This window comes from Python bivittatus, unplaced genomic scaffold (genome assembly GCF_059951505.1).
Source record: "Python bivittatus isolate LINGU-HERP-01145 unplaced genomic scaffold, Pbiv_v1 ctg000080_np1212, whole genome shotgun sequence".
Taxonomy (NCBI): domain Eukaryota; kingdom Metazoa; phylum Chordata; class Lepidosauria; order Squamata; family Pythonidae; genus Python; species Python bivittatus.
In genome coordinates this window covers 88453176-88703449 of record NW_028277035.1, presented here as the reverse complement: position 1 = coordinate 88703449, position 250274 = coordinate 88453176, and the positions used below count along the sequence as shown (strand labels likewise).

Here is a 250274-nt window from a genome sequence, read left to right as displayed (position 1 = left end):
GCTCCTCCTCCTCTTCCTCCTGTCTCTCAAGGACATTCTTACAGACCATTACACTCACTGAGTAATGTGCACATGTTATCCCTTCATAAAATCCCATCTTCAGCTAAGCAGTGCAAAAATTAGCTCCTTCAAGACACCAGGTCACTGTCACTTGTGAACAGTTGATAAAAGCCAGTGGGAGGAACTTGAATGAGTGCTCAGAGAAGCGAGAGAAGAGAGGGTGCTTGGCTATAAAAGGGGCTTATAAAACTATACAGCTAGTAAGAACTTCATAGAATTGTGTAACAAATTGCGTCCTCTCTGATTGATTCTAACGCCAATTGTCCCAAGCGCAGTCATTTTGCCCGTCTAGAAATTTGACTTCTTTGTTTAAGCCTGAGCATGAACATATCTGATCTAACTGAGGTTAACTGAAGTCCCTCTTTTTTACTTATACATGAAGAAATAAAATGGCGTTACAGTATGGATTATTTTAATACAAATATTGGACCATCGAGAATACAAAAGTCTTGGCTTCCAATGGCATAACAATATCACAACACAGGAAAGGACAGACGTATTGACAATGGTAGGAGATGGCAGAGGTTAATTTCCATTGCATTCCAAATGAGATGGAGAATAATCTGGCTGATGCAACACAAGGGACAACAAGCATACTGTAATCATAAAGCAGAAGGAAGGAAGGCAGTCTTTTTAGAGCCAATTCACCCAGCTCTTCTTCTGACATAGTAGCTAGGATAGCCATCCAAGAATCTCCTGACCTAGAGTTCCCCAAGCGACTGCTCTTCAGATGTGGAATCCATAGACCAGTGTTTCTCAACCTTAGGAACTTTCAGATATGTGGACTTCAGTTCTAGGAGTTGAAGTCCACATATCTGAAAGTTCCTAAGGTTGAGAAATGCTGCCATAGACAGTATTAGTCTCAACCCATCTGTAGGGCATTAGATTCTGGCTCAGTGTACCTTTGGAAGTAGTATAAGTAGCTGGACAAGAGGAGACAGAGACAGGGCTGCCGTGTAATTTGGAATTTCATCTCAAAACTACTCCTAACACTAAAAACAAAGATGTGAGAGAAAGCACAGAAGAATCATGCTTGAAAATGCATGTCATATGCATGTGTTACAATTGGTTTCACAAATTTCTTGGCCTGTTTTGTGAAGCCAAGACACTATTTTCTCATGTGTCTCCTCTTCCTTCCTCCTCCACTGCCTCCTGATTGATTGACAGAGCCAGAAAGGTTGGTCCTCACATGGTTGGCAAGCTTTTATCAGCTGGCTGCCTAGGGCACAAAGACCGTTCTTGTATTAGCTGTCAGTTCTGGATGCCTTCACTCCCTGCATCCAGAGTATGTCAAGGTGGCCTCATAAGTTAGGAACACAAATACTTATTCCCAAAGTATTTCTGAAACCTGGCTCTCAGCCACCCACACAGTCTTGCTTAGTTTTTGCTAACCACATCTGTTGGACTGTGATTCCCACCAGTCCTTAGGCAGGTTGGCTGTGGGACTGTAATGGTATGTGGGAAGGACCTTGGGAGACTGGGCCCAGAGACACTGCCTAGGAAACGGTCAGATAAGAGACAGCAAAGCCCACAGTTTGATAGTGGGTGGGGCAAGGGGCTCAGAAGAGACTCTCCCTAATTTCTTGGGCTGTAAAGGAGACAGTGGGGGAGAACTGTACTTTCAGACTTGCAAAATTCTGTTAATGTAGCCTTACAATAAAGTACAATTACCTCATCTGGTCATGTTTCCTGTCTGGTCTACCTAGTAAGGCTGACAGAGACATCCTGGCTGGAAGTGATGGGAGTTGCAGGTTAGTACATTTGGAGGGAAAGTCCTGCTGTAGATCATGTTTCTGAAGTGGAGGGTGTGCAGTTATCCCATCTGAGCAACATAATGGGGCATCTGTGCAAAACATTGGCATTGCCACTTGATCAATGACCAGTCAAGATGGCAGAGGCATTCTCAAAGTCTGTATTCTCATAAGTGTAGAACTAGTATAGACCTTTGATAAAAGCATGTGCTTAGGAGAGTTACACCATACAGCTAACATTGCATTGTCATGACTATCCTCCGGAGAGCTCTCATGGATATATTAACTATCAATTAAAATGTATATCTCTATACATTTTAATTGACACTCCAAGTGCCAAAGCAACCTTTCTGGAGTATAATAGTCCATAACCATAATAATACATTTTGAAATGCCTTTGTTTTGTAGGTCCAGGTCCCCAATTTTTAAGATTGGGAGCTGAGTTTGAGTAAAACTCTGCTCTATTCACATTCAATTTTTATATGTATTTATCTCCCTGCCATAAAGTTCTTGCCCAAACATGGAAAGGAAACTGAGGCCAATCTGATCCACCTCCAGGACCTGGAATCAAGTCTAACTTGCTGTGATGGACTGGAATGGAGGAAGGGGGGTGAAAACGGTGCTCTCATCTCCAGAGCAACGCTCTGGAGATAAGCGGAGAAAGCTGGTGCATCCCTAAACATTCCAGAAGATAGTAGAGACTTGTCCCTGGGAACTACTGGTCAGTCTGAGAAGATTCTGTAAATAAGCGCTAGCTAATAAACCTTGCTGATTGAACCTGCACGGTCTCCAGGAGTTCCTTGGGCTAGGCCTGACACCTGCCCTCCTTAACAGTTTGGAATACAAGGGTTTTTAGGAGGTATACTGTCTCTCCCCTGCTGTCCACCTGGCTGCAAAGCCTCAGGTATGGGGCCATAACTGCCATCATCTCTCCCCCTTGGACCAGATGCAATGGATTTCCCATCATAGGTTGGAGAATACTGTTGGCCTGAATCATAGGAACCTGCATCACCACCATATGGTACACTGGGTCTATACTGAGGGGACACCTTTGATGCTGGGATATAGCTTCCCCCCCATTCCTGAGGTGTTGGAATATAGGGGATACCAGGATCCTTCCATACTGGCCTTGGGTGACCTTCACGGGTGTTGTATCTGATCCTAAATCCAGAAGGTGACCCTCCAGGAGTGCCACCTTCATGTTGTCCAGCATCGCCCCCAAGGCCATATGGTCTAGGATCTTTTGCGTTGCCATTCTGAGCAGGACCTCCTCCAAAGATAGGCCCCATTGGTTTGCCAGAGTGCCAAGGTCCGCTTGGCCTGCCAGACTGAATTTCATTGTGTTCTTGGGAATGGGCTGCAGAAGAACCTCCTCCATAATCCCCGGATGTGACAGGCCTGCCACCCACTATCCGGGAGTCTCTCCCTTCAATGCTGTTGCCTCCCTGCCCAGGTGGTAAGACATCTGGCTTGAGGAGCCCTGTTGGAAAAGAGCATCTCTCCACCCCTGGTGGCAGTGGCTGAAGATCTTGCCCAAACGACGTGTCAATGCATCTGGAGGCCGTGCCTAGAAAGATTCGCAAAAGAGACAAAGTTACCACTGAGTCTTTGGTTCACCATGGTGCCCCCAACTCTAGCAGGTGTGTTGGCTTCCCCAATGGGATAGGCAGATGGTGAAGTCCTCACACAGAATTGAAACCTAGCAAGGGATAGAAGAAGGGTAGCACAACCAAGTCCCAAACTACTATGTAGCTCTAGGGGAAAGGTTAAATGCAAAAGGTTTCTGGATTCAGTCCTGTGCAAATCCAGTTAAACAACCTTGACAATCAAGCCACCCTTAAAGCTGGGGAGAAGCGGTGTTACACATCGCAGATAACACTGACCTAGACACATCAGCATGCTGACTTAAAGGGAGCTTCATAAACCCAATCTCCCAGCCTGGGCCTTACTAATGCATCTTGATGGTTCTGCAGAAAGGTTCAGTGATGGAGCTTCTCTTGCTTTTGAAGCGCTAAGAAAAAGTGTGTGTGTGTAAAATGTATCTGTGTGTATATACAGTATGCCAAGGTTCAATTCCTGGGACTTCTGGAGAAGATCACTATTGTTCAGAGAAGACTTATAGTATACTCTCAAAGAAGTGTCATTGGACATTTAAACAAGATATTGACAATTCTTTGCATTAGAAAGTTAGTAGATCAGGGAATATTATTCTATCCTACCTGTCTTCAGTATGAGTTTATTTTGTGGAAGGTTTTCTTTTCTTTTGAAATGGGAGCATTTAACCATACAGTTGTTCAGCAGCATGCTAAAGCGATGTGCCATAATTTGATTACAACTGCCATAGATCAACTAGCAGAACCTTAGGAGAATGACTGTCAAAGCCAACAGTGAGGGTTGAAAAAGATCTGAGTTGGGCTAAAACCAATTCATGATAGAACAAATGGCTGGAAAATGCTCAAAAGAAGAAGGAGAAGAATGCCTGTCTTTGTGTAGTCCTGACTAAAATGAAGCAGGTTTTTCTTTTCCTATTAGAACAATTGCTTTAGAACGGTAGAATTGTAGAGGTGGAAGGAACCACAAGAATCTTCTAGTCCAACACACTGCCATGTGCAGAAAAATCATTTAAACTAGTATTTCTCAACCTTGGCAACTTGAAGATGTGTGGACTTCAACTCCCAGAATTCTCCAGCCAGCATGCTGGCTGGGGAATTCTGGGAGTTGAAGTCCACACATCTTAAAGCCACCAAGGTTGAGAAACACCAGTTTAAACTATCCAATGGTAGGTGACTGTCCTTTAAAACTTCCAAGTTACATCTGATTCCTATTATTTCTGATCCTCATTTCTGGGGCCATGAAAAATAGTTCATCTTTCCTGTAGCTTCCCTTTACATACCTCAACATGGTTGTCATGTCTTCTTTTCTTTAGATTAAACATCCCAAGTTCCCTGAGCCTGTCCTCATAGGGTATGTTCTTAAGAACTATGCTTAATCATGTTACACTTTCTTTCACTAGGTAATAAAGAGAAGACTTTCAGGAATGTTGGCAAGCTGGTTAGTTACCTGGTTAGAACTTGCAAGGATAATTCTTTCCATGATCAGTAGCTATTTGTATACATTTCAATCTGATGAGTGTGGAAGACATGTTGAAGGCAATTAGCAGAGAGGGCAAAAGAGACCATCAAACAGTGCAGCCAGCCTTTATTATAATTAAGAGAATTGAATACAGACAAACAAGAATTGTTGAAGCCAAGGTTTATGAGAAAGGGTTGAAAGGGCTGGGTATGTTCAGCCTGGAAAAGAGAAGGTGAAGAGGTCTTCAGATAGTGAGAATCCATCATATGGGAAATGAAGCAAACTTGTCCTTGGTTGCTCCAGAAGGCAGGTAGAATCAATGGATGGGAAAGGTGGATGAAGCAAATTTAGAGTAAACATTAATCTGAAGGCTAGAAGTGAGCAGTGGAAGTTCTGACAAACCACAGAACATGTGATCTCAAGAACTGCCATACTTACCAAACATCTGCCTGGACATCTTAGAAGGACTTAATCCTCGCAGATCCTGATATTGTACCAAAGCCTGAATCATACCGTTCAAATGAACAAGTGCACTTGTTTTCATAACCCACTGTAGTGTTAAGAGTGAAAGCATTATCCTGCATTCAAATCCTCATTTGACCATGCATCTCACTGAGTGACTTGGGGGCAGTTACCTTCCCTCAGCTTCAGTGGCCTCAAAGAGTTGTTGGGAAGATAAAACAGTGGGTGTTTGGGGGATGAGGAGATGAACTGTGAATGTGAAAGGTAGGGTCTGAATATTTATTTAATTAACTAATTAGATTTCTCTCCTGCCTTTCATTCATTCAACTCAAGGAGGCTCCTGTCAGCACCACTATGTAGACCAGTGTTTCTCAACCTTGGCAACTTTAAGACATGTGGACTTCAACTCCCAGAATTCCCCAGCCAGCTTGCTGGGAGTTGAAGTCCACATGTCTTAAAGTTGCCAAGGTTGAGAAACACTGAGGTAGACCAAATCAAGAAATTAATACTACAAGAAGTCTGAAAGGACTTTTATTAACATTGGCTATAGTAACAGAACCTTGCAAGCCTGACTGTGCTTTAATTCCCCCATCTACCCAATCTTGCTCATGTGAATTAGGGAGGTATTGGTCTGAGTCACTTGTGCATACTTCTTGTTTTGGACTTAAGCCATGCTTTTCTCCTTGTTGTTTTGATAATGGATCTGGCCTATCTCCATCAAGGTCATCTTCCTTACTCTCTACATCTTCTCCATGTTTACCCACAACAACAATCATGAGGCAGGATGGGCTGAGAGAACAAGACTGATCCAAGTTCCACAAGGTCTTTCTGTGACCCAAGGGGGGGACTAGAACCTGGATCTCCTACTCCTAGTCCCACCCCTTCCCCACACCACCAGATGGGCTCTCACTGACATTAGATATAATGCAACAGTCCCATCAAAGGTCTCCATTTTTTCATTTGCTGCTGACTGAAACCTAGGGATTTCAAAAGAAAGGTGTGGAACATCTGGAGCAAGGGCTCTCATCTGCCAGTGTGACACTTGCTAATAAACTGGTGAGCTCTACCTGCTGTCCTGCCTCAGGCACATCCCCAAAGCTCCATTGATCACGCTTCTCCTTCTCAAGCTCCAGAGAATGTTTGAAACAGGAGCCAGGAATGCCAACTCGTACAACAGCCTACAAAAGCTCAAGCAAAGTAGGCTTCCATCTGGAATCTGCAATCTGAGTGAACAATGCAAACAAGAGGCAGATGACTTCCCTGGCAATCTGCCACTTGATACAGCTTTCAAGTTTCTAGGTCTCTCCACCCATTCTCAATCTCTGTTCTAGAGCATAAGCTAATTATCATTTCTTATAAGGTTATGTCATTACACTCTGAACTGATTAGTAAACAACTGGCAAAATGGTATGAACTTTAGTGTAAATAATGTGTATACGTCAGCCTTCCCAGGTAGACTAGACAGGAAACACAACTAGATGAGCTAATTCTACTTTATTGTAAGGCTACATTAACAGAATCTTGCAAGTCTGAAAGTACAAATCTCCCGTCGTCTTTTTTTATAGCCTGATAAGTTAGGGAGGTTCCTTTCTGAGTTTCTTGCTCTGCCCATTATGCAGCTGTGGGCTATGTCCTCTCTTATGATTGTTGCCTAGGCAGCATCTCTTCCCCTGTCTCCCAAGGTCATTCCCACATTCCATTACAGTATACATTACATGAACCAAGTTTCGATCCTTTGGTTTCTCCTCCTCCTAGGCCAGTGTTGTCCAAACTTGGCCACTTTAAGATGAGTGGACTTCATGGCTTCATGGCTGGGGAATTCTGGGAGTTGAAGTCCACTCATCTTAAAGTGGCCAAGTTTGGACAACACTGGCCTAGGCCAATCCACATACCATTTCACATCCTACTTCTTAGTCAACATAGTACTTTCTTAAAGGCTATTCTGAATGGTAAATTTTGCAATAAATCTGGCCCATCCAAATGTTTTGAATGAATCTTCCCTGCAGTCATTCAATTTCCTTCTACTGAATTTGTCACTGTTCATATGGCAGACTCTTTTCTGAATGAGAAATTTTTAGAAATTCTTCAGTCATAGCTTATGTGAACCTAGCCAACTCTTCCTCCTCCTTCTCCTCCTCCATCATCATCATCATCATCATCCCAAACCTTTAACCACCGCCCTACAATGGTTCTCTGGTCAACAAACCATGATTAAATAAGCCATGGCTTAGTGCAATGTGTAATTAGGTTATCAGAGTTAGAACATGAGAAGTTGCTATAGAACTGGCCCATTGCTCCATGCTGCCCAGTATTTTCATGCTGTGACAACAATTCTCCAAAGTTTCAGCCAGATATTTTTCAGCTGGTTGGTACCTGGTCATACTAGGATTTCACCCGAGTACCCTCTAAATGTAGCTTATTTGCTACATACATACATTGCTCCAATGAGCTTTCAAACTGACTTATTAATGCAGTACTAACTTCTGATTTAAGATGGTCAGGAAGTAACTTACATATTGTTTCCAGTCATATCCAGTTCTCTATTTTTTCAGTAGCATACAATTCTAGTATCTAATTGTTTAGCCATAGTTTAATATATCACAACATACTTTTAGTTTCTGTTCATTCTGTTTTACAGATGGAAAAATTCAGCTTGAAAAAGAGCACCATTGACACAATGCAGATTTAAGTTTTGAATCCATTTTAGCATGGACTGCTTCCACCTGAAGCTGGTGTGGGTCTGGCTCAGTTGATGGAACCAGCAGAACTTCTCAGCACTAGCTTCCTGCCTCCTTTCTTAGGCCAGAAAGGATACAAAGAGCAGAGCTTATGCGCTATTTGTGAAGAGATGTAGCATGTAGCTTAGACATCTTTTAAACTTTCAGTCCTAAAGAGCAAATTCAGAATTATGAGGATGCAACACAGCTGGTACAGTGTTACCACCTCTGGGAGGCAAACATCTGGATGTCCACTAGTGGTCATCTAAATGTTTACATCCCAGATCTGGTAATATTATGCCTGGCAGAAATGGCAAAGAATTGTTTGGCCCCTTAAAGACAAACATCTCACTTAAATGTTGGTAAAGGCCTAAATAAAAAGGGGGGGGGTCAAAGTAGTCATTTAGAATAACATGGATGGTGCAGATTTAACAATTATTTGATAAATATCTGTCCCTGAAGAGTGAATCCCTCTGTCCCATCGTCCCCAACATACCTTGCAAATGGAAACTCAGGATTAAAACAAAGAGCAGAGGCACCGTGCCAAGATGCTGCTTGCAGTTCATCCTGGAGGACCCCAAAGATCAGCACATTGACTTCCTCTGCCACTCCCTGCTTTAGGACAAAAGAAGGCTGTGCTACCTCCTCTGCACTTTATATCTCTGGAGCTTTGCCCTGCCCTGCCCTGCCCTGCCCTGCCCTGAGGATAATGTGGGAACAGCCCAAACCGTAGCTTAATTGGGAGTCTGCCTTCCACATGCTGTGTCACTGCAGCTTGGATCTCAGATAACAGCCCAGCCATCAGTACTCCAGTGCAAACTGGGGGGACCTGGGGCTTAGACAGAGAAGTGGCGAAGGCCATGTGTGGACTCTCAGAGAGATCTAAGGAGAATGTAAAGATGAAGGGCAGAACTGGATGAAGCAGTGTATTCAGACACTACAACTGGGGCTGGGCAACCAGAGTATGTGGGACTGAAATAGTCATCATCCGTGATTACAGGCTAGATGGGCTGTGCATGATGGGAGTGGGGAAGGGGTCCAACAGCATCAGGAGGGCATTTGGTCGCACTTGTGCTTAGAAAGAGAAAGAATGTGACTTGACAACCTGAAAGGAAGGGCAACTGATTGTCCTCTGTAGGACAATCATTATTTCTCCTATATGGATGCTGTGTTTTTAATGACAGTTATGGCACTGGAAAAATGTATTTATCAAGCTAGAGTTCTCCTGCAAGAAAGGTTTTTGCTTGTTACACAGTTGTAAAACATAGGCTAACCCTGCAGGGGAAAATGTCATTGGATAACCCAATGACAGGAAACTTCCGACAACATTTCTGTTTCCTAGAACCACGGTATTGTAATGATTAAATCTAGCCCCTTGCAGGACTCCAGACTCAGACATCCCAGACCAGTGGCTGCCTAGCTTTTACTGGAACACATCAAGGAGGGGAACCTGCCCACCATCTTTCTGAGTCATCGGTGGCATTGCGTGAGTTGCTGCTGTTATTGTTCAGATTTTTTTCCCTAACATTCCTTTGAAATCTGCCTTCCTGTAACTTCTTTCTTCTGGGTCTTGCACTCTAGAACATGCGAGAACAGGCTTTCTTCTATCTGACATCTTTTAAAGTGGGGAGGTGGTCAAAAATGGCAAGTGGCAACCATGTGATTGAAGCCCCCTCCCACTTTTACATGTGCCGCCGTTGTAAAAAAAGGGTGGGATTTAACACAGTCACTGCTGCCATCTGGGCTTTTTGACCCCCTGTTGAGAAGGTCTATGAGGTCTCCCCAGGTCATCCAGAGAAAGGCCTTGAGAAGGTTAATCATCTCAGCTTCTTCAAATCTCTCTTCACAGAGCTTAGTTTCTAGTCTCCTGCTTATCCTCTTTGCTGTTCTCCGAATCTGTTCCAATATCTCTAAATATATTACCTTCTTAAGCACACACAGTACTTGAGGTTGGATATGACCAACGAATGATAAAGGAGAACACTTATTTCCCACCATTTCAAGCTTATTGTTGTGGCCTAAAGCTGGGTCTGCTCTTTTTTGCAACTGTATCATACAGCTGGCTTGTATTCAGTTTGCAGTCCTCCCACCACCCACTCAGAAAGGAGCAGAATCACCACCAATCGCTGCCCCCAACCTCCAAGCTAGGCAAGAAGGATGCTGTGGTTGACAGAACTGAAAGCTGCTGTGCAATCTAGCAGAACAAGGAGAGTTATGCGTCCATCAATTCCTGCCACAGGTTATCCATAACGGCAACCAGTGTGGTTTTAGTCCCACTCCCACATCTGAAACCTGGATGCCATGGGCCCAGGTAATCCACTTCTTCCAAAATTGTTTGCTGTTTTCACTCCATCAGATCGTTTTTGTCTGTTTTCCACAACAATCCTGTTGTATCAGTTTTCTGTGACACTTTTTGTCTTCATGGTCCAAGACTTGAAAACAAATCTTAAATTGTATTGTCCCCATTTCAAAGACCAGGAAAGAATAATCACTCAAAACTGTCCAGGAAGCTGCCAGCTCTTTCTTACATCCAGGTTAAAGTGTTAAGCACTCATAGTTTTGCTGGCAGAAAAGTATACTGGTACTAAATTTGCTGCCCTCTTGTCGATCTCTACCTTGCCACAGGCAAATGGCTGGCAAAGGGTGGTGCCTTGATTTACTGCACTATTAACAAGCCGATTGAGTGGATTTTGTTCCTTCCCACCAGCTGTTGGGAAAACATCCATCAATCACTCTTTAATATTGGCTTTCCTGGGGAGAAGGTGGCTTTTGACATATGGATTGACCAGCAGGTTTCGACATTTGTCAAAACCTGATTTGGTTTTGTGTAAGAGGTATGTTCACATAGGAGACTGACTCTCAGCTGATTCTGGAATAGCAGTATTCTGGAATGGTCCTCTCCTGCAATAGCAGTAAACCTGTGACCACTCATCCAGAAGAGCACTAAATTCATGTTCAAGTGCAACTTGAACAAAGGCTGAGAGGTACAGGGAGAGTTACTCCATGAAACAGCACAGAGAACGATCCAGATGTCTCTTCCCCTGTGCAGCACCACCATTGCCACTACTAGTCAGCTGCTGGTTAGCTGGAGTCAGGTGGCATCAAAATCAAATCAAATAATCCAAAGATCAAATTGGAGCCCTGGTGGGTTGTGGGAAAGAATCAGAAAAGAATCAGAATCTCCTGTCACCCAAAGAGGAATGGCTCTGGAAGGCAGTGTCCAGGGACTGCAAAACAAGGGACACAATTATCCTGGCTTAAGTCACTGATAGGTGCCACCCTCTGGGGTCATCTGACTGCGGCATTGACCAAATAGCTGATGAAGTATGCCTGATTGCAGGAGAGCAAAACTGCTTTGGCTTTTTGTTTGCTTAAAAGGGAAAACACAGTGTTATCACTAGAATAGCTAAGGTCTGGTTTAAACTGTCTCAGATATGCGTTAGGGATGAAGTCAAGGCAATATCATGAAGACATGGCAGGAAGAAGAGATTGCTGGGGCCCGTTCATACCAGAGTTATGTGCAAGTATGGAAGGCTTCAATGAGGTTTCAGATCCGTGTTATCACAATAACAATGCCAAAATGGCACACCCCTAGAGAAATATTTACTCTTGAGACAGCTGCCTTGGTATTGTAGACAGATTCTGGGCATTTCAAGCCCTATATCTAGCATGAAATTCAGTCATCTAAATTGCACTGTCTTCTCCAAATCATACCCTCCCTTCACATGTGTTAAATGTTGAACTGGGCATAAATGACCTTCTGGAATTCTCCATCAGATTTGCGGGCAGAGATAGTGGCGGGCAATTTCTCAGAATTTCTCCAGGGAAAGGAAAAAATTAAATAAGAATTTCTCAAGATCAGGAATTCCTCTGAGCAGGCAGTGACTGCTACTAAAAAAGGCCCATGGAAGGAGTTCCTACCTTTGAACAGAATTGGCACGTGGAAGGTTACAATCCACCGAAGAGAGATGATAGGCTGAAGGCCTCTCTTTGGCCTCTTCCTCATGAAATAAGTGGAAGAATAGCCCAATCTGCCCATGGAAAAAACCAAGAAATGCTCTTCTTCCTTGAAAGAATTTCTAAAGCAAATTCTCTTTCATCAAATTGGGTGAGAACTGGTAGGAAAAAAAATTCAGAAGAATTTCTCAGCCCAGCACCAATGGGCCACTACTGCCATCATAAACATGGAAATTGTAGCCTTATGTATCTGGAAGGTACCAGATTGGGGAAAGCTAGACTAACCCCTTCCTTTCTCCTTTGAATTTTCTCACCCACAGTAATCATTTGGATTGTAAGTCTTCGGAGCAGGGACTGATAATTTACTATTTTATTATAACTTGTCATGTATATCAGGGCGGCAAAAAGTGTATCTCAGGGGTCAATGTCACTTGCTAGCATCCTTTTTTTAGTCTCCAAAGTTTGCTCAGAGGGGATAGGAACAAAATTGTAAGCTCCTTTTTTGCATTTTGGGGGATGAGGAGGCTAATGGTTAGAAACTTAGCCCACCCTACTTCTGGAGCTTGGTCCTTGGCATGCTGCACAAAATCTGGTAAGGCCTTCAAGCCAAAGGAAGTTACACATTCCTGATGGACACTAATGAGCCTTATAAAATAATCATTACCCTCATACCTTTCTCAATTCCTAATTCATTAAGTCATTGATCTCATCCAACTTTGCAATGTGTACGTTGATTATCTAAATAGTGACTTCATCACTGGATATGAATGAAAGATTGAAGCTCAACAGGCTGCACTAGGAGTAAGTCTGGGCAGAAATTTTCCATTGCTACATCTTCCCTGGTTAAGCAAGAAATCATTATCTCTTGTACCTGTAGGAACCTCATGGACGTGTCAAGGGCCTGATTTCATACATCTAACAGGAAAGGGAATGTATTTAAGTGGAACATGGAATATGGAAAAGGACAAAGCAAGAAAACAAAATTGATGAAAATTGTGAAGAAAGATGTACATTGGGCTATTGGGTCCCATCTCCTTTTAAGGAGGGAAGGAGGACTGGTGAATGTTCACAAGAGTGAGACACAAATTCTCAACTGGAAAAAGAAAGCCTTGATAATCTCATACAGAGGATCACTCTTTAAGGTTGCTCAGATGTTAGACATTGTGTAGCTCCCATCCCACATAGCTGGACCAAAAAACCTGTTTGCCACCCACGCACAACATTCTAGATAAACACTGGATAAAAAGGAAGAAGGAATATGATTTACCCTGGCCAGTGTATTCATCCTTAGGTATGTGCCTGAAGGTAGTTATCAGTCAGAAAATATTTTACAGCAAAGATAAAATTCATTAAACTACACTATAAAACAGTCCTAAGAATAAATAAATAGCTTCCAAGAAAGATGGGGAGTTGGCAGATAATTCAAGGGAATGCTTTAATAAAGGTCCATAGACAAGATTAAAGTGGAAAAATCAAGATAAAATGGAGGCTGAGCACTGAACAGGTAATTTGGATAATAGATGTATTGGTTGAATGGTTTATCAAGAACACAAAAAGAAAGGAGTTTTGACCTGTCCCCCACAATCAAGTTATAGTATCACTCTTTCTTCCAAGTTACTACTTTTCCACATCAGATCAGCAATGAAAGCATGATCCACCATCTCTTGAGCAGAAAGCTGGGCTGCTTTGTACACCTACCCACCTCCACAGTTATTCTATGCCATGCTCTGTTCGATGAAAAACCTTACACAAGAAGATTATCTGGAAGGGCTCTGTAGGACATTTACACGGCTTGCAGCATGATCTGTGAGGCTTTGGAAAGATCCTTGGATTGGTCTGGTCCCCTCTTGATCTAACTCCCTTCACTGTGTCCACTGTAAATTGTAGAATCATAGAATCGTAGAATCGTAGGGTTGAAAGGGACCTTGGATGTCTTTTGGTACAGTATATGCTCCAGTCAATTGCTGATCTTAGGTCAGTTAACAAACACAGATAATAACCCTCCATGGTAAAATACTGGGGCATGCAGAAACATAAGCTACTGGCAGCAAAGCTAAACATCATTCCACAAAGGAATAGTTATTCCATACTATCAAGCCGTACATCAGACAGGAAACCAGACTCTTCCATTACAAGTCCTGAAAAAATCGTTAAGTGCGCCAAAGTGAAAATAGCATTTTAAAAATGCTATCTGGGATTTAGGAATTAGAATCCCAGATATCATTTAAATAATATATTTGTAGGCTGTCTCATTAGCCGACAGAATCAGGTGAGGAATTATTCAACTAAACCTGGACACAACTGCATAAGAATTACAAACAAGCACAGTTCTGCCTTTATAGATTATGCCGACACATTATTTCCCATGCTGCTTTCTAACTTTTGCAATACATACATAAAGGGAGTTGAACGAAAGGCATCTCTTTGGGTGAATTCACACAGCAGGAACGAGTTTTTTACATTTGCACTGAAGTTCAACAGCAAAGTGGCCAGTTTTCAGCGGTGTGATTTTGGAGGTACTGAAGGGTGTACATGGTCCATGGATTGCAGGTTGCCACCCCTTATGTTACATCATGAGCCATGGTTTGCAAACAACAAGGGATGAAACCCAGAATCAATGAATAATGGAACTTGGCCAATTTATTTGGAGATGCCCCTTGTTTTTGAAGGTGGCTTCAGGATAAAATATCCATTCAGGAACCAGTTCTCTCTTCTCCAGCGATCTTTTAAAATATAAAGATTCCTTCTGCCTTGCAGCCGAAAAGGAATGACAAACTGGAGTCATATGACATGGAATTCATGCATTTGTCTGACATGGCCTCCACAGAGGACTCATCCACTGAAGACCAGAAGAACAACAAGAGCTTGAAAACCAAGGAATTTTCAGTCTGTGTCCAGCACAGCTAGCAGAAAGAGACATTATGCAAGGAGTGCATCTGTGGGAGCCAGAGGTCCCATCTCTCTGGCAGTTTAAGTCAAAATGCCATGGAGGTCAGTGCCCAACAACCAGAGGGGAGTAACTATGCCCACAGCAGCTACAAGCGTCCAATAGCAGCTGAGCAGAGCCTAGCTCTTCTCTGCGTCATCGCCAAGATATTCAGTGAAGCATCACAGGCCATTTGTACAAACCACAATGGCTCACTTTTAGGGATGCGCAACTATTAAATGCCATCCAACTTCTTTAAGGAGATGCTTGCACCCTTTCCAAAGTCCCCTTTCTTCTTCAGATCCAAATAGATGCACATCTTCCCTGTTTTGACGTGTCACACTAATCCCAATCTCCCACGTTTTGCCTTAAGTGGGAATCCAATCAGTGTATTCTCTTGTTGGAAGGAAAATGCTGCAGTTGTGCGACATCCCAAGTAGCAATGTTCGCTAAGGACGCTCATCCCCAGCGCTTGCTTTAAGAACTCCTTTACTGCTGCTACTTTCTCAGCTGATGCCCCTAGAAGGGTTAAGATGGTGGCCCCAGAAGTCCCAACCAAATCTTAGAGTTGTATCTGCAGGTCCCCAAATTGGGCCAAAGAAACATTCCACAGCCATACAAGCACACTTCTTGCAAACAGATAAATATTGTGAAGGCCCTGGAACATGTGACTGGGATTCAGGCTTCCTGCTCTACCAGCCCAAACTATTTCCTCTTAGCTCATGAACCCTAATTAAAGATTGGTTTAATTGGCTGAGCAATGTGTTTTGTGTTCCTCAGATAAAAAGAGTTACTGAATGGGTTGGCTCAGTTGCTAACAACAATAAAGACTTCATATCTGGCTACGCTCCTATTACTTTGATCCTCGGTTATATTTTTAGGGCAGGAATCACCACAAAACCCTGAGATGAAACTGAGAACTTTCTTCCAAATAAACAGTGTGGCTTGGCAGAACACGGCCTGGGGGAATTGAAGCAACAAAGAAGAAAAGGAATATAGCCACAAAATTCAAAAGACTATTTATCCCTATATCGCTGCCTGTTTTGTAGGCCTCAGAAAGCCAAACCAAACTATGGCTGGTGTGGGTCTTCCGGGCTGTGTGGCCGTGTTCTGGAGGTTTTGTTTCCTAACGTTTTGCCAGCACCTGTGACCGGCATCTTCAGAGTGCAGGAGCACAGACAGGAGCAGTTCTCTCTGTGCCCAGGGTGATGTGACCCTTTTGTGGGTATTTATAGAGATCTGGGGGGGGGGGGAAGGGGGGATTGGGTGTGTTGGGGGGGGTGAGTTACTGAGTGGCTGCTTGTTTTGGTGTCAGAATCTGTGTGTATCTTCCTGGGGATTAGGCAGGGTTTTTTCTTCTATTGAATTGTTAACGAGGGGCTGCTGGGGGTGATTAGCAAGTTCATTGTGTGAACTGTTCACATGTCCTGGTGAACCCACACCAGCCATTGTATGCTGGCCGTGAAAGCCTTCGACAATACACCAAACCAAACTGCTTTAGAGCAGCGTTCCTCAAACTTGGCAACTTTAAGAAATGCTGCTTTAAAGCCACAAAGCACCAAGCAGCGAGTCAGAATATTTTAGCCCAGGGCATCACTCAGGATTATTATGAATCAAAAAGCAGAGATGTCTGTAGCAAATGTCACATGTGACGAGAACCTTCAATCAGGGTGTTCCACAAGGTAGGGGCAGCCTTTGTTGTCCACAAAACCGTGGTTTTCAGCCCAGTCCTTTAACCCAATGAAAGTCTGGATTCGAGAAACTCAGTTACTCATTTATTAAGGCACCTTAGTAACTGAGGACTCCTTCCCAAGAAGAGAGCCCCAAAGATCGAAAGCTTAGGTTATTTATACTCTTTAAAAAACAGCATCATTATCAAAGTTTACACGATTGGTTACATAGTTATCAAAGATTACATGATTGGTTAGGAGCCTCTTTATGACCTTGTGCCTAACATAGCTTAGTATGATGGATGGCTGCCGGTTGACCTCTCGTTTATACAATGCTAGGAAGCCTGGTGTGGTTGGCATCTTGTTATCATAAAGAGACAACATCCAGGGAAGGGTTACTAAGCTGGTTTACACTCATGTATCTCTACCAGCCGGAAGGGGTATCTTCAATTCCTCTGTGCCTGGGAGGCTTCAGATATGGGTTACTATTTCCTTACCCTAAAGAAAGGTCAGTAAGGTTAAAAGACCCCTTATCAGTTATGGATTCTTGCTTTCCCACAGGAATTGCACGTACAGTATTTATCCATTTTGTGTCCTTTAGTGGTACAGTCCAGATTACCTGATGATCCAGGATATTAACTGAAGTGAATAGAATTTGAATTCCAGTTTGCTGATATCACCATGGAAAAGGCACGCTTCTGAGGTGCCACTAGGCGGCAGGATTTCAGGGAAGGGATCGTGCCTACCCTATCCAATCTAGTGGGATGGGCAGATATTCTTAGGGAGAGGCAGTCCTGCAAATAACCAGGTCCCGTGCCATGTAGGGCTTTAAAGGTGGTAACCAGCAACTTGAATTGCACCTGGAAGGAAACTGGGAGCCAGTGCAGCTCACGCAATAGAGGTGTAACGTGGGCAAACCTATGAACACCCAATACTGTGCGTGCCACTGCATTCTGGACCAGCTGCAGCTTCCACGTGGTCTTCAGGGCAGCCCCATGGACAGCACGTTGCAGTAACCCGAACAGGAAGTGACTAAGCGTGAGTGACCATGAACAAGGCCTTCCGGTCCAGGAAAGGGCGCAATTGGGGTACAAAGGATCTATGCAAAGGCCCTCCTAGCCACGGCTGCCACCTGCTCATCAAGCAGGAGCCATGAGTCCAGGAGGACCCCCAGATTGCGCACCAGCTCAGTCCAGGGGAGTGCAACCCCCTCCAGAGTCAAAGATGACAAGTCACCAGTCCCTGGGGGGCCAAAAACCCAGGGCTACTCCATCTTGCCAGAGTTGAGCCGAAGTCGGTTCCTCTGCATCCAGACCCTTATAGCCTTCAAGCATTGGACAACACTGGAACAGCATCACCTGTCCAGCCCGGGATAGAGATGTATAGCTGGGTATCATCAGTGTACCCCGTACCATTGGATGACCTCACCCAGCTGTTTCATGTAGATGTTAAAAAGGAGAGGGGAGAGACCCAAGTTCTGAGGCACCCCATACTGCAGGGGCCTAGGGTTTGACCTCTCCTCGCCCACCAACACTGAGTGGAACCAGCACAGAGAAAGAAGGAGAACCACCACAGAATGATGCCTCCCACTCCCAACCCCCAGAGACGGTCCCGAAGGATACCATGGTTGATGGTATCGAAAGCTGCTGAGAGATCCAGATCACAACGTCACTGCCCCAAGGCAAACACCAGATCTAGCATGTGGCCGTCTGTGTGAGCCGAGCCATGAATAAGTTGAACAAGGTCCATGGCTGCCATGGTGGCCATGAACCTCTGTGCTACCTCAGACCCTGGGCTCAGAGATGGCAGGTTGAAATCCCCCAGAACCATAAGCCTGGGGAATTCCACCACCAGCTCAGACACAGAGTCCATTAGCACAGGCAAGGATGCAGCTGCACTGCAGGGAGGAAGGCAAGTGAGCAGCAATCCCCACTGATCCCTATAGCCAGCTTCACAAAGAGGTGATGTCTGGGGCAGGGCCCCTGGAGGCCACTAGAGGCTCACGAATAACAACCGACACCCCCCCACCCATGCCCTGGAGTCCCGGCTGATGCCAACTCGAAACCCAGAAGGACACATGTCAGAGAGGGGAACCTCTTCATATTATTGTTGGTGCCAGCTCCATCAGCCTGAAGTCTTGCATGGCCTGAAGTCAGGGACAATAGACGTTGCAGTGGAGAAACAAAGATGCCCTGGGGCTAATGTATGCAGGCATTTATCTCTCTATTTACAGGATATTCACATTGCTGTTGGCTCTGACATGCAACTTTACCTTCCGGACAATAACAGATGTTAAGTGAGCTGAGTCCTGAAAGACGAAAGAAAATTACCAGAATTCTTTGTTCCTAATCTGTATTTCCTGTTTTATTTATTTACTTATTTATTTATGGGTTGTAGAGCTGTCGTTGTCCCACTGACTTCAGTGGAAAACAGTGAAGCACTGAACAGACTTTGAAAAATGTCTGCTCAGAAAAGTCCCGCTGAGTTCAAGGCCTTTTTTTTTTTTTAATGACAATTCTTCCTCCCTTCTTTTGATTTGGTATTGCCTTTGCCAAGAGTTGTAGGAATAGAGCAATATCTAATCTTCTCCTGCCAGACTGGGCAGAATCTTTAAAACCACCCTGGCTTTCAGTAGATGTGCTGGACTGCAATCCCATTATCCCCAGCCAGCATGGCCAGCATCTCAAAGGGAAAGGCTGTGCTGACCACTTACATTCATACAGGCAATGGTCTCCCTGCTTGATTCCAAAATGATTCCAGGCTGAAAACAGAGACTTGGTCTTGCCAAAAAATACTGCAGCTACTGAAGATGCAAACAGAGGAAATGTTCTTGCCAAACTGAGCTGGAAAAAAAAGTTTATGGATTACAAGCGTATCAATCAATGAGCGTAAAAGCATAAAACACCAACATCACAGCTTGATGTATCCAAGAAAGTTTGGGGAAGGGCGATGTGAACTCATTCCTAAAAACAGTTTGGAAGCAAGAATGCGACCATGTTGCATACATGAACTTGTTTCAAGAACTGGAGTTCTTAGATTGCCAAAATAACTCACTGTCTCTTAAAGAGGTGAGTCACATCCCTTTGCTAATGTGTGTTTAAGCCTGAAATATTTAAATGTTTGGAGCATGAACCCATTATGTAACAGTTCAAATTGGACCTATGCATTCCATATAAATAATCAAGACCTGCTGTCTTGTGTTCAAAGGTGAAGTATAGCCTAATGCAGTGTTTCTCAACCTTGGCAACTTTAAGACGTGTGGACTTCAACTCCCAGAATTCCCCAGCCAGCCATGCTGGCTGGGGAATTCTGGGTATCTCCCAGAATTTCCACACGTCTTAAAGTTGCCAAGGTTGAGAAACACTGTCTTAATGCATCTCACAGAAATAGCCTGTTGATCTGATCGCTCATCTCTGATTTATAAAATATACTGCACCAGATTCATTTTATACAATCAGATGCTGTGTGATTTAATTATTAGCATGCTCTGCAATATTCTGTTGTTGTTTTTTCAGAGTAGTATCTACTTTTGAAGAAGGGCTCTCCTTGATCTCTCAGAAAGCACAAAGTCTATGTGGGTGAGCTGGCACCTCTTTTGCAGATGAGGTCCCTCTTCTCTGTTGATTTTAATAATATTAATAATAATTCATTAAACCTATATGATGCCAGAGTGCTAACGACTCTGCACGACTCACAACTATCAAAGCATTACAATGAAACCAATAAAAGGAAGGAAAAAAAGATTAAAGATGGCAAGAATGATGGACTGGTTGGAAACAAAGCAAGGTCCCACTCTTTCTTGTTGAGGCCTGGGTGAAGAACCAGGTCTTCATGGCTCTTCTAAACAGTAGGAGGATGGGGGCCATCTGGATCTCATGGGGAACCTCATTCCAGAGGGCGGGCGCTGCTACAGAGAAGGTGCCCTTCTGGGGTCCCGATAGATGGCATTAATTGAAGGAACCTGAAGCACGCCACCCCTGCCAGATTGCATCAGCCAGGCAGATGCTTTTAATTGTGAAATTGAGCTCTGAAGCAGTAAAAAGGCCCATGTGGACCTCTTAACTGTTATTTTGGGGCACGCGTTCACCTGATGATCTGAGCCTTCTTTGCTGGTGGACAATTCACTTTCTCCAGGCTTGAGAAGTATCATTTATAGCAGTGTTTCTCAACTTGGCCATTTGAAGATGTGTGGACTTCAACTCCCAGAATTCCCCAGCCAGCCTGGGGGAATTCTGAGAGTTGAAGTCCACACATCTTCAAGTGGCCAAGGTTGAGAAACACTGATTTATAGTGCTTCACCAGGACAGGAAATGAAACCAGATATTTCTTAAAAGTATACCTTTGTGGTTGTGAGGACATAGAGCAGCCATTTGGGGGAACAGTAGTTAAGGGTAGGCCATACTGGTTGGGAATCCTGGAAGCTGACAGCTCAGCACATCTGGAAGGCCCCGATTGGGGAAGGCTTATCTTCTGATGCAAAACATTAGTCACTACGCAGTACAGAAGTGAACACGACTTGGGGATGTCATTTTTTGTTTAAATTAACAGAACAAGAACATGATGTTTGAATGGTGTTGGTGACATCTGACTGCTGTAGGTTTTTATCTGAGCATAACTTTTAAAAGAAAGGTGGAAGGAAAGAGAAGAAGAGGACGACCAGCAGCAAAGGGGACGGACTCATTTACAGTGGCCATGAGCGGATCATTGGAAGACCTGAAAGACCAAGTTAGGGATAGATTTGTCATGGAGAAAATCTATGTGGTCGCTAGGAGTCGAAGATGACTTGATGGCACGTCATCAATCAATCAATCAATCAATCAATCAATCAATCAAGTTTTATGGAGTCCTTGGGGTTCTCTGAGCTTGGCTGTTTTCCTGTAGATGTTTCATTACCCAACTAGATAACATCTTCAGTGCTAGAAGGGAGTGGGGTTTACTCTCAGTTTATATACAGTAGCTTGCTCTGTCAGTGTTGATGCGGGGTGTGTGTGTGTTCCCCTTGATAGTTCCTAGATTAGGCTGTTGTTTACTGCTTGATTGTTTGTCTGAGTTGGTAGTTCCTTGATTAAGGTATTGCTTACTGCTTGATTGTTTGTCTGTGTTAATCCTGGTGTCAATCCCTGCTTATCTGGGTGTGGACTGCTGGCAGGAGATGTTCTGATCTTTTGTTTTCCTTTCTATTGTCTCTTTTAAATAGTGTGTAGATGTTGTTTATCTCTATGTGCCTGTTGAAGGCTGCCTTGTCTGAATACCAAGCTTCCAAGAATTCCCTTGCATTTTTGGATTTAGCTTGGTCTAAGATGCTGACAGTTTCCCAGTTGAAACGATGGTTAAGTCTGTCCATGTGTGGTGAGATTAAGGAGTTTTCATCGTGTCTTCTGACTGCTAGTTGGTGTTCATGGATGTGCTCTGCCAGCCTTCTGCCTGTCCGTCCTGCATAGTGTTTGTTACAGTCCTTACACTGTATGTTGTAGATGACTCCTGTTGTTTCTTCTTGGGCTACTGCGTCTTTTGGTTATTTAAGATGTTTTGGAGGGCTTTAGTTGGTTTGTGTGCTATGGTGATGTCGTGTAATAGTCTGTTGGTTGTTTCTGAGATGTTTCCAATGTATGGCAGTGTGATCCTTTTCATAGCTTGTGTTGGTTGTAGTGTAGTGGGTTGAGTGACCAGGCACTTTTTGATAAAGTTACGTGGGGATTAATAAGTCAGTAATTCAAATCAAAAATAAATCAACAACTCAAGTTTTAAAAATGATGGTTTGGCAATTGCATAAAATACCTTTATACTAAAAGCTCCCTCAGGGCTCCCTGCCTTGAGGGAGCTTTTAGTACAGTGTTGTCCAAACTTGGCCATTTAAGATGAGTGGACTTCAACTCCCAGAATTCCCCAGCCAGCCATGCTGGCTGGGGAATTCTGGGAGTTGAAGTCCACTCATCTTAAAGTGGCCAAGTTTGGACAACACTGTTTTAGTATAAAGGTATTTTATTGCACAACACCTGGGGACTGCATCCATCCAGTTTTCCTGCTCCAGGAAAAGCATGGCTTGCCCGGGTATTTTCCTGCTTCCCAGCCTCCTCCAAAAATTCCCAGGCTGCCCCATCCCGCCAGCCGTTGCTGCCCCCTGCTGAGGCTCTCAAGGCCTTCCCTGGTTTGGTCGGACCTTTGTATGTTTGACGCTTAATATCCTGGAAACAGGTGTCTGAATTCTCTGGCTGAAAAGCAGCAGCGGGGAATGGCCCAGACATTTCGCAAGTCGCAGAAATACCTCCAGGCAGCAGGAACACAAAGCGACCGGCTCTGTACTTGCTTTTTCCTGGTGCAAGGAAAAGAGCAGAATAATGTTTACGCAGCTTTTAATCTGGCCTGATCCCGGGATCGGAACGCCGGGGGTGGGTTCACTTTTAGCGAATGGATTCCTGGCGTGACGTCAGGGCGCCAGAGTTTAGCAGCCTCTAGACTCCAACGTCACGGGAACTCTAAAGCGGGGCTCCCCCTCCGATGGACGTGACGTCACTAGAACACAGGCGGGCCCGGGAATTCTAGGGAAGCCCTCGTGCTCTGGGCGGGGCCGAGGAGGAACGCCGCGGCGGGGACGTCACGGGAGGGCGTGCGGATTCCGGGGAAAGCCCCTCCCGCGGCGGGGCGTTTCTTCCAGGCGGCGGGAGAAGCTCTTTTCCCCGCCATGGCTGCTTTGCCGTTCCTGCTGCTGATCCCGGCCGTGGGCAGTTTCCTTTTCACGTTCGGGACCGGCGTGGAGCTGATCCGCTTCATTTCCCTCCGCGCCCTGTTTCTGCAGCTGCCCGCCGGGGCTGCGCCCCCTCCCCGCGGACCCGGCGCGAATCAAGGTAAGGAGGGGGGATGATCCTGGCGCAGAAACTCCGATTCGGGGTGGGGGGTGGGCCGTCCGCGGGAAATGTTGCAATTTTTGATTATCCGAGCCTCTCCGATCGGAAGACTCCCAGGTGGGAGAGCGAGCAATCGATACTGCAGATGTCTGTAGAAGCGCGAATTAAAACGAGAGCGCCTCGGTTGCAGCGCGGGGGAGATTTCCATGCAGCAACCCCCTGCGCGCCCTGTTGCAACATTTCCAGCTCCAGCTTGCTTCTGCCCCGAGGCCCTTTGAAAACATGGGAAGGCTGTAAATAGAAATGAATAATGCCCCTCCGTGCTGCCAAAAACTTATGGCTGGGCATGTACACTGCACAGAGCGAGTTTGATTTATAGTAATGCAGTGTTTCTCAACCTTGGCAACTTTAAGCTGTGTGGACTTCAACTCCCAGAATTCCCCAGCCAGCCTGCTGGCTGGGGAATTCTGGGAGTTGAAGTCCACACAGCTTAGAGTGGCCAAGGTTGAGAAACACTGCAGTAATGGATTGCATGACCGAACCTACCATTGGCTGTGTTCTGACAATATAGTAAACCCAAACAGGAAATCCACATCGTGGCTTAGACTGTTGTGTGAATCCAACCAGTGATGGTGTATTTAACAAACCATTGTCAAATCAGCTTCTTATGAGGTTGGAAGCAGTCAAACTGTGTCATTCAACTGTGTCATTCAAACTGTGTCATTCAAGGAATTATTGTTTCTTGCTGCCCCCCCCCCCAAGAGCTGTTAGGTTAAAACTTTGCAGTAACGGTACAATAATTGGCATTATCCTGCTTCTATGTGTCTCTTAGAGCTCTGGGAATTTGATGAAGGATTAGGGCTGATTTTGAGGAGATCAGCTTCAGCCCACACTTAGCCCCAGGAAGCTATTCCTATCCCTAAGGCCTGTACAAAGTTTTTATGCTAATCCAACTGACAATTTTCCCTTCTTTTACTGGCTTTGGATTACAAACATTACAGTCCTTTTATGCTTTCGGCAATTGGAATGAATATTCTGTGCTTCTGAGTCAGCTGTTGAGATGCAATTTGGAAAATATGAGCCAAAAAAAAAAAACATTAGATTTCTAAATGCTAGCGTCCTTCCACATCCCCAGCAGTTCTTCAGACTGGGATGGACAGACTATGGACTACATGAGACTTCAGGATTTCTTTTGGTAGCCCCAAAGCACCCCTCTGTACTGGCTGTAGATATAATAATTTTTATGCAGGGGTTCACTGAGACCTCAAAATTATTTCAACGGTTCCTCTAGGGCAGTGTTTCTCAATCTCAGCAACTTTAAGATGGGTGGACTTCAACTCCCAAGGAAGCTGGGGAATTCTGGGAGCTGAAGTCCACCCATCTCTTAATGCTGAGATTGAGAAGCACTGCTGTAGGGTCGAAAGGCTGATGTAGACAACAGTCTTGGTAGTTCTTGTTTTATATCCTGCTGTATACAGGTTGCAAGACTCCACAAATTTTCTCTTGCAGATGTCGCCTCTAATCTTCAGTGGACAACTGCCCTAAGGGATCCCAAGATTCTGCACCCCCTAACAGTGGATGTGGGCCTGATTGTCCTTTTTATCCTGCAGCACAGCCTTATGGCTTCTGACTGGGTCAAACATTGGACCTGCAACTGCTTTGGGGTCTTGCAAAGATCTATCTATGTTTTTTGCACAGACTTAACCCTTCAGGTAGGAATATTGACTTAGAGGAATAAAGTGGGAAGTTGTAAGAGCTAGGAGCTTTTATTCTTCATTATATTGCAAAGTACAGTTGGGTTTCTCTCTCAGCTAGGAGAGATGGGCAATTTTTTCAAAAATGGATAATCGTGAAGACTAGAACCTTAACTTGCATTTAAACTTGCATTACTTTGTACGATATGTCTAACAGATTCATATCCCGCATGACCTGGAGTTTCCTGCATGCAGCCATATTAAACATCCTTGCAGTGCCTGCTAGTAATGTAATTTTTCCCTTTTAATGTAGTTGCTGATGAGGTATTGGCAGCCAGTACAGGATGGTCCTATGCTCTGGAATACGAATACTGAGCCATGGATCACTTGGGTTCCACTCATCTGCTTTATCCTCCATTTCATCTCCTGGCTAATCATCTTTAGCATCATCCTCATCTTTGATTATGCAGAACTGATGGGGGTCAAACAGGTACTGTACTGTATTTGTTTTCCATTTCATGTTTCTGCATTTGGTGAGCAAGGCTGCAGGCAACATTATGCATTTCGAGAAATAAAAATATGGTGGGCCCAAAGTAGTTTTGGGTCTGGACCTTTTATTGACCTCTTCCTGAGGTCAGTTTGGCTCCAAATGAGAAGCAAAAACTCATTCAGGGTTCACACGTTTTATGCCCAGTCGCCTGGGTTAACAGAAGTTTATTTCATTGTTGTTGTTTATTAATAACATGCTAAAGAAGCACATGGTGATAAAGCCACGATTTATAGGATGGGCACCGCACAGTCAAAGCTCAAACAAGACCCAGAATGTTTTAGTACAATTTGTGAACCCAACATTTCTGCATTGGGTCAGTCTGCCATAACATAGCCTTCCCTGTTTCAAGGATGACCTCATCAGATGGCAAGAGCAGCTGCTTGGGCAGAGGTGCCTGCAAGGAGGGAGTCAAAAAAGTCAAGATGGGAGCCACCACCACGTGATCAACACCCTACCCTTTTTTATAAGTGATATGGGTTCCGATCACATGTTTGTGGCCACCATCTTGGATTTTTCGATACCCTGCAGATACCCCTGAGCTTGAATTGGCAGCTTTCTTGGATCCTTCTATGCTTGCTGGATAATCTTCTGTGCTTAGAGAGCCACTGAATACTAATGACTGGAGAACAACAGCCCAAGTTGGCCCGTTGGCTGAACATAGGAATCTGCTCCTCAGGGACTCAGAGCGTTGCCTGTCTCGCTCAGTTTTGTCTGCAGCAAGGGAGGAAACTTCCAGGAGGAGTGCGATTGATTTATCTCAGAGTCTGTGATGGGCAGGGGACCATATATTTTTTTCCCCTTTACTTTGGGAAAGGTTTCTGGGGTTAATGATCACACTGCCCAAAATCCTGGTGGCAGGATCATGGGAAGAACCGCAAAGCATGTGTGCTGCTACTAAGCTAGGCCAGAGAAGAGGCCACTGCTGGACTGTGTGGATTTAGACTAGCAGACCAGTTCTTACCTTCCATGCAAGAAAAGCATTATAGCACATGATGGCTAGATTCTGACATTTGATGTAGCCCTGCGTATCCTCAGGGTGTCAACATTTCTTCCAAGCATCACTTTATTAATGCAGTTTAGAAGCCGCCCGACTCCAGATGACTCTGGGCAGCTTACACTTAAAAAAGCGGGAATGATAAAAAATAAAATGATCATATCCATCCAGAAGACCAGCTCTCTGTAACAAACAATACATCCTGCAGGGGCTCAACTACAACCTTGGCCCAAGGCCTGGGAGAAAATAGCCCTTGGCGTTTTGCTGTAAATGGGAATCACATTGTTCTTCCCTGGAATCTGCAGAGAGTCCAAGGCTGCCTTGGCCATGTCTAAAATTTGGGGGTGCCTGTACAGTAAATCGATGTTGTTCTCATTTTACCCTCCAGGTTTATTACTACTGCTTGGGCATGGGTGACCCTTTGGCTGTGAAGTCCTCACGGGCCATTCGCCTCTACTCCCACCTTCGCCATCCGTTGTATTTGGAGTTCCTCCTCATCCTCTGGGCTGTTCCCTGCCTCTCCCTTGACCGCCTGCTTCTGGCCTTCCTCTTCACAGTCTATCTTACCTGTGCTCACAGCCTTGATCACCAAGATTACCTCTACCTCCGTGCCCAGCTGGACAAGAAGTTCCAGATCTTCTCCCGGGAAGAGGCAGCTTATGGGGGCTTGTTGGCTCAAAATGGCCCCTCAGACTACAAGGACAACTGAGCAAGGGTGTGGATAGGTACCAGTTTTGGTTGCTGTGGGGGGGGTCTGGCTTTTTGGGGGGGTCTGGCTGCCAGGTCCCTGCTTGCAAAGCACTGAATGATACGCCACATCTTATCTTGGTCATGTTTTTACACATACAGGACTTGGTGGGTTACCAGAAAAATTATGAGTTCTGGCATCCAGTGGACCCAGTCTCTTGTAACTCCTTAAAAAATCTTTCCTAAGCTGGTGTTCTCCAGATGTTATGGACTGGAACTCCATTGTCCTCGATAGCGGTAGTAGATGGAGATGGTAGGAGGTTTAGTCCAACATGTTTGAAGAATGTCAAATTGGGAAAGTCTGGACTGAAACACACTAAGTTCCATTTGTATTGCTAGATCATGGCATGGAGGTGCCGTTTAGTTTATGGGAGGAGGCTGGAATGACTGATGCCTGGGTTGATCCCAGCCTAGAGTATTAAGGAGATTCATTTGGACCATGAAGTTTTCTCACTTACTCTAATGAGAATCCTTAGTAATGACTGAAGTCTAGCTACAGTTGGCTTTTTTTCCTGGCAGGCTCTGGATTTGATGCTTGCGTGGCAGGCAAGCAGTTGGTTAAACAAACGTGTCCGGCTCTGGAAAAGGGCCGTTTGTTGGGATTTGGCTGTTTTTAAGAGCATAGCGGCCTTTTCTGGGTGAAAAATGGGGGATGTTACTCCCCTTTCTTTCTTTCATGCTCTGCTCATGCAAAAAGCTCCTCCTTTAAAAATTAACAGCACGTTTTTATTTATTTCAAATGAGCTTTTACTGAGCTTTTGCCACAATGATTTTTAATCATAGTGTTTTAACCTCTGCCAACATGCAATAATTATGTTTTAAAATACTAGCAGCCAAGTGCACTTATTTGGGGGAGTATGTTATGAGGGGATTATAGATACATTTCTTCAATATGATAGTAAGGAAGCACATATATGCATGTGTGTGTGTGTGTGTGTGTGTGTGTGTGTGTGTATGTGATTTAAGCTGCTTAATTATGGCTGCAAAGGTGTCTTGTTTCTGAGATGAAAGCTTACTTGGATCATAGAAGGAAAGCAGCATTCAAAAAACTTCCAGTCCAAAGGCTAATACTAATATCTTAATATTAGATATTCATAAGTGATTTCCAAATCTCTCATCGGAATATTTTTTTTAAAAGATCACCTTGATTAATGGAAACTTTGCCTGCGTTGGAGTTCTCTGATACAGCTGTCCTTGCACCAAATACTCCTTTAAAAAGTCCTCTTTAATTTGGCATCTTGTAGACTCACTGGATTACAGCTCCCCTCCTCTCCCGCTGTCATGTCACGTGGGTGATGTGAGAGACTTACATCTCAGGGGCATCCAGCAGCATCCACAGGGAGGGTCAAAAAAGTTAGGATAGTGGGCATGATTGAAGTCCCACCCCTTTTGTAGGTGTATAAAGGAGCAGGACTTCCATTGAGGTATCATGATGACCATCTTGAGCTTTTGAACCCCTCCTCATGGGATGCCTCTGGGGGCTCCAGTTTGGGAAGATTGTGGACAATGGAAGTCCTGCACTTGAAAGTCCTTCAACATCCTATGTGGAATATGTCCCATCACTCCAACACTAGGAGTAAAATGCCTGATTTCTTCCTGGGTCCACTTGTCTATTTTGTTGTAATTCTTCATTTTGTTAAAGGTACAAGAACCTTCTAAATATAGCAGGAAAATTTCTAGGCTGTTGCTGCTTAACTAAGGCCTGCTTCTGCTGCCTTATTTTACAGTGAACTGGAACACGATCAGTAATGCTTTCAAAATGTTGCTATGCCCTGGTTGTAGATGTATATTTTAATTCTGTATCTCAATGCTAATGAAGCTTTTTAAAAAAAGTAATCTTGGATTTCAATGCAAAAAAAAATGTAATCTATTTTTTTTAAAAAGATAACACCTTTGCTTGTTTACCTGTGTTTTATGTTGAAAGTTGGCTTTAAAGCCTATGACCTTCCTTGTAAGTGGATTCCCAACTCCTATTTCTAATCAACATGTCCAGTGGTTAGGGTAGGATGGAAGTTGTAATTCAGTATTTTTTTAAAAAACACATTTTAACATTTTTTGCTAAATTGTTTTGCTGAACATTGGCAGGTAATCTCTCAGATTCATAAATCACATTAAGCCATGATTTGTTTAACCATGGTTCATTGAATAAGCTATTGTTGCTTGAGTATACATGACACGTTAAACCAAAACCAAACACACCATGCTAACAGCCAAGTAAAATAAGTGAATCAGGTGAGAGACAAGGCCCACACTATGGTTTATGCTGTGTGAATCCAATCACAGGTAGATGTTTCTTAATGTGTTTGGTAGAAATCCTTTCTTCTCCAGCTCCAGTGGTGCTCCAGGGGTTGGATGCTCAGCAGAACTTTCAGACAATAATTCAGCACAAGCTTCCACCTGCATAAAAGTCCTTCCAACCCACAAAACCCTTGGAAGTTGAGACCCTTTGTAACAGGTGAGTCCACAACAAGAATATCCTTTGGAGGAAGAGAAAAATCTCATTGACTTTCTTGCACAATGCATCATTGTCCGGTCAGTAGGGAGACAGGGTTAGTGGCCCTGGAGGTGTGCAACACCTTACCTTAATCCTATCCTCTTTATTACCAAAGAAAACATCTTTTCTTCATTCCTTTTATACCGCAAAAATACTTTGAGGCTCTTTTTGTATCATTAAATGTTGCCCTTTGTATGAGTCATACATATACGGCACGTGAACATCCTGCCCAAACACCCCAGTGCACGGACCTTTCTGCATATGCATCTAAAGATTAGGAGCAGGTAACCAACAGCTCTCAGCAGGTAAAGGATCAGGCAACCCTCAGCTGTAAAACCCTTTTATTAGAAACACCAAGGTGCAGAAATGAGGCCTTCTTCATTCAAAACACACGGTCAAAGCCATATACATCTCTCCTTTTCATTTCTTGCTCTTACAATAGGATATATGTAGAGACAGAACCCATCCAAGAGTTCCATCTGCTGTTAAATTTCATTTTACCCTTTAGATCAGTTTTTCTCAACCTCAACAACTTTAAGGTGTGTGGACTTCAACTCCCAGAATTCCCCAGCCAGAATGCTGGCTGGGGAATTCTGGGAATGGAAGTCCACACATCTTAACGTTGCTGAGGTTGAGAAACACTGCTTTAGATAAGTCAAAGAGTTGGTCCACTTGTGCTGGCAAAGGGCGACTGCGAGCTCTTGCAGCCACTAATGGAGCTGTTCCTAACCTGTGGCACTCCGGCTGAGTTGGACTACGACACTGATATTGCCTGCTGGGGACAATGAGAGTAGGAACCCAAGGCATTGGAGAAGGCACTTGGGGAAAACTGCTCAAATATGAACAGAACAAGTTTCTGTTCTGATTGTCCCGGATAGTCATGGGCACAGACCATAGCGAGTGATGGTCTCTGGTTTGGTTTGGTTGTAACTTGGGGGGGGATAGCAGGATTTAACTCCATTTCACACTCTTGTAACTCCCACAGGACTGATGTAAATGGATTCACACGAATTTTGAATTTTTAAAAAATCTAAATACACAGACTTAACGTATTATCACTTGACCCATTATTCTGTGCTTCCTGTTGATTTTCAGTTCATATTCTGGTCTAAGACTGCAGTAAAGTATACATTCATTCATTCAGCCTCATTTGGCCATCAGGCCGAATGTTGGGATTTCATCATTTGTGATGGAGGCTTTTATCCACATAGCTTGCCCTAAATTTGTAAGATAGTTAGATTATGTGGTAGTGGCCACCACAGACAAATCTCTCTTCCATAAACTGAACAATGGATATACATATTAAACATAATAACTGCCATGGAAGACAATGTAAGTGAAATCTGCAGGAGGACAGGGTGGTGTAAACATTTCAGTCTGAATGCCATCCCACCTCTTTCCTGCCCCACCTGGAGAAGCCAGTATTCTCTACCCACAGCAGACTCTGTTTTCACTGTTTTCACTTTGGGTGGTGTTATGAAAGTTCCTTCCCTCCAATACACTTTTTTCCTAAAGACTGTTGTACTTTTGCAAAACTTACTGTTTCTTTAGACTTGGGGCTATTTTTGCTGAATGTGCTTATGATCCTGGTTGGATCACAAAAGGATGAGAATGAATCTGATCTCGGGCAGCGGTCAGACCCCCCCACCAGTGGTGGGCAACAGCTGACTGTACTGCTTGTAGGCGCCCCAGCATCTCCCAGCCAGCAACTACGACAAGAGTTCGGAGCAAGATGGACCATGGACTTCTCCTGGTTCCTAATTGCTAACCCTTCGCCTCCCCACAGCCACAAAAGTGGGCCAGGAAATAAACATCACCTTTATTGATATACAGCGGCTCCAGAGCTGGGGAATGCACAGCAGGGCGAGAGGGCGGCTGGGTTGGGCTGGGCAAGTTTATCGCCCACCCCGTAGTCCAACAGGGGAAGTGACTAACATTCATCCTCCCCAAGCAAAGCGAACAAGTTCCGGGTGGCCAACTTTCCCTTTCTGGGGGGAACGGGCTGGCCGGCCCCACTCTTGGGTGCAGAAAGCGGCTCCTCTTCCTCTTCGCCTTCTTCATCAGCATCCCGGTCTTTCTCTTCGTCCTCCTCCTCTCCCGAGCTGGAGATCTCATCCTCCTCTTCTTCCTCCCCCTCGTTTTCCTCAGCAGAGCTGTGTTTGCCTTCTCGGCGGCGAGCCTCCTGCAAAGCTGCAATCTCGGCTGTCTCAAGGTGATGCTCCCACATGGCTGCAGAGAACAAAGCAGAACTGTCAGAAACAAAGCAGGGCCAGGAATAGGCGACAGGGACGTCCTCTAGCCTAAGCCATGATTTCTAGTTAAAAATAAAAGCCCTCTGCCATCCCAAAGTCTGATCAGCTCTGCAATGAGTCCATTCTCCTGCACAAAAGGGCAGAGCATAGTTCAGCATTTATGCTCATATTTTGCATAAATCATTATGCATAATATGCTCCTAATAGTCCCGGCATTTAGGAAGATGGCAAAAATGGCATCTCTTTTGCCAAGCAGTTAATTGTTGATTATTTTGAAAGCTGATCGTAAATTTGGTTTTGGTTTTCATTGCATCGGTTATACTGTTAGCTAAATTTTGATTGATATGATAGCAGTCTTCCAATACTTGAAGGGCTGCCACAGGGAAGAGGGCATCAATTTATTCTCCACAGCACCTGAGGGTAGGACAAGAAGCAGTGGGTGGTGGAAGCTCATCCGAAGGAGATCCAGCCTGGAAATAAGGAGGAATTTCCTGACAGTGAGAACTACTAAGCAGTGGAACAGCTGGCCTCCTGGAGTTGTGGATGCTCCATCGCTGGAGGTTTTCAAGAAAAGATTGCACAACCATTTGTCCGAGATACCATGAGGGCTCCTGCCTTGGGCAGGGGGTTGGACTAGAAGACCTCCAAGGTCCTTTCCAACCCTATGATTCTATGATTGCTGCACGCCACGTTGAGTGTTGGTTTAACCCTGAAAGTGGGGTACACACTGAATAATAAATACAAATAAAATAGTATAATATAAATAAAACAGGACAGGATGCTGGACCTTTAACTCTCTGCACACAAATTCCACTCTGTGCTCACTCTTAATATTCATTTCTGAGATTTTGCTAGCATGGCCCAAATCACAGCCATCCCAACACAGAGACATCCAGAAAATAGACATTAAGGAACTTCATGGAAGCTACTCCCACCGCTTGCATGGATCTCCTTCATGCTTGGCAGCTAAGCACGATGCTGCTCATACAATTAATGCATGTGAAATAGGACTCTATACCAGTATCGAGAAAAGCAAGTGAGATTCTATCAGGACACAGTAACGCTCTCCAGCACTTATGCATGATTCAAGCCAGCTAGATGTGAGTCCTTCACAACTCCTGCCCATTTCCCTTGACCAGTTTTCCTCAGCCTGGAGCTTGCCAGACATGCTGGACTCCTTGGAGATTACAGAAGTCCCATCTATCTGAAGAACACCAGGCTAGGGTGACCCTCTCCCCTTTGGAAGTGCTGGAGAAACTGCTAGAGTGGCTTCTTGCTGGAGACCTTTCTGTGATGTGTAGCCTGGAGGTCGCATGCAAACACAGAGCCGCCCGTCGACTGCAAGGCGTAGAAGACTGTTGGCTGCTCGGTAAACATCATTGCGGGCTCCTTTTGCTGTCTTGTAACCTCGTTTCTCAGCCCAGGCTGAAACGACAGGGAAGGGGATGTGGGGGTTAGAGCCACGTTGAGCTCTCAACTCAGCTGAGATGTTGTTGCTTCAACAACGTTACCTTCACACACATCCCAGGCACACCAAGGGGGTTCAGGCTTGCTGTGTTCAGCGTCCGGATGCCGCAGCTTGAGCAAGGCCTGAACTGGAATCCGGCTGGCCAGGTACCCCACAGAAGTGTAGGGCTCCTGGATCTGGGAAATAGGGTAGATACCAGCCAATATCTGAAAATAAAAAAAAAAGATCTATCGTTTGCCAGGGGCTGCAATCTGATTTACTCTGCAGTGGTTGGCAGACTCAGAAACTGGAAGAAAGGAGAGGGGAAGATATACTTGTTACAAAAGACAAAACCCTAGCTCAAGACATCATCTCCTACAGCACAAGACTCATCTTTCCAGTTATCAGCAACACTGAGTCATCTTGTCTCTCTTCCAACTAACACCCATGAATTGCATAATAGATCCTCCGAAACAAAGTCTCTGATTTTTCATTTTCTTAGCAGGTGGCCCAATACAGGAGATCCAGGTTTGTGGTCCTCTCACCAAAGGGTATCTGGGTGTCTCATCTATAGCCATGAAACATTCCCTGCCTGGCAATGTAGTCTGATGAGCAGAATACCGATTTTAACAAGGGAAGAGACATCCTCCTGCAACCATCACCGAACAGGGCATGAAGTTTTTCCATCATAAAACTCCCTGCATGCCTCCTAGTCTGTCTCTGCAGAAATACACTAAAGCAGCCTTATACAAGCCTTCCTGGGCTGAGAGAGACTCTGGAGGCACGGTACTTGAGACCTTCCAATTGTCTTGTAAGCTCTTTCTAGTAAATTCACACTCATATGTTCATCACTCAGATCCAGAGGCATCAGCAATATAAGTGGGCTTTTTCAGATTTAATGACCACTCATTCATTTTTCCTTAGCCTTCTGTCAAGGAGTTAGAGAAGCACACTTGATGGTCTTCCTTTCATATTCACAATAATTTAAGAAGACATAGATAAGGGTGAGAAATACTTAGTAGATCTCAATCTCCCAGAGACTGGAGATGTTTGAATGCTAATTGCCTTCAACTGCAATTATCATCACTATACCACACTAACATAGGAATCACAAACGAACTCTCCAATTAGCAAACTAGGGCCGGGAAGCCCTTCAGCTGCAGTTCAAGGAAGGTGCTTCAAAGCCCATAAAAGCATCAATGAAGCACCTGTCTGCAATTCTTTACAGCAATTGTGCCTTTAAAGGGTTGACCACAGAGGGAAGGTGGACAAGTCTGAGAAAAGACATGGTGACTTTACATAGTTGCAGATCAGCGATATGTCTGTGCCCCTGCAAACGTCGAAGCATCTTTTGGGAATCAAATCTGACATTTCCACAGCTGTATTGCAGAGAAGAGTCATCAGCAATACTCTCTACCAGAATCGGTTGACTGATCGAACAATGGGCGAATAGTGATTAGAATACCTGCACGTGAAGGAGCCCTAGGCAAATCACTTAACATTCTCACTATCTTGGATTCTGCACCATGAGTTGGAAGAAAATTCAGTCCTTGGATTCTCTAGGCTGGGTTGGAGAAACTCCTTTCTGGAGCCTAGACAGATGTTATTGCTCAGCAGAGACATGGAATAACAATGTAAGGGAGCTTCCTACATTCAATCCTTTATGTGTCTATTCACAATCTTTCAAGCATGTACTCCCACAGCATGAGAGTGTGACAGAAACACGGTTCATATTTATATTCAACTACATCCCAAGTGCTATTCACCCTGGAGAGGAAAGCCTTTACCGGCGTTTTTCCTTTTCTAAGAGTCCTCGTTTCCTTCCAGCTCTCAGAATACAGATCCACACCAGCAGCCAATTTGCTCCCCCCAAACCTTTCCCCATCCCAAACTCTTACCTGCGTTTGCAAGTTACTGAAAAAAAATGAAGTTCTGTTGTATGGATTTGATGATTAGAAATAACATGGATTAATAGAAATAGTGGATGTTGTTTTTTAAACTTAGAGTAAGAGTTGGATGTATATTGTGACTTCTATCTGTTGTGACAAGGGTCGGAAGTCAATTCTGTCTTCCCTTTTGTTCTTTCTTTTTCCTTTTTGCACTTTTAATCTTTACTATTTTCTCTCTTTTCACCTTTTCTTTTTTTCTTCTTTTTCTTAATATTAGTTCTTGTTGGTTTTTATTGTTTCTTTCTCAAAACTTAATCAAGTTATTAGTGTAAAAAACTAAACTTACCTGCTGTTGCCTCTCAACAAGAGACGGGAAGATGAGCCCAGGACAATCGCACAACTTGACCATGGGCGTAAGAAAGTAGGTCTGGAAGTACTTGGTATGGCCAGGAGTGCGGGAGACGCTCACCACTTTGCGGCCCACAAGCCCATTGATGAGAGAGGACTTGCCCACGTTGGGGAACCCTGCAGGGAGGGAGGAAGACCAGACAGGTGGAAAGGGAAGGGCAAAGTCAGAACGGCTCTTCTCACCAACTCCAGCATTAATCTATTACCATTAGAGCAGGGTTCCTCAACCTTGACAACTTGAAGATGTGTGGACTTCAACTCCCAGAATTCCCCAGCCAGACATGCTGGCTGGGGAATTCTGGGAGTTGAAGTCCACACATCTTCAAGTCGCCAAGGTTGAGGAACCCTGCATTAGAGGTTTGCTAGGGGGACCCTTCAGCTCTTCCATGCAACAGGACTTTGGGTCAGGTAGTCTATTACAGCTTGCTTGCTTGTTTATCTAGCTGGCAAACTTATGCAGCCGCCCATCTCACGGAATGTATGCAAACCTAATGACAATTAAAAAGCCATAAAAGACTCAAGTAAAAAAGAAAACATACAAACCCAAGACTGTGGGAGAACAATAGTCACCTGATGTCATACAGCCATCTTGCAGGCTCACCACAGGATCATGGCCAGATGTTGGGAATTGAAGTCCTATATCTAGAGGGGTGCCCTGGTGGGGGAAGGTTGGTTTGCAAGTCTACCAAACTTTAGGGTTTTTATTTTCTTTATGCCACAACTTGTATATATGACTTCCTAAAGGTGGTGCTCTTAAAGGGCCTAAAATACACAGCAAATGGGAGAGAAATGACAGGGAAAGAGGGGAGGGAAGACTATGGAGAAATGCTGCTAATGTGCACTTAAAGTGCCGTTGCCATTGCAAATGAAAATGAAGAAAAAAGATCTCACAGAAAAGGAAAGGCTTGAAGGAGGAACCATGGCCAGGGAAACAGTTCCATGCGAAACAGAAAAGATCACTGCAGGTTTCTTCAAGGGAGCAAGAAATTTCCCATAGGTAAGGGTCATAAAAAGAAAGGAGGACTGAAAGACGGAACAAGTTGTAGGGAGTTTTCTGAACAGTTTTGTGAGTGCACAAAAGCTGGGAATCTGCAGCTGGAGTGCCACATCCCTATGCTTGGCTTCCGTCTGAGCACAACAGTGCGATAGAGCAGTGCCAACCCTCCTCCTTCAGCAGTTGTTGACAGTTGGGTGGCATACAAGTTTCATAAATTATTATTATTATGGTCGGTCGCACAGTCAGCCAGATGTTTAGACTGGATCTGGCATTTTTATCCACTTATCGAGTCCTTCCCAAGGACCTGGGATAGGCAGATGGTGTTGTTTGATGGTGTTGAAGGTATCGTCGCAGGATGGAAGCTGTCCCAAGTAAAGCTGCCTTTTGCAATTGACTGATGGTGATTTTGCCAATGTCGATGGTCTTCAAGTGGTGCTCCAGACGTTTTGGAATTGCACCCAAGGTGCCTATAACTATTGGTACTATCTTTGCTTTCTTTTGCCACAGTCGTTCTATTTCTATTTGCAGGTCTTTATATTTTGTGATTTTCTCCAATTCTTTTTCTTCTCTTCTGCTGTCTCCAGGTATTGCAATGTCCACTATCTGGACTTTTTTGTATTTCTTATCAACAATTGTTAAGTCTGGAGTATCATCATCATTATTTCTGAGTGGCCTGTCTTCCAGGCTGGTGCTTAAAATACAAGACTGCTTATAATAGGAGAAGTCTAGAGTTGGATATGGAAGGAGACAGGAATGCAGGGAGGGATCCCAGAACATCTCATATGACAGCAGAGTTTTAATTATTGCCCGCATGCATCTGCCTCCCTACCACCAAATTCTTAACAGTTGCTTATGAGGCAAAGGAGGAAAGGGGAAAAAAAATCATAAGAGGAGAATAAGGGACACATATTCCATGCTCCTTTTCCCTAGCACTTTCTAAAAATGATCCCTCCCACATTTTAACTTTTAATTCTGCTGTTCTCTTTTCTTAGGTTGTTGCCAGTATGTTTGCAGCCAGTGTTTTTATTTTGTTTGCTGACCTATGGGCCTCCAGACATTCACTGAGTTGGAAGAGACCCCAGAGGTCATGTACTCCAACCCCCGCTCGGCACAGGATCTGCTGAAGCATTTCAAACAGATGCTATCCAACCTCGGTTTGAAGACCTCTGAAGAAGGGGAAGACCCCACTTCATGAGACGGCCTATTCCACCAGCTGACAGCTCTCAGCAACAGACAATCCCCCCTAACATTAAACCTGAATCTACCTCCCCTTGGTTGAACCCATAGTGTTAGACGTCAATTCCTATTAGCCATTCCCAGCATGGAAAACGGTGCTGGATAATAGGAGTTGCAGCTGGGTATCTTCAGGACCAGATGCTGCCCCTCCTGATCTAAGGGTTTAAGGGTGCCTAGTACAGAATCAGACTTTCAGTCTTTTCTGGAATGCGTAACAAGAGTTGTTTTTAATGGAAGTTGAGAGCATTGGTTATTCATTTGCCTGTGTCTTAGAAACAGAGAAACAAGAAAGCCCTCAGCTTTCTTGCAGGGGCTCAATGCAGCATACACAACTCTCCCTCCTCCAATTTTCCCCACGAAAACAAACCTGTGAGGTAGGATGGGCCAAGGGGGGAGGGAGGACAATTGAGTTTCCATGGCTAAGCGGGGACTAGAACCTGGGTTTCTGCATTCCTTCACCTTCACCACCACCTTCACCACTGTAATGGAAGGCATGTGCGAGGAGGATTCTGGAATGGAGGATCAAGGTTATCAGGAGGGAGGGGCAGCATTCCTGAGCAAGCGCTTCCTCAGCCCACAGCAGGACCGTGAGAAGGTGAAGAAGCTGAGGCTGGCCTCTCTCTAGAGTCTCATGGGGTATAGCCACCAGTTGCTTTAGGTTGGATAGTCTGGTGAGATTTAGTCTGGCAAGATTCTGTCTACTAGGTGCAAGCTATTAAAGGAACTATACTGGGCTGGACTGCCTTATTGTCGTTCTTGGGCTGGGCCTGACAACCACCTTCACCACCACCCCACACTTGGGCTGAGAGGGAGGGGCTGGCCCAAAGTCCCCAAGAAAGCTTCCATAGCTTAGAGGGGACAAGGACCTGGGCCCCCCTGCTCCTAGCCCAGCAGCTTCCTCTCTACGCTATGCCACATACTGGCTCTTGGGTTGGGGGAGGATGACTGAACCAAAGTCACCGAGTTTCAATGGCTGAGCGGGAACAGAACCTGGGGATTAGCTAATGAGCAATTCTACACATCTCAAAATCTTGCAACATCAGAACGTAAAAAAACATCTGAAGTGCCTTCCTTGCAATACCATTTATAGCTTCAGCACTGAGGACAACTTTCAAAAGGAAAAAAAAGGAAGTTCATGAAAACGAAAAACAGAATTTAGGCAAGATGCACACTGTTGCTGTATGTCAAAAGTAAACAAGAGCTCTACCCTTCCTCCCGCCTCCACCACTCCCACCCCCCTGATAGCTTTTCTAGGCTGAGGCTAGCATACTTCATTTTATATTTGCCAAAAAAGCTGCTCTAGCGTGTAGAGAGGGAGTTGGTTCCCATCTTAGGCAGTTCTGGTTTACACACTATCAACTTGGTGGCCAGGGGCTGACTTTTCCATCGTGCCAAAGAAAGCTTGCACGGTGCTCCTACAGCACTGGTGCAAGTCGGTGGGACAGGGAAGTCTCAACATTCAGGCACCAAGCTGCAGCAGGGCTTCTCCCTCCCTGTTCCTACTGTGTGTAACCATCAGTAACAGAGTTGGATTGACAAATCCACCACAGGCTTGCTGGTGACTTTGGGCCAGTCCTTCCCTCTCAGTCCAAATCCTAACTGATATAATTGCTTTTTTTAAAGGAAGGAAGGAAGGAAGGAAGGAAGGAAGGAAGGAAGGAAGGAAGGAAGGAAGGAAGGAAGGAAGGAAGGAAGGAAGGAAGGAAGGAAGGAAGGAAGGAAGGAAGGAAGGAAGGAAGGAAGGAAGGAAGAAACAGATGAACTCAGTGTTTCTCAACCTTGGGAATTTTAAGATGTGTGGACTTCAACTCCCAGAATTCCCCAGCCAGCCATGCTGGCTGGGGAATTCTGGGAGTTGCAGTCCACACATCTTAAAATTCCAGGCAGAACATTTTCTCTGCACTTGGGACATCAGAGACTTCTTCCCTTCTGATCAATCTCTTTAAGGCAACATGCCACAAGGATGTGTTTTAGGGAGAAATAGCTGTAAAATGAGTTGATTTTTTTCTTCTGATTTTCCAATAGGAATCAGCTTCTCTCTTTTTTTTCAGCATGCATAGGGCAACTTCCATCTATACCAACTAAAACATTGTCAAGTTACCTTTTAAAAACCTATTGTTCATTCACAAAGTTAGCCAAGAACAAATGAGAAACGAGAGTGGCCATACTGAGCACCTCTAATCAGCAAGTAATAATGCTGTACTACAATCAGACTTTTAGTTGTTATTAAAGAAAACTTGGATTTAATGGGCTATTCCAGGGAAGAAGTGCCCATTCATCCCAAATGCCCATTAAATATGAGACTATGTTGTCCACATCAATCTGTATAATTTGCGTAACGGTGTCACGACCCAAATTATGCAAAATAGTAATGTGTGTCAGTCTGCATGATTTGCATCAGGAAGTCATGATGCAAATGACGTAAATCAATGTCATTTGCACCACGATGCCACGCTGCAAATTATGCATACTGGGGCAAATAAGAAATTTAACATTTTTTCTTTTGTGTATTTGCTGAGTGTCTCATCTGGATTATTTCAAGTGCAATGAACACGGCTGTTATTTCAAAGGTGGGGGAATGTCTAGACAGCAATTCTGTCCACCATAAATGAAATCTGCTAAATGGGAGCCCATTAAATTGAGGTTTTAATCAGTTTGATCTCGCCTTTCCTCACGAGGAGTTCAGGGTGGTTATCCTCATAACAATTCTGTTAAATTAATTAGGTGTTGCATTATAACACCCCATCACATGCTAGGCATTTCTGTTAGTGCAGACTAGTAAAATCAGTTGTACGCTAACAAGGAAGCTAGCATGGAAAGTACCAGCAACAACCTGGGGAAAAGCCTCAAATTTCAGGAGGCAAGCCCCCGCAGCTTGTCACGTGCTCAATCGAAGCACATGATCCCTTGTGTTTCATGTATTATCATATATGGTTATGGGCTTGTATTAGGTAGTGTGACGTATATATGCTTAACCCAGCCCTTTGATGTACTAACCCAGCCCTCTGATGTACTCAATAAAAGAGGTTTCCAGACTCCGGTCTGGGCGCTCTCACCCCCCTCGAAGGAGAATCAGTTTGGTGTCTTCTTTCCCCTCACTCGTGGGAGGCCCGCCGTAACTGCGTGAATGTTACAATTAGGTCAAGAGAGAATGCTGGCCGTGACTTTCAGCAAAGAGTTCCATGAACACGAGAGAACCTGAACCCAAATCCCACCAATTGGATACCCAGTAGTTTAGCCAGTTCGTTTAGGCTGCCATTCAAAATTCACTTACTTTGGAATAAGCCCTGTAAATTCAGTAGTATTACTTCCAAATAGATATGCATAGGATTGCCCTGTCAGGCACACACCACCGGCTTTGTGTTTTGTATGCAAGTTTGGACCTGTTCTAGTCCGTGTCCTTCTACAGCACCTGGGTGGTAATTTCACCAAGCCTTCTCCTCAAAGGTAGTCCTATGAATACTCTGCTCCCTCCAAAATGGCCTCCTGCTGGATGGCTTTGAGGCCAGACTCACCTACGCAGCCGACTGTCAGGATTCCATCTTTGTAGAGCTCCTGGGAGGCTTCACCAGCCTCCATAGCTACGTCTGTCTGATGCTCCACCAGCACAGCCGCGCTTCTGTCATCTTCCTCCTCTTCCTCGGAGTCATCAAGGGGCAGGCCTGCACTAGCAGCATCCCGCTCAATTTTCTCCTTCCAGCTGCTCAAGTCCACTGGCAAAAGAGAGGGGAAATCACAATAACAACAATGGCAGAAATGACCAGAGCCAGTCTGGTGTAGTGGTGAAGGTGCGGGATTAGAAACTAAGAGATGGTGAGTTCTAGTCCTGTCTTTGGCATGAAGCCGGCTGGGTGACTACGGACCAGTCACTCTCTCTCAGCCCAACCCACCTCACGGGGGGCTCCTACATACGGCGCCTTGAATGGTGCAAATACTGCGAAGGTGGGATATAAATCTAGGAATAAATAAAGAAATGTGCAATGTGGTGCCTGAAGTATATGTCAAATTAAATGGAAGAAACTGGAACGCGCGTCTGTATTATTATGTGACCTTGTTGAGATCATTTAGTGACAGACTGGAGAACATTTCTGAGTACAAACACTAACCCTGAGCTTCCAGAGCTTATTCTTTACAGGTAATCCTCGCTTAACAACCATTCATTTAGTGACTGTTCAAAGTTACAACAATGCTAAAAAAAAAAGTGCCTTATGACCAGTGCCTGAAGTTATGACCATTCCAGCACCCCTGCAGTCATGTGATCGTGACCCAGGCACTTGGCAACCAGCTTGCACTTATGATGGTTGCAGCATCCCAAGGTCATGTGATTGCCATTTGTGACCTTCCCAGCTGGCTTCCGGCAAGCAAAATCAATGGGGAACCATGCGATTTGCTTCATGACTGTGTGATTTCCTTAACAACCATGGTGATTTGTTTAACAACCACCACAAAAAAATTGGGTCTGATTCACTTAACAACCACCCTGCTTAACAGCCAATTTTCTGGTCCCTATTGTGGTCATTAAGCAAGGACTGCCTGTATTCCACTGAGGCGAAGTGGCTGGGTTTCAAGGAAAAGAAAATGGATTATTTGCACCTTGAAGCTCTGGCAGCTTTCCTTGCTAAGCCCAAACTGAACCATCATGGTGCTGACTTTTAGGAGCAATTTCATTCTGGGTCAAAAGTAGTGATGCAGGCACAGCCCAAATGTGAGTAGCCGCACCTTTGCCAGCTGTGATAGCCTCACAGGAGCTCAGCAGTTGATCAGGCCCCATAGCTGTGCTCCATCCCTTTCGACGCTTCCGACGTTTTTTAAACACTGAAAGGAAAAAAAAAGGCAGAAGGTTTCAGGTCAAGATTCAAATCCAGAACTTTGGATACTGTCCACGACAGCAGAAGGGCAAGGGAGGAATCAAGGCCACAAACCACCCAGAATTCCTGGGAGTTGGGTGGCATATAAATGTAATAACAATGATCCTGATATTGTTTACATTGTTGGCTGTCCAGATATTTTGAATACTAGCCAGGACGTAGGGGAAGTGAGGTCCAAAACATCTGGATGAACCCAGTTGCTTCTCCCCAGATCACATGTTAATTTACTGACACTGTTAGGAAGTACACTTGCCTGACAAAGGCTGATCACGAAGGGAGTCTACTAAGAAATCTCAGGATGTAGTTAAAGAAACATTCCAGAAGTTGAAGGCAAACCACTTCCATATTATTACAAAGAAGACAACCTGAGCATTTCATGTGGTTACCAGGAGTCAAGTCAACTCAAGGGAGTTCATTGCTTTGTAGAGACCAAACTAACAAACACCTCAGATCTGGCCAATGGCTGAGGACCTTTTCTACACTCCTTAGCCTGCCATATACCTTTTATAATGAAAAAAACAAAATGAACCATTATAATTCTGCTATCTCCCTCATAGCATATGGTGCCATGCTAGGTCTGTGACAGCTCAACCAACACAGAATTACGTTGAAACATGGCATCCCGTGGTAGCTACAAAAGTTTATGAATATGTTTCAGAAAATACCTGCACTGGGATCTTGGTCATGCTGTGGGTAAGAAGTGAAACAGATCACATGGATCTCAGGGAATCGGCTCTTGAAGTAATGCTTCCAGGCCACCACCAGGGCTGGTGGGGCCAGATCAATCTTGTTCAGTACTAGGATGAGGTTTTTCTTCATCTGCTTGGTTACAAACTCATAAAGGGCTGGGGAGAAATTGATGACCTGGACAAGAAAGGTTTGGGAAAGGAAGAAGATAAAATGAGGAGATCTAGAAAAACAAAACACCATCCTGATTTCAATTTTCTAGAGAAGATGATTTGCTTAACTTGTGACAACTGGAAACTGGAGATGGATTTACAGTAATATAGTCTGCATATCTGGTTGCCTTTCCTTCTTTCCAAACATTAGTGAACACGTGACAACTAAACTAAGTGTCCCCTTATCCCTCTGCCCCTTTCTAAAGGTGTGAAGGGACGATGCCCTGGGATCTGCACGTACATGCATTCAGTTCTCTCTATGGGATTATGGAAAAGTAGAATCCCAAATCTTACGTGGCTCTTTGGCTGTAGTTACTAGTTTAAATCTATGCTTCTCTAAAACAATACATGGAAGCAGCGGCTTTCCTTGTTCTTTTGGCTTCATGCAAATAATCTGAGTCATTTTAAATGACGCTGGATTTCAGCTCCCATCATCCTTGACCATTTGCCTTCTTAGCTGAGTCTGACAGATGTTCCACAACATTTGGAAGGGCAAAGGTCACTCTCCCTGGCTTTAGTTTCAATGTTGTATCACAATGGGCTGTTCTCTTCCATTAGATGTCCCAGATACTGTCTACTGCAATGTAGCTCAACCTTGCTATTCCCAGAATTCTGGGGAATTCTAGGAGTTGAAGTCCACACATCTTCAAATTGCCAAGGTTGAGAAACACTGGTCTACTGTCTCTTGGTGAATAAAGGCTTCTTCATTCCATCATCCAAAAGAAGGAGAATTTTGTTCATTAGGGCAGAGCAAATGATCAAACATCTCCACATCTTTAAGTCAGGATGAATAAGTGGCACATGAATTAACAACCACAGAAGAAGAAATAAAAATACAAATAGAATGCCAACATCTGATCTTTCCATGCTCCTCTATAACTCTCGCTGAACAAGTTTGGATGAACCCAGTCCACAGAAAACAGCAGCAGGTCCTCAATAGGATTCTCACCGGGTGCCGGATGTCTGTAATGAGCAACACAATGTCTGACATCTCCAGTACACGCCACAGCTGCCTCCATGTCTAGAAAGGAAAAGATGTAAAAAAGTCTCCTCTAGGACTTATGTTCCTCTAATGAGCCAGTCACAACAGGCCTGACTCTTTCAACCTTTGTTCTTGGAGCCATATAATTAATATTGCCCAATCAATTCCAGCTCTCAAAGAGTATAGGATTTCTTTGAAGAATCTAGAAATACAAGAATAGACCTCCCCAATCTGGTGCCCCCCAAACGCCTTGACTGTCAAGACTGATGGACAGCCTTTAACAATTGCTAATTAAGGAAATTGAATCCAGCACACCAGATTTGTGAAGGTACACTAGAATAAGTTTTTTTAAGGGGCAGAATCAGCACAGGCATAGTAAATAGATTGGCATATGCGAATTGTGATCTTTATGTTTTACTAAATTGCTGTTAATGTATTATGACAGTTGGGTTCATCCCTGAAAAAAGAAGCCTACATCCAAACATCCAAGGTTAATCAACATGCAAGCATCATGAGATTTTCACATTATCTGCCGCACAGTATAATTTCTTGTAGAGAAACTGATCCTGGATACAGAGAAAAGCGAACTGACTTCAACAACGGGGGACAAATGTTTATATATTTGTTTCTACATCACCGCCCCAGCACTTCCCCCCAAATACTGAGAGGTGCAGCAAATAGTGTTGGTGTAAATTAATGTAGTTACATTTTCCTTCCTGTTCTATCCTGCCCTGTCTTTAATCCTTGCTTACCACTTCATTGTTTCTGTACTTTGGTCAACAAAGCTTATTCCAAAAGGGAGTATGCAGTTAGCTCTGTTTCTCAACCTTGGCAACTTTAAGACGGGTGGACTTCAACTCCCAGAACTCCCCAGCCAGCATGGCTGGGGAATTCTGGGAGTTGAAGTCCACCCGTCTTAAAATTGCCACGGTTGAGAAACACTGAGTTAGGTAAGTAAAGCAGCCAGTTATGTGTCCTATAGATAAGAGGACATCATACCACTCTCACACAGCCCAGAACCAAAGCTCTCCCAAAGGAGAAAAGTGGACAACATTTTTCAATCTGGACAGTGCTCTGTGTCCTGCCAAGGAGCCTCCTAAGTTCTGCCATGATACCCTGTCCTCACTGCCAGGTAGACCGCTGAAACGGTCAGTCTTCTCTTGCATGTTGAGGTTTAAGGAATATAATAGGGGCCTTAAACCTTTTGGAGGTGTAAAGCATGCATTTTCTCCCCCAAAATGAGAAAGCTAGTCTCAGCTGCTCTGAGACATTCTGGGGGCTTCGAGTGGGGTGCCTGGAGGCCCCGTAGCTTAGGTCTTTCAAGAGCTTACCTCCAGATTGTGCTCAAAGTAACTCAGCTGATTGGGCTGGAATGTACTATAGATATTCTCTAAATATTCCCGGAAACAATTCTCCTCTCGTGCCAACAACTGATCCTTGGTCATTTGGTAATTCCAAGGGGGACGTTTAGGAAAATCGAGTACTATTGGAAAAAGGAAAAACAAGAAGCGGTCAGGAAAACTTGCGAGCATTGTGAAGGAAGCGGGAGTAAAGTCCTAAGAGGATAGAAATATTCTGACTTAAGGAACGTACTCAATCCCCCATGTATGATCTTTCTCCTCTAGGAATCTGAAAATCAGGTGATGTGAAGTCAGATTGGAGAAGGATGAGAAACTGATAGCAGCTCTGTTGTCGCTATTGTAGTGACATTAAATTAATTCTGAGAGGTCTGGGCAAGAAAGGATCTTATCACAAGAAGGGTGATATAATATTAAGAATGGGAGACAAGTGTGACTTTAACAAGGGTCAGCAGACTCAACACAATGTGGCAAAAACAGAATCTTGTATCCCAACCAGCCCTCCCCAACTTGATGTCCTTCAGACATCTTGGGACTAGAACTCCATTTTTTTTTCAGCCAGCATGCCATTTGTTGGAAAACCTGGTAAGCAATTACACTGTGTTTAGAAACAGACGGATGAGCAGAATGTTTGTGCTGAAGCTTCAGACTCATTCATGCACTTCAGATAATTAAAAGCTCCTCAACGTAAATGGGTCTCATGCCTGAAGCAAGATCTCCAGAGACCAGGAAAGTAGTGTATTAAGAGCAAGAAATGGCAGGAGGAGGGGCGGGGAGTCCTTCAGATTCACCTACCAACCAAGAAGCTTTTCCTTGACCCTCTTCACTTACCTGAGCCAGTCTTGTAAACATCTTCTATGTCCACCTCTGTCTCGGTTTCTGGCACCGGCTCCAAGACCTTCTCCCGGGCAATCTTTTTTCTCCGTTCCACTTCCTCTCTGCTCTCCCGCTCAAAGTGCAGCCGGTATCTACCAGGTAGAGGAAACCGTAATGGCGGACATCAGCTAGGGGCTAAAATGGAGGGGCCATTTTTGAAAAGAAAAAAAAAGAACCCTAGAGAGACCTTCTACTATAGCTCAGAACTAGGAAACCACTGCTTAATTCATGACTACAAGGGGTTGAGCAGTTTCTTGGACACAATTCTGGGCTTGCCAGAACTTGAAGGAAGGACCAGCTTTGAACTGGACTGTAAGCCACCAATAACAATGTGGTCAAAGGTTCAGCCCTATTAATTATTATTTTATAGTCTTGTAGCTTATCCTGTTCTCCCTCCTTAAGGAAGAAGAACATCTACACAAGCAATAACAAATACAGCAATAAAACTATCTAGAAGGGCTCAAAAACATGCTGAGAGGACCCTTAATGTTCTTCCTACAAGTAAGCAGCATAGAAGCCCTATGTATCTCTAAGCACAGGAAATTCTAGAGCAGTGTTTCTCAACCTTAGCAACTTTAAGATATCTGGACTTCAACTCCTAGAATTCCCCAGCCAGCATGGCTGGCTGGGGAATTCTGGGAGTTGAAGTCCACCCGTCTTAAAGTTGCCAACGTTGAGAAACACTGAGTTAGCTAAGTAAAGCAGCCAGTTACGTGTCCGATAGATAAGAGGACATCATACCGCTCTCACACAGCCCAGAACCAAAGCTCTCCCAAAGGAGAAAAGTGGACAACATTTTTCAATCTGGACAGTGCTTTGTGTCCTGCCAAGGAGCCTCCTAGGTTCTGCCATGATACCATGTCCTCACTGGCAGGTACACCGCTGAAACGGTCAGTCTTCTCTTGCATTTTGAGGTTTAAGGAATATAATAAGGGCCTTAAACCTTTTGGAGGTGTAAAGCATGCATTTTCTCCCCTGAAATGAGAAAGCTAGTTTCAAGTGCTCTGAGACATTCTGGGGGCTTCAAGTGGGGTGCCTGGAGGCCACGTAGCTTAGGTCTTTCAAGAGCTTACCTCCAGATTGTGCTCAAAGTAACTCAGCTGACTGGGCTGGAATGTACTATAGGTATTCTCTAAATATTCCCAGATTAAAAACTCTGTTCTAGAGACTGAAAGGTAGGGTGCCCTAGAAAAAATCATTATTTTATAATGCTGACATCTGACATGACATTTGAAGTGTATTTATTTGATTTATATCCCATCTTTCCTCCAATAACAGGGTTTTCTAATATTCCACTATAAGCCTGTCTGTCTTATCCTGACTCTGAATGAGATATCTTTTAACTTATTCTATTCTTTAAAATTATAAAAAGGAAAATAATATCTGAGTCAAGCCTACAGACTTCAGCTCCTTTTTTTTTTTATCTAAAAATCTGAAATGCCAGGAGATGGATTTTTAAAAAAATAAGATTCAGGTTTATCAACTGAAAAATGGAGTCATTTGAATGTTTCCTTTGAAGGAAGCCATGTTAGAGGGAATTGCTCCCCAATAATAACCGTAATCATAGTTAGTATTACTAAATACATTTTAATATTACTTTCAGACCACAAACACAAAAATAAGCTGGATACTTCATGAGAACCTTAAGTGATACAATCATAAAAATACAATAAAATGAAGTAAAATATTCAATAAAAATATAACAGCATAACAGCATCAAAACTATCAGAGATAAGTCTCATCCAATGTTTATAAGCTGAAGAGATCAGGATGTGATGGAATATAGCTTGAAGAGGAGGGAGATATGAGAGAGCAAGGCTATCAGGAAGGAGGGGGTGCATTCCAGGAAGGGAAAGGAGACAAAAGACAATACAGTCCGCAGGGAGAGCGTGGGAAGCAAAAGAGGTTCAGGATAGCCACTCCCTAGAATCTCACAGGGTAAATCCATTTGTTGCAGCCGTATAGATTTAGTCTGGCAAGATTCTGTCTATAAGGTGTAAACAAATAAAGGAATTTAACTCAACTGGACTGTTCCACCATTGTTCTTGGGCTGGGCCTGACACAGACTGATCTTTTTTGACATTGCACACTGGGTGCCAGACAACTTTCTCTGGGCAGAACCTCATAAATCAAGCAAGCAAACCCCAAGAGTTTCATCCTTCCGTAACTTGGGGTCCTCCATATATGTTGGAATGATGACTCCAAGAATTCCAATCAGCATAGCTAAGCCTGTGAAGTTCTTCAAGCACAGGTGAGGTGGTCCTCAACAGAGAACACAACTTCAGATGGTTGGCCATGTTCTGCTCCTCTCCAATTGTCTTATAGCTAACCATCATGATGGAGAGTGGCAGATTGGGGAAGGGGCCTTAGTTCTTGTTCTTTCAGAAAGCCTCTATATTACCTGTTGGGATCATAGCCCCGTTCACCTGGCTTGCGGACCTGAGGCTGCTGATTGAGTTTGCGGACCTGCAGAGAGAAAGACTCGCTATCTGATGTGTCCGTGTGCTCCTCATGTCGATCATGGCTGCCACTCCGGCTGTTTGAACTTGACCTCACACCATCTTGAAAGCCTGGAAAGATGCCAAAGGGAAAACCAACAAAGAGAGTTAGCCTATCTTACATGCTGGTAGCAATGGTTTCTTCAATAATGATTGCATCTGACATTATGCTAAACCACAGGCTAGGGCAGAAGCAGGCCATTGGGTACTCTTTTCAAAGTCCATCAGTCTTAGCCAACTCTGGTTTGTGCAAGCTGCACCAGCCTAGTCTACTCTGCTATGAGTGCCCATTCTTCTTGCTTCCTGCCTGGGTGGTCAAGAGGAATAGCTTGAAAACACTTATCGCCGCTTTAGTTAACTGTGTATTCCCATGCCATGCAAAGTCAAGATCTCTATTTGATATTAACTATGCTTTGCTTGAGCAAAACAACTTCAGAAACCAGCTTGCCGCAACAACAGTTTGTGCCTCCATATGTCACCACAATCTAACAACAAGAGCTCCCAGCTGCTCATGAAAAGAAGCAGAGAACATGCAAGCTGGAAGAAGTCTAGGCTTCTTCATATATGCTCAAACAAGATTAGCTACACGCTATGAACTCGGGAAGAAGCTAAACCCTAACTACTCAGACTGACACTGCTGGGCGAAACAGCCTTAACATTCAGAACCCCTAGACTGCAGTTCAAACTCTGAGAAACGGGGAATAAAGCAGGAGGAGGAGCAACACAATGGGAACTTGGATACCGACAACAGGGAAAGTTGGAATCCAGACTGCCTGCTAATCCACATTTTTGTCTGGGGTTGCAAAGTGATGTTGAAAACAAGGAAGCAAAACTACTCCAGAACGTGCAGGTGCTGAGAGGCAAACAGAGGAAACAGAACAAAAGCAGTTCCAGAGTTATTCCTGGGAGGGGAAGAGAGCCCTGTTAGAGAGAAAAGTCTAGTTCCAAAAGATAGAGGGAGGAGTGGTGGGGAAGGGAGGGGAGAAGGGACTCATTGCCAGAGTGGTGGGATTTGCACTGTAAGATTCTGGATGAGCTCAGCGCTTCGACCTTGCCAGGCAAGGCACAAACAATCACTGTCCAAAAGACTTGCCACAGGCTGCCTGATATTTTGGAGTGATTTTTGACTCAGCAAAGAGGGAGATGGGGCTGAGCAACTGGAGCAGATGACTCCCCTTGAAGGAGGGGTGAATATTCTTGCTGTCAGCTGCTTCCAACCCCCAGGCATCTCGGTCGATTGTGGGTAAGGAAAACACCTTGGCAGGCCAAGTGTTCACAGCACAAAGCAGAAGCAGCAAGAGATTTCATTTCCTCCTTCGCTGACTGCAGAAGACCACCCTAAGGGAGACTCCCTCCCAAAGCATTTAGAGACATAAACACAGTCTGTGTATACGCAATAATGGACTTTTGTTCTCACTGGCCGATCCTCTACATGTAGATTTTTGCCCTGGGAGTGCTCAGAAATGGCCATGTGGCCTGGGAATTCCAGGGGTTGGTCCATATAGCTACTGCGTTACCCCGATTAAACAAGGTTATAATAGTGAGCAAGGCCACCAGATGTCCATCACTCCAGTATAATTTGAAGTCGTTTCCCTAATACCCAATTGGGCTTGTTATCACTTACTTGTCAGGTTGCTAAAGCACTTTATTTCCTTGCCAAAGCATACCTTGGGAATATGCTTGCCCAGGGACAATTTTGACCTCAAACCAGAGGTTAAAATGGTTTTTTTCTCTATGCACTTTTCACTGGTGCATTGGACATAAAAATGCCTATGGGGCATTCCTTCTTGGACACTGAAAACAGAGTGCCCTCCGTTTTAGACACACAGTTTTCTTTCCATACCTACTTGCTTGGCAAAAAGGGGAAAAAAATCAATGATTATTTTACCGCTGCGACATTTCTTTGCACGCCTCAGCCATTATTAGTATATCAGGATATTAATTGTCCCATAGCATCTGTCAAGCAAAAAAAGGATTCAGAGAATTTAGTTTTTTTTCTGACATCATAACCTCGTTTTGATTTTCAAGCGTTGAGAGCAGCCATGCAGATTTTGGATTCCGATCCACTATTGAAGTGTAAGAATCTTAATTAAAACACCCCTGATAAATGTCCATTGAGATTTTGCTTAAAGACATCTGGTGAAAGGGAGCCCACCAGGTTTCTGAATCAATACTTCTATTATTGAACAGCTTTTCCTAGTAGGAAAATGAAGTAGAACACATTATTTTATACATATTTAATATTTAAATTAAATGCAACATATCCAGTTACCAAGTTCTTCTATTCTCACAAACCCAGTAAAGAATCTTGAGAAACTTTAAACAAATATGCCCAATTAAAGTCAGGCCATTTGTTCCACAAGACTCATGTATTTATTTAAAACATGACTTTCCTCAAAAAAGAGTCAAAAGTTGCTCACGTTTAAAAATATTAATTACCGTAGCGGAGTAAAAGTAAATGGAAGCTATAAGGAACAACGCTAAAGCAACATCAAGAAGAAAAAAAAGTCTGTGAAAACTCCAAAAAGAGTTAAAGCCAGTTAGAACACGTCAAATCCCTCTTAACAAAGCAAGCTAGCAATGAAAAGCCATTAACAAGAGAGGATAACTTGCAGGGCTGTAAATTCTTCCCCCCCCCCCCCAAAAAAATAGTGGTGGATACTTTGCCACTTGGGGGAGAAACCAGATGGCACACGCAGGTCAGTTCTACCCTCGACCATGTGCCCACTTGAAGGTGGGCACATGAAGAATGGCAAGATGAACTCCACCTATCACAAACCACACGATGTAGACTTGTCTTACTTAAATCACAGGTGAGGAGATATGTAGTAAAGCATCTCCTTCATTCAACCCCCTCCTGGACTACCTGTGTGTGAACATCCATAGGAGTACAGCTCAGACAGTGCCCTGATTTGGAGATGAGGGAGTGGAGGAACCCAACTGATCTCTTCATCTTTTGCAATAGCCTCCTTGTGTTTCTTCAGAAGGCTAGACACAGTTTGGTGCAGTGGTGAAGGCACCAGGATAGAAACCGGGAGACCGGGAGTTCTAGTCCCGCCTGAGGCCCGAAGCCAGCAGGGCGACCTTGGGCCAGTCCCTCCCTCTCCACCCTAGGAAGAAGAAGAAGAAGGAGGCCAGGGCAAACCACTTCTGAAAACCTTGCCAAGAACTGACTCAAAGGCACCAACCAGAGAGAGAGAGACAGTCAGTCAGTCAGTCAGTCAGTCAGTCAGTCAGTCAGAGGTTAATTAAAACAGCCTTCAAACATTAATCTGACAGCTATAGATGGGAAGCAACTCCATGCAGATGAGGACTACTGTATCTGGCTTGCAAAATCTCATATAGTTGTGCCATGGCAACAAAGGACTGGAGATTTTTTGTATCTCTCTGCTGCCATCTAGTGATCTTCTGGAATTTTACAGCACTGATCTGATGGGTTTTATATATAGATGGGCAATGTAGGAAGAGAGCCGTGTAGTCTACGGGGGCAAAAAAATCAGCAGGGGCCCGGTAGCACCTTTTCCAACTAACAGATTTTTATTAAAAGGCATAAGATCTTGTGAGCTGCAGCTCGCTTTATTAGACACACAGATGCATCTGATGATAAGTTGCAGCTCCTGAAAGCATATGTCTTTTAATAAATTTTCATATAAGTAAATTATGACACCATGGAAACTAAGTAAACTAATAGAGAATGGAAATACTCTCAACACCTAGGTTAGAAATGTAACACTTGGCTGCGGGAGGGACAGAAACCAAACAGCTACTATTTTTTCTAAATAATAATTCAGCCTCCTCCTTCAGATCCCTGTTTTTTAATTCAAACACTGCCATGTTATTCATTTCCCCCTTAATCAGGATGCCCATTTCGACGAATCAAGCAAGCTCTGACATCTTGATTTATCCAGATCGGCTCATCGAAAAAACAGAAACTTTTTTTTTCAGCAAAGAAATTTGAAAGGGTAAATTCTGGTGTATGACAGTGATATTTCTTATGATGAAGTTATCATAATAAATAAAGTCTCCTGCAAGTTGAGCTCAACTCCTAGAGCAGGGTTTTTCAGACTGGGCTCTGCCAGAACTTGATGGACTGCTGTCAGAAACTAAAAAAACCCCAAAACCTTCATCACTAGAGCTTTGCCTCTTGATCGGGGGTTCTGAGAAGCTCTTTTTTTCTTTTTTCTAAACCAATAGGTTCTGCAATCTGAAAAGGTTTGATAATCCTCATTTTAGAGATTTTATGGACCTACCCATCCTTTTTTTTTTTTTTTTTTGGTAACCATACAAAAACAGTTGTCACTGGTTTCTCTCTCTCTCTCTCCCTTTTTTTGGTGACTTCCCAGTCTAGCCTATAGCTCTGGGATTTCCTAGTGGCCTCCCATTCTAGTACAAACTAGGCCTGGCCTTGCTTAGCTTTGTAGGCTCAGCTAAGGCTAGCCTGGTGCTATTCCCTGTGATAGAGGACTATCAAGAGCTCCTGATCATGATGGCATTATATAACACCATGCTGCTACCCAGCTAAGCAATGTGTCCTAATCCTTCTGAACATTTCTGTTAACCAGCTATGGCTCTGAATTGTGGAAATGTTACTGCATCTTTACACCCCTTCCAAATTCCTCAGATAAGCAACCATGCCCTTGCTTGCTAGTTTGACCTAAAGATCTGCTGCTCTTTTGACCATTACTGGCTTCTTGATGGCTGCTATTTGTCCTTCACTTGAACCTTGTTGTAAACTAAGCAAATACTGCTGAGACAGTTTTTCCTTTGAAAAATGATATTTGTGGTTTTATATTATAGGAATTGTAACTTTACAGCTTTACCTACGGTTTGAATTGCCCTGGAAGGACACTGCTGTGAAAAGCTGCCCCAAAATAGGTTCTCAACACCACGTGAATCGAATGTGGTACTCTTCCTAGACTCTAGCGTGCTACAGAAAATGGATTATTATGATCATCAGTTAAAGGACAGTGACACATGCCTACTTTCCTATTTTCTGTTATGGATTTGGAAGCTGCCACACAAAAGTTTTGCTCTGAGCCAGCTGCCTATTTAATTCCCTGCAGTGTTATTTCAGTACTATTAGCACACAATTCATAACCCTCCGAAAGCCTTTTTCATCCTGCTCCCTGCCATGAAGGCTTAGTGTTTTTCAAAGTATTCTGCACAGCAACCATTTATATCCCCCCCCCCCCCGCTTATTGCAAAGGCATTGCTCTCCTTTGTAAAATGTCCTTGGTGATTTTACACAACTACAGAAGAGGCTCCAATGCTTCTCTTTTGCTCCCTCTTCCAAAGATGCTAAAGTCAACAAAATCTTCCAGGCAGCCTGGACCAATCCTGCTATTTTTAAATACGCTCACATCAGGAACGATTGTATATATGGGTATGAATGGCTTGTGGTTATTCAGCTATAATAGCACACCACCCAGGGACATGATCACCAATCCAAATTCATTTTTAAAATGATTTTTTTCATTGATACACCACACATGTCCATCAGGAGTTAAAAAGCCCCATGGCTCTGACTATAGAAAATCATTACTGCAAGACTTGACTCAGGAAGAAAAGGTTAGGCTCACATATGCCTCACTGTCAAGCATCACAGGGAAGAACATGGAACAGGCCTGTGCAATTGGCAACCCACCGCACTAAACAGAGAACACCTGTCATGGATGACAGGCCATGAGTGACTCAACACACCTCTTGATTTTGCAGCCCCTAAATGCAGTCACTCTGCTTTCCTTCCTGCCACCTGGAAGACAGACCCCACTTAACTTGGCAGGGAGCTGCAATATGGAGAGGTTTCACATGAAACCTAGAAACTTTTCTCTGCAATCCTAAACAGAATTCCATACAACGAAGACGCTGTGCAGCAGGATTCAAGGTTGCTGCCCACGTTAAAATCCTGGATTTGTGACAACCCATCCAGTACAAACGGCATTCTTATCATTGCTATATTATTCATTACATTTTATCTCACCTTACTTTTAAGGTACTCCAAGCCAAGCCCCCTATGCTGTCACTCTCACAAAAACTCTGTGAAGCATGTTGGTCTACTTCAAATGCCTTTTGAAGTGGTTACCTAGGGGGGTTTATGACCCTGCTGACATTTGGACACACGCCTTTGACATTTCTAGTACAACACTTTAATCACTGCACCATACTTGTTTTCTCTGATATTAATTCCCCTGACTTCTAAACTAAAGCTTTATACCAAGAGGTTTGGAGATATTTAATAATAAATATAACTAGGAAGAAAATAAAATTAAACATGAAAAGTAGAACATAATGAATGCCTATGGACTCCCATATATATTTCTAGAGGAAAGTGCTGCTTCCCATGTCTGAAATATATTTCTTCCCCTCAGTTTTGGGGAAGTGAGGTTGTACCTATCGATGGGATAAGTAGTTCTAATAAGCAGTTTAGGTGGGAAAAAAGAGAGAGTGATATAATACCTACTGCATTGCAGATATTAGGGCAAAGAAATCCAGCTTTACAAAGAAAGAGTTATCTTTCAAGTATGGCTTAGAAGACACAGGAAAAGTCATTCTGCAAAGATTTAGGAAGATGGCTTGGATTTATTTTGATCTAGATTAAAAGAGGAAAGTAGAAGTCAGGGGCTGCTGCTTTCTCGAACAAGCTCAAGAGGTGGATTCTCTTAATTATATCATTAAATGGAGAAGGGTTAGCTGCTTCAAGAAAGAGTTGGCATTTCTGTGCCATTGCACTGAACACTCTCACTTTCATAGCAGTCATCTTAGTTAAATTAGGGGCACCCCCCTTTTTTTTTTAAACAACTTAGAAAATTAGCTTTAGCTTCAGATCTTCCAGAACACAAACGGAAGACTGGAATGGAGAATGTCAAGTGCATTCTAAATACTTTAGGGAAAAGATTGCTGTCTACAAATCATTTCTCTCCGTATAACCCCAACAGGAAGAAACGTAAAGGTCACACTTCTCTCCCCCCACTAAGCAATGCTTCAAGAAGAGGAGCTCCCCAAAGGTGTCTATGGATGATCATGAGATAAGGGGGCAACCCCCCCCAAGCAAAACGTTATGGGATGTCCGTGGGAGAGGAAGGAAAGGGGACCACCCAGGTGCTAAGGACAGGAACTCCTGCACATGCTCCCAAGGAGGCAGGGGAGCTAGAAAGATGCTCCAGATGTCTCTTGGAGGGAGAGGCGCCCCGCCCCCTTCCCGCTGCCCCTCTCGCTCCCCCTCTCACCCTGCCGCTTTCGCTCCCGCTTGTCCTGCAGCTGCTTCTTCTTCTGCTTAGCGCTGAACGGCCTCTTGCGGGGCATGTCCTGTCCCGGCTGCCGTCCCCTCCTCTTTCCGCTCCTCCAGCAGCACCGAACTCGCAGCCCCGGAGTGGAGGAGAGGGGTGGAGCTAAAAGAAAATTACTCCTTCGGCGGGGAGAAAAGGAACCAATAAGCTCGGAGGAAGGGAGTGGAAGCACAGTGGAAGGGGCGGAGCCGGCTCGAACTAAAGAATGAGAGATCGTGACGTAGAAGAGGGAAAACATCGAGCTGGAGGACGGGGGTGGTTGGGGCAAACCATTGCGGGCAGGCGAAAAGGGGGAAGGAGAGGTAATGGGATGCGCTTGGGAAAGGAATGACAGCGACGATTATGGACTGTACCATCGAGGGCAGGAAAGCCTGGAGTTCCTTGTGCCCCCTTGCGGATTGTACCATTTCAATCGGGGGAGGAAAGGACTAAGCCAAATTGTGCCTTTCAGCTTATTCCGTTCGTGGGTTGTTGGAGGGTCCGGAGAACCTTCTAGCGTGACGTAGGAAGGCATAGAAGGCCATTACAGCCACGTTGGTCCCTGAAAGGGGCGGGTGGGGGAGATCACCCGAGTTGGCAATACTTTTTTAAAAAAATTTTTATTAAGAGCAAGAAAATGGGGGGAAAGGGCGTGTAAACTCGGATTTTCCAGAACGCCTTATCAGGCAGAATAATGCTGCCCTTTAGGAACAGGAAATAAAAGAGCAGATTCTCCATCTTTATCATCTAGTTTTGGTATATCAATTTCTACAAATCAAGCTATGGTGGGGAAAAACTCACTTTTCCTTGAGGATATCTAAATTTTTATAGACAATCTGTTATATTATTTATCATTTATTGTAAAAGACCCTAATTAAAGTTTCAGGGACTTGCCCTATGTTTCACCTAGACTAGTTTTTTTCAACCTTGGCAACTTAAAGAGGTGTGGACTTCAACCCCCAGAATTCCCCAGCCAGCAAACTGGCTGGGGAATTCTGGGTGTTGAAGTCCACATGCCTTACAGTTGCCAAGGTTGAAAAACACTGACTTAGTCTATTCAGAATCAATCCCACTTGCTATTTCTGTCAGGCTGAGGACCTCTGAATGAAGTTAACTATAGAAATGGATTAACTGAGCCTGATGTCAAAGACACAAAGCCCCTTTAACCATTGGATGGAATTTATTTATTAATAATTTTTAAAAGCATATATTGGTCTTTTAAAAATATTTTATGTCAAAATTATACATACATTCAATAGAATTGTAAATATCACACTAATCATCATCATAAAATTATAAACAGAACTCTAAAAGATTTTAACATATTGCTTAAAAGTCTTCCTTGCTCCTTTATAAAAAAAAAGGGAGGGGAGAAAATCAGTGCTGACCCACAAACCACATAAATAATCCACTCCTGCAATTCAGGTGCACATTTTTCCTTCCAGTATTAAACAGTAATTTTTCAGTCAGGGTTAGGGTCAGAAAAATTAATGCTTATTGATACGTTGATTGATTGATTCCAAATGCCAGCCAAGGGCAATATTTGTGTTTTTAACAAACAGGTATTGAACCAAAGCCATATTAACTATATTTTGGTCTTCAAAGAAAATTAGACAATTGCAATTATAATTAGTACAATCTAGGGTACAATTTGCTTAATAATTTCATATCCTTTTGATGTAAAAACATTTCCAGAGCTGTATACACTATACCTCTAAAATGAGAGCAACAACAAAAATTAGAATTACAATCAACAAAACATTTTAAAGTAACAGAGGTAGGACATTTAAGCCCCTGACTCCAGTCATAAGAGCACTATAAAATAACACCAACAACCTGGAGACAGCAGAATAGAAGAGAAAGAACTGGAGAAAATCACAAAATACAAAGACCTGCAAAATAGAAATAGAACAACTGTGGCAAAAGAAAGCAAAGATAGTACGACTAGTAATAGGCATCTTGGGTGCAATCCCTTTTATAAACTTTATTAATTTTCAGCAAAAGGTAAAATATAAGGAAACAGAAAAAATAAAAGATTGAAAAAATAAAAATCAGAAAAAGAACAAATTTTAAGGTGCAGAAAAGAAAAAATACAAAAAGAAGAAAAAAGCTTCCAACTTTTTTGGTACACATACAAATATATAACACACTCACCTATTTAAATTATAGAGTAGTATTACTTAGTAATATTAGTATTAGAGAAATATTATGTATTAGTATTAACAGTATTAGTATAAACAGTATTAATCATCAAATCCCAAAATTAAAGTTTCATTTCTTTCAGTTTCAACCAAAAAGTCCAAAAGCAATTTCCAAGTAGAAACAAAGCTAGACAAAGTCTTTTCTTTAATCAAAAAAGTCAATTTTGCCATCTCCGCCAACTCTATCAACTTCACCATCCATTCTTCAGTTGTAGGTATTTGGGGGTCCCTCCATTCTTGCACATATAAGAGTCTCACTGCTGTTATCATATAAAGGAATAAAGTTCCTTGTTTTCTTTCAATCTGTTTATCCACTATACCTAAAAGAAAAACCTCTGGATTCAATTGTACATCCATTTTTAAAATTCTTTGAATGGGTGCAATACCAAAACTTCTGGAGTACCACTTGAAAACCATCAGCATGGACAAAATCACCATCAGTCGATTGCCAAAGGCAGCTGTACTTGGAACAGCTTCCATCCTGCAACGATCCCTTTAACACCATCAAACAACATCTGCCTATCCCAGGTCCTTGGGAAGGACTCGATAGGTGGATAAAAATGCTAAATCCAGTCTAAACATCTGGCTGAGTAGACGACCAACAATAATTTATTAAACTTGTATGCTGCCCAACTCTGAATGACTCTGGGCAGCTCACAACAATGAAACAAAGAAATTACAATAAAATCAATAAAAAATAAAAGTAAAAGATGGCAAGTGCAATGAAGCGAGGGGTCACACTCTCCTTTGCCAAAGCCTGGGCAAAGAGCCAGGTCTTCACAGCTCTTCTAAACCACAGTGGGGGGGGGGGGGCGGGGGGGAGGACATCTGTATCTCGGATCCCTTGAAATCAGCTGATTATAAGCATGCTGAGTAAAAAATAAATCCTATGAGTTTAATCAGTCCCTCTGAGTGCAATGGGTTCTATAAGCTGGTGGTCACTGAAACACAATGATATTATATTAAAGAGCAGTAATAAAAAATCGCTTGCCCAAAAAGGTAAACAATCTAGCTTGATTTTACATTAAACTGATTCCAAATTTAAACACCAAATGATTCCTTATTGTTAGTACATCTACTGAGGAATGTGAACACTGTTGAAAATGCAGCTGGTCACCATTGGTTATCAGCAGGCAACAGCAGGCAACAGTACCTTATCTTGGTTTGGGCCTGCTTAATATTGGGGTAAAAGACCCGCTGGGAATTCCGGAAGTGTAGGTTAGTTGAGAAGTTGAAGAATATCCTGGAAGAAGGCAACGGCAAACCACTTCTGTACTGTTGCTAAGACTGCACAGATACGTCCATTAAATAATTAGGAGTTGAGCTCAAATCATAGAGACTTGACTTACTTAATACAGAAATATCCTTTCTGACTCTCATTTTGTTTATGCAGGGGACAACTGCAGAAGACAACCCACATTATTCACTACCATTCCCACACTAAGTAGAAGGAAGTTCACTTTTTTGTTTTTTAAAAAATTTGCCAGCCGTCTGGATGGATTTGCAGAAAACAGATAATCTTCTGAAGGACGCTCCAGTATTAGAGGCTGGTTTTTGTATTCACTATAGGAGAAATCTCTGCAAATACTCAACAATAGTGCAGTTGCTTTGGCTTGTGGAAGTTGAATATTTAAGTCAACGTCATTTGACTCTTTTTGGACTTGGTTTCATCTCTCTGGGACTTCTGTCCACTTTTCTGTTTGTTATGGGCTATGCTGAAACATCGATTATGAATACACGAGGCCCCATGATTTACACCAACTCGAGGCACTTTATACCATCATCCAACCATCATTGTACCATATAATTTTATTTGTTTTCATGATTGATATCCCATCTATCATTCAGAGGTGGAGAGAGAAATAAGAGGAGGGAGCACGCATAGTGAGAGTAATTGGTCCAAAGTCACCACATATAGTTATAAAGACTATATACAACATAGTTCTTGTCTTTATATGCAATAACGACGATGAAGTAGTCAGTAAGAGACTGTAGTTCAACACTGAGGAAATACACTGGAATGTCAGAAGCCTCCCATCCCGAAATCCAAAGGAAAACGACACGTGTTTAGCAGAGGACCTTTCTGCTGCTCCTCGACTCTCTCTAAAACGATTTGGCTGCTCTCTATGGTTAGCATGCCTGCGGGCCTTTCTAGGAAGTATCTCGATCTCTATCATACAACCCGGTCGGCACTTATAGGGCGATATTATTCGCTCCGCCTGGAGCAGCCGCGACGCGGCGCCTCCTGCGCAGGCGCAGTGAGTAGGAGGCGTGCATGTGGGAAGTCTTTTTTTCCGGGCGTCGGAGGCGCAGGAGTTCGGCGGCGTCGGCGGGGCAAAACCGGAGTGCTGAGCCATGCCCAGGGGAGGAAAGCAGCCCCAGCACCAGGAGGAATGGATCGGGGACGGGGAGGAGAAGCCTTGTCCCGGGCAAGGGGCTGGAGGTGCGATGGGGGGAGAAGTCACCAGGGGTAACCTGGAAGAAGCGTTCGTTGCTGGAGGGAAGGAGACTCCTTCGGAGGCCTGTGGGAAACGGGGGGGGGGGGGACGGGTTTGAAAATCCGGGGAGTGGGGAGGATAATTACTCTCTAAAAATTACCCTCCCGCGCCCTGCTTTATAAACAAGTTTCCAGCCATTGCAGAATACCAGGAAAATCCGAAATAAGTAGCTTTCTAATAATTGTATATTTATTCAGAAGGAAGTTCAACGTGGTCCTTGGTAGAGCTGGCCTATCAATCCTAATATAAGCAGCATTTCCAATATAGACAGGGGGTGATACATAAGGAGAAACTTAGTATGTGTGAATGTATGTGATTGTGTTTTCCCTCGTGACACTTTTCTTCTCTCTGTTCGTCTAAACCAGCCTCCTCTCTCTGGTTTACTCCTCCTGTCCACTTATCCAGTTTTCTCCGGCATATGTTTTGGGATGTAACGCCAATCATCCAGGCCACATTGGCTGATGTGATAGGAGTTTTAGCCAAGGCGCTAGGCTTGGGAAGGGGTAACTTTTAGACAAGGCCCATGGTTCTGTTTTAAGAGTGCTCCTGATATGTGAAATGATAATAAGTACACCTTTTGCCGTCTCACATTTGATTTGTATCCAAAAGAGATACTGAAGGGGCTAAAAGTGAGTATTGTGTATTGTTATATTGGAAATGCACCGGTAGGGACTGTTGCCTAGATAACAAACTGGGATAACTGCTTCAGAAAAAGCCAGTACACATTGCGTGATCTTTAATTAGTGGAGCTTAATATATGGTATTTATTTGATATTTTATTTAATTTCTCATTTCCTAAGAAAGAGGATAAGGAGACAAACATAAATATCCATAGTACTGCAGCTGAATAAACATGCAGCCCACCTAACCAAAAAGATCTATTGTCCATAAATATGGCAGTATAATATTTTAACATTTGCGCTATACTCTAGGCTGGTGTTTCTCAACCTTGGCAGCTTGAAGATGTGTGGACTTCAACTTCCCCATGCTGGCTGGGGAATTCTGGGAGTTGAAGTCCACACGTCTTCAAGTGGCCAAGGTTGAGAAACACTGCTGTAGGCTGTCAGAGTGTTTTACATGCCGGCTCTGGGTGGGTATGATTAACTCCCATTGGATGGACTGAGCGAGCAGCTTGTCTAAGACCACCCTTTGTTCATAGCAGTTGGAGAGAGACTTGCTGATTTACAGTACAGTACAACCTTTCATCAATTCTGCTTCCATATGTTGTTTAACTCCTATCATTCTCATTCCCATTTGGGAAGGCTGCACGTGTCCATCCCAACTGGTCTACATATATAATGAGAGGGTGAGAATTAGAACTTCCTTAGAGCAGGGTAGATGGACCAAACTGGATTACTTTATACTTGAGAATTGCAGGTTTTCTGCTGGAGCCCAAAATATTTGAAATTCAGCATATGGCCATCCTATTGTCCCATAAATCTCTTTGAGTTTGGTTTGACAGAGCCTAAATTTTCCTTTTCCCTCTCCTGTTCTCTTCTTGCCAAAAGCACATAGTTCCTCCTGATCCTAATTCTTGTGTAAGGTGTCTTTCTTAACCTTCTTTCTGCTCCCTGTTTGCCATACTGGGTTGCCTCCTGTGCTCTGTTGCTGTTAAATTTCTTCCATATGTACCCACAACTGCCCTAGAATCTCTGTTGTTAACTTTTCCTGCCTTTCCTTTATTTAGTCATCTCTGTAATCCTTGAGCCCCTTTTTCTAGCACAGAACATTTCATCATGCTTAGCACAATATACAACAAGTTTCATCATCCTTAGCCAGCATGGTTGATAGGAGTTGTAGTTCAACTCATTTGAAAGGTGCTAAATGGAGGAGGGTTGCTATGATTCTTTCTTGTTCTGAAGAAAGGCAAAGAGTCCTTGGCAAGATTTGAGGTGTCAAATCCATTGATTCAGCATTATTTAATATAAACCAGGAGCCTGTTTACTGAACTACAGCTCCCAAGATTCCTCACCATTGTAGCTGCCATTGGACTTCAAGCAACTTTGGGAGATCCCACAGATTCTCTGGAGAGCTTTCCCAGTTTTATGTGGCCCAATGAAATCTCTTTTGCTCCTTGTTCATTTCATCCTGAGCTGTTGTAATGGCCTAATATTGCTGTGGAAATTTGTGAAAGCATTCATAACTTCTGAGCTCCAATTTACAAATGCCCAGATATTTGGGGAAGGTAAGGCATTTGATTAGGAACAGAGCTGGCAATTATATTTATTTTCCTGTTAGGCTCCTGAACATTTAACAGCTGTCTGAAAGGCAAAAGTTAGCACCTTAATCTTTTTTCTAAGTCTGGGATGGAAAACAGTACATACCCTTCTGCATGTAGCTATTAAAAGACTCTGGAAACAAACGCATGCATTCACTCACTCATAAGCAAACCACCCTTAGTAATTTATGGGCAAAAAGGCTGTGAGAGATCTAGTTGGGATGAAAGCAACTGGGAAGATTGATTGAGGTGAGAAATGCAAGATATTAGGCTCAAACAAGTAAGTTAATTGGGGGTGGGAAGGGAAAAAATAATGGGGTTGGGAAGAGTCCTGCAGATTGTGAAATAGGATGCTTCCTAATTAAGTAAATAAGGCTAATCTACCTGCTTACTGTATGATGACCATATTTTATTTTCCTGATGGACTCCTTGTGTTTTTAACAGCTGCGCAGCAGATGAAATCCAAACTAGACTCAGTGTTAACTCACTGTTTCCTTGGGTAGGTTCTGGAGGCCCAGGGCCTGTAGCGCTGATTGGTGCCCAGATCCACCTTTAAACAATTGTCTCCCATCAGCTTGCTAGTTCTGGGACTCCCTCTCTAATTGCCCACAATGCCCTCAGCATAACCTCACTCAAAGTTTCAGCTTTTTAAGCTGCTATGTGGTATGAATTATTTTTTTTTAATGAATGCATGAGAACATGGGTTTTTTCCCCCCTTCCCTAATTTCAGGAAATTTATTTGCCACAAGTGTCTCCTCTTAGCATCCATTGGCAAGTAAAATATTTTGTTTTATATTTTGCCTGTCTGCATTGTTGGGAAAAATGGAGGCCTTTAGTAGAGTTACCGTTTGAGTTTTCCACAATGCCCTGGAAGCAGAACTGTCAGGTACCTTGTGTAGAATTGTACTAATGGATTCCAAGCCCTGTTCAAAGGTGATCATCTGGTGCTGTGAATAGGGTCTGCTAATATATAGTGGAGCCTACCTGATGGCTCTTTGCCAAAGGCCCTCAGTCCAGGAGCCAGTTCTCCTGCCAGTCGTGCTCAGTAAGATTTCTGTCTATCTTGCCATTTTTGCAATATTTGTTATCAGAAGAAGTTGGAGCAAGTCAACATGGTTTCCTCTCTTCTAGTAGTGTTTTGCTAAGCTTGAACCCTTCTCCTTCTTCTTTCCTCCTTTATTGGCAAATTGAATCCGCCAGTTTCTAGTATAACCCACCAAAAAGCTTGCAGAAGTTGTTAGGAAAAGCCTGGAATACCAATTATAATAATAATGCATTTAAAAAAAAATAGTTTCAGCTTTTTAAGCTGCTATGTGGTATGAATTTTTTTTTTTAATGAATGCATGAGAACATGGGCTTCCCCCCCCCCCCCTTAATTTCAGGAAATTTATTTGCCACAAGTTCCATTGGCAAGTAAAATATTTTGTGGGTTAGGTTTGGTTATTATACTTTTCTCCTGTAATTCTGCTGAGATGGTTCAGGACAATATTCAATATTAGAGCTGGTTTGCAATTGCTTTGGATTCAGTTTCAAAAAAGTGCTTCGGAACATATGGGTGCGTTAATATAGCACCTCTTGGTGACTTTTTCAAGCAGCCTCATATTTCCCATGGATGGTGTTGCAGCTGCTTGGAAGAATTGCAGACAGGTGCTGTATTGCCATCCTGGCTGTTCAACAACACCTTTTCTGAATTATTTCCAAAGTACTGCACAGTCCCACTCAAGAGTTTTCCTTCTACCATTTTCTGAAAATGACTCTGTAAGATCAGCTAGGGAGAGAAAGTACAATTGGACTCAAATCAGCATTCTGCCTGAATATAGTTTTTAACAGGCTTTCTGAGTCCTCATCTGAAACACAAATACAAAGCTGCTTTCTTAAGACAAACTATTTTAGTTAAATGTCAGGATGTGGATAGCTCCTAAAGGTAATGCACTGTACATAGTCATCGAAAGTACAACAGTCCATGAGTTCAATTCCTGGTAGAGCATCTGAACCTGCCCTAGATTGACCATTACGCAAAATAAGCATATGCTTTGGGCACCAAGAGAAGGGGCACCACAAAGTTTTAGAGAGCCAGCTCGGTCTAGCAGTGAAGGCTCCGGGCTAGAAAGCAGGAGACGGTGAGGTCTAGTCCCGCCTTAGGCATGAAAGCTGGCTGGGTGACTTTGGGCCAGCCCCTCTCTCTCAGCCCAACTCACCTCACAGGGTTGCTGTTGTGGGGAAAATAGGAGGAGGAAGGAGTATAAGGCTTGCTTGTTTGCTTATTTATTTATTTAATTTGTATGCCACCCATCTTCCCCAATGGGCAACATTACCACCTTCAGTTTGTTTGTGTGTGTCTGTGTATTAAAAAGAGTGGGGTAAAATATCATCATCATCATCATCTAGGCACTTAGTTGAATTTGAAATGGGTAGTGAACTAAGTTGGTTTGGCTTTTTTTTTTAAATTCCTACATTTGGTTTGGATGCTCAGAGCAGCGCTGGTGGAGGTCCCTCTGATTTTATACATATGACAACCACTCTGGGAGGCAGCTTCAGCAGAATAATAGTGATTGACCTGACATCTCTGAGGTTCCATGGTCCCCTTCAACTCTATGATTCAAGTGAAGACTTCAACTTGCAGCTCCCATCCAATACTTTAACCATTATATCACACTGGCTCACGCTTTGCCAAACACGAAAAATGGTTTTCAGTTTGCCAGTAGTCCCATCTCACTCTTTACAAGGCAGAGAAGTCTGTTTCGGTTGGACAGAGGGCCAGATGGTGCAGATCTTGGAGCTTCTTCAGGACAATGGTGCTTGACAGCTCTTGGTTTGATTCTTTTTGTTTCTTTCAGACAAAATAGTCAAGAAGGGGAAGAAGGATAAAAAGACCAAAAAATCGGTAAGTTTCAGTCTCGTTGCTTAACGGTTTTACCATAGCTGTTTTTGGTCAAGAGGAGCTAGAGGTTCACACATGTGGAGCCTCTCTAGCTCAGCTTTCTGTTCTGGCTGTTCTGCCTAGGAATTCTGGGAAATGTAGTCTCAGCTACTTTGAGGGGCACAACACTGAGCAAGACTACTTCAGCTGTTCACATGTTTAGAGCATTTCCAGCATTCGTCCTCTGCTATGAAATATTTGCACAGCATTTTTGTGCAGTTACGTGTGTTACGCTTCTTCAGCATCCCAGACTTATTTGTTGTTCTTATCTGATATATCCCTGGCCAGCTCTCTTTGATCCAACACTTTACCCCTTTGAGCTTGCCTTAGAGCAGTGTTGTCCAAACTTGGCCACTGTAAGATGAGTGGACTTCAACTCCCAGAATTCCCCAGCCAGCCATGCTGGCTGGGGAATTCTGGGAGTTGAAGTCCACTCATCTTACAGTGGCCAAATTTGGACAACACTGCCTTAGAGAAAGACAGCAGTACCACCATGAAATTCAGAGAAGGCTATTTTTGGCCAGGATGTTGCCCCGTCCCATTTCTTTTCTTCTACGATGTCTTTTCTTCTATGAGATAGAAATTTGTAAGATGAAGCTTTTAAGTTAAATTTACACATGTGTTTTTTTTAGCTTAAGTTTGAAAAATAATGGAAAACACCATCACTATCACTATCCCATTGTGAAAGGCAAGGTGTTTAAATGCTCCAGTTCTCTTTCAGAAAGCAAGCAATAACTGGAAAAGGATCACATTTCCCCTTTTCTGCATATGCTATCCACAACTGATTGCATAATCAGTGATGTGATGTCTTCAGAGTTCCTGGAAGTAAAGTTTGTGGAGCAAAAATCAAGCCTCTGCCTTAAAATGCTTATCTCAATCTCTTAAGAAGCATAGTTCTTTAAATATGGGTCTGAGTCTGTCTGGTATAAGTTGGGGGAGAAGCTATTCTTGCAATGCTTTTATTCAGTTAAACCCTGAATTTTGGTTCCTAAAGTTTCAGTAACATGGAAAAGGCACAGGGAAGGGAGCTGAAAGCAGTTATTTTGCAATTGTTTGTTAAGAACTGCCTAGGATCAGTATGTCAGACAGGCAGCCATAAATCTTCTTTAAATAAATAAATTCCATCATCCTTTCGGTAGGATGAGCATGGGCCACGTTACCGCTTCCAGTATTCCTTTTGAGGTCCTTTTGCAGGCCCAGAGAGAGCACGGCCATAGCACATTATTTATTTATGTATTTTGCATATTAGGTGATGGGGGAGCTAAAAGATAAAATCAGTGCCTTAAATCTTGCAGAAGCTTAAGACACCTATTTCGTTACTTAAAAGCCCAAATTCCTTCCTCCCCAAATTGGTCAATATTCTCTATTTGGGGTTTTTTAAAGGACTTAATATCCCCATTTCTGCTCTTTAACCTACCCGAGATGCACCTAAACATTGGTCCATCCGCTCTGATGTCATGACATCTCCAAATACCATCCTCCTCATCATTGCTGAAAATTCTGCACACATCTGTTTGCATCTCCCAGCTGCAAGAGAGTTACACATCCTTGCGGCGGGAGTGGCAGTGTTAGAAATATGTTACTGCTCTATTGTCATCTTCCTGCCACTAATTCTCCCAAACTGCTTTCCTGTGCCCCAAGTTCTTTGAGGAACTGGCTGTGGAGGAGAAACACTCCAGCGAGAATCAGACAGCAGAGAAAGAAAAGAAGGAGCAGCAACAGCAACAGGCAAGTCATTTCCAAATCAGCTCGTTGTATAAGTCGTTGTGGACTCTGAAGCCAAGGCATTACTCTGCTGAAGGCAGCAGGTTGCCCATCCTCTGACTCTCTCTTTTTTGTGGGGGATCTCTTGCCTGCAGCAGCAGCAAAAGAAGAGGCGAGATAAAAAGAAAGACCAGAAGAAAAAACTGGCAGCAGAAGAAGATGAGGAGGAGAACCAGCTGATTGAGAGATTGAAGAAGCTGTCTGCCCAAGCCAGTGATGAGGAAGATGAAGGTGGGAGGCTGCAGGCTTTCATATTGCTTTTCAGACTGCTATTATAGGGGTTGGCCCTGGGTACTTGCAACACTCCTTGACGTGGTGAAGACCTCCCATGTTAAATAGATATTTAAGTTTATAAATGGCTGAGACCTTGAGAGACTTCAGGGCTCCTACCTGAGATCTCATAAAGTTTCATGGATGAATGACAAGATCTTGCAAGATTTCAGGCAAGTTTGCCTAAGAGTGAGATGCGTTCTTCAAGGCCGCCATCCTCTGCCAGTTGGGTATGATTGGAGTTGTAATCCAAATTAGTTTGATTAGGGAAAGCTAGAGTATGTCCTTCAGATTGTGAAGTTGATCCTACCTAGGGTCTTTCTAGATCACAACCCAGTATGACTTTTTGCTTCTCTTCCAGTGCCCATTGCTGTCACCAAAGCAGGCAAGAAAAAGAAAGTAAGTTCCTGGGTGCTTTCAAAGTCCTTTTTTGTTGGACAAGAATGAGAGGTGAAAACAGAATGAGTTACCCTCTGAAGAAAAGAGTTTGGATGCAGTAAACCAGCCCTTGCAACCTTTAGCTCTCTGAATATGGATTGAGTAATGCAGAATACAAAATGGTGCTCTGCAAAGCTTGTGTCCTCCACAGTGAACAAGGTGGTGCGAGAGTGAGTGAGAGTAGCAGATATTTTACTCCTAGGACACTTCAGTCAGTATGGCCCTTAAAGCTGTTTTAAAAAGGCAGGGAGAGGGTTAGGAGGAATTATGGATACATAATCAGAATAAGCATAATTAACTTAAACTGGGATGGGGAATCCATGGCTTCCAGATATTGCTGAACTTCAACCCCCAGCATCTGTCACCTTTGGCCATGCTGGCTAATGCTCAGCCCTCGGGTTTTTGTTTTTTTTAAAGTCAAGTTAGTATGTTTCCTTCCTATGTAATAGTATAGATTAATAATTTGGCAGGAAATCAATACAGTTTGAAAATATTAAATCATGTCATTCATTAAGATAATGATCATATTGGGGGCAGGGGTTGTGAGCCATTTAATGATCAGGATTCTGTTATGTCTTTAGGCAAAGGAAAGTACTTCAGTTCATATTCCTAACCCAATGCCTAGACAGCTGCTAAGGGAGTGTTTTCAGACTGTGTTCCTTGATGGGGTTCCATGAGAGACTAAGGAAAAAGAAAAAGTTCACTCCAACGCAACTAATTTTCTGTCATTAGAGCATTGTCTCTTGATCAGGGGATCCTTGGCTTTTTTTTTTTTAATTAACAGATTCTGTGGCCTGAAAAAGTGTGAATGTTTGGGCTAGTTCGTTTTGGTGTCTTGAGGAGGTTCCATCGCCTGGTCCTTTTCTTGACATTCTTCTCACTAGCGCTTTCTCTCTTGGTCACCTTCAGGAAGGAAATGTGTTTGCTGCCTTGAACCAGGAGCAGAGTGAAGAGGAGGAGGAAGAAGAAACATCAAAGCCCATGAAACCTGACAAGAATAAGAGCAACAAGGTGAGCTTGTTTGGGAATAATCTAACGGGAGTGATCTGGCAGGAAGTTTCTAGGTGGGGGTGGGCAGCCTAATTTCATGTGACCTTCAGCTGTGTTTCAAAATATATCGCAAGCAATCCTGTCTGTCTCACCCTGCTAAGTGGGGAGAGGGTCAGAAAAAGAAAAAGAGTAGGTTGAAAAGGAAAACAAAAATGATCACTTGGGGGAAAATGTCATGGAGAGGACAGACAGCTCCTTCTGTGATTGTTATGTGGTTCTCCTATGAATTACTCCTAAGGTGCTGCAGCCTTCAATAGTACGTGTTCCTCACTTTTGTGACGGGTTGGGTGGACCATGCCATGTGGCCACGGAAAGAAATCTGTATGCTTTCTAAGCTTTAAGAGCTCTGGATATTCCCTGGACTCAGTCCCAGGGCACGTAGCGATTTTGTTCACACAACTTAACAGGATCAGTAAGAGTCTTGCATGCTTAGGAAGAAAGGGATAATTTTAACTCAAAACTCTACCAGAGCAATTATGAATCAGGCTACACTCCCTGGTCAACCATCTTTGATAAAACCCCAAATCCATCAATTGTAGCAATGAAGTGGAGATGGAGGTTAGCAGAAAATGCAGAGCATTCCATTCCAACTTGACAACACAGAAGATGCAGCATGGATTGGTTGCGTTGTACAGGCCACACCACTGCTTTCTACCTGGCCAATCGCAAAGGGGCCATTGGTGTAACAGGATCCCATGCTAGATTGGAAGAAGGGATAGGGACTTTATTCCCCCAAATGGTGGCCCTTGATCCCAGTTAGCAAGATTGTGTGTTGCCTGATCTAAAAGTAAATGGGTGTCATCTGTGAGCCCAGCTGATGCACAACCCATCTTTTCTTTTCTTTTTTTTTCTTGCTTTAAAGCTAGGTGTAATGCCTGCATGCAGAAGTTTTTTAATGCTTGAGAAAAATCTGAAGGCTGAGGTTGAGGGCTATAGTGAGTGGTCAGAGTTGCTTCCTGCTGATGAGGGCTCCTTTGTGCAAAACAAGAATATATAACTTGATCAACAGTCTGGCTGTCTTCGGCCTTGACTATTTCTTTAAAGCATTCACATGAAAGCATTTACTTTAAAGTCTCATTTTATGGAAAGGAGAGAATGATTGTCAGTGGAGCTGAGATGAATTTTTCCAAATTCCTAGGCAGTGATAATAAATCTGTTTGGCCCTGGCTCTTTCCCAGCACTCGAAATAAATTCTGTTTCCTAAATAGAAGAAATTGCAGATGTGTAGGAATCCTGGTGGTCAGATTCCTGGTTTTTTTTCCAATCTTGAAGTTTTACCTTGCAGACATTTTTGTTGAGGATGTAGGAAGCTGTAGCTTGAGTGTCAGGAGTGTCTTTCTGGCATTTTTCTAAGTAAAAACAGTATAGAAATAATCAAAATCCAATTTTTGTCACTCTCTGGGGGAGATGGGCAGCATATAAATTTAACAAATAAATTAAATAAATAAACTTTATTACTCTAGGCAGCCTCTGATGATGAAGAAGGGAAGAGACCAGGGAAAAAAGGCTCCAAAACCACCCAGAAGGTCAGTCTGAACTGTCTGAAGTAAACTGAGGCCAGGCAATCCTTGGAGCAGAGAACAAGGGCTTGCAAGGGACTTGATGGTTCATTCACTCCTAAGTCTGTGCTATGATCACTGTACCCAAAAGGCTCAAGCTGTAGACCAGTGTTTCTCAACCTTGGCGGCTTTCACAGGTGTGGACTTCAACTCCCAGAATTCCCCAGCCAGCAAGAGTTGAAGTCCTCACCTGTGAAAGCCGCCAAGGTTGAGAAGCACGGCTGTAGACATTGATCAAAGAGATCTTTAAATATATTTACCAGTTAAAGTGAAATGTATAAATGAAGTCAAGCATGCACTAATCCCTTTAAAGCTAGACATGTGGGAGCATTCTGTAGCTGTATGACAGCGAAGGAAATACATATGCATAAGTTCCAAAGCACTTCTGTTATTGCTTCATTCTTTCCAGAGAATTCGCCTTGACATTGAAAGCTGGTGCCATCACGTAAATCACACCCTGTCAGATAAAAGCCCATAAGGCATAGAAAGGATTTCTCTTTCCAAGTTGTCTTGAAAGCCCATCCTTCTGAAAAGGGGCAAGGTGGGGAAGTCTCACTTGGAGGTGTTAGCAAGGCCTGGTCTGAAAAGTTGTGATGGTGGCTGCGATGGTATGATCAAAGCTCTGCCTGTTTTTTTATGTGCATCACACATGCAATGCCTATTAAAAAAAAAAAAAAAGCTTCAATCACAGCATCGTAGTTACCATCTTGACTTGTCTGACCTGTGGACATTACTCTCCTCATTGGAAAAATGAATAAAAATGGAATGTCTGCCTTTCTCATTCAGGAAGAGGAAGAGGATAAGGAAGACACAAAGCGGAAAAGCAGAAAGAATGAGAAGAACAAAGGAAAACAACAGGTTTGTGAGTTCGATTCTGTTCTCCATACTGGATATGTGATATTAATGTTGGATTTTGTAGCTTAGTATCCCTTCCTTCAATGTGTCTTAGGTTGTATAAGCTGGGCACATTATTTTATAAACCTTTTCTAATAAATCTTCAACCACAATCATACAATCAAGGAGACTGATCATGTTTTTAACCAAAGGACATAGAGCTGAAATAATTCCCTTAGACTGTCTTTTATTACAAGGTAAACCCTTTTTCCCCCATTCCTTTGAGTCTGTGTTGACTCCTGGTGACTGCCTGGACAAGTCCCTGCAGTTTTCTTGACAAGATTTCAGAAGTGGTTTGCCCTTGCCTCCTCCTTCTTCCTGGGGCTGAGCAAGAGGGACTGGCCTAAGTCCCCCAGCTGGTTTCGTGCCTAAGGTGGGACTAGGACTCACGGTCTCTAGCCCAGTGCCTTAACCACTACACCAACCTGGTTTTTAAGCACTTGAAATGAAAACACACACACACACACACACACACACACACACACCATTGCAGAGGAGATTTGAGAAAACAAGAGGGAATTAGCCATTATGCTGGCTGGATTGTAGACAGTTTCTGTGACAAGGGCCCAGGAAGGGTGAATAATTACCAGAAAGATTCAGCACCTATCAGCAAGGAGAAATGAAAAAACAGATGCAGATCTTGACATTCATCCATCACTTTTGCTTCCAGAAGAGCACAAAAAGAAATGTCAAAGAGATGTATTTTTCTCATTGTGTGAAATTTGTGCTTGGCTGAGTCTTTTGGTCTGTATGTGTTCCTCCCTCTCTCCCTTTTTTACATTCAGAGAGAAGGCTCAGCATTTGCAATCCTGGCTCGGAGTGATGAGGAGGAAGCAGAAGAAGAAATCAAGAAGCCCAAGGAAAAATCTAAGGTGCAGGAGAAGCGGAGTGTGGAAAATGAGAGTCCAAGTCCAAAGAGAGCGGGCGATGGATAGATCATTAACAAAGTTCTGGTTGGGATTGTTTGTTGGATGATCAAAATAGCTCAGTTGGGTAGAATTCAGGAATTCAGCCCCATCTTTTCTAGGGGATGCCAAAACTGGAACCTAAATACAGTGGAACCTTGGGTTACGAATTTAATTCGTTCCGTGACTCTGGTTGCACTCCGAATTGGTCGCAACCCGAAGCAAATTTCCCCATAAGGTTCAATGTAATTACCGTTAATCCGTTCTGGCGTGGAGGACAGGGAGGCGGCTATTGCTTGGAGGGAGAGTCCCCCTCCCTACGACCACGTGTCAGGGGCAGAAAATGGCCGCGGACCACGTGTCAGGGACGGAAAAATGGCCGCGGACCGTGTCACAGGAGGGAAAATGGCCGGGTATCTTGTTCGTACCCCGAGGCGGAGTTCGCAAACCGAGGTAAATTTTTGCGGCCGGAGCTGGTCGTAACCCGAAAAGTTCGTTAACAGAGGCGTTCGTAACCCGAGGTACCACTGTATTGAGACAGTGATCTAAATAGGAAGCGATATCTTAAGTCACTGTCTTCCCCTATTCAGTTTCCAAGGGTAACAACTTTGAAGGCTGCATCTCTGTGGCATTATTCTCTCTTACCCTGCCAACCAGAATACAGGTAGTCCTTGCTTACTGATCACTCATTCAGTGACTGTTCGAAGTTGTGATGGAGCTGAACAAATGGTTCTTACAATCGGTCCTCGAAGTTCTGGCTATCTCACCACCCCCGCAGTCACATGATTGCAATTCGAGCACTTGGCAGCCGGCTCACACTTACAACAGTTGCAGCACTCTTTGGTCATGTGATCATCATTTGCCACCTTCCCTGCTGGCTTCCCACAAGCAAAGTTAATGGGGAAGCCAGTAGGGAAGGTTGCAAGTCACTCTGGTAAGTTCCCCTGGCCTCCCTGCATTTGTGCGGCGCCACAGCCTCCTTCCCTTGACCTCCCTGTATTCACGCTGACCCACAGCCTCCTTTCCCTGGCCTCCCTGCACTTGTGTGGCACTGCACCCTGCTTCTCTCAGCCTCCCTGCTCTTGCACACAGCCTGCATCAGGCCTCCCCCACCTCCCACCCATGGCATCCTCGCACTCCTTACTTGGGACTTTTGCCACTTCCCACTTAATGACCTATGTGTCTTGGGGTTATGGTGGCAACCGGAATTTCCAAGATTGTCATCACTAAGCGATGTGGTCATGTGATGTCATGCTTTACAACTGCATTCCTCAGTGATGGCAGTCCCGGTCCCAATTGCCGTCGTAACCTGAGGACTACTTGTAATGTACTGATCCTGGGACCAGTTCAACAACAGCGTATAGTACATTCTTAGAACTATATCACTTCAATTGCGGGGGGGGGGGCATTGTAGTAATCTCTTCAAAGGTTTCTCTATATGTAATCTTGCATCAAAAAGCTACCACTTGAACAGGAAAGGCTCTAGCAAAGCCTTTTCTCTTGCATGAAGGCATTTGTAGTGTGGCCAGGATTGGCCCATTGGCCTGCTATGGTGCTTCTCAACCCCCTTCCCCAGATGTGCTGCCCTCTCTGCATTTCCTTTGGCAAGCTGTCTTTATTCCCCATATCCTTCATTCCCTCTCCCCCACCTTTGCAATAAGATTGCATGGGGCGGGCAGAAGATTAGCAGTTTCCCTCTGCATCGTACAGGCTGAGCGAGTTCTGGGGGCAACTGTTGGAATCTTGATAGTTAATTAGAAAAAAGGAAGATCTTTAGCAGCAAGACCAGAGTTGAACTGATTTGGCATCATCTAATGGGACAGATGGTAGGGGGCTTTCATCCCCGCTAAGCAGAAGGCAGGCTACTTTATCTATTTTAAATAAAAACGGTTTCCTCCCTTAAGGAGGGATGCCTCCTAGCATCTGAGTAGGCTAATTTTTAATGGCTTTATTTCAACAATTAGATTATTTACAAGGCTGGGAGAGGGTTGGAATTACTATTGTTTTTTGTTTACTTACACCGTTTCTGCCCATTTTCTTGCTTTCTGGTCTTTTTAGGCTGGAGCCAAACAAGCTGCTCAGTCTGAAGAGGCTACAAAAAAAGCGAAAGGGAAGAACAATCAGCCAGCCAAGGTAAGCATTCAAGAAGCCCGAATGCCCAGTTTTGATGGTTGTGCAGAAGATACATGAGATTCCATTACTGTTCTGTCTGCTGAGTGCTGCCTTTTTCAGAGAGCTCAGATCTGCTGTTTCAGATTGTGGAACTGGTGTCTCCCTCTTCGATAAGTCACGGGGGGTCCCTCAAAGGGGGTTCAGAGCCTTGGCATGCAACTGTCAGTCAAGGTGGGCAAGATTGTTAATAGTGCCAGCTTAATCAGGAATGTTGACTAAAGAAGCAACTGGTTGAGGATTTATTGTTCTGTTATTTCATAGAATCATGGAATCCAAGGGTTGGAAGGGACCTCAGAGGTCTTCTAGATCCAACCCCACTTGAGACAAATTACTGTCCAGCGTTTGCATGAAACCTCCATTGACGGAATATTTCTTTGCCTTGCTCTTAGGATCGTAGGAGCAGTTTAGGCAATCTGTGTTTGTTTGCTTTTGTCTTCAAGTCAGACATGACTCCTGGTACCCCATGGATAAGTCCATGCAGTTTTCTAGACAATGTTTTCTTCCGGACTTGAGAGAGAGTGACTGTCTCAGGGTCACCCAGCTGGCTTCCATGCCTGAGGCAAGACTAGAACTTGGGTTTCTCTGCTTCTGATCCAACAACTTGACCACTAGACCAAGCTGGCTTTCAGTCTAAATAACAGTATCTTCCATATGTAACCCTTCTATGCAACCTCTATTGGTCTCTATGAAGTGATATGTGGATCTGCTGGAAGTGAACACATGATAAACATTTTCCAAGCACATAATGTATTCTTTTCTTGATGTTGGCTTCTTCATCGTTGCAGAATATGTTTGCTGCTCTAGAGGCAGAGGAAACAGATGATGAAGAGGACGGGGAAGAGGATAGTGGAGAGGAGGACTTCACTGAGGACAAAGAGAAATCCAAACAGGGCAGCCAGCCGGTAAGGATCCAGTTCTCTCTGGTGGTGTATGAATCCTTTGGTTAATATACCTTCCTCTGTGCTGCCCCTTCTTACATATGATGGGGTAAGGTAGGAAGCCAGGTAAGTCAGGAAGAAGAGCAGGCCTCAGGAACCTGACCTCCTGCAAGGTACTTCAGATGTTTGAATGCTCTGGAGCTGATTTCACTGCTCTCATTCTCCACCCGTGTCAGTCATTAACTGGAAAAAATTAAAACTAAAATACCCATATAGGATCATGGGAGGAGTGGGGTTTTTTATTAAGAAATGAAATGGTTTTTATAAGCCTCTGCTCTTTAAAGGTCCGCAATTTCCCCAAAATGCAGAAAAGGCAAATAAAAGGTGACTGTTTTATCCCTTTCCATTACAGGGACTCAGAGTGTGTTTCAGGGCTGCAAAATGGTTTCTGGGGCACTCAGATGTTATGAAAGTTGCAGTGTAGGCTGTTTGCCACTGCTCCATAAAGTGCCCAGTTTTCTTCCCTGGCTCTTGCTCTCTGCACGGTAGAGCTTTCTTCTGGGGAAGAACTTGTGCCAGAGCTTGTCCTAACTGAGATGGGCCATAATAAATTGTCAGTGGCAAACAGTGCCATCGCATCTCAGGAGGGCGCTCTGCAAACTCCATTAGATCCCTGAAGGGCCCCCTTGGCTGGGATTGCTGAGCATTACACGTACAGGTGAGAGAGATGAGCGGGCAGCCTATGAACCTGAGACTTGCACTAGAACCCTAGCAGTGAATGTGCAAGTAGTAGGATTGGAAAGATTGCATAGAAATGTCTCTTCCCTCTCCTAAGACAAGCCACTTGTGATCATAATAGAAGTTGAAGCAACAAAGCAGTCAAAGTAGCCTGTTGAAGTAAAATTGAGCACTGGCGATGAAGGGATGGGTCTTGTTCTGTATCCAAGTGCCAAAGATTTCATAGTAAACTCTTTTGGTTTTCCTGCATGATAACCTTTTGCTACCATGACTGGATTCCTCTAAACTCTGTAGCCATCGGAGGAGGAAGAAGAGAAGAAGGAAGATGATCCCTATGCACATCTTAGCAAGAAGGAGAAGAAGAAACTCAAGAAACAGGTTAGATCTGGTCCACCAGAGTAGGCCAGCTGTTACCTCTACTATGCTTTCTGTGACTTTGCTTGACTACAGCCATAGCACACACTCTTGTTGTATACTCCCAGCATCTTATTTTCTTTCTCCCTCTGGATTTCTGTTTTAAGGGGTTTATGAAAGCTCTCATACAGAAATAAATCTCATTGCAATTGAGATTGGGAATCATCTCTGTGTTGTGGAATCTACCCAAAGTAGCCAAGGTGTAGGACAGGACGATAGATGACCCTGTCTTCTGGAAGGTGGAATGTGTCTGGTTAACTCCAGCTGTTTGTTGTCTGATACATTGGTCATAGGTTTCATTTCTTTTGATGTTGCCTGGTGTTTTATTTATAATTGTGGTTCCCTGCTTGGTTTATCCTCGATGTACATTGCCCGAAGATGCAATTATGTGAGGTGGGCAGTTATGTAAATCTTACAAAGAAATAATAGTATGGCATCTTTTGCTGTTTTAACTTTTGATCTTCAAGAGAGTTTGTCTTGGAAAGCAACATAATGTGTGAAATAGGCAAATGGCCTGACTGCGCCTTTCTTTGCTCCGTCAGCTGGAATATGAGCGGCAGGTGGCAACCTTGAAAGCAGCCAGCGCGGCGGAGAACGACTTCTCAGTATCCCAGGCGGAAATGACCTCAAGACAAGCCATGTTGGAAAATGCCTCAGACATCAAGGTACCCCAGTCTTATTTCACCCTCCCTTCTGAGTGGTAGCTCTTCAGCGTTCTCCATTTCTCTTACCCTCTTAATAAAATATATATAGCTGCATTTTATTTCATTCTCTCTTTGGGGTTGTGACTCAAGAGGGGGCTAAGAGGATCATGATAGTTTGGAGGATTGTAGAATTCTGCATGTTCAGGATTGTAAATAAATAAGGTTTGCTTTTTTTAAAGGCTTTTTTTTTTAATGCTTTTAAACAGCTTCCTAAAAATTGACAACAATAATAATTTCTCATTTTTCTAAGCCTGTTTCTGTAAGAGTAAGTGCAGGTAAATTGTGAAATCTCTGCTTCGAATGGTGGTGTCCTGTGTTTTATCACAGATATCTTCCAAGCTGCTCCCCAAAATAACGGAAGCAGTAAAATGCAATCTTGGAATAATTGCTGAACCACCAGAGTAAAAAAAAAAAAAAAAAAAGCCAGTGGGTGAAATATGTCTAAAAACTCAAAAAGATCTCTAATGTCCTTCATTTTTTGTTATAGCTGGAGAAGTTTAGCATCTCAGCTCATGGAAAAGAATTGTTTGTCAATGCAGACTTATATATTGTAGCTGGGCGCCGATATGGTCTGGTGGGCCCTAATGGGTAGGTGTATGTTATTATAATTATTATATCAATGTTATAATGTCTCCTGTACAAAAGTATTGTGAAACATTTTACAGATTTAAAAAATACACCTAGCGATATAGTGAGACCTTGTTTTAGAGGACTAATTGCAGGGAGTTGGTGTCCATTAATGAATATCTGTTAGGTTGGAGAGCCCACAGTGATTTTCATCATTTATGTAATGTTTCAATCACACGTTTGACCAGCAGAAATGCAAACTATTCCTCCAACATTTCTACAGATAAGGTGTGGAAGAAGAGAAAGGTCTTCAACAGGCATCTAAAACATTTAATAGGAGATACCTCACAAATTACATATGAGGGTGTGCTACCTCTGGAATCCCGACTGTTTTATTTGATTACCCCACCATTTGAAAAAAATGTTCTAATTTGTCCAGTACTAATTTCTTGCTAGGAAAACCATTCCAAAAGGGGAAGTGCGTAGATTGTATTTATCCTCTTTCATCTTCCCCATCCTGCAATACTTGGGAGCGGCATTGATGGTCATCTCCACTGCCTCTTTCATCTGTTCTCTGTCCTTTTCAGGAAGGGCAAAACCACTTTGCTGAAACATATCGCTAACCGGGCCTTGAGCATCCCACCCAATATTGATGTGCTGCTCTGTGAACAAGGTAAAGAAATAACAACAACAAAAAACCTGGCAGCTCTTGGGCTCATTGATCCCTTTTTTGTGTTCATGCTATCCTTCTCCAACCTGGTTTCCTCCAGGAGGATTTGGGCTAAAACTCCTATGTTGCTGGGCTGATGGGATTTGTAATCTAATACAGTTGGAGAGTACCCAGTTGTAGCATGCTGGTCAATCTGGTGTCGTTTCTCTTAGGCAGAGAGAATCTTCTGTTGTCTCTCACTTTAGACTCTTGTAACTCAGGTGACTTTCTGGAAGTTGCTGAACTAGCATCAGTCCTGGTTTAGGCATGATAGGAAGCTGAGATTTTCTGATGGATTGTCAGATCTCTTCGCCGCTGAGTTTCCGATCTTTTGATGACATTAAAGCCCATAAGCAGATTATTTATTTATTCATTTGTTTTATTTATTCATCAAATTTGTCACTACCCATCTCGTGAAACGACTCTGGGCGGTTTACAACAAGATAAAAATTCATTAAAATACAACATAAAAACAATCCTAGAAATAAATAAATTCTAAGAAGATAGAAAATTGGCAAATAATTCCAGGGAGCATCATCAGGGGGCTAACCACCTCTAGGGGCGGGTAGAGCCCATGTCACCCCAGGCACACTGAGAGCCACATCTTTAAATCTTTTCGGAAAGCCAGTAGGGTAGGGACTGCTACATGTGGAAGACAAGTGTATTGCTTGTCCTTTATTGCAGCCCTATGTGCTATCCTAGAATTCAAAGAGATTATTTTTTCCCTTTGGTTGAAAAATTCTTCAGCATTCCATAAAATCATGCCACGAGACTTAACAGTCCTCTGGTCAAGGAGATTGTCCCTCCATATGGCTTCTTTCCATTTTCTCTTCCTCCTCTTGCTCCTTGCAGAGGTTGTTGCAGATGAGACTCCAGCGGTGCAAGCTGTGCTTAAGGCAGACACCAAGCGGCTGAAGCTGTTGGAGGAAGAGAAGCATCTGCAGACACAGCTGGAGAAAGGGGATGACACCGCAGCAGAGCGCCTGGAAAAGGTACCCAGGAGCCACGACCAGCTTGTTAGTCTTGGTGTGGGGAGGGGTTCTCCATGATTCATTTACGCAGTTCTGGAGTTTGACCGAAAGAGATCATTATCCTGCAGTGACCCCAGCATGTCTTTAGCATGCTCAAAACCCAAGCGTTTAAAAAAACATCTGTAAAATCATCCTTTTATCATGGCAAGCAGTTTTAATCTGGGTTGAATCCTAGCAATGATTCAGATCACATCTCTCACCATAGTCTTGCTCTCAAAGGCTGGGTATGCACACTACACACTTAACTTGGGTTAGCAAAACCTGTAACGTGCTGTGCCCAGACCAGTCATGATGGCCTTTTAGCACAATGTGCTTTTAACACAATTTCAGTATGCTATAGAAACCCAGCTTTTAGCAGCATACTGGAATGCCAACTACCCAACCTTGGTGTAGCATGTTATGTGAACCCAGCTGAAGACTATGTGAAACGTGCCCAGTCTTTTAATAATGTTGGCTTTTGCTGTGGTTGGAGTATTATAGCTACTAGCCCTGTTGGGTCAGTTTGGTACCCCTATGATGAAGAAAAAAGGTGCCTCTCAACATCAGTTGCAGGAATATGAAGTGGACAGAACTGTGGGCATCAGTTGGACTGCTCTAGGAAAAAGATGCTGGACTAAGTACTCCAGACTTTCACAGCCTGGTGTCCTCAGATAGGCTGAGACTGCAACTCTCAGAATTTTCTAAGGTTTTTAGAGAGTTAAATAGGAAATGCTAGTTTCATGTAAGAACCATTCTTCACCCAATCCTACCCTGACCTTAACTCTAGCATCCAGGATGGGCTGATGTTCTTAGTGCCCTTCCTATTTTCCATTGCCAGATCTATGAGGAACTGCGGGCTACGGGAGCAGCAGCAGCAGAGGCCAAAGCACGGAGAATCCTGGCTGGGTTGGGCTTCAACCCTGAGATGCAGAATAGACAAACCAGGAAATTCTCAGGTGGCTGGCGCATGAGGGTGTCCTTGGCCAGGTGATTGTTGAAAGCAGGATATCAACCAGAGGGGTGGGAAATCACAAGTTGGGAACCCTTTCAAAGCAATCTCCCTGCTTCTTCACTCTCCTTATGTTAGTCCATCCTAAGCTAGTTCCCTCCAGTTGGCCATGCTGGCTGGAGATGATGAACACTGCATTTTAACACATCTGGGGAAGACCAGGTTTGGGAAGCCAACTGCTAGATAGACCAATGTTTGGACTTGATAAGAAGCATCTTCCCAATCCCTATTGGTCTTCCTAAAAGTAGAGGGAGATACTGTTTTGGTTTACAGTGGTTGAGTTCACGTGGCAACCAAATCCAAGAAAATGATTGTTGTATGCTGTCCAGAGTTGCTTTTTGTGAGATTGGTGGCCATGTAAATGTGATTAAATAAAATCCAAAACTCTGGAAGCTATCTTATGGCTTCGCATCCAAACTGTAGCTTCCAAACTTACCTTCTTTCAGAGAAAAGACCCTAATACTACTTTGTCATTAAATGTGTGATGCTTGCTGATAACATTAGCCAGGGCCTGTGGGTAGCCATTTGGGAATAACTGACTTAGCTGGATTGCCCTGAGTGGATCAAATGTTCAGACTCAGATTAAGAAAGCTTTGTTAATTCACAGTAGTAATAAAAAAAGGGTCATTGCTGAAGTGGGTTGCCATTAATTTCCTCTTCCTTGGCATCTTCCTCTTTGCTACCAACTTCTGATTGCAACTGAGCATGCATTTGCTAAAGTAATCTTTCCTTCTTACCTCTAATACTTTTCTTCTCCTCCATCCCTGCCTCTCCTTAAATGAAGTGCTGGATTTCTTTTTTGCTGGCTACTGGATTTAAGATTCTATAGCATTTCTTCTATGTTGCTTCTGCTCAGTGGAGTATCAATGGCCTTTGTGCTCTGCTCCCTCACTACTTTTTCTGTCTCCTTCCTTGAGTCTCCATTACTCCTAGAACAACCTCTTCCCCCTTCTATTCCCATGAAGCAGAAAGTCCCTTCTTAACCCAAGTTAGGGAGTCCTAAATATCAAGGGCCTTTCTTTTCTCAGAAGCTCATAGTTTCCTTTAATGTGCTTCATAAGAAGTAGAGGCTTTGCAAGTTTATCCCCACCACAGATATTGGTAATCATTTCTTTCTCTCAGAGCCTTGTTCATGGAGCCTACGTTGCTGATGCTTGATGAACCTACCAATCACTTGGATCTCAATGCGGTCATCTGGCTTAATAAGTAAGTCACTAGCTAACCATGCTGGGGAAGAGAAGGTCAGTTGCTCTGGCTTTGGGTCTCCTTCAAGTTATGGGACATTGGTATGGAGCAGATAAATATCTTGGCAAAATCCCAGAAGAACATAGTAAAGATGTATGTGTGGGCCACATTTTAAATGATCTGTAAACAAAGCTTCTTTTGTTCTCATCTTTTGTTTCTCTTAATGACACACACAAGTGGCTCCAACAGCCTATAAAGAGATTGTGTACACATTTGCAAAATTTATTTTGTATAATATATTTCATGCAGTCTTTTGTTTCATTCAGCTTCTATTCTGCCTTTCCATCCATCAGCAGGCACAGGGCAGCTATCAGCCACAAAATGATAATATTTAAAAAGAAAAGTATATATTTGAAAATTGTTTAAAATATACAAAGGCTAAATGAAACAGAAATGATGAAATGTGTCCCTTAATTATTCGGGGGTTCTTTTCTTTAACACTAGCTGTGCCATTCTCCCACTTGCATTCTCAGTAACATGCGCAAATCTCAGACTGAGAGGAGTTAGAGTTATTGAAAGCAATCCTAATGTAGTACAACCACTCTTTATTTAGCGACTACCTCGGTGAGAGACCATTCACAAATATGATGGTAATAAATGGTGATAAAAAATTCATTTTCCAACCAGTGCAGGAATTTACAACCAAATTTTGTGCCTGACAACAAAAGCCTTCAGTGTGAAACTGATTAAGGTCTGGCTTCAGGCAGCCTCTGAAAGTTCTAATCAACTAATTAAGGTCACACAGCTGAGCTTGTTAACTTGCCCTTAGAACTTTTAGGGACATGCTGCTTTGTGGAGAAAAGCAGTTCATGAAGAGAGAGAGCTTGTTTAAGCAATCTCTCTGCCCTGCGAGGGGGGGAAAAAAACGGGTAAGGCACAGGACACTGTGCAAGAGAACTTTTATCTGAATGAGACAGCAGCATCTCTCTCAGTCACATAGCAGCCATTTCACTTAACAACCAAGTGGTTGGACCAGAACACAGTCGCTAAACAAGAGGGTGTAGTAGTTGTTATAACTATTACGTTTTAATCCCCTTCTATTCCTCTTCTTTCAGCTATCTCCAGACATGGAAGAAAACCCTTCTCATTGTTTCCCATGACCAAGGATTCTTGGATGATGTGTGCACAGATATCATCCACCTGGACATGCAGAAGCTTTTCTACTACCGAGGAAACTATAGTAAGTCGTGATAAGGGTAGGGGAGGATGGCTTTGTGAGATGGGCAGCTATATAAATCGAATTAAATAAATAAATAAGGTGAAAAATACAGGAACAAAGGAGTCCAGCTGGCAAACACATAAAGTATATAATTCTTGGGTTCGTAATGTGGAAATCTGTATCTATTTCAAATCACAAAGTTTGAATGTTTGATTTTAAAATCAGTTTTAAAGAAATTATTTTAACATGACATATCCATTCTTAATTAAATGTCAGGAGTTTTGAATTGCTGAGTCTTCTTTTTGCTGATTGAGAAAATACCCAACATTCCACACCGCCGTGCTTTAGATATTGATCCCATTCCCTGTATCATTACTTAAAGCTGCTGCATGCGACTTATGCATTTTTCCTGCTTTAGGGCAAGAGCCTAGGGCAGAATTCAGTGCTTCATTTCTCCCTTGCAAAGAGAGAATGAAAGGGGGTTGTTGCAAAGATGGCAGAAGACCCAGTGCATGGCTGCTAGAAAAGCCTCTGGGATGCTGCTGTTTTAGGGGCCACCTTAGCTTTAATGAGTTGCTCTCTTCAAAGAGCTGTAATATATTTTTTTCAGACTTCTTTGGAAGCCTGAAGAATGAGAGGCTGCTTTAAAGAATAGGTTCTGGGCTCATGCTTGGGTGAGGTTCAAAATACTGTTTCCGAAATATTTACCAGCGCGCATGGTCCTAAGCGTGCCTAAGCAAGTCTTGTTATGGGCTCTACCCCCTCGCCAAATTCTCTGCATTAGTCCCTAATGGAATGGATCAACATTCCAGAAGAGGAGAAGAAGGGACTGCAATGGGTGAAGCAAACTGGGATTTGGATCATAAAAATGAATCAAATATATTTTGGAGCCAAAATAATAATCCCAGACTTCAGATCTTTAGATGCCTGAGGCCATGGTCTAACAGGGAAGGGAGATCTGAGGTGGCCAGGAGTACACTGAATGTGCTCCTTGTCATCCTCTTCTTTGGTTCTAAGCATCGATATTTTCCCCTTGATTCTGTTTGATGGCTTGGGGGCGTCTCTTTTAAAAAAAAAAAAAGGTAGAATTATTTGTTTTCTTGCAGAGTCAGGGCCAACTGTAGATTAACGAGCAGAAGTCTGCCTCTTCCCCTGTTCAGTGATACCAATCTGTTGAATGAGGGGGGATGGGGAAATAGATTCACCTCGGTGTTGCATTTTGTCACTTTCTCTGACAGTGACTTTCAAGAAGATGTATCAGCAGAAACAGAAGGAGCTGCTCAAACAGTATGAGAAGCAAGAGAAGAAGCTCAAAGACCTGAAGGCTGGGGGAAAGTCGACAAAGCAGGCAGTAAGTGTTTAGCTGTGCCAAGATATAGGCTTAGAAATCTTGAGCAGTTACAGTCTTCTCTACGCCTCCTCTTAGCTAAAGTAGTCTGAGGAAGCAGGACAGTTATGCTGAATTAAATCTGGAACTAGATGCTTCAGTATTTTTCTTGCTTCCATTCTGTGGATATCAAAACTACAATACAGGTAGTCCTCATTTAGCGACCACAATTGGGACCAGCAACTCGGTCGTTAAGCAAAGTGGTCACTAAGTGAAACCGCAACTGTGCTTATGATCTTACTTTAACTTTCCTTTGCTTTATAGACCTGCAAAGGTCATAAATGCGAGGATTGGTCATAAAGTTACTTTTTCATCACTGTCATACTTGCAAATGGTTACCAAATGAGGCAGTCACTAAATGAGGACTTTCTGTAATCCTTATAAAAAATCTCACCTTGAGTTCTCTGAGGTTAGGCCAAGACTCTTCTTCCAGCAGGAAAACTGAGAGAAGATTGACTCTCATAAGTAAGTTTGCTGTTTTGTGTGGGCTTACTTGATCACAGCAGAGCTTACATCTGAGAGAGTGTACAAACAAAGGCACTTTGCAATTCTTGGTGCTCTCTGAGCTTGGCTGTTTGCTTGCAGATGTTTCGTTACCCAACTAGGTAACATCATCAGCACGTTTCAGCGTTCTGACATTCCTGTTAATTGGGAATGCTACCTAATACAGCTGTACCTTTTAATCTGGGAGATGTACCCTGAAACCCCTTCTGACTGTGCTAACAGAATAGGCCGTCCCGTTTTCGGCCCGTTTGAGGTGGGAAAATCTGAGATCGTTCATGAGAAGAGCTAACTCCCACTCTGTCAGAAATACTGAGTCCTGCCCACGTGGTGCTATCGGAATTCCCGCCATGGCTCTCGGCGCTGAAGGAAAATACCCTCCCTTTTGAAAAAGATGTTTCTGTCCTCCATCTGTCTCCCCCACCCACCCCCCGTATGCACAAGAGCCCGTTCCTCCTCTAACCTGCCTTGCTTGGCCCAGGAAAAGCAGACCAAGGAGGCCCTGACGCGGAAGCAACAGAAATGCCGCAAGAAGAACACGGACGAAGAGTCCATCGAGGCCCCTGAGCTCCTGAAGCGGCCAAAGGAATACACTGTGAAGTTCACCTTTCCAGACCCACCACCTCTTGCCCCACCCATATTGGGCCTCCACGGTACGGGGCTTCTCTTTCGGCAGGGCAAATTGTAAGGAAGGGGGTGCAGGGGAGGGATTCGGGGCCTGCAGAGGGATGAGTGACTTCCTAAAAAATACTCTTCCAAAGTATCAGCTGTTCTGAACTCTATTTCCTTTTTCTTCAAGTCATTAAAAGAGGGGGAGGGAATCTGAACTTCTGACTGTTGCTAAACTACCATTCCCAGTATCCCTTGCTACTGACCAGGCTGGCCAAGGCAGCTGGGACTTACAGCCCAGCAAGATCTGCAGGGGAGGAGTGCTTGACTTCTTGGGGGTTGAGCCCTTCTACCTGGCAGCCATGTGACTTCAGTTCAGTTCCTGCCTTGGTTCTTGCCGATCCAAGGGGGCCAGGTCAGGATATTGCCTGTGGATTGCTAACGGATGCAGAAATAACTGGAGAAATTTTGCTTCCCCAATGCTGGAAAATTGGAAGAATAACAGGGTGTCTGCATAGGCCAAGGATTGTATCAATAGGATGAGCATATATGTCATCTTTAGGAATTGGGAAGGGGGAGGGGATCAGGTACCTGGGGCACTATTGGATGACTTCTGGTTTGGGGTTCCTCGTAGCCCCTGCCCAGAGGGAGAAGCTGCCTTCGTAACCGCTGCAACGCAGGCACGCGGGGTCTGCATGCCAGGGAGGTTTTCAGGACAGAAGCTGGAGGCATCTTCAACAGAGAGTGGAGAGCTATGCAGTACTTTTCAGAACATAAGTTACTGATCTCTCAAAATTTAAATTGTTATCTGCCAGGGATAGGGGCCCCAGAGCAGTTTGTATACAATCAGCGGGTCGGTTCAAAGCAAAGTCTAATCCCTTGCTTTGAGGCTCTCAGTCCAGAAGACATGATCAAGATGGGATGGGGAAGAATGAGCTAAAAAACCGCAACAACTCAGGTCCAAATTCTTAAATGTTCAGTCAAAGTTCTGCTATTATGACCAGCTGGGCTCAGAACTGGTCTTTCAGTCTGACTGTTCTTCCATTGTTCATCTAAACTTTGCTTTCGTGTTCTTGAGGAAGCACTTTTCCTTTGGATCCTTACCTCCTTGTTTCTCTTTTAGGTGTGGACTTCAGTTATGAAGGGCAGAAGCCCCTTTTCAAAAATTTGGACTTTGGGATTGACATGGAATCGCGAAGTAAGTGATGTGGAAGGAGAGAAGAGACAGAGATATGTGTATCACTTGCGTTTCTTGGTTTCTAAGGGGAAATCCTCATCAGGACTTTCTCTTTTTAATAATTCAAAAATGTTGCAGCTGGGAAAAATCACTTCTGGCTCCTGCTTTTGATTTAGTTGGCTTTATTGAAACATGGCTGGGGGGGGGGGGGGAGTCAGTTTCCTAAAAACGCTGTCTGCCTGGCACTGTCTTGTTACTAAGGATAATCCCTTCTCCTTCCCTTTTTTCTGCCTCTCAGTCTGTATCGTGGGCCCCAATGGGGTGGGGAAAAGTACACTGCTGTTGCTGTTAACTGGGAAGCTTACACCGGTAAGTACCGTCTATTCAATCTTTGGCTCCTCTTGATGTTGATTGTCCTTGCCTGAGATTTCCTTTTCTGTGTTTTGGACCCCATTGATAGAGCCCCAGATTAGTGCAATCAATTATTGCGGAGAAGTGGTAGTATGAGTCCATTAAAAATCACTTCTGCTTTAATCTGATGGGATTGCAGAGTAGAGAACCAAGGCATGGTAACTTCCTGTTTTCTTTTTCTTTTTATCTTTCCAGACCAGAGGAGAAATGAGGAAAAACCACAGGCTAGTAAGTGTTGGTGAGATTTCAGTTGGGATGTTGTGGGAAGGCAATGTATGATTTGAAGGGGGTTATATTGGAGTGGAAAGCAGACTAGAAGTCAGGTTGGGGAGCCTTTGATTGTAGGAAGCAGTGCACACATACAGTTGTTCTCTGATGGTGTACTCTGCTTGGAGAGGGGATGGTTTGACTGCAGGATATCCAATATACATTTTGGCCTTTTACATTTTAGGATGTCTGCACGCAGCATGTTTACTCATGTCCTCAACTTGGTGGCTGATATCCAGAGTGAGATATTATCACACAGTTTAGAGACTGTGGTTTCAGGACAGCACCATGTCCTAAATTAGAATTAGACAACCTAGTTATTTCCTATCCAGTGTTTTGGATTCTACCTCACATCACCCCAGCCAGCATGAGTCAGTGGCAAGGGACTGTGGTAGTTCTGGTCCAGAATATTTGAAAGGCACCTGTCAGCCTTAATCCTGGCCAAAATGAGTTGGATGAAATCGAAATGGAAAGGATTTCAGAAGGAGAATCACAGAATACACCCTGAAATGTCAGCTGTGGCCTTGGGGGGTATGAATGATGTGAGGCAAATCTGAGTACCTGTTTGAGTGAGGCTTCGTCCAATTTTCCCTTTTTCTCCTGGTAGAAAGTTGGCTTCTTCAACCAGCAGTACGCCGATCAGTTGAATATGCAGGAAACGGCAACAGAATATCTCCAGCGCAATTTCAACCTGCCCTATCAAGATGCCCGTAAATGTCTGGGGCGGTTTGGCCTTGAGAGCCATGCCCACACCATCCAGATTTGCAAGCTGTCTGGTATGGGAAGCATTTCTTGAGAGAAGGGAAGAGGGGATGGTGGATCAAGAGCTTCACAAGAAAGGATGGGGGCTGCTAGCATAGCTTTCCCTGCTTTGGCACGTTCCAGATGTGTTGGATGATAAAAGTTATAACCCATCACAACTGGAGGGCACCACGTATTGGAGCTTTAGTGCATGATCGTTCATCTATGCCTTGAGCAAGCAGGCTGGAGGGGTGGGTGGATGTTGCTCAACGCTGACAGCCTTCAAAAGGGACTCGGTGGGGTCTTGCAAAGCGCAGAAGCTCTGACCCTATGCCCTCTTCTTCCAAATGTCCTGTCCTTTCAAATGCTGGCAGGCAAGATTCTATCCTCATCAGCTTTGGGGAACCAGGCATGTTCCTGCTAATCTTCTCATTCTTCCTCTCACTCTCTTGTTTTTTTTCCTATTACCAGGGGGACAAAAAGCTCGTGTAGTATTTGCTGAACTGGCTTGTAGAGAGCCAGACGTCCTAATTTTGGTGAGTTTTAGTCTGTCTATAATAATCTATATTGAAGTCTATAGTATTTTCCCCCCAGGAAACCCAAATCATCATCTTGTCTCCTTCAGCACTAGCATGTTTCATAGGGTATCAGCACTATTGTCCCATTGTAGAAGCCAAGAACAATAAAAAGCCAAGAGTACTATAAATGTATCTTAATTCCCTTTCCCCCAGGATGAACCTACAAATAACCTGGATATTGAATCAATTGATGCCTTGGGCGATGCCATCAATGACTATAAAGGGGGTGAGTGAATTCCTTCTAAAAGAATGTGGTGATAGTAGATATGTGACCCATCATGCCCATTTCTCTTTGCTGTTCTTACCATGATATGGTCCTTACAAATTTGATAGGTGGTACCGAAAGCAGAAAGGACCAGGCATTCCTAAAGTGACGTTGGGTTATTGCCTTTGTCCTGTATAATCTCTTACATTTGAGGTAGGGTTGTCACTATAAAACATCTCTGCTCTATCCCATCACTTCCCAGGATGGGAAAGATGGAAGATGACAGGCAACATCTTTACATAAGAGTGATCAGTTTTTGGTTGAGGCTCTATGAATGCCAGATCTAGTGAACTTCTTCAGCAATGAATGGATCAGAGCTGATTAACTGAATAATTTATGCACAACACAATTGAAGCAGCAATGCACAGCCACACTGGCCTTTGCTGCACATTGTGAGGGCAGCGTCCTAAACATAGAGAGGGCTTAGACCTCACTTTTTGAGTTTCTGTTGGGATTCTTAAGAGAGAGAATGGTTCCTTAAGCCCCTGTAAGGGTTAAGATACCTATGTTAATCCTTAATTCCCCCAGGCCTGCAAAAAAATATGTAAAGATAAGCCACACTTTTAGGCTTGCTCCTTCTGGTGGCCACCAAAGAAGTGTTGGTGGGCTGCATTTTTTGCACCCTGGACCTAGGAAATTTGCTACCTTAAGGAATAAGAATTGCTTTTTTAATGATTAGATAAGTTTTGGGGAGCTTATCTGAGGGAAGAAGAAATCACCAGTTTGCCTGCCTCTGCTTTAGTAACTCATATCACACTGGCAGTGGCTGGTGTATGTTCAATTCCAAATGGCACTCTCTGGGCAGCTCTTGAAAACAAAGAGTGCATCCAAGGAAGACATTTTTTTTATGGTGGCTTAAGGTCTTGCTAACTGTTCTTTCTCTTCCAGCTGTGATCATTGTCAGCCATGATGCTCGGCTTATCACGGAGACCAACTGCCATCTGTGGGTGGTGGAGGACCAGACAGTCAACCAGATTGATGGCGACTTTGAAGACTACAAACGTGAAGTGTTGGAAGCCTTGGGTGAAGTCCTTGTCAATCGACCCAGAGAATGAGGCTGAAAGAGGTGGAGTCTCCAGAACATGCACAGCCTCTTTCCATTTTTCTAGTGGAAGCTGCGCCCTCTCAAGAAGCAGGGCTTTATTTATGTGACATGGAGGGACAGATTTGAACATGTGCAAGAAACTAAAAACTCTTGTTCTTTAACTCTTTTTCCCTTCCTCTCCCACCTGCAGGGAAGTGAACTTATCAAATGGTTAATAAAGGGTGTGGTTGGGTGGGTGTCTCATAATGACTTCTTTTTCCCCAAGCAGACATTTTGGAAGACCACTCTCATTTTACAAATCTCCTTTCTCCTCTCCTTCCGCTATTTTTGGGAATAGTTGGAACACAGACATGTAAACTTATTAAATTAAAATGTGACAGTCACTCTTGTGGATGGAGTTCCTTGATTTCTTATGTTTTGGACAGTAGATGCCAAGAAAAACTAGTGGCTTACCCATAACTGTAGCTCTTCAAGTTGCCCTTTTGCAGTGGGTATTGTTTTCAGTCATTGGAAGACACCCACTATAAATCTGTGGAGACCCTACCTCAAGGATTGCCTTTCCCTACAGTTGGGAGAAACTGAGGGGACAGTGGAAATGTATTGTCTATGGAGGGTGTGCATTGTCCACTTCTGGAGCTTTCTAAGAAGATAGGACAGCCACCTCAAGGATTGTTAATACACTTTCCTATGCATTGCAGAAGATTGGATTAAATGATCCTTGTGGTCCTTTCCAGCTCCATGATTCTTTGGTTCTATGAGACCACTATTTGGAAGCAAGACCAAGTGGGAAGGAAAATGATCAAAGGGATCTTTTCAGCTGCCCCCTTACACTGAGAGTCTCCTAACTGGCAGTATTCTAAGTTCCAAAAGTGAGGCAGCCCCTGCCTTCTGGGTCTGTTTCACAACCCTCATTGTTCCTCCTTATTGGCTATACTGCCTTGGGGTGATAAGCATTGGAGTTCAAGCATCTGAAGGGAGCCTCAGCGAACCATGCGGAATGGAATTGAATGTGCAGTGGGCTACTATGTCCCACATTTGAACCAGGAACTTAAGTGGGTTTTGCTTCTTCTCAAGCTACAAACCCATCTGGTAGCAGAAAAAAGTTTCTGCTTACTTGGGACTCTGCTGCTTGTAGAAGGTTAGACATGTGCACTCCCATTGTACATCAACACTCATCTTACTGATTTTAATTTGTTTCATCCTCCCTCTGAACTTCAGCATTTATGTCACATCTCTTCCAATCCTTCCACCTATCCATCCATGGATACATCAATATGGTTGGACCCAAGCCAGTTTATAAGTTTCTTTGTCCTACTCCACTGGGGCCACACTGCCCAGTTTCCCTACAGCCATCCTCAAGAGTTCCCACATAGGAATGGAAAGCCAACTTTCCTTTTTTTTTTTAACCCCTAAGACAGAAGTACTTCCTAGGAATGTCTCTTTCACTTGCAATTTGATTTTACTTTAAAAACAAGACAAATCCCAGAGAAATTCAACCACTTCCAGACTAGGTATTCAGAAAGAGTTGACCAAGTCTTAATTAAATAGTTTCCTGTACAAAACATTTTTCGTGATCTAGCAGCGAGCCTAGGGCCAATGTGTTTTCCACAAAGATGATGATTTCAAAAAATAATGTTTTTGATGGCAGAAACAAAGCCTTTTTGCAAGTGGAAGCCCATAGGCAAAAGTCAATATTAGCTCTTTAGAATTTAAATCAGAATCTATCCAGATGACCTGCCAGCCCAGTGATGTGGAGAAAATACGTGGCTATTTTTGCATTACTGTATATTCATAGATGAAATGCTTTACTGTATGTGTGTGGACCAAGACACAATACTGCTGAGCAGGGTTTCTTAACCTTGGCAACTTTAAGACGTGGACTTCAACTCCCAGAATTCCCCAGCTGGGAGTTGAAGTCCACACGTCTTAAAGTTGCCAAGGCTGAGAAACCCTGCTCAACCGTATGGATGTTGTTAAGTAGCTATAGGAGAGTAAAATATTTACAGCAAGAAGTCTTTGAAATCCCAACGTCCAAGCTGTCCTCCATTTTCTCTTTATTAAACAATACATATTGAATTCATCTTCCAATGTTATACAGGCATTAACAGTGTTACCATTTGAATTACAAATAACATAGAATACATAACAGTAAAATTAAACAGATATCCAGGTATTTGCATCAACAAAATTTAAAATTATTTTTTGAATTATTTAAAAAAATTAAAATTCAGTTTCCCTGCCCTGCTATAGGAAAAAGGCTGACTTCCTTGTTGTCAAAGAGTGCAGATCAACAATACACAGTGGCAAATCAGGGGTGGACTTAGCCTTCTGATATTACATAGTAATTAGTTGGCTTGCCCACCCCTCAAGCAGGAGAGTCTTGATCAATGCCTGAGGATGATGTTGGTTCTGCGTGTGCCCCAGAGACATAAGGGAGATCTTATTGGAGGCCACTGTATCAGTGTGAACTGCCCCCTATTCTACTACTTAAAATTCAATATTTTTTTTTTCTTCCTAGCATTTTTCCTGCAGGGAAAAGAGGTGCAGGGTCTTCTTTTTCAGATCAACTGAACTTTGATCCATTGGGTGCAACAGGAATTTACGTACCGGCTTGTCGCCCAACCCTACACCATTACCAGAATTCTTAGTTTAAAGGAGAGTATGCATACACCATGTTTTTTCCCCAGTCTTGCCTTTACATTTTAGCCTTTGCGCTCCGATAATTTGTTACTGACGCTGACTCTCTTAGAGAATCAAGAGCTTAGGTATCCCTTGACCCTCAACTGAAAGTAGTATGTTTCCCTTTGTTTCCTGTTTACCTAGCTCTAATTTCCAGCTTTTAACCACTTGTACCAAAACACATGAACCTGGATTAATTCTCTTGCAGTCACACTGATGAGCACCACCAAAGTATTATTAGGTCAGTAAAAAATTTCAGTAACTCTAGAAACAATCTTAGCAGTCATCTCTAGACTCAAATCCTGATGCTGTTTGAGAATTCCCAGAGCGTTCTAAGACACCATCCTAAAATTTGCACGCAGTAATTAACCTCAGATCCACCCTGCATACAAGAAGGGTTTATGATACTGGTCTAGTTCATACAACATGCTGTTATAATGTTCAGCTTTGGCTTAATCTGTTATGTGACCTAACCATTGTGGTTTCAATGATTTTGATTTCATGGTATGATTTTTGTAGCAAACCATGATTTAGCATTTATTTATTTAAGCAATTTATACAAGATGTGATGTGTAGAGCCCCTGCCATTATAACAAATCCTACTTGTAGCACACGGAAATAGTATGTTTACTGCAGGAGGGAGATAATTGAGCAGCGAGTAATCGTATGCTTTATGTTAGGAAGTAGCTACCTTTTAATCAGCCTCTGTTTGCACCATGTAGATTATGTAGCTTTAAGCCTGCCTGAGATAATGCTTTTCCTGGTAGATGTTTATAAACAGACTCTGGGCATGAGCAAACCAGTTAGCATCATCTTACAGCTGCTGACCCAGATCCTTGTAAGGGGCCTATTCTCGTTCTCACTTTCCTGTTTTTCAAGAGTGATGCCTGTTCACCTCCCTAGGGTGGAAGCAAGATTCTGCCCAAGGGTTAGTCACGGTACTCATCATGTCAAAAACCATAGAGCCAACTGTGACAAAGACACCTATTCCAGTTTATTTCCTTGGTTACTTCTTAGGATTGCTGGACACAGTATTGCTCCACGCAGGTTCTTTCATAAAGAATACTTGGCCTCCACGTTTTTGTGATGTGAACTATCCTGCATTAAGGCTGTCCTGCAGTGTTTCAGTCTCCAACTGGCAATTGTACCATGTAGATCAAACCTCCACCCACCGGAAGTTGGGGAAATGCTATGACCAATGTGGTACATTGTTCTGTGGTTATTAAGATAAGGAACTTCAACCGTCAGAATTCCTATTTGTCTTCTAAGCCTGTAGGCCTGTTGAAGCATGCCACCATTCGTGTATCAATGACAATGTGGTCAATTGCTGGAATCTCCACTTAAAATGGAGCTGAGCAAAGAATCTGTCTGAATTCTTAGGAAACTCCTGTGTGGGGAGTACCTGACCTTGGGAGCTGGACACGTGGTTCTCTTTTCAACACGCTTGTTAGAAATTTTAATTTTGCTAGTCTTATTCTAGCCGAAGTTCTGTACTTGAACTTTGCTTTTCCTTGAGTTTCTGTATTTTGGCCCTCAGCACTTTTACTGTGGAAGAAGGCAGTGCTATGGAAGATAAACATGACTCACTCATTCTCTCCACACTGAATCCCGCCTAGCGTGTCCTCCCCAGGAAACAGCTCAATAAAAGGCAAGACTTGCAATAGTACTGAAACTTGAGATACATCAGAAGCATAGTAGTGAAGGAGATGGAAAAGCTTACCTACCATTAGAACCAATGGTGACTAGAGGAACAATCAGCCTTGCATTCCTTAATGTCCAGTACATGGAAGGAGAATGCAAACTTGCTCCAAATTATTTTAAAGAGCAGATTAGTTCAACAGAAAAAAAAAATACAAGCAGAAAAAGCATGGTTTCAACCTGACATATAACAAAATTATTTTCCACAGATCATAGGATACAATTCTAGTGGTACTTGGGAAGGATGGACAACACACAGGAAATAGGATGTACTGCATGCTGTGGAAAAACACTGGCTTTTCCTTTAAAGTCATTTTGGTACCAAAGATAAAGTTCAACCGATTATACTCATCTACTCATTCCATTTGACTGCCCTTACCCTGTGTGTACACACCATCTCCCAAAGAAGCTCACGTGGTTCACAAACACCACTGAGGGCCGTAATAGTTTAGATTTAGCAGAATTGATCTTATTTTTCCAGGTCTACCTTTCTACTGAGCAAATAAATATTTGCCCTATATCCCTCTCCAGATCAATCAAACAACACTCAAACATTTTGCAAAAGAAATGGACATGTTGGAACTTTTAACATTTCCGAAAGAACGCATATGGTCTTTGCTGAAATTCTTCCAAAGAAATGCTGCAACCCCTACGGAGCAACCTTTACTGGTGTGATTTTTAACCCAGGGAAAGGGTGTCAAGGGCTGGGTGTAGAACCCCAATAAAGGAACCCCACACAAGCAACTTCCAGCAAGTACTTGCTTCATACTCAGGAGAACTGCAAACAGCCCAGAACTGAGTATGTGGATTCCATTCCCTCCTCCCACCCCCACCCAGAGAATAGTCCTTGATGATTTTTCCAAAAATTGTTCAATACATCTTCAAGCTCTATGTAAACTAGCTGGTTCATTTACACTTTTAAGACCTGGAACACTATACTCAATTTTTTGTCAATACAATGCAATTTCCAAGCTCAACAATGAACAAGGCCACACTATTAATGGTTAAATTAGATATTTCTTTTTCACCATCTTTATTACTAATGTACAAAATATACAAAACTTAGAGCGAGACATTTTGTTCCCCCCAGGAGAGGGGTTGCTGCACCCACTTCAAGATGAGGGGAGATGAAAGATGTTGTGAAGAGTCCACATCTTATGAGACTGTTTAAAAAACCCACAACCAACAATGTAAATCAGGAAAACAAAAGTTACCCCCTAAATCATTAGTCTCCAGGTTGAGTTTTCACAGAAAACAGTTTGTAGGTTTCCCCCAATGGCAGACTTAGCACCAAGGGAAACCACATCTGTGCAGTCAATAGGGCACTGCAAGGGGTATTCTACAAAGGGGCAGATGGGGCATCATGGTTCAAGAGGGTATTGTGTAAGTGGCAGCTGCTGGAAATCCCCGTTCTCCTACAGGGCCTTTAGACAGGAGCAATGGATCTCTTGCCCTTGCATCTCCCAGAATGATCCACAAGCAGTTGCTGTAACCTCTCCCCTGCCTTACACACATGTTCCTAAAAAGGAGTTTTCCCGCTGATGCCAGCTCTTCCTCCAGACCAAAGCAATTCTTCAGTACAAGTCTGGTTCCTGGGAAGCTGAAGAACCCAGCACAGAGTCAAGTCAAGGCTGTGAGCAAGAATATCCCCTTCCTTTGCTGGTTCCACAGGAATATTTACACACACTGGCTTTTAAAAACCCTCTTTTAAGTCTCTTGTGCTTTCAAAGTCATTGGTTGCCTCATCTCCCCAGACAGGGAGGGGGAAGATGCCTCCCAACAGTTTCTCTTTTGGGGGTGTGGCAGTTCATCAGTAGCAGCAGATGCGGAAGGAGGAAGTAGTCACATTCCCTTGCTCCAAGCATTTAACGGGCCTCACAGAAGCCATAAAAAGCAGATGCAGCATCAGTCTGAAATGGGAACGCAAGGCCAAGTCCAAGTCAGTGGGAATGTGTGCTGATGCCACAGTCAGCAGAGGCAAGGAGGAAACAGGCTCCTCGTGCTAGGGCAAGGGCGGCCCGTTCACTCCAGGGTGGTAGAAGGCACAGTTGTTTTCGTATCTGCAGCTGCCTTTCATGGTGAAGTGACGACATACGGGACGCTTTGACCTATCTGAAAGACAGAAGGGAATAAACAGAGCTGTCAGCCACAGCAGCAGGAAAATCCAGGAACTTCATACGTATCACTTTTCTCAGCAAGCCTATCATTCTCCATCTATCACAACTCCACCCACAGCCTGGGAATGTAGAACAGCACTACATTTGAGCAGCACTAAGATCACAATTTTAAAATGGCAAAAAGCATGGCATTAAATAAAAGCAGAGCATTAAAATTAGAGAACTCTATTTTTGCCCAGCCTAGCTTGACATTACTATGCTTTAAAGTATTTGCTTTTTAGAAGAAAAGAGCAGCCCCCCCTCAAAGAACCCCTTTATAAAAGGCCACCCTTACTGGCTTCTATGGCTGCCTGCTTCCCCATAAAACCTAGAATGCTAAACCAATCCTCTTAAAAATCCCACCCCAAGGGCACACGAATTAATATTTCCAATATTTACCTCCACCATGGCCGCCTCCGTGCCCCCAGCCGTGGTCCCCTGGGTGACCTCTGCCATGGTCCCCTGGATGTCCCCTGCTGTGGTCCCCTGGATATCCCCGGCCGTGGTCCCCTGGATGACCGCCTGGATGTCCCCTGCTGTGGTCCCCTGGATGGCCGCCTGGATGTCCCCTGCCGTGGTCCCCTGGGTGGCCCCCTCCTCCGTGACCTCCATGGCCACCGCTGCCGTGTCCCCCTCCATGGCCACCGCTGCCGTGACCCCCTCCGTGGCCACTGCTGCCGTGTCCCCCTCCATGGCCACCGCCCATGCTGTTGTTGGGAGGGCCCCCCCTACCATTGGGGGGACCACCACTCCGTCCACCTCCTCGCCCTCGGAAAGGAGGCTCTCCACCTCTGCCACCACGGCCACGATGGAAAGGGCCGGGGCCAGGGCCGGGGCCAGGACTGCCACCTCTCATGCCTCCATGGGGCCCACCACGCATGCCACCATCAGGAGGATCCCAGTATCCATCATTACACTGGGGAGGAGGTGGGCCCATCATCCGAGGTCCATTGGGCACACCAGGGCCTGGAGGCATGTTAGGGCCACCTGGGCCTCCATGTGGTCCTAGGGAAGAGAGAAGAGGCATGAAGTAAGTGACTTCAGACACCGTAAGACATCCACCCACGACCTACAGAGCCTACTGTAGACTATCCCCTCTTCTCTTGCCAGCCCATCTTGTCCTTATTAACAGATCCCCACTTACCAGGCATAGGTCCTGGCCCTCCAGGAGGAAAGTGTTGCATATTTTTGGGCCCTGGTGGGAATCCATTGGGGACCGGGCCAGGTCCTGGTCCAAGCAGCCCATGTGGAACTGTAAGAAAAGCAAAGAAGCTGTTAATGAAACCATTACCAGAAAAGGATGGCTGAAAAAACAACAGCTAGCTGGACTAATACTCAAATTTGGCTAAGATATATATTTTTTTAATGACACTAGGTAGACTTATATCTAACTGGGTCTCCATTTTCATATCTATACAAAGAAGAATTCAAGTCTGACACATCAGACAGGCTTATGGGAAGAAAAGAAATTCAGCTGAATGCCAGTTAACAGCTAACCAAAATCAACCTATCCATAACTGGACCACCAGCTATTCTTTTACCTCCTGAAGGACCTGGTCCAGGCTGGCCCTGCAAATTGCCGAGCAGGTGCTTGATCTTGTCAGAATAATCTGGTTGCTTCATCAACTCTTCTGTTTTATGATTGTTTGAGCCACCCTGCACAAAATGAAAGAGAAATTGTGCTATTAGAAAATGTTTCGTTACTTGGCCTGCCCTATCTCCTTTTGCTACTCTGATCCTATGCATAAACCTGCTTAAAAATCCTACTTGATACAAGTGAGTGATTCAGTTTTGTATCCTTCAGGCACTAGGTCTGACCTAGAGCAGAAAATGGGTTTCAAGAAAGAATCCCATTTATCAGCTTCACTTACTGATGATTTGGAAACTCTCCTGTTCTTTATATTATCCTACTCTTGTCTTCTGGAACCTACATCTTTTTGGAGGTGTTTGGGCAACACGAGACAGGCAATCTGGGGAGTAATTTGGGGTTCTGTGCTGTCTTCAAGGCAGATGACAACTGTGAATCAAGGGCCGGTGTTCATGTTTTCTCAATCAGTTAGCGTTTCTACTATTTAAAGAACTATCCTATGACGGCTCTAGTTACCATGATGGAGGTGAGAATCTCTTGCATGTTGATGGAAGAGCTGGGGTTGGGGCCCTGCGGATTCTTGCCTGCCCCCATGCTGCCCATGAGGTTGGCCAGGACCGGGGGCAGCTTGGAGCCCCCAGCTCCGTCCGGAGACTGCGAGGCGGTGGATGGGTCGAGTCTTTCCTCGTAGGTGGCCTCATCCATGGAGCATTCCTGAGAGAGGTGACAGAGGAGACACAAGGAGTCAGGAGGGACTGGCTGCTGGGGAGCTGGGTGCTCAAACCCGGGGTGGGGGAGACTGGCAATAAGAACTTGGGGCATACGAAAGAGGGGTGGCTGGGTGACCCTAGGGCAGAACAGCTATGTTAAGGGATGTTCCCCATCTCCACTTTGTTTCCGTTACACAGAAAGGAAACGGAAACACAGAGAGGGGGAAAGGTTACAGCATACTGGACTTCCAGTCCCCTTTTAGAAATTCTTCGCTCAATTTATGGAACTTGGGAGCCTTATCTATCAGTACCCTGAGCTAAAAAAATAGTTGTCCTATTTTATATATAATTTAAAGACAAGCCCTAAGTAACATTCCCACTCTACTGCAGCCCACTTAGCTCTTTCTTTCTGTTCAAAGCAGGGGGTGGAATAGAAGAGGGACAGAGCATACTTACCTCATCTAAAGGAATCAGCTTGGGTGGCACTGGCTCATAGGACTCTGGGTCTGGTTCATGAGGGCTGTCAGGAACACTGGAGAAAAAAAGATGAAAAAGATCGGCTTGGTGTTAATTCAGGGCAAGAAAACAATGGATCAATTTATATAAGCTAAGATAACTGAGTCTGGAATGTTAAAAGTAGGTGGTTTAATTCTCTGGCCAATTTATGAATAAAAATTCTCTTCTTCTACCTTCCACAGAAACATCAGTGGGACAAGCACAGCAAGAACTGCTCAAATGCTAAATAGCACAGAAAAATGGGACTAGCCATATGATTCCCTTCAGCCTTTTTTCATTTCTCAGCAGCAATTCTTCAGTGCTCTCCTCCTGAATACATTCCTGAATTAACCTTTTTATGTTTAAGTCATTACTTTTAAGTCAACTATACATAGATTGAGGTTTTTTCCAGCTAGGGAACAGCCTAGGATCTTGTATTATGTGACCCTCCACACACACATTTCAATTCTGCCAAATAGTTTACTCACCTCTCTTTTGAGAGAAAGATTTCTTGTAAAATGCCTTTCTCACGCTCAGCTTGAGTGAATTTCTCCTGACTGCCACTTCCGGGCTGAACCAGTGGAGCAGGCAAATCAATAGCCTTTGGATACACCCAGGGAACCTTCTCTTCCATAGCGTCGTGGCTAAGCCGACGGGCTGTCTCAAAGGCATGGCGATCCAGTAGTATCTCTCGTTTGGCAGCCTCGCCAAAGTCCTTGATCTTATTCACATTAACTGTAGGGATTGATCAGAGAACATATTCAATTTATGTTTGTTTATTTATTGAGTTTATATGGTCACCCATCTCACTTGCATGTGTCTCTGGGTGGCATACACAATGAAAACACAATTAACAACCACAACCTTCAACCATTAAAACCAATTAAAAAACAGTTAAAAGCTACAGTTAAAAAGTATAATAACAAAAAGACAGAGGAGAGTGCAATCTAAACTTATACACAGTGCAACCGTTTAACGGGCTCCATACTTCCATGGGACTTAATAAAGTTCCAGTTCCATGGAACTTAATAAATGCCCAGGATTAGCTAGCGAGCAAAACTTTCTATGTCCACAACATTCCCTAAATATTTTTAAAATAAATAAATAAATAGTGAATACACACACACACACACACACACACACAAACAAACATTTAAAGTTAAAAAATCCTAAAAAGTGAAGCACTGGCATATATTTGAGATCTTGGGCGATTTACTATCTTTCAAGCAATCATTCTGCCTTCCTGTAAAATGGATGTTTTGTGAGAAGTTGCATTCATTATAACAGCCATTTTATCAAGCCATCCAAAATACTTTTTAATAGTCTGAATGTGCCCAAAGTTGGAGGTTTCATAAATTATTTGTCCTATTCCCCCTACTGCGATTATTTTAAAGATTTTTGCCATCAAATACAGCAGAAAAGGCCTAATTCTCCCTGCAGGAGAGGTGACACTTTAGTACTTGAATATCAATACTATCATTTAAAAAAAAAAATGACTGTTTGCAAAGAGAAGCCTAGGGAGAACCCAAGAATGTTTTGAATCTTTGTTATTAAGCACTCAAAATCAAAAACATAGAAGTCAACAGGATTCAGTCTTTTCGCTTAGTAACTCCATGCTACAGAAGTCTTTGTAATTCATTTACAATCCATCTTTTGATTGCATAAATGCATTTTAGACCAGTGGTTCTCAACGTAGGCCATATGTACATCTCTGAGGACACCATCCCAACTTAACTGCCAGGCTTTTAATACATTTGTCATAATCCTCACATCTCATTCTGTGCTAGTTTCAGAAGCATAAATATGGAAAGTTACTAGAGTTTGCAATAATTATCTTAACAGCAACTAGAGGGGGGTGGTCACAGAAGTAAATGTGGCTCAGAAGGGGGTCATGAGCAAATAAAGGTTGAGAGTCCCTGCTCTAGACAGATGACAGGTATAACTTTTGGTTTTGTGAGGCTTCCCAGTATCTTCTCTGCAATTTTCTGTTCAGAAAAGGGAAAACACTCACCTCTCTCTGTCTCATCCAATTCAAAGTAGAAATATTCCCGCAGTTTATTCTCCTCAGGCCAGCTCACTGTTTTTTTCTTTTTACCCTTCTTTGTCAACTGGGTTGAATCAGCTGGGCTCTCAGTTGGCTTTGAATCCAACAAACCTCCATGCTCAGAGGAATCTGAAAAAGCACCCATCCATTCAGCAACAATATTTTAAAGTATAATATATGCCTTAAGTACTTGGAATATCAAAGGAAAGAAAATCTACCATCACTCAGAACACCTTTGGCTGCCATGGTGCTCCAGATACCCCTTGCATAATGAACAACATGAACCAGCTGGTTAGTACCTAGTCAAAAGTTTGCTAGCCTAGGCAAGCAAGATGGAAAAATATCATGCCACAGCTACAGCACGTCTTCTTGTTATGCTGAAGGCACTCTTCTCCCCTCACTTACTTGTCTCCATGGGTTCGGGCACCTCCACAGCTGGCACAGGAGTACCAGGTCGATCCACATCCATTGGCTCTGAAGCTGGGTTCAACTCAGGTGAAGATGGCTTGGCAGCAGCGGTTTCTGGGACTGGCTTCCCTTCAAAAGGACTTGGCTGTGAGCAGTGAGAAACACATACAAAGCCAATTAGCTGATTTCTAAATTTAAAGCCATCTCTGTAAAAGTAGGATTGCTGGCTCTGCACATTTCTTACCTTAGCTGCAGTTGGAGACAGGACTTTCTTTTTCTTTTTGATCTTGATTTCTGGGACAGGGGCAGAGTTTAGGGCATCCAAGAAGCCCAATCCTTCCATAGCTGGAGAGTAAATTGAGAAGGGCTTGAAAACCATTCTGTACTAAAAGCTTCCTAATGATATGGCAGCCTTCCTTTCCTTCTCTCCTGAGCCACCACTACTGTACTGATGTCCTAGTGTGGCACATCCTTCCACGCCTCCCCCGTCCCTCCTCAGTCAGCACCACCAACATTCTTGGCTTTTACTCGCTCTTACTCCCCACCATCACCCAAAATAACTTCTGCCTGGAATAACTATGTTTTACTCTAGATTGAAACAAAACCGCCCTGTTTTGTTCTGTCTATAAATCAAAAACATCCAAAATTCACATATTTCAATTTGGACATAAATTGTTCAAAATCCAGCTATTCTATGCATGGAACATTTTTTGCACAGAATATTTGTACATCCCTAATAAATGTGAAAAGATCTGAGTTGATGGGGGAATTCAGCAGTTAACTCATGAGCAAGATCAAAACACTGGAGTTCCATTCTCATTGCCTCTAATCTAGCCCATGTTACTCCTTAACTCCATGGGTATGAAAAAGGAGAAAGTCTTACGCTGTGGGGGGATGATCTTCACTTTAATTTCCTTGGTAGCATTGGGGGTGGTGTTGAGGGGTTTGTATTTCTTTTCAGCAGGTGGGTTCTCACAAATTGGGGTTGATGTGCTATGGAGAAAAACAGTCCTCAAGTCAGTCAAAAGAGAAGACACTGGATTGCTCACCGGGTTGGTAATATCTTTCACACCAAACAGATTCCCACTGTCATGTATACATTTGATCTATTCTGTCTTTAGCAAAAATATAAATTTAGAAGAAAAAGAAGTTTCTTCATTGTATACCATTTTGTGAACATGCTGGGTTTTTTCCCTGTGACTGTCCCTAACTCCCTTGGTCCAGCCTATCTAAAGCAGCACAGGACTCTCTGGGCTGCAATCAAGGCAGATCAAATGCTCCCCATTTTTGTGGGCTGATGGACACATTTGAAATGTTAATGGTATGTCACAGGAAGTTTTGCAAAGCAGCTGCTATAGAAAAGCTTGTTTATTTGGATGCAGAGTATCACAAAATGATGATTTATCAGAAGGGAACCTAGTTGGTGTTCTCCCTGACATCTCCTACAATGCTTCCTATTTTGGTTTGTCTTTTTAAAGCCAGGATTAGATTTCTGAGAGCACTTCCTAAATACCTAAATTTTTATATCCAATTATGTCCTTAAAATTAATTTTTGATTGTTTGAATACCAAAGTAATTACATTCCAGCACATATACTAATTGGAGAAGACTAAGTTCTTATAAAAATGCAAACTGAACAAATTATCCTGCAGTCCTAACCTCCAAATATTACTTCTCTTGTTATACATACGAAGCAAGAGGCTTCTCCTTCCCACCAACTTAAACCAGCAAGTTTGGGTTACAAACTAGAAAGATGCAGGCTTACAAAGTTTGAACCATCACATTACCAGGTTCAGTCCTACATAAGATAAATTAAGAGACAAAGATGAAGAACTTTCGTTCAAGGTCATAATACTTACTTCTGTCTTTTCAGTGGTATTGGCTTCAAATTATATTTATCAGAGGTTACTGCAGCATTCATGTTCTTTTTCACAGGAATGAGTGATGGAGTCTCCATTTCCAAACCTACAAGCAAGCAGCAACAGTAACTAATAGAATAATTTGCAATGGCAAATCCAAGAATCCCAGAATGTTCTGTAAGCATGGATTTAGCTGTTCACCCAAGGCTAATGAATAACTCTAGCCAGGCTAAATTAGGATAATTCTAACATCATTACAGAGCTGTAACAATTCTCAGTGCACTTACCTGTGGAACGGAATTTGGCATGGCTGGGTGCTGTGGTGCGGAGAGATTTTGGTTTTTCTTTCTTCTTTTCAGGGGTCTCCTCAGGCTTAGCTTCTGATTTGGCTTCCTGAGGCTTCTCCTGAACAGGTGCTTTGCTTCTGTTTTCTTCCTTTCGTTTTTTCTTTTCTCGTTCTGCAAAGAACAAACGAAGCCAGGAGCTTAGAAGGGCTAAAGAATTAATGTTTTCTAGCCCTTCTGAAGGCACCCCTTTTACAATTCAACATCCAATCACATTTTTGGCCTTTCAGAAGTAAATGTCTAACATTACAATGTCTGAAAATACATAAACACAATTTATGCTTCTTGGCCTTTGGGCTAAGATCAAGAGTAAAAAATGTAAACAGCACAGGGGAGAAGAGAGAGAGCTTATTAATTAACAAGGAATGTTTAAAATGTTGCTTAAGAATATATCCTTCTAACCTGACCCAGAATACGAGGCAGATGATATGTTTTAAGCAGGTAGCAATACCACACATTATTACCACAAGAGTCTGATTTCATTACAATAAAGCTGTGACAGTCCGTGCTTCTATAAAAACACAAAGCCGCTAACCTGTAGGCTGGGAGCTACTCTGAGAGCGGATCACGCCCATCCAGTCACTGACCAGTATGGAAGCCAGTCGACGAAGCTCTAACAAGGAAAAAACGCACAAGCACTCAATTAATTAAACAAATTATTTCAAATGTAAGTCTAGAAACTCAGAATGGTGTCTGGTATCAGAACTCTCTGTATGGCCAAGTGACAATTACCTTCATCATCACTTGACTTGCTGAGCTGCTTCACCAATTTGGCAGTATTGTTCTGAAAAAAAAGGAAAAGGGACAGTCGGTGTTATGTGACATAAAAACCACAGGGTGTACCACTGCAGGTTTGATCACTCCTGCCACTGGGAGTATTGTTTTGAGTACCGTAATACAGCATTCCTCAACCTTGGCCACTTTAAGCTGTGTGGACTTCAACTCCCAGAATTCCCCAGCCAGAGATCTTGATCTCGAAGAAAAGCCACACATGACTTTTCTTGAAGAAAATGATCTTGAAGAAAAGTCAAACCCCACAGCCCTCCCTCGACACCTGGAACAAAACATTTTTTGCCTTGATCTTGGAAAGGTCAAACCAAAAGGACAACTTCCAACATTGTTTAATTAACTCACTTGTTTCAGATGATCCACAGTCAGAGGTAAGTGTTGGAGTGTGAGTAGAATCTGCTGAAGAAGGGGGACATTACTGGATGCTTTTGAGCTTGTTAGCCACGTGTTAAGGAGCTTATAGCCACCAACTTTGATGAATCTGTAGAATGAGGAGACGAAGACTTGGTTCATATGTAAAAGGATATTATAGCTTGCTTAAACACAGGCTATGGAATAGCTACAAGTAGCTGGATACACACTTTAAGCCAAAACCAAGCAAAAATCACATTATTGTAATGACTGTAAAGCATATGTAAAGAATATTTACAGAATACACTTACTTAAATTGTGTAGTTTCTATTTTGTTTCTATTTTATAATATTAGATAAATGTATTCTCAGAATTTCCAGGAATAAGGAGTTGGAACTTGAACGTTATGTCCTTCTACCCTCGCTATCATCACTGCTCCCATCTACACTCACATTTCAGAATCTTACACTCCTCCTTCATTCTATTCCATTCACAAGTTACCAGTGTCCTGGAATCTGACTGAAAGCAGATCAAGTTGAACAGCTATGCAGAAGAGTGCCAAAAAGCTACACTAAAGCCCAAGGGATCAAAATAAAATAAAATAGTAACTCAATGGTACTGCTAGCAAAATCCATTAAAAAAAATACTAGCTTTTCACACATTCAATATCTTGCTTTTGAAATTAGCAGACCTAACTTCATTCCCCACAAACATTCGGCAGAACTTACTTCGAGAGTATATCTTGTGCTCGGGTCTGCAACAGAATGTTCAAGTAGATGCACCGACTGACCATCTTCTGCGCATCTTTCATTAAACTGAAATGAGAAAAGTCAAGAGTGGAAATTTTCAGTTTGATTGCAAATAGAATGCCTGAAGGACTAGTCTGCCAAATGTAGAAATGCCAGTTAAGATCTGGGAGAAATAGCTGGGGGAAAAGGCAATTAATCCATTCAATTACTCCATACCTGAATACCAACATCATGCGTAACATTAACTCTAGGAAATTGCAGAAAGAGATGTTGGACAATTTTTCTGTTTAAAAAAATAGAAGAACTGTCAACTTCCTTTGACTTTTCCATGTAAGCAGCCTATAATTCATACCAGTACAGTACAAAGAAAAATAAAACTTGGTCTCAACAAAATATTAAAGGTAGTACACTACTGCAGTACTCCAATGTTTTTCAGTTACAGGCAATTAATGGATTCTTAATACTAACACTTACTTAAAAATTTTAGTGATGCCTTCATGAGTTTTGATTTCTCCATCTTTGCCAAGGAAACAATCCAGTCCTTTGAGGAGCTCCTTCGGGTCTATGGGTCTAGAACCCATGTTTGTAAATTCTGTCAAACACAGATGATTGATATTAAATTCTTCTTTGGGAGGAAAAAAATCTACAGAACTTTAAAGATATTTTAAAAATAAAATTCCCAAAAGTTAAACAAACTTTGTCATTGCAGAATAGCAAAATGCAAAAACACACGGCAACAGGTTGCTGTCCCAGTAGGTGCAAAGTATTATCATATATCTTCTAATTAGTAAATCCTTCTATGGGGATTCTTGAAGTTTTGGGGACCAAGTAAGCATTTCACTTAAACATACATGATGATTTTGGTAAATGAAAAACAAAAACAACTCGCAAACCCTCTTAAATTCTTATCTTTACTTGACCGTAAAACTACGAAGAGTCCATTTCTAAAATATGTAGATCTACACAAGTATTCTGTTGATTCAACTAAAATGGAGATCAATTTGTCTAAAATCCATGGCCCTATTTAGTCCAAATCCCAGAACATTATCTGCCTGCCTTATTTTCCAAAGAGGATACTACCGTTTCTCCTGCCCCCAGATTTGCCATTTATGTGTCTTCAGTTTAAAAAAACCAGTCTAATGTAGTATGGATTTCTCAGTGCACGTTTATTCAGAAAAAGTCTCACCAAATTCAGTTTATTCCCAGCTAATTAGGTAAGGTATCAGAGACTGTTCTTTCTTGATTAAAATCAGAGTAACTTTTTTTGGTGGTGGTATTTCTCCACACCCACACTATTTGTTTTGTAGCATTATAGCACACAGAACAGCACTGCATACGAATACCTGCAAAGGACACTTAAGGATACTACGTGAGCTGTTACAAATAACGAACTATCCCCCTGGTACTCCATAAACACGTTATGGATCTCATTTGTCTGTCATCAAACTGATACAGCTCAGTAACTGTCAGATTTCTGCTGTCCATGTACTGGCGTCCTCTAGAAAACCCATTTAATTCTGTTGGATTCCCTCAGCTCTTGCTTACTAAATGACTGCCAGAAGAAATTCAAATGGCAAGTATTTAAAGCACCTTACCATACATGGTACAAATGTCCTATTTGCCCTCAAGTCTTAGTGCTCAGTGGGAATCAGCTAGTTGATTGCAAATTATAGCCAAGGGCAGTGTTCTTCTTAATCATAGGGTTTGTTGTTTGTGCTAGGAACTTGTGTTTAATATCACTTTCTGTGAGGCTGTGTTATGTAGTTCAGAAACCTGCTACAATTCTTTGGTTAAAGAGCAGAGTGTATTTTGAAGACAACTATCCAAGATGGTAGCATCGACGACGTGTTTTTAAGAATAAACTTGCGTTGCATGTACTTCTTGACCTTTTATATTTTATGTATATTCTAAGAACAGAATTTTAAATATGTAAAATTACAAATGAAATTTAGGTTTATCTGCTCCAATTAAATTTGGGCCACATATGGGTGACAGCCACTCAAAACTGTTGGGCCCTAATTTTAACTTCTATTTGTGCTTAAAGCAGCTTTTTCTTAATTCCGAATGCATTTCATCTAAAAGCTTTAAGATATGAAAACATACTACCCACAACTGGCCTTTCCATCAGTTTATTAGGCTCTGAATGAAAAAAAGCCCACACTGTCCCATGTTAAGGAGCAGGTTGCTAATTCCATGGTAAATGGGGTGCTTTTTGGTATCACCCCATGGCCCTAAAGGTGTACTTCTTGAAATTATGGTAGCCTGTAGTTTAACCATCTTCATTTTACTGGATTAGGTGTAGACATGTTCAGCAACAGGCTTGCAATTGCATTAAAAAGTATGCAGACAGAGCATAACCAGGCGCATCTGAGGCAGTTCTTTCAAGTATGATGCAATGAAACTGTCCATCTTAATAAATGAACACTTGTCCAGGAACACTGCCTTTTGAATGCAAAACGCTTGAGGCACAATAAATGTACCTTACTGAAATAATCTATTATCTTATGTCATCTTGCAGCAATACCACTTTTACAAAATTAAGTATAAACTTTGGCCTTCCCTATTAATATGCTGAATTATTTTTTAAAACTTCCCACAGCATTAAGCAACTGCATCTCTGCGGTAAAAGCAACGACTGGCAAGTCAATGGAGCAGTCTTCTTTGGTGATATTTTTCACAGCAAATGTCTTCATTTCTTTTAGTATAGCAAATTGGACTAAGCAGATATCCCACTTTTCCAAAGCCATGTAGATTAGGTTTTGAATAGAAATTATTTTCCCCTAAAGCAGAAGGGCCCAGTTCCAAGTGTACTCCTATGTTTTGGATATAGTAATTCTAAAGTCCTTGGCCAGAAGAAATCAGTATCCTGTTATATTTTCGTATGGAGGAAAATACTATCCAGGAACAGATGACAGCGGAATGGGGATTGCAAAGTTGTTACCAGCCTGTGGTGACTTGTAGAGTCCTTGAGTGGCTTCAAGTCCAGTTCTGAAGAATTGGTATTGAAGGTCCGTATTTGAGTGTTCACCCAGTAGTGGAAAGGCCAAATGAAGTGGGCTTTGGAGACTGAACTCCCCTTTCACCCCACAATATGGCCTTCCACATGCAAGGCAGCAATACATTGTTGAGGAAAACTTGCACTGATGAAACTTGGGCTCAGCCTGCTTTGGTGAAGAGGACCTCAGTCTCCAGAGCTGTCATTCTGGCACTTTTTCAGCACTACAACCCCAGGAGAGAGTTAAAAAATACAAATGTTACTTATAATTTATGCCATCTCAGATTCTAAATCCCCACAGCTGTAGTGGTTTTGCCAACAGTACTTTGACTCTGAGGACACCTACCCCAGCAAGCAGGGGAAAGTATTCTTTTGATTCATACTGCCCTTGATGACGATTGCCTGATTAAAGACTGAAATCCTGACTACTAACTGAAGTTCTGTTAGTAGCAAATCATAACATTTTAAAAGCAGTATTATCACATGGTCCATAATGATGCTGTAGATTTATTTTCTGAAATAGGAGGCAGGCTTTCATACTTCTGCTTGATCCTCTCCTCTGCCCCATTTGATCTGGCATGAAGATTGGGGGTCTGCAGCTCTATACATGAAGTAATTCTGAGTATTGGGTATATTACAGATCATATGAAGTTGAGATTCTAGGCTGTTCTAAAGGTCTACCTTCCTTAGCCAACGGATTGTAATTACAACTTTACTACAGGTATCTAATGCATGCCAGAATTTACACCTTTATGAATATTAGTAAGGAACTCCTACGTAATTTGAGAATTTTACATTATAAGCCAATATTTTTTTTAAAGAAGCGAATACTTAGAAATCAGTGTGGCCACCATCTTGAATTTAATCAAGGTTTACAGGATAAAGCTTCACTTTTAAGAAAACAAAGAATCCAGCAGCACCTGAAAAGACTAATAAATACATTAAGGCACATACGCTTTCAAGAGATAGTATCAGACACATGTAAGCAAAGGGGGCAATTCAAGAACATAAACCTTTAATTTCTCCTCCTTTTAAATGTTTTAAGGCAAGGGGGACACAATATATCAATTAATTCAAAACTAATTTGTTTTACAATGTTCACCCCCAACCAAGGCCTTCTAGAATTCTGAGTTCAATTTTTTTTCCTGTATATGCACAAAAGTGCAGTGTTTTGACTCAAGTAGTATACAGTTACGTCTCACAAAAGATTTCTGCCTGATCAAAAGTTAAGATTCTGAAAAACAGAATTTCACTTAAAGAAAGTTTGGTTTAAAATTTTTGAAGACCTAAAACTTAAACTTCAGCTATTAAAACTTCATAGGAATTACAGGCAATTTAGCAAGAACTCAAGAACTATAATTAGGAGGTATAACTACAAAAACTATTTCTTTTACAACTATACAGAAAAAAGAATAGAGATTATTTCAAATTAGGAAAATCAGATGTAACCTAAGAGCATTTGGACTAAAAGGATGAGTGATTAGGCCAGATACACCATTTTAGCAAAAATGCTCATTCTTTCAACCAAACATGTTGTTTATCCTGGTGCCTATTTCAAATAATGTCTGTTTAGACTGCAGTTTCTAATTTGAGGAACTAAAGTGGCTACCCAGCTGCCATTTTAAGTTTACATGTATGTTTTAAAACAGCAAGAGATTGAATAGGCAGTTTTATGGCAGTAAATTATTTGAACTGTAAGATTTAACTATTAAAACCTCCGCTTTGAGGCAGGTTCTAAAAATATAAAGCTATGAAAAAGGCACTGTGTTAAGATATACTAATCAATTAGGTTATATATTAACAGCAAATACTACCTTTCAACTTATTTTTTTTTGCAGCTGATTCTATCTTTAGTGCATCTTTACAGTTAGCAAGTCTGAATAGACAACACAAGTTTCATTCCAGATTTATCAAAAAAAAAAAGATGAGTTTCAAAAACATTCTGAAAATGTGCTTTATTATTAAAGCAGCTGGCCCAGTCAGTAACTATATATTCACCTGGAAGCATCTCCCACTAAATCTGTTTTCAAGTATACAAATACTGAGCGAAACTATATTGAACAAAATAAAAATTCAAGAATTATCAGCAGTTTGAAAATAATCCAAACTTGGAAGTTAAGTAAAAAGCAATGTTATATACGTTAGAATAAGCAGCTTTCTAATGTAACTACTAGTTAAATTTGACACCATTTATTCATCATAATTCCAGTATGGAACTGGGCTTCCTATGAAGCCCAGCACTGGTCAACATATGCTTCATTGATAATGTTCCTAATTAACCATGCCATTCTTCCTCACATCTGAAATGTGACTGGTCTAAGAAACCAAACTTACTGACTCAAATCTGAAGTTGCTGAAGATCATGACAACATGCTTTGTTGATAGTTCTGCACTTAGCTAAATCTCAAGTAAAATATATGCATTACATTTCATTGTTAGGAAAAAGAAAGACTTCAGAAACTAATTCTACCCAATTTCTTTCTTAATCATTAAAATGTATAACTCTTGCAACTAAAAAAAGTTGAATTATCAGAAGTAATATTTGTCATCCTATTTTTATTCAGTTTACCATGGATGTGAAAAAAATCTAGTCACATGTAAGCTTAAGCTTTACACACAATAGCCTCTAGTCCTAAATATACACATAGGGAAAAGTAACTGCATCATAGGCCTTATTCCATTTTTCAATTTCATTTTAATAGTATGTATGGAACTAATTTTATTACGAAGGACATCAACAATGCAGTGACTGGGCTAACAAGCACTGAACAAATTTTAGATACATTCTACTTGCATCCTACATTGTTGGTTTCCAGATGCTGCATATATAGTATGTTTAAAATTAAGGGAATCTTTCTCTGCTATTTCATGATCACATACTTGATTTGATAAACACTCTAAAAACAACAAATTCAGTCTTGTACAGACATTTGTTAAATAATTAACAAACTTCTTACAACAGTTCAGTTATAGTACTGCCATAGTTCAGTACAGAAACTAATCTGAACAAATCTACACTCATCAAGTGACAATATTCTTTAAATGTTTCTCTAACCCAAATTAATTTTTAGAAGCTATACGTTCATTTGAAATCTTTGGTCTCTTATTGTTTCTCAGTTTTTAATACTGTTTATATATTTTATACCCAGAGCGGATGGGTTAATATAGTAGACAGTTCTTTAAATTTAGAAGTTTAAATAGGTTACCTTGATCACATAGGAATCTCAATGGAATAAAACATACATGCTATTCTCATCTTTCCAAAGATCAACCTTTAAAAAGGAGATGGGCAAATACTAAATATTATATTTAGCTACTTGCTACCACCACTGTAATTGTCAGACAATTGCACAGTAACTTTAGATCCAACTTGCAATGCAGGAATTATAGTTTTTTTGTACATTGTTCAATGCAACAAACCCAATTTTAATAGGGGTACCTACAACTAACGTCTAAAACCATATAAATTTGATAGGAATTGTAATGGGGGGGACCTCCAGCATATCCCACCAAGACACTCCCATCAAAATAACGAACAGTAGGCTGTTAACTGTTCTCAGGTGCAAGCCAGCTCCTTGCTATTAAATTGCTTTGGTTATCATGCAAAGAAATCCTGGAGACCTTTTCAAGAATCCCAGAGCCTGGACCAAAAACAAGTTAACATTTAAGCTCTCAAAGCCTGGATGAAAAACAGAAAAATGAGGGGGGACTTGGAGGGGGAGAGGCAAAGTATAGGCGTTAGAAACACAAACATTAACTATTTATCTATTTTGCATTTGCCATCTCCAAAGTGCTCCAATTCCCCTGAACATGAATTATCCAGGATTTGACTCCAGAGAATCATTCATTTGGTACATTTAGAGAATAGTTTCAAGATTTTAATCCAATAAAGCTACACTTTTATATCCTACAATTCTATTAGTCAGCAAAGTGTTTTAAAATGTGTTCCCAAGGGAATTACTATCAAGTTACAATTCCTGTATGTTTTACTTGCTATTACAAGTACTCAGTTCATTACTGTAGTGTGCTGAAGGCCCCTACTCCAAGAATGTCTTGTCAAATCCATCAATTGCAGAGATAGTGAATTATAGCAAATAAATCAATTCCATTTGAAGTCAGAATTTCTGGAGTGACAAGCTGTTTTCATGTTCAATCATAAAGAAACTGAATTAATATCTAAACACTCTAATTATATTCTGGGTTAAGCAACCACGGAAGCCATCTGAGCCTCCTTACTACAGTAGCCTTTGAATTAGTAACAATGTTTATAAGTAATATGATCTTCAGGCATACTTGGAAGCATATCCTTTTAAGGACCAGTTTCCAAACATATCAAGCTATGAATTAGAAGCTAAAGGCTGCAGTCTGGAACATCTTTTAGGAAAAAAAAGTGGCAATACTGTATGCTGCCCAAACACCAAGAATTCCCCGATAAATTAAATTGGACATAAACCTGAAGTACTCTTAAGCACTCTTAAGTGGACTCATTTAGGTTTCAGTTTCCATCCAAATTACACTTACATGGAAATTAGCCCCAGTGAAATTTCCAGTAAGTATGCTCAGGAGTGGAGGTTATATTCTTTGTCTATATAAAATGATTATTTTCTCCTAAGAGATACCTCTCCATTTACATAGTACTCAATAAGCAGGGGAACATATTGCCATGTTGAACTATTATCCATCAAATTTATGGCCAGGTTCTAGTTCAATCCCAGATTTCCTTCAGATGTTTAAAAAAACCCAACTTTGTCTTATATAAAAAGAGCAAGCAAAGTTAACAGGGCTGGCTTTCCACTTGTGTTTTTACATCACAGAAGGAATTTTACCCAGGTTGCTCAGTCTTATGACATGTCATTGCCTCATCTAATTATTGACTGACATAATAATGTAGCTGTAATATCTGATACAGGAGCTAAGCCACAATAGTAGTTAAGGCTGGAGTCTGCGGCAGCACAATTCTGTGAAACTATACAGTAGCTTAACCTTCCAGAATTAAAATTTCAGAATCCTAAACAAACCAAGATTCTAAAAGCATTGTTTTCTGTCCATAGAAAGGGAATCCTCCGAACAATGGATTGGGGAGAAAGCCTTGTATTTCCCTATGTATCTTTTCATTAATTTGCTGGAAGGCTGCTGTGCTGTTATTCAAATCAACACTTGTGTAAAAAATCTTAACTTCAACAGTTAATTGCCCATTTCACACATCAAACATTAATATTCACCTATTTGTTAGCCCACAAGATTAATGTGTAGTTACAGCTGTATTAACCCTTACCCTATTTTGCTGTAATTTAAAATGCCTTTTACATTGTGCCTTAGATTTGTTACAAACTGTTGTAGGCTGTTCTAGTCTGAGATCAGAACTTCACAATCAAGTATTTTGAAATACATTTGTGAATTGTACAGAAAACAGAACACTTGAGATGGAACTGTTATTTTCTGCCAAGTTTACACTCAAGGCTGCCTTATCCAGCAGCTTACCTATTCCCCACCCTCAAATTAAACTGACTTTGTTCTGAACAGAGCACCCTGAGATCTTCTTGTGCGTAATGAGGTGCACCAATTACCAAAATTTTATAGCCAGAACAGTATCACCAATAAAAAAAAAGGGGGGATGTTTCTATATGAAATGCTACCACCGGAGGCATAGATGGAGGCATTAATTTCTGCTTTGTGAAATGTTTCCCCACAGTATTAAATAATCATTGCTTAAATGAGGAAAAGTCACAAAGGCAGCATTTCTTAAATGCTATCTGATGTTCATGCAGACCCATTTAAGAAACTTTTATGGAATTAACCAAGCTGGGAGGGAGTAATTTTAGCAGCCTCAGCAGATTGGCAAACATTAACACCCGTAACAGCCTGCATGCATCAGTAGGTGTCACTTCATGGTGTTGACATGGAAGAGAACAGCAGCAAAAATAAATAAATAAAAACCAAAGTGGTCTGGAACAGAAATGAAGGTTGTGAAATGTAATTAATACCATAAAGATTTTGCTTACCAGGTGGAATTGTGGCTGTTCCCCTCCCTTTGGTGAGGTAATACAAGTAGCTGGATTCCCATTTTTTCCTAATGATCACTTCTTTCCTAGTACATTGTACAGGAACGGTGGAATGTGGCAAATTAATACAAGACTTACCCCCACCCTCAGTCCCTTTGTGTACATGTGGCCAAAGAAAATGAAAATACAACCCCCCTCCCCCTTCATTTTTTTTGTAGTTCCAGCAAGTGTCACTGACACTAAATATTGGGGTCCAGTGGTAGCATTTCATCTCTTTAACAGTTAGACCTGACAAAACTAGGAAACATGCTTCCCTGACCCATATCCCATTTCAGAGACCTGAAGATGAAAAAAGAGGAAGGGGAAAAGAGGACACAAAAAAGGTTGCCTGTCTATCACAAATATAGGCACTTAATTGTCTCAAAACAAATATAGCAAACACGTAGATATCACGGAAATCCAAAGCTCTCATGTGATGTTGAAACCTTAAAAAAACTCAGTGGATTTATGATAATACTTTGCACTTCTATCAAGCTGTACCTAGATATTTCCTACAGATGAAGCAGTAGTGGAAGTTTGTTAAATCGTTTTGGAAAAGTGACAAAATGGTTAGCCAGTTCTCCCCTCCCCAACTGCTTGCTCTGGGCTCCAAACACAAGCTATTGAAGGGGAGGAGCTTGCTGCAAGCTGCTTACATCAGCTCTTGAAAGCCTCGTGGGTTCTTGTATAGAAAGAAAGAAAGAAGCAGCGCCGCCATTTTAGAAGCATAGGCGATTAAGGAAAAAAAAGCAAGAGGCTTCAGAATCTAGTGAGAGGAAACTATATAGCAATACAACCCCCATCACATGCACAAATTCTATCATTTTATGTCAGTTCTATCAGCTAGAACCTATTTAACACAGTTGAAAAAAGGGGATCCTTGCTGGTGAGTGCTGGAGACTCAAAGAACCTCTAATTATTCACCACAGTAGGGTCAATACCTCCTGCCCCCTCCTGTTTTTTCAGTAGATGAGGTAGACGAAATAAAAATGGAAACATCCTGTAAAGGAAAATTATAATGCTGCTTGTCAGGGACAAAAAGATTAAAAATAACACTGCCATACTGCAGCGAGGGGAGTGAGAAAAAAAGACGAACATTTTAAAAGCAAATTAAGATCTCACTTGAATCCAATTGGTCTCTATTTTTCTATTAGCGAGTTTTTTTAAAAAAAATATTCGTTTAAAACGATTTTCCAAACTCATTTTGCAATCTTTATTTCTAGATTGCCTTTTCAGTATTACAAACCTACATATACATTATAAAACCTTCACGTTTAAAAAACACAACCCCCTTAACATTGACATACTTAGAAATATAGGTGCTATGACACATCATCCCATCCTTAAAAATGACTCGCTTCTTGCTACTACTGTACTTATTGCTTTCTTTGTCCCAACTCTTGCCCTGCAATCTTTATGTACAGATTGCTTATTTAATTCAAAAACTTCTTGTCTCCCACACAAAGAAGCAGCACTTTATAGTTCAGTCACCACCATCTATTATGTGGGAGCTCATTAACCCTTGACAGTCCTGGAGATGATGGATTTTCTAAGAGACCATCATTCTCCTTATATATACATTTTTGATGGCAAAATGCCTGCGTCTTAAGGGTTAACACCTCAAACAAAACCCACTTTCCCACAATTTTTTGTCTTTTCTTCGTGCCATTAGCTCACTTCGACACGGATGAATTTTTTTTGGTCAGTTGGTTGAAAATGCGACACTTACTATCCAATTAATTTTCTCGTCGACAGCGCCTCAAGGTTTAGCTTTTTTGGATTAAGCTGTGTTTTTAAAGAAAAAAATGAATTTGGTTTTGCTCATTTTAAAAAAAAGCAACTTTTCGTAACAAAAAGTTGCTTGATAAAAAACATCAGGGAAAGTTGTTGCTAAATATTAATTTTGGTTTATGTTTTTAGTGGCAGTTGTTCTCCTTCAGATCATAAAGAATTTTAACAGCTTCCCAATACAGACGATCAGAAATGTAGATGGCTTTTTTGTGTGTCGTCTCAGAGGCTCAACTGTGGGGGAATTTTTCTTTGTTTCACGAAGTTCAACGGTGTCTCAAGACCAAAGGAAACCTATAAAATGAAGCAAAAAATTACAATTAAATTCCAAAAATTTAACTTTAAAGCACGAAAGAGATAGCGTTTGTGTAAAAATTGCTCTTCCTAAATTTATCATATACTAAAACGTTTTTATCAGGTTGAAAGAATCAGAGGAGAGGAAATAAATTATCGGACGATGTTAATTTACGTTTTAACTGCTCACTTTTGAGTGGCTCGGGGTTTTTTGTTAGGGAGAACTGAGTAAGGGCTTTCTTGAAGGTTCAAATTACCTTCATTATAGCCTAAGGAAAAAAAATAGTATTTGCAAATGTCAATAACAATGTATTGGGGGGAGAGAGGAAATAAAATTATCAGACCGTAATGCCCTTTTGTCCCCTCCCAAGCCGTTCCCATAATAACGTTGGCAGAAACACCGTACTCACCTTTAAACAGACCCCAGAATGGCCGAAGGGAGCGCGCGCGGAGGCTTTTATACGAGGCCACTCCCTCCGCTTAACGCCTCCTCCTACCGTCGCGCGATGCGTCCAAAGAACAAAGCCTAGGCCGTCTGCCCCGCCCAATTGGGTCGCCGCGTTAGCCTAAATAGGGGATAAAATTTATATCAATGCACATGGTTCGAATTCTATTTTGAAATGCAGTCCAAAGGTCTGCAAAAAATTAAAAAATAACGTGGATTAAGCTTGTGACGCAGTTAGGAGATCAGGAATGCGCATGCGCAAGAGGGTGCCAGGCTGTCGTCGTTAAGTGCGTGCACGCGCACGGCTACCGTTTCCTTTTCGTGGAGGCTGGGTGCGAGAGGGCGAGATGGTCTCTGAGACTGAGCATGCGCATAGTTTGGTCGATGAAAGCAGAGCCTCCGCCCGAGAATAACCGTTCTGCTCATGCGCAGTAAGGACCAGCGCCGTTGGCTTCGGCGGCTTCCGGTGCGGTTTTATGTGGGGGGAGGGGGGAGGATTGGGCGAGTCAACAACAGCAAAAGGTACCGAAGTAGAAACAAATATCTATTTAAATTAATTGTGAGATTTGCTTGCAACACATGTGTGATTGCTTCTGGAGTTATCTGAAGATAATAGCTAATTAAAATGATCTGTCCTTGGAGTCAGGGCGGGAAGAAGTGCCTGAGGTTTTCTCAAGGTGACCTTGAAAAATGGGGCGCAATGGCGCATGCGCAGCACTGTTTGTGCGCCGCGCAAGATGGCGGCCTCCAGTCGAGCCATGTTGCTGGGTGGGAGCTTGGCCTCTTCAGCGGCCCGCGCGGCTTTTAATAGGTTTTGCGGGCTCCGGGTAAGAGGACGCTTCCTTTTTTTTAAAATAGGTTGATTCGTATACGGTAGAATAACTTTTTTTAAAAATAGGATGCCGTAGTAATTTTTTACAAAAATTCCATGTTGTATTTTTATTTGCATTATCACTAGTTTGGCTGAGGATTTAGCTGCGCAGGCTAATATACCTGCTAGTATATTCTCGTAAATTTTGTGAAGTATTGTCTAAAGTTTGCTCCTAAGAAAGTGAATACTGTATGTTTAGCGTGACGGTTTAGGCCAGAGTTCTTCAAAGTGGTCAATATTGACCCGGAAGGATCGATGTTATTCGTAGTACTATTAGTTAAAGTAATATTTATTAAATTATTTTCATATCATAAACGTTTGGGGGTCGATGAACAATCTGAAACTTCTTGAAGGGGTCGATGAGCTGAAAAGTTTGGGAACCCTTGGTTTAGGCCGAAGGTCTCTTATTTCTTAAACTCAGTGGTTTTCTTTCATCCCTTTTTTCTAAACTGGTCATTCCTCTTTCTTTAAAGGAGCTGTGGTGTTCATAGTTTCATTTTTATATTTAGGAAGAATAAATATTCTAATTTCATGTTAAAACAATATGTTGCCTATGTCATGCTGTTAAAATGTCATTTTTGTAGACAATCTCTGTGTCTTTCTTGTATATTTTTTAAAATCAGTCTCCTTTTGATTCCCAGCCTATATTTATTGAAATAAACTATAAAGTTTTGCTTTCTAGAATACAGAACTTTGTTCCCAGAGGCTACATTTTTAAACTGTCTAGCTTGTTACAGATATGCACGCGTTTCAAAGTACAATAGATAACTCTTGGTTCTGTTGTTGCAGCATAAATATTTTTACCACTGTCCTTTTAGGGACAAGGTGGGAAGCTGTGATCCGCAGAGAACTGTTTCAGCTGGTCTTTGTGTCTGGGATTCTTGTCTCATAATATGAACTCCAAATACTTCCCCTCCCCATGGTTAACAGGGGAAGGTAGCTATCTCTCATTCTTCTGATGATATATATGGGTGGTTGTTTGTTTATTTATTTATTTTTATTTATTAATCAAATTCATATAACCACCCATCTCACAAAAAAGTGACTGCACGGTATACAACACAAAAGTGACTCTAGGCGGCGTACTCTGGGCAGGGTTCGTCAGTATTGGGAAAGTTGTACTAGTAGATTGTTGTGTTTCAGTTTTTATTATTTTGGGAAGTTTGTGGGCTGCTTAGAGTCAAACAGTATTGGAACAACATAGAAGTTTAGTAAATAAATAACTTGGACTTGTCTCTGTTCATCTCCTGACAGTGATATATGCTGTCTGGGAGTGATAGTTGTACAAGTAGTCCTCGCTTAATGACCATTCATTCAGCGACTGTTTGAATTAATGACAGCACTGAACAAATGATAGTTACAGCCATTGCAGCGCCCCTGTAGTCATGTGATCAAAATTCTGGTGTTTGGTAGCCTGCTTGCATTTACAACGGCAGGGTGCACTACCCCCACCCGCCTATCCTCCCTATCTCTGCCCCTTTGGCTGCCCTGCACTCTGCCGCCCTTGTCGCTCCCAGCTGACTTTCATGGTCTTGTTCCTCCTGCTGCTGACAAGGCACACCCAGCCTCGCCCTTCACGAGGCAGCTGCTGACTGCATGAAGCCTTCCTGAGGTTGTGTGCGGCCAGCAGCCACCTCGCAAAGGGCCATGCCGGGTGTGCCTCAGCAGTGGGAGGAAGAAGATGATGAAGGTCAGCAGGGCCAATGGAGTGCAGGGTGGCCAAAAGAGCAGAGATGGGGGAGATAGGCAGGTGGGGGGAGCTGAAGCGGAGGTGAGCACAGCAGGGCAGTGAGCTTAAGCGTGAGGTCCTTGCCTAAGACCACAACCAAAACTGCTGTCACTGAGCGGTGCAGTCACATGATGTTTTGCCTAACAACCACATCACTTAGCAATGGAAAGTCTGGTCCCAATTAGGGTTGGTAAGCTACTATCTGTAAATATTATTGCTTACCAGCTTATAGATAATAGTAATGATTGTAAACTTTGTTTTGCTAGTCTTCTGCCTGCCTCCTGAGTCATCTACAACATACAGTGTAAGGACTGTAACAGGCACTATGTAGGACAGACAGGCAGAAGATTAACAGAGTGCATTCATGAACACCAACTAGCAGTCAGAAGACACAATGAAAACTCCTTAATTTCACAACACATGGACAGACTCAACCATAGTTTCAACTGGGAAACTGTGAGCATCCTAGACCAAACTAAATCCAAAAACGCTAGGGAATTCCTGGAAGCTTGGCATTCAGACAAATCAGTCATCAGTAGACACATAGAAATAAATCATTTACACACCATTCAAAGGAGACAATAAAAAAAGCTAAGAAAGAAACAAAAAGACCAGAACATATCCTCTCTAGCACCCAACACCCAGATAAGCAGGGATTAACACCAGGCAAACAAGCAGAAAACAATACCCTAATCAAGAAACTACCAAGGAGAAAACCACACCCCCACCAACACTGGCAGGACAAGAAACTATACATAAACAGGGAGTAAACCCCACACTCACTAGCACTGACAATGTTACCTAGTTGGGTAATGAAACATCTGCAAACAAACAACCAAGCTCAGCACCAAGAACTCCACAGATATGTATAGAATTGCGTTGAAATTGATTGATTATGGTTGCACCCAACTCTGAATAACATTGGATTGATTGAAAAATTTCCAGTTGTACTTGCATGGCTGAATGGAGCTCTCAAACTCCCTCTTATAGAAGCTCTCTAGGTCTTCACACCCTGGCCCCATCCCTCTCCCTGTTGGAGTAGCAGCTTGGTAGTTCTCACTTACATCATCTATCTTCTAGGGGACTTCTCAGCTGGCACACCCTCCTCTCAAATCCCAATGTGTGAGAAAAATAAGGCTCCCACCATCTTCCTGCCATTACTGGCAAGTAAAAGATGATAAAAATGAAATAAATTCTATAGAGCCACTTCCTGGATGAGGGCTGTGAGAATAAGTTTGGGAGACAGCCTGGACAATGAATGTTCTGAGTCCAAAGGAGGAATTAGGGTGGAGTAAGAGTCTCAGAAGAGACCCTCTCTAGTTCTCTAGAAAGTAAAGGCAGGGGAAAGGGGAAGTGCTTTCAGGCTTTCAAATTTTGTTTCTGTAACTTTATAGTAAGGATAATACAAGTAGTCCTTAACTTACGACCATTCATTTAGCAGCTGTTTAAAGTTAAGATGGTGCTGCAAAAACTAACTTGCGACTGATCCTCACGCTTATGACCATCGCAGCGTCCCTGCAGTTATGTGATCAAGATTTGGGGGCTTGGCAACTGACATGTATTTACAGTTGCAGCATCCCAGTGTCACATGATCACCATTTGCAACCTTCCCAGGGTGCTTCCAACAAGCAAAGTCAATGAGGGAAGCCGGATTCACTTAACGGCCGTGCAAAAAAGCTGTAAAAAATTGGGTGTAACTCACTTAATGACTGCATTGCTTAGCGACAAATTGTGGTCCCAACTGTGGTCGTAAGTCAAGGACTGCCTGTATTAGTACTCATGGTTTTGGTTTCTTGTCTGTACTACCTTGAAGGGCTGACAGGCTGGATAGAGTTGAGGTGTGTGACTAATAGAATCAAGACTTACTCTCTTTGGGAAATTTGTCTATCTCAAAAAAGAGAATATTTATATTATTATATTATATTATATTATATTATATTATATTATATTATAAAAGGACAAATTCCTTTTTAGCTTAAAATAATCCCTCGTAAAACTTTTAGAAGCAAAGAGATAAAAATATTTAAAAAATTATATAAAAATATAAAAAGAGATAAAAATATAAGATTGTTCAAAAGGATTTCCTATAGAAAAATATAAAGGAATTGGTCTGCTTCCAATTCAAAGACAGCGTAGTTACTGAGCTTCTACAAAGAATAAAACCAGAAACAAAAGATGAGACAAGGACACATTATTACCTATCCTTTCAGAGATAGCTTTCCAGAAACAGTGAAGGAAGACAGCCTTAGTAGCAAAAAAAATCAGGAGCAGCCCAGTAGCACCATTTCTGACTTCTGTACACATTTTATTTAAAGGCTTCCCTTCCAGATCCCTGGCGATTCCAGTCATTTAATTCTGAGGCTGCTGAAGAGATGGAATGCATCTGTTTCTTAGCTTCCATTCCCAGCTTCTATCCTCATTTTAAAAAGACACAACCTTTTTCTGTCTAGTAGGATGGGAGTGGTTTGAGGATAAAGTCCCTGCATATGTGATCTCAAGCTAAGCCTCAGTCACCATGAATGCCGACTGAAACTGATCTGGCTGTGTACATCTGAGAATTCCTAATGAGGATGTCACCAGTTACATACTGCCTCCTGGTGGTCAGTGTGGCTGGCTGTCAGTGAATATGGGGAGAGGGGCTTGTCTGCCCTTTTACACATTAACCACTATACCATACTGGCTTGCAATGGCAGAATTACGTGCTTCCTGGACAATAAATAAAGTAATTACAGTGAAGTGGAATTGATCACCCTTAAGGTTAAATAAGAAAAAACATATTGCTATTGATTAGCCAAACAGGGCAACAGAAACTGTAAGCAAGAGGAGACAACCTGGCATTTTGAGCTTCAGTATCCATAATCTCTTTACTGCAACATAGCTGGAGGGCAACTGGTTGCCTACCCCATTGGAGATACTGCTCAGTTTCTGAATACCTCATTTAGAATGTTTGGTTTTTTTAACTTCCGCTTCTTTCATCTACCATGTCACTGCCAGCCATGCTGGTACCTGTATTTAGTACTTGTCTTGCCTTGCTTCGTTTCCTAGCATGTAGCCACTACTTCCCTCCTGCTACCTGAGCAATTGTCCTTCCGCATTTACTGCACAGAGGTCAACCAAGAGGAGCCCACAAAGCCTGTTGATCGTGAGATAGATTCACGTTATAAAGAAATGCCATGGAAATACTTGGAGAGTGAAGGTATGCCTGGAACGCAGGGAGAAGGGAAGGGTTTGCGTGGGTCTAGAGTCTGATGAAAAATGCAGTTTATTTGGTTCTGGGTTGGTGTTTTTGTGCAAACTCACCCAGATGTGGTTTGGGTAACAAACCATGGTTAAACAACTGTGGTTTACCATAATGTGTGAACTAAGTCTCTTCATGTTTACAAGATTTCTCAGAACTGGTTATCTTAGTACAGCACCACATGAGTAGGAAAGGAATCCATATTGCTAAGGATGCCTTTACAGCAACAGAAGTAGATAATGGTTGCAGTTGAGGTTTTTTAACGTGTTAAATGTACTCAGACCGTACGATAGCAAAATAGTAAAAAAATAGAATAAAAACAAGCAAGCAGAAACCACAATAGTTACAGATTTTGATTTCTGCTTAGCAACCCTATAATTAAAGATCACTGAAATTGTACCTTTGCCCTCATCAGAATTAGCTTATATGAACTCTTCAATCTGGAATAACAACACTGTAAATAACTAGATTCACATCTGAACCGAAACTCCTCACTTAGCCTGAGGTAGGAGTTCTTCCAGAGAGAAAAAGAATGTGAATGAGAGAAAGGATCATGCATGCTGCCCTAATTTTCTTGAGGAAAAGCCAGGGTATCTGGATATAAATGTAATAACGTATTGGAGTACACAACTCATTCAAATACTTTCTGTATTAAAGACATGTTTCTTAGCTTTTAGGGTGAAATAATGTGGTAAAGTAGGTTATGTACACATTAGAAAACATGTTTTGTTTTGAACCTGGAATGAGGCATTGTGCTCTGGATGTTCTGTCAAATCGTTTTGGGTGAGCCACAATGTGGGAGAAACAAAACCTGGGACCCTTTGGTTATTCTAGGTTTTACACAAAACAAATCTGGAGGGATCCTGGGTGATTTTATAGGGTGCATTGGGGCAAGGCTGGTGCATGTCAGTCCTTTCTTCCCATCCTCCCCTTAGCAGCTCCCAGCGTGCTATATGCTGCTGGCCAGTCCCAGCATCTTCCCTTCCATCAGTCGCCCATTGCATTGACCTGTGGGCCTGCTTGTTGTTGCAGGGGTCTCAGTAGTAAGGGGCAGGCTCCAGATGGAGTTCAGCCCACCCACTACCCTAATCTTCCCAGCAGCTTCCTTCCCCTCCATCCTTAACTTCCCGTTAGCCATCACCACCAGTGGTCTTGGTTTGACCCAAAACAACAGCCCTGTTTCCATATATGGACTCAAAAGCCTTCAGACACACATTTAAGCTTGGGGATGAATCACTAAAACCAGTTATTCCATGCACGGAATGGTTTGTATGTAGAACATTTTGCACATTCCTACTGTATAGGTATTTAGGGCAAGTTCCTTATCTCTTCACGTCTCAGTAGTGAAGCCTCTGCTTTTTTGGAGGACAGAATCCAAGGTAGACACCTTTCAGTGTTTCCTTTTTTGTTTTCTCTCTTCACACAGTCCACTAAAGCATAATGTGAGTGTTTTGTTTGTCTTAGTAAGCGCAGCCAATTATGGGTAAATAGGTAAATTTAGGATTTCATAAATCCTTGGGAGGCTTCATTGCTCATATTTACATATTTATAAGCTGAAAGCTGCTGTCATGGAGGGCTGTACCTAAGAAAGATGGAGAGATGGCCGTAGAGAGGGACCTGTGTGGAGAGTCTGCTTTATTGGACAAAAGTTCCACATTCGTCAGTTTTATTGCAATCTGCTTTTTCTTCCTGGAACAACACTTAAAAGAGTTTTTGGGCAGTTCCCAAACCTGTTTAGCTTCAGCATGTTTTCCTAGTGTCAGTTGCTTTCATCTCTTGGAGCTCAGCCTATTCATTTCTCCTTGGCTTCCTTCCAGATGAAGCTGGAAAAAGGGAAGACCTAGTTCAAAATTTGGCAAGGCTAATCAAGACAGTATGGCACTAGGTGGGCAGGTGGTCTTGTTTAGTATAAAGTAATCCCTTCTGTTGTTATAGTGAGCATCAGTTTGGAGCTGGTTACACAGTCATGAAAAATTGCCTATCCTCATATAATGCTTCCTGTACCCTAAGATCAAACAGGAGACTAGGTGTACAGGATTACTTATAAAATGGATTCATCCAGCAAACTCTAGCAATGGTCTTTTCAGGGCCCTCCTGTATAAGACTCTTAACTCATATGGATAAGATCACATCAGGTCTGGCTATACATTGGTGAAGCTCCATTTTTTTATTATTATTTCCATCTAAGATGCATTCATTTAATGAGCTTGAATTAGTATTTATTTCATTTTAGCAGTCTAACTTAACACCAAAATTAACTGTTACAACTGTTAAACAATTGAAAGTTGGACAAGTTAGTCCTGGGAAAGGAGGAAGCATAAGAAAGAAACTTAAAATAACCCAGCTTGATTCTGTTTGGTACAAGAGGGGGCAAAGGGACACACTTTCAAGAATCTGTCATTATACCCTACAACTATAAAGTAGCACTCCTGGAATCCTTGAGGTGTCTGTTTCCTGACCTGACCTACATCGAAGGGTTGACAGTGTTCATGAGACAGTAACTCGTTGCTACTGTATATGTATACTGAGCACATTTGTAAAATAATTAAATGCTTCATGAGTAGTTCTATTTTCTTGTCATTTCCTCTTTAGAATACATAAATAAATATGGCAGCAATCCTGTCTGGTTTGGATACAGGCGTAATTTCAAGGGTCAGATTCCACCACAGAAGACCCGGAAGATGTGCATTGTGAGTACATTCTGTTCACGTATGTGACGGTGAACCTGGAGAACTGAGCGTTAGAAAAATAGTTACAGTAATGTGAAAACTCATGAACTCAATGTAATAAGACTTCGCAAGTGCTATTTTAGTGAAACGGTGTATAAATCCAGTCATGTCATACTTAGACGTAACCCACTAAGATCGATGCAATTTATCATGATTAATGGAAGTCTTGATGGTTCACCTCACCAAATTCTGTTGCCAATCAACCATGCTTTAGTTTACATGCTTCTTTTCTCCTGCACCCCAACTTCCAGGTCATTTTTAGTTCAAAAGTGTTTTACTGGACTTGAAGCAAATATGGAATTATAAAATTTAGCAATAATATGCTAACATTGTAAAAGTCACGTTTACAACAACTCTGTTTTTCCCTTAATTGGTTAAGTGGTGTAAAAAGCAGTAAAAATTGTATGAACAGTTGGATAAGATAAAGCATATCGGTAATTTGTACTTGAAGGGAAATTTCAGACTTAAGTGATAGATTGTATATTTTGTATTAACTGTATGCAGTATAGCATGGTTTGTTCCATTTTTCCTCTTTGAATAGGCTAATCTGAGTATTTGGGAGAGGAGGGGCAGATAGTTTGCTTAATTAATCTAGAAATTGTAGGGGCTCCTTAGACCATTGAGTTCAAACCCCTTCTCAGTACAGGAGTCCTTACTAATTTATCCTGAGAGAAGACGGTTGGATTTCTGCTTGAACCTATCAGGAGGAATGAATGGGGAGGGCAGTTATTGTTGAACCAGCTATTTGTTCTTTCATTGAGACTCTGTCTTACTGTAATTAACAAGTCCATTATTCTGCATTCTGGGATAATATAGGTTTTCATCTTACTTTATGTGATATTATAGTATAGTATTTTAAAATCTCTCCTTAGTCTCTTCTTTGTGAAACATTTATAGTTCCTTTAATTTCTGTTCATGAGACAATTTCCAGTCCCCTGTTCATCCGTGAACTTGTTCCAGTTGTCTGAATGTTCCTTAAAGTGGTGTGCCTAACACCAGGCACATTATTTAAAGGTGGCCATTTGACCAATGGGGCATATATAGCATTCTCTTATTTAATTTTCCCATAATAACATTCAACTTTGTACTTACAGAGAAAAGATCATATCTGCGGGAATCCCTGTCCCATCTGTAGAGATCAAAATCTTTTTGTGGATTATAGGGTAAGAATAGTGGTGTTTTTTTTCCTTACATTTTTGTTGAAATATATCTAACTTACCTGAAAGTCTCCAAAGTAAAGATTCAGACATGTTCCATAGATATTTAAGCACGCTACAAATAATATAAAAATACAGAAAGTGCTGAAACAGCTGGACATAAAGACTATAAGGGCAGCACTGAAATTTTGTGGAAAACAATTGCAATAGCACTCAGAAGCTAACAGGGTAAACTTTGACAGGAAGTTTCAAACACTGATGCCGCTGCAGAAACAACTCTGTTCTATCTTGCTATAGTGGTATTCAGGCAGCAACAAAATAGTTGAAATGGCTGTATAAGCTATGTTTCCTTTTCCAACTGATGAGTAAAATTGGGCATGCCCTTTCATCTTACAGAATGTGAAGCTTCTTGAACAGTTTATCTGCCCCCACACGAATATCATATATGACCCAATCCATACAGGTAAGCCAGCTATTGCATTTCATGCCTTCCCCAGGTATGGTCTTTTTTTTCTTTTTTTTTTACTGGTTTTGTCTAACTATTCTGGTTACTTCTGCTCTCCCCCGACTCCATACACAATGTTATTGCTGACGACATTTGCATTCATTTGCAGCAATTGCAGTATTTTCCAAAACCTTGCTTTAGAAACTGTCCCAGTTGGGTGGCTGTGGCACTTCAGCTTCCAATTTGCCAATTTCCACATTGCTTCCAATTTGTGGCTTTTCGGGTGTTATCTTACAACTCTCATTTTCTCCAGGCAAGATCCCAGGGCTTTGGAATGATAGCATTTTAGTACAACATCTGAGGACCTAAGTTGGAAACCATAGGACACGTGTTGCCTCTTCTGTTGTGGGAATACATAGCACACAGAATGAACTCCCTGAATGCAAATCTGTCCAGAATTCACAGAGTTCTATGTAGCTATTGGACATATACTGTACTTGTCCTCTTGATTTGAGTGTGTGTGAACAGAACAGGGTAGACTGAGAGGTCAGGGATTTACCAGCAGTATAGGAGGAATAAGGAAGTGGAGATACATGAAGGATGTGACTGGCTAGTTCAGGAAAGGAGGATGGATCTCAAAGATGAATATTAGAAGAAGGAAATAAAATTGTACCAGAAATTGGGAGCAGAATGTCAGAAGGTATGAAGATAAAAGTTGGAAGAGATCAAGAGAAAAGATGATAATGAATGGCTGCCGTAGGCTGCTGGTCCCATTTCAAAAAGGAGTAAATACTTATAAGGGAGTAGAAAATATGTGTCCAGAATAGTGAGACTTGGAGCATTTATACAAGGAAAGGCCATAGCACTTAAAGCTTTATAATTTAGGAAAAAAATAAAGAAAATGGAGGTTGAATGGAGGTCTGCAAGTTCATAACATTATAGATGGTGTGAGAAATAATTTTTCCCGTTCTTCTAAAAGTCCAGCATCTTAACCACAGTTAAGCTGACTCTGTTAGGCCCAAGATGCTATTGAATTAATTCAAAAGCAAGTGTGATAGACTGGAATGGAGGAAGGGGGGTAAAAACGGTGCTCTCGTCTCCAGAGCAACGCTCTGGAGATAAGCGGAGAAAGCTGGTGCATCCCTAAACATTCCAGAAGATAGTAGAGAGTTGTGCCTGGGAACTACTGGTCAGTCTGAAAAGATTGATGTCAGACCTAGCCCAAGGAACTCCTGGAGACCGTGTAGGTTCAATCAGCAAGGTTTATTAGCTAGTGCTTATTTACAGAATCTTTTCAGACTGACCAGTAGTTCCCAGGCACAACTCTCTACTATCTTTTGGAATGTTTAGGGATGCGCCAGCTTTCTCCGCTTATCTCCAGAGCGTTGCTCTGGAGACGAGAGCACCATTTTTACCCCCCTTCCTCCATTCCAGTCCATCACAGCAAGGAGCCATGAGCAGCTGAATCTAGTGGCTGCTGGTGGAAATGACCTTTCTCTGACTGAGATTTGGGGAGAACTGTAAGTCAGAAGAGATGGCGCTAGGTTACATCAATGTGTACGGAGTGACATTTTGCATTCTTCCATTGCTCTGAAAGCAGTTCAGGCTTTTAAACTGTATTTTAAACTGTTTTTTGTCTTTTCTCTTTGAATGTTCAAGCACCTTATTTAAAAACAAGGTCAACCAAATAACAAGCTAATTTCTAGTAAATAAATCCCAAGCCAGAAGTGTTTAGTCAACTATTTAATCACGGTCTACCAGAGGAGAATAAACTATCTTAAAAGTGCTGTGTTAAAAGCTATCAGTGAAGGTTCCTGGCAAACCTTCCAGAGTGTGTAGTCCATAAATGGAGTGCTGAACAGAAAAGTCCCTGGTAGAAATCTAACTGATCTCTAAAGAATTTTCCTCAGTTGGACTTCAGGTGACTAATGAAGTGGCAGATGCATCCAGAAGTATTTGTTCCTGGGTATATCCAAAATAGTGTGTACAAAATCCAAAGATAGATGTTTTAAAGTTGGAAACGCTGATTTCGATGTAACAAGTAGTCCTTGTTTAGCGACCATTCGCAGTTACAACAGTGATGAAAAAGCAACTTTATGACTAATCCTTGCATTTATGACCTTCACAGGTCTGTAAAGCAAAGAAAAGCTGAAATAGGATCATAAGCACAGTCACGGTTTTGCTTAGTAACCGCTTCACTTAATGACCAAGTTGCCAATCCCAGTTTTGGTTGCTAAATGGGGACTACCTGTATTTCATTATTAAGTTTTTTTGTTTGCCACAGTGTTCTCTTACTAGCTTTGGAAACACACTTTCCCTTGCTTTGCAGGGGTGTGTATGAAGAAATATAAGGAGCTAATCAGAGCCATTAATCAAGCTCAAGACAATGGTGAGTAGCATAAATTGGGTTTGGGAAATGGGACAGAGTTATGTGAAAGCTAGTGAGTGTTTGTATGGCCCTTGTATCAATTTTGGACTTTTCAGAGCATCAAGGGTGAGGATAGGAGTGACTCACCTCGTAGAAAGCTTGCACACTCATTTCTGCTCTTTCTCTGCTTTCACCACTCCCTTCGCCATTTTGCTGCCAGATTTCAGTGGCGTGTTCTTGGGGTGCTTTGGAGGTTGTGGATGGGATGCTGGGACCCACGTGTGAGCCATAAGTTATCCACTGTATGCCATGGTTTATAAGCTCACAGTGGCTCGATTCATAGGATATGCTAAGCTAAGAAAAACTCCTAACCTTCTATTACAGCTTGATGGGAGGTGTGAACCAGATCAATAATTGTCTTCTTTCTGATATATTTTCTCTTGTGCCTCCTTTCTCAGGACTTCTACCTGTTAGCACTCCCTTGATTTCTTTCCAAGATATGGATTGGAGCAACTGGCATCCAGCTGTTTCCAAGACTCCTCCATCCCCAGCTTTGTGTAGCAAGACATCATGGTATCCTTGGTATGACTGGCAGCAGCCTCCAGAAAAAAAAATTAAACTCTTCAGGAGGATTTACAAGGATTACCTGAAAGAGGAGAACAACCCTTCATAAACCAGAAAAGGCAAAAAAAGCAATTATAACATTCCCAATGATAACTCATCCTTAAGAATCCTCTGAAGTATTGTCCAGCTGTGAGGGAGCTGCTGTCTGTTTTCTCCTCCAGGCGTGCTTCCAACATCAATAAAATGAATGGGGTTACTGATGATTCTGATGGTTGAACTTTGCTGGAAACACTTGACTGAATGAGGGTTGGGGGGGGTGAGTATGGGGCAACGGTAAAACAAAAACACAGCTCAGGGGAAGAGCTGTTTGACGTGTGTATCTACAGTGTGATGGGGTTTTCATTTCACAATAAATCATGGTTTGTTAAACAGGCTGCTGTTGGCTGGATTCATACAAGCCTTAAGCAGGTTTGCACACACACCACATAATGACTTAGTTTAATGCATGAATTCAGTGTCATAATTCTAAAAATTTTTAATCCCTTTAACCATATTTCTTCCCTAATTACATTTTTCACTCTTTAGTGCACAGACACAAAGTATAGCACATATAAAACTTTCAGCAAATGCCTGACTTTTCAAAACAAATAAATGTAGCCTAGGCAAAGTATTCATATGCCCTCTTCAGGACTTATGTTCCAAGATGGCTTACATCAAAATATGTCATTAAAAAAATATAAGATTCTCCCAAGTTCTAAAAAACATTTTAAAAGTAGCAGTTAAAACAACTCAGAACACCACAGAAGCCAAGTAAGTAAAAGTGGATAGCGTAAAGAGTTAAAATTGAAGGAAACCAGGAAGAGATACATGTTGAGAGCAAGTCAGTACTGGACTAAGCAAGCAGCTGGAAGAACCAACTTTTATCCATTTCCCTCATGTTGCATGAAGACAGGTTTGTTAGTCTGAGGCTGAAGCCTTTTCAGGCATTGATATAAATGTGTCTGCTGAGACAAAAATTAAGGTTATTGCAACATGTCATTAAACATCCATTCATTAAATAAAAAGTTAATGCAAAACCATCCATCCATGCTTTTTGTTAACCAGAACGCATATTTTGAAAAGTAATATTTTCAAGATATATCTAATATAATACAGTGCAGGAAACCTGTCCCAGAGCTGCCCAAAACCTTTTTTTTTTTTTTCCTCTCGCTGAGCAGAATTTGCTTTAGTCTTTTCTTTTTTCTTGCCTGGCCAAATCCCTAGGAAAGAGCCAGTTTGGTCTAGTGGTGAAGGCTCCAGGCTAGAAAGCAGGAGATGGTGAGTTCTAGTCCCACCTTAGGCATGAAAGCCGGCTGGGTGACTTTGGGCCAATCGCTCTGTTCTCAGCCCAATTCACCTCACAGGGTTGCTGTTATGGGGACAATAGGAGGAGGAAGGAGTTTTAGGTATGTTTGCTGCTTTGAGTTATTTATAAAGGCAGGATAAAAAACCTAAAAAAAGCTTGCTTGCTTGCTGTCTTTCTCACTCCTTGCCTGGCAGAGGGAGACCATGGGATGGGGTGGCCAGACCTCTTCAGCTGTCTCTACTCTCCCTAGCCTCCAGCCCATCTTCCCTGGCCAAGCCTCACCTTCCTGCCACGCCTGCCTGGAAAGCCTGGTGCCTCCTTTGAAGTAGCACCTGCCATGGCACAAGAGGACATGGGTGGTGCTGCTTGGCATGAGGCCTCGGCACCAACTGGTCAAACCACGTCAGCCTTGCTGTTATAGCAAAACCCACTGCCCTGCCACTCCATTTCAGGGAGTGCTTTCCGTGGCCCAGCTTGGAGCATTTAGTGCTCTGACCTTGCCAGGCCGGGTCCTTAGCACCACAAAGCTGAGGGTGTGGAAGGCTGCATGGGACTCAGGCTGCGAGGCTGAAGCCAAAGTAAAGACTTCAGTAAATTTGGGTCACAGCAGAGTGCTTTGTCCTGAAAGTTTTTGTGGAATTGTACAACCACCAGTAACAATCCAATGACCTTTATTTATTTACATCTATGTGGCTGCCCATCTCACAACAGTGACCCTGGGTGGCTAACAAAAGTTCCATGAAAACAACCAGTAATAACAACAAAAAATCTATACATAGTGATAGCTAAGGACAACAGTCACTACAAATAGCATCCATCTCATTGGCCCCATTAACCTCCCAAGCCTGGGAAAACAGCCATGTTTTCAAGGCTTTCTGAAACACCAGCAGAGTCAGGGCCAGCTGGATCTCATATGGTGTTCTAGAAGGCACGTGCTGCAACAGAAAAGGCTGTAATACTAACCGTTATAGCTTTCTCTACTCAAAAATGGGCTCCCAAGCAAAAAAAAAATTAGGTTTCACACAAAATCTAATCAAAGTATGTTTGACTTACTAGAATCCATTGGAGTCTGGCAGCTATAACTTGAATAAATAAATGAATGTACAAATAAATTATTCCCAGCTAAGATAGCAAATGATAACTTGGTATAGTTTATAGTGAATAAACTGTCTAAAATTGCTCAGTGTCTGTGATGAGTTAGCCCCCTTAGTCTGAGTCAGTGATTCTATAGCATCAAACTTCATAATGACTGATTTTACACTGTTGGCTTCTGCTGGAAAGTGTTTAAGTTATCCTGTTGCAACATGTTACATAAATTCCTGGTGAACAAAATGCCTCCCCACCTTTTCAGGTTAGTATTCTCTAATCTTCAGATTTTTTGTGTGTCTATTATTGTTGTTATTTTATGGGAGAATAATTTCAAGTATAAAGAATCTGTCTGGAAGGCTAATAAATGAGCAAATTAACTCAATTACATAGTGCATCATATTTCTGGACAGGCTTGGGATTCCTTCCTGAAACTGAATGCTGGACAAATGAAGTATTTTATATTCTGTGTAACCTGTAAATAATAATATCACACTGTTGGTCTGGAAATGTATTTATGTAACATGATTGTCTGTAATACATCAATCACAACCATTGTGATAAAGTTTAAAAATAGATCCAGTTAGAGAAAATGTCACCCATTTTGTTAGAGCACTATAGACAATACAGAACCATCAAGATAACTTTCTGTGGCAGTTATTTTGAATCTGACAAACATTCACAATTTTATCAGTTTGTTAAAATGTGAGTTCAGTGAAGGTGCTGACACAGTGTGCATCTGTTGTAAAAAAGGCCACAGCATGTTAGGGATAATAAACAGTAATGTACATAGAGATGCCCATATCATAATGCCCTTATATGGATGGTGTGACCACATCTGGAATTCTGTGTGCAGTTCTGGACGCCATACCTCAAAAAGGATACAGTGGAGCTAGAGAAGGTTCAGAGGAGGGCAACTAAGATGACTGAGGGGCTGGAGCAGCTTCCCAATGAGGAAAGATTGCAACATTTGGGGCTTTTTAGTCTAGAAAGGAGGTGAATGAGGGAACACAGTTGAGATATACAAAATTGTACACGGTATGGATAAAGTAGGCAAGGAGAAGCTATTTTCCCCTTCCCAAAATGCTTGAACCAGAGATCACCCAATGAAATTGAACTCTGGAAGAATCAGGACAGACAAAAGGAAATAAATTTTTACACAATGTGTAATTCAGCTTTGGAATTCACTACCACAAGATGTGGTGCTGGTTTCCAGCTTGGCTGGCTTTAAAAAACAGTTCGATCACTTCATGGAAGTCATGGGGAACCACGGCTATTAGCTTTGATGGCAGTGGGACTGCCTCTGAAGGCTACTTGCTGGGAGACTAGTGGGCTCCCTTGAGCAGTTGGTTGGCCCTTGTGAGAACAGACTGCTGAATTACTGTACATGGGCCAGGGGTCCGATCCAGCAGAGCCCTGCTTATGTTCTTATGAGCCTTCATTTCAGTAAAATATGATGATCAAATTTGATCTAATGGTTAAAGGTGCTCAGCTAGAAACCAGGAGACTGAGTTCCAGCCCTGCCTTAAGGCACGAAGCCAGCTGGGAGATTTTGGGCGTCTCTCTCTCAGCCCTAGGAAGAAGAATGGCAAGCCACTTCTGAAAATGTTGCCAAGAAAATGGAATTGCCATGAATCAAGACTGAATCAAAGGCACAAAATTAAGAACTCATTAACAACATTTCTGTAATTTCTTCCCCAGGATGTGTTTCCCCAAATGTTTCCATTTTAGGAAAACAATCAGTCTCAGGACCGCTTGCCCCATAGCACGATCTCCAATGTTGTTTCATTTTTCAGATCTTCTAAACTCAAAAGTTTGTAGTGTCCATCTGTTTTAATTACAATGCATATTTTAGATAAATGTGTAGTGATCAGTATGTAAATTTTTCTTATATTTATAGATAACAGCATTCATATGCCGAGAAACTTAAACATTTATTCACCAGTGGAACTATGAGAATGCTCTCAGGAATTTATTCCCTTAAAAGGTCAATCTTACTAGAGAAGAGGACGATGTTCATGTAAGATACATGCAGAGTCCCTAATAAGGTAGAACAATGAACAACCTAATGTTGCAATATTTAACCATTAAATTGACTGGTGGCATTTACCTAAAGAGTACAGTCTTTCCCGCTGAGAACTGACTTCCTCAGTGACTATTTGACATCGTAACTTCCCAATACACGTGTATAAAATTGCTCACCCTAAATACGTGTAAAAGAAAGCACGACTGAAAGAGATTCTAACGGGCACAGCTCGGCTTGTGGTCTAAATGGGTAAGCAGTCGATGCAGCTCACGCCAAAGGGAACGTATGTAGTCATGGATCCATAACTGGCTCTCTGCTTTGGAATCATTTTGCTAAATCGTGAATAGAACTTTTAACGGAATGCTGACACCGTTGTGGGCTCGGGGCTGCCTGGAGTCTGTGGAATCGGGAGAGACAGAAATCATGGAAACAAAGGAATACATTCAAATCGTGTCAATAAAACCTAAATTTTTAAAACATTAGAACACCGGGTAGCATAAATCCAGCACCATCAATATACTTTCGTCATTAAAGTCTATAGAATTGAGTCGCCTCCCCCTCCCCCTCCCCCTCCCCCTCCCCCATCATTGCTGCGTTCCATTCCCTTTTAGATTCCACTCCTTGCTTTATTCGAAACTTGTGCCGATTTTAGCAGTCGAACCAACGGCCGTTCCACGGTCCCCGATTCCTCGCACGTTCCGCCGGATAACTGCCCTCGAGGCCAAATACGCGTACGCCCTCCAGGCTACACAGGAAGGTGCGGTTGCCGGGGCGAGCCCGTTGCTAGGGCGACTCTGGCGGCCTGGTTGCTAAGGGCGGGGCCGAGCGCGGCGCCTCACTCGAGGCGCCGGGCCTGCGTTATTAGGCGGAAGTCTGCGCACCCGGCATAGAGAAAGGAAGAGACCCGGATGCCGAGAGTATGGAGTTCCCTTTCGACGTGGACGTGCTCTTCGGCGAGCGGATCACGACGGTGGATCAGCGCTTGCAGCCGTCGGGCCGGAAGGGGTCCGGGCTGGCCCTGACCCACAGGTAATCTTGGCGGCAGCGTGGCCTCCAAGGATGCGGAGCCTGCCCTTGCATTCCTGGGCATTGTCCCAGGGCATCACGGGAAGTCCCCTCTCCTGCTCCACCGGCGCGCGCGTTACGCCTTCCTCCGCTCCCGCCGGTGCTTTGGAGGCGGGGCGCACAAAGAGGCAGGAGGGCCGCGCGGGGGGGCTGCTCTGCAGCCGCCACTCATTGAACAGAAGAAGGCCGGTGGGGGCGGCTTCGGGTTCCAGAGGGCAAGGGAGGGTCATAGACTGAAACATAAGAAAGCGCCCCTTTCGGCCCACATTTTTCTAGACCCCCCCCCCGCGATCTGTTGTAGAGCAAAAGTAAACTAACACAGAGATCACCAGTGGAAAGACAGATCGAGCAGAAGGGGGCGGGGTGCATTATGTTGGGGACTCTTGCAGTGTTCCCTGGTATTCTTCCAGTGCTCCAAAGCACCCATGAAAAGAGATGCCTGAATGAAGAGTTGGAGGGAAAAAATAAAGGGTTTGGAACTGTCTTCACATGTTTTTTTGTCATCCGCCATCAAATTGATGACTCTTTAAGACCACATTTTTATGGGGGCGTGTGCCTTTGAGTCATTGTGGACTTCTGGCAACTGCCTGGATTAGTCCCTGTAGTTTTCTTGGCAAAGTTTTTCAGAAGTGGTTTGCCCTGGCCTCCTCCTCCTTCCTGGGGCTGAGAGAGAGGGACTGGCCCAAGGTCATCCAGCTGGCTTTGTACTAGAACTCACAGTCTCCCAGTCACCACCTAGCCTGGTGCCTTAACCAGTCAGGCTCTCTAAGGGCCACATATATAGATTTATTTCATACCTTATAGACACTCCTATGTCCTAGCCCCTCAATTCAAATATAACTTGATGTATTGCGTGTTTAAAACTAAGCTAGAACCTCCTCCTCTTCCACCGTGGCAAAATGTTGCACAAGGTAAGTTGCCTGCTGTTCACTTGGGAAAGGAAGAAAGACTAGGAGGTCAATATCCCCTTATCTGTCCACTGCCCTTAATAAGAAATCAACTTGTTTGGAGTTTTTCTTGGTTATACCATCTGTTATTTCACAACAAACATTTTAGGTGTATGCTGGGTAATAATTATTTTCTTGTCTTACTTTCAGAGCATACCAGGAGGGCTACAGCATTGGTATTACCCCCCTACGTGAATAAGACAGAGTCCTAATTTAGTCAATAAATTTAGTGATTTCTGTTTTTACCTAGTCCAACTCAGCCCAATCCATCTCAGCTGCTTATAATGAAGAGGTATCCCACCAATGTACTGGAGGACAGATGATAAGAATTTGACAAAGCTGTTCTCCAGTGTACAGTATGTGTGTAAGCATCTGCACTTCTCTTTAAGGCAGTTGATAGTCTTTTAGACAAGCTAAAGAAAGCTCTTTTCCTAGTAATTTTCAACATGCTTGGTCTGGGCTCATGATGAAGGCATTCTGAAAATCTCTGTTAATGCTTATTTAGTATCTGCTTTCAAACATGATTTTCACATCTGGTGTTATAAGTTATCCTATGTACACAACTTTCACTGATATGAAATGTTTAAATTTGGTTGTAGTCATTATATTGTCTTGAGACAGTGATATATGTGCTGTGCAGAATACCTTTTTTGCCTTGTTATTCAGCACAGAAGATGTAGTAGACCCCTGTTATATGTGATCTATAACTTGTCTGCCATTTGTAGAACACTCTATGTGGCAAAAAAAAATCCAGGAGATATATTCTAGGCTGCCTATGTTGTTATATGAAGTACTTGATAGATCTAGTGGGGTGCATATGGACAGGGACTCTGATTTAGAATACAGTTGGTGCTACCTTGTGGCTTTATGTTGCAGGGAGATGAGTAAGTGGGCAATTTGCTAGGTGATTTTCTATTATGTTTTCTTGGGGTTCCTCCAAGGACAGTTTGAAAGTCAAATATGGAAAGAAGTAGGTCAAAATGTAGTCTTATATAAGAGTTATCTCTAATGTCCATCCTGAGTTGGATAATGTCTTCATGTTTGGCTTGGTTGTTTGGCTCAATTGCACATCTTTCCAACCAGACCTGATTTAGTAGCAACTATATCATGTTGGCTATGTTCACATAACATGTTTAACCAAATCAGTTAAAAACCTTGCAGCTGCATTTGTGCAACATGTTAAATGTTTATTAGTATTAATCTTGTTTGCTTATTTCTGGCCTAGCATGTTGAGCAAACTCACCCTATAGAGTAACTTTATGATTCAGATATTGTATATATTCAGAAAATGGATTATTTCAGTAACCAGCTTAAATGGGTTGTGGGAATGCAGTTCTGGGCTTTCCAGAGACATCTAATTGGCCAAGAGCTCTCTTGATATGTTTAGCTGTTCCTACTGGCAGGAAAACCCAAGGGATTGGTTTATGGTAGCCCAGAATTTTTTAGAATGCTGGTTTGTTGTGGCATGTAAACTCAGCTCCTGAGTCAGATAGGATGGTCACGTGAAGCCGTCTTGTGCAGGTGCCTTCTCTGACTGGCAGGGGCTTTAGTGTTGGTGCTGAGTAGATGACCTTTTTCAAAAGTGCCCTCTGATACCCTATTAATTGGAAGGCAGTTGAATATGAAGATATATATACACATTGTATATATAGAAATTACAAGTTCTGGACTGGATTGTATCTCTGATGCATCAAACTATCCGTTTTTTTAAAATTTGAGCAACTTTTTTGTTCTTGTTTTATTTTTGCCATTCCACCTGTTAACTCAGTCCTTGTTTTGTTTTACCAGGGTTGATATGCAGCAGCAACTCACGATGATCATAGATGAGATGGGCAAAGCCTCTGCCAAGGTAGGTCAATGTTTGTTAAAGAGTCAGTTATACTTTTGGAAGAAGAGGAGACAGCAGCAATCTATTAGGTTAAATTTCTCCAATTAGCACACTGATTGGTCATGACTGGATTTGTACTCTAGCTCAATCAAGTGTTAGGTTGAAAGAGGCGCAATTGCCTTGCCAAATTTGATTCTGCTCATCTGGTCCAAACATTGAGAGACAATTAGTCCTTACTCTCCTTGGATTTCGCAGAGCCTTGAAGACCAAACTTTTCAAGCATATCTTTCACCTTGGATGATTGGGGGTCACTATTCTTATTTACTGTTATTTTAATTAGAGTCTATTTTGCAGTGTTGATGATTTCTGCTTTGTTGTATGTCACCCAAAGTTGCTATGTTTGGGGCAGTTTACAAATATAGTAAGTAAGCAACTATAAATAATCATGGCTATTGTTGCATTTCTCCCCTGAAGACCAGAGTTTTGATCTCAGCTCAGTCGTGAATTTTTCTGCATAGATAAACCAACTGTCATTTGCCAACAATAAAGTAAGGATGGTAGTGATCATTTTTCTGATTGATCAAACAACAGGGACAAGGGATTGAGACATAACTGGGCTCTAAGAGAGGCAGCCTGTGTGTATTTTCCCAGGCAGCCAGACAACTTGAAGTGTTACATGTGCTCCCAGGTTCGCTTATGGTCACTCACTCATGCAGTCACAGCCTGTTGAGGCACACAGATCTTGTAAGCCCCCCTTGCTTTTTACCTGGGCTTTCCAGAGAGCAGACAAGACACATAGTCCTGGTCAACAGCTGGGAAACAATTAGGGACAAACACAAATCACTTTCAACTGAGCACTGAGGCACAAGAGGTTCTTTGGAATCCATGGAAACCCAGTGAATTTAAAGTAACAGCAGAACTATATTGGTTACAAAGTACATTTGCTCTTTCTCACATGTGCACACACTCATCCCATGTCCTTCTCAACTAGGAAGCCGCCATGTCTGGATCCAAAGACAACTCGAGTGGGTGGCTTCAGGACCCCATTTTATCCCCAAAATCTGTTTTGTGAATTAGCTGGGATTGGCGTTTTTTTCCATGTGCTCAGGCCCAGCTTCCTTTGTTTGGTTCAGGTGACATTTTTTCCTTTGTTCCCTTAACAATGTGTTTCCTTCTTATCTACCTCCTCAAAGGGATCTTTTAGACAAGATTCCTGACTTTTTGTGCTCTCTGCTTACCTGCCTGCTTCATCTTTAGTTATGGCAGCTTCAGTTCATGAGTAGAGGAGAAGGTAGATCCCAAGGGATTTCTTTCTCCCTAAGCATTAGTTCAGATATCCATCAATAATTGCCTCTTCTCTTTTCTTACCCCAACCCCTTTCCTCATTTTGGTGAAACTCAAATCTCCTTGATTTCAGGCCCAGAATCTGCCAACTCCAATCACCAGTGCCTCGCGGATGCAAACCAACCGGCACGTGCTCTACATCCTGAAAGACAGTGAAGCAAAAAGGTGAGTGTAACTGCAAAAAGGTTTGGATTCTATGTATGCCTGTTCAGAAGTAACACTTGCTGAGTTCAGAAGGATTATTCCCAGATAAATGCATAGAGCAGAGCCTTTCAAATTGAGGGTCAGGAACCCCCAGGGGACTCATAAGCAAGGTTTTAAAAGAAAATCTGATCAGGCTTATGCCGGCAAAATGGGAGAGTTGTCAAAACCCACTCTTTCCTTGGCTCATTTTGCCCGTACAAGCTCACAGTGGGTAGGATCAGCTCTGATACATAGCTTAAATATGCATAAATTCATTTATCATTTTAGGGGTGCGAGGTACTGCAAAAAGCACTGGCATATAGAGTTGCATTGCAGCCAAAGAGTGCTTTTGTGAAGGGAGCATCTACTACATAGGCAATCCCAGTTTCTTGAATATTTCCATCATCACCGGAGTGAAGCATGGTATTGCTAGAAGCACTGGTGTACAGAAATGCTTTGCCAATTCTCAAAAAAACCTTGTGAAGCTGCAGTGGAACTCTGCATGCCGGTGCCCCTTGCAGTACCACGCTTCACCCTAGTTATGAAATGTTTTTGAGAAACTGGTGTTGCCGCAATCCTTTGGTTGGGGTTAGGGTCAGTCTTTGGTCAAGCTTAATCTAAATTTATCATCGATGTTCTACCGAGAATATTTGCTGGATAGTTACCACTTTTAATCCTTCCCTGAATAAGGCTTTCTATCTTCCTTTTCTTTGGTTTCAGGACTGGGAAAGGGGTTATAATTGGCTTCCTCAAAGTTGGTTACAAAAAACTCTTTGTATTGGTAAGTACACTGGAAAATCATCCTTTATATATTGAATTTTTGCCACTAGTGGAAAAGAGAGCTTGGTTCTGAGCAGGGAGTTAAACTAGAAAATCTCCAAGGTCCAATGGCTGTCTGGGAAATTCTGGGAGTTGAAGTCCATACATCTTAAAGTGGCCAAGGTTGAGAAATACTGATCCAAGAAGTTTTAAATTATACTGGTATATTTCCATACTTGTATATTTGAGGCCTTTTCTCAAAACACAAAGTCTCTATTGCAAGGAATGTGGCTACCTGCCACCCATAGTAATCCTTTTTTTAGCCTGGGTAAAGATGAAAAGATGTTTGATAAAGTTAATGGTTGTGATGCATTGTTTCTTAGCCCCATCAACAAGATTGTGCTCTTTCAGTTGCCCCTTCCTCATTCCCCTTGTTTCATCACAAATGGAAAACATTGAAAACATCCTTTGTGGCTTCTGAATTAATCTTAATTGCCATGGTTTTTTTTCCCCCAGACATACTGAATGTCTTTTTCCTCTTGTAAAGAAAAAGAAAGTTTAGGGGCTTGGGCAAAGCTTGCTACAGTTCATGGACTGAGCCATTGTTTGCTGTTATGCCCAAACTAGTCCTAACAATAAGAAAATCAAATGATGCACCTTGGTGAACATTGTAGTGTTTGTTTGAAATCAGTGAAGAACAAGTGAAATGCTTTTTTAAAAACAAAGCATCCAGTAATATGTTGTGCAGACATTCTTGTACTGCTGTCTGATTCAACACAGTTTCTGCTGTGCTATTTAGCCTAATTCAGTATGAGGAGGTTGTAAGAACAGGGCTGTGGTTATTGTTTGTGCTCTAACTGGAGCAGAAGAGAAGGTGAAGTCACCCTTTTCCTGATTTCTTGTTTGCAGAATAGATTCCCCCCTGCCCTTTAACAATCTGTTATTTGTGCAAAACATAAAATTGCATGAGTTGGACATTTTGAACAAGGCTTCCACAACTTGTATCCTGAGGGTGCTTCATCCTTAGATTTTTGCACCGTATTCTGTTTATCATAGCTGCTATGGTTTATTAAAATATAAATTAAAGTGCTTTATTTCAGTATTTGGAAATGAAACACTTCTCTTTGATTTTATTGTATGTCTGCTTGTGGTATCATATGTGTTTTCAGAAAGGCTGCATTTGGGAATGCCCAAGTGCCAGAAATTATTAAGAAAATTCCTAAGAAAAAGCCTTAAAATGGACTTCTGGAGGAGGTATGGTGACTGAAGACAGCTCTGCAAAAGACCAAAGAACCGGTGAGCAGACCGGTTCCTTGGAACCCCTCTGGATAAGGAGAGGCCAGGAGATTGCCCACATGTGCTCTGGACAGCTGTTCCCCGCAAGGAGACCACAGGACGGGGTTTTTTTTTTTGTGGGTTTGAGCACTGGGAGATGATGGGATCAGCCATCTTGTTCGCAGTGACAGCAGAGCCTTTTAAAGGATACTAAGTTTGCAAATCTCACTTTCTAATCACTTTCAGAAATTGCTCATTAACTACTTCTAAGCTATTAGAGACCTTCAGAATGACAAGTTTCAAAATGCCGGGTGAGTCTGCCTTCAATCCTGAACAAAAAAAAATTTTAATCATAAGCTTAAGAATTTAAAGAATCTGAAATAAACAGCAAAAAGCTAAATAAGTTTAAGGACTAAGGGTCCAAATAACATTGGAATATTGAAACTTTTACAATAAAATTTTCAAGTAATTATAAAGAACAAACAGCTTCTCTGGGAAATAGATCCTGTTTTGGTTTTTACAAGGTAAAACAAAGATAAGCAATTTCATGATGTCAAAAACTGGACATTAGAGGGGACTACAGTTTTTACATATAGGAAAGATTTACAAGCCTGTAAAATGCTGCAAAACGTTAATAACAATAAAAGTACTGAAGGAGACTTTTGAAGAATGGAATCAGAAAGTAGTAGCCACAATATCAACAATGTCAGTAATGATGTCTGCTTCTATGGATAGACTATGTCCAAAAGATATTATTGAAGAAATGACAGATGTAGAACAAATTGTATCTGACAAGATAGAGATGGTATTGAAAGTGGATTTACAACTGACAGGCCAAGAGAACGACTTAGAAAAGGATGTTTCACTGGATCTGCAAAAGAAACTGGCTGAAGTTTTAAAATTTGAAAGGGAAATACAAATGACAAACCAAGAGATTGACCTGGATAATTTTTTCCTATTAGATTTACAAAAGAGGTTTGTTAAAAGCCTTGAAGAACTCCGTGTGATGGGACAAAGAAGAAATTAAGAGAAATCCAATCCTATGATGATATTTGAATGAACTAAAGATTAAAACCATTAAAAGGAAAGAATAAGAAGTTGGTTTATTTGATCAAGGTTAAACCAAGAGATGCTGTTACTTCTGGCAACTATGGACTTTCTGCTGACGCCAGGACTGAAAAGATTATGCTTTATGGATTTGTTTATAGATAAGAGATGGGATATGGGATGAAGAGATAAATGTTTGTAATGTCAGAGGGGGTGAAGAGTCACTAAATTTGTTTATACTTGTGATGAAGGTTGAAAGTCACTTCTTCATATATTTTTTTCTCTTTATTCTTACTTTTTCTTCTCTTTTCTTTCTTGGACTTTTTACTCCTTTCTATTCTTTTTTCTTTAAGTTAGGTTTGTATTAGATTTTACTATTATAATCAAAATTCTTAATAAAATTATATCTATATATCCATATCTGTCTATCTATGTATCAAGAGAAAAAGGCTTAAAATATTGATAGGGATCAGCCTGGTTCAACTTTCAAATTTCATCCTTCTTAGCTTGTGCGGTCATGCTTATTGGGGGTAAGAGTTTCAGTCTGAACATATCTGGAAAATATCAGGTTGAAAGGAAAGTTGATTTGGAGAATGGGGTGATTAATATGTCAGGGCACAAAAAGCTACAGAAGTTTGAGTAAAAAGCGGCATTTGAGATAGAGGTAATACAACGGTATTACACGTGGTGAATAAAATTGCAACTCACCAGGCCTAACACTCTAACGCACTCCTTGCTATCCAGCATGTAAATTCCTGATTTGAGCAGAAGGTCTGAAGACTGGGATTCAAAGTGGCGGTTATTTTGGAAAGTGCAGGAAAAGTTAGCATACAGCAGAATGTGTGGCTCAGAGAGACCTGAGCTCTTTTAACATTGATGCCTCTTACTCTTCTCACACAGTTTTGTCCACAGATTGTCCTTTTTTGTAGGACCGTCAAGGGGCTCACAATGAAGTGGAACCGCTGTGTGTCCTGGACTTCTACATTCATGAATCTCTCCAACGGCATGGCTATGGCAAGGAGCTCTTCCATTACATGTTACAGGTGCAACACTCTTCTTCTGAGATGTGTAATCCAAGAAAAGGCCACCATCCCTATGTCCTTGTCTTGGATTAAGCCACTGTGCTTCCTCATTACTACTTGCTTCATAGAACAGACAAAACCTCTCTATAGCAAATGAAACCTGCAGGAATTTTCTTTTCTGATCCTGTAGTGAATGGTTAAATAGAAGCATGGATAGAGCTGTCATAATCCAAGAATGAATCTTAAGGATTTCTGAAATTCTAAAGCTCTATTGAACAAGAGTTGATGGCATTCCAGTAGCGTGTTCCTCAGCTTACTGTCCTACAGATCTGTAGGAAGTACAAACTCCATAATTCCTACGCTGTCTGGGAATTTTGGAAGTTGTAATTCCAGTGTATTTGGAAGCCCAAAGTTGGGGAAGACTAATAGGAACTGAATCCTTCAGCTAGCCTGGTTGAAGTACGTGGGATTGACAAAAGCTTTTGGGCAGCCCAGAGACTCTGTTTTGAATGAAAGATTGCTTCACAGGATAGCTCTTCAGGCAAGATGCATTTTCACTATTCTGTAAATAATGGCTACTATAATATACTTTTTACTTTATTTTGGGGAAGTTGATTTTAGGAAGGTTAACTAATAAAGGGTTTCTTGCAGCTGGACAGGGTACATTTTAATAAATAAAAACTTCAAGCTGTCAAAGCTGAAGGGAATAAGAACCTCAGATATCTTAGAGCCATTGCCCGCTTATTTCTTTCTGAGCTGAAATTGTCAGCTAGTAAAAAAATTGCCTGGTTTCCCTTTAACTAAGCTGCCTTTGGTCTGGGAAGAGAACAACCTGCAAAACTAAGGCTAAATTGCCCTCCCCCCAACCTTTGCAGGTCAGATATCAACTGGTCCAATGGTGAAATATAAAGTAATAAAATCTGTCTCTCAATCCTGTTTCCCTCCTGAGAAGTAAATTGCAGAGAAACACTTTCTCTTTTTATTCCTTCAGCGAGAACGAGTGGAGCCCTATCAGCTGGCAGTGGACCGGCCATCCGAAAAACTCCTGTGCTTCCTGCGTAAACACTATAACCTCAGTGACACTATCCCCCAGGTGAGCCATCTTCTTCAAAACAAAGCCAGCTCTCATCTGATAGTATTGTTTTGTCATCTCAGGTGGCCTGTTTGTACTTTGTTGTCCTTTTGAACCAGGATAGAATAGAATAGAATAGAATAGAATAGAATAGAATAGAATAGAATAGAATAGAATAGAATAGAATAGAATAGAATAGAATAGAATAGAATAGAATAGAATAGAATAGAAATCTTTATTGTCATTGTACTACTTGTACAACGAAATTAAATGCCACCCCAGTGCAGCTTTAAAAATATAAAAACCATAGGACACATAAAACACATAACACACATAAAACATATAACACAACCTTCACATTCCAGAACATATAGCGGTGACTCTCTGTTCCCAAAAAGTACAAAATCCTCTGGATGCTTAAGTAGATACGTGTAATTTTGGAAATGCTTTCCACGTTTCAGAGACCATGACATGAGCTGTACAAATGGTGACTTACTGGTTAATAGCATAATAAGGGATATCAATAACATAACAAACAACTCCAGGCAATTAATGAAAATACTTGTTGTTTAGTCGTTAAGTCGTGTCCGACTCTTCGTGACCCCATGAACCATATTGCGCCAGGCCTTCCTGTCCTTCACTGCCTCCCTGAGTTTGCTCAGTTTCATGCTCATTGCTTCAGTGATGCTATCTAACCATCTCATCCTCTGCCGTCCTCTTCTCCTTTTGCCTTCAATCTTTCCCAGCATCAGGGTCTTCTCCAAAGAGATCTCTCTTCGCATTAGATGACCAAAATATCTGAGCTTGAGCTTCATTATCGATCCTTCCAATGAGCAATCAGGGTTGATTTCCTTTAAGATTGACTGGTTTGACCTCCTAGCAGTCCAGGGGACTCTCAAGAGTCTTCTCCAGCACCACAGTTCAAAGGCATCAATTCTTCGGTGCACTCGGCCTTTTTATGGTCCAGCTCTCACAGCCATACATTACTACTGGAAAAACCATAGCTTTGACTATGCGGATCTTTGTCGGCAAGGTGACGTCTCTGCTTTTTAATATGCTATCTAGGCTTGCCATAGCTTTCCTCCCAAGGAGCAAGCGTCTTTTAATTTCATGGCTGCAGTCTCCGTCTGCGGTGATCTTGGAGCCCAAATAAATGAAGTCTGTTACTGCTTCCATTTCTACCCCTTCTATTTGCCAGGAATTGATGGGTCCAGATGCCATGATCTTAGTTTTTTTAATGTTGAGTTTCAAGCCAGCTTTTGCACTCTCCTCTTTCACCCTCGTCAAGAGGCTCTTTAGTTCTTCTTCACTTTCTGCCATTAGGGTGGTATCATCCGCATATCTGAGGTTGTTGATGATTCTCCCTGCAATCTTAATTCCGGCTTGTGATTCTTCCAGCCTGGCATTTCTCATGATGTACTCTGCATATAGGTTAAATAAGCAGGGTGACAGTATACAGCCTTGTCGTACACCTTTCCCTATTTTGAACCAATCGGTTGTTCCATGACCGGTTCTAACTGTTGCTTCTTGGCCTGCATACAGATTTCTCAGGAGACAGGTAAGGTGGTCTGGTACTCCCATCTCTTTAAGAATTTGCCACAGTTTGTTGTGATCCACACAATCAAAGGCTTTTGCATAGTCAATGAAGCAGAAGTAGATATTTTTCTGGAACTCTCGTGCTTTCTCCATGATCCAGCGAATGTTGGCGATTTGATCTCTAGTTCCTCTGCCTCTTCGAAACCCAGCTTGTACATCCAGTAGTTCTCGGTTCATGTATTGCTGAAGCCTAGCTTGTAGGATTTTGAGCATAACCTTGCTAGCATGTGAAATGAGTGCAATTGTGCGATAGTTTGAGCATTCTTTGGTGTTGCCCTTCTTTGGAATTGGAACATAAACTGACCTTTTCCAATCCCGTGGCCACTGTTGCGTTTTCCAAACTTGCTGGCATATTGAGTGCAGCACTTTAACACCATCATCTTTTAGTATTTTAAATAACTCAGCTGGAATACTGTCATCTCCACTAGCTTTGTTATTAGCAATGCTTCCTAAGGCCCACTTGACTTCACTCTCTAGGATGTCTGGCTCAAGGTCAGTGATCACACCAGCGTGGACATCAGGGACATTAAGATCTTTCTTGTATAGTTCTTCTGTGTATTCTTGCCACCTCTTCTTAATCTCTTCTGCTTCTGTTAGGTCCCTGCCTTTTTGTCCTTTATCATGCCCATCTTTGCACTAAACATTCCTTTCATATCTCCAATTTTCTTGTAGAGATCTCTAGTCTTCCCCATTCTATTGTTTTCCTCAATTTCTTTGCATTGTTCATTTAAGAAGGCCTTCTTATCTCTCCTTGCTATTCTCTGGAAATCTGCATTCAGTTGCTTATATCTTTCCCTTTCACCCTTGCTTTTCGCATTCCTTCTTTCCACAGCTATTTGTAAAGCCTCATCAGACAGCCATTTTGCTTTCTTGCATTTCTTTTTCTTTGGGATGGTTTTAGTTGCTGCCTCCTGTACAATGTTACGGACCTCCGTCCATAGTTCTTCAGGCACTCTGTCTACCAAATCTAATCCTCTAAATCTATTCATCACCTTCACTGTGTACTCACAAGGAATATGATCTAAGTCATACCTGAGTGGTCTAGTGGTTTTCCCTACATTCTTCAATTTAAGCCTAAATTTTGCAGTAAGAAGCTCATGATCTGAGCCACAGTCAGCTCCTGGTCTTGTTTTTGCTGTCTGTATAGAGCTTCTCCATCTTTGGCTGCAAAGTATATAATCAATCTGGTTTCGGTATTGACCATCTGGTGATGTCCATGTGTAGAGTCGTCTCTTGTGTTGTTGGAAAAGAGTGTTTGCTATGACTAGCTTGTTCTCTTGACAGAACTCTATTAGCCTTTGCCCTGCTTCATTTTGTACTCCAAGGCCAAACTTGCCTGTTATTCCGATTACTCCTTGACTTCCTACTTTAGCATTCCAATCCCCTATGATGAAAAGGATATCTTTTGGTGCTAGTTCTAGAAGGTGTTGTAGGTCTTCATAGAAGCGGTCAACTTCAGCTTCTTCAGCATCAGTGGTTGGGGCATAGACTTGGATGACTGTGATATTGAATGGTTTGCCTTGGATACGCACTGAGATCATTCTGTCGTTTTTGAGGTTGTACCCCATTACTGCCTTTCCCACTCTCTTATTGGCTATGAGTGCAACTCCATTTCTTCTAAGGGTTTCTTGCCCACAGTAGTAGATATAATGGTCACCCGAATTAAATTCACCCATTCCCGTCCATTTCAGTTCGCTGATTCCCAAGATGTCGATGTTCAATCTTGTCATCTCATGTTTGACCACATCCAGCTTGCCTTGGTTCATAGATCTTACATTCCAGGTACCTAAACAATATTGTTCTTTACAGCATCGGACCTTCTTTTCGCTTCCAGATACATCCACAGCTGAACGTCCTTTCGGCTTTGGCCCAGCCGCTTCACTCTTTCTGGAGCTACTTGGAATTGCCCTCCACTCTTCCCCAGTAGCATATTGGACACCTTCCGACCTGAGGGCTCATCTTCCGGTGTCATATCTTTTAGCCTTTTAACATTGTCCATGGGGTTTTCTTGGCAAGGATACTGGAGTGGGGTGCCATTGCCTTCTCCAGTGGACCACGTTTTGTCAGAACTCTCTGTCATGACCTGTCCGTCTTGGGTGGCCCTGCACGGTATAGCTCATGGCTTCACTGAATTACGCAAGCCCCTTCGCCACGACAAGGCAGTGATCCATGAAGGGGAATGAAAATACTACCACTAACTAATTTTTCAGTTGGCTATTTTAAAAAGGATTGCTGTAGCAGTTTAATTGTACACATTATGCAGAAATGGCCTGAATCAAATGTTTGGAGGGAGTGGAAATGGATTGAAGAATTTCGTATTTTGATTACCATCTGAAAAAATTAAAGGGCTCTACTGTGACCTGGGAAGACTGCACATGTTCTGTTGCTAGGAGAGCATAATGTCTCACCTCCCAAAGGCTCTTAGAGTGCAAACACTGAGAATTTAACCTGGCATCTTCTGCATTCAGAACATATGGCCTACCTCTGAACTATGGCGCGTTCCCTTTGAAAATGTTCTTCTGTCCAGTGAGGAGAAACAAATCTTCAGATGAATTGCAGAAAAAACAAGAATGGTGTAATTCCTGCTTCAGGGAACATTTACAGTGTACAGTGGAGTCAGACTGGTTTATTTAGCGCTTTCACATTTTGTCTGTTTGTTTGTTTCAGGTGAACAATTTTGTAATTTTCCAGGGCTTTTTCAGCCACCAGCACGGTGAGTCAGTGATATAAATATCTGGTTATGTCCATTTGGAGTTGTGTGATCCTGCAGAAAGTGTTTTATGCAGGGAGATTTCTCATTTCAGAATTATGAAGATGTAATGCAACAGCTGTTGGCTATGTTGCCTAGAAATGCTGAAAGTTGATATCCAATACATCTGCAGGGCACTGGATTGGGAGAAGCTGGACTACCTCATTATCTTTTAAACAGTCTATACTATATAATAAATAGATGTTCTGGAATTCTGAGATGTGGAATGCTTGAGAAAGTTGAGAAGGTAGTACATCCCTTTCTATTGCTGCATTAAGCTTTTCTCCTACACTCTGATTTTGCAGCTGTTAGTTGACTTCTAGCATGGTGAAGGTGAAAAAATGCTGCTTGTGAAGAATTAAATGCTTAGTAGCAGAAGATTCCAGTTTATGTGCCCTGTTCCTGTTTTTTCATGACATAAAGTTGTTTAATTGTTAAACTTTTTGGATGAGCAGATGACTGAGCATGGGAGTTTGTTAGGTTCAGACTGGGGGGACCATGAGCGATTTCCGTTGACAACAATAATGAATGAGTAGCTGAAGTTTAACCTAACACAGTAGGTTATTTCTTCTATAAATCATGAATACCCTGCATTCATTTCATAGCTTTCGTTTAACTATATAGTAATTCTTTGAAACCACGAGTGCTATTCTGGTCTGAAATAAAGGCAAGTAAGAATATGATCTAGATAGGCATCTGGTAGGAGCCATGATAATGTCACACACATGATGTCACCACACAAAGGATGTAATTGTGTAATGGTGTAAATTTAATTAAATTAAAATTACATGTTACTGCTAAGAATGGACCAACTGTCTTTTAAAGCAATAGATCATGTTCCCCCAGTCTTTGTTCAGTATAGTCTTGCACAAAAATATCATTTTGGGTTTAAAACCTAACACTTGCAATACATGCATGTTCTGATAACAACAGTTGAGAACATGAAAATAGCTCTACTAGAGCAGGCCTGCGTCCATCTCGCTAGCATTCTGTTTCTAGGAATAATAAATTATAAAATAATAGAAAAATAGAATACTAATAAATAGCATAGATGATGCTAATCAGTTAGAATTCTTTGCAGCCTTAGAAGCAGCATTTAAAACCACTGAACTTGCTACAGAGACCCAAAAAAACATAAGGCAGACAATCATACCACAAACCAGAAGAACACAGAATCAGAACCAACGCAAAGCAGAGGACAGAGCAGCCCTCAAAAACCTAAAGAAGAACCAAACCATCACTATCCTCCCAGCAGATAAAGGGCAAACCATGGTTATCATGGACAGAACATAATACATAGAAAAAGCCAAAGAATTACTGGAGGACAAGGAAACCTGCATCCCAGTAAACACCAAACCAATATAGAAAGTGGGCAACCTGATCAAGAGAACCCTCAATGACCTAACCAAGAAAGGTCAGATCACAAAAGAAGAACAGTGGCGGATAAAAAATAGTGGACCTATCCTCATACACAAGCCTGACATACCTCTTCATCCAGTTGTATCATTACCAGGGATCCCAACATACAACATAGCCAAAGAACTTGTAAAAAATCTTGGACATCTCACAGAGGGGAGCAAATATTCTATCAACTCCCCACTATAGTGCCTCCAGAGAATCAAAGACCTAAAAATAGAAGATGAAATTATCGTTTCATTTGGTGTCACAATACTCTTTGCCTCCATGGATCTGGAACTAGCAAAAGAATTCATGACAGCAGTGCTACACAACACACCCAACCTAGCCAAGTACACTAAGATCGAAATACCCAGAATCATGGACTTCATGAACCTCTGCCTCACGAGCTACTTTCAGAGGAAAGTACCTACTTCCAACAAATCAGAGGAATACCCATGGGATCACCACTCTCAGGACTCATAGTGCGGTGTCTAGAAGCTATAGCACTCTCACACATGCAACCAAAATATGGATCCATTGTGTGGACGATACCGTCATAATAAAAAAGGAACAACTAGAGAAGACACATGAACAACAACATTAATAAAATTCACAAGGAAAGAAGAAAACATCACACTTCCTGGATATCCTCATCAGCAGAGGAAACAACGGCAAGTTAGAAATGCAAGTCTATCAAAAGCCCACACTAACCAAATGCTCTATTACCAAAGTAACAGCCCAACATCCCACAAGAAGAGCTGTGTAAGAACATTATTCAAGTGAGCACAAATGCATTGCAGCAACCCAGAACACCAGAAGAAGGAAACAGACTGCCTATTCAACATCTTCCAACAAATGGATATCCACGCAACTTTATCAAAAAGTGCCTGATCGCACAACCCATTACAGCACAACCAATTCAAACTATGAAAAGGATAACACTATCATACATCAAAAACATTCAGAAACAATCAACAGACTATTACAACCACTATAGCACACAAACCAACTAAAACCCTCCAAAATATCTTAAGTAAACAAAAGACCCAGTAGCCCAAAAAGAAGAAAAAGAGTTATCCACAACATACAGTGTAAGGACTGTAACAGCCACTATGTAGGACAGACAGGCAGAAGACTAGCAGAGCACATTCAAGATCAACTAGCAGTCAGAAGACACAATGAAAACTACTTAATTTCACAACACATGGACAGACTCAACCATAGTTTCAACTGGGAAAATGCGAGCATCCTAGACCAAGCTAAATCCAAAAATGCAAGGGAATTCCTGAAAACTTGGCACTCAGACAAATCAGCCATCAGTAGACACATAGAGATAAGCCACATCTTACACACCATTCAAAAGAGACAATTAAAAAAAAGCTAAGAAGGAAACAAAAAGACCAGAAAACATTTTCTCCAGCAACCAACACCCAGATAAACAGGGATTAACACCAGATAAACAAGCCGAAAACAATACCGTAATCAAGGATCTACCAAGGAGAAAACCACATCCCCACCAATACTGGCAGAGCAAGTTATTGTATATAAACAGGGAGCAAACTCCACATTCAGTAGCACTGATGATGTTACTTAGTTGGGTAGTGAAATGTCTGCAAGCAGACAACCAAACTTAGCACAATAATATTGATTCCACAATAATAACTCTAGGGACCCCACAAATAGGAGATCTCCTCTCCCATTGTTGTTCCGGTTCTATGTAGAGATGAACAGTCCTCAAAACTAGTATTCATTGATAAATTTGTTCTCTAAAATTGTCTAGTCTCCTTTGATAAATGATCCAAAATAGTGTGAGTAAAAAGCAGTCCAGCCCAATTGTGGGAGCTCTTCTACAATCTTTCTGCGTCATCTTTAGAATTTCTCCCTCCTTCAGTTAGGTTTAAGTTTTTGTGCTTTAATAATTTCCAGCATCTGGCAATCTTGCAGTAGATAAATTCAATGTACTATAGTTGATCAGGGAGAGTCCTTCACTTAATGACATGGTTCCTGCAGTTTGTGGGACAGATTGTCTAGTTTGAGTGATGGAAATGTTTCAAATGTATGACATTGTTTCTGCTCTTTCACTTAGCTCAGTGTTGTCCAAACTTGGCCACGTTTAGATGAGTGGACTTCAACTCCCAGAATTCCCCAGCCAGCATGGGGCTGGGGAAATCTGGGAGTTGAAGTCCACTCATCTTAACGTGGCCAAATTTGGACAACACTGACTTAGCTGTTCATAATTGATCAGTGCTCTGCAGTTTTAGACTAATTTATTGGGATTTGTCCTCTCACATCTCCACATTGTTTTGAATAGCCATTCTTCACAATGTGATTCTTGAAACATATTGCCTCATAAGAATGGAAACTTATATTTCTGGAGGTATTTTTTGTATTAATTTCCCACCACCACCAAATGCTTATTTGCCTTGCTTTCCCTTTTGTTGCAGCTCCAGCGAGGAAGCTGCCTCTAAAACGTCCTGAAGGAGACATAAAACCATATTCTCTGTCAGATCGAGAATGTAAGCAATGCTCATTCTTAACTGGGAAATGAGTGAGCTTTTTGAGATAATTCAGGTGAATCAGTGCCTAAACGGAAATGACTTCTTGTTACAACTTTGTGGAAATGGCTCCCCTTTGGTTGCCTTCTCCTATTTTAGTACCCTACTTGGTCTGCTTTTGGAGGGGGGGCCAGGTGAGTTCATGAGGCAAAAGTACACGTGCATGATTTTATTCTGGTTTTGTAGCACTTGTTTCTGTTAGATGACTTCATCTAGCTTGGGGTGGGAACACTATTTGATGTCCAAGAAAAATCTAAAGTTCCCTTCCGTGAGGAAGAATCTAAATCCTGTTCTTTGACTCTTCAGGAATCAGAGGGATCTGAATTAGTATTTTCTGGGAAGAATTCTTATATGAAAAACTAAATTGTAAGATCTTGCCTAGACTCCATGATAATCTTTAAAATGTGCCAGCTTCACACTGTTCTTAAGATGCTAGGGTGATCAAAAGTGGAGCAGAGAGAAAGGAATTTTCCAACTTAGTCTTAGCTGAGTTCCTATTAGTGAGGACAGTCTTCCAATAGTGAAGAAAAGCAGGTATCTTTTGCTGATGACCTGGGCCTGAAAGCAAAAATCTGGAAGATAAGATGTTATGGATGGTAAGGAACCCAGAACAGCAAGATTCTGTCTACTGATCTTCTGTCTACTAGGTTATGTTAAGTCTGGCTAAGAACTAACGATTTTTTTTCCCATTTATTTTGTTTGTTTCCCCTTCCTTGTAGTCCTGAAGGAAGAGGCTGAACCACCTTGGCCCTTCAACCAATCTCGGGCACTGACCCGTTCTAGCAGCGTGGGGAATTCTCCAGTGCGGGGCTGCCTCAAACCTTTCCTCAACGAGCAAGAGTTGCTGAAGAACCTGCGTCTCTGTCCCCCACATGCAGCTGCCCAACATCTGATAAATGGTGATCCGAGCAACTTGCTTTCACAGAGGCGGAGAACCAGGTAAGAATGGAGAGGCATTTTGGAGCTTTCCAGTTTACTCACAGGACTAGTATGACATTGCAGCCTTGACTCTGTTTCTGTGGTCGTCATGTAAAAGCTATGAATGCATGCTGCGTTTACTCCTTTCACTTCCGGTCACATGCAGCAACCCTTCAGCTCTAACTTAGAAGCACAAGGAGGAAGGATGAACTTTTGTTTGCCAAGCAACAGTTAAATTATCTTTCTGCTTCAGTATCTTCTTGTTGCCTAATTATCTCTAATGTATTTCTACTCTTGCCTAATAATCATAGTGTAGTTTCCTCTCCTTGGACCAGGGGACCAGGGCAGAGTAGAACTGACGCTTGATTGCTAGGTAGTCAGGTGAACCAGGATGGCAGCAAAGATAATGGAGGACCCAAAGAACCTCCGATCTCTCAATTTTCATTTTCTTTTATACTATTCTAAAATTGTTTGGCTGAAGCGAAAAAGAGACTATGTGGGGACTTATTCAGTAAGTGTAATTTTGAGCACAGAATTTGGACACATCATTGAGCTCTCTTTCATTCTGTATATCTTCCAGCTGTCCATGTTGCATTGCATGTGCTGTTTCGCATGTTTTGTTATCATTCTTAACTGATACTAAGAACTTTCCTTTACTATTTACATTCCGTCTGTGATGGCTGTTAATGGTTTACTGAACTATGTGGGATGTGAAGTCAGTGATGGCTGGAGGCCAACACTTTCATTTGAACATATTCCAAGGATTTTTTGAACAGAGATTTGGAGGGCTTGGCTGGCAGTGAGTTTGTAGGACACGGGGATGCCAACAGGTGGCATGTTGTAATGCCTTTGATGCTGGGAAGAAGCATGTTAGATGTTGGAAACCAAGATGTGGAAGGGGCTTTAGGAAAAAATATTTTCACAACAGTCCTCTCCAAGTTGACATCATTGTCATAATACTCAGCCATAGGGACATTGGGCTGGGCTGGCTGAGAATGATGGGACATGTCAGCCAATGCTTTTGGAGGATACCAAGTTGTTATTCTGTGATCTGCAAATATGTTCTCTGTTACATTTGGCAAATCCAGGGTCGGAATCGCTTGTGTATCTGTCTAATATGCAATACCAGCTTGAAACCTGGCCATTTTGGCTACCCAGATTTATTAATTTGTTTATATGAAACATATTATACAAATTGATCTAAATCTGCTTCCACAAAATTTTGTGGTTTTAGTGCAGTTGCTTCTGCTAGGGTAGCTCTTGAGAACCCATTGACCTCATTCATACATTGCTCTAAGTCATGGCTTAAGTTTGGTTTATTGAATAAATTATAATTGACTGGGTTTACACAACACACTGAGCCATAAATCAAGCAAACTGCAGTGTATGAATCCTGCCGTTTTCTTTACATTTCAACCTTTATTATTGCTTCTGTAAATTGCCATATAAATGGATAGTGCTACAAGGGTAGAATAGGCAAAAACAGATGAAATTACTGGCCTTAAGAAATAAGAACCAACTATCAAATTGGCCCTTTTTGTGAGCATTGCAATGAAATATAGTAACGATCCAGCATCAAAGGTATAACGATTCTATAATTTACAGGTGGTGTCATTGTTCTCAGCAGAGATATGATTATTATCTTTAATTAGTGTGATGCTTTTCTTCAGGCTGAGATCTAACCTGTCTCCTTTTTTTTTCTTTTTAATATCCACACCCCCTTCCTTTATCCTGTCTCTCTACCCACCCTCTATTTCCCACTGCCAGCTCCCTGAATCGCTCTGAAAACAGCCATTGATCGCCGGTCTCTGCTATGTCTCCCCAACCATTGGGCCTCTACTCGTGTCTTGAGCACTTTCTAGCAGCAAGATTTGATTTTACATCCAGTTTCTTCATTCTCTCCTTTTTAATAAGCTTTATGGGTAGAGCCTATAAGGATGGGTATAAGCCTATAAGGATATAATGTTATATAAATAAACTTATAAGGTTTATTTATATAACATTGGGTGTCTGTAGGTTTTTTGGTCTTACTTCACTTTTTTAATATCACAGTTTCCAAAAATGCTTAAGAAAAGGAACTTAATCGCATTTTGGAAGAGCAGATTCTCCTACTTGATTATTTGCTTTTTAGATTCAGCTGTTTATGAAGATATGCTTGAGTTCTAAAATGGTGTAAGTTTGCAGCTGGGAAGTGATCAGTGCTGAAAACAAGACATCCCACCCAGCATTAGAGGAATATATGTAAATTGCTGCCTGCTACAGCATGGATTTGCTGATCCCCAGTTTTCCTGTGACTAATTTAATTTAATTTAATGTAATAGAATTTAGAGGGCACCCAAGTCCAGATGACTCTGGGTGCCTTATATTAAAAAAAGAGCAAGAACCATAAAAATGAAACAGATCATAAGTGTCTAGAAGGCAAATCTGGAACACAAAAAGAGGAGGTAATTAGTTTCCAGCAATAAATGTTTGTTGAACTACATAAGGATTCTCTTTTTAAAAGCTGTGGGCCTGGTAACCAAAGGAGTACCTTTATACTGTATCAGGTCTGGGCCAGATGGTTTTACAGTAAAGGTTTAATTTAATTTAATTGGTACTGATACTATTACTACTCTTTGGATGAGGGCCATTTCTAGAGTTGGCTTTTGATCTTGGGGGTAATGTATGTTTTTTCTTTCAGAGAGCTGAATGTGAGATAGTAGAGGCATTGGTACATGTGTTGTTGTCTCTAGTAAATGGTTTCAGAGTTTGTAATGGTTCAGAAACCTGCCTGCTTTTACCTGGGTGTTAGTAGAAAGTGTAGACCTTCTTCAGTAAGGTCACGAAGGATTATTTCTCAACAGATTTTGAATGAAAAAAGTCAAGAGGAGAGTAATGGAAAACTTTGCAAACTGTCATTGAACTACTGTACTAATATTTCAGTTAGATTTAGTATTTATATACTGCTTTGGTTTTTGGCAGATGATATATTTCAGGATAAAGGACCCTCTGTATAAATGGTTTAGAAGATGATGTTAAAATGAATCTTCGCAGGATCTCTGATTCAAAAATGAAACTTTTCCAAGAAAAATGAGAAAAGTGTTAGGCTAAGTTGCTAAGATTTAATTTAAATTTAGATACACAATTCCTGACCAAGGGAAAGCAACAATTTCCCTCTTTCCCTACCATCGTTTTATTCATTCTCTTTCTCTCTCTCTCACTACTCACTCTCACACACATATACATATTCAGAATCTAGTGAGAAATGTTCTTTAACAAGCTTGTCTTGGTTGGTCTTGAAAATGCCTTTGGATCCTCTACTTATCCACTGTTTTAGTAGGGCTGAGTTAGAGCACTTGGCTGGTGGTCTTCTTTTTTTAAGGAGCAAGCAGAGGTTCACTCTGTTTTCATCATGTCTGCAGCAAAGTGAGCTGTGTCCATAGATATTTATTGTAGAACCTATTTGTATTTAAGTGCTGTAAGACTTTCTCTTGGGTTTGGTACATTTGATTTTTGTACCAAAATTGAACATTGAGTTATTCTCTGTCATTTTTTCTGAATGACAAATGGTGATAATAAATCATATTCATTATCTTAGTGTCTGGTGGAAAGACAGGCATGTGGCAGGATCTGAATGGGCAGCTTAGACCCCTCCCCGGCCACATGTGAACCCTTTTAAGCCTTCCAAAGTCCCTGCAAGTAAGAATCACTGAAAATCAGTGGCATGGCTTCCCAACATGTTGAGGTGTGTAAAATTTGTAGTGTAATTCTTAAAATAGGCTGAATATAGTTGAAAAGCCAAAACAGATCTCTCAGTTCTGACCCAATGCTTGGAGGATGTCCACGTTAAGGGAGGACTGGATTAAAATACGTAATAAGCTTACATTGGGCTCCACAATGAGTCAGCAGCAACCTAGGGGAGGGTTGGGGGTGAAGGAAAATACATGAATGCCCCAGACTGAGTCCATTTTCTTGTACTGTTGCTTTGATAGCCAGCAAGTCTCCAGAGCAATGTTTCTCAACCATGGCCACTTCAAGTTGTCTGGACTTCAACTCCTAGAATTCCCCAGCCAGCCATGCTTGCTGGGGAATTCTGGGAGTTGAAGTCCAAACATTTTCAAGTTCCCAAGGTTGAGAAACACTGCTCCAGAGTATTAGATCCTTTTAACTAGACTGCCTAGAAACAGAGCTTGGGAAGGGCCCTCTTCATATAGAGTATGTGCTCTGACTTTGCAGAGCAGACCCTCTCCCTGTTAGAAGACTTCCTTAAAGAGAAAAGTTTCTCAAAAGCTCAGAATTAGACCCAGCCATTAATTGGTTGACAGTAATGCTCTTTCATTTTTCTCTCTCTCCCTCCTGGCTGCTCTTCACATCAGCCTCTAATTCAATATTAGAAGTATTTAGGGAGGCCTCCTTTGTTGTAATTGGAGATGGGAAAGTGAGAGGAGCCAAAATAAGATTTCACATAGCTGACATGAAACCTACAGCAGGGTTGCAAAAGTGTGGCTTGTGGACAAATCATTCCTGTGGCCCCAGTGCCTTCCAGAGTGGGAGAGCCAAAGAATTTGATCCTTTGAGCATTTTGCTGGGATTAGAGAAAGCTGAGGACCAAGTGTCTGCTTTAAGGGAGCTAAGGTATCCAGTTCTCCTCTTAATACCCACTTCACAGAATGTGGATCCTATTTGTGTAGTTTGTCCCTTGCCGAGCCATACAAAGTCAGGTGTGACCCCTGAGCTGATGGAAGTTGCATACCCATGAACCAGATTATTTACTCCCTTTGCTTTTGCTCACTCTCCCCCAAAATGAAAAGGCATTATTTTGTCTGTAGGTCCATCACTCTGAGGATCAGGCCAAAGATCTTTACAGAGTAGAGTCAAACAACCTTTTGTAACTCTGGGCTGTATTTGGAGATGATTTAGAAAGCCAGTTTGGTCTACTGGTGAAGGTGCTGGCCCAGAAACCAGGAGACTCTGAGTTCTAGTTTTCTCTTAGGCATGAAAGCCAGCTGGGTGACTTTGGGCCAGTCATTCTCTCTCAGCCCAACCCACCTCACAGGGTTGTTGTTGGAAAAATAGGAGGCAGGAGTGTTAAGTATGTTCGCTGCCTTGAGTTGACCAAGATAAGTCAAGAAAGGGATAAAAATATAATAACAGCAGCAGCAACAGAAACAACATGATGGCTCCAGAAGGCCAGACACAGAATTTTTGCTTTAATTTGCAGTTTGACTAGATTTAACCATGTGGGATAAGCTTATTAGAAGCTAAACGTACCTATTTCCTTTCACATGCCACTAAATTTCAGTACCGTGGCTTGGGAACCATGGGAGTAGTAAAAAGGAAACTCTGAGGCCACGTGGATCTCATAGCTTGCTTACCCCTAGTACGGAGAGAAGAGAACGAAGCCCCTGCAGTTAATCAGATCCATAACCTCTAGAGCAGGGTTCCTCAACCTTGGCAACTTTAAGACGGGGGGACTTCAACTCCCAGAATTCCCCAGCCAGCAAGGCTGGCTGGGGAATTCTGTGAGTTGAACCCCCCCCGTCTTAAAGTTGCCAAGGTTGAAGAACCCTGCTCTAGAGGCCCCCACTTAGGGAATACAAGTGTTAAATTCTTCGTCATTTCAGCCCTGTGCCATTCTCTTTCTTTGTTTTGTGGTCAGTTGCTTGTGTTGCGTGTTGTCTTTTAGATGTTATTCTGCCCATGATAGGTTTTGCCCTTTGGTCAGTCCCTAACACTGTTCTAGGTGTTTGCTCAGTAGTTCAAAAGGACATGTTTGGTGTTTTCAGCCTAGAGCAGTGGCCATGCTCCCCCAAAGCAGGAGAAGCTGACGTTCTGAGCTTCATTTTCAGATCTGAACTGAGAGAGGTTTTGTAGGGATTAGGAGAAGGAAATGAAGGATTAGGAGCTGAGCGTCCAGCTTCGCAGGCACGGAAGAGAGAATTGGTAGGTAGTGTCAAGAGGAAGCTGTTAGGAGTCAGGCACGGAAAACAGAGAATTGTTACATTATAATCAAATGTTCCTACCTTTAGTTCTGTGTGTTATAAGGAAAGGAAAGGGGAGAAGCAAATGTGTGCCAGGTTAATTCAAACACTGTGGCGGGGGGGGGGGGGGAAACTTATCTAACCAATACACAATTGCTTAGCTTTCACAGTATGGTTGGTATTTGTACTAACCCTCCCCAACCTCTCCAGTTGTGTTAGATGTAGCTCTCCAGATGTGTTTGCTGTACTAGCTAGAAGTAGTGGCCATTGTAGTCTAAGGCCATAGGGTGCCAGGTGGAAGAACAAGCAAGATGCCATAGTAGTTGTTCCCAACCTGGTACCATCCAGATGTTTTAAATTATGAGAGTGGCTTGGGATTCTGAGGAACTGAAAGCCATCATCTGGAGGATATTGTTTTGGGAAAGGCTGCATTATAGAACCGATAAGGAATATTGGGAAAAATATTGGTGATGGAATGGAGGAGTCTTAGGGTAAGTCCCCCATTCAGTCATGATGCCTGTTGGATGACCTGGATCAAGTCATTTCTCTATTAGCCAAATTTCCTCATCCTGTAAGGATGAAACAAGTAGAGATCTCTCTGCTTTGGGAACTTTCCAAGCAGCTTGGGGAAACGTTGGGGTAAAAACATAATAATGATTTGAAGTCCGGGTATTAAAATCCTCCTTGCCTTTGAACTGTACTAATTTGTGCTTGGGGTTCTTCTGAGATTTTACCAGAGCTCATTTTTAGGCCTGTTTTTGCACTGAGGCCAATATATTTGCTCCAACTACTTATTTAATGAAAACTTGGGGGCTCTGGATGATTAAATGAAGCCAAGTGCTTCCTCCCTCCCCCCCCCCTTGAGTTGATTATCACTTCCTCTGACATCAGGCAGTTGAGTCACACTGAGCTTCAGTGACGATAACAGAAGCCTGGAGAACTGGCCTGTCACAGAAGACCTGGTGCTGAGAACAAAGACTGTGTCTGTTGGGAGCACACTGGATCCCCCATCTTCGGAGCCTCCAGCTAGACACTGCAACAAATTTGTTTGACCCAGTATTGTAGTTCTTCTGCTATCCTCAACCCAGTGACAGCCTTTATTTAAGATTCCTTGTAGAACACAATAGGCTGGACGTCCCTAACACGGTGCCCTCCAGAGGTGTTAAGTCAGGTCCCATGATTCCCCAGTTGGGAAAGCTGCAATAGATGTCAACTTGTTCAGTTGTGGAGAACACTCTTTCTCTTGCTCTCTCTCCCCCCACCCCCATTTTCCTTTTTTGGTCTGGCAGTTTTTCAGCAGCCCTGTTTGCCACTCCACCTTCTTCTTCCCCATCCCTTTTGATCAAAGCAGCCAAGATCCTGAACTGCCTCTGGCTGTTAGTGTCTGGCGTGATCAAATAATGAACCTTTGTTTACATTTCAATAATAAAGTTTGGATTTTTTTTTAAAATTACAATGTGTGGTTTTGTCTTTTTGTCATTCCCATCTGTTAGTTTCTAGAAAAACTATAGTTGTACTTCTGCAGCCCACTTCTCCAGCACATGAATGGCCCAATGAAGAGTTGGAGGAGATGGGCCAGTAGAAGTTGGGGCAAAAGGTGAGTCTTTCTTTTTATATTGTTCTGTACCCGATCAGCAACTTTTGTGGGTTTTCTCCATTCTTATGAAATTCACCCCCTGGGGGAGCCTTTTGAGTAACACTGTTGCTGCAGAGTCATGGAAGGACAAACGCAGGTAGAGATCTCTTGGGACCCCACAGGAAGTTCCAGACTCAAGAAATTGCTGGCAATGCCAAAATCCACAAACAGTCACTCTTAAAACTGAGAATGGCCTAGATGTTCTAATCACTTATTAGCCATCTTCCTGATAATGCAGTCAGGATGGTTTGCCTTTTAAAATAATGGTTTATGACTGAAGAGATATAATATGAAAGGGAAAAAATGAAGTGAAAAAAAAAAACAGATTAAGATGTGATTCTAATGTCCTGTCTTGTATTCTTCTTTCTCCACTGCAAGGCAATTTTGGGTAGGAAAAAAACAGGATCTCAGGAGTTGGTTATATTGCAATCAGGCGTATAAAATACACATTTTTTAACCAGAAGCATTCAGTTTGTAAAATGCTACATTACATTCTGCTGTTCTTGGTCTCATGCTGGTAGAAAGAGAATGCAGTCTATTGCAGATACAGAATACGGAATGGAGATACGTGCTAATGAATTTTGAGATCTTGTAGTCCATTACTTGGGTATTCCAGTCTCCCCCAGTCTGGTACCCTTCCGCTGAATTGGATTACCACTACCATCCTCCCAGTCACTGTAGCCAACGTTAGTAGAATTGACTCATGATTGTTTTTTCCCAGTCTTCTCTCAGTCCATGGACTGAACCTGTGAAGCAGAATCAGGCAAGCACTGCAGCAGAGCCACCTGAGGGTTGGGGGTGAGCATTAAGGTCTGTGTGTGTGTGTATGTGTGTGTGAGAGAGAGAGGGGGGGGATAATAGCCTTTTCCCGTCATGCATATCCATGATAGTGTCCTCCCCACTTTTATCTGTGAAAAAGCAAAATACAGCAAAAGTAGCACTCTATACTATATATTGTTGTAGTTCAATAAATGAACACTAGAGTGCTTCCAGCCCAGTCAGATAACTTGTAGGCTGCTGCAAGCAAAGTAGCTGCTGTGCCTCTAAGATTCTCCGGCTCTGTACGGGTAGTCCTCGCTTAACATGCACTCATTCAGCAACCATCAAAGTTATGATGGTGCTGAATGAGGGGCTTAGAATGGATCCTCATAGTTGCGGCCATCACAGCATCCCCACAGTCACATGATTGTGATTCAGGCACTTGGTAACCGGCTCACAATTATGACATCATAGCATCCCACGGTCACATGATCGCCATTTGCAACCTTCACTGCTGGTTTCCGACACGCAAAGTCAATGGGGAAGCTGGCGGGAGGTCGCAAATGTGGCGATCACGTAACCATGGGATGCTGCATCCACGCAAGATTCGCCTAACAATGGCAACTGGGATTGGCAGAACTGCCGTCATAAGTTGGTGCAGTCATGTGACATTGCGCCTTATAACCGTGTTACTTAGCGATGGAGTTCCCAGTCCCAGGTACCATCAGTAAGTGAGGACTACTTGTATTGTGGTAGCAGAAGTCTACAGTATTATCTGGCTGGGCTGAACATCAGATGTGAGACCGATAATGCTCAGTCACTCCTAACTCTTTGTGACATCATTTTGCCAGGATTGTCTATTAGTTCAGGTAGTCCCCAGGTTAAGAACCCCCAGGTTACAGACAACCTGGAATGGAGCCTATTGTAGCAAAATTCGAGTTAAATACACAGTGATTTGAGTTCATTATACAATATTACCAATACAGTATTATACAGTAATACTATTCCAGTTTACATACAAATTCGGCTTAAGGACAGACCTTGGGAATGGAACTTGTTCTTAAACTGGGGACTACCTGTAACTGCTTCTGTGGATTCTTGTAAGCTCATGCTTGTGTAATCAATGAGAGTATCTAGCCACCTTGTCTGCTGTTAGTCTTTTTTCTAATCACCTTTGATTTTCAAAGCATCAGCATCTTCTCCAATGATTCTTAACTTTGCACGATGTGTCCAAAATGATGGTAGATTCCAGCAGATACAGCCTTAAAAGAACAGGAGTCTTTCCAACACCTTGAGATTCTCTCTCTGCTGCCTTTTGCCCAAATGTGTCCCCTGTCTGCTGTGCCAATGGTAGATATTCTCACTCCTTTTCCAAGGCTGTAGCATAACATACATGTTAGTTTTTGATGAATTTTAGTTGTATTTTAGATGGATGGATAGTAGAACAGTGTTTAAATTTTTTTATGGATGCCTTTTTAAGATGTGTTGATGAGAGGTATAAAAATGCCATAAATATCTTTCCTGAGCAAGGAAAGCTGTGGTCCACCCACCATCTTGATCCCATTCCATGCATCTTTCCCCTACATCACATACTTTGTCTTGTTGCATTCTGGCTTGATGCTCCTGCCCCACGCATTGCTTCCTGCTGCCTCATCATCTCCACCCCCTGCTTGTTTTTCCCCTCCCTTCCTCCAGGGAGAGCTCTCAAAAGGACATCTTGATAGCTCGGAAGTGTTCCTACAGCCGCTTCAAGAACTCTGCCCAAAGTGCAGAAGACCCTGAGAAAAGATCAAGTGAGTGACATCTGATGAGTGTGGAGGGAGGAGAAAGGTGTAAATTGTTTTTCCATGTTTACACCTAGCTATCAATCTTACCTAACACAATTTCGGAATATGTAAAGGGGTGATATGTGATCCGTTGGGGGCTGAAGTCTGCATTTTGGCTTGCCTAAGGCCACATTCAAAAAATGGGTGGGAAAAATGAGAGTTCCCAAAACATGAAACGCCCACAATAAAATTACTGTTGTTGAAATATGACTTCATCCAATGGCTAGAGTACCCTCAAGCCTGTGAAGATCTTTACCATGCTTGCCTAATTTGGTTGTGAAAAAATAAGAAATTTCCATATTCTGAGTCATCTTTTTGGACCATCTAGCCCAGGGTAGCCTAGGTAAGCTGATAGGTAGAATTTTTTCCCAAAATCCTGTTAAGTGGATCCATTGACTGAGAATGAAAGTTGGACCTCTATGTGGAAAACATGGCTCTCAGTCACTGAATAAATAATATTGGCATAGGTGGGACAGGTACCCTGACCTGTATTTAAGGCAGCCTTTTCTCTTCTTATTTAGAAAACGATATCCTGGGTGTTCATTCAAAACAAAAATTGCAGAAGCTAGGATTCTCAAGATACTGAATGTTGCTCTCCATTTCAAATTTTCCCTGTGTGTAATGCAAGCTCAGTCATGCAAGTTAGATTATTTAATGGGATTTGAACATGAGGTAGTAGTTTTCCTGCCATAAAACTAGGTTTGGCCAGCTTAAGCAGAGGATTCTTAATGCTATCCATCAGCTTTCTGTAAGAAAAAAAGGCAGGAGAAACGATGGGAAAGTGTGGAAAGGTTACAGCAGGAGAAGATAATGTCCATGAATGAAGCAGAATGGTTATATGATTGAAGTCTCATCTGGAACAATCTTTAATTTTGGCACACTAAACTGCCTTCTCAGATTAGAACACAGAGGTTACCATGTGTAGCATGCATTAGTAAAATGGTATCTGTTCCTGGCTTCCTCCTACTTTTCTAGGTGATGTAAAGGATAGCCCTGATTTATCAAAAGCACCTCAGAGATCAGAGAGCAGGTAAGTCTTCCCCTTTCTCCCTCTATTGTTTCTTTTCATCTTCATTTCCAAAGAATCACAGAGGGTCAGAAAGGTGGACCTTGATAGCTCAGCCTGCAATGATACTATAAACAGAACACTGCAGCATCAGCAAACGAACTAGAGAGACTTGCTGTGAAGCGATGGGGGTTGGTTTGGTATTGAAAAATTACACAGCAGAGCCTTCCCCAGTTCAGCGCCCTCCAGATGTGTTGAACTACAACCACACTTACACCAACCAGAGTTAGTATTGTTGTAACACAGTTCAAGAATCCACTACTATAGCATCCAACACAGAAGGAAACCCAGTTTTTGTTTAAACATCTCCCATGAAGCAGAGTTCACCACCTGTCAGTCAGTTCCATTGTTGAGCAGCTCTTGCCATTAGGAAATTATTCCTGATGCCCTACCAAAATCTATTCTGTTGTAATTTAAACCCATTGTTTCTTGTCCTATCTTCTGGAGCAATTCTGCTTCATCTTCTTTTTCCCCTCCAGCAGTTTGTATTATAGGAATAGCAAAACTAACCCACTTTACCAAATGGATGTCAGGTTACCAAAGTAGCTTGGACATTTTAAAAAGTACTGTAAAAGCTATAAACCATTATAATTATCTGCCTGATTTTTTATCTTCCCTGATCTATTTAGATAACTCCTCTTTCTCTCCCTTAGGCCAAAAAGCACTCCTCTGAGCAGTCCCCATCATCCAGAACCAATGATCATTAGGCAGATGGAAGAGACAGCCCATGCTCCTGAAGAATCTTCACATCAGATGATGGACCCTCAAACTCTTGCTGATCCAGCCATTCTGGAAAGGACAAAGAACATCAGTGCCTTAACAGTCTCTAACAACAATGCCATTTGCAAAAGTAATCATGATGTTCCCAGGATTTCTCTGCAGGTGAATAAGGGCCAAAGCTCATGGCAGATGAAGCCACTGTGGATAGTAGCGGGAGGTCCTTATGAAGCCAAGTGGATCCACCACAAGTATATGTATCGCAATACCAGACCTTGGTAAGAGAAATGGACCAAAATCGTGGCTGTTAAGTTGACTCAACAGAAAGTGTTGCCAATAGGAAGTAGGAGAACATTACCAACAGCATTGGTAAAGTATTATATATTGAGTTCTTCCCTCTTCCCTGTTACTAGATCTGACTAAGGTAGCTGCACAACTTTTTTTATGTTCATGTTGCCTTAGATCAAACTAGAACTCATTTAGTATCACCCTCTCACTCACTCCTTACATTGGGATGGTGAATCTGGCCTTCTAGGGCAGGGTTTCTTAACCTTGGCAACTTTAAGACGCGTGGACTTCAACTTCCAGAATTCCCCAGGCAGCATATGCTGGCTGGGGAATTCTGGGAGTTGAAGTCCACATGTCTTAAAGTTGCCAAGGTTGAGAAACCCTGATCTAGAGGATGCTAAAGTACAGCTGACAGCAGCCCCAGTTAACATTGTAAGTGATGAAAGGTACAGCGTGAATGAATTATTGACCTCCTCACCCCTGCCTGTATTTTAAGTGGTAAGGTCTTGTTTATTTGATGCTAGTTTTCTTCATTTTGAAATCCATCTAATTTCTCTTTGCAAACGGAAGTTTGTTTAATTAACCATTCCTGCATCTGAAATCCTATTTGAAATTCCTTTTTGGCCCCTTTCTTTGGCAGTGTGGAAATTTGTGAGCCAAATATTGGATTCCAAATGAGAAAGAAAGGAAAACAGATTTATAGACCATCATACTCTATAGGCTTAGGAATTTGAGACACATGGAAATTTGAATGCAGATTTGAAACATTGTTTAAAATACAATAAAATTGTATTAAATTATTTCATTTGGAGATACTGCGGCATATTGAATTTACATAAATGTTAGGAAAGGACAGGCTAGAGTTCTGTGCTTTTGTCTTGATTAATGTTGGAAGGGATAGCGTGTGCAATAAAAATTTCCCATTTAATCAAAACAGATTTAGCACTTTTGGGACTGAATTCAGATCTCATTCTAGTTCAGTTTATTTTAATTCCTAATTGGTCTACACCAGTTTGCATGATGTAGTTGGAGAAGGCTGATTAAAATAAAACTGGCATTTCCCATTCTCTGATGACCCTTGTGAGATCCTTTTATCTGAGGAGAGATTTAATAACAGACATGATGGGACAGAATACGCTTATGGGGGGAAGCGTTTTTTGTTAATGAGGCATGCATGAAGTGTGAAAGATTATCGTATGCTTGTTGATTTAGAAGAAGCATATTAAGTGAACAGACATGAATTATGGATTGTTCTCCATGAATATGGGGTTGAAAGTTGATTGCTGAATGTGATAAGGGTGTACATAATGGACATAAAGCATGGGTGGAAAATGAATGGAATGCTTAGCAAATGATTCAGTATTGAAGGGGGAATAAGACTACAAAGTGTGATGCCCCCTTAGTTGCTTAATGTATTTATGGGTAAATGTATAAGGGATGCTTGTGGTAATGTTAGAGATGCATTTGTTAGGGACATCAATGTATATATACTTTTGTGTGCAGTTAATTTAAAGACCAAAATTGTCAAATGCATTACAATTCAGCCAGATAAAAGAAAGGAGGAAAAGACCAGGGAATTAATAGAATTTGCAGACCATCTGGGCAGGAGTAAATCAGATAGCAGAGATTGCCAAAGGTAAATCCAAATCCTTCTTGTGAGAATCATAAAATTTGGTGACCCTCCTGGATATTTCTGTAGTGGAACTACATCTCAACATGGTCACCTTGTTAATGTAATGCCTGTTTTATGGCTTTTAACAGTGTAAGCTACTCAGAATCATTTGACAAGTGGGCAGCCACAGACATGTACTGAACGAATAAATAAATAAGCTGTTTTTTTCTGCTAACAGAAATAGTGTTCTCACCAGACCAGTCAAGATGGAAAATTAATAGGTTGCAACCATTGATAAAAATACCAGTGCAATAGTATTTGCAAAACTGTCTTGATCATGCCATCTGGACAACAGCCCAGGCAATCTTGTGGCAGTATATTAAACATCAGTGGCAAGGCACTTAGTCTAGCTAATGAAAATGTTCTTTTTTGTGGGACAGAAAGGATATAATTAAGTATGGAGAGAGGTCTACCACAAAGATCATCATTGTTACTATCTCTATGCAGATCCAAGTCAAGGACTCACTGCTTAATCTCTGGGATGACTCTCTCATGACCTGTCATCACCAAAAATTGGGTTAAAAGGCCACAATTTAGGTCCAAAGCTTTGCTTTCCTTTAAAGAAGAGGTAAATTTATCAGCTAGGATTTTTTGTATCCACATAAAAACTATGTTTTTGATTTAGAACCCAAATGATTGTAGAAAATTTTAGATTATATGATGCAACAAGGAGTAGAATCTGAAAACCAATGTATCAAAGGCCAGGTTGTGTTAGTCAAGAGAAATAGAGTGACTGATTGCAAGTTATAAGTGGAAAAAAATAGAGCAAGTTAATGAATTTGTGTACTGTGGTAGAAAGTTTTATAAAGATGGAAAAAAGATGAGAAATTAAAAGATGTATAAATGCTGGTAGAAAGGTAGCAGGTTGTATGTGGTCAGTTGTGAGGAGTTAATATTTATAAAAAGACACAAGAATGGCTGTGCATAAGAACATGCGTCTGCCCACATCATTTTATGGAAAGAGTTGGGTATGTCAGGAGAAACTTAAAAATATGTTGATTGCACTATGTGTGAGGTACTTACGAAGTATATGTTGTAAAACGATGAGATAATGAGTCAAGAATGAGCACTGAATGAATGTGGATTTAATGAAAAAGCAATCAGCATGAAACGCTACCAATTATGCAGGGTGAAGTTTGCTGGAGAGCATCAAATAGCTTGCAAATATATACAGTAGTCATTTGCAGATGTAAATTACCTCTTAATGTGTACAGACCCTCAAGACAGAAAAAGTTTCTCATTTTCTGATTAGATGCCTCTGCAGTAGCTATAGATGTGAGTTGTTTTTTGTTCACTACTTTGAAATCCAAAAGTCTCCTTGCTCACTGGATGAATCTGTGTTCTGGCTGTTGAAGTAGAATTTTAAAATGTTTGAAGCAGGAGGAAAAATGGATGGCTGGCTGGATGTGAGGAGGAAGAGAACAAAACTGACTAACATAGGTTTTAATTTCATTTCAAGAATGACAGAAGGAAATTTTTAAAAAACTGAGTCCATCAACCTACATAATGACTAGCTGGAAGAACCCAGAGCAGCATTTCATTATAATTCAGAGGGAGACTGTGACAAAGCAACAACATATTGTAATTTAGTTGCTCAGAGAAGGCTGGGTGGAAGAGAGTGTATTTGAACAGATGAAAAAGGGTCCATTGAACAACAGATCTCATTCAATCTTTGCTATGTAAATATAGGTATATAATTCATTCGGATCCATAAACTACATAAAAGAGGGATACAATTGTATATACTTTTTAAAGTACATGCACCGTTTTGAGGTGTTGCTTAATGGGAGGTGATATCCAAATGTTTTTAATAAATGTTAGAGCCTTGCTTTAAAAATGATTGCAAGGCAAACCATCAGCCTTGAGTGTAAGGGGTATTCCTAGCAATGTCTCTGGGCCCCTCTTGCACCCCCGAGCTGTTCTTAAAAAAAAGGAGCATTGTGTTTTGTCAGTGTACCAGCTACACAATCTCAAAATTCCAAACACAGTCTTTTGGAGTCTTCTCTCCAAAATCTTCTAAGCCCCAAATGAGCTCTAAAAGCTCGTTCGGAGAATTAAACCACAGTAGCTGCACCTAATCAATTGTTTGAAACCTGTCCAGCTTTCAGAAAAGGGGGAAAGGCTAACAGAGGTAGTAGCATAAGTTCTATGTGAAGAGTGGATGGCAGGTAACGTTCTGGCAAATTGCTGCGATGCCATTTTGAGCATGAGCAAGCCCTCCCTTCCCCCATCCATTTTTGCAATGTATTCTCAGAACTTCCAGAAGGTTGTGTACCCATTTCAAGTTCTCAGTGCGGCAAAAATCCAATTACAACCTTCCGCATTAGAAATCTATACCAGATTTTTGTTTCCTACCAGACTTTGAATGTAGGAATCTTGAGGGGGGCAGGGATATGGCTATTTCAAAGCACTACAAGGAAAGGAAGCTGTACCTTGCCTGCCTTTGACCTCATCGCCCTAATGTTTCCCCATCTGTATCCCAAATATTTATTACATTTACAGTCAGAACAGCCTCTCAGCGGTTTACACAATATAAACAGAATTAAAACATCCTGGGTAAAAATTAAAATCAAAAGCAATTAGAACAAAATCAGATCTCTCACATCCAATGATCAATTAACATTTTAAAAATGATCAAGTCTGACTACTGTAGGATGTTCTGGAGAACAGCTGGGTCCTCAGGATCTTCCTGAATGCCACCCACGAGGAGCATCGCTTATGTGCAAAAGGGATCACTCTGAAGCCACCTCAAGGTTTTTGCAGTACACAAAACATTCCGGGAGGGGGACATGATTTGGAATGCTCACTCGCTAAAAACATACCGTAGTAGTCCAGGAGTACTAGGAGAAAATTGGGGAAATGCCATGGAATATGGTTGGAAAAGGCACTCGATGCCTTTCTTTCCACCTTGTGACATTCCGTCGCAAGCCGCACGTGCCTCTCCAGAGCTCTTGCTCCGCGCGTGGAGGATTCCCACAATTACAGCCAAGAACCGGAAGCCTCGCTGGGAAAGCCGCAGGACGGCGCCCGGGAGCCTTTGCCGACCTTCCCAGTGCGCAGGCGTAGTAGGACTGCGCCTCTCCGCTCGCGGAGTTCACGCCGGGTCTGCGGCTGGGCGAGCGCCGGCGTACCATTTCCTCCTTCGGTCAAGGAGACTAGGCGAGTGCGCCTGCGCGATCGCTGGCGCACGCGTCGTGCCTGAGCCGGCTGAAGCGGCGCTGCTCGGGGCTTGCGGGCTGGGGCGAGGAAGGCCGCCTCGCTCGCTGGCTGGGTGGGTGGCTGGCTCGCGCGCCATGTACCAGCGGAGCCCGAAGGCAGCCCTGCGGGTGGGGGCCCGCTGCTCCTGGCGATGGGACGGGAGCAGCAGCCCGCTCCGCCTGGGCCAGGGCGACTCGGCGCGGTGCTGCCACCCGGCGCGGCTGCGCCCGCGGGTGAGTGAAGGGCGGCGGGGCGGGCGTGGCCGGGCATCCCGCTCTCGGGGAGGGGAGGCGGGCGACGGGCGGCCGCGGGGAATGGCGGCCGGGGCAAGGGCGAGGCGGCACATGGGCGCCAGCCCTGCGGAGAGCCGGCTGGTTGGGAAGCGGAGGAGGCAGCGGCAACTGGGGGCTTTGCAGAAGCGGGCGCGGCGCGGAGGCTGCCAAGCAGGTGCCTGGCGTCCCGCCACCCTCGCAGCTCTCCCCTGCGGCGGACCGGCGGGGCAGACCCTGGGCTGGATCCCGGAGCGTCCCCGGGTCGAGCGCACGAGGACCGGCGAAGCGAGCCTTCACGCGTTCACGCGCCCTCCCGCGCGCCTCCGGTGACAGCTCGCGCTGCTCGCTAGCAGCGGCTCCGCCCTCGCGGCGGGGATGCGTAACCCGAGGGGGAAGGCGGCATCTCCCCTCGGGCATCTTAGGCGTGGTCTTTCCGACTCAGTCGTTGATGTGACCAGAGGGGCAGTTGACGAAATACCGGAAGCCTAATGCGGCATTAGCTGCATTGAATGAAATGCGGGCCCTTGCACTGAAATGCGTTTCATTCCTGTCTCTGTTCAGGTCAGTGTATGAGTTACCAACCTCAGTCCGTAGTTGCTCTGCATCCATTATGGCTCTTCTCGCCATAATGGATCACCTTGTCAGGCTTCTGAGGCAGCACCCGCGTCCCTTGCACCCTTCCGAGCCACCCCTGGGACTCCCTCCCCAGTCAGTTCTCCTGGCAGCAGTAACCGTGACATGGAGGAGCATCTCGAAGTCATGCACCAGAAATTACTTCTGCCTGCAAAACAGTTGCTGGGCTCCTGTCTTCTATAACAGATTTGACCTTCATTCTCATGAGCCAATTTGTATATTTTTATTTTTGTTTTATCGTATGCCATGCAGGAATGCTATTGTTATGACACCCCGCAGTTCTGAGACATAAGTGATTCCTTATCTCTTAATAGAATGAATTACGGCACATAAAATACCTTGTGGTTGGTCCTTAATAAAACAAACAAACGAGGCATGCATTTAAATATCAAAAATGTTGGTTCGTTACCAAAGTTCTGTTCCAAGTACTGTAAAATAATGAATTCTGTGCTCAGTATGCATCACCCAGATAAAGTAAACTTCCTTCTGTGTCACTGTGCAGACCTGTCAGGTGAGATCAGATGGTCCAGGAAAATATCTGAATGCTGCTTCTGCTTTTCAGGAGTGCCAAGGACAGAATTGGACCTTTTTGATAATTTAGATTCATTATTCTGAAATTTCTCTCTCTCTCATTCTCTCTCTCTTTTAAGGATTTGGCTGCCTCCTGGGATAAGTTACCTCCTGAACTTGTCTCTTCCACTTCGATAAGACTGACTTTTCACTCTCTGTTCTCCAAGAAGTGGTCAGAAGCCGTCCCTCGCCTTCCAGCTCGGTCTCACCCTTCTGCAGAAAACTGTACTGTGATCAACTATGGATTGAAGTACAGCAGCCTGGAGACCAGGGGCCTTTTCCAACCGACTGTTCCCTCCCCTCCTGAAAGCATGGAAGATGCAATCATTTTGGAGAACGGGAGGCAAGAGGATTACCTTAGGGTACGACTTAGCGAAGGACTGGACAGTGCCTCTTTAGACTCTTTGTATAGTCTCTTTCATGGCTGGCAGTTCCGATCACCTTGTCAGGCTTCTGAGGCAGCACCCGCGTCCCTTGCACCCTTCCGAGCCACCCCTGGGATTCCCTCCCCAGTCAGTTCTCCTGGCAGCAGTAACCGTGACATGGAGGAGCATCTCGAAGTCATGCACCAGAAATTACGGGAAGAGGTACCAATGTTGCTATTTTGCTGCTTGGGGAACTAGTTCTTTTTGTTTTTCCCTTATAGAATGGTAGGGCTGGCTGGGAGATTACTTGATTATGAACTTGGCATTGGATAAAGACTGTTGTGGGAGACACAGTTTTGTCAAGCTTACCTTGGGCAAATGAAAGAGCTCTTGTTTTGCAGAGTGCTCTGTGGCCCACTGTTTTCTTCTGAGGTTCAAGCAACTCCTAGGAAAGAGGAGATCTTTCTTAACCACGTCTGTTCATACATACTATTAATTACTCCCTTTTTTATATAAGTTACATGTCAGCAGCCAGAAATGGAAAAAATATATTTTAAGTGCAATACAATAAAATATTATTTTTAGGGTACCTGGTAAATGCCTTCAATAAATTGTTTGTAGGTATTTAATAATGAACTCCTCCTCTGCAGTGTTTTTTTTTAAATATAGAATTCTCCTTTCTTTCTATAAGGCGCATTCAAATAACTTACTGACTTGGTCAAAGACTCTGCTACATCAAGACATAACATGTGAGTTAGTTCTAATGGATTCTAGGATCCCAACATCTTTTGGGATGGCTTTATGAGCCACTACCTATCTTAATGTTTTACCTTGGACTGGTAAAAGAGGCTTTATTAGGAAGCCTCACTATCATAAATTTGAGAAACCTTTGAAGGAAGGGCAGAACATTGTTTCGTGGTATGTTCAGCTCTTTGTTGCGGTTTATAGGATAGCACCAATGCGTTTTTTTTTTAATTTACTGCCTTAGCCAAACCTGGATTTAACTTAATTATCAGAGAAAAAGTAATGACTTTTGCTTTGTTTGTAATTGCTTGTTCAATATTTGTGATTTTGCAATAGACCTCTGTTTGAGTCTTTGAGGCTATAGTACAGTTCCTTCTAATATTACAATATAATAGCAAGGTAAAACAAGGAAGTGGCTAAGACAATTATTTGGGGGAGGCAGTATAGTTCAAAGCATGCTGAAGGTCTTGGCTTCTGGCATCTGCAAGTAAAAGGATTATATAGCAGATGATTACGTGGTTTATTAATGTAAAGAATATTTGACTTCATAGACCAATAGTTCAATGTGTTGTAAGGAGGCTTTGTGAAACACCTTAATCATATTTTATAGATAGAAGGTCTAGAAATAGATTGCACTAAATCTGAAAGCTTGCAAACACAGGATTTCATCTTAAGGAGTGTTTAGTCTCAGTCTTTTCTGTAACAGGGTTGAAACTCTGATTTGGTTTCCCAAAAAATCCCCAAAGGGGCTTGATTATGTACATTTGTACTCCACCCATTCCCACAATAGGCTAAAATTATTCATGTGGTCCAAGAGGCTGATGCATGCACTTCAGGTATGTATGTAGGATCCCAACACATCTTTTTAACTAATTATTGATACAACACATGGTCATGTATTTAAAGAATGAATAAAAATAATACGAGTGGAAAATCTGTATTCCTATACATGGAAAGTTGACACATTCAAATTTAGCAAAGATTAGTTTCATCTATACTGGGCAGAATATAGGCAGAAAACACACAAAGTCAAAAGTTGCCAGTATACTTCTGAGAATCTATAGGCTACAAATTCCTCACTTTTGCTTGCTTTTCTTGTTCTCCCTCCCATCCCTCCAGCTACCAGCCTTTTTTTCGAGGGGTCATAATTATGCAATGTATTCCCAGGACGTAGAATTCATCAATGAGATTCTGCATCTGAAAACACGGTCAGTCCTGAATCAGGGAGGGAGGTGGGAAGTTGGAATACCTGATGGCTGGATTGTCTGCCCTTTGATGAATGTGAAAGATTCCCTAATACATTTAGGATTTATACAGAGAAATACTGTCTACGCTTCTGTAAGAGCTCTAAGTCTACTGGAAAGCTGGGTAAGTTTTTTCCTCACGAAAAGTTTCCCAGATGTAGCTACAACTTATTGTTGGTCCTTGATCTTAGAAGACAGAAAACTATAGGCAGCATATCTGATCTGCAAAGAAAAATCTTTGCAAAACAGCACCAGTCATAGAGAAGGTAATAACTTGCCCTCTGTTCAATGTTTGTATTTTATTTATTAAAAATGTACAATATTCTCCTCCCCCACTCCTGTTGCCCATGGATAAGGGGGAAGGGGAGACTTCTTGTATCCCTCTCTCCTTTTACGGGGATGATTGTTAATAATCCTGTTCTATATAGCAAGGAAGGTATGTAAGTTTTTAATAATAAATTATACAACTTCCTGGCTATATAAAATGTGATTATTAACCGTTGGCATGACAGGAAGGGCAATAGACATGCTCCATTAAGGGAGCATCTGAAACTGGTTTCATAGATTCTGAATGATTCTAAGGGAATTCTTTGCAGCCCTACCCAATAAAGCAACTGCTTTATCTAATTACAGTAATGATTTCATGAATAGATGGGCAGCACTGACAGAAAACCTGCTAATTTTCCCTCATTCATCTAAGAGTATTATTGGAGGAGGCAGCTGTATAAAGAAAGGTCTTGGCCCATCATCACTTTGTACTGATGTGGAATACTGTCAGTTGCTACAATAATGACTGAACAATTACTGCTTTATATTGTTTCTTTTTCTGACAGATAGCCTGAGGGCTTTTAGCTGCTATAATCCATATTCTATTTATGATAAGGGTTGTATTGTCATCTATTTGATTCATTAAAGTCGCCTCTTCTTTCCCCAATATACTTGATTTGTGACGCTTAAAAGCACACAAGTGATTTGTGGGCTATCCAGCACTTCAGATTCAATCTCCAAAAACTGATTTGGAGCATGTAGGAGTGTAAACCTAGTGCCTGGCTAGCACCCTATTAAAGCAGCCATGATTTTTCTTGAGGTCACAGGGCTGACGTTGGCAGTTGTCACATGATCCTGAGAAAAGATGAAGCTGCTTTAAGATGTTACAGAAGGAAATACAGGCAGTCCTCATTCAGTGACCCCAACTGGGAGTGGAAAGTTGGTCATTAAGTGAAGCGGTTGCTAAATGAAAGCGCGCCTGTGCTTATGATCTTACTTCAGCTTTCCTTTGCTTTACAGACCTGTGAAAGTCATAAATGTGAGGATTGGTCACAAAGTTACTTTTTCATCACCATCATAACTGCAAACTCTTGCTAAATGAGCCAGTCACTAAATGAGGACTACCTTTACTATATTTAGGCTGAATCTGTCTTTTTGTAGTCAGAGATAAGAGTTCAGGATGTGTTATTTTGACTGAGGTAGCGCTATAGTCATCTGTCTTATATGGGATAGGACAGGAAATAGATGTATGAGTGTAAGACATAATTAGATGTATATGAGAAATCCATCCTGAGAGAATTATTTAAACGTGGTGCATTGAGGTGCATTTGTGTGTAGATGAGGAAGGAGACTTTTCCACAGTGAGGTTATACAGGAGATTCCTATTCCAACCATTCTCTTCTTACTTCTACCACCAGTGGCCTAATCATGTATCAACTGGCAATTCTCTTGTGCCGCTTTCTGGCCTGGAACTATTTTGTTCATATGCACCTGGAGGTGATGAAGGTGACGCAACACCCTGAGAACTGGAGCATCCAAGTGCGGTGGCGGATTAGAGGACTGCCTTTCCACATCTTCTTGATGCGTTTCTTCAGGAATAAACCTGAATTTTACAGGTGAGGCAGCTCTGATGGAGTAGCAATCCTTAAGGCTGAAATAGAAAAGCAGAGGGAGAATGCTTTTGTCTTAGGGCAGCGCTCGCTTCCGTCCGACCCTTTTCTGGCAGATTTACTGTTCTCTTTTGGAATCATTAGACAAGGGCTGGTCTTCTGAATGCCTAATAATATGGGTTGATTTGCTATGCTTGTGGCTTGTGATGTAAGTGCAGTTAAAATTAATCAAGCCTTTTAGGACAGAGTGAAATAGATATTCAAAACGTATTATCGTTTCACAGCTGTATTTGTCTAAGCGATGGCCAGAATGCAGTCTTGCTTGGCTAACTTTCATTTCATTCCTGTTCCAGAATTTACGATGCCTATTCCACTTTCTTCTTAAACCCACAAGGGTTAATTAAGTGTCACAGAGTAAGCAAGGTGAGTTTCTGTGCATGAATAGCGCTGCAGGTGGTGGTACTTCCCCGCTGCCCCCAAAACTTTGCCCGAATCTTGACATTAAAATGGATTTTCAGTTAGCATAAATTAAGAGATACAATGAACTGCATTTAATGCACAAGATTATTGTTTGGAGAATTTTAGAATTTGCTGATCTGGTTTCACAGTTAATTGGTCCCTGTAGTGACAGTTTTGGTCTTATTCTATACATTGACAATAGGGTGTGTTTTAGCAGTTTTGAGTTTATTAATCCTGTATATTGACAATAGGATATGTTTTGGGAGTGATAATTTAATTTAGTCATCATAATGGGTGCTTTATTCTGAGCTGCGATGTATTTTAATGTTTGTATCATTTTAATTGTTCTTATTTTGTAAATTTTGTTCGCTGCTCAGAGTCACTTGGTGAGATGGGAGGCCATACAAATTAAATAAATTAATTAAATAAAATAAGTGTGTAGAAACTAACTTTGTGTTTTCTTTCCTTTCAGCTCATGCCATCCCAGCCACTCCAGAACAAGCTAAAAAACCTTGCTGTGGCCTCCTTGCTGGGCCTGGAGCTGTCAGACCAGAGACCCTCACTATTGCCATGGCTAGTAAACAGCAAGGGGCATCAACAGACTATAGGGGATAGTTAAGCCTTGCCCTCTTGTTAATACCTCTCTTGGTTCATCTGCCACACTGTATGGTAAGGAAGATGCCACTAAACAGTTCATTGTATATCTGTGTTTCTTCGGTATAGTGTGGATGTTGCCCCATGTTGGTGCTGTTAATTGCACTAGCAAGCGCTGTAAAGATGACTGCAATCTAATATTGTATATAATAAAAGGTTTATGTTGGAAATAATGTCTAGTTGTGCATTAGGCTAAAGAGACTGTAAGGAAGTAGTTATTTCATCTACATTCGTCGTTAATGAGATCAGAGGCCTGGTGTCCACAAAACGTCATGATAAAGTCCCTGCCCCAAAGACTGTTTAGGACACGTGAAAAATGTGTAAGCATAGCTGGTTTCTTTTGACCGCAGCTCTTGCTATCAAGGCTATTTGGGAAGTGAAAGGAGGAATGGAGGATATGCCTTGGAGTGTCGTAATGAACCTATGAAGATGATGATTGATGATGGTGGTGGTGATGATGATGCACAGAAGCATCCCTCACCTTTTCCAGAAAGAATATGGCTAAATGGGATGAATAAGTTCATAGGAAAAATGAAAGTGGTAAAAATACAGTAAAAGGCTACTTGATTTGGACTGCATAAATCCAGGTGACCGCTATTGGTCACCAAAGAGTTTTCTGTGGTTGGCTATTTGCAGTCCTGATCTGGTAGCTGCAAAAAAGCAGAAAATCATTATTCCACCAGCATCTTTAATTCTGAAGATTGAACTCCATATAAAACTTACTGCCTTTGAGTCAGTCTTAACTCCTGTCCGTGCAGTTTTCCTGGCCCAATTTTTCAGAAGTGGTTTGCCGTTGCCTTCTTCCGAGGGCATGAGGTTCATGTAGGGATGGCGGTAGAGCAAGAAAAACTATATGTTCCTAATTTCTCCCATGCTTCATTTCCACTGGTAAGGCACTCACCATGTTGCTCTACTTCAAACTGGATTGTTGTATTCTGTTAAATATATTTTCTTTCCAACATCCTTAAACATTCCAATAATAATTTTTAATATTCAAAATTCCTTGAGAAAGCTACAAAATATTAGTTTTATTATATATTTAATCTTTAGTATAAATCTAAAAGTGTTACTTTTCAGTAAGGATGAGACGGTCGCTTTCATGCCTTTAAAGCCTGGGGGGAACTGAAGGGCAGAACTTGTTTGACATTGTTGCATAATACCCCTGTCAAACGCCTCAGTTTGGAATGGAAAATTTCCTTCAGTCCGAATTTGAGAAGCAAGCCAATCTGTGAGCATCTCTGAACACACAAATCTGGGCTTTGTGAGAGGTGTATGGATTCTAACACAATAGATACCAGAACAGGTTTTCTGCTTGCTGGTATTGACTTATGGAAAGTTTTATATGATACGCTGCTGAGGTCTATTACGATTTCTAGCAGCTGAGGGGGTGCAGTTTCTCCATGTCATGCATAACTGCTTATTCTTGCTTATTATCACCTCATCTGCTTTAACAAAATAGAGAAAACCAAGATGGATACTTATTTGCTTATTTTAATGGAACTGAAAAGCTTGGCTTGATGCTGGGTTCAAAGTGCACCAAAGAGGAGAATGAGGTTCAAGGCCCCCCTCAGCCCTAGAACTCACAGGAAGTCGTTATGCCAATAACTCTCTCCCAAAGTTGCAGCTGCAAGGGTAACTGAGGGGAAGCCCATGGATGCTGCCTTTACATGCCACAAAAGGGCAAGATACAAACACCAGTTCTGGCCATATGTATTCCAAGGAATCTTTTTTTAAGAAGAAATTGATTTCTTAAAAATAAAAAAAGAAAGATTAAACTTCTCTAGAAAGAGGATGCAAGCAAATGATACAGGGGGCCTTATTTTTTAAAAAAGTGTTTATTTTATGCCTCTGAGCGGCAGCAAAACTATACAGCCCTACAAAAAAGTGTCCAAAGGTGCTGCTAAGCACCAGAATACTTGGAACTGGAGGCAGCCTCTTCTTTTATCCCAGCTCTTCCCGTGTCTTCCCCATTTTCTTGGGCAGTTTCTTGGTCGAGGCATCTTCTAGCTCTTTGGCCTTGTAGTAGTGAGGGGCCACTTCCAGCAGCCACGTACTGTCAATTTCAATAACCTGCAGAAAACACAAGAGCAGCTCCAGCTAAGTTCCTCTGGTTTCAGCACTGCCTGTGGAAACACCGCTACTTCTCCCCTGCATATCAGCTAGGTCAAAAGGTGATGGAAAGGTGATCAAGCGCAATGTGTGCAGATGGAAGGAAGAAGGGTAACCGAACTGGGTGAAAGGGCAGTCCAAAACCGCTGTTCCACAAAAGACCAACTCATGTCCGATGATTACATCTCTCTTCCATCTCTCTTAATCATCTCCACCAATGAGAAGTCACCTCTGTTTTTAAAGTTGCAGCAAAACAATGCGAAGCAACTTGTACATAAAATATTGAGTTAGATTAGAATAGAAGAGGGAGCTAAATCCACAGAAAAGGCAGAGAACAAATTAATAGGATCCCATATTGCACAAACCTCTTCAGAGAACATCAGAATCAAAAGTAATTTCTGCACTGACCAACAGCTTGGGTCCACTTGGCATAAAATTGTCTGCTCTGACTACCAGCAATTCCTGTGCAGAAATCTTTCCCACTATTATCATCTTTTAAACTGAAGATGCCAGGATTAGATCAACTTGCAAATTACAAGGGGGCTATGACACTTCAGTAGGAAGCCCCCAGTGAAATGCTACAATTTCATGGCTCTTCTGATTTCAATTGTCAGGGATGGATATTTTCTAATGCTTCCTGTGCAACATTTTTATCTGACCCAAAGCACCTGCTATATTCATAAATTGGCTAACATTTCACCTCCAAGATGATAACATTTCATCTCCAATGAGAAACTTTCTCTTCAGAAGGTCCAGAAATGCATGCCCGTGTTTTAGCTCACCTGTCTCATGAATTCCTTAGTGGTGAAGACCAGTTCGTGATAAATGAGCCAGCGGGGCTGCTCTTCAAACAAGGAGCTGTTGGGATGGATGTACACAGTTTGCTGATGCTTGACTGTTTTGTAACCGCTACGGGTTAGCCGGGCAGTGTGATAAAAGAAACCAGCTGTTATGGCCTGTAGAAACAGAGCAGGAAGGGCCAAAAGTGAGGGGGGGAAATGAAGACAACTGAAAATGCTGAAGCTTTAAATTCCCCTTTAAAAAATCAGCTATACTGTGCATTCATTATTTAAAACAATCACAAAAATCAATTATTGTTGCTATGATTGATATGTGCATGAATGTGTGTGTGAAGTTTTGAGTTTCTATGATCTCACCAATTATAACGATGAGTCCTATTCTGAAGGCTCTCACAATCTTTTATGAATGTGGGGGATTGCTACAGTTGTTTCGATAGCCAAGGCACTGGATACTTCAGTCTTGTTAACAGATGGAAATTTTAACCAAGTCAGTTTAGATGGAAGATTATCCACACAAAGCTGCAAAATTCACTGACTGATTCTGGGCCAAGAATAATCATCAGGGCATGAGAAAGTTTCCTGAGAATTAGCTCTGTCACAACAAATACAGAAGCCCAAGCTGTATAGAGATCTGTGCTGCCAAGCCAAAGTCTTTGCTTATATTTATATGCAATTTCAAGATCAGGCTTTTAAAACTTTGAATATCTCCCTGCTTAGTGGAGAAGTGGAAAACGAAGTACAGCATAGAAATTTGGCCCAGGAGAAAAAGGCGGTATTTAATTATTTAAAAATTTAAAAGGTCCTGGGTTCTCACACACAGTTCTTGTCACCAAAGGCTCCCATGTGTCTCTGGAACTGGGGAGGCAACCTGTAAGCCCTCTCTTTGTAGCCCCCAGAGCTTCCTTTGACCATGATTGCTAAAAATGTGTGAAACCATTTTGCAGCAGGAATTAAAATGAAAACTGTACAGTAATATAACTCATGCAAGAGGCTTAACACAATCCCCAAAACACAAAGAAAAAAACAGCCTTGCCCACTTTGCATCATTGCACTACCCTCTTGGGCCCTTAGGTTCCCCAAAACGTTAAGTTCTGTACCACTTCTTCTAGAGGAGAAATAAGATCTTTACACGTTGTTCTACATGCTTTCCACTCTGAGGAAACCATGGGAAATGAATGTATTTTGGATAAGCACCCTCCTCCCAAGTAACTATGACAATGTGGAAGAAAAATAAAGCCTTTGATTGTGTGGATCACAACAAACTGTGGCAAATTCTTAAAGAGATGGGGGTACCAGACCACCTTACCTGTCTCCTGAGAAATCTGTATGCGGGCCAAGAAGCAACAGTTAGAACCGGTCACGGAACAACCGATTGGTTCAAAATAGGGAAAGGTATACGACAAGGCTGTATACTGTCACCATGCTTATTTAACCTATATGCAGAGTACATCATGAGAAATGCCAGGCTGGAAGAATCACAAGCTGGAATTAAGATTGCAGGGAGAATCATCAACAACCTCAGATATGCGGACGATACCACCCTAATGGCAGAAAGTGAAGGAGAACTAAAGAGCCTCTTGATGAGGGTGAAAGAGGAGAGTGCAAAAGCTGGCTTGAAACTCAACATTAAAAAAACTAAGATCATGGCATCTGGACCCATCAATTCCTGGCAAATAGAAGGGGTAGAAATGGAAGCAGTAACAGACTTCATTTATTTGGGCTCCAAGATCACCGCAGACGGAGACTGCAGCCATGAAATTAAAAGACGTTTGCTCCTTGGGAGGAAAGCTATGGCAAACCTAGATAGCATATTAAAAAGCAGAGACGTCACCTTGCCGACAAAGATCCGCATAGTCAAAGCTATGGTTTTTCCAGTAGTAATGTATGGCTGTGAGAGCTGGACCATAAAGAAGGCTGAGTGCTGAAGAATTGATGCCTTTGAACTGTGGTGCTGGAGAAGACTCTTGAGAGTCCCCTGGACTGCTAGGAGGTCAAACCAGTCAATCTTAAAAGAAATCAACCCTGATTGCTCATTGGAAGGATCGATAATGAAGCTCAAGCTTAGATACTTTGGTCACCTAATGTGAAGAGAGATCTCTTTGGAGAAGACCCTGATGCTGGGAAAGATTGAAGGCAAAAGGAGAAGAGGACGGCAGAGGATGAGATGGTTAGATAGCATCACTGAAACAATGAGCATGAAACTGAGCAAACTCAGGGAGGCAGTGAAGGACAGGAAGGCCTGGCGCAATATGGTTCATGGGGTCACGAAGAGTCGGACACAACTTAACGACTAAACAACAACAACAACATTGTTCCCCCTCCCCCTCTGAAGGAAGAGGGAAGCAGTAAAATTTCCTACTTCTTGGTGACCACTGCTGTACATAGCTGAGCACTGGGAACCCAGGAACCAGATCAATCAACCAGGTAGTAGGAAAAGGAGGTGTGGCTCTACAAGTGTAAAAGATGCAGCCAAGGGTTACATGGACACAGCAAACTGTCAACACTATTTTATGTGTAAGACTGTTTGTAATAGCCTGAACTTTCACCCATAATACCTATGTAAAGATAGTGACATCATGTAGAACCCCCTTCTGAAACAGACTTGAGTGGAATCCATTCTGTTGAGTTTTAAGACAATACAGTCTTTTCTTCCGGTGGGATCATAATCTTTGTTAGCTGTTGTTGTGTCGATGGCTGAAATTGCAGACTGTTAAATTATGAATGGTTTCATTTTTGGCTTAGCATCTTGTGCAAATCCATCCACTGTGACTTATAAACCACAGTTTATGGGTAAGCACTGTGCACCAGGCCAGTATGACTTGTTCAATAAACCATGATTAAAGCTCTCTTATAATATTGTTTTAATGAGTTCATTAATACAATGAGTTGGATTCAGACTTCAAGCTATGGGTCAGTCTGTTGAAACCAACTGAGCTTATATTAGTCATTGCCAGCTTTCAAAGGTTCTACTCTAAATCTGGATCTAACTCATTATATTGTGGTTTAAATAACCACAAAATAGGCTATTTTTATAGGTTGTAGGTTAAATAACGGATGAAAAGCAGGGTAAAAATATGATCAATAAATAAATATTCACAAGGTACCTTCTGCAACTCTAGGAATCTTTGGCTCCTATTAAACTATGAGATTATCTGTATGATGGTTTCTAAATTAGGTGGATATGCAAAATACATATACACTTGTCTAAAGAAACTTTCACACCTCATGTAAATCCATAGCTGAAGAAAGTAACAGGTGCAGTGTGCTTGTACCTTGCGGACAGGAATGTAATCCCCTTCAGTGGAAGTAATATCCACCTCAATGCGCTCCATCAACCCTTCCAGCTGTTCTCGCACATCACGAGCTCGTCTCATAGAACGGAACTGGATGAAATTCTCATAGCACCATTGCATGGAGTAACCGCTTTCTACCCACTAAGAGAGAAGGGAAGGAATGATACAAATCAAAAGCTTGCTGGGATCTCAAGTGAGTAATCTCATACATTCAGTGACTTGGCTACATAGTGTTGAGTACTATTAATAACCTATCTGCACCAGCTATTGTCTTCACATAGAAAACACTCTTTTTACCTGGTATCACTGAGAATACGACCTAATCCCATCTAAGCTATGGAAAATCCAGCACTAATATCCTAGAGTTATTAGAAAACACACACAGAAGAAGCAATGATTAATCATCATCATTTTGGATGCCTGCTGCAATAAAAATAATTATCCAATAGAAGAGAATATATGTGGCTCAGGGTTGAACTGTGGAGTCCTTGGTGCTCTCTGAGCTTGGCTGTTTACTTGCAGATGTTTCATTGCCTGACTAGGTAACATCATCAATGTGAGTGTGGGGTTCGCTTCCTGTTTATACACAGCAGCTTGCCTTGCCAGTGTTGGTGGGGGTGTGGTCAGAAAACAACATCCTAATCAAGGAATTACCAAGGAGAAAACCACATAATCCAGGATATGAAATATTCTTTCCTCTTGGGAATTCTAAGAATTACAGTTCTAAAAGTCTGCAGGACACCAGGCTAGCCTTGACATTTCTTCCTTACCTGAGTATAAACATTGAGAAGAACCAGATGGTCTCCACCAGGCAGGAAGAAATTCATGCGGGCATTGTCTGCATGAACCACTTTGTCCTTAGGACGGTAAAAAACGGCATTGTTGACCGAAAGCATGGCAGCAATGGTCAGGATTTGCTCCGAGCACTTGTATCTGGGGAATTTCCAGTACAGAAAGAGAGTAATGGTGGGCATTACTGTGGTAGAAACAAAGTCAAATTGGATCCAGGGCAACAGCAGTGAAAGCAATCAGTGAAATCAACTTCAGAGGAAGAGGAGAATAGACAAACTGAAAGGAGGAAGTGTATATTAACAGTCAACTGATGAAAAGCTAAACAACAATAGTATGATTTAAAGTCATAGTTTAAATCAGACTTTCTAAACAAATTAAATATTAAAACACATCAATTTACAATTAATGTCAAATGTGTAGATAGGCTCTAAAAAAGAACATACAATACTTAAAATTTTACTTGAGAATTGGAAGCATTTTTAATGATAATGCTTTATTTTAATTCAATTTTATCCACACTTAACCAGGAAAGTTTCTATGCTTACAATTTATCATTTAAATTTTAGAAACACTCAAGTAGATCTATAGGATTTGCATAATTATCCCTATAAGCTCATTGTTGTTCAAATATGTTGGAATTTCCTGGGAAGAAGGTAATAGGGGATTAGGAATTGAACTAAGAAATAGGATATGGATACAATATGTTGCACTTGTGATTCCTGAAAAAACGTGAGCAAGACTATATCCACTATCGACATACTTAAAAAACCAACAACAACAAGAAAAGCAGAGGACTCACTGTTCAGAAGCTAGGATCATCTTTGAGAGCATGGGATCAACAGGCAGTTCTGCCATCTTCCGGCCCAACTGAACACAAGATACAAAGTTAATAAATTCAACTAAAGGACAAATACTCTCACAAATGTAATATATTCCTTCCCCAAAATCAAAACACTATTTGTGATCAATGTATATAGCCAAATATGTTTTAGTGATATCTGCAACAATTTAAGACATCCATGATACCTGTTCTTAGAAAGATAACCCCACCCTGCTTTTTTAGAAAAACAGAACAGAAAGGCACATGCAGGCACAACACATTCAAATACGTATGATTCTTCATTACATTTCTGTTTCCTTTCTCTGCAACCAGATACCTCCTTCCAAAGTCCTCAAAGCTACATATGTCCCTGGTCTTTTATCCTCACAATAACTGTACACTAAGCTGAAATATAATGATAGGCCCAGGATGACTCCTCTTATTTTATAGCAGAGGAGTAATCTTAATGCAGGCCCTAGTTAAAATATAACACTTTAGTACTCAAACCAAGTTACACAGAAATCTCTCCTACTACTCTAGATGTAATAATGGCAAATCCTCTTCTATGGTATCCATGTAGAACACAAAGTAATTTGTATCCATGGAACCTTAACTAAGGAGCAACTAGAAAGTACAGATGAATTTGAAGCTTCAGTCTCTTTTCAAATTGCCGACTTCACTCCCCCTGATAGAGAATCAGCCTACTGTCAAAATAAGGATTCTGCCCTGACAAAATAGCCATGAATCTAAGAAATCATACCTTGGTGAGTTCACCAAGATGGTTGAGGGCCCCCAAGGCATAGAGCTGCTCTAACGCCAATACTAGAGTTTCATGGGGTGGTGGATCCATGAAGTCAAAGTGAATCAAATCATTGATGCCTAAAGAAAGAAAAGAAAGACAACCAGGCTAAGTACTGCATATATAGGTAGTCCTTGACTTAAAACCATTCATTTAATGACTGTTCGAAGTTATGACGATGGAAAAAAATGACTTATGATTGGTCCTCGCACTTATGACTGTCGCAGCATCCCCTTGGTCACATGATCAGAATTTGGGCACCTGGCAACCAGCATGTATTTACAATGGTTATTATTATTATTATTATTATTATTAAATCCTGGGGTTACGTGATTGCCATTTGCAACCTTCCCAGGGGCTTCCGACAAGCAAAGTCAATGGGTAGCTTCTTGCTTAACAACCATGTGATTCACTTAACAACTGCAGTGATTGAGGCTACTAGATATTTCCATCACAAGAAAATGCATCTACTGAAATTTGACCCTTAAAAATGCTCCAACTTCCATTGTGGAAAATCTTAATAAGGTGTTGTAGGATGAAGCATGCAATCCCCACATTTTATTTCCTAGCCAAGACTGCCAAATTACACACCTAAGCTTTTGAGAAGAAGCACTACATTGCCAAGATTGGTCCTCTGAATCTCTGGCACGGTGGTTTCCTCCATCTCATTTTTGTACGCCCAGGCTGTGTAGAGACGGAAGCACTTTCCTGCAGCCACACGGCCAGCCCGTCCTGCTCTCTGGTTGGCAGAAGCCTGACAGAGAATATGAAATGTGTGTTTTTAATGAGGATCAGTGAGAACTGGAACTGTTATTTTATCAGATTCCAGAGAGGAATGTAGGAGAAAAACAAATAGGTTTGTAACTAGGACAATCTTAAATTTCACAGTGCGAATATTTTGTTTATTTTTATGTCCCTCTTTCTCCAGAAACACAGGGCAATGATTCTCCCACTATTTATCTTCAGTACAACTAAATGAAGTAGATTGGGCTGAAAGATAAGTAAGCTTTGTAGACAGGCACTTATTTCAACTAGAGACTCTGCAGTTTTAGTCCCATTTTATATTATATCACACTGGCTATAAAATGTAATATAAAATACCTTGTTTTAATTAATAAAAAACAAGTGTGTAGTTTAATTGCAGAAATGGCAGTCTTCCCAAAGATCTTCACTATAACACCATAGATCTGTATTTTACTATCTATATGGCTTGTTGTTGATTATTTTTGTTATTTTAACCTTTACATATGGCAGAAATGTAAGCCACTCAGAAATTATTTGGATTGGAATATTGAATATTGAATTGAAGCGTGATAAATTAAGATACATTTCAAAAACCAAGATTATTTCTGGAAATCCCAATTTTCCTCAACATTCAGGGAAAGCTGCTCTGATCATTTTTTATGAAATGTTTCCATTATTACAGGAGTCAGCAAAAGAATTCATTTGAGATCATAATACTCTCTTAACAATTCTTGCCCAGCTACCCCTTGAGCTGAACTATATGTTATGCACGCTTTCTAACTATTTCCCTTAATAAGGCCCCCTGCATGGCTAGAACCACACCATTGGTGGCTCAGTGAATACTATTACATGGATACCTTGCATTACAAAAACCAATTACATCTTCACAGCTTTACACAATCACAGATCATAAATCCTTGATAACTTCTCACTGTCCTGTGATTTTTTTTTTTAATAGTTTCCAGGTTAACTACATTCTTAACAGATTACTTCCTGCAAACAACACCAACAGGAATAAGAGAACCAGATTAAATGAGAGCCTCAGGTAAATGTGAAGACAATTAGGCTCAGCAAATAAGACAGATTGGGTGGGGAAGGGAATGGGGAAAGAAGTACGGAAGCTAGATACCCGAGAACAGGGGGTAACAATAAGTGACTCCATGCCCGTGCGAGCGTTGTAGCTCTTCTGTTTGCAAAACCCAGGGTCAATCACGTAAATTATTCCATCTATGGTCAGTGATGTCTCTGCTATGTTTGTGGCCACAACAACCTGAGGAGACAAGAGACATTCATAACTGATTGGGCAAGGCAGCTACTTCCCATAAACTAAACCTCACTATAAATGTCGTAACTTGTGGTACCCTAATTTCACGAGATGAGAGTGCTCAAAGCAGAAGGTATTATTTTTCAATCATGGCACCTACACTGTGGAACAAGATGCTTCTAGAAGCTTGGTGATGGTCTTCTGGAAGACAGCAGAAACCATACCCTTCTGGAGGGCCTTCAGGAAGTACCTATGTGCCAGCTAGAATGTGATGTTAGCTAATTTATTTGGTATAATATATCATTTTGTGGCTCATTTATGAATTGTATTTCTTTTTTTTACCATGGATGTTTTCAATTTGCTTTTACATTTTTTTAAGTCGCCACGATTCTAATAGCTTTGGCAACATCCAAACTGAATAATCAGACAAATAAATAATATGTAGAATACAACATTTACTAATGAAGGAGGTCCAGCTCTAATCCTGACTTCTTTGTTAAAAAACATTCTATGGAACAAGGCTCTGAAAGATCTCTGCCCAAGAATTTGCTAATACAAATAAACAATGCTGTCTGGAACAATGGCATAGCTTTCTGTAAAGCAGCTTCAAATATGTTTACTGCGGAGGTGAAAAAATTCCAAACTCTCTGACCTCTAAATCAATGTTCCAAGTGTTTAAAGCTCAAAATAAGAGTTGTATTCAGAGTTTCATGTCAACTTTGGAACAAAGCTTGATGAGCTGCCCAGAGTCATCCTCTGGGGGAGATGGGCAGCATATAAATTTAATAAATAAAATAAATAAATAAAAAAGTATTCGCTTCTGAGATCAAGACAAAGCTGCCTGTTTTGAGTGGTACTGTTTCGAATAATCTGTCCTGAGTCCTTTCCTTTCAAATTGCAACTGACTTTCTGATTTGTTTTTTTCTTCTTTAAATCCAGAACAATCAGTAAAGTGTATTAGGCCAATTACACACATGGTATTATCACTCCACCATAGGAAGACATTTGTTTTGTGTTTCTATTATTCTCTATAGCAGTGTTTCTCAACCTTGGGAAGTTTAAGATGTGTGGAGTTCAACTCCCAGAATTCCCAGCCAGCACCGCTCTACAGTGAAACACTTGAAGTGTTCAGCACGTTTTCCAAATAGGACACAGAACACTTGAAGAATTCAGAGTTTTGTTCCCTTACCCTGCCAACCTGGCTCTTTTATCTCATTCTCAAAACAAAACCCCTTTTCTCTTTTGTGCACACCCCTAATGTTCAACTTTGTTCAACCAAAAGGAGGTCCTCACAATATCTATTCCCTTCAAGCAACAAAACAGAATACTAAACAATTGATGTCTGAAACCACATCTCCCCAAATACAACGCTCAGGCCAAAGCTCTCCACTGTCTCCAAAATCCCCTTTTCCAAACATCTCAAATGCAGCTCTCTAAATAACGAAAGCTACACAGCTTTGGCCCCAAACGGCCAAAACACCTTTCCTGCTTTATACAACAAGCTTTTACCTTCCGGGCCCCTGGTGGGGTTGGTTCAAAGATCTTGGCTTGCATGTCCGAGGGCAGATTAGCATAGATTGGGAGAACCACAAGTTCTGCAATTTTGGAGCCTAAGCGACGGCAACGATCCTGTAACATCTCACAGCAGGCTTCAATTTCTTCCTGCCAATAAAAATAGAAGTTAAGCTCTGCTTATATGCTAAAAGATTGATAAATAATGGCAGAGGGAATCAAGAGAAAATACACAAGAGCTTACCTGGCCAGTGAGAAACACAAGGATGTCCCCTCGGGGCTGGGTAACATGAATCTGCAGCACCGATACCACACAGGCTTCCAGATAATCAGCCTCTGGGGCCTAATGGGGAAGAGTCAGAGGGAGGACAGTTGAAGTACAGGTAGTCCTCAGTTAATGGCCATTTGTTCAGCAACTGTTTGAAGTTACGGTGTGCTGAACAAATTGTAGTTATGTCTGCTCCCCAAAGTTAGGGCCATTGCAGCACCCCCGTGATCATGCGATCAAAATTCAGGTGCTTGGCAGGCTGCCCGTAGGGGTGCTTCAACCCCCCCATCTCCCCCTCCCATCTCTGCCCTTTTGACCACCCTGCACTCCACTGCCTCTGCCGGTCCTGCTGCCATGACCTGGCTCTGCTGCCTGCCCTCTGCTGGCCCTGCCACACCCAGCTGACCTTCGCCATCTTCCTGCTGCCGACGAAGTGTGTCCAGCCTGGCTCTTTGCGAGGCAGTTGCTGGCCATTCCAGGCCTCCTTCCCGAGGCTGCATGCACCCTTGTCCAAATCATGTGTGGCCTTCTCGTGAGGCTTTGAAGCCTTCCAAAGCCTCATGAGAAGCCGCACGCAATTTGGACAAGGCCGCGTATGATTTGGACAAGGCTGTGAATGGCCTCAGGAAGAAAGCCTAGTCCAGCCAGCAGCTGCCTTGCAAAAGGCCAGGTTGGGTCCACCTCAAGAGCCGTGGGAGGAAGAAGATGGCAAAGGTCAGCTGGGGGTGGCAGGGAATTTTTCTGCTCTGAACTAGATATGCAGTGCTTCTTCTATAGGTTAATTTTCCCCTTTGCTCTAATTTTTTGGAAGTAGAAACGTTGAAGTAGCTTGAAATGTCTGAAATTGCTTAGAATATGGTGAAAATGTGGTTCTAAAGAGTTATTTTCCTAAGCAAGCGCCCAGTGGTGATCTTCTCTAATGGTGCATCCCTAAACTGGCAAACACCATCTATGGCTATGCTGCTTTCCTCCGCCAGTACCTTGGCAGGGGCTTCAACTCCAAGAGTTATTAGACAGAATTGCATGACAATCCACAAAAACGATGAACACAAATATAAAGTAAAGATTATACAAGAGAGAACCCAATTTAGGAAAGCTGAATAGAATGAAATCCAGTTAAGTCAATAAAGCCTTTGATGCTGCAGCACACAATAGCTATAAAACAAAGAGTGATATAATCTACAGCTTCAACTTGTGAGCATATACATTCATGTTTGTACGTAGGAATTTGCATTCTGGAAATCCTACATACGGTCCTCATGGCCATATTCACTGAGCTGATCACTTTGCCATTCTGTTTCCTCAGCCCTCCACACACACACACATATACACACCACAACGCTTCCTGTTTGCTAACCTTAGTGTAATAAATGTCAACAGGAAAACGGCGCCCTGGGATGCGGAAGATGGGAGCATCGTCAAAGAAGGTGGAAAAGCGCTCTGTGTCCAGGGTGGCACTAGCAATCAGCACCTTCAGCTCAGGCCGGAAGCGAGCAATGTCCTTGATCAACCCAAAGAGAATGTCAGTGTGCAGCGTGCGCTCATGAGCCTCATCTATGATGACGACACTAGAAAGCAAGCCAGAAAGGGTGTGGTGCTGGTTAACACTGGTGTAATATTTCTACTAATTTGCAAGGGATTTTGTAGTCTTGGGTCTGCCTAAAGTCAGGCCAGGGTTGGCATCTTTTTATACTAAGATAGGAAGGCTACACTTTGCCAGGCTATTTAAGGAATCTGCAGTAGAGATCATCCTTGAATCTAGATCTCTCAAATCCATAGCAAAAATCCTTATTCATTAGGATACGCTATAATATCACACTACACACTACTCTTAGAACTGTGGAGATTTCCTTTCTAACTATGCTCCCAAAGCAAACCCCTGCAGCAATTCTAAAATCAGACCCTCACATGAAATAAATATCACTTATTCCCCCAGATCAAATTTACCACGCAAATCCAAAAGGACATCTTCTCTGGGCTCAGCATCTTGTTTGAAAACCACAGCAGAGGTAGGTTGCCTGAAAATTCTCATCAGAATTTATTCAGTGAGCAATTTAAAATTTTGCAGTATTCTGTGGAATTTGGAAATGGTTACTTTTATAGCAAAGGCTCTGTGGTCATGCTGACATAACAGGCTTGAGCTAAAATACGTCTGAATAGTGCAATTCAGCTTGCTGTGGAAAACCAGCCTATACTTCTGCATTAACAAAGTTATTGTGTTATGTCATAATATTTGGGCATAATTAGTTGGGCATAATGTGCTATACGAACATAGCAATTGTGTTTCTTTATCTGAGGTTTAGGGTTAAGTATAGTGTATGAGTAAGCAAAACCACTAAAAAGAAAAGGAAAATCAGGAAAATCAGCAGTTTAGAGAAACAAAAATGCAAGAGGAATGGAAAGAAAAAAATAATGGGAACTTGAAGAGAGAAACAAACCTAACTTGATCAATAGACAGATATTAACTGAAGGAAGAATCTAAGAGGAAAGGCACTCCAATAAGATTTTAAGCAGGGAATGGGAATACGTCCAGATATTGCTGCATTATAGCTCCCAACATCTCTTACTACTGGCCATTCTGGGTAAAGTTGTTGGGAGCTGTAGTTCACCAGCCTCTGGAGGGCCACAAGGGTCCCACTCCTCAAGTCAACAGTGCAGAAAGTGCATGTCAAAAGGCTACATGCGACTGTCCAACATCAGAACATCCCACCAGAGTGGGGAGGGCCAAAAACGTTGGACCTCTTTGCATTTGGAAGGGACTGGGGGCTAAATGGGTGACTTAAGCCTTGCTGATTCTCAAGGAGCCCATTCCCCTTGTGAATACTCTTAAAGCCTCTTTCAAAATGCAATTTCTGTTTTTGGCTGGGTGGAGATTCAATCCAATGTTGGATGCCTCTAGTAGGAAAGCAGAACTCACAAGAGCTGTATAGCACAGGCTTTGAATTATTTAGTTCACCATTCTCCAATTCCACATTTTCCCATATGAAAATTTCCTCCTCTTAGACATTCTGCCCAAACCTAGCTCAGCTATCTATCTGAAAACAAACAAACAAGCCAACATTCATGTATTCCCACTGATTAAACTACTAGTGTAAGTGTCCATTGCTGTTACTCACCTATAGCTGCTCAGGTCAGGTTCAGTGAGGAATTCTCTCAGCAGCATCCCGTCTGTCATATACTTCAACACTGTCCGCTCTGAGGTGCAATCTTCAAAGCGGATGCTGTAGCCCACCTGTAGGAAGGCACAAAGCTGTCTTTATTGCACATAGAGCAACATTTGTCCAGGAAGCCTATTTAGTTCAAACCAAGGCAAAAAATATATATACGAAAGAAAGAAATGAGCATATAAAGCAAATCCTAGTTCTTTCTTCAAATTATAAGATACTAGACATAATCTGTGCCCAGTTTGATGGCAGTGTCTAGCTGACCTTGGCTGCTTTCAGAAAGCTAAGCAGTTTCAATCCTGTTCAGTGTCTGGGGTTACATGCGAAACTGGGAGTTGAAAAAACATCCTGAAAAAGTCAATGGCAAACCACTTCCATGCTGTTGCTAAGAAAACTATATGGACATATCCAAGAAGTCACCAGAAGCCACGCTCCTCTCAAAGGAAATCTTAATACTTACAATACTACCTGGAGAAACAGACGCTGTTATGAAGCTAAAAAGTATTATGACAGCCAGCACACCACTGCCTTCAGATCCATGGCAAATAAGGGTGAACAATGGACACACTGGCTTTTATTTGAGGGTTTGGGATAAGGCTTATATGTGAGAAATCCTGTTGGATCACCCAACAGGGAACAGAAGGCAGAGATAGATTTACCCTCTGGGGAAGGTGAGCAGCAGAAGGAAGGAAGGAAGGAAGGAAGGAAGGAAGGAAGGGAGGGAGGGAGGGAGGGAGGGAGGGAGGGAGGGAGGGAGGGAGGAAGGAAGGAAGGAAGGAAGGAAGGAAGGAAGGAAGGAAGGAAGGAAGGAAGGAAGGAAGGAAGGAAGGAAGGAAGGAAGGAATGGAATGGAATGGAATGGAATGGAATGGAAGGAATGGAATGGAATGGAATGGAATGGAATGGAATGGAATGGAATGGAATGGAATGGAATGGAATGGAATGGAATGGAATGGAATGAATGAAATGAATGGAATGAATGGAATGGAATGGAATGAATGAATGGAATGAATGGAATGGAATGGAATGGAATGGAATGGAATGGAATGGAATGGAATGGAATGGAATGGAATGGAATGGAATGGAATGGAATGGAATGGAATGGAATGGAATGGAATGGAATGGAATGGAATGGAATGGAATGGAATGGAATGGAATGGAATGGAATGGAATGGAATGGAATGGAATGGAATGGAATGGAATGGAATGGAATGGAATGGAATGGAATGGAATGGAATGGAATGGAATGGAATGGAATGGAATGGAATGGAATGGAAGGAAGGAAGGAAGGAAGGAAGGAAGGAAGGAAGGAAGGAAGGAAGGAAGGAAGGAAGGAAGGAAGGAAGGAAGGAAGGAAGGAAGGAAGGAAGGAAGGAAGGAAGGAAGGAAGGAAGGAAGGAAGCCCTCTCCCACCACTGGACATCTGCAACTAGTATGTGGAGGCATGCTGCTCCAACTTGGAGATAAAACTGAATCTCAAGACTAAAAGCCCTTGATGATATACCTGTCCTTCAGGGTTTCCATCACATGTGGTACTGAATTCTACAGGTGAATAATGCATGCTCCCTCTATTTGAGCGTGGACATTCTCATGCCAGAGAAGCAACTTTTTCTCCAACCATGTAGCCTGCCATTAAAATAATTACTGGCCATCCCAAAATCAGCTCAGGGACTACTAGCTGGTTAAGAGGATTGGTAATATAAAATACACACATTCTTTCCTTCCCCTCTCCCTCCTGAGAACATACTTCATTTCCAAGCTTGACATTCATTTCTTGGGAAACACGGGCAGCAACACTCATAGCTGCAACTCGCCTAGGCTGAGTGCAACCAATCTTCATTCCTTTCTTGGTGTAGCCCTGTTAGGAAGACAGAGACTCTTCAAGACCTCAATACCAAGACCGTTATGTGCATAAAATGATTTGTGTAGGAGCTAAAATACTATTTGTGCTGGGGCCATTGGATTATACACTCAATAGTTCATGGCCACACTCAATAATTTATGGGTGTGCATAAAATGATTTGTGTAGGTGCTAAAATTCTCTTCCTGCTGGGGCCATTGGATTACACACTCAATAATTTATGGATACACTAATATGCACACAAGGGCAACACCTGAGGTTTATCAAGCATGAAAAACAGACTTGATTCCGCTGCATAATGCATGATGTCTGATCATCCTAGAACACTGATTCAAAAGTTTTTAGTACAGTAATTCTATGCACGTTTTAAATATTCCTAAAATCAAATACCGTTTTTCAAGGGCATCCTTGGAAACATAATTACCCAACTTGTTTTTGAGTGAACAACAAAATGTGGGTCTTGTAGAATGTATCAAAGGGTAAGACATGACCAAATCAGAAAAGAGGCACTGCAGAACATGCTACCTTACCTTCTTATGTTCTGAATGGCACTTAACAACATTGTTTTTCATGGGTCTTTGGCTTGCCATGAAGGTTTTCAGTGGTAATTTGGTTTTTTAAAGTAACCTTATTGGTTTACTTATTTCCTTACATGTACACTGTCCAAAGTTTGAACAACTGGGGCAGCTTATAAAATAAATAACTATTTGAAGGGATGTGTTTTTTTAAAAACAATGTCCATTTTTTCATCCTGATTCTTGCCCCACTGCTGCCATCTCTTCCCACTTTATACAATCTTATTTAAAACTGTTGTTTTAAAATCACAAGTTTAAGTTTAATTTAAGTTACTGAAATTAGGAGCAAGTGGAAAGGAGGCCAGAAATTAGAAAAAACCCTTATGCACCAAATGCTTTAAAAACGGGAATCTCTTTGGGTTTTGTCCGTAGCTCAAAACAATCCATGACCACGTACCCACTGTTCAAAGCCTGAGCATCCATGTGCCATCGACCACCATGATTAGCAGGAAAAGGCACTGGGTAGAGACAGAGGAAAGGACTTGCAGGGCAATTGGAGTCCAGCCAAAGACAACTGCAGCTCAGGAGGGCTTCTGAAGGAACCGAAATGTAACTGCAGACTGAATCCTAATATTGTATGGAGGTCTGTGATCACAGAAGTAGAGTGCTGCCCCACTGTTGCTATCAGAGCACCAATCCCTAGCACACAGTAGAGACCAAAGAAGCAGCATTTCCCTCCAGTAAGCGTCACCACTGATCCCCTTCATTCCTGCAATTAATTATTCTCCCCTTCCCTGTCAAGTTACCTCTTCGTACAAATACTGTGGGATTTGAGTGGTCTTGCCAGAGCCAGTCTCCCCTTCAATAATGAGCATCTGATGATCAGCAATGGCAGCCAGTAAGTCTTCACGGTATGGGAAAATAGGAAGGCTACGGCGTACCTCCTGGATAGACAACTTCTTGAGTTCAGCCTGGGACAGCTCTGGCTTCTCCTCCTGAGACCGAGAAAGCAGAGTTAGATCAGCTTTCCTGGATCAAGAAGAACTGGCAGAGTCACTTTGGTTCTACATTTCCTATCCCTGGACAAACCTTGTACTGCAGGCAGAATGTGGGAGGCACCATAGGTCAATGGCAGAGCACTATGGATACCCGTCAAAGCTCTCAGAAGCAATCCTTCATACTGCTTGATAACAACCTAGAAACAACCTGATTCCCTTAAAAACTTCTATATTGTAGAGAGATAATATTGGGCTAGTAGGTCTGACTCAGTTAAGACAGTTTCCTATAGTCATCCATATTTAAGCAGCATTTAGTACAGAGAGAGCTCTCCATGGTGATGGCCTTGAGGGAAATATTCAGAAACTGTTACAAAAACAAAAAGGGCAGAATTATGCCTTGAGCCCTGGGAATGGATAAAATATTAGGAAGAAACTCAGGCCGGCTCCTCCCTAACTCACTTGGGTTTAAGAGGGAGGGGAGAAGGAACACAATCACACTTGCAAGATTCTGTTACTGTAACCTGTCTCAATAAAGCTTAGTTCTAATCTTCTTGTGGAGTCTGTTTCCTGATCTGGACAACCTCAAAGGGCTGACATAAATAGAGCATGATTACGCAGATAGATTCGCATTTATCCAAACAGTAAATACCATTAAAATTTTAAAAATGCAGTAGATTAAAACAAACAGGCATATCAAACAGTAAATCCTTCCTACGCAAGCAACCTAATAGATACAGACAAAATGCAAAAATAAGATGTGATGGAAGCAGCCACTTTTAGAAGAAAACAATCACACAAATCACAGAATCTAATTTTCTACATCAGAATGAATACGTGGGTGGGGCTGAACTCTGACCCTGATTTCTTTCTTGGGGTCTGCTGCTTCCTTTTCCCAGCCAGCTTTAATATTAGAGGTAAGACAGGAAAGGAGAAAAGTGCTTGCAGTAACAAAGGGCAAGGAGCTGGGTGGCCAAGACGGTTCATTCATGTCACTTTCTCAATATATAAAGTCTGGGTCCTTAATATATTTCATAAATGGAAAATTCATGACTCATGGTACAAGACTGCAATGAACACGGTTGCCCTACTGTGTCTCATTTAAGTCAAAAAAGGGGGTAGGGAGGAAACTGAAAAATAAATTAGGGCAAGGTTGCCATTAAACCTCTTCTCTGTGCTACTCTCAAATCCTAGATTCCTCGTCTGTGCACTGAATATTGTAATCCTTAACAAAAAGCTCCCTTTCACTGATTCATCAAAATCTAATCTTCTCCCATTTTCTAGAATCCTCTAACCAACTGACTGGGAATTGATCCTTACTTCCTAGAGAAAGAAATATTTTCCAGGGGACAAGAGCTCAGTTTCCACTAGGAGTTCCTGGCTATATTAGCGTTTGTAGAGCCTCATCTTCTCTTTCCCAGCCTACACCCCCTCACCTTGTTCTGATTTGTGCCCCGCATCTGCACAGCATTCACAAACTGGATCATCTCATCCTCTTCCAGCACGTACTCATAGTCTTTGCGAGGATGGCGCTGATTAGCATCCCGGGCCCCAAAACGGAGAGCAGCTGCCCCAATGTGGTCTTCCTCCCAGCGCCGCTGCTCATCTCTTGGAGCCATGTGATCCTCTGTCTGAGGCTCATCATAACGATCAGGAATCTTCTGCAGGACAAAACCAAAGAGAATCAGCAGTGCATTCAGCAGCTCAGTACTCACGGTTCTAGTTCAATAGAAATATATCTGTAATCCAGATTTCTGCATGTTTTATTCAGAAATATGCCATGCACTGTCAGGTTCAGCCCAAAGAACTCCACGAGACAGTGCAGATACAGTTCTGTTGCGTTTATTAGCTTCCACCTCAAGACAGAAATCTCTCCAGACTGAATCTAACTTCCCAAGCCAGCAAGCCACAACACCATGAATTCCTTAGGGTGGTGCCAGTCTCATCTTCTTAACCTTCCCATGCTCCTGTTGGGGGCTAAAGGAATGTTTATCTCCCCGAGCGCAGCCTTCATCCAACCATTCCTTCACATGCACTGAATTATATCCCCAAGTGCATGTAAGTAATTTCAGGAAGCATTAAAACTCACACGTCTTTTTGTACATTCCGTCTACTGTGACCAAGAACGGGAACCCAGTGAAGCAGATAGCAAGCAATAGGCCTATGTCTCAGTGCGTGAGCTCAGGCAAAGAGGCTTAATCTGATGTGGAGACCCAGGGCAGAAAAAATGCAAATAGAAATATTTAGAGAAAAATATTTTGGCCTCTATGTCCTGGAAGACCTTTTTCTTTTGTTCCATTAAAATAAATATCTTTTTTTGTTTTCAATCATATATAAAATGGTTAAGATAAGAATAAAATTTGGAAATACATCAGATCAAAAAATAAACCAACAAATAGAAAGACAGAGAAGCTTCTCTTAATACAGGCAAACCTCCTGTTTCCAAAAGTCCAGAAAATGGTAAAATTGTAGCAATAAACACTGCAAGAAATACAAGCTGCTGAAAACAAAGTACTTCAGCTAGTGGGATTGATAAAACAAAAGGACCGATCTCAGTTTTGTATCCCATATTTATTCTGTTTGATACTGTTGAAGACAAAAGCCAGAATTTATCTAACATTCAGTCTTCAATGTTCAGTTCAGTTCAGTTTGAGTCTGCCTGTTTTTTCCTAAGCAAGCATAATTGAAGAGAAACTATTTTGCTTAGACTTCCTCAGCTTCTAGCTTTATTAGTAACAACAAAAAAACCATGTCCAGTAAATGCGTATTCAAGTAAGAAAAGGGCTTTATATTTGTAAATGGTGTTAACAATTAAGTATTGTATATATCTCAAGTTTCCCAAAATATTTTTAAAGAAAATAGGGGAACACTAGAGTTTTTTTTCCTATTTGCTTCAAAATTTTTTAAAAATATTACACTATTACTGTGTTCCCATTACTATTTCCCATGATTAAATCTTTGAGATTTAGGTCTATGGGAAAAAACAAAGCATAGTAGTACTGCAGGATTGATAAAACCTCTCGTCCATTCTTGGAAAACAGTGCTTCCTTCTTATGGGTCACACCATCATAAAGAAATGCAGTATTCTAGTGCAGAACCACCATGGGATGCATTTACACTGTCTGTTTCTTAAGTGGCCAACACAGAAACCGCCATTAGATATGCTATAATTATGTGTGTTAATTCTGCATTATTACAAACTTATGAAAATTCTGAACCTTCTAGCTGAAACAGATTTAAGATGCTAAACCAAACAAGTGAAATCTTCAAGCAGGGAGAAGATAACACCATATATAGTGGTATAACATTACAGCCAAAAAATGGGTGATTGAACTAAGCAAAACTTACAATTATTACACAGAAATAAAAGCAATTACAAATATGTGCACACATCACTGAGAGGTAATCTAAAATCTCAGCCTATGGAAGTTTATTTCAAATGTCGCTTAAAGATTTCATGTAAAAAAATACTCAGTCATCACTGACTCAAAACATTCACATACAACTAATGGAAATTCCTTTTCACTTGTTTCCACTACAGAACTTGACTACTCTTACACACTTCTCTTGTATCAAAACCAGATCTTTAACAAGAGCTCTTTCTACTCTAAGATGCCCTCTGCCACCTTGGGCTTGATCTCTTCTCCTCCTGGCTCCCTGGGAAGTGGGGGGGGGCATAGTTTCCTGAACCTGAAGGATTATGAATGCCTTGAAGGTGCCTATGGCACCTCCCTCCTTAAAAGGTCCTCTTTGGATCCAGAGGTATTGAACAACTATTACCCAGTCTCCAGAAAATAGGACTTATTGAACAAAAGGAACATTGTGAGCACTGTGTTCCCCCTTTTATCTGTTACACACAATTCATGACAAAAGCCAAATTTTTTGGAAAGTTATTGATACTATGGTGAGAAGTCAATTACAGAGTGCCCTAGAGGAAATGAATTACCTGGACCCTTTACAGCCAGGCTTTAGGCCTGGACACAGAACAGAGATGGAATTTGTTGCACTAGCAGATGACCTTTGTTGGAACCTGATTGGAAGAAGTGCGTCCATCCTAGCCATTTAAGACCTCTTGGTGGCCTTTGATACCATCAACCATGGTAACCTTCTGGACCACTTGCAAGGATTGGGGATTGGGGACACTGTGTTGCATTGTTCTGCTCCTTCCTTAATGGAAGTTACCTGCAGGATATTTTAGGCATTCTTTTCTAGCCCTGCTTATTGCTAACTTTTAATGGGGGACCACTGGGATAACCCCAAAACAGCATTTTATGTCCTTTCTTCTGTCCACCATTCATAAAAGGGGAGTAGCCATCCCACCCACCCCTACCCCCAAACTTTGGACGTATCACCACCACTACCTTGCTGCGACTCTCCTCAGGCATGTAGTACCGATTGCTCTTCTCCATCTTCTCCTGCTCTCCAGCCTGTTTGTACTGCTTTGCCAAGTCACGCACTTTGCGTTTGTACTCCAGCTCCTGCTGCTCAAGGGCTGTTAATTCTTGCTCAGAGAATAGGTACTCCTCATCTGCTATCTCTGCTTCCAAATCTTCCATCTTGTCCTTTTCTCGTTTGGCTAAATACTCCCGACGGGATTTCTTGCGTAGTTCTGGAATCTGACACGTGGGAAGAAAAAAGAGTTTTATCCTCCTGGCAGTCTGAACGGTTTTGTTTTTAAAAGAAATTTTAAAGCCCAATTTTCATTAGGTTCCTTAGGATTAGTAGCTTGTCAGTCGCTGCTCCGTAAAGGTAAATATCTTCAAATGGATAAATAATTGTAAGCTTAATTTTTTGTAATTTATCTAATATTATATTCCTGATATTCACGGTATATACACCATGTGCGCAAGCTAAGAAAGAAGAAATTTATTAGAAGGCCTACATTATAATTATTTCACAGGTCAGACATTAAGTAGCATCACTGAATTCAAAGGGACAATTTAGGCCACTGAGTACAATCTGCTGGTAATTGAAAGGATCCAGATTAAAGCCTTTTCAAAGATGACTCTCCAGCCTCTGTCTGAACACATCTAGTGAAGGGGAGCTCACCATGATAGAGGTGGCATCTTTCCTGAGACTTATAGCTTCCTCAGATGTGTCTGAGATTGAAAACAAGATTTGGTAAGGATAATCAATGCCCTAGGAAACCCTTCATGTCAGAATGAAAATGTCTTGTGTTTTGAAAGATCAATAAAATCAGTGAGTCTTTTTATTCAGAATATGCATAAGAATACAAAAGTACATAAGAACGAGCATATTTCATAAATGAAGCCAACACTAAAATTCACCCGTTGCTGAAACCTAGACAAATCTTCAGCTAAGCGAGAGAAGATCTGTCAAGGTTTCAGCAACAGGCGAATTTTACATTTCTAATATCCATCTTTTTATAGGATTAGGTGTATTTTATTGGTAATAAATATTGGCATTTTTTTAAAACATTCACTACTTAATTAAAATGATCACTGGTGGTTACTAAAAGTTTGGGATAACACAAGTGGGGAATTTTAGTTATTTGGGCATTTTATTTAATCATGCTCTATCCTGGCAACAGCGTTGCAAGGCAATACTTCTGAAAGCAAAATCTGCTGTGATGGCCTTGCTGCAGTATTTTTATTCAAAAGGAGGGAGATGTGTTCCTGCAACAATACAGGTTTTTAATGCAAAAATTGCATCTCAAATTTTACATGGAGGTCCAATTTGGATTACATTTGCCAGTAATAACATAGCCCAACTGCAGGTAAAATTTTAAAGATCTCTTTTAAGTGTTCTAAGTTGTGCTCCAAACTCTGTTATTCTCCTGGAAACTGGGCAATGCCTTTGAAAACAAAGGCTTGGCTAAGCACTATTAAGTTTTGGTTGCAAATGTACCTTTTTAAAAACAAGGAAGGATTGCTTCAGGAAATCCCAAATGAATCTTTTGCAGATATGTGGTTTAAACAGGTGACCCAAAAGATCAGTCAGATTGGCACTGATCCTGATTATTTATTATTCAGGGGTATGACATCAGTGTTTCATTATATTAAACAAAGATTATGGGATAATTCAGTACAGGAATTAATGGCTAAAGTCAAAGTTCTGTGTACACCTGTAACTTCTGGAATTAATTACAGATATCCTTTTCAGCTCCCTAAATATCTTAATAGTTTATATTTAAGTAAATACAAAATAGCCTTTTCAAAAGCCAGATTAAATGTGTTGCCATCAAATATGCTATATGGTACATTTCAAAAAATCCCCATCTTTCAAACATTTTGTCCCTGTAATGGTATTGCTCTTGAAACAGTGGATCATATTTTATTGTATTGTGAATTTTATAAGAATCTTTGGCAGGATGTTATCTGGCCTATTTTAAAATTAAAATCAGGAAGAAATTCTTTTGTTAAAATTATACTTGCAGATCAAAATCCTAAAATTACAGAGGCAACAGCCAACAACTATGGCTATAAAAACAAAGCTTTTAGCAACACATCAATAAGTTGAGGTTTTAGGTGTATTATGTAATTTTATCAAATATTTTACTTGTTAAATTGTTTTATCTAATGCCAAATTTTAGATCTTGGGCCTTTTGGCCATAAATAAATTAATAATACTAAAAGTTCACAACATGGGAAAAATTTCAGTAACATTTCCTTGTGACTTATTTTTGATACTGTCTTGTTGGCTTGCAAAAAAGAGCCATTCTTGTCTTTTGAAATTATTACGGTGGTTTCTTTTGCTTAGATACCTCATTATTGTCGATTGTCAAATTACTCTTTATGTTACACACAATGAGAAAATCAAGCTCTTACTATGAATTTCTTGTCCTCTTCTGCCATCTTTAAACGCTTTTGAGCTTCTTCATATGCCTAACCTCGACATAATCAGGAAACAAAAAATACAATATAACTCAAACCAAAGCAATTCCCAAAATGCTTGCTAACGAATGTTGGGTACAATATTTTTAGGACTATGGAGTTAGGCATGCAAGCAAGCAGTTAGCAGAGACTTATGGAAGGTTAAATTAATCTCAGCAAGAGAGTGGAACTTCCTCTTCTAACTAATATAAGCACTAGCATATATTTCTCAGGTATGAGAAGAGGAAGAAAACACCACCAATCAAAATCAGAGGAGGCCTAAACATGAGGACTCTGGAGCTGGCATCTGAAAGTGATTGAAAAGGAATCAGTCACATGTGTCCATATTGGGAATGAAGGCCTTGCAAAGCAGGACTGAAATGAAATATTTCATATCTCAATGAGTCAGCATTAAAAGTTTAGCCATTAGTCTTGCACAAGGTTGAATAAGGACTGTACCATGGTTTAAAAAATTAGTCAAAACCATCTGATGTATACAAAGTTGTGAAACTTTGCAAATGATCACAATTCAGTAATTTTGCACAATTTTCCTTGGCTCCTGTTCCCACTTTCCCCAGAAAGTGGAAAGGGTGCATACAAGGGAACATAGAGAACTATATTTGATTCCTGTTCTAAAAAAAGTATTCAGGAATCTTTTTAGGTTCTCCAGTTTTGCCAAATGTTGTCCACATTCCTTCAAGTCTGCCTTTCAGCTAGAATGGCTAAAAAAGAAAGCAGTATTGCATTAAAAAACCTGCATCTTGTTTATGACTGAATAGAATCACAGTTTATGAATAACATTTAGTGTTATTCATAATGAATATACAGATATAGATATGTGTGTATGTATATATCTGCGTGTGTATAAGCTTCCAATTTTTAGCCAAATTTTCCAGCCCCAGGTGAAATGCTCCTAATGCAAAACTGGGTGATGCAAGAAAAGAACAGGCAGGACAGTTAGAACATGTGCAAGCAAGAAGGGCCTCCCCATTATGAAAGCAAGATCCAAAGGTTGAGACCACACCTTCTTGTCCGACCGCTCAAGGATATTGCGAGTCTTCTCTTTGTCTTTGCGTTTTACACGTTCAGCAAAGGCATCACGTTCTTCCAAGTCTTGCAGCCGCTCTCGTTCACTCCGGTCCCATTCATCCTCTGACTCCTCCTCTGGAATCCTACACCAAGGAAAACAAGAATGTTGATTGCTTTCCTTATTTCTCTCCCAACTCTGCTTTTTGCAAATGATGGATGCTCACCGTCCCATGTCATCTCCACTAGGCTTCTCATCAGAGTCTTTGTCCTCCTCTTCTTCCTTGCGCTGCCTCAGGTGTTTGTGCCGTTTCCGTTGCTTGCCCTCAGGACCTTGTGAGAGGTGGTGACGCTTCGAGCTCCGGGCTGCTGTTGCTTTACCGGTTTCTTCATCGTCACTGTCCTCCAACAGGGTGTATGAACGATTCTTCTGCTGCAAGGCTAAAGCCTGCTGCTCAGCTAACCTGGTTGGACGTTCTTGTGGCACCTGGTGTGGAACCTATCAACCATTGGGAAAGTGAACAAATCAGTTAGAACTCCAGAAAATTGTAATTTCTACACATATGCCCAGCATAAACCTCTTGAGAATCAAGCTCTCGTTCCTTAGCAAGATCCACCAACCCAGAAGCTACATGCCTTCTCCAATTTCTCCATGTCTGTATGTATTACTAAACTTTGACTAAAATACTGAATTCAGAAATATTCAAATCTCACCTCTGCCAAGATCTCATTAACTGGACTTCATGCTATGAACTCTTCACCCTCCATCTATTGTTTTTACAACAGTGACCAACTTGATGGGATATTCTATGGATTACCATAAGGTAATTCATGTGAAATACTTCAAAACACAAAATCACTAAATGCTAAATATTATTTTCAAATCCTATTGTTACAGTCCCATTCATTTCCTATCGAACTTCAAAGGAAAGAAAAATTAACAGAATCTGGTGCAACCACCTTTACTATAGAACAAGAACACAAAGGAAGAATCAGTTTCTGCAGAAAAAAAATTCCATTTCCAGGTGTATGGAGAACTTGCTTGAAGTCAGGAAAAAATTACTTTGTTGCCCTTCAAAAATTTTGAACTTCAACTCCCATCAGCTCCACCACTATAGCTATCAGTATGTATCCACCCAACTAGTGCACTCCCTGGTTGAGATCTCATATTTTTCAAGGAATGTGTCATCCCCACTAAGTGGACCAGACCAAGAAAACTCCACAGGATGGCTAAACAACTTTTATTCAGATGGGCTATAATAACAGAATCTTGCCAAGTATGATTGTGCTATACTTCCTCCTCCTGCTTATAGTTCAGTAAATTAGGGAGGTGTCCACCAACACTTTAGTCCTTTTTGCCTAGGCAATGGAGTCTGCATCTCTCTCAAGGTCTTCTTCTTTACTCTGTACAGAATTTAACAAGTGGATTCAGATAATCAAATACCTTCACTTTCTTGCCCCTCCTTATAATTATCTATAATTATTACTCTTTAAAGGTTCTTATTTATTCTTATTATTACTCTTTAAAGTTCTGGTGCTCAGCTTCAAAGGCTTCCAGAGTGACATACGCACTGTCAGTGAAAAAAGGGTCTACAGTCTGAAAGTCATGCTCAGAGAAGAAAATAGGGAAGGGGAAGGAAGAGGGACACTGTCTATACGATTCGATAATAATTTTGTTCCATATGACAGAGTTGTTTTGATGGTTACTGAACAGCTGCAAGCCATCAAATTCAAAACATAAAGTTCAGGGCAAATTGGTCTGGATCCTTTGTGTTATATAAGAAGCCTTTAGCCAACAAAGTTGAAGAGAATTTGTTTCATACGTTCAAACAACGGGAAACAAGAATTTCTTTGTTTTGTCTTCCTAGCAAGTTTAAGGAAAATCCTTGGTGCAGCCTCGCAACTCTAAGTACCTGTTAAGACCCCTATTGCATGTCTGAGAGTTCTCCATCATCTCATTTAAAATATAATCTGCTATATACTGTCAACCACTCTCTCTTCCGCTCATCCCAGTTTGTCTGATGAAAACATCTGGAACACTCAGAGGAAAGCTTACGTTTATTTTGTAAAACGTTAATTGACCAATAAAAGCTATGCCTTAATAAGGATTTGGACTTTTTCTTCATAGAGCACTTCCTGTTTCAGCCCCGCCCCTGGATTAGCCCCGCCTCTCACAGCACCCCCGCCCCCGCTCCTTGAAAAGGGTCGCGCGGTCAACTGCCAAACCGTCTCACCCGCTCCCAGAGCTGCTGGGCAAAGGCGCGCGCGGAGGGGTCGGTCACCCGCAGCGTCTCGGTCTCCTCCAAGCGGGCGAGCAAGTCCTCTGGAGTTTGGCTGCGCTGGGCCAGGCCCACCATGAAGGCAACGACGTGGCGCTCGCTGAGCCCCAGAAGGGCATGGAGCTGGCTCGATACCCAGCGTTCCAGCTCTCCCGCCATTCTAGCGGAACGCTGAACCCCCAAATCTCGTCCCCCCTCCCGTTTTCGAGCTGCGTGATAGTACTTCCGGGCTCGTGCTGCTGGGAACCAATCAGCACTCTTAGAAAGGCGAAGTTTTCGTCATCTTAAAGCGACGATAAAAGATAGGATTCGTTACGTTGCTCTCGAGTCTTTCAGTCTCTAGTTGGAATTATGGGAGTTGAAGTCCAATACCTCTGGAGAGCATCGTTAGGAAAGGCTAGCTTACACTCTAAAGTAATGTTTGCTTAACCCTCCTCAGGCTGCAGTTCCCATCATCCCCAGCCAGTCTAACAAATACTCAAGGGTAATAGGTTGCTACCCTACAGATCCTAGCAACGCAAAGTGTGAACAGGTTATGATAGTTTCTTATAGCTATGCAATGTGCAGCTTATTCTGCTCTTCCACATTTTTCAGTGTGTGTGAATCAGCTGCGCTATTGCTAGCGTTATGTACCAAGAACCATAGCCTTATGAAGAACGATATTCCTTTGGAAATAGGGAAATCATACATAAGTCTATTCAAAAGCAAGTGTTTTGAAATCAGGGATTTTTCTTCCCAGATACAGTATGTTTACCAGTTTTTTTGTAGTTCCTGTGTTTTAGACTACAGTACATATAACCCCCAGTCAGCTGGTAGGGAATGCAGAAGAGCACTTTATTTAAACTCTTGGCCGTCACCATGTTTTCCATGCCGTACTACTTGCTCTTTAATCTCCCCTTCTCTGTTTTAGAACCCCACTTGTGTTCCCTCAGACTTGATCACCCAAAGATCAGAATTTTCTTTTTCTGAGGGATACCTGATCCATATCTTAGATATTGTATGGCACCTTTTATTTCCCAAGTCTCAATAAAGCCAAATAAAAAGACTTGAGACAATATCAAGAAAGAATGTCAACCCTTCCCTTATTAGCTGTAATAGAGTGAAGGGAGAGATAAAATCCTTTGATGTATGATTTATTTGTTGCAATAGCCTGGAGCAAACTGCTCCTTATTCTCATGTAAGGATTATTGTATTTGATTATAAGAGGGTTGAGGGAAAGAGGGACCTGTTGTGTGAATTATTTTGGCTGTGAAGAGGGGAACAGTCTTTTTCTCTTATGTCACAAATCAAGGCATATCCTTTTTTTTCTTAAAGTACAGTATAATAAGAGAAAGTATAATAGCATGGCATGGACAGTTATGTGTGCCCCTTGGCTCCATGAGCTACATTGATTGCCAGTTTGCTTCTGGGTTCAATTCAAGGTGCTGGTTTTGACCTTTAAAGCCCTACATGGCATGGGGCCAGGTTATTTGAGGGACCATCTCTCCCTGGTTACATCTGCCCATCTCATCAGGTCCAGCAGGAGAGTTGTGTTACGGGTCCCATCTGCTAAAGAGTTCCATTTGAAAAGTGAAGCCTTTTCTGCCATGGCACCCGCCCTCTGGAACACAATTCCCCCTAAGATGAGATTAGACCAAACTCTTTTAGCCTTCTGGAAGTCTCTTAAAACATGGTTTTTCCAGCAACCTGGGGGATCCCATGGAAATAGGGAGCCTACAAGATTGTTACATTGCGTATAGGAAGTTGATCCATTCTCCCTCTCTTATTTACATGTATGTTTAATGGTTTTTAATGGTTGTTTAGACTTGTTTTTAACTGTTTCATTATACCCATCCAGTGTTACATTTGTGAGATGGGTGGCTATATAAATTGGATGGATAGATGGATGAATAGAATTAAATGTTGCTTTACTGGAGGAGACTGAAGTCTAGATAGTCCAGCATTCTTTTCCAACACTGCATAGGATAACAAATATATGTGACCAGCAGACCATGAGGGAAGGGCTTCCTACTGTTATTTCTTTTAAGTACTGTATTCAAAGAAGATTGCCACTTTAATGGAAAGGTCTATGTAGCTGTCATGATGAGCAGGGGAAAAAGGACCACTAGGTTATCGTGCAACATCATTCTGGTTTATTGTTAATAATAATTATTATATGTAAAAAAAAACCACTGATGGAAATGGCTGGACACAGCTTCTTCAGCCCTCATTTTACATACACTGTTCTTTGCAGACCTCATCACACACCTGTCAAAGAAATAGATGTCTGCAGTATTTCAGTCACTCACTCACTTATTCATGGGCTCTATGCTCGGCTGTTCCGGCAGTGCAAAATAAAAGGGGAAATGATAATAAAAAGGGTGCACAGATGACAAGATAAATTAGTAATGAAGGGAGAGAGAAGAAATGTAATTTTCTCTTCTGCACCTTCCATTCAAACTTTTACTTCTTCACTCCACAGTTTTTGTATCACTCTATCCCTAAAGTCTCACCTTTCTCCTCCCATACATTCATCAACTTTCTCTCAGTCTGCATTCTTTTTCCATTGATGAGTTGCGCCATTCTTTGAATCATTTAATTGAGCAAGTCAACCAAGCTTCACAGTTGGAGAAGGAGGGATAATTTAGAAACAATTTCAATTTGATTTGGACACTTCCATCTTAATGTCAAACTTTCAGCCAGGATGATAAAGGAATTATACTTTTTGTTCCAAAAACTGGAATTGTGGAATATTACAGCCCTGAGATAGTAACAGGGTTGTGGGATGGGGTAGTGGGGAGGGCTTGGACGAGACCACCTCACTGGCCCTCCGCTTCCCTGAGTCATCCCACCTCCTCCTTTTTTATTATCAGCACTACAAATTATTTGCTCTCTGCCTCAGTCCCCAAGCTGGAAGATCATCCTGAGACCCAGAAGCTATAGCTCCTTCTCCTTCTTCCCATCAAAATGAGCATGTCTTTATTAAGCCATGCAAGCTGAGCAATAGTGCTCAGATGTTCAGACAGTCCACAGAGGAAGCCAGGTTAACATCTTCAAACAAATGTACCATAACCTTGCTTTCCTTAATCTTAACTAAGTTAAGACTTTATCCTATTAAAAATACCATACAGTGCGGATTGGCAAGAACTCATCAAAATGGATTGTAAAATAATATTACTAGTATTATTGCTACTAGTAATAATACATTATTTGGCCAAAGAATCCAGAGGCATCTGGGGTGGGTGGGTGAAAAAAGTCAGTTTGGCAGCCACAACTGTGCAACTGTGCACAGTTTTTGACCCTCCCCTGTGGCCGCCCCTGAAAGTATCACTTCATTTTCTAACATTCAAGGGTCTGTTCACTTCACATCCACCCATCTAAGTCCATATGAGTTGTGAATCCTAAACAGGAAATGGATACGACTAAAACTGGAAGCTGTACTTTTCTCCCGATTCTGCTTTGTTCCATGCCCCACTTGTTCCGCTTCCGTACTCCAGCCTGGCAGTCCGACAAGACCACCTCAGCTTGAACTCAAGAGAGAGAAAACACAAAATGCCCCCACAAAGAACAACGGTCTCTGCCCCCATGCAGAGATAGCCTTTCCCTAATTGCTCAATTCCATGCCTTACTAAGTGCTCTTGTTTTAAAACAGAGAGAGGCTCGTCCCCATTGCCCAGTTACATGCCATATTACTCACACCTAGAGCCATGCTATGTTGAAGTGCCCTTCTCTTGAATGGCCCCCCTCCCCCCCAAATACTGATAAGCAGTGTGCCAACCTTTCCCGGTCTCCCTAAGCCCACATGGCAGCTTGTCAAAATGGTGCTTTGCTTGTTTTCCTTTAAACATCCTAACAGACAAGACACTTTATCAAAAAAGCAAAAAAACAACAACCAGACAAAGTTACATCAATGTCCCCCAGCCCAGAGCTGAAGGTTTCAAATGCTGTGTGGTTGACGGTAGGAAGTAAAATAGGTCAATAACATTAGCCCTTGGTGTCTGAAGGTTCAACGTTCTTTCCTCATCAACAGCTTTAAAACAAGTCCACAGGCTCCTTATTGGAGGACAGGAGTGGCAGGAAAAGCATTGGTTGAGATTCCCCTCTAGACTGAGCCGCGTTTCACACCATTTGGAGCTGTCTAGATGTGGGGTAGTTTTTCCTAAGCGATGAGGTCCTGTTTTCAGGGTCAACGCAGAAGGAAGGAAAGAGCCAAATCAAGGGTGCAGATTCTGTGTAACTCCTGGAAGAAGAAACCTATTCAAAGCTGTGGGAAAAGGTTGATCGGTCTTTATTGGTCCCCATTTCTTTTCCTTGATGTGTCAGTCACTGGAAGACAGAAAGAGATTCAAGGTCCAGCCAAAGGATTTGGAACACGGCGTAAATCTTGAAATAGATTCCACCTTTTCCTGCACAGGGAAAGAAGGACGATAAGCTATCGCCGACAGGACTCATCTAGAAAGAGAGAGAAGAGAGAAAGAATACCGGCATTGTTAGTAAAAGAGAAATATAACTCCTGAGTTTGCATTCTCCATTTCTGCACTTTTTAAAGAGGCCTTTAGATGGCACTTCAATATTATCTCTAAGGTTCCTGTTTACTTCTGTTCTTCCAGCCAGAGCATGTCTGGTTTTACAAATATCTCATCTATCTACAATGGTACAGTTTTGGGTGGGATCTAGATGCATATTAGGATTTTCATCTGACCTTAATTACAAATGCTTGGAGATTGGTCAAATTAAAAAAAAATCTTTGCTCTCCTTTTGTTGCTACTGCCATATATGTTTCTAGTCATTAGAATCATAACACTGATACTCAGGGACAGCCTTCCTTCAGGGTTGTTGAAAACTCTGTCTGTCATGGAAATAGATTGTATTATTACTTAGCGAAGTCTTGAATTTAGCTAAGTGAATATGCTTTCTTGCATCAGCAAGGGGTTGACATTTGTGAGCCCTTGCAGCTCTGTTATAAAATGTTTGAAAGTTCCCACTTTGTATGAAGATGTGCAGAGATTTTTGTACATAGGGAAGCTTTTGAGCATTACATACAGCATCCATTGTTGCAAGTCCAACAACAGACAGATATGTAAAAACTCCTTAATCTCTGTAAGAAGGCAGTTGTCTACAAGGCTTTTCTTCTCTTTCCAATAAACAGAACCAGTTGCCAGTCCATTTTAGCCTAACTTGCAAGCTACAATTCAAAACATAGAAAAAGAGACTGGATCTGGGTCAAGAATGACTAGGGAAAGGTTTTGCAATCAACTCTAATCCAAGCAGTTCCAGGTGATCTCAGATACTCACCCACAATAAGTGGTTTGGTCCTGAGCAGGCCAGGGAGGCCACGATGAAGTAGCAGCAACTCTTCTTCTTCTTCTTCCTCATCACCGGGGGGATTTGTGCTAACCAAAGGCTCTGACTCTTCTGGGGGCCCAAACTCCTCCAGTAGGGAACTCTCTGATGGGTATTGGAAAGTCCTCTCCAGCTGGTTTTCACTGAATGAAATCTTAAGCTGTGGGGGGCGGGGGGAGAGAGAGAGAGAGAAATAGGTGGGTGGGTGGGTGGATGCTAAGTCCCACAGTAATTGTACAGCATGATCCATACTTGCAGTTACCCCATTCACATCTGGCCCATCTCAGACTAGATTTGCCTTCCCTAATCTGATGCCTTTGAGATGCCATCCAAATGTGATGGACTTCCATCCTCTTAATCCCCAGAGAACAGAGTAAATTTTGGAACTGAAGGCTTCACATTTGTAGGACATCAGTTAGAAAGCCTTCACTAGATTAACAGTAAAATCTCATACATGCATACTCAAAAATAAGCTCTATTAATTTCATGAGATTTACTCTGTCCTAGGTAAAGTAAAAATAAGATGACAACCTGTACAAGCAGGTCCCTTCTATTCCCACATGCTCATCCCATACGTTGTATCCATAGTGGCAGGACAATCTCTAGCCTGCAGGAGCTATTTGTTCTTGAAGTAACATCCTGGTACAGTATTGCCAACCAGAACTTGATGTAAAGAACATCCTGGTCAGATTATAGAATAAGGAGCCCATAGATTTATTTGGAACACCAGAAATTCATGGATATTGACACAGCAACCCATTTCTAGTTATCCCCAAGCTTTCTTCATTTTCATTAGTACAATTTAGGAGGTCAGACAGAATGATCAATATTCACCACTTTGATACATTGCCCAGAAAACAATTTGAAGAGGCACGTAATACTGATCTACTGCTAAATCTTCTTAGACCAGGCCCTTTAAGGTGCCTAGATGGAGGAAGCCTTGGGGAAATGTAAGCTGACCATGCCCCACATACCATGCTTTGAGCTCCCCAAGGAAAGGTGGGATGTAAATTATGTCATATTCATTGTAAATAAATGAATGCTACTGATACACATATGCTTCTGTTTAAGTCTCCCTATTCAACAGGGATGGTCATTAAAGTTTCTAGTAACTGTTCCTGCAACTAGTAACTTGTCTTTTGATCTTTGGAGGGAGGCTAGAATATACTTTGGTGAGACTCCCGGGGTTACATTTCTTAGGAAGCAAAAGATGCCTTGTCAGAAAATAAAGGTTTAATGAGTTTGAGTTGCACCTGTTGTACAGTAGCTACAGTTAGAGCCACAGGAAGATTAAACATGGGATTAATCCAGGATGGGTTCATGGGGGTTGTAGGACAACACATCTGGAAAGGCCAGTGAGATGAAAGGAAAGTGTATAATTGACTATGTGTGGCCTCTAGAGAACTAAATTAAGGGAAAGGATGCACATTAGATACCCAATTATGTCTGCATTGCAACAAATCTCTTTTATGTCCTGCTTTTTAGGCCGTTCTCATCCTGAAAAGATTTACCATAATTTGCTTGATACAAAAAAAAAAAGTCGAGGGGCTTCAAGCAAAGGGGGTTGCAGTGTCCTGGAACATATAGGTAAAAGAGGTTGCAAAGTTTTAGCAAGATAAATCTTTCTTCCATGGCTTCTTAGGATATCTCCTCACCATCACAGGTCACACACTACCGCCCGCCCACCCCCAGGCGTAAGAGATACAGAGTAGAAAGTACAGCAGGTGATAAACTTTGAGGAAATAATATTAAACTGCCCCACACTCACTCCTGTGACAGAAGAAGGTATCTCTGTGTGTGAGAGAGACGAGGTTATGGGTTTACCATCTCTGGAGATTTTTAGGAAGAGACTGAACAGCTACCTCTCAGGGTTGGTTTAATTTGTTTTCATGCCCTTTACAGAGAGTTGGACTAGATGATCCTTGCGGTCCATTTCATCACCTTTCCCAATTCTGTGACTCTAAGATCATTTGTCCTTGTCATCCATCAGCTTGACATGCAAGAAAGTCCAGCAGTCAGAAATAACAAGTGGAAGAAGAGGACCCCATGAGAACCGCCCAGAATCATTGGGAATCAAGTGGTCTATAAATTTAATAAATAAATAGCCAAGATATTCGTGTAGGCTGTCTACCTGATCTCAAGCCAGTCTCCCCATAGGATGATCAGTTAATGCCACTACTTGTGGTACGTGTCAACAGTCTGCACGGTATGGTGTGCTACATAGCAAGAGCACAAACTTACTCTGCCAAGCGAGCTGACAATGTTAAGTAAATGAATAGTGGGAGGGGACAGAGATCAGAGAGGCAAATTGACACACCTCAAATTCTGGGCAAGCTGCCTAATGCTGTGTCAGGCAATTGGTCCATCTAGCTCAGTCTCATAGACCCGACTGTCACCTGTTCTTGAAGTTCCCAAGAATCTTCCAGCTGTACCTGGAGATGCCAAAGATTAGAGCTAGGACTCTAGATACAAAGCAAGTCCTAAGCTTCAGCTCCTCTTTCAAGCTTTCCAGCTGGATCTCAAGAGGCACAGCTTAATGGGTGCACTCCTTAATAAGCATGCAAAGGATTGCAGAATTGATCTTATTGAGAATAAAAGCTATCCAACATGATGGAAAGTCTGGGTCAAGGGCTTTTCCTGGCCTCAGAGATCAAGTGGCAGTCGAGAGGCACCTACTTTGATGGCAGCAGCTTATGGAGCAGGCATTCAGAAACAATGTGAAGTAACAAAGAGTGACTGTCAGCATGTACAGCAGACATTTCCTGTATCCCATGAATGCTTTTAATGAATGCGGGTTTGTGTGCAGGGCCCTGGTAGCAGATTCCATCTTGAGCTCCGTTTGTTCTTATGCATGGGGACAACCTTTTGTGTGAGGAATCATTGTATGCACTGGGATTTTACAAGCCTGGAGGAATCTTCTACTACAACACTTAACTTTAGCAAATGAATGAAAAAGTCTGAAATAGATTATTCACAATATTAAGACAGCTGAGGTAAGAGTTTAGAGCCAGGTTATGTGGCTTCTCAGCAAGCTAAAAACTCAGCAACGGGAAGAGGTGGGTGGCAGAAAAAATGTTTTGCCCTAGAAATCCAATTCCATGCTATGAGGAGCCAAGCATAAGAAGAATTCTGCCAAGCCTAGCTGAAGATCCTGTTTTCCACCTCTTATGAGAGAAGGGCATGCAGATAATAATCCTTCCAAGCTTTCTCCTATACTACTTGCAAAATTGGGGTAAGGTGGGGAAGTCTCAATCTATGCACCCTTCCCAACTCAAGATATGTGGATGTCAACTTACAGAATTCTCAGCCTACATGGACACGCTCCCAGAATTTGAAATGTCTCTGTTGGCTCCATTTGTCTCCCAGGGTTGATTGGTATAAGAAAAACCAAGAAAAAATGCAAAGAAAAGACACGAACAAGAAACACCAAGCGCTTCATTTATACCCCTTTCAAACGTACTCTATAAATGATTAATTGCACAGGCTTGAGGTTTGCAAACTCAGGAAGCCTATTTTTAACTGGAAAGCTGGCAGTGTTTCATCAATTCTGCCCAAGAAAGGTGAGGTCCTACCTCCATGGTTCTCTTACTTGTACTGGTTTTAAGGATCCTGCCTTTGCCCCCTCCCCATTTCAGTCCAGGTTCTTCCCAGCCCCACTGCCCAGAGTTTAGCAGAACAGGGGATTCTTGACATTATCTCCTTCCCAAGCAGTTCCCATGGGAATTAATCCAAGCTAATCTCAATTAAGTGAAGTCTATTAATGACAAGGGTAGAGGTGGAGGAGGAGCAGCAGCGTGTTCATGTCCAGAGATTAGTTTGTAGATCAGGTTGACAGCAGGGGCAATGGAGGGCTGGTTCAGACAACTCCGCTGTGTTTAACAGCAACTTGATCTTCAAATGTGCTGGCAAAACTATCAATCAAACTGATGCAAAGGGAATATGTTATTAGACCTAGTTTCAAGGTCCTTTTGTGATGTCTTAATCTGATACAAAGGCAGTGTGCCCTCACTCCTTTTTTAAATATGATGTTATCTCTACAAGAAATCCAGAAAGACCTTTTTGCTTGTTTTCATATGAATAAAATGCTATGGCTTAAAGCTACAGCATTGTCCAAAGAAGCATGGATTCCTCAATAATGGTCTTAATAAAACAAGAACCAATCTTCCCAATCACACGCCTTCTAGATGGGTGGGATAACAGCTCCCAGAGTCCCCTGCAGATAAGAGGGACATCTGGGTTTCAAGCCATGGGGTTAGGGTGCTTGTGGATCCCTGTCGTGTTTTTTTTAATGTTGCAGTGGGTGCAAAGGACCTGAAATGATTGACACACTCAAGGCCTCCTTTTACTGAATGTTTCATTTTCCCGATCAGAATGTCCATATAATTCAGTAAAAGGCAGACACTTCTGTTCTGGTTGTTCTGCCACTATCCCTTGCGATCTATGATCCCTTTCACTACTTAAAAAAAAAAAAAAAACCAGGTTGGCAGAAAGCATTGGGCACTAACCAAAATTAATTCTTGTGTGTGTGTGTGTGTGTGTGTGTGTGTGTGAGAGAGAGAGAGAGAGAGAGAGAGAGAGAGAGAGAGAGAGAGACTTGGTTGACTTTTTTCTCACACTGTCTCCAAAGAACCTACATCAGAGGAACATTTTTTTGCCTTGGGTCACAAAAACTTCTGTGTGGTTAAGTTAGGCTCTGAAATAGTCACTTGCTCCACAAGGTAATTGAAGGTACAGAGAAAGGGGAAGGAGAAGAGAAGCAGTCTGGCTTGTGTTCAGCTAACACCCACTTGATCAGAAGAAATCAGCAGAAAAGAGTTTGCACCACATTCCATTTCAGTGGGTCAAGACACTGCTCTGTTTTCACAACACACTTGAACCACTGAGTAGCCACCCACCTTTTGGCCCAGGATACTCTGCAAATGCAGCCTGTGTGGAATGATTTGTTGTTCCCTGTCTTGTGTGAACTCAGAAAACTGAATTAATCAAGCAAACCACTGTTTACCCTGGGTAGGCTTGCCATATGAACTTAGCTACCAAGGGCGATTTTAGAAAAAGAGTAAAGAGTTAGGTCTTCTTCCCCAAGCATCATAACCCCAATTCAATTCAGAGCCATCAGTCCCTCTTAGGACCCCCTATGTCAAATCTAATTTCTTCCAAACTTTCACAGCTGAGTTGGGATTGGCATAGTTGTTTATTGGACAAACTAGGCTCTGGCCACCAACACTGTTGCTCTGGTTGCAGCACTTAGCCAACCTTTGACTGAGCAGGGTTAGCATTTGGAGGGCTTAAAGAAGAAGATGGAGAAAAACCCGTGTGGTTGCTAAGAGTTGACGAGGAGGAGGAGGAGGAGGAGGAGGAGGAGGAGGAGGAGGAGGAGGAGGAGGAGGAGGAGGAGAAGGAGGAGGAGAAGGAGGAGGAGAAGGAGAAGGAGAAGGAGAAGAAGAAGAAGAAGAAGAAGAAGAAGAAGAAGAAGAAGAAGAAGAAGAAGAAGAAGAAGAAGAAGAAGAAGAAGAAGAAGAAGAAGAAGAAGAAGAAGAAGAAGAAGAAAGTCTGGAGCTACCAGTACAAAAGGGGTATGTGGCATTTGGTTCTTCATTAGCTTTTGGATAGCAAAGCATTTATTCTGCGAGAACCAGACTCTGCTGGGTTTTTTTCCCTTTGCTGTGGCAGCATTTGTGGGAAGGGAGGTTCTGTGAGCTTCTCTCAAGATGTAGCGTCAAGCAGCTGCCCTGGTCCTCCCACCCCTACCAGGCTCCTCTGGCCTTATTTAGAGCCTGAGTGGGTGACTCAGACCTGGTGCATTCCTTAGGGGGGCAGGCCTCCGGGTGGGGCAGAGCAGCTGCTGTGGCGGGGAGGGGGAGCAGAGATGCTGCTGGTGTGGGCGGAGATGCCCAGTGGCAGAACTGCAAACCCAGATGTGTATGAGATGGGAAGAAGTAAAGGGAAAGAAAGAAGGCAGGGTGCTTCGTGAGGAAGCAGAGTGCTTGCACCATACAAGCCTTGCCCCAAAGTACCCGCCTTTGTTGGAGAAACAGTTGTAAGAGGTCTTCCCCCCTTCCAATGTGGATGCTCAGGTAGCCACAAACAGCGTCATTCATCTGCATTAGGAACTTCCAGCAAGGTGAGGGAAACCCTGGGATTTGCAGAAGTGGAAAAGACCTTTTGGGAGAAGAAAACATACTAGGGAAGCCACAACTGAAAACAGCCCAGTTGTATCTTGCTGGGGGACAGGGAGATTGGAGGGATTAACAACAAAAGAAAATATCTCAGTAAGTTAGCTAAGCAAATTCCTGAACATCCTGAATAAAACCATCTTACATTATAAGCATTTGGCTGCATTTTCTTTTGTTTCTTTTGGTTTGCATGTATGTCCTCAGCACTAAGCATGCTTAAATACCACTGCTGATGTTTCCTTTTTTTTTATATGTTCCAACTTTCTCCAGATCTGCACCCTCCAAATATATTAAGTTACAGCTTGCATCCTTCTGAGCGTGGCCAGTGCTGAAGGTGGCTTGCAGATGATGGCAGTCATAGGGCTATACACATGAAGGACATAAGGGTGGAGATGGCTGCTCTATTTCTTTTTAATTCCCCCCTGCTTGGTTCTTCCATTGCCAGTTTTAGACTGGAAATTCCCTTGTAGCAGGGACCTCTTTTTTTTGCCTGTGAACATCTACAAAATGAATTCTGTTTTGAAACCAGTTGTCTTACAAGTGACAATGCTTCAATCATAGCAGTGTTTCCCAACCTGGGCATCGTTGAGATGTGTGGATTTCAACTCCCAGAATTCATAGCAATGGCCATGCTGAGGAATTCTGGGAGTTGTAGTCCACATATCTCAGCATTGCCCAGGTTGGTAAACTCTGGATTATAGTAACACATAGCTGGTTGACATGCACACGCCATTTGAGGATGTGTGAACAGAAACCAACCATATGTTGCTATAACTGTAATATTATTACTTTGGATAGATGAGAGATAAGGAAGGGGAGTTCATTAATCACATAGAAGGAGCTGGGGTGGTAAGTTACTTGTTTGTAACTTACTCAAGAAATGACAACATGGTTGTTTTGCTACTGCAGAGTTGTTGCTGGGACCTTTTCTTCTACTTGCTTTGTGGACAACATCTACAATAAGGACTAATTGCTGAGCCCTTTGTTCACCATCAAAAAAGGTTGGTTGATTGATTGTTGATGTGCTATCAAGTCGGTGTCGACTCTTAGCAAGAGATTTTCTCTATGCTGATCTGTCCCTAACCTGGTCCCTCAGGTCTTCCAATGGTGCCCCCATCGCCACTGTAACGGAGTCCATCCACCTGGCTGCTGGTCATCCTCTTCTTCTCTTGCCTTCCACCAACACAGGTTTAGCCACTAGAATTCTTGGCTTGGCTAGTCTCCTTACCTGATCACTTCAATGGCTGTATAGCAGAGCTAGCCCTCCAAATGCTGCCAACGCTGGCATAGGAAGCAGAATTCCATCTGGCTTACACCAGCATAAAACGGAGGGGAAGCCCATAATACTAATCTGCCCTGTTGACAGGAATTTGTGCCTTGATTGCCATTCAGTTGGGCTACTGCAACATAGTCAACCTGGGGCTGCCTTTGAAGACAATCTAGAAGCTGTAGCTGCTATGAAACACAGACATGAGACTATTGATGGCATGATCTCATCCATTTGGAATAACAGTGATTTTTCTGGTTACTAGTGTTTACTAGTATGTTTCTGGGCCCAATTCCAAGTGCTGGTTGTAATCTTTAAAGCCCTCTGTGCGTGCCCTGACATATTTCAGGCTATATCTTGCCAGCGTAGACTCTGTCTGTCTAGGTCATTCATCCAGGGATTTGTATTATTGTTCATTTTGCTGTTTTTTGTTGGAGTGAGTTATAAATATTGTAAACAAACAATATAAATAAATAATCTGAATTTAACTGCACTGATTGCTTGCTTGTTTTCAAGTCTAATTCAAGACACTGGTGTTTGCCTTTAGAACTCTAAATGTCTAAGCACACAGATGCCAAGCTCCTTTTATGGAGATCTTGGGAATAGATCAGGAGAGACCCAATTTCCTATCTTCTCTGGCGTAACAGTCACTGGAAAACTTGGGTGGAAAGTCCGTGTGTACTTGTATCAGAAATCATGACGTATGACATAATGTACCAATTGCATGGTGACATGTTGTTATCACTGCTTATTATGGACACCATTATTTGAAAGCCTTGCACCTGTCAGTGTATCTTAGCCTGGCCTATTTTGCAGGGTTGCTGTGAAATCATGGGAGGGCAGGAAAGCCTGCTGGCCTTTAGAAATGCGGTTAAGACCTGGCTTTTCTCCAAGCATTTGACTCTAGTTGAGAGGAATCCCCCTCTGGTTGTTTAATAAACAACCTTTCGGCTCCCCATTTTATATATTGGGTTATTTTTAATGATGTATGATTATTTCTTTCTGGTTAAAGTTTATTTTTGTTGCACACCACCCAGAGTCACGTTGTTTTTGAGTTACACAGCCTTATATATATAAATAAGAAGGAAAGATAACAACCATAAGAAATATCTTTTTTCCTCTGTTCTTCCCTCTTACCCAAGATCTAGGGAAAGGAAAGCCCTGTTTCTATCATAGATATTTTTTTAGGAAAGAAAAAGTTCCTATCCTGCAGAGTTCTTTGCTGTAGAAAATTCACTGGCCACCTCCTGAACCAGATTCCACTGCTCTGTCATCTCACTTTCTTTTTAAGGATGCTTTTGTTGGCTGTAAGGACAGTTAATGAGATGCATATTATTGTATTCCTCCTAGCTATGCTATCTTGTTGCAATGGTTTGCATTTTTTGCTTTTATCTCTCTCTTCGTTCATTTTCCTGGCTGCAATATTACTGATGAATTAAGTGAGCCCTGGCTTTTACGGCTGAGGTCCTATGAGTCTTGTCTGGTACATTTTTACAATGCTTCTTTAACTATATCTGGCTTTACTAGATTTTAATGTTATGAAAGAGAGCCAGTTTGGTGTAGTGGTGAAGGCACCAGGCTAGAAACTGGGAGACGGTGAGCTCCAGTCGTGCCTGAGGCCCAAAGCCAGCTGGGGGACCTTGGGCCAGTCTCTCTCTCAGCCCTAGGAAGAAGGAGGAGGCCAGGCGAACCACTTCTGAAAAACCTTGCCAGGAAAACAGCAGGGACTTGTCTAGGCAGTCTCTGAGAATCGGATACAATTGAACAGATTAAAAAAAAAATGTTTTTAAACTTTAGGATGGGTCTTAAAAAAATTCATGACAGTCATCTACTGTCTTTCTGTCCCATATAAATCTCCCTCAAAGCAGATCCCAACGATAATACAACAAAATCAATCCAATCGGTTTAAAAGCAAATATTTCCTTTACTAAAACATCCTTAAGCAAAGATCCGAAAATCAGATGAGAATCTGGTTTATCCTTAATTCCCATTTTATGCTTTTTTATATATTTGCTTTTTATTGCTTTTATTTGCCTGGTGTTTTAACCTAGGTTAGCTGCCCAAAGTCACTCTTTCAAGCTGGGTGGCCAAATAAACAAATTAATAAAAATCAAGGGTATGTGTGTCTGCTTCAGGCCCCTTTTTCAGCCTGGAATAAGACCTCTGAAGAGCTGTTCAGACCTGTGGATGGGGACGAAGTGTTTCAGAACAGGAAAATCTCTTCTTTCTCCTTTTTTTCTGGCTGAAACATTCCTGTATATCACACTGTGCATGATGATATTATTCCCTCCCACACACATTAATCTCCCACCTCAAGGACGAGTACAAGGTCAGCCTTTTTCCATCCCCCTATTCCAGGTAGAGTGGATTACATCTCCCATCATCTCAAACCAGCAGTGCCATTGGCACAGGATAATTTGGCCACCCAGGTCCCCAGCCCAGTAGGCCAGGGAAAGATCTGACAGCTAACAGATCCAATCTGAATGTATTTTTCTTGAGTCCTGTATATCTAGAGCAGTGTTTCTCAACCTCAGCAATTTGAAGATGTGTGGACTTCAACTCCCAGAATTCCCCAGACAGCATTCCCCTGCTCTAGAAAATAAGTGTTTGCTTTTTATGGAAACTAAGGTCCCATGCCAGAATTTTCCATTAGACCCAAGAGGGCCAATGAAACTTTTGGGGCTTACAAAACTTTTTTAAGTTAAAAAATAAATCTGAAAATCCGAAAAGTAATAGTAAAATCAAAATTTGTATATCCTAAAATTAAATACATTTAAGATAGTCTTACTACTTTCTTATGCGTATACCGATTGGGACTTATTCCCTGGAGTTTACTGAAAAATATAGGTCCAAGAATAACCCTAAGCATCTGGATTATTATCGCAAGGAGGATCTACAAAATAAATGTGCCCAGGTCTAAAAGAGTCTTACTGCACCCTGCATCTTGGAAGCCATCAGCTGTTGCAATTGTCCTCCCTTTTCAGTTGGTGTTAATACCAAGGATGGAGCAAGGAGAGATGACCATACAGGGGTTCTGCAGGCTATGGTCAAAAAAATCAAGATAGTGGCCACGATAGTGTGATCGCACTTCCATCTGTTTCTATGTACATCACACCAGCAGAGGGTCAATCGCACTGTTGCAGCTGCCTTCTTGCCCTTTTTGACCACAACTTATGGGCACCCTTGATGGAGCTTCCTCCTGTGGATCTCCAAAGCTTTTCCCATCCTGCTCCACCTCCCAAACCACCATTCGGTTGGTGTATTAGTGACTGGTTCTTGAAGCATTCCCAGGAAATAGTGGTTGGTTTTTTAAAGATGTTGTAGAAGAGTCAAAAGTGAATGATCAAAGCTTCTACAGAAGGATTGAAGCACAGATAAAGATTCTAGCTGAGTCAACCTTGTTATCTCCAATCCACATTTAATCTATCTTCTATCAACAATGCTTGTTCTGAGATCTTTTTTTGCTTTGATTTTGAGGAGAAGTTAATGGTGGGATCTCAGGAAAAGCTATAGTTTGGTTGTTCCCTGCTGTAAAATGTTGGGAAATTGTGTTTTTGACTTTTGGCAAAACCAGCTAGGACCTGTTTGGGGCTGAGGGGGGCTGAAAGGCCTCCATCTCAGAGGTTAGAGCATATTTATTATTTATTTATTTATTTAATTTGTCCCCGCCCATCTCCCCACAATGGGGGACTCTGGGCGGCTTACAACATACTAAAAAACATGAATACAGTTAAAAGTTATAAAACCAAACATTAAAAAATAAAAAAGCTAAAAAATCCAAGAGGCCGCTGGGGCCACAGCATACCACTAAGGGGCCAGCCAACCCCAATTCTGATTTCTTCCCTCCCTGCCCCAGGCCAGATGGCAGTTGCTTTACACAGAGGTATTCCCAGGTTTTATTATGGACATTTCCAGTTAGGATGGAAAAAATATCTTCTGTGTGACACCAGGTCCAGGTCCAGGTCCAGCCATGCCTTGTAGGTTACAGACAAAATCTCAAGGTAACCAATCTATCAGGATGGCTGAAAAAAGGAAGTCTAAATCAAGAGAGTGTGATGAAGACTAGGTCTTGTTTGGTTTCACAAGTATTTTTGTTGCTAGAAAAGAATTAATTGGTGATATTTGAAACATTTGACCCTCTATTGACAGCTAAAGCACTAACCAAGAGTGAACAATTTTCTGAGGTCTCTCTCGATACTTTTATGAAAATAAAATTCCCAACAGTGTCTTCCCTTAATTTTGGATCACAATGCAAAGGAGTACAAAAAATTAAGCTAGAAAACGATGCTCATAGACACTCGGTAGCAGGAGTCTGTTTGGGATATCAGAGGTTTCTACCATTGCTGTTATGAAGAGTAAATACTGATCAAAAATAAAGGTGACAAGGTGAAAAATAAAGTAGGCCATCTCAAAAATAACATCTAGATTTCAGGAATTACACAAAAGTAACCAAGATCATTTTGTTTATTTCCAATGAGGCAGTTTTATTTTATAAATGGGAAGCTCTTATTAAATATACAGATTACAACTTCCCTAAACCTAACCCCAATGAAATCATTAGTTTTATTCATGGGGGCAGGCGTACTGCATAAATATGTTAATCATTTAATGGGTCACAATAATGCCAAATGTAACACAGCTGTCCTCCAACAGTGACTGAACTAAGGCATAATTTGGTTTATTAGGACAGTCGTCGTTGAAGGCTCAGCATGAACCCAGTCAGGGGTGTCTGCAAGAGGGTCAAAGAAGTCAAGATGGTGACCACAACCTTTGATCACAAAGGCCTGCCTCTTTTTTACATGTGTCACAATGGATGTAAAAAAGGGTGGGGCTTTGATAGCATGGTTGTGTCCGCCATACTGCGGACACCCCTGAACACAATCAATTTTAGCTTAACAACGTAACTTGGTTAAGGAAATCATGGCTTAATATGGTATGTGAACCCAGCCTAGACCATGCTGATTTTCATAGCTGAGTATTTTCTTTTTTTACTTCTGATCTCCAAATCCATCCACCAGGATCACAACTGGAGAACATGCCAAGTGGCTAACTGGTCATCATACAGGGCCCAGAAGATGCAGTAGCATTTCTGGAGCACTCCAAGTTTTGAAAGCCACGTGGCCTAGATGTTTTCAAAGAAGTGAAGGCTAGAAACTTTTTTTCTCTTCTAAGTAGGGAGTTTCAAGAATCCCATAATCCCATGTTCTATTCTTTTGCTTACTGAGAAATTGCCCTATTCTTAGCTTTGCTTCACCAACCCATTTCTGACGCATGGTTATGTCCTTTCCTTCCTTCTTCGCTGAACGCAGTAACCCACTTCCTGAGTTTTACTCATGTGCAGAGAGGCCGCTGGATCTATAATTTCCGCCTGCCTGCCCTTATTCCCCCCCCCCCCAAAAAAACTAGCAATTTCCTGTTTTCAGAAGAACTGTGAAGTGGAGGTGGTAGATGGAAAACAGTTTAAGTAGCTGTGAACTGGATGTCATGGAGGCAGGCCAAACTGCTTAGGGGTTACATAATGGAAGCAAGTTTAAAACACACACACGCGCGTGTGAGCGAGAGAGCTGTGTTTAGCTCTGTAATTTGCAAGAACACCACTGCTCAGACCCAGCCTACCTCACAGGGCTGCTATGAAACTGCAGTAAGAACGGGGAGATGCTCCCATTTTGTACAATCCACAGATTTTAGTTCTGGCCAAAGCATGCCAGCACAAAGAACTGGCAGTCTAGTAACCAAGCCATGATTTATGGACCCTTTGAGTAAACCACAACTGTATGGATCCATACAACATGCTAAACCATAGTTCACAAGCCAGAATAGGTGGGTTCACACAACAAAAACCAAAGAAATCATCATGTTATCGCTTAGCACCAGAACCTGGCCATGCTGTCCCACCCCTGGGTGAGGTGAGCCTATCTCACTGATGGTACACTCCTTGAGATGTCCACTCTTACTGGTAAACTGACCACCAGGAGGCACCACATGACCAGTTCGTCCTACTGGGATTCATCAAACGTCAGTATCTAGATGTTATTCTATGTGGTTCAAAGTCATGGAAAATCTTGTACCCGGGGGGCGTGACACAATGTTAACATCTGTATCTCTCTGCTCTGAGAGCTGAAAGGAAGGAAAGGTGTATATATTATCCTGAGAGTTTCATTATTACTAGATGAAGATGCAAGATACAGTATAGATATGGCCAGTAACATACCATTTATTTTTTCTGCTAGTTGCATATTTTTCTTGTTTTCTTTTTTCTTAAAATGTTAATTGGTATGTATGCACATGTGTGTGTGTGTATGTGATCTGCAGAACCTGAAAGTTTGCACACTTTCTTGTGCCATTTTGGTTGGTCCTAATAAAGGTACTATCCAATTATGGCTTTTGAGTGGTTTTCCATGGAATAGTCCAGTTATTATTGCTGTTTAGATCTTAGACATTTTGAGGTTTTGAAAAGGGAGAGTTTGTACTAAAATATTTAACTATCAGTGGTGGATAGTCATACCTCTACAGGTAGTCCTCGACTTACAACCACAATAGGGACTTGAAAAATTCGGTGTTGAGCAGTGTGCTCGTTAAGTGAGGCATCACGTGACCACACCCGATTTCACAATCTTTTTTGCTGCAGTCATTAAGCGAAATATCATGTGACCGCGACTTGCAACCTTCCATGCTGGCTTCCCCATTGACTTTGCTTGTCTGAAGCCAGCTGGGAAGGTCGCAAATGGCGATCACATGACCATAAGACACTGCAACTGTTGTAAATGCGCAACAGTTGCCAAGCACCCAAATCATAATCACATGACCACGGGGACGCTGCGACAGTTGTAAGTGCAAGTATCGGTCATAAGTCACTTTTTTCAGTGCTGTGGTAACTTTGAACAGTTGCTAAACGAATGGTCGTAAGTCAAGGACTACCTGTAATGTAAAGAGGTAATGTTCTAATGAACACTGTGGGAGGCTTTCTAGAGGTACCCGAAACATGCAACCCAGAATCGACTGGATAGCCTTTTGCTCTGATTCAGCAAGAAATTTTTTTTGGTATGATGTCCTTAAATTAAATGAAGAAATAAAATAGCAAGCCCACTGTCGTCCAGCTTGTTGTTACATCCAGTGCCAGCCACAGAGCTGATAAACAAGGCATATGGAAGTGATAGTTTTCTCTTGCCCACCATGCTCTTTAAGAGAAACAGCCAAATGTTCAGGTAAGGACCTCACCCTCCATAAATAGTATAGCTTTAAAACAAACATACCCACACAAGAAAGGAAGATCGGAGAATGTGAGCAATGCAGAAGCAGGATAAAAACAGAAATGAATAAAATATTGCAGTACCAACTGTGGGGCTGTCATCCTTGTTGACTCATGTGGATTCAAACACAATTACGCAGTTGAACAAATGAAGCCACAATGGGGAAGAAATAAAACAGGAAAGCAGTGGTTGCAATCCCAACCCGGAGTGTGCAATTGTGCGATTCTCTCTCCCCCACGCACCCCCTGCCTGCCATACCCCCCAGGATGTGCTGTTTTGCATTTTCTCCATGCCATTTTGTGCAACTCTGCTCACTCAGCCCTAATACATTGTGACGAGAGAATAAACAAGACCAAGGGACAGGAGGAAGAACAGCTACCCAGAAGGTGGAATTGCACAACTGTTACTACTTTTTAAAGAGCAGGAAATCAAGGTGGAAGCTAAGAGTTGGAAATCAGTAGGTCATCCCTTGGAATCATGAATATTTTTACTCAACTGGATCCAGATAATAGATTCTACCAGCGGAAACTCAAAAGGGGCAATCAACCTGGATGTAAAAATTGCAGATTTGATGGGACTCCTTATGCTGATGCTGACACAAACCTCCCATCGCCAACTGAGAAAAGACCAAGTCAGAATTCTGAAATTAGCTCCACTCCAAAAACACTAATGTCCCCCATTTTCTGAGGCAGGATGGACCAGACCTCAGGGAGGAGATCCAGGGCCACGCAGCCAAGGCAGGGCCCAAGTGATCACCAGAGAGTGCAGATGATACGAAAAGCAGCATATAAGCCCATCGTCAATAGCAGGCTTGAGATGGTCCAGAGTCACAAGCTGGGTGGCCTTATAAATCCATTAAATTAAATAAAAATAAATGGCACGCCAGGGTCTGCTGATTGTGCAGTCTTCCCTCCTTCTTATATTTTTAAAGCATTTTATAGTCAACAGTTGGCGGGGTGAGCATGTATGGAATTACAGATGACCCCTCCCTCCCTCCCTCCCTTCCCACAGAGATTTTCGAAAACAAAATGGTTTTATTCCCAAATTAAGAGGATTTTCCATAAAAGCATTAAGTCCAGGAGTAAAATGACCTTGTTGCACCACGGACTCCCATCCCAAACTTTTCTCTCAGCTTCTTTCCCAACGTAAGTGTTTTGTACAGGCCATAATGATGCCATGTGCCCCACGATATCATTGTGCAAATGATGTAATTCCTGTAAAGGAGAAAGCTCCGGGAACCCAGGCGTCTTAGAGGTACGGGGAAGGGCACAAGTGACAGCCTTGTTGGCCAGCTGTTCCCTTACTCCCTGTGCAGCAAATCAATTGCCTGTTTATTTCAACAGCTGGATAAGAGGTTAAACAAAATGTGCCAGGGATGGAGAAATATTTCCTTTGTCTAGTCACAGAGCATTTGCAGACATGTCATTTCCAAATTGTTCCTTACTGAGAGGATTTCCAGCTTTCTGGGGGAAGAAGCCCAAACTACACTTGTGCTTTAACAAATTTGATGTACATAAATCAGCCAGCAAAGATTTTTCCCAGTGAGGCTGAACACAAGTGTCTCTAAAGATCAGCACTGCAAAGAGCTGATAAAGCAGTGTTTCTCAACCTTGGCAACTTTAAGGTGTGTAGACTTCAACTCCCAGAATTCCCCAGCAAGGCTGGCTGGGGAATTCTGGGAGTTGAAGTCCACACATCTTAAAGTTGCCAAGGTCGAGAAACACTGTGATAAAGAGTAGTGGTGAAAGATGACAACTCCCAAGCACTCTGATTAATAGTCAACCCCCTCTTTGGCCATAAAATGGGAAAATAAGTTGTATTTTTAGGAGAGCCTCTTCAGATTGGAAAGAGATACCCTGGAATGGATTTGGATATATAAAGGAGCGAAAATTTATGTGCTGAAGATGGAGTGCAGCTGGGGGAGTCAACAGAAAGAGTTAGCAATGGAGCCACTGAGGTCTGGTGCATTCTATCTCAAGATCGTTTGAGGACGATAGGACAAAAATAGCAGGCTACGCTCGATATCCTTGCAAAAAGAAGCTATTGAAATGGACGGCAAAGAGTCCTGAAACACTTTGGAGGGCAAGGAGATTGATGCTGAAAGACAGCTTCAATGTCGGAGGGGGAGAACAGGTGACGCTGACAAAAAGTAAAAATTTTAATTTTTATTTATTTTACAATATTTACACCCTGCCCCAATCTTAAAAGACACTGGGGAATTACACCAAGTCCCCTTGTCCCAGCCACTGGATGTTTCCAGAGCAGGGTTTCTCAACCTTGGCAAACTTTCAGATGGGTGGATTTCAACTCCCAGAATTCCCCAGCCGGCAAGGCTGGCTCAGGAATTCTGGGAGTTGGTCCACCCATCTGAAAGCTGCCAAGGTTGAGAAACCCTGCTCTAGAGAGTACATACAATCACCCAATGGCTGAATTCAACAGAACATGCTACTTGAGGGGAAAAATAGTGTTGGATGGTTGAAAGTTCAGCACATTGTGGGAACTTAGCCATTATCTAAATGTATTATGTGAATCAGGCCATCATATTCAACCATAACATTAGACTTGTTTGGGCATGTTGCATTATGAGAAAATAGAACTGTCTTTAATTAAACCCAGTTTAGCATGTTATATGAAAGTAACTATATTTGATTTGACTGTTTCATGTTTCTATGACAGACTCTCTATATGGCAGGCAACTATCAGGGACATTTGTGGAGACAGGGTGTCCCAAAAGTCATGGCCACAGTTGTGTGAACAAAGTCCCTGTTTTTTTATGTGCTTTTGAGGAGCTCAGGTTACTGTAAGCAAGGAGAAATGAAGAATTTTTCAGCCTACGTCTGTCACCATTATTAATTACCTTAGGGTAAAAGTGATTTAGCTTTGCAAACATGTGAAAATCAAATAGAAATAATTGAAAAACAAGAATGATGTAGAAAGAGGAAAATCCTGAGATGTAATATTTTGTTTCTAACAGCACAGGCTCTTTACAAAACTGCTACTACAAAAATTGGCATCTCTGACTTACAAGACGTATAAGATCTTCAGCAATTATTTCTTCCAAGACAAAGGCAAGCAAAAAGTCAGAGACCATGATCACATCACTTCAACTTGAAGTTAATTTGCAATTCACTCATAGCCTTGGTTGGAGATTATAATTCTTTCCCCAGCATATCCCTCTCTGGATTTAACAGAATGAGCCCTTGTTTGTGTATTTTATTTATCTCCCACTATTCTAAAAGTGTTCAAAGGGGCTAACAAAATTGAGCAGCAGAATATAACACAGATTAAAATTGACAACACAATTAACACTAAAGTAATTTAGCAACTCAACATCTGGTAAAAGGGATCCATTTTTACACATGTGGAAAAAGTGGGGACCAGATGCAATTTCCATGGGAATGCATTCCAGAATCTGGGAGCCATGTGGGGGGAGGTGATACCTTCCTTTGCACCAACATCCCTCTGGAATATATTTCTGCAGGCCTTCTAGAGCCCTGATGTGGCTACAAAAGTAGGAGATAAAGCTCAAATCAGTAACAGGAATGTTTTTCGGCAACATTCCTCAGGTCGAGGCAACTAGAGAGGGGATGGACTGGAGGTGGGCTGAATGCAATAGGAGGTTGCTTAAAGGCATTTGGCACAGAGAGGTGAAGAGTGAAAACAGGCCTTCCACTGTAACGGTGGCAACTCCATAAATTCATACCTCAGGACTTGTTAATGACTTCCTTTGGAAAAACACAGCAGGCAGTTTCTGCCAGGGGGAGCTTCATTTCACTACTCCCAAATCAGGTACGCTATTCAAGCCATAAAGTTTGCTCCCAGGCATTAAAAACAACAAGAACACACCTATAGCTGGACTTCTCTAGTATTTACCATTTACACATTCCTAGGGTTAGCAGATATAGATGATGAAGGAAGCTTCTCATTACAGCACTATGAAACCACACAAATGTTGGGCCTCTTCGCTGTTGATTTCAAAGACTTTGGGGCACCTGATTTGGCTAAAACCAGAAAGAATCAGGCAAATTTCTCCAGTAACGTTGAGCATTCAGGGCCCCTTGAGTAGCGATATGTTTTCTCCATGTTAGCTTACAGTGCTTGGCTTCATAAATTATGCTAAACTGTGTTTGCTGAACCATAATATAATAATATCATATCTAATATTAAGATATAAACTATGATTTGCCAGTCACAATATCTGTGTCTCCCATTACTCTAAGCCACAAACCAAGAAATAACATTAAGCCACAGGTAAATTAACTTCATCATATCACAAGTTCCCAATGCAACGTGTAACTACTTTGCAGACCAATTTTCTGGAGATGCTGGAAACTGAACTCAGCTTCTTCTCCCTACAGCAGTGTTTCTCAACCTTGGCAACTTGAAGATGTGTGGACTTCAACTCCCATGGCTGGCTGAGGAATTCTGGGAGTTGAAGTCTACCCATCTTAAAGTTGCCAAGGTTGAGAAACACCACCCTACAGAATAATTGCCTGACCACTAAACATGGGTCTCACTTTCACTGGCCTCCAACACTGCTTCCCTTGATAAACTGAGGGGTCTCCCATGATCTTACAGTTCAGTTTTATTTTAGAGTAACCAACATTGACAGTTTTTGCCCCCACTAGAGTACTCATCTGAATCCAAGTCACCCAACACCTGCCATTTGGAAACAGCATCATAAAATAAATTCAGCTGTAGAAGGATAACCTACTTGCCTAATGTTATCTTTACGCTGGTTCTCCATTCTCATCCACCCAAATTTACTGATGGTTATAAGAGAGGGGTTAAACTCCTCTTATTCTTCCGGAGGGGACCTTGACCTACCATTCTGCACTGATGTCACTTAAACCTCACGTTTGTTTACTAGGGCTACCAGTATTGGCTGCAGACATCCAAACAGCTACCAGATAGCAGCAAAGGATGAAGAATTTCCTTTTGCTGACCTCTAGAAGCCATTTGGATTTCCGATGTCTTATTTTATGCATACATACATACATACATACATACATGCCTAAAGTTGTGTCTGTTTAATGCACATTAGTTATCATTTGCATTCTTTTTAACATACCTACAGTGCATAGTTTTTTGTCTTTTTATTTCCAAGCATTTGGAGAAAGCAGGGCTTCTAATCTGTATTAGTGACTGTGATTATAGAACAAGAGGGTGGCACTCCTGGATGTAAAAATATTGTTTTGTTTATGCAATGAAAGTGGCTTGCTCTATATTTGCAAGTCATATTTGTCCACCATCCTAAAATTGGGAAACCGTCAAAATCAGGATGGAGAAATTTGAAAGCTGTATTACTCTCTTACAGAAAAATGAAAAGGGCAATGCAGTACACATTTCCTAGGTCATAAACTTATAAAGAGAACAGCTCATGCCAAAATAAAGAACAGCCAACTTCATCTTCTCTTGGGTTTGCCCGATTACTGCATCTTTATCTGCAGCCGAATAAAAGAAAGTTACTGGCTTGAGCTTTTCCCAGCTAGAAATTAAGTGTTGGAAAAAGTTTCACTTGTTACATTTCTACGCGTCAAGCAGCTGTTAAAAGCACAGGCGTATGCCATAAAAGGTTTGCTTTTTCCTTTTCTTCTGCTAAATCCCAGAAAATCTTTTTGCAGACACTTTGCAATGCGGAATGCCATCCAGAGGCAAAGAACATAATTCCTCTACGAAAGCACGTCCTCTGCAGATAAAGCTCCCTGAGGTTGTGACAGGGTGAAAGAATCGTGCCTCTGTTAGTAACGGTGAGGAATTCCATCATGCCATGGGGCTGTCGTCATCCGAGTGCCCTCCCTGGGCTCGCTAGCAGCCCCACGGCTAGTTAGAAACTGGCAAGAAACAGGCCAAGTCTTGAGAAGCAGCCAAAATCTTAAGACCCAAGAAATTACGGAACAAAAAGAGGAATTCTTTGTTGGCAGGGGCGGCTAGCCAGACAAAAGGAAGGCAAACTTATCTGCTATGGTCTGCATCGGTCAAAATGGTAATTGAAACAAGGTCCGAAGGGCTGTGCGAGAAAGAAAGGAGAGGCTCAAATTGCAGTGCTGCCCATGCTTGTCTGGTAAAATCCAGTATGCTCATTGAGGATAGTTACACCCACACAACGGTGCTTTCTGTCAAAGATGGATGTATGAATGGGTAATGAGGACCAAAAATAAGCTGTAATTTTACTTACAGTTCCTTGAGAATAAATCACACCAAGTTCAGAGAACATGTCTATGTGACCTACTAAGCCACTTAGAAGATTAATGTGGTTGGCTTGCCACCATCATCTATTGCATCCCATAAGATCCTTTAATTATGATCTGTGATTTCTCCATGGCTAAGGATGTCATCTGAAGCTGGAGTAGTGGGATAGATAACAGTTTTAAAATTAGCCTGTTGATTTGTGATGTAAACATCTGGAGACCCACTAGATGGCAGCAAAGAGATCTCCTCATAGCCACCTACTGATCAACTGGATTGTTGGAGTCCAGATCTAGTAGCCCTAGCTATAGTATGCCTATGAAGAAATCACATAGCCTGGGGTGGCTTGGTACAAACAATATACACTAGCTAGTAGCATACTGGGTGAGTTCCTACATTGTCTTAAACTATAATATGACTTGCTTGTTTTTTTGCTTAGCATATGAACCCAACCACTGTAAATTTTTTCCTGTGGTGTAAACCTATGGTTTATTGCAATCTTTACATGATATGATTCTATTAAACAGAGGCAAGATAGCCATATCTTGGGAAAGCTATAGCAGTAGAGTCTTACACTGAATAGGACTAGGTGATCGTCCAAAGGTTCCTTCCAACCTTTCCTTCTGTGACAGATGTTCTATGTGAACCCAGCTGGTTGTAATGTAGTTACTAAACTATGGTTAAAACAAACCAGATGAGCATGATTTGTGAATTTAGTCACTGAGAAATAAGCTCTTGTGAGCTCAGTGGAACTCAGTACTGAATAGATCTGGTGAGGATTGAATGAACAATTACTTACACATAAGTTCCATAACGTTGTAACTAATAATAAACTACAGGCCTGTGTTATCCTGGAAAAAAGAGCTTTTTTAATTTTTTAAAAAACTACTACCAAGGGAATCAAGAAGATAGCTATAGGTTGGTTCTCTGGCCATGAATTGACTACCAAATCTGGGCTGCAATACTTGGAATGACGACTAGATGGCAGCAAATAGTTAGAAATTTCTGTAACACTTTCCTATCATCTGGTGGTTGTCCCCATTTTTACAAGTCACCTCTAACAGCTCTACATGAAAGTCTATTACCAAATCACCCCTGATGTTAGTGCAGACAGATGCCGTCTTAGGCATAAAGCCAGCTGGGTGATTTTGGGCCAGTCACACTCTCTCAGCCCTGGGGAGGAGGCACTTCTGAAATCTTCCCAAGAAAACTGCAGGGACTAGTCCGGGCAGATGTTAGGAGTCAAGACTGACAGGGAGGGAGAAAAAGATACAGTCTTCCTGGTTTTATTGCATCTGGCCACTCTATTCTATTCAACTGAGAAGAGAGAAGAAGACACACAGAAAGAATACACAACAGCCAGTTAAATTAATAAAAGTAAAAATAATAAATATATAAAGCACAACATTATGTGCACCTCTTGAGGTGAAAGTGGTTCTGGGTTTGGTAAGAATTAAAATTGCTAACAAGTGTCTCAGATGCTAATGATGTGTGCATGGAACAGCTGCTTTTCCCACTCCAACGTCATAATGGAAGATCTTACAGTAGGTTATCCTTCCCAAAGCCCATCCTCATTTGAGACACTGATACCAAACATGAAGCGTGCAGTGCTCTTTTGAATGGTTGATTCCCTCCTTCATCACCCTGCAGCTGAGGAATGATCCAAAACCTCCACAGGTGCAGAAGCAACCGGATCTCCATCTTCTTCTTCCTTCCCCTCTCAGCAAGCAGCCCAACTAGCTGCTGCAACATAAAAGACCGCACACACCTCACTTTTGCTCTTCCTCTTTAAATGATTCACACCCTGAAATGGAGGGGAGGCACTTGTAGAGCTGCCATTCCCGACAGTTCCCTGGAACGGTCTCCACATGCAAGCCTACACCACTTTGCCAGGTCTGACTCATCGTTCTATACACATTTTAACCAAGCGGAAGGGACTCTCATGGAGATAGAAAGAATTTCAGTGAATCCATGCAACACAATGACCAACTGCTGCTGATGAACATTGATGCTAACTAAAACAGGGTTCCTCAACCTCAGCCACTTTAAGATGGGTGGACTTCAACTCCCAGAATTCCCCAGCCAGCATGCTGGCTGGGGAATTCTGGGAGTTGAAGTCCACCCATCTTAAAGTGGCTGAGGTTGAGGAACCCTGAACTAGAAGCCTCCTGAGATTTTCCCAGGGCCCTCAACGTTTCATCCACGTTTTTTCCACATTTGCTAAACAAACGGGCTAATTTTCCCCCCAGCAACCGAGCAGATCAGCCCCTCTGACGACCCCACTGAACATTCTGTTTCCTGTTTGGGGTTTTTGGCCCAGACAAGAAGTCAGAGCCTATGAGTTTCCATAGCTTTGCTCACTCAAAAGAGGAAGAAGAAGACCAACAGGCAAAGAGTTGCATTCAGCTGATGTCAGCTGGCTTTGCTTCCACTGAGAGGTTGTTGTGTCAGCTCTGGACATCAGCCAGGCGGCGATAGCTCACTCCAATGAAATGCAGCAGGGAGGCAGGAGGGGGAAATCCAGCGAAGGCTGGCTGCTTAGGGCAAGCAATTAGATAAAAGGGCTATTTGTGAAGAAAGAAAGGAAAAAGAATCCAAGAAGAAATGAAAAGGCTGGAATTTTACCAGAGGGATGTCACAAAATAGGCTGGACAGAATAAAGAGAAGTCAGAGAGATGGGAAAGGCAAGGGTGGGGCAGGACAAAGATCAACACATACAGATCAGAAATCAGGCTCTTCTGCATCCCTTGGACAGTGACACAAGATCGGATGTTAATGGGTCCCATCACTGGTGTATACTGGAATTATCTCCATTAACCCGTCTTTAATAAACAGCTGGGCTGGGTTCTCAAAAACCCTGGCAATCTTTGTGGAGAACTCTCACTTTCTATGAAGGATATTATTTTGGGAGCCTGACAGGCTCACACTCCCGTTAAAGGGAGGTGATTGTCTCAATCAGCAAGAGGGGCTTCCCTCTATTCCAGTGTTTCTCAACCTTGGCAAGTTTAAGAAGTCTGGACTTCAACTCCCAGAATTCCCCAGCCAGCAAGGGAGTTGAAGTTCACCTATCTTAAAGTTGCCAAGGTTGAGAAACACTGCTCTATTCTCTCTGTTGGAGGACACAGCTGTGTGATTCCAAGCTCTACATTATCCCTCAAGACAATGTAATGCTCAAGACGGTTGTTGTTGGGTGGAAGAAATGCAGACAAGAGAGCTATGGATACTGCCTTGAGCTCCTGTAAATTTAATGAAAAAACAATAACTCAAAGCAAGGTGGAACAGCTTGTGACACCAGTTTTTAATGTATACGATGGAGAGGGAAACCCATTTTCACTCACACCTAAAGCAGAAAAAGGTCATGGGTGGGTTTTGAACTCTAAATATAGAAATCAAGAACAACATGTTGCATGACAATAACATCAGAGAAGGTTTTTATCTATACAACCATCAGTTGAAACCAGAGTATCCAGACCATAAGCATGGAGTAGGTTTAACCTAGTATAAAATTGTGGCCTTTTTCACACAATCTCCAAAGCCACTGGGTTGATTTAATCAATCACAATATGCTAGATTCACATCATGGAGAATGCTCTAATTGATGGTTCATAAACCACAAAGTTTGGGTTTGCCCAATATGATAAACCCAAACCAAACAAATCTTATGATAGCTAAGCACGGTTCCCTCAAACCAGGCAACTTCCAGATGGCCGTGAAATTTGCCCAGGTTGGAGAAAAGTGGCTTAGCACAAGGAGTGCAGCCAGCCTATACGGGAGACTGTGAAACACAAATCACTTTGATGTGGAGTTGAATGAGAAGGAATATGAAAAGGCTTGATAGGCAAAGGGAAGAACAGATCTATAGTCTACGTTAGTGTTTCTCAACCTTGGCAACTTGAAGATGTGTGGACTTCAACTCTCAGAATTCCCCAGCCAGCCATGCTGGCTGGGGAATTCTGGAAGTTGAAGTCCACACACCTGAAAATGGCCAAGGTTGAGAAACACTTGTCTATGTATTAGCTGATAATTCAAGACAGTAGGCAGTGATAAGCCACTGGCTCATTCCCTTCCTTTTCTTTTTGTGAATTTCTGTTTTTCCTGAACCTACAGGAGTAAATTCTATCCAGGTCACTTCACTTATTATGCAAAAGCCATCCCAGGAATGCACTTAACCGAGTTAAAAGGCGTTACTTTTCTATGTCCAGTCCAACCGTTGCCCCTCAGCCCTGCCAACCAAGCTGATGACATAAATGAAGAGGGGATTTCCATGTTGAAAACCTGATTGTCTGCTGCAGGAAGCCATGATCTGCCTGGAACCCTGAACTTCTACATGACCCCCAACCAATCTCATGCAGAGCTAGGCTCTCCACCGCAGACAGTCAAGCTGTAAGCACAGGAACCTCCTTTTCACTTGCATGCCCAGCCTAATGAGAATTGAACATGGGAAAATAATGCCCGAACTCCAGCTCCGTGATAAATGTGCCTCTGCGTGATGAATTAATCCATCTGAATTCAAGAGTTTGTGGCATTCAGGTCTGACGTTTGAGGTTGGCCCTTACAACAGCATGTACCGCTTTAAAAAGTAAAGGATGATTTAACCTTCAGTTTGACTGCTTCAAATGAAGGCATGCATGAAGCCACACAGCTGTTAACTACAGTTCCTCTCTCGTTTCTATGTTCTGTATTCTAAAATACCAGGATAAACTTTTTTCTTTCCTGAAACAGCAGTTGCATCACAAGTCCACCACAAGCAGAAAAAAAATCAAGCAAAGTTTCATCCATCATGGAGGTAGACCAGTGAGGACAGTATCATCTGATTATTCCTCCTCCAGGTATCAATTACAAAAAAGCTCAAGAGCCTGATCAGAAAAGCCCGCAGTTCCACTACACAAAGGACTTGCCTTCTCTTATATCCTGACCAATGGATGAATTATTTCCTTGAATAGCAATTACTTTTACTCTTTCTTCAATAATAGCTTGATCTGCAGGTGCGAACAGGTGATCATTCTTATACCTTTGCTATGGAAACATTCATCTGCTGATTCTTGCAGGCAAAGCTGCTGTTACAAGACAGGAGCAGGATTATCCCTCTGTCCTCTGTTAATTGACACGATCTGGGAGTCACAGGGTGGGAAGTCCCAAATCCAACATCAAACTATATTTGTATGATGGCCAAGTTCTGACACCCTTAGTCACATCAACTGTGGAATTTCACCGGCTGCTCCTGTTTCTGTTCTACACTATTGTACCTGTTGTAGCAGGTTAAAAAAAGATTTGCCTGGTTGGATTTCCCCTTTAATATGATTCTCAGAGTTGCAGACTTGTACTTCTTTAAATATGATTTATTATGTAAAGAACAAATAAATACAATTTTCTTTTGTGAAATGGATCTTGTGATAGTGAAGAGTTCTTAGAAGATAAGGATCTGGCAGCTGTATGTACCTCTGGAATGTGAGTTACTGAATTTCTTCAAAGAAATATTGGCTAGAATTCAGAAAATCCTGTCTGTGTATATGCAATACTTCCATCTGGGCAGGTATGGGGAGAAAGATTGCTGTGATTTTCTTTTCCCCTTCTCCTGACTGTGTGTGGTACTCTGCATCTCTGCAAGTTTTGTGATGGGTATGTTCGGGGCTGAGACCCAGTTGGGATGTTCAAATCCTTATCAGCAATCATAGCTGTGGTCTTTGCTAACTGGAGACCTGACAACTCCCCATGCTGACTTTTGCACACCCAAGACAACAGGAACTTAAACAGGTGCTTGTCTAGCCAAACTGCAGCCCTACTTGGGCCATATCAATAGCTACAAGTGTAACCCAATTTCTAATTTATTTGTAAAATTTATCTAACCACCTGAAACCACTCAGATTCTAGGTGGCTTACATAATTTAAGAAGTTACAAATCCAAAATTAAATTATGATTAGGCTGGTTATGTGCCATTAAGTTAGTGTCAACTCTTAGCGACCACATAGATTAGATTTTCTCCATGATGATCTGCCCCTAACCTGGTCCTTCAGATCTTCCAACAGTGATTAAACTACAGCACTAAAAATGATAAAATTGAGATGTGGTGGTGTCAAGAAATTGAGCTCTGCCCTTGAGGAGGAAGTGAGAGAGATGAAACAGTAGCTCAGTCCTGGTAAAGCAGAAAGTGTAAAAAAGAGACTCAGAATAGCCCTGCCTTGATCTTGTTGTCTTTAGAAAAGGACACTGAAGGTTCTGGACAGGCTTTCAAAATTCTTTTAATATACCCTACAACAATAAAGTAGCATTCCCGGGATCTCTGTGGTGCTTGTTTCTTGATTTGGCCTTCCTCAAAGGGCTGACAGGCATCATGATATGTTAGTTCCCCCCAAAGATCCTCTGGAAGAGCCATGTTTCCATCAGCTTCTGGAAGGCCATGAGGACAGGGACCGTACCGTATGTGCTTCAAGGGGCAACCTTTTCCAGAGAAGAGGGCCTACTATAGAGAATGCATGCCACTGGGCCCTTCTTGCCATTCCTCCTAGTAGAGGGGACCATCAGCAGGTGCTCCCCAGTTGTTTGGGTAGGACAGGAGAAAACTGTTGGGGAAAGGTGGTCTCCAGGATATTAAGGACCCAGAGCCATTAGCCTGGAATCAGTCTAATTGCACTTCTTAAAATGACCAATTTTTTCTCCCCAATCACTTCTCTGCTTTCTGAATGCAATGCCCAAAGATCCTTTTGAAAAGCCAAGAATCTTAAAATCCATTTACATCTATGTCAGCTGAGTGCAGTATAATGTACAGAACACCATGTTTCAGCAGTAACTAATTACCAGAAAAAGGGATTTCCTTAATGAGTGATAATTAAAGGCTGACAAATATCTGCATAAGGGCTATATTTAGTTAAGTTGCTAGCTAGTTACCCAGGACACCTCACCTTCTTTTCATTCACTGATCTCCACATAATGGATATTGTACAAGGCTTGTAAATGTAATATTTCCTTTGAGTTGTGCTTGATTCCAGTGACTTCATCAACATGTCCAGGCCATTTTCTTGGCAATAAAAATGGAAGGACAGAGAAGAAACCCAGTTCAGAAGCCCAAAAGGGGTGGGGGTGGGAATTAGACATCAAGGAGCTAGAAAGTGAGCAGCATTTCTAGAGCCAGCTGCAGAAAATAACCAAAAAGTCACTGGAACATCCCTTCCATTGCTAATGGCTTAACTAAAAAACTGCCTTATGATGCACAGAAAAGACAGGCTTCCTCTATCTGCTCGGGGTATATCTGGTGACCCGAGAACATGGTGTAGAGTTGCTAGTGTGAAAAGGCTTTTGTGGAGGAGGACTTAAGACTTCTGTGCAAGTGTGTGTGTCTTACAATGTGCAAACAGTACCATGATGTTCTCAAGGCTAGCCTGATCACCAACCCATCTCATACACTAAACTCTGGGCAGCAGATTCTGGATCCTCGGGCTTGAATTCCTTGGACTGACACTAGAGGAAGAGGTCAGTTGGACATGCTTGGACCTAGGTTGCTAAAAATGACTCTTTGGTGGGGGCATCATTTTATCCAAGACACACAGAGTTCTGTCTCTGCTGTATAGCTAAAGGAGGACAACCAGACTTGGATGAAAACTGAGGGGACCTTTGTTGACACTACCACAATCTCCAGTTAATTAAGATGGTGTCCAGTTATGAGTGACCTTCACTCCACCAAATAACTATTGACCTCAAGGAGATAGGGAGTGCCAATGACCATACACCCCTTTGCCTCTCAAAGCCACAATGGAACCTCAGCATTAGAAAGCACTTCCCATCTTAAGTTCTACCTGGAAGACTTACAGTGGATCTTCTCTAGTTTCAACACATCCCATCTTGTTCCATTAACAACAAGCAAACGCATGACTGCTACTACAGACCATTCCTTGTCCCACTGCTCTGACCATACAGTACTCTCTTCCGTCTTTATATCGCTTACTCCAGAGACCTCTTTAGATCCTCTTTTCATTTTCCTCTTCATACACTACCGCTTTGCCAGCCATACACCTCAATCAATCTTCTTACTAAATTGTCCAACTGACACCTACACATGTTTCCTGCCATTCCATTCATTTTTTGGGGAGGAAAATTGGTAACAGGCCCACTTCGTACATCAACCTCAAAATACCCGATCTGCACACATATGCTTTGAGGGAAAAACAAGATGCTTAATAGTGTGCTGTGTCTAGGAACTTTAGACTTTCACAACCATTTTAAAGCAGCGTTGTGATCTCAAAAGGGAGAACCGGCAGATAGGAAGTACATAGGTGTTTAATTCTTCTTCTACTCATGTTTCTACCATATTTTTCCTCTGAAAACTGGGAAACCAAGCATTTGGGATAGAAAGCAGGTGAGGGAAGAAAGCAAAGTGAAGGGGAGACACAGTTGTATGGGAGAAGTCAAACCACCCTTCCTTGCTATTTCTCTCCCCTGCCATGCTCAGCAGAAAACCGGGTTTCTAAATCTCAGTCTTCAGCCTGATGTTTGGTTTTAAGCAGAATATGTGAAAATCAGTGCTTGAATTTCATTTAATACTTAGTTGAAAAAAAAAGTAATCATTCTGGCTTCAGTAGACTCCATCTTTGATGTACTCCTCAGAAAATGCTAACTTTTCTTTTCTTAGATAATGTGTCAATTTGTTCTACCCTATCATTTTATACATGTAGATGTGGGAGTGTTATGGTATATGTCAACACTAAGAAAAATTTGGTGAAGTGGTTGAGTGTCATCTTCTATGTGAATTATGGAATTCTTGTTCTTAAATTGTATGATTTTGTTATGGGTTTAGGATGAATTAATAACATTATATTGTTAGTTTGTTCATGCGCTGTGAGCTGTTGTGAATCTGCATGGAAACAAACAAGTGCATTGGAGAATGAATGTTGCAGTTCAGAAGATGTCCTCTTAATGTCTCATTCCATAATAGGAACTTTTAGCGTCAACTGCTTTCAAGAGGTCACAGCCAACGCCTGATGACATTTCAGATGAACAGGCATATTAACTACAACCATGATATTGATCACCCTTTGAAGTAAACAAAGATTTGTATTCTGGAAGTGTGCTTGGAAAATGCAGTCAACACAGCAGAGGAGCTAGCTTTTAATTGCAACTCCTGAGGTCTGTCTATAAATGTCTCATATGTCTAAGGGCCATTAAAAATTGGCCTGCAAAACTAATTTGCAAATTAATTAAAAATTCTACCTGCCTATATTAGTTGGTGTATTTCATTTTGATTAGGCATTCTGTGAACGCTGAAACGTGCAAGGGAAGCTTCAAGGTGTGTTTTGCAGCTTGCACAAAAACATCCCTACCAAGAACTATGGATTAACCATCAAATCACAGCCTGTTTTTAAAAATGTACATTAGGAAACCTAATGCCACTCTCAGGATGTAGCTGTCTTCCTTTGAGTATTGCTGACAGCTGAAGGTAAGGAGGAAATTAAAAGGAAGAACAGAGGAAAGAGATAAACCCAGACCAGTTGGGGACAAAAATGCACAGTCGAAAAAGACAGCGTGACGGGATGAAGATTTAATTGTTCATGGAATTTGGGGGGGGGGTGTCCCTATGGCTTCTCCCATCTTTGTTCTTACTATAGAAAGCTCATCAGAGAAAACAGCAGCTTCACACAATCTTTGAATAGGTAGACCTCCAAGTCTTCAGTTTGGAGGCAACCTCACTGACCTCTGCAGAACAAGTGATCATAGGTACTAGATATTAATTGTTCTACTGTGTGTGGCAGTGTGTGAAATTACTCTGTATCCTGTGGACCTTTCAACAGACAAAACAATATTTTGCGCTATTGTAGCTCACATAAAAGGAAAGGTTAATATTACAAGTACATTGCCAATGGAAAGTCAGGGACTCTGTAGGTGAAAGCACTGAGTTTGGACCTATGAAAGACAGGGATTCAAATTCTTTAACCGCCAAACTTGTGTGCCAACCAAGAACAAACTCAATTTTCTTTGCTTCATTTGCTCATCGGTAAAAGGAGAATAATAGGGATCTGCCTTACAAAAACCAAGGTTTTGTATTACATTAAAAAAAATAGCAAGATGTAGTAATGGAACAGAGTAGATCTTGGTTACTGGCTTTGAACTGAATCCTGCATCCTTTAGCAAGAATTTCTACAAATTAAGCTGTTTCAATGCATTTACTTAGGTGAAAATCTTCAATTGTGTTGGAGGAATAAAGGAACAAGGGTGCAGGAAAAGTTAACTGGAATCTCAGGATGGTGGTTGTGGTGGGCGTAACAGATGAAAGAGCAAAACTAAGGGCTTGGAAAAGTTGTGGACATCCAAAGGCCGTACATGCAACAAGACAAATGCAAAATGTTTACCAGATGCAAGCAGCTGCAAAGCTGACCTTCAGAAGAGCTTGGAGGATCGCTGTGCCTACCTTTTTCCGATGTCGGTCATTCTTTGCAAGACACGATCTCTGCAGGGAGAGGTAGCCCCCGATCACCTGGATCTCCTCCACTGTGGGGTAGCGCTTCTTCATGGGCACTGTGGCTACTGGCGGAGTGCTCTCAATGCCATTCTCCACTGCCACGACAGATGACACTGGGGACTTCCGAGGATTGATAGTGATGGTGTTGCCACTGCGACGCTGCATTGCTGGATGGGGGGATGAGGCCCGGACCAAGCTTCCCATCCTGACATCCTCCTTAACTTTGCTGTTGCTGCTGCGTCTCATGGCCTCAGCCTCGGGCGGCTCCTCGGCATCCGGGAGAAGTTGTTCACAGCTGGGTGAAGAGCAGGAAGTGGGGACTGGGGGCTTGACTGAAGGAGGGGAAGGGCTGGCTTCCTGTTTGGGTTCTGGGGGAGGGGAGGCCGAAGCCCGCAGTGGCACAACCATAAAGGAGTTCCGGGAGTGGAGGCGCAGGTTGGCCAAGGCTTTGCCCTGGACATCGTCCTCAGCTGGGTGGGGTTCCACGGCTGCCTCCGAATCGCTGCTCTCTGCCCTGGGCCCTCTGTCTGGAGATGTAGCCTCCCTTCCCCATCTTCTTCCGGTTGGCGAGCGCCTCGGAGGACTCTCTGGCCAGCCCTCCCCACTGCCTGATTTAGCTTCAAACTGGCTTCGGTAAGATGCCACAGTGCAAGGCCCTGGAGATGTCAGCCCCGGAAGGTCACCGGGAGGGCCAGGGACGCTGTTGACACAGTGCGGCCGAGTTGGGCTGGGGTCTGCTGGAGAATGGGCTGGCTTCTTTCCTCCAAAGGTGCCTTCTGTTAAATTCTCAGTGCTGAGGGACTTCACCGGGGGTGACGGCACCACCCCTCCGCCGTCCTCCTGGCTGAACCGACTGAGCAGTTTGCTCACCCGCCCTCGGCGCTGCTCCGGCAGCGAGGCCCGGTGCTCAGCTCGGCCTACTGCATTGAGATCCTCCACGCTGCGGCTCAAAGCCGACTTGACGATGAAGACCTCACCTGCACGGATCTCGGTCACGCTGCCCCCACGGCGTGCCAACAGCTCGTTGAGGGACTCCATGCTGCCTGATTTGGCTTCTCCTGGGTGCCGGTCGCTAGCCAGCTGGGCTGGTGGCATCCCAGGGGCCGTTTCAATGATGATGACATTGTCTGCCCGCAGGGTGCGGACGCCTGGAATCTGCCCGCACAGATCCACTATTTGCTTGGCTTTGGCATTAGCGAGTTCACTTTCTGAAGGGACAGACTCCTGATGGCGACGCTTCTCCAGCTGAATGAAAGGGTTTTGGTGGACTGGGCCAATCTTCTCCTGCAGCACAGAACTCTCTGGCTCCCCCTCTTGATAGGATGACATTGCAGCAGGCACAGAGGCTGCCCCACTCTCAGTTTCTCCTGGTCCGCTTGGTTCAGAAAAAGAAGTGCTGGTGCCTTGTTTGGCCCGGCGTCGTTCAATGATCTCCCGTTTCCAAGCTGGCATCTTAGCCATGCGGTCTTGCTGTTCCTGTTCCCGCCGACGAGCCTCCTCTTCCTCCTTTCGCCGACGCTCCAGTAACTGGAGTTTCCATTCTGGCAGTGGTGGAGTTGAAGACATCTTTACTGGAGGAGTGAAGTAGCAGGAAACAGGAGGAAGATCTGGGAAAGAAAGAGGAGTGAGAAAAAAGAAAAGAAAAGATTGGGTGGGATGTTCAGGGGTTGAGAAGGGTGCAAAGTAAGGGAAAATGGGGGGGGGGGAGACGGTTGTGCGAGCAACTTAAAGACCATGAAAAGCAGCACAAACAGGAAAGAGATAAGGAAAAGGATGGAATAAAAGAAGAGGTGAAGAAAGAGAAAGAAGAGGAGCTGGAGCAGAGTGGGAAATGAGTAGAAAAGGGCCTAGAGAAATGGGCAGTGGTTGGAAAGGAGAAGAAAGACAATATTGGAGTAACAGAAAATGGAGGCTAAGAAATAGAAAATGATCAGAGGAAAATGGTAGGAAGAGACAGATGGGAGGTGAAATGAGGAAGGGCTGGGTTGGAAAAGGAGAAGGAAGGATGGGAAAGTAAGAGGAATAAATCCAAAAGAAAGAGAGCGGGAAGGCTTAGCTCAAAGGATCAGGAAGGGGAAGATGACCCGATTGAAGACATTGCAAAATTAAGTCCCTTCGGCTATTCAAGAAGGGTGAGAGAAAGAGATAAAAGCCCTCCTCTGGGCTCAACCTTTGATGTCCTCCTCCCCTCCTCCCTCTTTCCAACTCATGTCACACACACTGTCTCTCCTGTCTTGGGGAGGCCACCGTTCCACAGGGGGCTCTTTACACAAGGAACACGGGCATCCTTGCAAGGGAGCAGAGGAGAAGGTGATCAGCTTCCTTTACAAGGTCTGACCCCATCTTGGTGGCCAGCACAAGGGCAGTTAAAGAGTGGAGGGCCACGGAAAAGGGAAGAGGAACTAGAGGCGGTTTTTGAAAACTGCTTTCTTCAATGTGTTTTTTGTATTGCAATCAGCCTTCTAATCTAACCTTTCCTAATGGCTGTTAATAAAAAACCAAGGAGCATAGTTATGCCTGAGTAAGCAATCTAGATTAAAACAGCCTTGTGCAGTGATACAAAGAGGGAAGTGATATTACAAGGGAATGACAATGGGGCAGGTTTATTTACAGTGCAGTTTTATGCCATCAGCTCACAAATAAGCAGGCAATGGGAGTTACTCGCAGGCAAGCGTGTGTAGGATTGCAGCAGGAGTACAGAGGAAGCCTTTCCACCCAGGAGAGGGAACCTGATTGCAAACAGCAGTTATCCGGGAGGAATAAAGTGAATTTCACTCAGTATGGTCTGTTTAAGCACCATTGGCACTTCAGACACAAAAGTTTGCACAGAGCCCTAGAGGGCTAGGGGACAGGTCTTTAATCTGAAACTAGACTGGGAGGTGGTTTCAAGAGTCATAAAGAACTTGTGACTAAGTTGGCAGAAGATTTAGATGTATTTACAAGAAATGTAACAGCAGTGCTAAATGTTAGGATTTTCAGAAACAAGTTAGGGTAACACTGAATGTGTTAAGAGAGATTCTGGGTGGGCCCAAAGGAACCCCAAAAGCTGGACAGGAAGGGGCTTGTGAGAGGAAGGTCAGCAAGATAAATATAACTCAAAATTACCAGAATCCGAGCTTCAGAATTTCAGATAATTCCAGCAGTTCAAAAGCCTACAAAAACAACTGGGATGGAAAAGTTGGCAACACTAGTGGGTTCTGGTACCACAATCCAACTTTTACGTTCTGGACTAAGTTAAAAGCCGAGACATCCAACCAGACAATGGGGCAGATCACTGTACACTTAGAATCTAGGAGCCCAAAAGAATAACGCTCGCTGCTTGGTAATTTTCCCTCAAAAAGAATTCCGTACATCCAGAGATTTCCAAGAACTGAAATGCCCAAGAATTTGGAAAAGAAGCCTTAAAATAATCTTTTTACAACGGTGGTGTGTCCCGCAATTCCCAGCTATCCAAAAGCGATCCAGAATAAGAAAAAAAATCTTTGATGAGCAGGGGACGTGCTCTTCCCGAGAATTAAGACTGAACGGATATGTATGTGAGAAAGGGAGCCACGCGTGTACATCCAGGCGACGGAGATCCAAAGACCCTTTCTTTCCCTCCACTTCCCGCCTCTCACGGAATGCTTCACGGATCCAGAGGAACCCAGAAGGAATCTGGAGGCTGAGCAGATGGCGACCAGGAGGATTGCCACACCATCTAAGAGGAGCCCCAGTTGAAGCCACGGCTTCTCGATCCCTCCGGTCCGCCAGGAATTCCCTGATCCTTCGAATCAGGAAGCAAAGCAATGGATCCCTGTACGTACGCTTTCAAGCCAGCTGGATCTTGGAAGCCCGAGGCAGGCGAGAAACTAGATCCTTCGCTTGGTCCATGGCTGGGGGAAGCTCGCCTGGCTCCAGCCGGTCCCGGTGGCCCGGAATGGAGGGGATTTTTCAGCCGCCTCGCTTTTTTCTCTTCCCTTTTTTTTTTCCCCAAGCCGAGGGAGGGATCTGCGCGGATCTGAGTCAGGGTTCTCGCTGGAGGTGAAGGGCTGGGGCGTTCAGATCCTCCTTCTTCTTTCCAAAAAAACGCGTTCACGACCGAAGCGCCGGCACACGAGCGGAGGAGCGGGCGATGGGGCGGGGGAAATCTCTCTCGGGCTCTGGACGCAGCCCCTTCTAATCCCCTGCCGCCGAGCTCCACGCCACCCGGCTGCTCAAATCCTTTAAGAGGAGAAGGAAGACGGGAGAGAAAGAGAGAGGGGGAGAGAAGGGAGGAACGGGGGAGAATGTGAAGGGGAGGCAAGATTGAAAGAGGAGGGAGGACGGCGCAAAGATGTGAAGAAAGAGGAAAGGGGAGGGTGGGGGTCTTTGTGTATAAACAGAAGGGGAGGACAATGAAAAGGGGCGGGGCGGGGCGGGCAGCAGACAAATGAGGCGGGGGGGCTGGCTGGCGGGCGATGAAGACAGGAAGGGAGGAGTTGGTCTGTCGCAAATGTTTCATTTGAGATATTCCCTATTTCAGGGCTCTACGGTTCTGGACCACAGGAGGCCACTGTAGACCGACGAGGAGATTCTGCCCCGTAGAATCAGACGGGCCTTCTCTAATCCGTAATAGCCGATTACTGACACTTTCTGCACCTCCACGCACGGAACGGAACGCATTGAG

General features: G+C 42.2%; 10 protein-coding genes across 15 annotated transcripts; 5 read left to right on the top strand and 5 right to left on the bottom strand.

Moving 5' to 3' along the window:
* Positions 1 to 2638: 2638 nt before the first annotated feature.
* On the bottom strand, positions 2639 to 8628 carry LOC103066568 (uncharacterized). The gene is made up of 2 exons (XM_025175923.2): positions 8559 to 8628; positions 2639 to 3378 (listed from the first exon to the last, which is right to left on the bottom strand). Exons 1-2 carry the CDS (start codon positions 8626 to 8628, stop codon positions 2639 to 2641), a joined length of 810 nt encoding a protein of 269 aa, XP_025031691.1.
* A 14610-nt stretch (positions 8629 to 23238) lies between these two features.
* NRM (nurim) lies at positions 23239 to 30233 on the top strand. Its single transcript, XM_007442615.4, has 4 exons — positions 23239 to 23460; positions 24970 to 25172; positions 25468 to 25644; positions 27087 to 30233. The coding sequence occupies exons 1-4, from the start codon at positions 23298 to 23300 to the stop codon at positions 27405 to 27407; spliced, it is 864 nt and encodes a 287-aa protein (XP_007442677.1). The 5' UTR covers positions 23239 to 23297; the 3' UTR covers positions 27408 to 30233.
* A 62-nt stretch (positions 30234 to 30295) lies between these two features.
* GNL1 (G protein nucleolar 1) lies at positions 30296 to 57040 on the bottom strand. The gene is made up of 12 exons (XM_088134606.1): positions 56876 to 57040; positions 49553 to 49721; positions 47107 to 47243; positions 46249 to 46400; positions 44885 to 44956; positions 43702 to 43900; positions 42888 to 42983; positions 41684 to 41881; positions 35874 to 36052; positions 33703 to 33865; positions 33476 to 33616; positions 30296 to 32168 (listed from the first exon to the last, which is right to left on the bottom strand). Exons 1-12 carry the CDS (start codon positions 56949 to 56951, stop codon positions 31870 to 31872), a joined length of 1881 nt encoding a protein of 626 aa, XP_087990732.1. The 5' UTR covers positions 56952 to 57040; the 3' UTR covers positions 30296 to 31869.
* A 4358-nt stretch (positions 57041 to 61398) lies between these two features.
* On the top strand, positions 61399 to 91600 carry ABCF1 (ATP binding cassette subfamily F member 1). 2 transcript variants are annotated; one of them, XM_025174117.2, is made up of 28 exons: positions 61399 to 61558; positions 66669 to 66715; positions 68393 to 68479; positions 68614 to 68746; positions 69147 to 69184; positions 70133 to 70234; positions 71737 to 71799; positions 72619 to 72690; positions 73512 to 73598; positions 75690 to 75764; positions 76589 to 76705; positions 77714 to 77797; positions 78376 to 78498; positions 79025 to 79125; positions 79692 to 79777; positions 80666 to 80805; positions 81662 to 81810; positions 82955 to 83038; positions 84133 to 84257; positions 85475 to 85587; positions 86606 to 86777; positions 87857 to 87931; positions 88209 to 88279; positions 88517 to 88549; positions 89196 to 89364; positions 89801 to 89865; positions 90061 to 90133; positions 91061 to 91600. In XM_025174117.2, exons 1-28 carry the CDS (start codon positions 61471 to 61473, stop codon positions 91225 to 91227), a joined length of 2739 nt encoding a protein of 912 aa, XP_025029885.1. In that variant the 5' UTR covers positions 61399 to 61470; the 3' UTR covers positions 91228 to 91600. The 2 variants fall into 2 exon arrangements, with proteins under 2 accessions (XP_025029885.1, XP_007439798.1); XM_007439736.4 differs by having other exon boundaries at positions 68611 to 68746.
* Positions 91601 to 96598: 4998 nt separating this feature from the next.
* On the bottom strand, positions 96599 to 118611 carry PPP1R10 (protein phosphatase 1 regulatory subunit 10). 2 transcript variants are annotated; one of them, XM_007439734.4, is made up of 19 exons: positions 117853 to 118611; positions 107562 to 107679; positions 107067 to 107153; positions 106333 to 106468; positions 105931 to 105982; positions 105734 to 105811; positions 105142 to 105312; positions 104855 to 104960; positions 103879 to 103988; positions 103240 to 103340; positions 102993 to 103140; positions 102555 to 102716; positions 101032 to 101278; positions 100505 to 100580; positions 99855 to 100052; positions 99292 to 99406; positions 98895 to 99002; positions 98150 to 98755; positions 96599 to 97706 (listed from the first exon to the last, which is right to left on the bottom strand). In XM_007439734.4, the coding sequence occupies exons 2-19, from the start codon at positions 107666 to 107668 to the stop codon at positions 97597 to 97599; spliced, it is 2718 nt and encodes a 905-aa protein (XP_007439796.1). In that variant the 5' UTR covers positions 107669 to 107679; positions 117853 to 118611; the 3' UTR covers positions 96599 to 97596. The 2 variants fall into 2 exon arrangements, with proteins under 2 accessions (XP_007439796.1, XP_007439797.1); XM_007439735.4 differs by lacking the exon at positions 99855 to 100052.
* Positions 118612 to 119335: 724 nt separating this feature from the next.
* On the top strand, positions 119336 to 134124 carry MRPS18B (mitochondrial ribosomal protein S18B). Of its 2 annotated transcripts, none has more exons than XM_007439733.4 (7): positions 119336 to 119477; positions 124296 to 124446; positions 127081 to 127178; positions 128312 to 128380; positions 128771 to 128837; positions 131149 to 131208; positions 131646 to 134124. In XM_007439733.4, the coding sequence occupies exons 1-7, from the start codon at positions 119358 to 119360 to the stop codon at positions 131858 to 131860; spliced, it is 780 nt and encodes a 259-aa protein (XP_007439795.3). In that variant the 5' UTR covers positions 119336 to 119357; the 3' UTR covers positions 131861 to 134124. The 2 variants fall into 2 exon arrangements, with proteins under 2 accessions (XP_007439795.3, XP_025029886.1); XM_025174118.2 differs by lacking the exon at positions 119336 to 119477 and adding an exon at positions 121117 to 121211.
* Positions 134125 to 136842: 2718 nt separating this feature from the next.
* On the top strand, positions 136843 to 170501 carry ATAT1 (alpha tubulin acetyltransferase 1). 2 transcript variants are annotated; one of them, XM_088134604.1, is made up of 12 exons: positions 136843 to 137237; positions 140009 to 140069; positions 141466 to 141557; positions 142296 to 142356; positions 145586 to 145699; positions 146670 to 146771; positions 151014 to 151059; positions 154938 to 155009; positions 155768 to 155987; positions 166017 to 166114; positions 167123 to 167177; positions 167867 to 170495. In XM_088134604.1, exons 1-12 carry the CDS (start codon positions 137128 to 137130, stop codon positions 168210 to 168212), a joined length of 1377 nt encoding a protein of 458 aa, XP_087990730.1. In that variant the 5' UTR covers positions 136843 to 137127; the 3' UTR covers positions 168213 to 170495. The 2 variants fall into 2 exon arrangements, with proteins under 2 accessions (XP_087990730.1, XP_087990731.1); XM_088134605.1 differs by lacking the exon at positions 136843 to 137237 and adding an exon at positions 137412 to 138184 and having other exon boundaries at positions 167867 to 170501.
* Positions 170502 to 173059: 2558 nt separating this feature from the next.
* On the top strand, positions 173060 to 180100 carry CUNH6orf136 (chromosome unknown C6orf136 homolog). The gene is made up of 6 exons (XM_088134603.1): positions 173060 to 173321; positions 174644 to 175150; positions 176792 to 176880; positions 178602 to 178799; positions 179147 to 179216; positions 179725 to 180100. The coding sequence occupies exons 1-6, from the start codon at positions 173184 to 173186 to the stop codon at positions 179869 to 179871; spliced, it is 1149 nt and encodes a 382-aa protein (XP_087990729.1). The 5' UTR covers positions 173060 to 173183; the 3' UTR covers positions 179872 to 180100.
* A 1613-nt stretch (positions 180101 to 181713) lies between these two features.
* DHX16 (DEAH-box helicase 16) lies at positions 181714 to 209225 on the bottom strand. The gene is made up of 20 exons (XM_007436571.3): positions 208936 to 209225; positions 206929 to 207200; positions 206700 to 206847; positions 205631 to 205687; positions 203204 to 203458; positions 200279 to 200503; positions 198654 to 198842; positions 197219 to 197329; positions 195424 to 195539; positions 193665 to 193875; positions 192284 to 192382; positions 192037 to 192189; positions 190393 to 190533; positions 189111 to 189273; positions 188481 to 188599; positions 187700 to 187767; positions 186879 to 187041; positions 186088 to 186249; positions 182798 to 182971; positions 181714 to 181976 (listed from the first exon to the last, which is right to left on the bottom strand). Exons 1-20 carry the CDS (start codon positions 209137 to 209139, stop codon positions 181848 to 181850), a joined length of 3159 nt encoding a protein of 1052 aa, XP_007436633.1. The 5' UTR covers positions 209140 to 209225; the 3' UTR covers positions 181714 to 181847.
* Positions 209226 to 211097: 1872 nt separating this feature from the next.
* PPP1R18 (protein phosphatase 1 regulatory subunit 18) lies at positions 211098 to 249981 on the bottom strand. Of its 2 annotated transcripts, none has more exons than XM_007436569.4 (4): positions 248735 to 249981; positions 245579 to 247236; positions 214255 to 214462; positions 211098 to 213411 (listed from the first exon to the last, which is right to left on the bottom strand). In XM_007436569.4, exons 2-4 carry the CDS (start codon positions 247193 to 247195, stop codon positions 213392 to 213394), a joined length of 1845 nt encoding a protein of 614 aa, XP_007436631.1. In that variant the 5' UTR covers positions 247196 to 247236; positions 248735 to 249981; the 3' UTR covers positions 211098 to 213391. The 2 variants fall into 2 exon arrangements, with proteins under 2 accessions (XP_007436631.1, XP_025027889.1); XM_025172121.2 differs by having other exon boundaries at positions 249433 to 249981.
* Positions 249982 to 250274: the final 293 nt, after the last annotated feature.

Bases quoted from the DNA above. Each gene is read 5' to 3' on its own strand.
- DHX16 (XM_007436571.3), bottom strand. From the start codon at position 209,139: ATGGCGGGAGAGCTGGAACGCTGGGTATCGAGCCAGCTCCATGCCCTT. The intron at 206,848-206,928 runs GTGAGCATCCAT...TCCTTGGTGTAG, and splicing joins AGTGGAGATGACATGGGACG to GATTCCAGAGGAGGAGTCAG. The intron at 193,876-195,423 runs GTGAGTAACAGC...CTTGCTTTCTAG, and splicing joins CCTGACCTGAGCAGCTATAG to TGTCGTCATCATAGATGAGG.
- ABCF1 (XM_007439736.4), top strand. From the start codon at position 61,471: ATGCCCAGGGGAGGAAAGCAGCCCCAGCACCAGGAGGAATGGATCGGG. The intron at 84,258-85,474 runs GTAAGTCGTGAT...TTTCTCTGACAG, and splicing joins CTACTACCGAGGAAACTATA to TGACTTTCAAGAAGATGTAT. The intron at 89,866-90,060 runs GTGAGTTTTAGT...CCTTTCCCCCAG, and splicing joins AGCCAGACGTCCTAATTTTG to GATGAACCTACAAATAACCT.
- PPP1R18 (XM_007436569.4), bottom strand. From the start codon at position 247,195: ATGTCTTCAACTCCACCACTGCCAGAATGGAAACTCCAGTTACTGGAG. The intron at 214,463-245,578 runs GTAGGCACAGCG...CGCCCCCCACAG, and splicing joins ATGACCGACATCGGAAAAAG to CTTAAGATTTCATTCAGTGA. The intron at 213,412-214,254 runs GTGAGTATCTGA...CTCTCTTTCTAG, and splicing joins GACCAAACCACTTATTGTGG to ATGAGTCCTGTCGGCGATAG.
- MRPS18B (XM_007439733.4), top strand. From the start codon at position 119,358: ATGCGCAGCACTGTTTGTGCGCCGCGCAAGATGGCGGCCTCCAGTCGA. The intron at 119,478-124,295 runs GTAAGAGGACGC...TTCGTTTCCTAG, and splicing joins ATAGGTTTTGCGGGCTCCGG to CATGTAGCCACTACTTCCCT. The intron at 128,838-131,148 runs GTAAGCCAGCTA...CTTGCTTTGCAG, and splicing joins ATATGACCCAATCCATACAG to GGGTGTGTATGAAGAAATAT.
- PPP1R10 (XM_007439734.4), bottom strand. From the start codon at position 107,668: ATGGGTTCTAGACCCATAGACCCGAAGGAGCTCCTCAAAGGACTGGAT. The intron at 105,812-105,930 runs GTAATTGTCACT...TTTCCTTGTTAG, and splicing joins CAAGTCAAGTGATGATGAAG to AGCTTCGTCGACTGGCTTCC. The intron at 103,989-104,854 runs GTAAGTATTATG...TTTTCTCCATAG, and splicing joins ATACCACTGAAAAGACAGAA to CACATCAACCCCAATTTGTG.
- GNL1 (XM_088134606.1), bottom strand. From the start codon at position 56,951: ATGCCCCGCAAGAGGCCGTTCAGCGCTAAGCAGAAGAAGAAGCAGCTG. The intron at 43,901-44,884 runs GTGAGAATCCTA...TTTCTTGTCCAG, and splicing joins TTACAGACATCCGGCACCCG to GTCATCAATTTCTCCCCAGC. The intron at 33,866-35,873 runs GTAAGTTTAGTT...TTTTATTTTCAG, and splicing joins TTGTTGAGAGGCAACAGCAG to ATATTGGCTGGTATCTACCC.
- CUNH6orf136 (XM_088134603.1), top strand. From the start codon at position 173,184: ATGTACCAGCGGAGCCCGAAGGCAGCCCTGCGGGTGGGGGCCCGCTGC. The intron at 176,881-178,601 runs GTCAGTCCTGAA...TTCTACCACCAG, and splicing joins ATTCTGCATCTGAAAACACG to TGGCCTAATCATGTATCAAC. The intron at 178,800-179,146 runs GTGAGGCAGCTC...TTCCTGTTCCAG, and splicing joins AATAAACCTGAATTTTACAG to AATTTACGATGCCTATTCCA.
- LOC103066568 (XM_025175923.2), bottom strand. From the start codon at position 8,628: ATGAACTGCAAGCAGCATCTTGGCACGGTGCCTCTGCTCTTTGTTTTA. The intron at 3,379-8,558 runs GTATGTTGGGGA...GAATCTTTCTAG, and splicing joins CCTGAGTTTCCATTTGCAAG to GCACGGCCTCCAGATGCATT.
- NRM (XM_007442615.4), top strand. From the start codon at position 23,298: ATGGCTGCTTTGCCGTTCCTGCTGCTGATCCCGGCCGTGGGCAGTTTC. The intron at 23,461-24,969 runs GTAAGGAGGGGG...TTTCTCTTGCAG, and splicing joins CGGACCCGGCGCGAATCAAG to ATGTCGCCTCTAATCTTCAG. The intron at 25,173-25,467 runs GTAGGAATATTG...CTTTTAATGTAG, and splicing joins GCACAGACTTAACCCTTCAG to TTGCTGATGAGGTATTGGCA.
- ATAT1 (XM_088134604.1), top strand. From the start codon at position 137,128: ATGGAGTTCCCTTTCGACGTGGACGTGCTCTTCGGCGAGCGGATCACG. The intron at 141,558-142,295 runs GTGAGTGTAACT...CTTTGGTTTCAG, and splicing joins AAAGACAGTGAAGCAAAAAG to GACTGGGAAAGGGGTTATAA. The intron at 155,010-155,767 runs GTAAGCAATGCT...CCTTCCTTGTAG, and splicing joins TTCTCTGTCAGATCGAGAAT to TCCTGAAGGAAGAGGCTGAA.